Source organism: Odocoileus virginianus, chromosome 5 (genome assembly GCF_023699985.2).
Source record: "Odocoileus virginianus isolate 20LAN1187 ecotype Illinois chromosome 5, Ovbor_1.2, whole genome shotgun sequence".
NCBI lineage: Eukaryota > Metazoa > Chordata > Mammalia > Artiodactyla > Cervidae > Odocoileus > Odocoileus virginianus.
This window is the reverse complement of record NC_069678.1, coordinates 48,931,344-49,179,577: the sequence shown is the minus strand read 5'-3', so window position 1 is coordinate 49,179,577 and position 248,234 is coordinate 48,931,344. Positions and strand designations below refer to the sequence as shown.

General features: G+C 36.9%; 4 protein-coding genes, 1 long non-coding RNA gene, 4 other non-coding genes and 2 pseudogenes across 44 annotated transcripts; 6 read left to right on the top strand and 5 right to left on the bottom strand.

Annotated features, from left to right (window-relative positions):
* Positions 1-14,898: 14,898 nt before the first annotated feature.
* On the top strand, positions 14,899-91,075 carry MIGA1 (mitoguardin 1). 4 transcript variants are annotated; one of them, XM_020892003.2, is made up of 16 exons: positions 14,899-15,078; positions 18,140-18,248; positions 27,866-28,043; positions 33,215-33,351; positions 35,466-35,592; positions 38,192-38,325; positions 39,067-39,190; positions 61,122-61,231; positions 76,696-76,814; positions 77,062-77,134; positions 77,818-77,904; positions 79,754-79,852; positions 81,272-81,406; positions 82,723-82,776; positions 85,386-85,502; positions 87,441-91,075. In XM_020892003.2, the coding sequence occupies exons 2-16, from the start codon at positions 18,150-18,152 to the stop codon at positions 87,657-87,659; spliced, it is 1,812 nt and encodes a 603-aa protein (XP_020747662.1). In that variant the 5' UTR covers positions 14,899-15,078; positions 18,140-18,149; the 3' UTR covers positions 87,660-91,075. The 4 variants fall into 4 exon arrangements, with proteins under 4 accessions (XP_020747662.1, XP_020747661.1, XP_070323987.1 ...); XM_020892002.2 differs by having other exon boundaries at positions 14,901-15,078; positions 18,136-18,248; XM_070467886.1 differs by having other exon boundaries at positions 14,905-15,078; positions 18,136-18,248; positions 61,122-61,222.
* LOC139035330 (U6 spliceosomal RNA) lies at positions 19,970-20,072 on the top strand. The gene has a single exon (XR_011488000.1). It is a non-coding gene; the product is annotated as a U6 spliceosomal RNA (small nuclear RNA).
* Positions 46,040-46,149, top strand: LOC139035324 (U6 spliceosomal RNA). Its single transcript, XR_011487994.1, has one exon. It is a non-coding gene; the product is annotated as a U6 spliceosomal RNA (small nuclear RNA).
* A 7,588-nt stretch (positions 91,076-98,663) lies between the features above and the next one.
* Positions 98,664-152,365, top strand: NEXN (nexilin F-actin binding protein). 9 transcript variants are annotated; one of them, XM_020891960.2, is made up of 15 exons: positions 98,682-99,014; positions 100,257-100,291; positions 120,974-121,052; positions 122,317-122,508; positions 122,719-122,797; positions 122,883-123,031; positions 128,751-128,792; positions 129,976-130,173; positions 130,264-130,440; positions 132,121-132,309; positions 138,601-138,798; positions 146,437-146,658; positions 150,765-150,950; positions 151,207-151,564; positions 151,660-152,365. In XM_020891960.2, the coding sequence occupies exons 1-15, from the start codon at positions 98,850-98,852 to the stop codon at positions 151,671-151,673; spliced, it is 2,283 nt and encodes a 760-aa protein (XP_020747619.2). In that variant the 5' UTR covers positions 98,682-98,849; the 3' UTR covers positions 151,674-152,365. The 9 variants fall into 9 exon arrangements, with proteins under 9 accessions (XP_070323977.1, XP_070323973.1, XP_070323972.1 ...); XM_070467876.1 differs by lacking the exon at positions 146,437-146,658 and having other exon boundaries at positions 98,664-99,014; XM_070467872.1 differs by lacking the exon at positions 128,751-128,792 and having other exon boundaries at positions 98,674-99,014.
* A 293-nt stretch (positions 152,366-152,658) lies between these two features.
* FUBP1 (far upstream element binding protein 1) lies at positions 152,659-186,378 on the bottom strand. Of its 18 annotated transcripts, XR_002313612.2 has the most exons (24): positions 185,962-186,378; positions 179,885-179,975; positions 178,993-179,055; positions 178,140-178,178; positions 177,125-177,164; positions 176,636-176,688; positions 176,472-176,543; positions 176,290-176,347; positions 174,491-174,653; positions 174,301-174,399; positions 174,074-174,175; positions 173,719-173,821; positions 173,524-173,624; positions 173,023-173,164; positions 172,207-172,367; positions 169,341-169,492; positions 169,176-169,255; positions 165,782-165,919; positions 163,840-163,914; positions 158,021-158,080; positions 157,794-157,939; positions 155,122-155,168; positions 154,076-154,212; positions 152,659-152,883 (listed from the first exon to the last, which is right to left on the bottom strand). XR_002313612.2 is itself a non-coding variant. In XM_020891966.2 (23 exons), the coding sequence occupies exons 1-23, from the start codon at positions 186,079-186,081 to the stop codon at positions 154,182-154,184; spliced, it is 2,136 nt and encodes a 711-aa protein (XP_020747625.1). In that variant the 5' UTR covers positions 186,082-186,378; the 3' UTR covers positions 152,659-154,181. The 18 variants fall into 18 exon arrangements, 15 of the variants coding, with proteins under 15 accessions (XP_020747625.1, XP_020747627.1, XP_020747626.1 ...); XR_011487815.1 differs by having other exon boundaries at positions 152,659-154,212; positions 155,122-156,147; XR_011487816.1 differs by adding an exon at positions 156,048-156,147 and having other exon boundaries at positions 152,659-155,168.
* LOC139035208 (uncharacterized) lies at positions 181,351-185,954 on the bottom strand. Its single transcript, XR_011487817.1, has 2 exons — positions 183,715-185,954; positions 181,351-182,534 (listed from the first exon to the last, which is right to left on the bottom strand). It is a non-coding gene; the product is annotated as an uncharacterized lncRNA (long non-coding RNA).
* Positions 186,379-186,577: 199 nt separating the features above from the next.
* On the top strand, positions 186,578-228,987 carry DNAJB4 (DnaJ heat shock protein family (Hsp40) member B4). Of its 8 annotated transcripts, XM_020891986.2 has the most exons (8): positions 186,605-186,694; positions 192,163-192,237; positions 192,339-192,552; positions 193,632-193,741; positions 216,750-216,908; positions 219,553-219,794; positions 225,841-226,409; positions 227,788-228,987. In XM_020891986.2, the coding sequence occupies exons 6-8, from the start codon at positions 219,584-219,586 to the stop codon at positions 228,019-228,021; spliced, it is 1,014 nt and encodes a 337-aa protein (XP_020747645.1). In that variant the 5' UTR covers positions 186,605-186,694; positions 192,163-192,237; positions 192,339-192,552; positions 193,632-193,741; positions 216,750-216,908; positions 219,553-219,583; the 3' UTR covers positions 228,022-228,987. The 8 variants fall into 8 exon arrangements, with proteins under 8 accessions (XP_020747658.1, XP_020747645.1, XP_020747646.1 ...); XM_020891987.2 differs by lacking the exon at positions 193,632-193,741; XM_020891994.2 differs by lacking the exons at positions 193,632-193,741; positions 216,750-216,908.
* LOC110136351 (large ribosomal subunit protein P1 pseudogene) lies at positions 196,357-197,149 on the bottom strand (annotated as a pseudogene).
* LOC139035344 (U6 spliceosomal RNA) lies at positions 206,337-206,433 on the bottom strand (annotated as a pseudogene).
* On the top strand, positions 207,336-207,441 carry LOC139035306 (U6 spliceosomal RNA). Its single transcript, XR_011487977.1, has one exon. It is a non-coding gene; the product is annotated as a U6 spliceosomal RNA (small nuclear RNA).
* Positions 228,988-232,528: 3,541 nt separating the features above from the next.
* LOC139035305 (U6 spliceosomal RNA) lies at positions 232,529-232,635 on the bottom strand. The gene has a single exon (XR_011487976.1). It is a non-coding gene; the product is annotated as a U6 spliceosomal RNA (small nuclear RNA).
* Positions 232,636-248,234: the final 15,599 nt, after the last annotated feature.

Here is a 248,234-nt window from a genome sequence, read left to right as displayed (position 1 = left end):
GAGTATCTTTTGACTTCTACTTTTCCATTCCAATCCCCTATGATGAAAAGGACATCTTTTTTGGGTGTGAGTTCTAGAAGGTCTTATAGATCTTCACAGAACCAGTGAACTTCAGGTACTTCAGCATCAATGATTGGGCTATAGACTTAGATTACAATAATGTTGAATAGTTTGCCTTAGAAACAAACTGAGATCATTTTGTTATTTTTGAGGTTACATCCAAGTATTGCATTTTGAACTCTTGTTGACTACAAGGGCTATTCCATTTCTTCTAAGGGATTCTTGCCCGCAGTAGCAGATATAATGGTAATCTGAGTTAAATTCTCCCATTCCCATCCATTTTAGTTTACTGATTCCTAGGATATCTATGTTCAATCTTGCCATCTCCTGCTTGCCATGTCCAATTTACCTTGATTCATGGACCTAACATTCCAAGTTCCTATGCAGCAATGGACTTTATTTCATCATCAGACACATCCACAACTGAATGTTGTTTCTGCTTTGGCCCAGCCACTTCATTCTTTATGGAGCTATTAGTAACTGCCCTCTACTCTTCCCCAGTGGCGTATTGGACGCCTTCTGATCTAAGAGGCTCAGCTTCTGGTGTGGTGTCTTTTTGCCTTTTCATTCTGTTCTTGGGGTTCTCGAGGCAAGAATACTGGAATAACTTGGCATTTCCTCCTGCCATTTCCTTCTTAAAGAGATGAGAATACCAGATCACCTTACTGGTCTCCTGAGAAACCTGTGTGTAGGTCAAGAAGCAACAGAACCAGACATGGAACAACTAACTGGTTCAAAATTGGGAAAGGAGCATGACAAGGCTGCCTACTTTTATAACTTATATGCAGAGTACATCAAGCAAAATGCCAGGCTGAATGAATCACAAGCTGGAATCAAGATTGCCAGGAGAACTATTAACAACCTTAGACATGCAGAAGACACTACTCTAATGGCAGATTGTGAAGACGTACTAAAGAGCCTCTTGAAGCAGATGAAAGAGAAGAGTGAAAAAGCTGGCTTGAAACTCAGTATTAAAAAAAAAACTAAGACCATGGCCTCTGATCCCATCACTTCATGGCAAACAGAAGGGGGAAAAAGTGGAAGCAGTGACAGATTTTATTTTCTTGGACTCCAAAATCACTGCAGGAGATGACTGCAGCCTTGAAATTAAAAGATGCCTACTCCTTGGAAGGAAAACTATGGCAAACCTAGACAGTATGTTAAAAAGCAGAGACATCACTTTGTTGACAAAGGACCATAATAGTCAAAGGTATGGTTTTTCCAGTAGTCGTGTACAGATGTGAGAGTTGAACCATAAAAAAGGCTGAACACCAAAGAATTGATGCTTTTGAATGGTGGTCCTGGAGAAGACTCTTGAGAGTTCCTTAGACAGCAAGGAGATCAAACCAATCAATCCTAAAAGAAATCAACCCTGAATTTCATTGGAAGGACAGATGCTGAAGCTGAAGCTGTAATACTTTGGTCACATGATACAAAGAGCTGACTCATTGAAAAAGACCTTGAAGCTGGGAAAGATTGAAGGTAAAAGGAGAAAGGGGTGGCAGAGGCTGAGATGGTTAACTGGCATCACTGACTCAGAGGATATGAATTTATATAAACTCAGGGAGATGGTAGAGGACAGAGGAGCCTGGCTTGCTGCAGTGCATAGGATTGCAAAGAGTCAGACCTGACTTAGTGACTGAAAAACAATTTCCCCAGCCAGGTATTGAATGATGACCCTTGGCAGTGAAAATACAGATTCCTAGCCAGTGGACCATCCAACAGATGATGTGATGGTTGGATGGCTTCTCCGACTCCATGGACATGAGTTTGAGTAAACTCCTGGAGTTGGTGATGGACAGGGAGGCCTGGTGTGCTGCAGTCCATGGGGTTGCAAAGAGTTGGACGTGACTGAGCAACTGAACTGAAACTGAACCAGTGGACCACCAGGGATTACCCTTCATCTTACTGTTCTAAGGGCAGAGATTTTAGTTTAAAAAAATCCTAAATTGGATCTTCCCTGGTAGTCTAGTGACTAAGACTCCAGGCTCCCAATATAGGGGGCCTGGGTTCAATCCCTGGTCAGGGAACTAGATCCTACATGCATACTGTGACTAAGAGCCTGCAACGAAGATCCTGAGAAAGCCATAACTAAGACCCAGCACAGCCAAAATAAACAAATACATGAATATTTTTTAAAAATTTAAATCCCAAATAATGGGCTTATTGTCTTCACTTGGATTATGCCTTGGAGCATTCAGCAAGTGCATAAAAGAGCAGAGTAGATCCAATGACAATTACATGGATGAATGGAATGGAAGTTTTCAAGAGAGAAAAGTAGGGGATCAGGTCAACCCAATATCACACACACGCAAATTGATACTGGTTTTAAAAGCTGAGGAAGAAGGTTTCTGATGGGCCAGAGAGTGGAGAACTTTTTAGGCACAGCTAATTTGGGAATTTGCAAGGGGTCAGTTTTACTCGTGCAGAGATTGAGGGCAGGGACAGACTACACATGGAAGGCAGGTCATGAATGATCATGTTAGTAAAGCAGACTTTCCTCTCTAAAGATCTGTGAAAAACTTTGAGAAAACCAACATGATGAGATTTACATATTGGATTACTTGGATAGTAATGATTAGCATAGATTAGAGACTGTTGCAGAATCTAGACAAAACGAAATAAGGGCCCAGCAGTGGAGATGACTGTGAGAGCTACTTAGGGGATAAAATCAGTAGGTTTTGAACTGACTACGTGGGGATGGAACCTCAGAAGCTTCCTCTGCAGAGTCTCTTCGTTTCTATTTTGATAGTTCCCTACAAAGTTTTTCTGAGTACCATACTTCTGAACACAACTCTTCCTAAAACACAAATCAAATCACATGACGCTTTAATGATTCCTTGTTGCCCCAGAGATTTTTTTTTTTCTCCTCAAGGATCTACAATGAGAGGAGCAAATTGCCCAAATCTTTCACCTGTCTGAACAAGAGACTAGCTTTTCAAATTGTGTGCCCTAAGCACCTGCTTCCCTAATCCTGCTCCCCCTTGGCTTTATTATTAGTCAAATTTACTCCTCCTATCTTATTTTTTGTTCACCAAACATAACATCCTACCCTCAAACCATTCTAATGTACATCTCATTCTCCTAAAAGGCAAAACACTTGGTTGTGCCCCTCCTATTTAGTGCCGCTTTCCTTAAGCCTAAATCCTTGGAATGCCCCTCTCTTTTTTTCAAAAATCTTGGCTGCGCTGCATCTTCTCTGTAAAGTGCGGGCTCCTTGTTGCCGTGGTGCTTGCTTTCTCCAGTTGTGGCACCTAGGGGCTTCTTTCTAGTTGTGGTCAGCGGGCTTTCTCTTACAGCCTAGTGTGGGCTCCAGAGCACAAGAACACAGCAGTTGTAGCAAGCCAGCTCTCTAGCTGTGGCACTGGCGCGTGGGGTTACTTGCCCCTAGGTATGTGGAATCTCCTCTCAGCAGGGATCCAACACGCATCCCTTGTTAGCAAGGCAAATTCTTAACCACTAGACCCCCAGGGAAGACCATTTTGTTAAAACCTTTCCTTTTTGTTAAAAGTGAACCCCCACTCATTTTTCAAGAGTTACCTTCTAGGAGAAGCTTTCTTTAACTTTCCCAGGCCATGTGGGCCCTTCCGTGTATTCTCTAGCATACTTTCTAGTGATATTATACTGCTGATTATAAATTATACAGTGTAATATCATTATACATTGCAATAATTTTTCAGTCTCCTGAATCAAACCGTAGGCAGGGATCTTTCTTACTCATTCTGGTATTAAGCATAGTACAAGGCACAGTGTAGAAAATGGATGAATCAATAAAGTGGCTGCTTAAAAATGTGAATAAATGTGAAACTATTAAAAAATTATGTATTTTCCAACTTGGAGACAGAGTAATTTTTTTATACTTTTCAAAATTTCCATCATTTAAACATACAGACAGCAGATGCAGTTCATCTTATTAATTATTTTTGTTTTCAGGCACTGGGCTGCATGCAAGAGCATGCAGCATTCTTTGACCAGGGATCGAACCTGCACCTTCTGCAGCAGAAGCGTGGACTCTTAACCACTGGACCACCAGGGAAGTCCTTCATTTTATTTATTTATTTATATTTTAAAAAATTTATTTATTTACTGAAGGATAATTGCTTTACAGACTTTTGCGGTCTTCTGTCAAACCTCAACATGAATCAGCCATAGGTATACATATATCCCCTCCCTTTTGAACCTCCCTCCCATCTCCGTCCCCATCCCACCCCTCTAGGTTAATACAGAGCCCCTATTTGAGTTTCCTGAGCCACACAGCGAATTCCTGTTGGCTATCTATTTTACATATGGTAATGTAAGTTTCCATGTTACTCTTTTCATACATATCACCCCCTCCGCCCCTCTCCCCATGTCCATATGTCTATTCTCTATGTCTGTTTCTCCTTTGCTGTCCTGTAAATCAATTCTTCAGTACCATTTTTCTAGATTCCATATATATGTGTTCAGTTCAGTTCAGTCACTCAGCTGTGTTCGACTCTTTGCGACCCCATGGACTGCAGCACGCCAGGCTTCCCTGTCCATCACCAACTCCTGGAGCTTACTCAAACTCACATCCATCGAGTCGGTGTTGCCATCCAACCATCTCATCCTCTGTCGTCCCCTTCTCCTACTGCCTTCAATCTTTCCCAGCATCAGGGTCTTTTCAAATGAGTCAGTTCTTTGCACCAGGTGGCCAAAGTGTTGGAGTTTCAGATTCAGCATCAGTCCTTCCAATGAATACTCAGGGTTGATTTCCTTTAGGATTGACTGCTTAGATCTCCTTGCAGTCCAAGGGACTCTCAAGAGTCTTTTCCAACACCACATTTCAAAAGCATCAATTCTTCAGTGCTCAGCTTTCTTTATAGTCCAACTCTCACATTCATACATGACTATGGAAAAACCATAGCCTTGACTAGATGGACCTTTGTTGGCAAAGTAATGTCTCTGCCTTTTTAATATGCTGTCTAGGTTAATTCTTCTAGGTCTTTGTTAACTGAGTCTTATGTTTTCTCCATTTTGTTTTCAAGGTTTTTGATCATCTTTACTATCATTGTTGTGAATTGTTTTTCAGGTAGTTTGCCTATTTCCTCTTCTTTTATTTGGATTTCTGTGTTTCTAGTTTGTTCCTTCATTTGTGTAGTTTCATTTTTTTTTTTTTTTTTTTTGAAACTTACTGTGTTTGAGGTCTCCTTTTTCCAGGCTTCAAGGTTGAATTCTTTCTTCCTTTTGGTCTCTGCCTTCCTAAGGTTGGTCCAGTGGTTTGTGTAAGCTTAGTATATGGTGAGATTTGTGCTGAGAATTTTGGGGGTTTTTTTTGTTAGTTTGTTTGCTTTTCCTCTGATGGGCAAGGCTGAGTGAGGTGGTAATCCTGTCTGCTGATGATTTGGTTTGCATTTTCGTTTTGTTTGTTGTTTAGATGAGGCATCCTGCACAGGATGCTCCTGGTTGTAGGGTGATGCTGGGTCTTGTATTCAAGTGGTTTCCTTTATGTGAGTTCTCACTATTTGATACTGCCTAGGTTTAGTTCTCTGGTAGTCTAGGGTCTTGGAGTCAGTGTTCCCGCTCCAAAGGCTCAGGGCTTGATCTCTTGTCAGGAATGAAGATCCACAAATGGTTTGTTATGGCATTAAGTGAGATTAAAACAAATACTCAAAACCAAGAAACCAAAGATGAACCCCAGACAAATGGCAGTTACAAAATCAGGCAAATAATAACTAAAATAATGGAATATATACATATACATATACACCCATCAGTCAGTTCAGTTCAGTCGCTCAGTCATGTCTGACTCTTTGTGACCCCATGGACTGCAGCATGCCAGGCTTCCCTGTCCACTGTCAACTCCTGGAGCTTGCTCAAACTCATGTCCATTGAGTTGGTGATGCCATCCAACCATCTCATCCTCTGTTGTCCCCTTCTCCTCCTGTCTTCAGTCTTTCCCAGCATCAGGGTCTTTTCCAGTGAGTCAGTTCTTCGCATCAGGTGGCCAAAGTGTTGGAGTTTCAGCTTCAGCATCAGTCCTTCCAATGAATATTCAGGACTGATTTCCTTTAGGATGGACTGGTTGATCTCCTTGCAGTCCAAGAGACTCTCAAGTCTTTTCCAATACCACATTTCAAAAGCATCAATTCTTCAGAGCTCAGTTTTCTTTATAGTCCAACTCTCATATTCATACACACCCATAAGCAAAGTCAAAACAGTCCAACAAAAATAAAGTGCAGTAGATTGACTTGGCAAACAAAGGAAATCAAAAATTATATTTACCAGTTAAGAACAAAACTAACTAAAGCACAAAGTGGAAAATAAAACTAAAGCAAGGTACCATGTGGGGAATAAAGCAATGAAAACAAAACTAACAAATATGTTGAGAGGAAAGAAAAGAAAGAAAGAATAGATATGCAAAGTTAAATAGAGGTAGATGAAGAAGACTTATATAAAGATTAACTGCAAAGGGAAAAGAACAGAAGGAAAGGCAAACAAAGGATTAAATGTAGAAAAAATAGGTTTAAAGAAATTAAGAATTAAAATTATAAAAAAGAGAAAAATGAAGAAGAAAGAAAAAAAGGGGGAAAAAAGATAACTTCACAAAACTGCAAAAGCCCAACACAGAGGCAGAGGTTTATAACAACAATAAAAAGTGTGACTGAATATACACTATACATATACACCCATAAGCAAAATCAAAACAGTCCAACAAAAATAAAGTACAATAGATTGACCCAGCAAAGGAAACCAAAAATTATATCTACCAATTAAGAACAAAACTAACTAAAGCACAAACTGGAAAACCAAACTAAAGCAAGGTGCCAATTGGGGAATAAAGCAATGAAAACAAAGTTAACAAAAACTAAAACTAAAAAGACAAGAAGAAAAAATAGATATGCAAAGTTAAATAGAGGTAGACAAAGAAGATTTATATACCTTAAAGATTAACTGAAAAGGGAAAAGAACAGTAGGAAAAGCAAACAAAGGAATAAATGTAGAAAAAATAATAGACTCAAAAATTAAAAAGAGCAGGAGAAAAAAGGAAAATTCCACAGAACTACAATAGTCCAACGTAGAGGCAGAGGTATATAACAACAATAAAAAATGTGGCCGAGAAAGAAGAAAAGCTCAAAAGCTTAATTAGATTTCATAGTACCAATAAAACTGACAACTACAAAGAGGAGGGGAAAAAAATACCCCAAAGAATCTACAGAACATGTCAAAACATAAGAATAATAAATGTTTTTCTTGAGTCACCGCTGTCAGAATCCTTTCCCTCGCTGGGAGTCACAGTCCACCTCCCCTCCCTAGGATGCCCTCCAATACTGTGCTGATCCCTGGACCTGCTGTGGGGGCCGCTCAGATTCCAATCTGGTTCTACCCCTGTGTGTTCTTGCCTCTAATGTCCACAGGTATCAGAACTAGTGCGTTTTCTTTTGTGGGAGCTCTCAATGTCCTTTTATATCTTCCATAGACTGAAAGTCTGCCTAGTTGACCATATGGATTTAACCTGCAGCTTGTACAGCTGGTGGGAAGGTTTTGGGTCTTCTTCCTTAGCCACACTGCCCCTGGGTTTCAATTGTGGTTTTGTTTCTACCTTTGCATGTGGGTTGTCCACTGAGGCTGCCCTGGAGGACCTGGGTTTGGGCCAGGTGTGGAGGTGGTGCAGCTGCCTGGGTTGCAGGGGTTCTGGCAGCACCAGGTACTCAGGGGGGTTGGCCACTAGGGCAGCAGGAAATGGCAACCAGTGTTCGGCAGTAAGCACCAGAATTCTTGCCTGGAGAACCCCCCGACACAGAGGCCTTGCAGGCCAGTCTACAGGTTCGCAAAAGAATAGATGGAAAGTGCATAGATGGAAGACTTTTTTTTGCCTGTGACAGCTCTGTCCCAGTAAGAGTTGAGCATGAAGGTGGTACAGCTGCTTGGCTTGCGGGGATCCTGGTGGTGCCAAGTGTGCAGGGACACGGATTGCCTCCACTGCAGGAGTTATGGCTCTATCAGAGTCTTTTTTCGAGCCTCTTGTAGCTGGCGATCAGAAGGCCTCTTAGGCCAGTCTTTCTCCGTAGCTCTGCCCCGTTCAGGCACTTAGAGGGGTCCCTTGCCTTGGGTCCTACTCTGTAAATCAGCGCATCAGGCACTTAAAGGGGCACCCTGGGTGGGTCCTATCCTGTCGTTCAGTGCATCAGGCGTTTGATGGGCCAGTCTCTTTATTATTCAGCAGCTGCACCTTCCAGTGGAGAAGGAAATGGCAACCCACTCCAGTATTCTTGCTTGGAGAATCCTGTGGACGGAGGAGCCTGGTGGGCTGCTGTCCATGGGGTCGCACAGAATCGAACACGACTGAAGCAACTTAGCATGCATGCATTGGAGAAGGAAATGGCAACCCGCTCCAGTATTCTTGCCTGGAGAATCCCAGGGATGGAGGAGCCTGGTGGGCTGCCGTCTATGGGGTCACATAGAGTCGGACACGACTGAAGCGACTTAGCTGCAGCAGCGGCAGTGCCTTCCAGGGGACCTGTGTCCCTGTCTGGGGTACATGTGGCTGCTGCAGGGACTGTCTGATTCTCTTTCCATTCAGGCTGCCACAGATCAGCTGTTTCACTTTCGGCCTTAAATGTTTCTTCTCTGACTCAGACACTTGCCCCGATGTGGGGATCGGACCTGTTTCAATTCCCCCTACACACCGAGGGCAGGTCTAGTCCTACTAACACTCCTGTTTTTCCCCCAGTTCCTTCATCCTCCCGAGTTTTGCCGTGATTCTATATATTCTTTTCTGCTGGTCAGGTTCTCCTGTCCGCTCTCAGCTGGTGTTCTGCGTGGACTTCTGTGTCTGAAGGTGTATTCCTGATGTGTTCGTGGAGAGAGATGAACTCCACATCCACCTACTCCTCTACCATCTTGTTCTCTCCCTTCAACTTATTAATTTTAAAAATACAATGTGGTTTTCTAGACCTTTGAAATATTATGAGTTCTTAATGTACAAAATAGGAATTATTGTTTCCTTGAGATTTAATTCTAATTTTATTGCTTTTCACTTTATTTATTTATTTATTTTTTGCTCTTCACTTTAAAGTAGCTTTAGGATGAAGCTCTTAATAGGTAAACTTTTGTGTTGTTTATGCTTTATATTACATTTTGATGTAAATACCTCCCGATAGAATGCATGCATCTTATTGGAGCAGCTCAGCATTTTGATAACTACTGAGGCCCGTGTTCAGTTCACTTCAGTCGCTCAGTCATGTCCGACTCTTTGTGACCCCATGGGCTGCAGGATGGCAGGTTTCCCTGTCCTTCACTAATCCCCGAAGCTTGCTCAAACTCATATCCATCCAGTCGGTGATGCTATCCAACCATCTCATCTTCTGTCATCCCATTCTCCTGCCTTCAATCTTTCTCAGAATCTGGGTCTTTTCTAAGGAGTCTGTTCTTCACATTAGGTGGCCAAAATATTGGAGTTTCAGCTTCAGCATCAAAGGAGATCAAACCAGTCAATCCTAAAGAAAATCAGTCCTGAGTTCATTGGAAGGACTGATGCTGAAGCTGAGGCCCAGGTGGCTCAGTAGTAAAGAACCCACCTGCTAATGCAGGAGATGCGGATTCAATCTCTGGGTCAGGAATATCGCTGAAGGAGGAAATGACAATCTACTCCAGTATTCTTGCCTATAAAATCCCTTGGACAGAAGAGCCTGGCAGGCTATCACCTATGGGGTGGAAAGAATTGGACATGACTGAGTGAGCATGTACACAAGGCAATGCAGGAAAAGCATGCTCTAGATCAGCCTCTGGCCTCCCATCTCTAGCTTTTACCATTTTCATAACCTCCTTAATTCTTGATTTTTTTTCACATAAGAAATCTTAGAGGATAATGCTTTTATTAAGACACAATTCACATGTTATAAAATTCACATATTTAAAGTATACAGTTGAATAGTTTTTAGTATATTCATGCATTTGCACAACCAGAACCACAATCTAAATTTAGAACATTTCACTATCCTGCAAAAGAAGTTTCATGCCTTATAGGCGTCCCCTCCATTTCCCCTCAGCTCTTTCTACCCTGGGTGACCATTAACCTGCTTTCTTAATAGAGCTGTCTTCTGGAAGTTTCACATAAACAGAATCATACAATAACATAATCATTTATGATTGGCTTCTTAACATATTTTCAAAGTTTACCCATGTTGTAGCACGTATCAATATTTCAATTATTTTTGTGGCCAAATAATATTCTATTATGTAAATTTACCACATTTTATTTATCTTTTATCAGTTAGTAGACATTTGAGTTGCTTTTTTAATTTTTCTTTTTGTTCTTTTTTGATTGTTTCTTAGTTCCCCAACCAGGGATAGAACCACGCTCCCCACAGTGAAAGCACATAGTCTTAACCACTGAATCTCCAGGGAAGTCCCTGGATTGCTTTTCTTTTTCAGCTATTATGAATAGTGCTACTAGGCACATTCGTGTATAATTTGTACTTGATGAATATTCTCATTTCTCTTGTGTATTGTCTAGGCGTAGAATTGCTGGGTCATGTGGTAACTCTATGTTTAACATTTTGAGGAACTGCATTTGCAATATTTGTATGTGCATGGAATAGATATTCTAAATTAGCATCTAGATGTCTTGGTTGGCTTAGTCCTGACTTGTAGAGAAGTCTTGTCAAACACTCTTGGGTCGGTGAAAAGAACAAAGATACAAGAGCCAGTATATGCCCAGTGGCATTCTATTGATTTAAAGGAAGGACCTGAGTTATTTCTGGGGACTCTGCCAGGTTTTAGCAGTTAATGTAGAAGCTAATTGGATACATGAATTACCTAAAAGAATTCATTTACTTAGGTAATGTAATTGGTTTTAATTGTCAGAGTGCTAGACTTTGTTCAGGCTTAATGTTGACACTTGATAAGTGCAGGTTCCACCCAGTAATTAATGAGGTACATTCGTTATATATTATCTCAGCTGGAGTGAGCAGTAATCCTAAGTATCTGGAATAAAATATCACATATACCCAATCAGTAGAGTCAAATCCAACTTTGGTGTTTTCTGCATGTGGTCTCCTCCTAAGAGCTGGCTTTTTTCATCGGTCCGTTTAACACATCCCCTCTCCCAACTTGCTGGGGACTTTTCAGAGTTTCATTTCCTAACACTTAAAAAAAAAAAAAAATCTGTAGCTAACCACTTAGATAGTCCACTTTGGTCCTGATTTCAAGATATAACATTTTAAGATATAATAATTCAAGCCTGCTACATTCTGTGGTATTCTCACGGTTCATAGGAAAAATTTACCTTCTAAAATTGCAAGTATAGGCCACTTCTGTTGCAGCCCTCTTTCTTTCTGCTGTGTCATCAAATGCCTCTTTGGATAGTCTATTGCTTTTAGATTCTCCCAGGTGGCACAAACTACTGGGCACAGAGGTCAAATTGAGTGGTTTTTTTTTTTTTTTTTTTTTTGCTGCACCACACAGCATGTGGGATCTTAGTTCCCTGACCAGAGATTGAACCTGCATCCCCTACAGTGGAAGTATGGAGCCCTAACCATTTGGGCCACCAACGAATTCCTGTCTCAGTTTCTTTTTTTTTTTTTTTCTGTCTGAGTTTCTTAAAATTCTTTCACTTGTCTCAGGTGGGGGGTAGGGTGAAATAAGCAAGTACTCTTTTCTCTCCAGGCTTCCCTGGTAGCTCAGTGGTAAAGAATCTGCCTGCCAACACAGGAGACTCGGTTTGATCTCTGAGTTGAGAAGCTCCCCTGGAGGAGGAAATGGTAACCCACTCCAGTATTCTTGCCTGGGACATCCCATGGACGGAGGAGCTACAGTCCATGGGGTCCCAAAAGAGTCAGATGTGACTTAGCGAGTAAACAATAACTTCTTTCTCCGTTCTTGGGAAAGGAGAAAAAAATGCACAGCACTCCAGAAAAATGCCTCCAAGGCATTTCTGTTCTCCAATCTTTTTTGATCAATTCTGCCATATCATTCCCTGAAGGTACACGTAGACTAAAGGTTGCAAAATGGGCTTCACATTTTCCTAGCAAGCCCTGTGTGGATGATCTAGCATCCTTTTTTTTAGAATGCTCAGGGCACTTGGCATCTATTTTTTTCCACTTTAGATCTGCCAAGAGACATGGAAAAGTCCCATTTAATATGCCATATATCTTAGAAATACGCATCGGGGAGTGTTCTAAATTCTTAACCATTTTTTTCTTTTGGTGTCATGGGTGGACTCCATTGACATTCTGGTAAAGCCTATGAACCCCTTTCTCAAAGTAATGTTTCTATGTTTATAAAACAAAATATTTATGATTCCGAAGGAAACCAATTATATGCAAATAGAGTTTTATCCTTGGATCTCACAGAGTACAAATAAGCCAAGTTAAAAACTTATATGAAAATCTTAGTACTTTACAAGTGTTATTACATTTGAACATCCCAATAAGGAAACTGAGACATAATGAGGGTAAGTACCTTGCCTACAGGCATGTACCTAGTAAGTGGCAGAGAATGAATTCAAACCCTGGCAGTCTGACCCCACAGTATGGTTTCAATACTATACACAAAATCCCAGTTTTTGAACAATAGTAACAACTAATCTTCATGAATTCCACTTCCTGGTTTGGTGAGCTTTACAGGATAGCTTTAGTTATCTGGGGGAGGGCAGACCTTTAGAATTAATACAAGTCCCATTTTTTTTTTCCTGGGCCAGGATAATAGAAGATATCAAGTTCAAATATGAGACTGTGTCATCTGTTGCTAATATCCATGCGGGCCATCCTGTCCAATGGTTTAAGTTACTCTTTGTTCAGTGTTCTGCTTCTAGCTAACAGCATCCTACCTGATATATCCAATAATGACTAAGATCGAATATTCTAGTAAGGCATGAGAAAGGAGGCTTGGAGCACATTATATTTATTTATAAAAATAAATAAAATATGGTATTTCCTAAAGAGTAAAATCTATACCCACTGTGTAACAATATCTTTCTTATAATGGCTATTGTGGTATTAAAGGAGATAATGTTCATGGGAAAGTTGTTTTAAGTGGAGTCATCATTATTACTTCCCAAGTGGCATTAATGGTAAAGAATCCACCTGCTAATGCAGGAGATGCAAGAGACTTGGGTTAGACCCCTGAGTCTGAAAGATCCTCTGGAGTAGGAGATGGCAATCCACTCTAGTATTCTTGCCTGGGAAATTCCATGGACAGAGGAGCCTGGCAGGCTGCAGTTCATGGGATAGCAAAGAGTTGAACAGGACTGAGTACACACATCATCATCATTATTACTCTTCTTCCCATTAGGCTGAAAGTTTGAAAGTTGTGGGAAGTAGGAAGGAGGCAGCAGAGAGAAGATGGAAAAATAAACAAACACAGCCTTACAAATTTCAGGTTCTTCAAGTGTCAAGAGCACTATTTCCTTTATAAGTGCACAATATTTTTTTTTCATTTATTTTTATTAGTTGGAGGCTAATTACTTTACAATATTGTAGTGGTTTTTGCCATACATTCACATGAATCAGCCATGGATTTACATGTGTTCCCCATCCTGATCCCCGCTCCCGCCTCCCTCCCCAAGTGCACAATATTTTTACGTAGGGGCTTCCCAGGTGGCGCTAGTGGTAAAGAATCGGCCTGCCAGTGCTGGAGACAAAGAGAGGTGGGGTTTGATCCCTGGGTCTTGAAGATCTCTTGGAGGATGGCATGGCAACCCACTCCAGTATTCTTGCCTGGATAAGCCCATGGACAGAGGAGCCTGGCAGACTACAGTCCATAGGGTTGCAAAGAGTTGGGTACGACTGAAATGACTTAGCACCCACGCATGCATTTTCACTTAGAACTCAGTCTGTACAATTTTAGTTATTATTCATCTAGTAATGTCACCCGTGGGCTTCCCCAGTGGCTCAGCAGTAAAGGATCTGCCTGCAATGCGGGAGACAAGGAGACTCCCGTCCCATCTCTGGATCAGGAAGATCTCCTGGATGAGGAAATGGTAACCCACTCCAGTGATCTTGCCCAGAAAATCCCAAGGACAGAGGAGCTTAGCGGAGTACAGTCCACGGGGTTGCAAAAAAGTCAGACACGACTGAGCCACTAAACAACAACAATAATGTCACACGTTGGTGCTACTGTTCACCTATTTTCCATTTCACTAAAAGGGACTTTTGAACACCACCAGAAATAACTGTTCATTCTTGTTTCTTAAATAGGAATAGTAACATGTGCTCTCATGTTTTAGCAATCCTTGCAAAATTATTTTGGCTTTTCACCACAAATATGCTCAGAAATTGGAATTTTTAAATCCTCAACTTGGACGAAATGCTTGGGCTCAGGACTGCATATAAAAACAGCATGTTAAGCAAAAAAAGAAAGAAAGAAAGAAAGAAAAAAACCAGCATGTTATTTTGTTGTTCTCCCTCCCCCCTCATTAGTTTATGTGTTTTAGACAGAACCTCAGAGCTGTTGAATACCTTGCCTAACTTGGAGAAAAGCTAAAGAGGAACTGAAGTAAATAAAACATCATTAATACAGGATTGGAATGCTCAACATTAATTTGTTTAGGGGCTGAAGGTCTGTAGTAGAAGTTCTTAATCTGGGAGCCATGGATTGGTTCAGAGTATCTAACCATATACGTCTACAAAATAGACGTATATATTATATATATTCTCTTGGTAATGTACAAGCTATTTTCTTTTACTAATGTAATTAAATGACATATAGAGAAAATATCCCATATTTTTCACCGGATTCCTAGGATGGTCCTGAAGCCCTCAAAAGGTTACAACTGCGATGCTATTTTTTGACAGCACTGTAACAGGATGCAGTTCTTCCATTGTACATTTCACAGCCATCGGGAAGGGCAGGAGCATCTACCCTTAACAAAAATGGCGGGAGCTGCTTCACACGTAGCCCCTCACGCAGAAAGGCTAGGAGGCCCTAGCTACTTTCTCTCCACCTTCCCACTCCTGACCCCGGAAGGACTCCGCCCCCGGGGCCAGGCTGCGGCTTAGCGCCGGGCTGCGGCGGGGAAGCAGGCGTGGACCGGCTGCAGTGGGCCTGGAGCACCAGGTACGCGGATGGAGGGGGCGGGTGGAGGGCTGGCTGGGGTCTCCGCGGCCGCGGGTTAGTGGCAGAAGGGTGGGCGGGAGCGCTGGCCTTCGCCCTCCTGATTCCGTGCTTGGGTGGAGGAACAGAAAGCCAAAGGGAGGCCCGCCACGGAGCGCTGAATCAGGGTGGGCTGGCTGGCCACCGCTTGGAGCCCGAGCGAGGGTCTGGGTGGCCGGGCCGAGAGGGAACCCCTTTCCTGGTCTTGGTGAAGAAAAAGAAGCCCGCAGAGGATAACGCAGTGAGGGCGGAGGAGGCATGCGGGAGGAGCCGCTGATGTGGTCCAAGTTTCTGCAAGAATGTCAGCGGTTTGAGCGGGGAGTGGTTTTTGGAGGAGGAAGATTATGCTTTCTTTGAAGGGGCTTACTGAGAATAATTTAGCATCAGGAGGTTTGTGGCCTAGGAGCCCTCCTGTAAATAAAGCTGTTCAACATTTATTTTATGGAGAGAAGACGAAAAGGTTTTGCTTGTGCACAGACCTTTATCATTATTGTTTTATCAGTATTCCAAGCATTTTTGCTGTGTTTAAGGTATCTTCTCAGAATTCTGTTGTATAGATTTAACATTTCACGACAAAATTTGGGGGATGTTTCAGACTTTCATTCTTGCCTGGATTATAAAGTCCAATTTAAGGGTGTTTAAGAAACAAACTCTATATATGCCACATTTTTACAAGTGTCTTGTGGTTAGAATGGAGAGAAGCGAGTGATATTACAGAATATAGTATTTTGGGTGATGATGAAACTGTCTCCATGGTTTTTTGTTTTTTTTTATTAATACGTTTGAAAGCAACTGAAATGACTGGTTTTAAAAAGCTGCTCAATTATTAATGATAAAGTTTGGAATTACTTAGTGATTTTAAATGAAAGGGTATGAAGTGGTTAGAATGCAAAAGTGGACGTTTATTTTAAGAAAACCGCTGCAGCAAATTGAAGTGTTTGCTTTATTTTCTTTTTCTTCTGCTTCAAAATCTGGAACTGTATTATGGAAAAAATCACTTTGGGTGAATTACTTTCAGGATTTTTTAAAAAATGCGATAGTATAGGTAGCTTTATTGGTCCAGAATCTATTTAGTTACTAAAAATGTTTCTCAAAATGAAGTTTTTTTTCCAGGGGGAATGGTAAGTGTGCTTCCTTCTTGTTTTGTGAAACATTTGAAAAAAGTAATACACGTAGACGCTTTAAAAAGCAAATATTACAGAAGCGTTTTTAATGAAAAATAGTGGTTTCCTGCCACCCTGCATTCCTACTCATTCCTCAGACTTATTTTTCGCTTGTTTAACAGTTTCTTCATGGTTTCCTTGTATTTCTCATTAATGTGTCTGTACCACAGTTTGTCAGTTGGAATTATTTTTTTTTCCATTTATTTTTATTAGTTGGAGGCTAATTACTTTACAATATTGTAGTGGTTTTTGCCATATATTGACATGAATCAGCCATGGATTTACATGTGTTCCCCGTCCCGATCCCCCCTCCCTGTCAGTTGGAATTAATGTACTGATTATACTAAGCCGAAAAATTGTAGTTAGAATATGAGTGTGGGGAAAATTAAGTTTCCACTCCTTGGATGTCATTGATAGGGAAAAAGTAAACTGTTAGTAGCAGTAACCCACCTTAAGAAATATTACTGTGTTTGATATGAAAGGAAACTAGTATTTAATCAGTGGTTTTGATAGTCTTCTGAAAAAAAAAATAGGGTTATTAAAAGAAAGGTTAGAAAAAGAGCAGAAATAAAGGACTTAAAGAAAGTATAGCAAATAAGCTATAGAGGGATTGTTGGTAATTTTAATTTTCTGTTTGGTAGTTTGTACAGTACCATCCAAGGAAAAGAAATATTAAATTTGGTAGGCATAAACATTCTAGTTAGTGGGGAGGCCTACTCTTGTATAATACATCAGAAACAGTTCTCAGGCTTTTTCCCAGCCTGTATGAAATACTGTTAAGGACCGACTAATTTTGTGCTTACCCCAGAGCCTTTTATACTTAATTCAACTCCCTACAATGTCTTATTTCAGAAAGGCTATGTTTTGATAGCATATAAAAGATTGGGAGGTGATACATGTACCTATGGCTGATTCATGTTGAGGTTTGACAGAAAACAGAATTTTGTAAAGCAATTATCCTTCAATTAGAAAATAAATAAATTTTAAAAAGTTTTCTTTCACTAGATAGTGTATTTCCTTAATATAAATGAACAAATTTGTAGACTTAATTTATATATCAGTATTGTGTGAATTTGTTTAATGTGTGTCCAGCTGGGTACATGTATAAAACTTGAGTTTCTGGCTCTATAAAGCATAGACCTAGACCCCAAACCATTGTGTTTTTATCTGCATTCTGTTACCTTTAAGCGTCTCTCTCAGTGATGACTGCCTTCTCTGTGAACAACTGACATTTCTTTCTTTGGTTTCAGTAGAAATAGGCATTAAAGCACTATTAGAATTTCATAGCAGGTATGTGTCATTTCTTTCAGGAGCTTAAAAATGGGACAGTAATACCAATTATAGTCCAATATAAAATAAATTTTTTTTTAAATGGAACAGTAGGAAGATAAATGCTTGAACTATGAAGTTCAGTGAGCCCTGAGGTTCATTTCTAGCCCCTAAACTCAAGATTCCAATCAAATTTCTTTCAGTGCCGCCCCCCCCCAATCTCTGCTGTTATTGGAAGGAAATGTGGAAATAAGAGTATTTTAAATTACTATTTAAAAGCTGAAACATTTATTTCACCAGAAGAGAGAAAATATAGAATGTACAGTTTTTTAAGGAAAGTTGACTAGCTGAACTCAAAATTCAAATCTAACTCATTTTCTTTTTGGCTATTTTGGCTAATAAATAAACTTTTAGCTTAAGTAAATTTGGCTCAGAATATTATTTTCTTCAGGTTAGTGTAATATGATTAATTAAGTGCGAGAAAAAAAGCTTTTTAAAAGAAGAGTTAAATTTTCAATTTGTACCTTTCATTTGGTAGAATAACTAGAAATCTTTGTGGTTAATATATTTTGTGTTTCATTGAATTAAGATAGAAGAGGAGTCATGTCAGAAGAAACAGTGAGTGAATCACAGTTTTCCTTGAAGACAGCAGCACTGAGAGTGTTTGATCTTCCTCTGTCTTGGTATTATTCTCTCTGCCAGGTAAAAAAACTAAAAAATAACGACATTGACTAATTAGTTTATTGCTCAGAGCATATTATGTTTACAGTATTTAAATTTCCTTTGGCGTTTTAAATGGTTCAAAGTGTTTGTTAAAGTAGTTTAAAACTTAACTTGGTTTTTATTTGTTTCATGGTTTTTTTTTTTTGTTGTTGTAGTTATCAAAAATCTTCCTACCTTAAGTGAATTTACACAATCTGTTATTACAGTTATTTTCAGATAATTATGTTATTTAAATAGACTTGTTCTCACTATTACAATCCTTTCATGTTAATTTTGTTTTACTGTGGTAAAATATATATAGCATAAAATTTACCATTTTCACCATTTTTAAATGTGCAGTTCAGTAGCATTAGGTGCATTTATACTATTATGCAAGCAATCTTGAGAACTCTTTTCATCTTGTGAAACTGGAACTCTAGTGCCACTAAGCAGCAATTTTTATTTTTCCTCCCACCAGCTACTTGCAACCTTCATTGTATGTTCTGTCTCTATGAATGTGACTACTCTAGATACCTCATAGGGCTTCCATGGTAACTCAGTTGGTAAAGAATCTGCCTGCAATGCAGGAAACCGTCTGCAATGCAGGAGACCTGGGTTCGATCCCTGGGTTGGGAAGATCCCCTGGAGAAGGAAATAGAAATCCACTCCAGTATTCTTGCCTGGGAAACCCCTTGGACAGAGGAGCCTGGTGGGCTGCAGTCCATGGGGTCACAAGAGTCAGACATGACTTAGTGACTAAACCACGACAACCACCACCAGGTACTTCGTAAATGGAGCTATGTAGTATTTGTCTTTTTGTGACTGGCTTGTTTTCAATTAGCGCAATGTTTTCAAGATTTTTCCATATTGTAGTGTGTGTCAGAATTTCCTCTTTTTCTCCCAAGTTGAAAACATTTGATTTTATGTATATACCAGATTTTGTTTAATCATTCATTGCTGGATACTTGGGTTGCTTCTGCCTTGTGATTTTTGTGACTAATATTTTTGTGAACATGACTGTACAAATAACTGCTTTCAGTTCTTTGAGACACATACCCAGAAGTGAGGTTTCTGGATCATATGGTAATTCTATTTTTAATTTTTTGAGGAATTGCTGTACTGTTAACCATAGTGGCTGCATCATTTTTTATTTCTATCAGCACTGCACAAAGATTCCAATTTCTTATTGTGGTTTTGATTTGCTTTTCCCTAATTAGTCACGTTGAGCATCTTTTCATGTGCTTATTCTCCGTTTGTGTATTTCATATAGTAACGGTCCTTTTTTTTTTTTTCCCCCCCTTTGGGCCAGGCCACACAGCCTGCAGGATTCTAGTTTCCCGATCAAGGATTGAACCCAGGCCCTGACAGTGAAAGTGCTGAGTCCTAACTACTGGACTGCCAAGAAATTCTCAATCCTTTTATTTTTAATACCTGCTTCCAGTGCAGTTTGCACTCCATTGTAGTAAATAAGTAAAGACTTCCCTGGTGGCTCAGAGGTAAAGAATCTGCCTGCAGTGCAGGAGCTACAGGAGAGATAGGTTCAATCCCTGGGTCAGGAAGATCCCCTGGAACAGGGCATGGCAACCCACTCCAGTACTCTTGCCTGGAGAATCCCATGGGCAGAGGAGCCTGGAAGGCTACAGTCCATGGGGTCGCAAAGAGTTGGACATGACTGAAGCAACTTAGCACACACACGTAGTAAATAAAAAGATACGTATGGAGTGCTTGCCTTGGCAGCACATATACTAAAATTGGAGCGATACAGAGATTAGCTATGGCCCTTGTGCAAGGATGACACAAATTTGTGAAGCGTTCCATATTTTTAAGTTAGAAAGAAAAAAAAACACCAATACAGTATACTAACACACATATATGGAATTCAGAAAGATGGTAATGATGACCCTATATGCGAGACAGCAGAAGAGACACAGATGTAAAGAACAGTCTTTCAGACTCTGTGGGAGAAGGCAAGGGTGGGATGATTTGAGAGAATAGCATTGAAAACATGTATATTATCATATGTGAAACAGATCGCCAGTCTAGGTTGGATGCATGAGACAAGTGCTCAGGGCTGGTGCACTGGGAAGACCCAGACGAATGGGATGGGGAGGGAGGTGGGAGGGGGGTTCAGGATGGGGAACACATGTACACCCATGGCTGATTCATGCCAATGTATGACAAAAACCACTACAATATTGTAAAGTAATTAGCTTCCAATTACAATAAATAAATTAAAAAAAAACATATGGAAAGTGGCATTTATTTCACTAAACTTACAATGAATTTCATCAAATCTAAGATGATCATTTTTCACATTTCAACATTTCTAAAACTTGCTTACATCTTAAAATGAATAGTGTCTTAGAATGATAAAATACAGTATGATTTTATTTCTCTCTCTTTTTTTGGCCACATCATGTGGCATGTGGGATCGAATAGTTAGTTCCATGACCAGGGATCCCCTGGTCCACTTCCCCAGCAGTGGAAGCTCAGAGTTTTTAACCACTGGACCGCTGGGGAAGTCCCTTAATATAATTTTATATAGGAGAAGATGTTGCACAGATATAATGTATGAGAATAATAGTACTTAGTGTTCACTGTGTTTAAGATATTAGCTAGGTCTTTTTTACATATAATGTCTCTAATCCTTAAAAGATTCCTCGAATTTCTGTATCATCTTCAATTTATAGTTCTGGTGGCTTTTTAATAGCTTACTTAACTTGTCTAAAATTGTGTATATTATATGGGATTTGAACTTGCTTTTCTTTGATCCAAAAACCTATTTTCTTTCTTTTTCTTTCTTTCTTTTCCTTTTTAGGATTACATGATTAAAAGAAAATTTGGAAAATACAAAAAAGAATTAAAGAGAAAATAAAATTGCCAACAACCCCTCTATAAAAGTTTACTGCTGTACTTTACTTAGGTCTTTTATTTCTGCATACATCTCTCTGCTCCCCAGTCCCTCACTCCCCACCCCCACTGCTTTGTCCCCTTCGAGATTACATTTGAGATTATAAAGTTGTATATTTTGAGCATTTTCTCTGTCCTTAAAAATGCTTTATAAATATAGGCATGCTATAGTTTATTGAATATTTCCCTATTTTTGAGTTTTTGGGTTGTTTCAACAGTTCATTATGTATATATATGTGTGTATATATGTATATATATATATATTTGTCCAATTTTTATATTTTTATTTATTTTTTATTCCTAGAGCTGAAAATATTAAGTCTTAAGTGTTTCATATTTATTCTTTTATTTGTTTGTGTTACTGCACCATTTGGATGACATTTAAAAAGACCAGCAACAGGACATAGCAGCACCCACTTTGTGTAAAGCACTGTCTTAGAGATTTTATATTGTATACATTTGTAAATTCTTTAATCCTTACAGTGAGCCTAAACTAATGTTATTCTTTAAAATGTATTATTTGAATAGTTGGAGGCTTCCCTGGTGGCTCAGTGGTAAAGAATCTGCCTGCTGATGCAGGAGAAGGGGGTTTGACCCCAGAGGGGTCGGGAAGATTGCTTGGGGGAGGAAATGGCAGGCACTCCAGTATTCTTGTCTGGGAAATCCCATGGACACAGGAGCCTGGTAGGCTACAGTCCATGTGGTTGCAAAAGAGTCATTGACTGAACAACATCTATGTGGTTCAAAAATCAAAACTACATATATGTACATACACACCTTCATACATGGAAATGTTTTATCTCAGTCCCTATCCACATTAGATACCAGCAAAAACAATTATATGTTCTAATTTTCTCTTCTTTCTAACAGAAGGTAGCATGCTACTTAATATTCTTGCTTTTTTTGGTGCTTAAAAAATCTCTTGGAGATTTTTCCATATTAATATATGTAGATTTTTTTATACCTATAGCTGCATGATGTTTTTATATATGGATATTTGGGTTCTTTCTGATCTTGTTCATTACAAACAATTGTTGTTCAGTCACTAAGTTGTGTCTGACTCTTTGCAGCCCTATGAACTGCAGCATGCTGGGCTTCCCTGTCCTTCACCATCTCCTGGAGTTTGCTCAGACTCATGTACATTGAGTTGGAGATGCAATCCAGCCATCACATCTTCAGTTCAGTCGCTCAGTCGTGTCCGACTCTCTGCCACCCCATGAACCGCAGCATGCCAGGCCTCCCTGTCCATCACCAACTCCCGGACTTCACCCAAACCCATGTCCGTTGAGTCAGTGATGCCATCCAACCATCTCATCCTCCATCTTCCCCTTCTCCTCCTGCCCTCAATCTTTCTCAGCATCAGGGTCTTTTCAAATGAGTCAGCTCTTGGCATCAGGTAGCCAAAGTATTGGAGTTTCAGCTTCAACATCAGTCCTTCCAATGAATACCCAGGACTGATCTCCTTTAGGATGGGCTGGTTGGATCTCCTTGTAGTCCAAGGGACTCTCAAGAGTCTTCTCCAATTCCACAGTTCAAACGCATCAGTTCTTCAGTGCTCAGCTTTCTTTATAGTCCAGTTCTCACATCCATACATGACTACTGGAAAAACCATAGCCTTGACTAGATAGACCTTTGTTGGCAAAGTAAAGTCAATGTTTTTTAATATGCTGTCTAGGTTGGTCATAGCTTTTCTTCCAAGGAGCAAGCGTCTTTTAATTTCATGGCTGCAGTCACCATCTGCAGTGATTTTGGAGCCCCCAAAATAAAGTGTCTCTGTTTCCATTGTTTCCTCATCTGTTTTCCATGAAGCAGTGGGACTGGATGCCATGATCTTAGTTTTCTGAATGATGAGTTTTAAGGCAGCTTTTTCAATCTCCTTTCACTTTCATCAAGAGACTCTTTAGTTCTTTGCTTTCTGCAATAGGGGTGGTGTCTTCTGCATATCTGAGGTTGTTATTTCTCCTGGTAATGTTGATTCTAGCACAGTGCTATAATGAATAAGCTTGATATACATTAATTCACACAGTACAGATAAATGATTAATTTTTAGGCTTTGTATTTTTGGGTTGAGTAAATGTACTTAAATTTTGATAGATATCGCTTTTCAAAATTTGAAATTGAAAATTTTCAAATTTTCTCCCATAAGGACAGTTTTGTTTTGCACTCCTCAAAGCTTTGGGATTTTTGCCAGTTATTTTTATATGTTTTATCCAAACTAATTCTACTATACAACCTGCGTTTCAATCATAGGAATAATTTTCTGAGGCCAGGACTATTGTCCACATTATTCCATGGAATATTTTTTAAAATAATACAAAGAATCATTGCAGATAAATTAAGGATACATCCTTTACTTTCAGTCATAGTATTGGGTATCCAAAACTCATTCCATGTTATGAAATGCACCAAGGTGGGTAAGCAGCCTACAGCCTATGGGCCAAATCAAGGCCACCACCTGTTTTTACAAGTAAAGTCTTGTTGGAATACAGCTATGCTCATTTGTTAATATATTACCTGTAACTGTTTTTGTGCTGCAAGCGCAGAGTTAAGTGGTTGCAGTAGAGACCCGTATGTTCCCCAAGCCTAAGATAATTACTATCTGGCCTTTACCAAAAGAGTATGTTGGCCCTGTACTAAGAGAGCAGACTATGGTTTGAAGAGCATCAAAGGATCAAGTAAAGACCAAGGAAAAACGCAGAGTTCTTGTGTAGACAGTTCTATAGCTTTAGAATTACATTGATGTTTTATGGAAAAAGACATGTATGAACGTTTTTGTTCATTAGTTCAGCCTCCCAAAATTGACAATCCATTTTGGATGCCATTCAGTTATATAGTTAATTGCATACTAAGGTACGTCGTCAGTGCAACTGAAGTAATTTTAGCACATGGTACATAGCGTGCATGGATTTAAACACATCTTCTGTGATATGTTTTGATTCACATCCCACTGCTATGGAATTGTGTGATCTTTGGCAAGTTTCTTAACCTTTTTTAAAGCCAATTTGTATCATCCAGGAAAAGGAATGAAAAGCATGTTGTCTGGCATACAGAAAAGATGAGTGAACACCTCAATAAATGTTAGCTCCTGTTTTATTTTCTTGTGTATTTAAGGAATGATATATTTTCCAAGTATTTTTTTCTTTCGTTTGATAAATACATACTCTAAATAAATGACTTGTCTTTTGCTTCTGTGGTCTTTTTAAGAATTTCTTTGGTCTATTACTGTGTATCATACTAATACAAGCAGACTTTTTTCAGTTGGAAACCACAAAGTGAAGTGATAAGTAGTTTAGTTGGTTCTCCAAATTCAGAGTGTTAATCAGAAGAGTCTTAAAATTAGCTCATCACTTAAAAATATTAATAAAAAATCTGTCTAAATGTAATGAATGTGGTATCTTGAATTGGCCCTAGAATAGAAAAAAGAACATTAGTGGAAAAAGTGGTTAAATTAGAATAAATTCTGTGGCTTAGATATTACTGTCCTAACATTAATTTCTCAGTTTTGACAAGAACACTATGGTTATGTAAAGATGTTACTGTCAGAGAAAAACAGAACTCTCTCTGCTGTCTTTGCAACTTCTCTGTAAATTCTAAAATAATTTCAAAATAAGGTGTTTGTTTAAAATTTTTTAATTAACAAGCACACATTTTTGGAATGCATGCTATGTGTCAGATATTACTTTCAGCAACTCTTTGAAGAAGATGGCATTCTGTCTTGTCCAAAGGTCACAGTTAGTATGTGACATGTGGTGTGTTCCAGTTATCAGAGAGATTCATTCAAACTATGTTCATTGAATATCTTCTCTGTTTCAGTTGATATAAAGTAGTAAATTCTGCCCTTATTGAGCTTAGAACTTCATCAGGCTCTTAGAGCTGCCCTTGTGCCCCCCTACCCCACGACAGTAAAACGGTGTGTAAGGTACTGTGTTAGAGAAATAGATCAATTTAGTTCTAGTTAGAAATGTATGCTGAGTAGCAGGAAATAGGTTATTGGAGCAGGAAACTTGTGAGTGACTGACTGTTCTCTCCTGAGAACATTAGATAAGGGGGGGAGATTGACAAGAACATGAAACAATGGCATCAGGTTATGGAGTGGGGAGGATTGTGGAATCTGAGCACAAGGAACTTGTTATTCTCAGTGTTTGGCCTATAAGTTGGTGCTCAGTTCATGTTGAATGAATAGGACAGTATTAGGTTTTCATTTTCTCTGAAGTTAAGGAAATGGCCTATATCACCTCAAAAAACCCTTCAAGAGTTTACGGTTGTGAGATGCTGTAATTGCAGTTTTCTGGGTGATGATATAGGAAGTAATTGACTTTCCTGTGGGGGGAAAAAAGTAACAGGATAAATGGTACCAGGAGTAATAGTAGAAACTTTCAGACCTTGTGTCATCTAGATTACTTCTGATAAAAAACTTTTCATGGGAAATTTACCATGTTTTCTTCATGGAAAGGTTTCTTTTTTCATAAGATTAAGACTATAAGTTGTAATGGATCTTTTATGCAAAAATAGTAACATGTAAACAGAACTTGGATCTTAAAAGTGAATTGATTTATATTTGAATTCTTATTAATGAAGCATGTTATATTTCTGACAATAGTTTTAATATTGTATTTATGTCTCCTAATAGTTCTCTAATTTCAGTGCCCTAGGATATAGCAGAACATAACCACTTAGCTGTGGCTGGGCCTGTGTTAATAGATTTTTTTTTTTCTTTTGACCACACCAGACAGCTTATGGGATCTCATAGTTTATGGGATTGAACCGTGGCCACAGTGTGAAAGTGCTGAATCCTAACCACTAGGCCACCAGGGAACTCCCGGTAGATTATTTTCTTTAGTAGAGGTCCTAATTTTCTTATCTTACATTTGCTTATGCCATAAATATTAAAATTTGATCTAAGAAGTATTTTTTTGGAGGGCGGAATAACAAGATCTTGGCAGGTTATAAAGTACAATGAGAAGTAAGCTGTTCTTAATGACAGTGCTATTTTTAGAATTTATTTTATTGGATGTTTAGCATCCAAATTCCAGGAACTGTTTTCTCTTTTTCCCCCAAATCCATTTGGTTGCCATGAACACTGGAGCTATGGTTCCAGAGGGAAAAACAGAGATGGAAAGAATAAAAAATTTGGCAGTACCTGTAGTGAAGACATTACTGAAGAGAATAATTCTTACAGCTTGTAAAGGGAAAAAAGCCTGGGACAGCACTGGAATGTTCTGATTTTTTATGATAGTTTTGGAAGATTGAAGTGGATTTGGAAGAAAAGTAGAGTAAGAATAGTTTTAAATTTTTTGTTAGATCATAGTTCTTGAGGCCAAATTCTAATGACAAGTGGAAGTAAATCATTTCTGGTATACAAAAAAAAAATGGAGCTTTTTTTTTTTAGGTGATTAATAGTGGTTGTCCTCCAAGAAAAAGATAATTACCTCTTGCTCTTATGTTAGTGTTAGTTCATACTTAACATTACTGTATTTATCACATTATACTGTAGTTATCTGTAATACATTATTTGTATATCTGTCTCTACTCTTAGCACACTGCTTGAGGTAAGCAAGATCTGTATCCTCTGGTGCTTCTTGATCAATGGAAGACATTTGATACATACTTATTTGTTTTTTGTGGCAAAAGCAAGTTTATTGAAGAAAGAACAGAAGGAGCACCTGAAGGGAGGGGTGGCCAAGCCAAGAGAGGCATTGGCTGATACATACATGCTGAATAGAATTATACCAAGATTCTCATTTTCATTTTCATAACGCAATCCTGGTATATTGTAAAATGCTGAGTAACTGTTTGTTGATTAATTCATGAATAAAAAGGCTTATTCAGATGACTGGTGGCTCAGTGGTAAACAGTCTGCCTGCCAATGCAGGAGATGTGGGCTCAATTCCTGGGTCGGGAAGGTCCTCTTGAGTAGGAAATAGCAACTGACTTCAGTATTCTTGCCTGGGAAATCCCATGGACAGAGGATCCTGGGGGATTGCAGTCCATGGGGTCTCAGAGTCAGATACGACTGAGCATTTGGACAACAACAACAAATGATACTTATAAATTGAGTTAATTTATGTTTTCCCAGATTTCCAGATAGTTTGAAAAAAAAAACAGTTCATTTTAAGATGGCCAATGGAAATGTGCTCTGTGACTTGGGATGAAATGGGGGCTCTGTAACAACCTAGAGGGGTAGGAAAGGGTGGGAGGTGGGAGGTGGGAGGGACGTTCAAGAGGGAGGGGACATATGTATACCTGTGGCTAATTCATGTTGATGTATGCTAGAAATCAAACCAATGTTGTCAGGCAATTATCCTCCGGTTAAAAATAAATAGAAAAAAATTGGTTCATTTTAAAAGTCTGATTAAATCATTCCTGCAATTAAAAATCTTGCTGTTATTCAGATAGAAGATTGAGTTGCATGAATTAATCATTAGTTATTTAACAGATATTAATGGAATTGAATTATTTTGTGCTCCTGATGACTTTTTGATTTTTATTGTTTAGCTGAGAACTTTAGAGTAGTGGCTGATAAATTACTACATTTGTTTAGTATGTTTTTGAAATTCATTTGGGCTAGCTGTCACTGAAAGAGTGAAATAATGTTATCTTGGCAGTATTTAGAACTATATTAGCTTCAGAATAATTTTAGTCTTTTTGTAGGTTTTAAGCAAGCAACTAAAATACTTTTTTTTCCACTCTGACTGCATCTTTTCTAGATCAAATTTTCGCCAGTAGCTAAAAAGTTATTCATGGTAACTGCAGTGAGTGCTGTATCTGTAATTTTTCTGGCCCATCACTTTAAAAGAAGACGTGGAAAAAAGAAAGGAAAGATGTTACCATGGGAACCAGAGCACCTCATACTTGAATACACTAAAAGAGCAGCATCAGACAAAGGTATGTAGAAATAGCTGAATTAAGTCTACAAAGGAAATTTTATATGTACGTCATTACTGGAGTGCAGTAATTTCAGTGTTTTAATTTCCAAAATTCCCTTGCTTAATATATAACAGAGCATGGCCCTGCCCATCAGAACAATTTGCCCCCAGTCAGTTTCAGTTTACCCAGTTTCCCCCTCAGTCAGTCTCTTCCATCAGGAAGCTTCTGTAAGCCTCTATCCTTCTCCATCAGAGGGCAGACAGAATGAAATCCACAATCACAGAAAACTAACCAAACTGATACATGGACCACAGCCTTGTCTAACTCAATGAAACTATGAGCCATGCTGTGTAGGGCCACCCAAGATAGATGAGTCATGGTAGAGACTTCTGACAAAACGTGGTCCACTGGAGAAGGGAATGGCAAACCACTTCTGTATTCTTGCCTTGAGAATCCCACGAACAGTATGAAAAGGCAAAAGGATAGGACACTGAAAGATGAACTCCCAGGTCAGTAGGTGCCTAATATGCTACTGGAGATCAGTGGAGAAATAACTCCAGAAAGAATGAAGAGATGGAGCCAAAGCAAAAACAACACCCACATGTGGATGTGACTGGTGATGGAAGTAAAGTCTGATGCAATATTGCATAGGAACCTCGAATGTTAGGTCCATGAATCAAGGCAAATTGGAAGTGCTCAAACAGGAGATGGCAAGACTGAACACTGATAGTTTAGGAATCAGTGAACTAAAATGGACTGAAATGGGTGAATTTAACTCAGATGACCATTATATCTACTACTGTGGACAAGAATCCCTTAAAAGAAATGGAGTAGCCATCATAGTCAACAAGAGAGTCTGAAATGCAGTACTTGGAAGCAATCTCAAAAACGACAGAATGATCTCTGTTCGTTTCCAAGGCAAACCATTCAGTATCACAGCAATCCAAGTCTGTGCCTGAGCCAGTAATGCTGAGAAGCTGAAGTTGAACAGTTCTATGAAGACTTACAAGACTTGCTAGAACTCAAAAAAAATGTCCTTTTCATTATAGGGGACTGGAATGCAAAAGTAGGAAGTCAAGAAATACGTGGAGTAACAGGCGAATTTGGCCTTGGAGTACAAAAGGAAGCACAAGTTAACAAAGTTTTGCCAAGAGAACACACTGGTTATAGCAAACACCCTCTTCCAACAACACAAGAGAAGACTCTACACATGGACATCACCAGATGATTAATACCAAAATCAGATTGATTATATTCTTTGCAGCCAAAGATGGAGAAGCTCTATACAGTCAGCAAAAACAAGACTGGGAGCTGACTGTGGCTCAGATCATGAACTCCTTATTGCCAAATTAAGACTTAAATTGAAGAAAGTAGGGAAAACCACTAGACATTCAAGGATGACCTAAATCAAATCCCTTATGATTCTACAGTGGAAGTGACAAATAGATTCAAGGCATTAGATCTGACAGACAGAGTGCCTGAAGAAATATGGATGGAGGTTCATGACATTGTATAAGAGGCAGTGATCAAGACCATCCCCAAGAAAAAGAAGTGCAAAAAGGCAAAATGGCTGTCTGAGGAGGCCTTACAAATAGCTGGAAAAGAAGAGAAACTAAAGGCAAAGGAGAAAAGGAAAGATACACCCATTTGAATGCAGAGTTCCAAAGAACAGCAAGGAGAGATAAGAAAGCCTTCTTCAGTGATCACGGCAAAGAAACAGAGGAAAACAAAAGAATGGGAAAGACTAGAGATCTCCTTAAGAGAATTAGAGATACCAAGGAAACATCATGCAAAGATTGGCACAATAAAGGACAAAAATGGTATGGACCCAACAGAAGCAAAAGATATAGGAAGAGGTGGCAAGGATACACAGAACTATACAAAAAAGACCTTCATGACCCAGATAACCACAATGGTGTGATCACTCACCTAGAGCCAGACATCTTGGAATGCGAAGTCAAGTGGGCCTTCGGAAGTATCACTGTGAAAAAACTTAGTGGAGGTGATGGAATTCCAGTTGAGCTATTTGAGATCCTAAAAGATGATGCTGCATAAGTGCTACACTCAATATGCCAGCAAATTTGGAAAACTCAGCAGTGGTCACAGGACTGGAAAAGGTCAGTTTTCACTCCAATCCCAAAGAAAGGCAATGCTAAAGAATACTCAAACTACTGCACAATTGCACTTATCTCACAGACTAACAAAGTAATGCTCAAAATTCTCCACGCCAGGCTTCAACAGTATGTGAACTGTGAACTTCCAGATGTTCAAGCTGGATTTAGAAAAGGCAGAGAAAGCAGAGATCAAATTGCCAACATCCACTGGATCATCGAAAAAGCAAGAGAGTTCTGGAAAAACATCTACTTTTGCTTTGTTGACTGCACCAAAGCCTTTGACTGTGTGGATCACAACAAACTGTGGAAAATTCTGAAAGAGATGGGAATACCAGACCACCTGACCTGCCTCCTGAGAAGTCTGTATGCAGGTCAAGAAGCAACAGTTAGAACTGGACATGGAACAACAGACTGGTTCCAAATCAGGAAAGGAGTAAGTCAAAGCTGTATGTTGTCACCCTGCTTATTTAACTTATATGCAGAGTACATCATGAAAAATGCCAGGCTGGATGAAGCACAAACTGGAATCAAGATTGCTGCGAGAAGTATCAATAGCCTCAGTTATGCAGATTATACCACCCTTATGGCAGAAAGGGAAGAACTAAAGAGCCTCTTGATGAAAATGAAAGAGGAGCGTGAACATGTTGGCTGAAAACTCAACATTCAGAAAACTAAGATCATGGCATCTGGTCCCATCACTTCATGGGAAATAGATGGGGAAATAATGGAAACAGTGACAGACTTTATCTTTTTGGGCTCCAAAATCACTGCAGATGGTGACTGCAGCCATGAAATTAAAAGACAGTTGCTTCTTGGATGAAAAGCTATGACCAACCTAGACAGCATATTAAAAAACAGAGACTTTACTTTGCCAACAAAGGTCCATCTAGTCAAACCTACGGTTTTTCCAGTAGTCATGTATGGATGTGAGAGTTGGACTATAAAGAAAGCTGAGCCCCAAAGAATTAATGCTCTTGAGCTGTGGTGTTGGAGAAGACTCTTGAGAGTCCTTTGGACTTCAAGGAGATCCAGCCAGTCCATCCTAAAGGAAAGCAGTCCTGAATATTCATTGGAAGGACTGATGATGAAGCTGAAACTCCAATGCTTTGGCCATCTGATGTGAAGAACTGATTCATTGGAAAACACCTTGATTCTGGGAAAGATTGAAGGCGGGAGGAGAAGGGGATGACAGAGGATGAGATGGTTGGATGGTGTCACTGGCTCGATGGACATGAGTTTGAGCAAGCTCTGGGAGTTGGTGATGGATGGGGAATCCTGGCCTGCTGCAGTTTCTGGGGTCGGAAAGAGCTGCACATAACAGCAACTGAACTGACTGAACTGAATATATAGCTCACTGTTAATACAGATTCATTTTAGGCAGCTTAGATAGTACAGATAAGCAAGCAAGAAAAAATGAAAATCACTTGAAATTCTGCTACCCAGAAATAACTACTGATAATATTTTGGCATATATATATAGTCATTTATACTTGCATTTAAATATATTGAGACATAAAATTTTTATTATATACAAATAAATGATTTATATATTTTAAGTAAAATTCATACCTCTTGTAGCCTTTTCATATTTAATATTATGGGGGCTTCCCCGGTAGTCCAGTGGTTAAGAATCTGCCTGCCAATGCAGAGGACATAGGTTTGATCCCTGATCTGGAAAGATTCCACATATGTACAGCAGCTAAGCTCAGTAAATTTGACCCCGTGTGCCCAGGAGTCTGTGTTCTCCTTAAGAGAAGCCACCACAATGAGAACCTGTGCATCGCAACTAGAGAAAGCGCGTGCACAGCAATGAAGACCAAGCAGCCAAAAATCAATCAATAAATCTTAAAAAATATATATAATATTATGTAAGAATGTCTTTAAATGTCAATAGATATATCTCTATGCTATCATTTTTTAATATATGTTTAGTGTACAGATGTGCTTTACTTTTTTAACCAGTTCCCTGTTGTATTCTTTAGGTTATTTTTCTTGCTTTGCATATACTTATCTGATTATATCCTAGGTTTATAAAGTTCTAGAAGTAGAATTGCTGACCTTTAAAAAATCTGTGTGTTGTTTTTTTTTTTAAGATAGGGTACATATTATCCAGTAGTAAATTGAAATAATTTCTTGAGCGTACTGGATTTATTCTTTACATTTTACATTATTTTTTATTTGTTAATTTAGCGTATGTGCTTGTGATTTGTTGGCATAGCAAGTAATGAATGACTGTTTCGTGCCAAGTGTTGTGAACTTTACAACAATAATGATGCCTTTCAGGTTCAATCCCTATGTTGGGAAGAACCTCTGGAGAAGGGAATGGCAACCCACTCCAGTATTCTTGCCTCGAATATCCCATGGATGGAGGAGCCTGGCAGGCCTCAGTTCATGAAGTTGCGAAAAGTAGGACATGACAGCGACAAACACAGACTTACTGAGGTTTTTATTAGATCTTAGGTGCAGTGTGGACATGCTGTAAATTCACTGTAATTCACTATTTAAAATAGCCTTTATAACAATCCTGTGAATTAGAACTATAATCCTATTGAGATATGGTAAAGTTAAGTGACTTGCTCAAGTTCAGATAACTAGTAAGTGCCAGGATTTGATTTGAGAAGTTTAACTGCTATATTAAGATAAACTAAAACACAGCATCTGCCTGAGATGAATGGGTAGATGGTTAGGGGAGACAGATGTATAAAAGACTCAGATAATGTGATATGGATAAAGTTTTGAGGTAATTCAGGAAAGAATATAAGAAGTGCTTATATTTTGTTAAGTTTATAATTTGAAGGTTCATAGTTGCCAATATTTTTATACTGATTGTACAGTAGACCATTCAGATACCACCTTAATTAATTAGATGCATGTTTTAATCTTCATTTCAGAAGCAGTGTTAAAAATGTTATTTAGAGATGTAGATTTTAATAATGGTATGATACACTTAATAATTTACACAATTAGGGGAACTATATTTTAAAACGAGCCCTCTGAATGAATATATAAACTTTGAAATTTTATCTGAAATTTATCATTGGGGTTATTGATACTTTTAATCTGTTTGTTTGGTAGGTTCAAGTTGTTCCAGTAGCAGACAGAATTTGACATTATCTTTAAGTTCTGCCAAAGACAAAGGATCTCAGTCTTGTAACTATGCTAATGGAGGACTCTTCAGTAAATACTCAGGTTCTGCACAGAGTTTAGCCTCTGTAAGTAAACATTTTATTAATTTTTTCTTTTAATTTTATTTATACATCTATCATTATATATTGTTTTAAATGTCATACAATTAGATAGCTTTTAGTATGAAGAGAACCTGAAGAAATCTGGTTGATCCTGTTTTCTTCAGACAAGTAAAATTACCTTTTTGTGAAATATTCAGCCAGCTTGGTTCCAGGTTTTTCTGAGTCAGGTAATGTGATCCTGTGGGGTCCTGTGAGGATGGTGTTGGTATGGAAGTGTTGCTTCAAAGCTAGATATTTTACAAAAAGCTAGAAGATGCAGCCAAACGTGGTACCAGGTTACAGAAACTGCTTGATGAACCTGCTTGTGTAACAGCACTCGGCTTGCTGAAGCCAAGTGTGGAGTCTTTCACATCTTCCTTTACACCATTAACATAGTGTTGATTGACAGGTGAAGAGTAAACTTAGTATTTATTTAAATATAATATAGCTTAAAAGTTATTTTACAAAACAGGTAGGATATGCACTTGCTACTAAATAATGCACGTGAAAAATGTGCTCCTAATCTTCTCAGTTCCCCTCCTTAGAGATGAACACTGACAGTTTCTTATGTGTATTCCAGGGAGAATAGGCCTCTAACATCATGTATATTCATTTAAAAAATAGTTTATAGACTACTATAATCTGTTCATACCTTGCTTCTGTATTTCATTGGAACGTATAGCTGTTTCTTTCTTAGATTCCTAAAAATATATCACATTTTAAAGGCTCTTCTGTTGTGCTGTGCTGTGTTGTACTTAGTCTGGCTCTTTCGACCTCTTGGACTGTAGCCCACCAGGTTCCTCTGTCCGTGGGAGGAATTTAGATCAAAGACATGCCCTTTCAATTCCTCTGGGAAACTGTAGGATAACGAAGTATATACCCATTCTATAATCTGAACCTCCTCTGTGTCAGAGAGGTACCTCTCTTTTAAATTTTCTCAACTGGAAATTGAAGCTGTTCTTGACTAGAGAAAAGGAGTTTTATGATAACAGTATAAATAATTAGTCTTTAGAATCACTGTGCTCTCCGTGCCTTAGCTGACCTACTTACTTACTCCGCTGGCAGGACTGTGAACCCAGATTTCTGCCTCTTAATGAGTGTCTGAGCGAGAGTCATGACAACAGGAGTAGAAAAGGAGGGGACAGGGTCCACAGGACTTGATAACTCGATGTGAGAGGTGTGGGAAGAGGAGTTAAAGATGACTTCTTGTTACCTGGTTTGAGAAGGTATATAGACAAAAGTAATTGTACTGAACTTGGGAGGAGTTTTTGTTGTGGGAAGATGCAGAGCTCTTTTTTCATATTATCAGTTTGAGATGCCAGCAGAAGAGCCATGTGGAGTCACCAAATAGGCAGGTGGAAATGTGAGCTTAGATTTCTCAAAAGAGGGCAGAATTGAAATTCAAGATTTGGGAGTCTTTGCAAAGAGGTGACAAATGATTGGCTCAGCAGACCTTGCTAGAGAAGGAAAGATGATAGAGGCTTTTCGATTTTCGTTATTACAGCAGAAAATCAGCATTACAATAAGTTCTGAAAGGAAAGTAAGCTAGTTACCTCAAAGCAAAGTAGGTGTGGGTAAAATTTATAAGTAAATACTTAATGATAGTAAACTATAAAAATAGCTGCTTGATTTTTGATGGAAATAAATTCCCTGGTGGCTCAGTGGTAAAGACTCTGCCTGCAGTGCAGGAGATACAGAGATGTCGGTTCGATCCCTGAGTTGGGAAGATCCCCTGGAGAGGGAAATGGCAACCCACTCCAGTATCCTTGCTTGAAAAATACCATGGACAGAGGAGCCTGGCGGGCTAGTCTTTGGAGTCAGAAAAGAGTTGGATGCGACTGAGCGACTAAACAACAACTGGTTTATGTTCAAAATACTGTTCTACATGTATAATTTTGAGCAAACATGCGTTCAGAGTATTTACGGTCTTATGAATTCTAAGTTTGATTGAGTATAATCAGGTTAATTTCTTCAAGTTGAAAACCCATGGGTTGTTTTACCAGGACTAGGATTTATGTAAATAATTTATAAATATAAAAGAAAACAAAATACTGTTATAAAAGAGATTTTGAAGTAACTTCTCTCCATCTCAATTTTAGGTCCAGAGTGTCAATTCTTGTCATAGCTGTGCTTGTGGGAATTCTAATTCCTGGGACAAAGCAGATGAAGATGACATTAAACTTGTTAATATTCCTGTGACGACTCCTGAGAACTTATATTTGATGGGTAGGAATAACATAATAAAGGTTTAAGATACTGTACTCACATGTAATGTGAAAATAAAAAATGATAAATTTTTATAAGGGAAGCAACTGTAATTCTAAAATGTTCTCATATCTGTTGACTTCAGTCTACATAACATAACGTGTTGTATTAGTTTTCTGAGGCTGCTATAGAAACTACCACAAACTTGGTGGCCTAAAACGATAGAAATATAGTCTTTTGGAGTTCTGGATGCCTGAAGTCTGAAATCGTTACCGCGGGACTGAAGTCGAGGTTCGTTTGGGCCGCGTTCCCTCTGGAGTCTTGGAGGAGAACTCAGTCGGTGCCTCTTGCAGCTTCTGCTGTCCCCTGAGGCTTGTGGCCACGTGACTCCAACCCTTGCCTTCCTCTTCGTTGTGTGTTTCAGATCTCCCTCTGCCTCTCTGTTATAAGGATGGTTGTGATTGGATCTAGAGCCCATCAGATAATCTAGGGTAATCTCCCCATGTTAACATTCTTAATCACACCCACAAGGACTGTTTTTTCTTACATGGTAACATTTACAAGTTCCAGAGACTAGGAACCATCTTTGGGTGGTCATTATTCAGTCTGTTACACTCTCCTAACCTCATCTGTTGACTTCTATCTAATGAATATATCAAAATGCACTGAAAGTAGCCTTTTATCTCACTATTATTTGTATTCTTCCTATATTTAGGAAGGATTTTACATAGAAAGAGGCCTGTGTTTACAGCTAGAACATAAGGATGTCTAGAAAGTTTCACTGGAGCCCAGGAAGAGGACCAGAGTCCTTCATACTGAATCAGACTCAAATACTTTTTCAAATCCTTGCCTGTGTTCCTCTGTACTCTATTTCAGGCTATATTCCTTTTAAGGGAAATGCATGCTAACTAAAAAATAAAACCAAAAAAGTCTTGTGATCCTAGCCAGTGAGCAGTAAGTGGGTGATGAGTTGGCAGAAGGACTGTGTGCCTTCCCCGTGCTCTAGAATCAACCGTTAAAGATGCTGTCATCTGCGTGGTGTTACGCTGGGTGCTCCTGCCCTTGGGGAAGGATGTAAGAATAGTTCTGCTACCTTTTCCGAAGTCTCCCAAGAATTAAGCTCACTGTGCTTCTAGATTTAACTATACCGAGTAAACCTACTTTGGCCTCTTTGTAGGACTACTGAGAGAGTTGAAGAGAAATAGAGCAAAGCTAGAGAAGCTGTAGGGAGTCTCAGTGTCATAGAATTAGGATTGTTAGGAAACACTGTTTCAGTTCTCTTACAAAATTGCTGATATGTGACAGTTGGGCCATGTTCTGTAGTGAGGTGAGACACAGTACTTCCTGAGAGACACCTTTTCTCTTTGGGCAACTCTGGCATTAAATAATTCTTCCTTATATTTAACCAAAATAATCTGAGGGGCAGAGAGGGGATGGAGTGAGAAAAGGATGAAGGAATGAGAATTACGTAGCTTAGAAAAAGGAAGTCTTTTAAGTGTATAAATTTTTTTAGAAGGAAGATCCAGGCTAAAAGATTCTTTGCTACAGAAAATGAAACAAAGGAAAAACCTACATTTCATTTACAGAACATTTTATTTGTTTAGAGTAGTAGATTCTCTAGATAACCGAAGAAATGATTTTTGAGGACAGGTGTTCTGTTAACTGCTGGAGAAGGGAATGGCAACCCACTCCAGTATTCTTGCCTGGAGAATCCTTATGGACGGAGGAACCTGGCAAGCTGCAGTCCATGGGGTTGAAAGAGTCAGACACGACTGAGTGATTAACACACATTCTCTTAACTACCGTATCTTAAAAACATCTTGGGAATGACTTGGCCAGATTCTTAAGCAGCTTTTAAAGATCTTTTACTTTTGTATGTCTAGAGAAATTGAGCTTTTGAAATATTTTGGTTGTTTGAAGTACATAATTATTTTGGTAAGCTTTTTTTTTTTTAATTTGAAGAAAAAGAGGCACATAATCACTTGTTTCTTCCACAAAAGCTTTCTGTAAGCAGGGATACGAAATTCCTACTTGGACGGTAACCTTTTATGGGTTCTTCTTGTTTATTTTTAACTCTGGTCCAGCACTTTATCCATCCAAGTCAGCAAGTTGGTGTCATAGTGGATTAAGACACATTTTGGTGGAAAAAAGATAGAAAAGACATTATTTTAGACTTCTGTGCTGTTATTTTTCTTATTAGCTTTGCTTTCTTCTTCTGAAAGCCTCTTATAAACCCTGTAGTTTCTTTTCAATTAGTTTTTCTCTTTGCCTATCAGTTTTTAATTTAGAGGAATATTTTGAAAGATAGTTCTGTGACTATGAAAATTAGCTATTGTTGGGACTTTTGATGAATTCATGATATTGTTTTGGAAAAATTCCAATCACTGTATGCATTTGACTTACTAGTTTTTAAAAAGGAAAAACACATCAGTCATTTCTCCCTTATTGTTGGTTGACTGGAACTGTAGACCTGGAATATATTAGGATATTAAGATTCTACTAAGAAGGACTTACTGGTGGTCTGGTGGTTAAGACTGTACACTTCCACGGCAATTAAGATCCCATAAGCCGCATGGCATGGCCAAAAAAATATTGAAATTTTTCTGTTCTTAATTTTCAGGTATGGAATTGTTTGAAGAGGCATTGCGTCGATGGGAACAAGCTCTAACCTTTCGAAACAGACAGGCTGAAGATGAAGCCTGTGGTTCCATTAAACTGGGTGCAGGAGATGCCATTGCAGAAGAAAGTGTGGATGTAAGGGTGACTTATTTGGGAGTGGTCTTCATAATATTGGAAAAAATTAACTATTTTTAATGTTGATTCAGTGTCCTTAATTTCTGTGGCATTTAACAGAACTTTTTTTTTTTCTCCTTTGAGATTTGTGTAGGGATATTTCTCACTGGGCTCTTCCTCTTCACTTAGTAGTTAAATCTAAAATTTGCAATTCATCATTTCATGATTTTCCAAGAATATATAGAATTAAGCAGATATGATTTCTGAAGGAATTTTTTAACTTCTGCTTTGTGCTTTGGGTTGAATTTAGTGCCATTATATTCATATAATCATGTAGAGCTAGACTGTTATTTATTGATCATCATCTAGGCTCATGATTTTCAAAGTTGAGCATGCATCACAAGCCTCTGAAAGGCTTATTAAAAAACAGACTTGGGGGCCCCACCTCCAGAGTTTCTAATTCACTTCTAATTTGTATTTCTAATAAGTTCCCAGGTAATACTGATGCTCCTGATTAGGGACCTTACTATGAGAACCCCTGATCTAGTCCAGCTCATTTATACAGAGTACGAAATGGAGATGATTCTATGTGAGGCACAGCCAGAACTCAGGCCCCCTGACTTCTATTGCAGTATTCTCACCACCAACCAGTAGTTTTTTAAATGACATTCCTCACTTTTCTTTCATTTAAAAGTGGAAAATGTGTAGAATTTTAACATTAGCATCTAATACTTGCTGTGTGTATGTGTTCTCTCCTTGTAGGATATTATTAGTACTGAATTTATCCATAAACTTGAATCTCTGCTGCAAAGAGCCTATCGTCTGCAAGAGGAGTTTGAAGCTACCCTGGGGGCATCTGATCCTAATTCCCTTGTTAATGATACTGGTGAGGTGGTTATTTTATGTGGTTTTTTGGAATGTGTCATTTTATTCTTTTATGTTCTTGAAATCATTTGCTAAAGTGTATTAATATGGTTACTACTTTTTAGAAAATAGCCAAGAGATAAACAGTTCTATCATATTTATTGGTTTTTCTCCTTTCAGTTTAACTTTGCAAGTGAACTTACTGATACAAATTCAAGTACTTACCATAGATAGGATTGTAACATTATTTTAAAATTACATTCCAAGTGAAAGAATCCCAGTTAAAGTGGAAAAGGTGGAAAAGTGTTGGAGGGTGGAAAAAAATAATAATGTGAGAGAGAGACGCACTACCTCAGACATGGTCATGTAGCTCATGACTTACATTTGAAGTATTTTAAGTAATTCTATTTCTTGTCCCTGTTTCAGTTGCAGGCTACATTTTGATGTGAGTAGTCAGTACATACATTATCATATACTGTTACCTTTGTTTCCTACTTTAAAGAGAAAAGAACTTTGAATAGACTTCTCAAGTGAAAGTCTTCCAAGGAGAAACGATTAAAACTGCTTTTGGGAGTAGTTGTTAGGATTCTGGGCTTTCACTGTGATGGCTCAGGTTCAGTCCCGGTCAGGGAACTGAAGGCTGCCCAGCACAGCTAAAAAAGAAAAAAGAGAGAGAGAGACAGACAGAGCGAGAAAAAAAAACTGCTTCCTTGACTTACTGTCTTAAAAAATTTTTCATTAGACTTAAGTGTTTTTTAATAGTTTTTCTGCTCTTGCCATAGGTATAAAATTTTGACATATAGAGATTATAGGCCAGAAAAAAAAATAGATAATATTCATGTCAACAAATAGAATTTGTCAAAGCTTTCTTTATATATATATATATAGATAGATATTTATGCAATTTTTTCTTTTGTAACTTATTAGGATGGTATTTGTGACAATAAGTTGGGAAAAGAGCAAAGAGAAGGATTTTTTTGAAGAAGTCAGATGTAAAAGTGGGAATGGAGCAACTAGAAAAGGTAGCAAGTGGATAAGCAGCAAAGAAAGCCACAGAGAAGAAGTAGGAAAAAATTATAAATATGAGGAAGGGGGCCTGAGACTATTCATGCTTTATTTTAAGAAAGTTGTATTTGCTCTCACTGTTCTAATCTTCTGCTTGTAGTTTCTGTCTGACCTCTTGATAAGGATCAGGTAGATGTTTGCTGTATACTTATTAGTCTCCTAGTATGCGTCTCAGATTTTGTTCTGTTTGGCATGCCCAGAGTTTCTTTTTTCTACTAATCATAGTGGTTGGTGGAATCCATCTCTCATTTCTTCAGGTTATCAGTTATAAAAGGTTTTTGGGGATACTGCTCAGAGGGTCCGTGTTGGGTTTACATTGCATCTGGACAAGAAGACCTCTAGGCAGATGGCTTGGTTTCTGGGGCTTCAAGTTGTTTCTGAGAAATTGTTGTTAATTTGGATCTCTAAATGGGTAGGATTTCTAGTGTGGGACCCATAATCAACCCATCCATTCGGTTAGCTTAGGTTTGTAATAAGTTCCTGACCCCACCCATGTCTTAACTTGAGCTGTCAATGACTATTTGGCTGGCTGGCTTTTCCTTTTCTCTGCAGCCTAACAGTGCCTTGGCCTGTTATTGCCCAGGAGACTCCAGTTGACATGATGCTGTTATATTTTGTTCCTTCTTGGGAATTATTTGAATATCATGTTATTGCAAGTTTCCATTTTGGAACTTCTAGATTGAAAGAGCTGAATCTATGGCCAGTACTCCAGTAAGGGAGTACTTCTGTTATATGTGTTATTTGCTATTAATCAGGATTGCTCAGAAGTCATTTAACTAGCCTCATCACCTAAATCTAAATTCATTTTTCACACTTGATATATCTTGATGAGAGGCAACTTATTAATAGTCATAAATAAAGGGAGGTTAACAAATGCCTTCAGAAACTCAGGGGTGAACTTAAACCAAGTATTGATCTGACGTCAGTGAGTACTTTATTGTTTTGGAATTTGCTTTGTCTTATTGATAAAAATTATTTTTTTTTCTTGCTAAGAATTTGATAGGTTTTCAAGGTTGGAAGATTTTTTTTAGCAGCAGTCATCTAATTCATCTCCTTTCCCCTGGACTTAATATCTAACAATTACCATTGTCTACATGTCATGTTCTAGGCTCTTTGCTATGGCTCATAGTTCCTTTTCTGGGTCAGGCACAATTCTGAGTTAAAAACCATCTCGCTTAGTCCTCACAACAGCTTTTATGAGGTAATTATAATTATCATCCTCATTTTTCAGATGGGGAGAGAGGTACACAGGTATTAAGTCACTTCCCCAGAGTTAGACAGCGATAAAGTGACAGAGCTTAGACTTGGACCCAGACAGCTGACTCTGGAGTCCAAAAGGCCCCGTGCTGTATTGCCTCACCACTTAGAAGACAGGTGTGTTCTTTGGATTGGAAGACTGACTATGAACTCTTTGTGGCATAGTTCCCTGTTGAGAAATGTTGTTTTGAAGCTTGTACTCTGGAATCGCCACAGCTGCTGAAGTAAGGAACCTTATTTCTGGTAGTGGTATCATTTATTTTGTGTGGCTCTTCTTTTCCTAGAAATTGATTTCTTTCTCCATATCTACCTGGGGATCTGAAGTTAACTCAGGTGTCTTTCCTCCTCTCTTAGGCTCTCAAGGCAGGCTAGAGAGGTTTCACTCATTTTATAGAAGGAAGTTGTCAAGGTTTAATCCAGGAACTGATAGAGTGAACTGCTCTATTTAACTGAAGGAATAGGGGGAGAGGGCCCAACTGTGCCAACTGAATTTAGCATATTGCCTTAATAAGTTACTCTAATGGATTACCTTTTGGCCTTCATCTGTATAATGACTAAAAACACAGATTGTAGATTCAGACTGACGGAGTCCAAATTCTGGGTTCACCATTTATTATTTATGTGATTATATAACTTTTCTAAGCCTCAGCTTCTTCATCTGAAAAATGGATATATCTTATTTATTTAACAAAATAATTATGAGAATTAAATTATATAACAAATACAAAGTCCAGGGAACAGGGTAGCAGTATTTATTGGCTTGGAGTTTGAAACTTCTCTAACACACCAAGGAAGATGGTTTTTGCCTCTAGGATATTTGAGCTATGGTTTTTTAGGATCTGCTTGAAGCTCCATTGGCTAATTTCAAGGTATTCTTTAAAATTTCTGGTCTGGTAATACCTTTTCCATGTTTTCCAGTGATGCTGTTATTTTCTTCCTGTCCTTTTCTTTTCTTTGGTTGCACCATGTGGCTTGATTGAATCCATACCCTTGGCAGGACAATTGGGAAGTTCTAACCACTGGACCCCCAGGGATCCTACCCTTTTTAATGGGCCTTTAGAAAGGAGAAGTAGGTGCTTATGCTCCATCATACTGAACAAGAAATTCTGAACATTATAATTACGGAGCCTAAGGACTATATTAGTTTTCGGGGTTTTTTGGTTTTGTTTTTAGGTTTATGTATTTTTGGCCGCTCTGGGTCTTTGGTGCCGCACGTGGGCTCCTCTAGTTGCCGTGAATGGGGACTACTTCTCATTGTGGCGGCTTCCCTTGTGGACCACGGGCTCTAGGGCACCAGCTCCGTAGTTATGGCTCACAGGGGTTAGTTGCCCTGTGGCTGTGGAATCTGCCTGGACAGGGATGGAACCCATGTTTCCCTGTACTGGCAGGCGAATTCTTAACCCCTGGACCACCAGGGAAGTCCCTGCGTTAAGTAACATTGCTAATGTTGAGCTAATGGTAAGCTGAAACTTGAGTTCTTTGTTGTTATTGTTAGATACCTTATTTTTAAGTCATTTCTTCCCTCATCTGTTCCTGTGTAGTTGTTTCTTTGGACCCAAGCTTCTAGATGTTATGTTTATTTTTCCTATTCAACATTAAATTGTCACCTCTCAAGTCATCATCCTGAATTAAGATAGATTCAGATTTAGATTTGACATCCCTCTCAGTTTTGTATCACTTTCTCGTTTGTTCAGTTTGGTCATCTTGGTCATCAAGGGTCTCATTGAAACCATTAACAAAACATGTTTAAAGGAAAACTTGTTTCCCTTTATTTACAACTTTTGACACAAAATGAGTGGATTTTCCATGCCAGGAAATTCTCCAGTTCTCTGTGGACACCAGTTGGGGTGTCGTGCAATTCTCTTCAGTCAAACACTTAAATACCGAGTGTTAGTGCAGACTCCACAGGTTAAAGGCTTATCTCACAAGAGCGCCCCCCACTCATATGCCAATCGCAAAGCCAAACCTCTCCTGCTTCTGACCAGTGTTTTTTCTATAAATCACAGGTCCCCACCAATCCCTCCTTAGGTTTGATAGTTTACTATTGATAGTATGGCTCACAGGATTTTGAGAAGCACTTTACTTTTTATTCCTCATTTATTATGAAAGATATAATTAAGCAACAGTCAAGTGGGAGAGATGCATAGGGCAAGGTATGGGAAATGGGTGTGGAACTTTCATACCCTCTCCAGACACAGCGCTCTCCTTGCACCTGGATGTGTTCACCAACCTGGAGCTCTCTAAACTGTCGTGTTCTTTTGGTTCCATTATGTCGGCACAGTTGATTGAGTCATCAACTATTGGCGATTAACTTAATTCTCAGCCTTTCTCCCTTTAGGGGTCAGGGTTGGAGTTGAAAGTTCCAATTTTCTTTCTTTTTAATTTATTATTATTATTTTTGGCTGTGCTGGGTCTTCATTGCTACACAGGCTTCCTCTCTAGTTGTGGTGACCGGGGGCTGCTCTCTAGCTGTGATATGCAGGCTTCTCATTGGGGTGGCTTCTCTTACAGACTGTGGGCTCTAACATACGCAGGCTTCAGTAGTTGCGGCTCCCAGGCTCGAGAGCACAGGTTTAGTAGTTGTGGCTCACAGGCTTAGTTGCTCCGCAGCATATGAGATCTTCCCAGATCAGGGGTCAAACCTATGTCTCCTGCATTGGCAGGCCTATTCTTTACCACTGAGCTACTAGCGAAGCCCCAAAAGTTCTAGTTTTCTAATCTCAGGGTTTGTTCCCTTGGTGAACATCGCCCATCCTCCAGGAGTCATCTCATGAGCATAATCTTTGTTTACAGTTGAAAGGGATTTATGAATAGCACCCCTCTCACCCCATCACTCAGGAAATTCCAAGAGTTTTAGAAGTTTTACTGTCACATTTTTTTCATCTTGATCGTAAAGAGATCTTAGAATACTTTGATATATATCATGCCAAAATATATGTATACTTATCTACTTAACTAGTAATTTAAGAAAATATAAAAAAAATTTTTTTAAAAGAGGAAGATACCACCAGTTCACGGTTTTTGGCAATATTGTCAATGCTGAGATTTTTTGCAGATAGGTATTTGCCATCAAGTATTCATGGCTGGTTTTATATTCACTTGCAAATAAATAAATCATTTGAGTTTTCAAAGGCACATTGTCAGATTTTATTGATACAAGAGCCTCAGCAAAACTTACTTCACTAATTTGAGAATTCAGAATATACATAGGGACTCTACTTAATTTTACATTCTCTTATACTGCTTATAGTAAGTAGTTTTCCATGTTAACATTGTGCACGAGTTTAGAGGACACTTTAAATCCTTCACAACACTATCCTTTTAGTATGTTTAAAACTGTCTTAGCATTTTTTTTTTTTTTAGATAGCAGTGTGTTTGTTGAGAGTAAATTGTATCTTCCCATTTTAGCAGATCCAAAAAACTTTTGTCAGTATTATGAATTAGTTTAGGTAAGTGAAGGGCTTTCCTGGTGGCTCATCAGTAAAGAATCTACCTGCAATGCAGGAAAAACTCAGGTTCCATCCTTGGGTTGGGAAGATCCCCTGGAGGAGGAAATGGCAACTCATTCCAGTATTCTTGTCTGGGAAATCCCATGGACAGAGGATCTTGGCAGGCTACAGTCCATGGGGTCACAAAGCGTCATGTACACCTGAGTGACTGAGCACACACAAGTGAAGCTAATAAATCTAAGATTTAAATTTTAGAGTTTAAAAAAACGTGTAGTATGATTCTAACACTGGATTGTGGTAATAGTTGCAAGACTCTATGTATTTACTAAAATTCATTGAATTGTACACTTAAAATGGGAAAGTTTTATGGTTTGTAAATTACACTTCAATACAGTGTGATTTAAAATACAGTATGATTCTGTTAGCTAATTTTAAGTGATTTTTGTGTGTGTGTGTGAATTTGAAACAGTACAAAATAGCACTTTATACTACAAATTTTAAGTAGTACAAATGTCAAGCAATTTGTGAATCTCTTAGTTTCAAAGCTGATGGACCTAGTGAATTACAAACCATGTTTACTCTAGGTGGTACCACTTCAGGTGGTTAACAGGAGTAGAGTATCATAAGTAAATATCTAGAGAACCATACTGTTGTTTACGTGCATGGGAACGTCTACAAACGGTTTTGATGATTATTGTGCTGTTGTTTTTACTTTTATTCTTAAGTTTTTATATTCTGTAATATTGTCATTCCAAGTGGTCATTAAATGTGGTAAAGAACTCAAATAACTGCTGACAGTCTTGCTGTTAATTTAGTACAGAGCGTCCTGGAAATATTGGAACTAATGCTAAGAGAATAAAAAAGCAGAGTTGAACCAGGAGCCCTTTTATTTAAAAAAATGAAAAACCTCTGGCAACTTGGCTTTAAAATCTCAAGCAGTCTAGGGCACCCCTAAGCCAAGCTATCATCTGTGTTAAAATAGAAAATTATTTTTGATGTTTGGGAAGGAAGTGATAGTGATACAAAAAACTTTACTTTGTGTAAAAAAAATACTTTGTGTTTTTAAAGCATTCTTAACAACTTAACATTCTTTAGTATATGTGCTGCTCACTTTGGCAGCACATACACTAAAATTAGAACAATTCAGAGAAGATTAGCGTGGCCTCTGTGCAAGGATGGCACACAAATTTGTGAAGCGTTCTGTATTTTTAATAGTCAAATTAATGAAAAGAAAACAGCAGTAGCTAATAAACTATTAAAAACTATGTGCTTAGTCGCTCAGTTGTGTCTGACTCTGTGGCCTCATGACCTGTAGCCCACCAGCCTCCTGTGTCCATGGAACTTTCCACGCAAGAATATGGAATGGGTTGTCATTTTCTACTCTAGGGGACCTTCCCAACCCAGGGATCGAACCCACGTCTCTTGGGTCTCCTGCGCTGGTAGGCGGATTCTTTACCACTGCACCACCTGGAAAGCAATAAAAGCTTTAAAAGCCTCCCCCCCCAAAAAAAAATACACCCCAAAACAAGCTACATTTCCCAGACTTCCTTGTCCTTAGCAATCTGAGTTTGGGTTTCACAAATGAGATAGATTCTCATCAGATTTGGAAAGCAAGAAGGGGCAGTGACCATCTTGCTACAAATTCTGTTTCTGATGATTGAGAATATTGTGGCTTTCCTGATAAGTATGCTATTTTATAGTAGAAAAAATTGGAGGGAGTAAACCTTCACAGATTTAAAAAAATAGACATTATAGTCATTTATTATGCTTTGAAACTGTACTTGGGAAAAGACATACAACACAATGGTTTTAATGTAAATTAGCATCTGTTTACATTTATTCTTATAGGAACATAGCTTTGAGTTAGCCAGTGTTTGAATTATGTTTTAAGGCATGAATTCCTTGTATAAAATGTAACTACCTGCTATTCTCTAATTCATCTTTTGTTGTATTCTGTACTGATATTTCCTTAACTGTTATGAATTAGTGAATCATTATTGGATATAGTTCTGTATTTGCTCTTACACATCAACAGTTTACTCCGGGCCTAAGCAGTCATTGTTGGTTCTGTTCTGATTATTAAATAAAATGAAGATTTTAGTTCTCTAATTTAAAAAAAATTGTATTCCTTCTTCACTTAGGAGAGACTGTTTAACGTTAAATGAAAGGTGTTGAAATCACTAGAGGGCAGCACATTATATCTGCTAGTGGCACACCTATGACTCATAAATGCCATTCTGGGTTGTTCATAGCACTGGGAGTTAAATTTAGGTCACCACTCTCTTTCTGGCGTGTTTCGTATACACCTGCTACTGTAACTCATAGTGAGACAGAGCCAGGAGGTTATGCAGAGACTTGAAATAACATTAGTGTACGTTTCCATTGGAGTGTGAGTTCTTCTAGCTAATAGCACGTAGTTAACATTTATTTGCAATTTCTCTTTTTCAGATAATTGTTAAATTATAATTGTTAAACTATAATTTTGTTATTGTAATTTTTGAAGTCTCACCCAAAAATCTCCAGTATGTTTTCAGTTGTAGACAGTATAGCTTAGAAGTTCAGGACATGGGCTTTGGAGTTAAACAAACATGGATTCAAATCCCGGCTCTACCACTCTTCACTAGCTGTGAAACCTAAGCAGGCCTTGACCTTTCTTAGATTCATCTCCTTCATCTGTAAGCTGGAGGACTACATTAGGATCAGCTTCATAGAACTGTGACAATTAAGTGGATAACATGCATATTGTATTTTAGCACTAGTATGTGGTAAACATTTGTTGTGCTTTCATATACATTCTCACATTTTTCTGAGGCCTGTTCTAAGATTGTTTAAAAAATGCGTGGTTTATCCCCTTAGAGTCCACCTAATGGATCTCCCACTCACATCAGTCTGTTTTCTCAAGTAGCAAACTGAATTGTGTCCTTGTCATTTCTTTGACATTCTTTTAGTTTGAAGCATGTAAAATTTCCATTATTTGATCCTATTTGCCCTGTGAAACAAGCAATAAGATTAAATGTCATTGACTTATCACCCCTGTATGTATTTCTTGTTCAATTTATACATTTGACTCTTTCTTACCTTGTTAGAAGATCAGTCTTAATAGAAGATTAATATTAAAATACGAATTTTGTGTCCTGGCTGTTCCTGTAATTATTGCACTTTTGAGGTTCAGTCATGTTGGTGTAGCAGAAACAAACTCATTTCTAATACTTGGGACTTTACATGTGGTGTCTTTTCAAGATATATGTTCCTTCTGTTACTGCTGGAAATTTTGTTTCTTTGTAATTAGTTCTCTGCATAAATCTTTCTTGAATAGGCTTTTATTTTAAAAAATTCATGGTTACTGGTAGGTGATATCACATGTTCATAACTTGTTTTACATGATATTATTCAGTTATATTCCAGGAAGGATTTATTTATTTTTGGAAATTAATTTGACTTTTTCTCATAATAATAACATAAATTTCATTTCCTAAAACAAAGTATTTAGGCCATGTTCAAAGTTATTTATTTGGGAAGGTGAAAAAAGATGCCCCTTATAAATCTTTTTCTTGGTGTTAGAAAATTGCCATCTGAAGGACAAATACTTTGTTGAAGAATTTATTCTAGATATAGCTAAGATTACTGATTTTCCTTGATTCTTGCTCTTGCCATATGCAAAGGAGGAAAGCAAGAAGTGGTAATGAATATACTCCTTGCCAGCACATCCAGTTATCTAGTAAGTTCTGTCAATTCTACCTCCATAATATAGCTGTCATTTGTTCTGCTTTCTCTGCACCCTCATTATATTTCGCTTGGATTTAAGAATCCTCCAGTAGGGTTCCTGCCTCCCATCTCTCCCCCCTGGGAAATCTGTACCTTGTTTCTGGAGTTATCTTCTTGATGCAAAACTCATCTTGTCACTCCTAGGTTCTTAGATCACTTTTCTGATTCTATTTGTTTTACTGTTTCCCATATATTCCAGCCAGACTATATATTCCAAAACTGAAATTCTTCTCTAAGATTGTAGTTTTATAATCAACTCCAGATTTTTAGTAAATTTTCCATCTATTTCTTTTTCTTTTTTTGCTGTTACTCTTCCTTGGCATAATTCAACATGCTCTGAATCATTTTTTTCTGCCTATTGTGGAATTGGTTAGAAGCTGATTTTTTTTAATGTATATTATTACTCCATTTTTTGTTTTAAGCATTTGGATAACTAGTGACCTCAATACCATTCATTGAATGATGTGTTCTGTTCTTACTGATTTAAAATACACCCTCTCATATGTAAAGTTGTCTTATATGTGTGTCTTCTCTGGACTCTCCTGTTTTGTTCTGTTTGTCTGTTTCTGCATTGGTTTCTAGTATCTTAATTACTATAGCTTTATATATAAAGTTTTATAATGAGTCTGGACACCTGGTTGGGTGAGTCAATTCACTGTGCTTTTTTAGAACTGCTTTGGCTATTCTTAAGCCCTTTGCCTTTCCCTGTGAAGTTTAGGACACCTTGTCAAGCTTCATGAAAACGCCTCTTGGAATTTTGGTTATGTTAGGTCAACTTCATAAGCTGACCTAATAATATGAAAAATTTATATCTTCATAATATTAATGTTTCCATCTACAAACATAATATGGCTCTTTATTTACTTAAATCTTGTATGTCCTTCATAATTTTTTATGGTTTCTCCATACAGGTCTTATATATCTTTATTCCTAGGTCTCTTCTAATTTTGTTGTCATTGTACATGGTACATTTTCTGAATTTATTTTCTAATTTGTTGTTACTGGTATCCAAAATATTGTTGATATTTACATTTGAGTATTATCAGCAACCCTTAGTAACTCATATTAGTCCCACCACCAGTAATTTGTCATAGGTTCTTTTGGAATTTTTATCTAGACCACATATCTGCAAATGATAGCCTGTTTATTTTCTTTCTTTTCAACCCTTGTGCTTTTTTCCAACCTTTGTGTGTTCCTTTCTTTCTTTCTTCCAGTGCTCCCCCTCCCCCCGCCCCCGCTCCGGCCCCCCACCTTACTGCTCTGGACAGATTCTTAGGGTCTTTTTGCCTCTGAAGAGCTGTTTACAAAGAAGGACTGTGAGTTAGCTGGCCCATTGCACCGAATCAAAGACTGTGCCTCTATTGCTGTAGCCTCCCAGTTAGGTACAAGAGCATTTACGTAGGGACTTGTGAAGACTGCTAAGGTGAATTACAGCTTAAAAGTCAATTTGCAACTATTTATTTGTTTATTGTATGCTTTATTTGTGATGACATGCAGATGAAATAAGGACTAAAGTGCCTGTTTTCGGGTTATTTGTGGTCTGATTGGCAAAGTAAGACTTACTTTTAGGAAGCAGTTAGAAAGCAATATCATATAGACTAGTATAAAACTCAGTGAGCTATTTTGTAAAACACAGAGCTTTAAGCTCCCTCTATAAAGCAGAAGATCCTTCTTTTATCTTTCCCACCTCCATTCTTTCCCATCCTTCCCAACTGAAGTGCCCTCAGCCTGCTTAAGAGCCTAAGATAAGAACTTAAAAGTAAACAGATCTGGTTTGGGGCATGTGGTTATCTTTGGTTATCTGCTGCTGTTTTTACTGAATATCTCTGAAATTTATTTGGAGACTCATATATCATGAGTATCAGATATCTACAGTACTGTCTTCTGCATGATGGTACTTTTTTCCTTTCAGTTCAGTTCAGTCTCTCAGTCGTGTCTGACTCTTTGTAACCCCATGGACTGCAGCAGGTCAGGCCTCCCTGCCCATCACCAACTCCCAGAGTTTACTCAAACTCATGTCCATTGAGTCGGTGATGCCATCCAACCATCTCATTCTCTGTCGTTCCCTTCTCCTCTCACCTTCAGTCTTTCCCAGCATCAGAGTCTTTTCCAATGAGTCAGTTCTTCGAATTAGGTAGCCAGAGTGTTGGAGTTTCAGCTTCAGCATCAGTCCTTCCAGTAATTTTTATGTAAGTTTTATGATATGGTTGTAGGGACTTGCCTGGCAGTCCAGTCACTGGTTAGGACCTTGCACTTCCACAGCAGCGTACCCGGGTTCCATCTCCGGTTGGGAAGCAAGATGCACTGTGTGGCCAAAAAAAAAAAAGTGGCTGAAAATGGGTAGTAGATTCACAAATGTTTGTTTCAGTATTTTGATTCAAAATATTATACACACATATGCTATGTATAGTTTTTGTACATATCAAATATTGTATAATAAAAGTATATATGTCTATTGTATTAAGCAGAAATTTATGTTATTTGAATTATTTTGGAAAAAAATTAGACTTTAGTTGATCACAACAACTAATAAGAGATTGGTAGACTATGGGATTAAAACCTGACACCAAGGAATGGTTTATATTTTAAACTTTTAAAATATATCTTATCTTCACATCATGCAGTGATTACATGGTTTGGTAGTTTGTTTCTGTAACAGTGCACTCATGAAGTAAGGTTATTTTTTACTCACTTTGGTTAGACTATTAGGGCAACACCAAAATGCTGAATTTAATATGAGTGTAAAAATAAACCTGATTAATGACAGATGAAGCTTGTTTACAGTTTCTTGGGCACATTATTTAGTTGATATGTTTTATAGCAAACATAATTTAAGGAATCTGTATTTTAGATCTCTTCTAAAATTAATTGAGCTTTATAGTTTGCTTACATTTCTCTCTGTTTTTAATTGAAGTATAGTTGATTTACAATGTTGTGTTAATAACTGCAGTACAGCAAATTCTTCCCAGGTAGTGCTAATGGTAAAGAACCTGCCTGCCAATGCAGGGGACATAATAGAAACGGGTTTGATCCCTGGGATGGGAGGATTCCCTGGAAAAGGAAATGGCAACCCACTCTAATATTCTTGCCTGGGAAATCCTATGGACAGAGGAGACTGGCAGCTCTAGTCCATGGAGTCGCAAAAAGTTGGACACGATTGAAGCAACTAAGCACAGATACAGCAAATTATCTCAATTATGCGCACACACACACACACACACACACACACACACATATGTATACACACACATTCTTTTTCATTATGGTTTATCACAGAATATCAAATATAGTTCCCTGTGCTCTAAGTAGGACCTTATTGTTTATCCATCCCATATATACTAGTTTGCACCTGCTAATCCCAAACTCCCACATCTACCCTCTCCCACCCCCTCCCTCTTGGCACCACCAGTCTATTCTCTGTGTCCATGATTCTATTTCTGCTTCATATACAGGCTCATTTGTGTCATGTTTTAGATTTTGCTTACAAGTGGTATCACATGGTATTTGTCTTTCTGACTTACTTCACTTAATATGATAATCTCTAGTTGCATCCATGTTGCTGTATGTTTACAGATTCTATAAAGAATAGTATGTGTTTGCAATGACTGTGTTAGAAGGCAACTCTGAAGCCATAAGTTTGATAAGCGTTGACTTTTTTGGCTAAAGCAAAGGACTTTGAAATTCTTTCATAGTGATGTGTACGAATAAATTATAAATTTAGCCCTTAGAAATAAACCAGGAATTTTTGTAGCTTAGCAGCATCACTGCATATTTCAGACATGTGTTTAGGCCTCCTTATAATCTATTTTTTAACAGAATGAACTCAGAATCTTAGGGCTGGTATATTTATTTAGCAAACATTTGATTTCCTGGTGTATGTCAAACACGGTTTAAGACACTGGAGGGACTAGGGTGAAGAAGGTCTCACTCTTGCTTTTAGGCAACCCAGAATCTGTCTTTGAAGATAGACATTAAAATTTTTTATTTTAATAAAAAAGTGCTGTAATAATGTGTTTAGAAGGTGCTCTGGAGGTGTCACGCAGAAGTGTGCTTGAAGTATGTCCATCAGGAATAGGAAAAAAGGGTGTTCCCAGTGGAGGGAACAACATGGATCAAGGTGGAGAGTGGGTCCTGTTTAGGGAATTGTAAGCTGTTTGATACATCTTGGGAACACAGTGTAAGAGAGTGGTGGGAAAGGAATCTAGAAAGGTGGGCAGAAGATAAATCTTGCAGGTCTTTGTTTTATACGTTTAGGCCAAAGGGAGCCACTGAGAATGATAAGAAGTCATTTAATCAAATTTACCTGTTTGCAGGAGATTGTGGGAGCATTTACTGATACAGTTTTTTTTTTTTTATTGGTACAATTGAAGCATTTTATCCATCTTTCTTTCTGCTTACTTATGCATAGGACTTCATTGAGACAGGGGAAATTAGGGATTTTTCCAGCCTAGTACTGACTGTTGGAGAAGGAGATGGCAACCCACTCCAGTATTCTTGCCTAGAGAATCCCGTGGACAGAGGAGCCTGGTGGGCTGCTGCCCATAGGGTCGCACAGAGTTGGACACGACTGAAGCGACTTAGCATGCATACATGCATTGGAGAAGGAAATGGCAACCCGCTCCAGTATTCTTGCCTGGAGAATCCCAGGGAGAGAGGAGCCTGGTGGGCGGCCGTCTATGGGGTCGCACAGTCGGACACGACTGAAGCGACTTAGCAGCAGCAGCAGCAGCAGTACTGACTACAAATTCTCTGGCAGAGAACAGGGAAAGCTGTAAAGTGGGACCTCCTGACCACTAGAGAAGTGTTCTTCTTCTTTCTGGTAAGCAGCCAGGTAGAACATTTAGTGAGATTGAAAGAGCTGGCAGCAAGAGGAAACAACCTCTACCTATTGTCTTATGTCAAACGTCAGACAGCCCAGAGTTGACGCTTTAAGACCTTGTCCCCTTCCTTCCATGCAGAATCACTGTGGTCAGAGGATAAACTCCCTGAGGGTTTATTTTTAGGAGGTGACATGAATTACAGGCTTAACTTGTATGCTCAGACTTCTAAATATATATACTGCAAGTTTCAGAACACACGAGAAATTTGCCCTGTAACTTCCTGTCATGCATTAAGGCTCATAATCTTAATTTCAAAATGTTTAATAATACTACAAAATGAAGTCTAACTGGTGTTATATATGCAAGTCAAAATAGGTTCAGAGATGAAAGCAGTATAATGAAAATTGCTGGGGTGCCACATACAAGGGAAATTCCTGTTTCTTGCCTTTGCTTTTTATGTATTCAAGTTATATCTTACCCACTTGGATTTCTAAGTGCAGGACCTACACTAAGCCATCCAAGGCCTTTGTTTGATGTCGATAAAGGCCTATGTAGCCCCTTGGGAGTGGGCTTCTCTCATGGCTCAAAGAATCTGCCAATGCAGGAGATGTGGGTTCTATCCCTGAGTCGGGAAGATCCCTGGAGAAGGGAATGGCAACCTGCTCCAGTATTCCTGCCTGGGAAAGCCTATGGACAGAGGAGCCTGATAGGCTACAGTCCATGGGACTGCAAAAGGGTCAGACACGACTTAGCAACTATACAACAACAGCCCTTTGGGAAGGGCACCTTTGTGATAAGAAAAAGGTTCATCTTCGAGGATGATACAGGTCCAAGATGTGGGCTGGAGTTCTGCCTGCCTTTGTCCCATTGACCAGGGACCTTTTGTGTGGAGTACAGGTTGACTAGCGGTGCTAGTGGCCCCAGTAAAGTCTCTGTAACATCAGACCTAGCCTTTATTACTTTTTGCCCTTTAGGTTATCCAGTTACTTCTCTCCTTCTCCTAAAAAAAGATATAAAATGCTGTTATTCCTTTTTCTTTTCTTCTGTTACTTGTTTCGCATCAGCAGCTGGATTTCCCAGTTAGGAAATCACAGTTGTTTCGTTGACCAATCATGGCATCTAAGAAGTTTTGATAAATAGGGAAAGCCAGAGACAACTGTTGTGGAAATATTGTTTTGAGTAGTGCCATAGTAGGGGGCTGCTTTGTGCACGTGTTGTTTCATATAGGCAAAATTGTGTACGTGATAATAAAGTAAGAATTGATTTGATTAGATAGCCTTTCTTTTGTTTTAGGAGGTTTCATTGTTACCCTTTTCAGTGTTAAGGCTCATCGAGGGAAAAATCAAGAAAATATCATCTGTTAGCTCACTTAATTGTTCCACTTTCTAAAATTAAGTGTTTTTTTCCTTCCAGTTTTATTGAACTATAATTGACATATAGCACTGTGTAAGTTTAAGGCATACAAAATAATGATTTGACATACATACATCATAAAATGATTACCACAGTAAATTTAGCAAAAATCCATCATCTCATATTGGTACAAAATTAAAGAAACAGAAAAAAAAGTTTTTTCATTGTGATGTGAACTCTTAGGATTTACACTCTTAATAACATTCATATATAACATACAGTAGTGATAATTATATTTATCATATTGTATATTACATAACTCTAAATTTGTATCTTTGACTACCTTCATCCAATCCCCCCCATTTTTTTTTTGGTTTTATATTCCACTTTGTTTTTAGTATTAAAGTAAATGAGGATAAAAAATTATCCTCAGTATGGATGGAACCAGATAGTCATACAGGGTAAACAACAGCAGTAATTTTCTAGATTTCTTAATTATTTTAACAGATTATAGAAGATTCTGGAAAATAGCTTGTCTTGTCAGCAGCGGACCTTTTCCATTTTTAACAAAACCATAGGAAAGACAAGGTTCCAAATCATCTTTTAACTGCTGAAAATCATCTGGAGAATAGCTGCTGACGTAGAAGTCAGATGACACTGAGACATTTGGCAGACATCCTCTTCTTGCTGGTGTCACAAAATCCACAGTGGACAGCCTGGATTTGGAAGAAGAGTGGCATCTTTGGAATCTCCACTAGGATCTGTGGAAGTTAAAATAAACCCGATGCCTTCTAAGTGACAGAAAATGAACCATGTCTGGGGATGGCAAAAGTGAGACACGTTAAAAACCCACTTGGATTGGTTTAAAGAAAATAGATCCAGGCCTAAGGTTCCAAGTTCCAGAGCCGAAGTGTCTTCTGATATTTTCTTTTTATAACTTTCAAGCAAATTCTGCCTTGGAAAAAACTTAAGTAATATGTGAATTATGAGATTGTGAAAGGAGGAGGAAGGCTTGAATCCAGTCAGATTTTTGGCCTAAGCTATATATGACTATTTAGTTAAAAGTAAACATTATTCTTTCAGTGTTCTTCCAGAGAAGAACATTTTATGTCTGTGTGTGGATATTTTAAAAGTTCTGGGTGATTGAGACATGTAAAAAAAATGTTCTTAAAAATGTTGAATTACTATTTAAGAAGGTTAAAAAAAAAAAAGCTGCTCCTCTAAGAGCTGACGAGGTAAGCCATGGTACATTTTTTTGTGTTTAGTCATCCAGTTATGTGGAAAGCTTTCTATAGGTATTTCTGAGGTTAGTGATGAATTCTTAAGGGGCTTAAGCTGCACATTTTAGTTTATAGTATCCTAAGTTTAATTAGTTTAGTGTATGGAAACATAAGAATTTTAACAGTGCTCTCAAAATAAAGTCACATAATGGGAAAAATGACCCAGGTGAAATATAGGAGAGGCTCAGCAATTAGCACTAGCTCAGCCATGTCCGACTCTTTGTGACTCCATGGACTCCAGCCGCCAGGCTCCTCTGTCCATGGGACTCTCCAGGCGAGAATACTGGAGTGGGTTGCCATGCCCTCCTCCAGGGGATCTTTCCAATCCAAGGATCAAACCCAGGTCTCCTGTGTTGCAAGCAGATTCTTTACCTTCTGAGCCACCAGGGAAGCCGTCATAACCTGGAATCTGGTGTCAAATGACCTGAGTTTGAATCCTACCATAAATGGTGTGACTATGGGCCAAGTTACTTGACCTTCCTGTCCCTTAATTTTTTGATATATAAAAAGAAAAAAAGTACCTACCTAAAAAGGGTAGGATTATTGTGAGAATTATTAGATAATATATGTGAAACATGTAACTTGGTTTCTGGCGTTGAGTATGTGTAAAATAAGTGTTTATTAATCACAATCTTACTGTTACAATTAGGTTACACACCTCATAATTTGTCTTCTTCCTGAGAATAGTTGATTATCTCCACATAAAAATTCTCACTTAAAATTTGAAAACAATCATTAAATAGCAAAGAAAAATCAGTGAGCTTGGAGAAGAAAGCTGGTGAGTGGTACACATGCATGGCCTTAGACTCTACTATTGCTATTGGTGTTTCCTTAGAGGGTGCAGGTAAATTATTTTCAGTTTGCTCTTGTACTTAACCAGACTTACCAGATTTTTTGACATTTTGAATTTAGCATCATTTAGATACTTATTCTATCAGGGAATAAAATTCATATCTAATAATGATTTACAGCATCCTTGTGAACATTGAAATATGAAATGTATTTTATTGTTTTTTTCAGCCCTTGGGGGCCAAGATCCATAGATAACATCATTTTTCTTTCCTTTTATTTAAACCCTTAGAAGAACTGTGCACAAAACAAAATATCACAGTGATTTATCATATCCTCCTGTGTACCTGTTAGTAGATAGAAAAATAAAGCATTGCCAGCTCCCTAAAAGATACTTTTGTACCGCCTCCCAATCAATACCCCTACTACCAACCCCCCAAATTAGCCCCCTGTCCTGATGGTCATACTAATTACTTTCTGGCTTTTCTTTATAGTTTTTCCAACCAAGTATGTAGTCCTGATCACTGTTGTTTAGTTTTGCCTGTTTTTTTAAAATTTTATTTGAATGAAATCATTCATAACATTTTTTACTCAGCATGTTGTAAGATTCACTTGTGTTCCTGCATGTAGCAGCAGTTCATTCAGTTCTGTTGTTGTATAGTATTTAATTGTATAAATACACCACAGTTTGTGTATTCTATGGTAGATGGATAGTTGTTTTCCTTCCAATCTGGGGTTACTTAGTCAGCGCTGTTATGAACATTTCTATGCATTTAAGCATGTATTTCTGTAAAACACACCCAAGGAGAGAATTGAAAAGTCATAAGAATGCAATCTTGAACTTTCATAGATAAAGACCAAGCTTTCCACAGTTGTTTTACCAATTGTTTCTACCAGTGATGTGTGAGTTTCATTGCTGTATACCCTTAACAAAAAAATGGTCATTTTTTCCTCAAATTGATCATTCTGGTAGATGTGTAATGATATAGTTTTAGCACTTTTTTCCTAAGAAGAATTTGGTAAGAAGTTTCTAAAACTATTGACTAGATGAAGCCTTTGGTTTTTAATTTTCCTTGCTTTCCATGTCTTTTAATAATTAAGTTGATGATACTTTTAGAAAAAGTATTTTAAATTTTAAAACTACATGAACGCAGTTAATTTGAGATATTACCCAATATTCTTTCTGTATACTTTTTTCTGGTTTATCTAAAAAACAGATATATTATTTCTCTTCATAATTATTAAGCTACCATTCCAGGAATCATAACAATTACTGAAATGAGAGGTATGGTCTGTGGTTTATGAAGTTGAGTTTAATGAACAAAACTTTCCAATTCCTCTGAGCCATTTTTCTTTGTTAGATTTTTTTAAAAATAAAGTACAACCATGGTAACTCATCTGGATGACATTGAATGGCTAGTTACTGTTGAGTGAAGTAAAACAGACTTTTAACAGCTCCTGGGTAATGTCTGAAAGGTAAAGTGACATAAGATAAATGTCTGTGTTCCACTCCGAAAATAGCGAAAGGCATATGGAACCAAGATTTAACTTAGTTGACTTGTAACTTAATCCTACTTTAAATATGCTTTTGGGTTATTGAAGGTTGTACTATGATTTCTTTTTGCAGAATTAGTATGAACAATGGGAAGTAATTAAGAAGATAAATGTTTGAAAGTTTTGAATGCTGACTTAATTTTGTAAATAATTTTCAAAAAGCATAAATGCTTTGAAAAGAGAATATTGGAAATTTTTCTGGATAACTGAGTGCCCCAAATAATAGTATTACGGCTATTTATAAGTGTAAAACAATTTGTTCTCAAGCTTGAAAAAATTTTAAATTCCTAAAAGGACTTGTGTTTTTGAAAATAGAATAATTTAACCTCAGATTTTTTTTTTTTAACCTCAGATTTTGTTCTGTTAATAGTTATTAGTAGAATTTTGAACTGAGAAGTTAGGTATTTTAAAAGGACTGATGTGAGCCTGATTGGAAAATAATTATAACTTAAATTTGGAGTTTAAATGGTTAAAATGTCAACTATGGTCCCACCAAATGTAAAGTAGAAAAAAATACACTATGTGTATATATACTTAATTGGTAAGAATTGATGAACTTTGTCCCAATTTGCTCTTTTGCTTGGCTTAGAGATTATAATACAGATTTGGTTGCAAATCTTTTGAATTTCAACTAAATTAATGGTTTGGATTTTTTAAAAACTTTACACTTCCTGTAGAGAATCACAAAATGTCTGTTTTCTGGTACTTGGGGGTTGTAAATGGGATTTGGAACATTTATGGTAAAGATAATGAACTTTATTTGGGGGAAAATGATGGAATAAAAATCTGGATGAATGAAAGCCAAAGAGATTTCTGATTTCTTTTCAAAGAAGATAAAGTATCTGACACACTTAGCAGATTGAAAATGAAAATAAAAATCTGTATGTTTTGTTCTTTGCTTTTTTTATTCTTGTGATAGAATTTGAAAAATATCACTTGCTTGCCACAGTGTAGTCAGATCTATAAATAAGTATTGAATTTGTTTGAAAATATAATTTCTTTAAACTTTGCATTTTATATAGTTGATTAGCAGTGTTGTAATAGTTTCAGGCGTACAGCAAAGTGATTGTTAGACATACACATGTGTCTATTGTTTTTCAAATTCTTTTCCCATTTAGGTTGTTACATAATATTGAGCAGAGTTCCCTGTGCTATACAGTAGGTCTTTGTTGGTTATCCATTTTATTTATTTTTCTTTTTTTGTTATCCATTTTAATACAGCACTGTGTATGTGTCAACCCCAAACTCCCAGTATATACCTCCCCCATCCCCTAACCATAAGTTCAGTCTCTGAGTCTGTGGGTCTTTCTGTTTTGTAAGTTCCTTTATATCATTTCTTTTGCATATAAGCAGTATCATGCATACTTTTCTTTTTCTGACTTACTTCACTCAGTATGACAATCTCTGGGTCCATCCATGTTGCTGCAGATGGCATTGTTTCATTCTTTATCGTGGCTGAGTAATATTCTACTGTATACATGCACTACACCTTCTTTCCATTCCTCTGCCGGGGGACATGGAGGTTGCTTCCATGTCTTGGCTATTGTAAACAGCGCTGCATTGAACATTGGGGTGCATGTATCCTTTCGGACCACATTTTTCTCTGGATGTGTATGCCCAGGAGAGGGATTGCAGGATTATATGGTAGTTATGGTTTTAGTTTTTAAAGGAATTTCCGTACTGTTCTCCATAGTGGCTGTACCAATGAAAGTATAATATCAACAGTTAAGATTCTGGATGATAGTATGTGAAGATACTGACATTCACATTCAGAATGCTAGGTGTTGGTAATAGGTAGCCTGTCTTGGTATGGTCAAATTAGTCATTTAGAAATGCCTTTAAGTTTTTTCAATCCTTTGAAATCATTGTGGGGAATTCCCTGGCAGTCTAGTGGTTAGGACTCTGTGTTCTCACTGCCAAGGGCCCAGATTCAACCCCTGGTTGGGGAACTAAGACCCGTAAGTCACTGTGCTGTGGCCAAAAAATAAATAAATGAAAATGAGGGCAGTTATATTTGACCTTCAAGTAAGCAGAATCAACATCAGCCAACTACCCTGATCACTTTAGGCCTTTCAGTGTTTTAAAGTAGACCCTAAAGACTAAAATCTTCCTGAATTATTTTAATTGATTGGTTTATCACAGGTGACTAGCCAGACAGCATTTTATGCTGATAACTCATTTAATGTAAATGAATCTGCCAGTTACCTCAATTTGAGCAAGGCCACTTGAAACTTTAATTGCTATGTTTCAGACTACCTGTGGTATAACATATACTGATTTACCGTGCTTGGTAGATAATCAACTCCAGTTATTATATACCAATTTGTTATTTACTCAAAAGCTTAAAAAATCTGAAATAGTTTAGTCTCTTAAAAATAAGTGTCTCCTGTATACTATATCGTTCTTTCCTCTCTGCTTGGTGGTGTTCAGCGTCAGGGTGAAACACTTTGAGAGTCTGGTTAGAGTATATCCCATCAGTTTGTATTGTTTTTCCTTTTAGATTCCAGAATTCTAATAAAGACTGAAGTTTAAATAAAAAACAGAAAAAGTCAACAGTAGAATATGAAATATGGCAATGACAAGGAATGTCAACTTCTGAACTTTTTGCCTTTTCTTTTCAGATAAAGATACAGATATCACCATGAAAGGGAATGCGGATGACTTCGGCCTGAGAGACACCTTGAGTGTTGCATCAAACGATTCTTTTGCTTCAGCAGCAGAGGTAGGACATGTATGTTCCTAATGAGGACTTATTCTTTTTCAGCTGAACATTACTGTTTTGCCATTGTGCTGTAACTCAGTTCAGTAGCCATTTATTTAGTATCAACTCTGTGGTAGATACCAGGATACAAAGTATCCTGACTATACCATGAATATAAGTTCCCACAGGAGTTTAGAGTCTCTTTAGAGAGGTGGACATGTAAACATTGACTTTAAGTGAACACTTTGCTAGATTGTGGATTATGGATGAGGCATATCAGTGTGTTAGTGGAAAGCAATTCACCTTTAAGAATCTTAAAATTATTCAGATTGTTTAGCTGAGAAATCATGTTTCTAGATATTTTTTCCTCAAGGAAATGAGATTCAAAGATTTATATATAAAAACTATTCACAGTAGCATTTTAAATAATAATGAAAAACTGAAAACAGTGTAATAATGCCAAGTTATGGAGTATCCATAATTTGAAATATTCTAGTGCCATAAACACACTTCGAATGTTTTTAATGACATGGGAACATAAATTAAGTGAAATGAGTATAGAGAGTGTGTGCTTGTAATTTTGTAATGAAGTAAAATCTGTATATGGTGTATTAACGTGAGTATTTAAGCTGAGGGAAAAAAGGCTAGATATAAATACACTAATGTGTGATCACTAAATTATGGATTTATGGGTAATTTGTTTTATGCTGAGACTTAAAATTTTTATCCAAAGAGAAGGTTGCAAAGTGGTCAATCTGTTTATAATGTTTTCTACTTGAGGCAGTTTTAAAAATTACCAATTTTATAGCCAATTTTATCTTAGAATTGTTTCATTTTTATGGTAGATTCTTAGATACTACTGCTGTCCTTTTTCGGATAAATAGTATCACACATCTGTTATTGATGTGTGGATTCAAGCTCTAGTATGGAAAGCTTAGGTATTCCAACACCCTTTTCCCTAAACTTTGACTCTGCCTTCTTTAAAGCTGTGCAGACCATAATCTGTCATCCTCTCAAGATTTTTCTGCATGTGTATTTTAGCTATTGCTTACAGTATCAGCTCCTGAGTTCACAGTTTTCCTTATATTTTTATACTTGTAAGTTTTCAACACACAAAACATATCGACTTGTTTTATGAAGTAGCTATTTCCTCTGCTTTTTATGGATTGTTATAGACAGAGTTATCTTTCTGTTTTCCCCCCAGCTTTATTGAGATACAGTTGACTTATAACATGAAGTTTAACCTGTACAAAGCAATGATTTGAAACATCTATTTGGAATAATTACCACAATAAGGCTAGTTGTTACCTCCAGCACCTCACATGATCACCTTTCTTCTTTGTGGTATGAATATTTGCTGTCTTAGTAGCTTCCAGGCATATGATACAGTGCTGTTAACTAGCGTCACGATGCTGTACGTTACATCCCCAGAGCATTCATCTTCTAACTGGTAGCTTGTACCCTTTGATCAGCATCTCCCCAGTTGTTTCCACATCCTGCTCCTGATAACTACCATTCTGATCCTCTGTTTCTATGAGTTTGGCTTTTTTAGATCAAAATTATCTGATACCCTACAGTACAGTTGACCTTGACCCTACATAGGTTTAAACTGTGTAGATGCACTTATATGTGGATTTTTTTTCAATAAATACATACTGCATCATCTGCAGTTGGTTGAATCCAAGGATGTGAAACTGTGAATACTAAGTGCCAACTATGGGACTTGAGCATCTGAAGACTTTGGTATCCAAGGCAGGTCCTGAAAAAGGAAATGGGGGGGATGACTATTTCAACCACTGCTGCTAAGTCACTTCAGTCGTGTCCAACTCTGTGCGACCCCATCCCTGGGATTCTCCAGGCAAGAACACTGGAGTGGGTTGCCATTTCCTTCTCCAATGCATGAAAGTGAAAAGTGAAAGTGAAGTAGCTCAGTTACATCTGACTCTTCGCAACCCCATGGACTGCAGCCTACCAGGCTCCTCCATCCATGGGATTTTCCAGGCAAGAGTACTGGAGTGGGGTGCCATTGCCTTCTCCGACTTCAACCACAGATGGGGTCAATTCCCCTAACCCCCACATTGTTCAAGGGTGAACTGCATTTGTCCTTCTCTGTCTTATTGCACTTAACATATTGCACTTCAAGATCCTGCCCCATACATATTGTCACAAATGACAAGATTTCTTTCTCATGGATGAATAATATTTGATTGACTATATATACATTTATTTATGTATACCATATCTTCTTTATCCATTCATCAATTGATGTACACTTGAGTTGTTTCCATTTCTTGGCTCTTGTGAATAATGTTGCAATGAACATAAGGGTGCAGGTATCTCAAGATAGTGATTTCATTTCCTTTTGATACATACCCAGAAGTAGGATGCTGAATCATGTGGTTTAAGCTACAAAGGTTTGGTAAATTATGGAAACAAAATGCATGAATACCACAGGAAGGGCTCACTAGGAATGCTTCTAAGTATAAATGTATGATCTCAGAATGTGAATGTTCCAAGATAAATTCCTTTTTAAGAAATGTTTGTTAAATTATTTTTAATTGCACTTACTATATGCCAAGAACTTAGCAGAAAAAAAAAAAACTGTTCAATGAAGAAAGTTGTTAAGAAAATACGACCAGAAATCCTTGGAAAGTTTAAACAGTTTGTGATAATTTAAAAGCTTTAATTCAAAATTATCAGAAAGAGTTTTTGCCTAAATATTTAGATTAAAGCAAGTCCTGGCATAGACTTTTCTCTAAGGTTGGTCAGTCATTTTTGAAAGTGATTAACAAGATTCTCGTATATAAGCTTTACCAGATATTGGTTTGGAACCAGAGCCTTTTTTTCTCTGAAAAGTCTTTTTTTTTAAACTTATACCTTTATTGAGATATAATTCATGTACTATAAAAGTTCACTTTTTTAAACTGTACAGTTGAGTGGTTTTAGTGTATTCACAGAGTTGTGCAAACTTTCTAATTCCAGTACATTTTTATCACCCCAAAAGAAACTCCTACCTATTGGTAATCACTTCCTTTTCTCTCCTACCCCACTGTCCTAGGCAATTACTCCTGTACTTTCTGTCTTTGTGGATTTGCTTATCCTGAACATTTCATACTAATAGAATCATACAATATGTGATCTTTTGTGTTTGATGTTCTTTTACTTAGCATAATTTTCAAGTTCTGAAAAGTCTTTTTAATGTTAGGGTGCCACTGCATTGAGTACTCTCCTGACTTTCCTGTCTGTTAAAAAGATTGTCATTTAATTGTTGTTGTTGTTCACTCAGTCGTGTCTGACTCTTTGTAACCCCATGGACTGCAGCACACCAGGCCTCCCTGTCCTTCACCAACTCCTGGAGCTTGCTCAAACACGTGTCCATTGAGTTGGTGATGCCATCCAACCATCTTGTCCTCTGTCGTCATTTAATAGGTAGAAACTAAAATTGCAAAGGGCTTCCCAGTTGGCTTGGTGGTAGAAGAACATGCCCGCCAAGCAGGAGATGCTGGTTGGATCCCTAGTTCAGGAAGACCCCCTGGAGAAGAAAACGGCAACCCACTCTAGTATTCTTACCTGGGAAATCCCATGGACAGAGGACCTTGGAGGGCTACAGTCCATGGAGTTGCAAAGAGTGGGACGTGACTTAATGACTAAACAACAATAACAGTATTTTTTAGCTGTAAATTTAGTTTTTCTTAGAATTACCACAATTACCATTGTGTGTCTGCATATGAATTTAACATATAAATTGTAGGGTTCTCTATTTATTTTTAAATAAATTTATATTTATTTAATATAATTTTTTTCATTTATTTTTATTAGTTGGAGGCTAATTACTTCACAACATAATTTTAAATAAAATTTATTTAATTATTCAGCTGTGTCAGCTGTTAGTTGCAGCGTGTGGGATCTTTCAGTGCATGCAGGGGCTTAGTAACCGTGGCCCACAAGCACAGTTGTTCTTCAGTAGGTGGGATCTTAGTTCCCAGACCAGGGATTGAACCTGTGTCCCCGGCATTGCACAGCACATTCTCAACCACTGGACCACCAGAGAAGTCCCTAGAGTGCTCTTTAAAGAGAAAGTTTTATTTCCTATAATTCAGATGCCTCTAGTCATACTCTAGAAGGAAACTTGGAAAGCTTTTGCTGTTCCTCTCTGACTTTATAGCACTTGTTTATAACAACCCAGAATTATCTTATTTCCTCTGGGGTCAATTTTGTCTGTTTATCTTGGGCTTTCATTTTCGTACTGATGGTTTTCTTTTCAAATTTGAAAGCCTAATTGGTGACTGGGTTGATTTTCTCAAGTAGTTTGTGTGGGATAACAGCCTTGTTTTATGTTTGTTTCTTCTGGAAGAGGTGAACAGGGAAGGATAACTGGGCTCAGTCGATTTCTCTGAGGTTGTTGATTGCAAGGCATTTCTTTAGGATGAATGGCCTGGAGATAGGCCAGTAATCAGGGCACACCTGTATGCAGAATTGAAAGGGCTTTACTCTGGCAGGTCCGTTTCTCACCCTGGCAGACTTACTTTCCACAGGTGGTGCAAGTAGTTTGTTCTGTTTTTTGGCCGTGGCACATGGCTTGTGGGATCTTAGTTCCCTGACCCTCGGCAGTGAGAGCACGGAGTCCTAACCGCTGGACCGCCAGGGAATTCCTGTTCAAGTAATTTTTAAAAAGAAATGTTCTCTGGTTGCCAATTTGTTTTCCTGTAAGCTGCCTTTCTATTCCGTGGCAGAAAGTAGAATAAGATAGAGGACAGCTACAGTTATCTGGACAGAGACTTCCATTTAAATGCCCATTTTCAGTCCCTCTTCTTCAGTCCTGCCCTCATACCTGCTCACTGTGGGCCTGGTGCTCCTCTCTGACTATATCCTGTCTTGAACTTGGGTTTCCCTTGTGGCTCAGCTGGTAAAGAATCCGCCTGCAATGTGGGAGACCTGGGTTTGATCCCTGGGTTGGGAAGATCCCCTGGAGAAGGGAAAAGCTGCCCACTCCAGTATTCTGGCCTAGAGAATTCCATGGACTACATAGTCCATGGGGTAGCAAAGAGTTGGACACAACTGAGCAACTTTCACTCCCTCACTCTCTTGAACTTATTCTGGGCTATGGCTTCCTCATCTCTTTCATCTGTCAACACACTTCCATTTGCTTTCCAGTTTTTAGAAGTCTGTGTATCTTTCCAGTTTTTGGAAGTCTGTGTATCTTTCCACTGTTATATTAGTAACTTGTTGCTATGTAATAAAATACCCAAAATGTATTGTCCTAAAACCAGTAAAATCCAGATGTGGACTGGGGGTTGGTGCCAAGACTGTAGGTCTGTCCCAGGTCTCAGGAGTATGTCTTAAAAGGTGGGACCATGTGCTCCAGTTCAGAGGTTAATTGCCAGAGTCTTCAGTTTGCTAGGGATTAAATCAGGTAGGGGGCGTGTGTTGTTTTGTTAGCCTATATTAGAGTCTTCTATATATCCTGGGGGTTCCCCAGTCGGGGTTTAATAGAGGCTTAAGCATTTTAGGAGTCTCCTTCTCAAAATCCAAGGCTTTATGGGGTGGTTTTCTGGAGGTCATGGGCCTTAGGGTTAGTCCTGTGAGAACTAAGTCCTGAGCACTAATCCAAAGGGCTTGTTGTTTTGGTATTTAATTCTAGAGTCACATATATTAGATAAGGAATGACTTCTGGACTGAGCGTTCCTACCAGAGGCAGCAGACACCATTTTTGAAAATAGAAAGAGGGTCCTGCTTGAAGAAACTACCAAGGAGAGGCTCTCACAATACAAGAACGTTGGTCTGGGCTTCTAGGCACCCAGACGGCCGTTGGGGGCACCTACATTGACAAGAAATGTCCCCTTCTGGTAGTGTCTCCCGTCTGAGGGCAGATCCTGTCTAGTGTGGTGACTAAGATGAAGATGCAGAGGACCATTTTCATCGCCTGAGACACCTGTATTATATCCCAAAATACATAAAAACATGTCCATTCACCTGTTGCTCTGCTTCAGGGGCATTCAGATTGGTGACATTGTCACGATGGGTAAGGCTGCCCCCTGAGCAAGGTTTTGTGAGTTCAGCACGCTCAAGGTCACCAAGGTTGCCAGCGCCAAGAAGTGATTCCAAAAGTCCTGAGAGTGGACACCTGCCCACTCCCCCAGTTATTTCCCATTCAACAGTAACAACGATAGCAAACATTTATTATCTCGTTGTTCTGAGGATCCAGAATGTGGAAATGGTTTATCTGGGGGGTTTTGACTTGAGGCCTTTTGTACGCTGTAGTCAAGTATGTTGGCCGGGGCTGTGGTCATCTAGATTGTAGTCATGCAGATTGACGGGAGCTGGGGAATCTGCTCCAAGGTCACTTACGTAAATGGCATGTTGGTGCTACCTTTTGGTAGGAAACCTATGTTTTTCTGGTTTTGTGGACTTTTCAATGGGACTGCTTGAACCTTTTCATAACATGGCACCTGGTTTCCACAAGAGAGAGTGAGACAGAAGCAGTGATTGTTTTGATCTAGCCTCAGAAATCACACACCATTATTTCTTTTTTTTTTTTTTTCCCATTTATTTTTATTAGTTGGAGGCTAATTACTTTACAGCATTGCAGTGGTTTTTGTCATACATTGAATTAGCCATGGATTTACATGTATTCCCCATCCCGGTCCCCCCTCCCACCTCCCTCTCCACCCCATCCCTCTGGGTCCTCCCAGTGCACCAGGCCTGAGCACTTGTCTCATGCATCCAACCTGGGCTGGTGATCTGTTTCACCCTAGATATACATGTTTCGATGCTGTTCTCTTGAAACATCCCACCCCCGGGTTCTCCCATAGAGTCCACAAGTCTGTTCTATACATCTGAGTCTCTTTTTCTGTTTTTGCATATAGGGTTATCGTTACCATCTTTCTAAATTCCATATATATGTGTTAGTATACTGTAATGGTCTTTATCTTTCTGGCTTACTTCGCTCTGTATAATGGGCTCCAGTTTCACCCATCTCATTAGAACTGATTCAAATGAATTCTTTTTAACGGCTGAGTAACATTCCATGGTGTATATGTACCACAGCTTCCTCATCCATTCATCTGCTGATGGGCATCTAGGTTGCTTCCATGTCCTGGCAATTATAAACAGTGCTGCGATGAACATTGGGGTGCACGTGTCTCTTTCAGATCTGGTTTCCTTGGTGTATATGCCTAGAAGTGGTGTTGCTGGGTCATATGGCAGTTCTATTTCCAGTTTTTTAAGAAATCTCCACACTGTTTTCCATAGCGGCTGTACTAGTTTGCATTTCCACCAACAGTGTAAGAGGGTTCCCTTTTCTCCACACCCTCTCCAGCATTTATTGCTTGTAGACTTTTGGATAGCAGCCATCCTGACTGGCGTGTAATGGTACCTCATTGTGGTTTTGATTTGCATTTCTCTGATAATGAGTGATGTTGAGCATCTTTTCATGTGTTTTTTAGCCATCCGTATGTCTTCCTTGGAGAAATGTCTGTTTAGTTCTTTGGCCCATTTTTTGATTGGGTCATTTATTTTTCTGGAGTTGAGCTGGAGGAGTTGCTTGTATATTTTTGAAATTAATCCTTTGTCTGTTGCTTCATTTGCTATTATTTTCTCCCAATCTGAGGGCTGTCTTTTCACCTTGCTTATAGTTTCCTTTGTTGTACAAAAGCTTTTAAGTTTCATTAGGTCCCATTTGTTTATTTTTGCTTTTGTTTCTAAAATTCTGGGATGTGGGTCATAGAAGATCCTGCTGTGATTTATGTCGGAGAGTGTCTTGCCTATGTTCTCCTCTAGGAGTTTTATAGTTTCTGGTCTTACACTTAGATCTTTAATCCATTTTGAGTTTATTTTTGTGTATGGTGTTAGAAAGTGTTCTAGTTTCATTCTTTTACAGGTGGTTGACCAGTTTTCCCAGCACCACTTGTTAAAGAGGTTGTCTTTTTTCCATTGTATATCCTTGCCTCCTTTGTCGAAGATAAGGTGACCATAGGTTCGTGGATTTATCTCTGGGCTTTCTATTCTGTTCCATTGATCTATACTTCTGTCTTTGTGCCAGTACCATACTGTCTTGATGACTGTGGCTTTGTAGTATAGTCTGAAGTCAGGCAGATTGATTCCTCCAGTTCCATTCTTCTTTCTCAAGGTTACTTTGGCTATTCGAGGTTTCTTGTATTTCCATACAAATTGTGAGATTATTTGTTCTAGTTCTGTGAAAAATACCGTTGGTAGCTTGATAGGGATTGCATTGAATCTATAGATTGCTTTGGGTAGTATAGCCATTTTGACAATATTGATTCTTCCAATCCATGAACACGGTATATTTCTCCATCTGTTTGTGTCCTCTTTGATTTCTTTCATCAGTGTTTTATAGTTTTCTATGTATAGGTCTTTTGTTTCTTTAGGTAGATATACTCCTAAGTATTTTATTCTTTTTGTTGCAATGGTGAATGGTATCGTTTCCTTAATTTCTCTTTCTGTTTTCTCATTGTTAGTGTATAGGAATGCAAGAGATTTCTGTGTGTTAATTTTATATCCTGCAACTTTACTGTATTCATTGATTAGCTCTAGTAATTTTCTGGTAGAGTCTTTAGGGTTTTCTATGTAGAGGATCATGTCATCTGCAAACAGAGAGAGTTTCACTTCTTCTCTTCCTATCTGGATTCCTTTTACTTCTTTTTCTGCCCTGATTGCTGTGGCCAACACTTCCAAAACTATGTTGAATAGGAGTGGTGAGAGTGGGCACCCTTGTCTTGTTCCTGATTTCAGGGGAAATGCTTTCAATTTTTCACCATTGAGGGTGATGCTTGCTGTGGGTTTGTCATATATAGCTTTTATTATGTTGAGGTATGTTCCTTCTATTCCTGCTTTCTGGAGAGTTTTAATCATAAATGGATGTTGAATTTTGTCAAAGGCTTTTTCTGCATCTATTGAGATAATCATATGGTTTTTATCTTTCAATTTGTTAATGTGGTGTATTACATTGATTGATTTGCGGATATTAAAGAATCCTTGCATTCCTGGGATAAAGCCCACTTGGTCATGGTGTATGATTTTTTTAATATGTTGTTGGATTCTGTTTGCTAGAATTTTGTTAAGGATTTTTGCGTCTATGTTCATCAGTTCATCAGTGGCCTGTAGTTCTCTTTTTTTGTGGCATCTTTGTCTGATTTTGGAATTAGGGTGATGGTGGCCTCATAGAATGAGTTTGGAAGTTTACCTTCTTCTGCAATTTTCTGGAAGAGTTTGAGTAAGATAGGTGTTAGCTCTTCCCTAAATTTTTGGTAGAATTCAGCTGTGAAGCCATCTGGTCCTGGGCTTTTGTTTGCTGGAAGATTTCTGATTACAGTTTCGATTTCCTTGCTTGTGATGGGTTTGTTAAGATCTTCTATTTCTTCCTGGTTCAGTTTTGGAAAGTTATACTTCTCTAAGAACTTGTCCATTTCTTCCAAGTTGTCCATTTTATTGGCATAGAGCTGCTGGTAGTAGTCTCTTATGATCCTTTGTATTTCAGTGTTGTCTGTTGTGATCTCTCCATTTTCGTTTCTAATTTTGTTAATTTGGTTCTTCTCCCTTTGTTTCTTAATGAGTCTTGCTAATGGTTTGTCAATTTTGTTTATTTTTTCAAAAAACCAGCTTTTAGCTTTGTTGATTTTTGCTATGGTCTCTTTAGTTTCTTTTGCATTTATTTCTGCCCTAATTTTTAAGATTTCTTTCCTTCTACTTACCCTGGGGTTCTTCATTTCTTCCTTCTCTAGTTGCTTTAGGTGTAGAGTTAGGTTATTTATTTGACTTTTTTCTTGTTTCTTGAGGTAGGCCTGTAATGCTATGAACCTTCCCCTTAGCACTGCTTTTACAGTGTCCCATAGGTTTTGGGTTGTTGTGTTTTCATTTTCATTCATTTCTATGCATGTTTTGATTTCTTTTTTGATTTCTTCTATGATTTGTTGGTTATTCAGAAGCGTGTTGTTTAGCCTCCATATGTTTGAATTTTTAATAATTTTTTTCCTGTAATTGAGATCCAGTCTTACTGCACTGTGGTCAGAAAAGATGACTGGAATGGTTTCAATTTTTTTGACTTTACCAAGACTAGATTTATGGCCTATGATGTGATCTGTTCTGGAGAAGGTTCCGTGTGCACTTGAGAAAAAGGTGAAGTTGATTGTTTTACACACCATTATTTCTATCTGTTATTGGTTACCCAGGTTAGCCCTCTTCAACATGAGATGAGGTATGACATACCAGGAAGGGAGAATGATCATGAGTGGCATTTTATCTTTTATTTTATGATTTAAAAATGTTTATTTATTTGGCTGCATTGGATCTGAGTTGCAGCATGCAGGACCTTTCATTGTGGCCACATGTACCATGGTACTCAGACTTGGTTGCCCCATGGCATGGGGATCTTAGCTCCGCGACCAGGGATCAAACCCGTGTCCCCTGCGTTGGAGAGCAAATTCTTAGTCACTGGACCACCAGGGAAGTCTCATGAGTGCCATTTTAGAAGGCAGTTATTTAAGTTTATTTCCTTTTTTTTTCTTTTTCTATTAGTGAGATAGGAGATATAGTCATCCTGCTTTCTTTAACTGTAAGTCCTATTTATAATTTTAGGTGGTTATTTTGAAAGGAAAATGTAAATGTTAAAAATAGTCTATATTAAAATTGAACTTTGCCTATTTTATGATCCAACTTATAATAGTTTTGGGACTTTGGACATTTCTTTCATGGTTGTTCAGAGGCTTTTAAAAATATTAGGGCTTTTAAAAATATTACTTCACATTCAGCAAAGTCATTGCTTGCCAAAGAAGATAAGGCCCAGTCTCTCTTGCATCTTTTGGAAGGCATGGGGGAAGTAATTTGAGATGTTAAATAGTTTAGAAATAAAGGGCATTTCAAGTTTCAGCTAGCAAAGAAAAGAACCCTTTTTCATGGTGAATTACATGTTTCCATATGTGGGGATTAAACTGTGTTACTGACTTCTGCTTCTGAAGTAACATCTCAGCTCTAGTAAAATGTTAACCTTCTTCTGCAGCCTTTTAAGGTTTTTAGGAATTTTGTCCAAAAAAATCTTACTATAAGATATATTCTTTTTTTTTTTTAAGATATATTCTTTTTTTTAAAGATATATTCTAAAATGAGAATTTAAGCCATCATTTAGTGATTTGCTTTAAAAAAATTCAATCCTAATTTAATTTAGAATCTAAATTAGTAAATTCTGAGTTGTCATTGTCTCTTAGGAAGAGTTGATGATAATGTTAGCTAGTGTCAGATCTTCAATGTGATGTATTTTCACAGCTGCAAGCTTATTTTAAGAGACTTATTTACACAGTCACCTCAGCCAAACCAACAAATAAGCGAGATAGACTAATAAGTCAAGACTTGACTCTGGAATCTCTCATTGTTGGTTTTGTTCACTTCTTATTAGTATAAAGTATTTCATGTAGCGAGTTTAATTGGAGCCCTAGTTTCCTCTTTAGGGTTTTTTTCTACTGGTAGGTGTACATGGATCCTATTTGTTTTGACAGTGGTACAAAACTTTAAACTATTTACTATCTAAAGAATTTCCACTCTAATTTTTTAAACTGTTATCTTTCTTTTTAACCTCAAAAACACGTTTCTTTTAGCATAAGATATTTTCTGTGAAATATAAAGGGATATATAAACGGATATATTACTTAAAGCTGACAGTATATAATGTCAGATCATTTCTGTCTACGTTTTTTTTGCCTCTGGACTAATAGACATATATATATATATATACACTATCTAAATAATGCTGACACTTAAACTTCTCCTTTGCATTTTTGGATAAGGCTGATAGTAGAGTACATATCATTTGATATTTAAAAGTACATATAAGCTCTGGAATAAATGCCTGGTTATAAGTTCTGCCATTTAGCAGTGGGCCTTGGGGCAAGTTCCTGCTAATCTAATCTCTGTTTCTTTACCTCTGAAATGTAGATAGTAATTTGTTGTTGTTCAGTGGCTCAGTCGGTCCAGCTTTTTGTGACCCCATGGACTGCAGCACTACAGGCTTCCCTGTCCCTCACCATCCCCCAAAGTTTGCTCAAACTCAAGTCCACTGAGTCGATGATGCCATCCAACCATCTCATCCTCTGTCGTCCCCGTCTCCTCCTGTCCTCAATCTTTCCTAGCATCAGAGTCTTTTCCAGTGAGTCAACTCTTCGCATCAGGTGGCCAAAGTATTGGAGCTTCAGTTTCAGCATCAGTCCTTCCAGTGAATATTCAGGGTTGATTTCCTTTAGGATTGGCTGGTTTGATCTCCTTGCTGTCTTCCTCCTTTATCAGTGGTTGTAAAGAAGTGAGATAATTGAGTACTTAGCGCCTTGCTGTCTTCCTCCTTTATCAGTGGTTGTAAAGAAGTGAGATAATTGAGTACTTAGCGCAGCATTTAGCACAGCACTGGGTGGAAATGAAGTGCTAGAACTACAGCCTGGATAAACACTTCTGGAATAGTAGGGTGAAAGCTTCCAAAGGTCTCCTCCACAAAAGCAATGAAAACTCTGGCAGAAATTGTCAGAAAATTTCAAAACTCTGAACATTAAACACTTGTAAAAATTCAGAGAGCATTTATTTAAGGACAATGGCTGAATCTCCATGGGAAGAGTGAACTTTGTAAATCTTTTTTTTTAACTGTTAAAAATTTTGGCTCTGCTCAGTCTTCGTTGGTGCCTGAGGCTTCCTCGGGTTGTGGCGAGTGAGAGGTTGCACTGCATGGGCCTCTCATTCTGGTCGCTTAACCTGTTACAGCTCACAGGCTCTAGGGTGTGCAGGCTTCAGTGGTTGGGGCCCATGGGCTCAGTGGTTGCAGCTCACCGGCTCTGGAGCTCGGGCACAGTAGTTGTGGGTCAGCTGCCTTTTAGCATGTGGCATCCTCTTGGACCAGAGGTCAAACCCATGTCCCTTCCATTGGCAGGTGGGCTCTCAACCACTGGGATCACCAGGGAACTCCACGCTGTAAATTTTTAACTTGTTCATTTTCTATCCCTCTCTCCAGAGGAGTCTTGAAACCCAACAGGTTCACCACTGTGGTGACTGTGAAAATCAAGGGCTCAGCAGCCACTGGAAGAAACTTAATGGCTTTGGAGCCTCCCAAAAAGTCCCATCACTAGAGAATTGTCACCATTTGGCCTGTATGGCAGCTCCTTGCAAAGCTCCGTTCTAAGGACTTGTCTTTATTTGACCAGACTTAGAGCTTGCGACTTAGCAGCAGCAGCAGCAGTGGAGCTTGTTATGTACAAAGTTTTTATCCCTAGAATCTTTGTTGAAAAATATCAGCGGGAATTAACACTGTAGCTGCTTGAAGTGGTAATACCATCAGAGCTAGTAAGAGGGTGAACAAAGAACTTAAAGGAAAAATTGGGCAATGAGATATTTATAGGGAGCTTTGAAAAGCTCCAGCATATTCCTGAGAATCTAGAAGGCCACAAGCATGTGCAGGGCTCTGCATGTGTCCAGGGAAGACCTTAGAAATCCCTAACCTCTCACCTCTGGCCAACCTTCATGTTCTGCACAAAACAAAACTTAAGGTGGACAGAAGGGAAAAAAAGTGGTTAATTGGCATTTATCAGAAGTAGAAACTTTTGTGCTTTAAAGGACACCAACAGGGAAGTGAGAAGGTAGTAGAATTTGAGAAAATATTTGTAAACCATGTAGTTGATAAAGATCTTATATCCAGAATATATAAAGAACTGTTGTAACCCAACAATAAATGGACAAATAACCTAACTTAAAAATGGGCCAGGGATTTCAATAGATATTTTTCCAAAGAAGTTACACAAGGGCCAATAAGGATGTGAAAGATGTTGCACGTCATTAGTCATTAGAGAAATTTAAACCACTTCACACCCACTAGGGTGGCTATAATAAAAAAAGATGGACAATAACAATTGTTGACAGAGGTGTGGAAAAATTTAAATCATTATACATGGCTTGTGGGAATGGAAAATGGTGCAGCCACTTTGCAAAACAGGTTCCTCAAAAAGTTAAACACAGAGTTACCATCTGAACACTTCCATTTTTTAGTTATATACTCAAGGGAATTGAAAACATAAAAAACTTGTTCAGTTCAGTTCAGTCGCTCAGTCATGTCCAACTCTTTGCAACCCCATGGACTGCAGCACACAAGGCTTCCCTGTCCATCACCAACTCCTGGAGCTTACTCAAACTCATGTCCATTGTGTTGGTGATTCCATCCAACCATCTCATCCTCTGTCATTCTCTTCTCCTCCCACCTTCAATCTTTCCTAGCATCAGGGTCTTTTCCAGTGAGTCAGTTCTTTACATCAGGTGTCCAAAGTATTGGAGTTTCAGCTTCAGGATCAGTCCTTCCAATGAATTTCAGGACTGAAAAAAACTTGTACATAAATGTTTAAAGCAGTCTTATTCATGACTGTCAAAAAGTGGAAAAAACCCACAAGTCTGTCAGCTGTGGAAAGGATAAACAAAATGTAATATACTCACACAATTCAGTCATAAAAAAGGATGGAGTACAGTTATATGCTTCCTTATAGGTGAACCTTGGAAACATGATGCTACGTGAAAGAAACCAAATGCAAAATGCTGCATCTACTTGAATCTGTCTGTATCGTTTCCAGAGTGGGCAACTCCACAGACACTGAAAAATTATTAGTTTCCAGAGCCTGGAGAGAAGGGGGATGGGGAGTGACTGCTAACAGGCAGAGGGTTTCTGGTTGGCATAGTATAAAAATATTTTGAAATTGCAAAGTGGTGCTGATTGCATAACCCAGTGAATGTACTAAAAACCACTGAATTGTAAACTTAAATGGGTGAATTTTATAGTATTTGAATTATATATCAATAAAGCGTAGTTTATTTTATTTTTAAAAACCAAAAACCCCTACAGCATTCTATTTAAGTGGATCACCTGGTATTGGAAAATAAAATTGCTCTGGAGTTTTCCTGCTTAGCTGGCAACTCTGTAGTGTTTACAATTATTTTTTAATGAACTGTCGGAAGGCTAGAATACCATTTGTAGAGTTGTTATGCTAGCCAGAAGTACATGACTATTTTTCAGTTATACAAATGTTAATCAAAGCTACATATAAGAAAAAAATTCCCTAGAATTCACCAAGTTGAGATTATTACAGTGTTTTTGTAGAAAGTTTTACTTCATATACAATCATGAGTTATAATATTTTAAAGCATTCTTTGGATGATAAAAAATTTTCTTTTTTTCCCAGTGCTTCATCATCAATTATTATTGTTGATGAGCTGTGAAATATTGCCTTTCTATACATTTTGTGAATTTAAGTAGTTGGATTCAAAATCAACTAAGCTTGTTATAAAGTTTTACTCCTTACAACTGAATTTTGAAATAAAACGAATTCAGATCTTACTAGCTGTAAAATCTTATTGAATTATTTTCACATTTTAATCAGATTGTATATATTAGTAAGGTCCTGTTTTTTATATTTTATAATTTTTCATCCTGTATCAGTGTAGTCTGTTTTAACACACTGTGTTCTTAGCTTGCAGAACACAAAGAAGTGCGACATACCTACAGTCTGGAGTCTCTTTGCCACTGCCCTTTTTACGAAGAGGCCATGCGTTTAGTTGAAGAAGGAAAAATTTACTCGAGAGTGCTTAGGTATCATGCTTATGTTTATGAAAAATATTAACATGCTGTTCATATGTTTGTCTGATATTTATTTAAAATATTTATGAGAATGGGGGAAAATGTTTTTAGGCTCAAAACAAATTTTTTTATGTATTTTGTCAGTATTGAAAAGACATGTGTTTTTTATTAAGGTCCTGAGGTTAAGCCTTATTCCAAACTTGTAGTAGGCTTGATCTTAAATGCACTTTAACAGTTGTCTCCCCTGTTTATTACTTAGAACTGAAATGTTGGAGTGCCTAGGAGACAGTGATTTTCTTGCCAAACTTCACTGTATTCGACAGGCTTTTCAGGTATTTTTTTTTAACATTAAGTGACTTCATCCAGCCACTCATCCCCACCCTCATGCTATAGAGTTCAGCTGAGTATAAACAGGACAACTCTTTGCTCTTTATTATCCTTATTCGTAATGGCAAATAAAAAGTACTAAGTTTATTTTTCCTCCCTGCTGTCTCCCTTCATTTATCTTCATTTGTCATCCTCTCCTGTAACTTCCTGGGTCTACCACATTTTGTCAGAATACAGTATTTTGATGCTAGAAATGTGTGTGTACAAATTACTGCTTAAAGTATAAGTTCTTTTCCTTATTATCAGTTACTATGTTTTCTAGAATGTTTTTCGTTTGAATCAGTCATAAAATCACCCATTTCCTAAGGTAAAATAAGGTCATTTAACAACAAAATTCTCTTTATTTTTCTGTTCTGGAGTTGTTTGATTATTTCAAATTTTTCTAATATTGAATAGATTTAAATTCAGATTTATCTTCCTTTAATCTTTTTAAATTTTCTGTTCAAGAGCTCTTTTTATTTTAGTTACTTAGGACTTTTTTTTTCCTGTGGTCTACCTGCTGAAATAGTACCATATACCATGTATTAACTGTATTAGGGTTATTTGTACATACATGTGCTATAAAGTCAGATATCCATTTAAATTAATTATAGGTTTCCTTTTTTCTTTGGGGATGGATATTTTTCAGGTAATTCTTTCAGAAACAGCCAACAGGATATTCCTTGCTGAGAGTGGAAGGAAAATTTTATCAGCGTTAATTGTAAAAGCACGAAAGGTAAACTTGTTTTGTTGGCAAAGGTAAACTTGTTTTGTTGGCAAGTTTATTTTATTGTTATTATTTCAAGATTAAAATCATTAAATTTTTAATCGAAGAAAATGTTTTTGTAGATATCTGTAAAAATTCACATAATAAAAATAAATAACCCCAAAAGTATTTCTGCTTGGGTTGATTTATTTTCTGTGTATAAAGTTCATACAGTTTTGAGAAAGTTGATGAATATATTCACAGTTTCCCATAAAAAAATCTATTAATGTCATGGTAAGAATTATCATTAGATCAGCTATACAGCCACCACTATTATTATTTCTGATACCTCTTTTCTTACGCCTCCCTCAATCCTGTTCAGTAAGAAGGTCCTAGGAAATAGTGTAGATCTCAGAAATCTGGAAATACAAACTGAACTGTCTCTCACTCTTACTCATCTTCATGGGTCTGAATGAGGCAGAAGCAATGGCAAGAATTTTATTAATACTGTAAGGAAACAACTTTTCATTTATGCAGGATGTGTCTAGATGATGAGAAAAAGAAACCTCAAACAGACTTTCCCTGAGCCATTTGAACACCTGGTTTTCAAACACAATCCCTTTGAACCTCAGTTCCCTCATTTGTATAATAGGATTATATTTATGGTACCCTATTTCAGAGTTCTTATGATGATTAAATAAATGATAAATAAGAAAACATATTTTAAAAGTGCAACATAAATTTGTAGTTTAGTCGCTAAGTCATGTCTGACTCTACAGGATACTGTAGCCTGCCAGACTCCTCTGTTCATGGGATTTCCCAGGCAAGAATACTGGAGTGGGTTGCCATTCTGTCTCCTGGGGATCTTCTGACCAATGGATTGAACCCATATCTCCTGCATTGGCAAGCAGATTCTTTACCACTGAGCCACCAGGGAAGCCCAGTATAAATTTAGGATCATGTCAACTACTTACAATTTCCAATGTAAATCTTTTTTTTAAAAAAACAAACAAAAGAAATGGAATATTCAATAATTATATGAAAAAGTTACATAGTATTATAGTCAAATAAATTCAAATTAAAATAGCACAATAGGACTTCCCTGACAGTCCAGTGGTTAAGACTCTGAGATTCTAATGCAGGGGGTATGGGTTCCATATCTGGTCAGGGAACTTAAGATCCCACGTGCTACGTGGCTGAAAGATTTAAAAAATAATAATAAAACACAGTAGCCTGTTCTGCCTATCAAATTGCCACCACTAGAAAGACAGTGAAATGTGTTGGTTGCTCAGTCGTGTGTGAATCTTTGTGACCCCACGAACTGGAGCCTGCTAGGCTCCCCTGTCCATGGATTTCTCCAGGCAAGAATACTCAAGTGGGTTGTCATGGCCTTCTCCAGAAGATCTTCCTGACCCAGGGATTGAACCCAGGTCTCCCTCATTGCAGGCAGAAAGACAGTAAACCCAATATAAATCTTATGTTGCTTTCTTGGCCTTCCCAAGGCTGATAAACCCATTGCTTTGAATTAGAGTATGATTTGAACTAAAGTTCCTCCAAAAGGAATAGAACTCTATCAAAAGCATCACATAGTATCTTCTGTAACCAAGTTTTCATCTTAAGGACTAACCTAAGTAAGCACATATAATTGAATAGTAAGCATTTGCTTATGGCATTTTACTTACATTCTTAGTCTTGACTTCTGCAAAATGTTGGACTAACAAAGTAAACAAAATGAATATGGCATACCTTGAAAATGTATTTTAATTGTTACCTAATAGAATGAAGATTTTGTAAGCTTACTTGAAGAGTATATTTACTTTGAGGGTTTGAGCATTTTTATAAAGTTGAGATTAGGATTAAAGTGTGCTTTCTTCTGCAGAATCCGAAGAAGTTTGAAGATGTTTTTGATGAAATGATCTATTTTTTAGAGCAGACCGATCACTGGGATAATACTGAAATGGAACTTGCTGCTAGAGGAGTAAGTCAGATTTTTTAATAGTATTTATCCCCTTTTTTTTTATACATAATATTTACATAATTTGAGGCCACTGTTTCTTTGTCCTTGTTAAATGACAGTAAAACCAATTTTGTGATGGTGATTATGATGCAGTCGTAAATAATAGCAACCACAGTCTTTATACATTGGGGCAACAATTGAAAATAGTATATTTTTTAAAAAGCCCTGTGTTCCTTCTCGTGCTTCTTCCTTCCTTCCAAAACCCAATGAGCAGAAGCTTTAGCAGAGCAGTAACGGTGCCTGTATAAGGGTGGTTTCAGTTAGGACAGTGGCAGCCCAGGGGAGGCGGGGGGCTGGCTACATATACAGGATCAAACAAAAATACATATATTGAGAATAATCAGAGTGAGAGTCTCATGGTTAGAGAAGTGAGACCTAAAAAGCTAGGGCTGGAATTGGAGCTGTTAGTGTGAATTCATAGTTTACTAAATAGAGAAATAAATAGGAAGGTTTGCATATATGTAAACATACATAAACTTACTAACTCTTCACAGAGAGGGTCTGGGAGCAAGAACACCTCAAAGGAAATTATCCCTAACACACAGATCTTGGCTTCTAAGTCCCACTCTCCACTAAAAGGAGCTAGGACTCCTTGGAAATTTTGCCAATTTCAGCACTAGAATACAGAAAGCATGTGTGAGCCTGGAATATTTTGTTGTAATGAAAGCTTAAAGAATGAGTTTGCAAGGGGTTGGAAGGCTTTTTTGCAGAGAAAACAGTAGATGCAGAAACAGAGGTACAGTCTTCACAGTCTTTCTTTCTCTGGTGTTCCTTCACTCAGTTAAGAACCTCTCAGTATCTCGTTCGCATGTGGTATAGCATGTAGTACAATACAGTCTGCATGAATGAAAGAGTAAGAGAGTCATAATGCGGTGGAGAAGACAGGCAGACATACCAGTAACTAAATGACAGGCTTCCCCTGTGGCTCAGCTGATAAAGAATCTGCCTGCAATGCGGGAGACCTGGGTTCAGTCCCTGGGTTGGGAAGATCCCCTAGAGAAGGAAAAGGCTACCCACGCCAGTATTCTGGCCTGGAGAACTCCATGGATAGTGCATGGAGTCACAAAGAGTCGGACATGACTGAGTGACTTTCACAAAAATGACAGAGCAGAAAGAGCCTGTAGATACCATAATAAAAGCACAAAGGACTCCTAGAATAGAGTGGAGGGAGAGATTAATTTCACCTGATGGGATCTAGGAAGGAACAACTGACATGTGAATTACAGTTTTTGGCTGTGAGTTGTTTTCAGTGTTGTCTCTCCTCTGTTAACCTGATTCAACTTAAAGTGTGCTACTGTTGTCATATACGAAGCCCTCACTCAGACTTTATTTCAGTTCTCTGTAATAATAATTTCTATTTTAACTTACAATTTAATACAGGTAAAAAATCTAAACTTTTATGATGTTGTTTTGGATTTTATATTAATGGATTCCTTTGAAGATTTAGAAAACCCACCTACATCCATACAGAATGTAGTAAATAATCGCTGGCTAAACTCCTCCTTCAAAGAAACTGTAAGTGATGGTTTACCTTTCTCAACATTTAAATTTGATGAAGAGTAGTCAGAACTGAGAAGATGAATAAGATTAATATATATAAATATATGTCTGCCTGTAGAACGACTATTATGGAAACTGAGCTCATCCTTTGGTATCGGGATCAGATGTGTATGATATGTAACATATGAAAGTGAAATTTTCCTTTTGGCTTTTCTGTCAGTCCCTGCCTTGACTTTGAGGACCCAGTATTTCTTTAGATATCAAAAAACACTTGGGTTTCAAACTAGGTCAGGCCTAACAAAAAATTGTAACTGAAATGACTCTATGACTAAATAGAAATATAGAAGTTTCAGTGAAAAGATGATATATATTTTTTTGGAGGAAAATACAGTTTCTTGTTCCCAAATACTATAAAAAATTCAGGTAGAAGGGAATTCCCTGGTGATCCAGTGGTTAGGATTCTGCACTCTCAGTGCCAGAAGGCCTGGGTTCAATCCCTGGTCAAGGAATGAAGAACCCAAGGCATGGGCTTGCAAGCCCCCCCTCCCCCAAAAAAGATTAAGGTAGAAAAAAATAAGCATGTGCAAAACTAAAATGGGTTTAAACTGTATTGTATGCTTTGAATATTTTCAGTTTCTGGGGTTTTTTTTGTACTCAGATTTCTGTTTAACATTTTTTTGGTTGGGCTGAAGTGTGTACCTTGAAGTAGGTGGAATTAATGAAAGTTAGAATCTTTAAAAAACTTTTAAAAAAGTTTCAATTGGGTATTTCACAGTTATTTTGGAAATGCCTGATACCACATTTTAAAGCATTTTTCATAAATCCACTTTTCCCTCAAAGTATGTTTTAACCATTAAAAGGTGGATGTTCTCCATTTCTGTAACTGCTTTGGGACGGTGACCTTGATCAAAGTTGGGTCATTCCACAGTAGGGTCAGATTTCTTCAGAATCCACTGGAGTGTTTTAGTTCCTGTTATTATGAATGTCTCGTAGTTCTTAATTTGAATAAAACTCCTGGCTCAACTCCTAACTATTTCCAGCACTACTGCAATTCTTGAGGAAAAAATATTACTTGAATTTAATTACTGAGTTCCTTGGCACCAGAGTTCAGCCTTTCTGTCAGTGGCTTTGAATTTAATTTTAAAATTTATAAATACTTTTTCATTAATATTTACAAACAATAGAAAGAACATGAACTAGTTCTTTTTGTTAGTATTTTAAACATTTTAGACCTTTTCACTTTGAATTTCTAATAAAAGTCACTTTTTTAAATGAAAAGTTTATATAATTATTCATTTAAATCTTGCTTTTTCTCCTCTGTATACATTTAGGCTGTGGCTTCAAGTTGTTGGTCAGTGTTGAAACAGAAAAGGCAACAGATGAAGGTAAAACTCATCATGTCTTGGATTTCTTCGTAACTTGAGGCTCCTGTTGAAGAAGCATCTGAGTCAGTTTTCCGCTGGGGATGGCAGCTCATAAGCCCTGTCCTTCAGGCTCAATGAGTGATCTGTTGGCACTGGGTTGGGGTCTCTGTTTTTGAAGTTGGGAACAGAGTTTTTGCTTTTTTGTTTTTTCATTTAATGATATTATAAGATTGAAAAAATTGTTTAACATAGTGGAAGTTATTTTGTGTAATCCAATTGAGAAATGATGATTGATTCTTAAAGCTGCTTTATTTGACACCAAAAATCACCTCAGAGTTTATATCCTGTGCCCACACCGCACACCCTCCAGCCCATCTCCGCCTCCACACCCTGCTCTCGCCACACACTCCCGTGGTACAGGGTGGACTCTGGAGTGAGACTGGTTCCAAGTGCCGCTTGTCAGCCGTGACCTGGGGCAAGTCTTATCCTTCCTTGCCTTAGTTTCCTCATCTCTAAAGAAGAGCATAGTATCTACCTTGTGCGGTTTTTTGTTAGCATCAAAGTGCTTAGAGTAGTGCTTCGCATAGTGCATCATGCAAGTGTTGGTTATCATTATTATTTTTTTATTATTTGCCCAATGACCTATTTTATCATGTCTATATTTCTAAGCCTGAGCCTTATAACTTTGAGATGGTATTTCTGAGGGCAGTGTTTTTGAGAATAGTCCTCACAGCATCTGCGGAAGGGTACTTGTTACAAATAATTCTGGAGACCATATATTTGAATAATTCTTGTTTAAAAGATGTTGAACAGGGATGTATTGTAAAACATGGGGAATGTAGCTCGTATTTTGTAATAACTGTAAGTGTAGTGTAACCTTTAAAAATTGTATAGAAAATAAGGGACTTCCCTGCAGTCCAGTGGTTAAGACTCCATGCTTCCACTGCAGGGGCTGCAGGTTCGACCCCTGGTCCAGGGACTAGGACCCTGCATGCCGGGCAGCACAGCCAAAAAAAAAAAAAAAGAAGAAAAATAATTGTACAGAAAATGATTCCAAAGACCCTGTGTTTTAAACAAGTTCCCCCAAAGATGATTAGAAACTCTAATGTTTGAGAACCACTGGTTTAGGACTGGGGAATAGACTTGTCAACTTTGTCAACTTGTTTGATTTTCATATTCACTGGTGTGATCATAGGTAAGTTACTGGCAGCTGACCTTCAGTTTTCCTACTTGCAAAATGGAATTAATATTTGCCTCATAAAGCTGCTGTAAAGATGAAGTGAGGTGAAACATAAAAATTAAAAGTAAATATGTAAAAAAAGAGTAAATATATAAAAGTTTAATAAATAGTAGTATTCATAATAATAGTGATTGTTATGGAATATTATTAATAATATATTATTATTATTATTATACCTAACCTTATTTCTTCTTAATATAAATCTTGTGCCTTGGACTACTGTTCTTCATGTACCCAGAGATACCTATATATTTCACCTCTTGAGGAACTAGTCCCTATACCTGGAATGCCATACTCTATCCTCTGTGCTTAAATAGTTCTTACCTACTGTTCAGTTCAGCTTACATTACTCCCTGGTGCCTGTGCTAACTTCTTACCTGTCTGAATTCCTAGAATACCTGAATAATATACATATATTAACTATGTATATAGTTAATATAAATATGGGATTTAGAATTTTACTATATGCAGAACATCTCTTAGACTATTATCAGTGTATCCATGAAAACCTTTTGGCCTTATTTGTGAGCTTGGATAGGTTTTATAATCCCTCTGAAGTCTCACTTTTTATGTGGGATAATGATGTTAACATGACCTACTTTTTCAGACACATTTTATTAAATTAAGTAGAACTTAGCTCATTATCTGGAATATAAAAGGTACTCATTAAATGGCAACTACTGCTGTCTTTTTAAATTGAGGTTTAAATGATGTCTTGGAGCCTATAAAAGAGAAAATAACTTCTCCAAGAGGTAGAACCTTAAGGCATACTTATGCCCAGTAGATGCTATGATAAATCTCACAGGATGCTATTTAACATGGGAAATTTAGAAAGTAATTAATAAACTTAGAGACTTTCCTACATCACAGCTGTATATATTACTATTTCACAAGAAGGTACATTACATAATTAAATGCTTCAATAATATCTGTTCCTTAACTGAAAGTTGAAATCCTGGTAAGCATATTTTTGTGCTTAATCAATGTAAACTTTATTTTAGTCTTTTTTGGATAATCTAAGTACGTGATTGAGTAGAAGTTCTTCAATTCTACTGAATTAGCTAAAACCATGGTAGTCTCATTAATCCTAAAAATTGTACTGCTAAGGAACATTGTAGCATTCTTGTTATTGCTTGGTTACAGCACTGTGATTTCTTTTTTATGAGGTGAAAATGCCTTTAAGAAGTAATGTTTTCAGCACATTGAAATTGTTGGATAGATTATGAAATGTTCATAAATCTTTCTGTGACTCCTAATAGTTACTTCTAAGTTTATTAGACTGGCTTATCATTGACCCTTGGTCTGTCCTCAAAAAGAGCTGGTCATATGATGGCTAGCAAGCAAATGCAGGAAGGCAAAACTAATTTGTTTCTCCTTTACTTTGCAACAGATCCCAGATGGATTTTTTGCCCATTTTTATGCCATTTGTGAGCAGATTAGTCCTGTCCTAGCCTGGGGCTTTTTGGGTCCTAGAAATTCTCTCTATGATTTATGTTGCTTCTTCAAGGTATGTTCAGTCATTGAATAATTTCTTTTTCCTAAATTGAAAAAAATTTTTACTGTTTCTTTTTGCTTTTGTAGAAGAAAGAATGTTATTTAAATATAAAGTTATAAAAGTCACCTATGCCCGTGAAACAGTTTTATATAGATCTGTGCTTTATCTTGGAGAAGAGTCAACAATTCTATTCCATATCAATTCCTTCTGTAATGGATACATGTTTTCATATGTGTTACAGTGTTAAACAAGTTGCTATAGATAATTCTTCATGCCTGACACTTTGAAATTTGTAAAACAAATAATATCTATTTTATTGCACACGCAGCAGTTTAAAAATAAGTTCTGGTTCAAAGTAATGTGAGTGATAAAATCCTAGCTATAAGAAAGAAGGTGGGAGTTTAAAATTGTATTCTAATGGCAGCAATTTAAATTGACCAAAACACAAGTTGCATCTTGTTGCAGAATTTTCTGCCTGGCACAGTGCCAATAAAAGTCTCACTATTTAATAGTCCTGAATTTAGGCTGAGTTTCAAGGAGCAAATAAAAGTAAACATAATCAAGTATAAATTTGAAAGTTTTTGATGTTTGTAGTTTTGGATGTTTCTCTATACCTTTCATTTAAAAAATTAAATTGTTTATGTGCTATTAATGTAGCATTTGTGTAAATAGCTTAGGACTTTTTTTTTTTTACTGTCATTGAAAACTCAGAATTTTACTTGACCTCTCAACTGTAAGGTAGGTGTTTAGTGGGAAAATGTTGGACTGGGAATTGTCTACCCTTAATGAACATTTGTCGGAGAAGGCAATGGCACCCCACTCCAGTACTCTCGCCTGGAAAATCCCATGGATGGAGGAGCCTGCTGGGCTGCCGTCAGTGGGGTCACACAGAGTCGGACACGACTGAAGCGACTTAGCAGCAGCAGCAGCGATGAACATTCGTGACTGTGGGCAAATCATGCTTTGTTCTCCTCCTCATCATCTATAAAATGAGGGGACTGGACAAGCTGATTGCCAACAACCCTTCCCAGATATAAAATCCCATTGAAATCTATGATGTGCCTTCTTAGTACTTCTTAACATTTGATTTCTGGAGCTTCCCTAATAGCTCAGATGGTAAAGTACCGGCTACAATGCAGGAGAACTGGATTTGATGCCTGGGTCAGGAAGATCCCCTGGAGAAGGAAATGGCAAGCCACTCCAGTATTCTTGCCTGGAGAATCCCATGGACAGAAGAACCTGGCAGGCAGAGTCGGACACAACTGAGTGACTAACACATGTAACATTTGATTTCTGTAGGATAGAAGCTAAATATTCCTGTTTGTTTGTTTTCTTGTTGTTGCTCTTTGGACATACTTTTTTCCATCACAGCATTAACAACCTGAGACTTAATGCTTAGTAGTATACAAGATGCTTAAAATGAGTTTCAGCCTAAGTATTAAATTACTGAAATGAAATATCCTTCACGATCTTCCACTGATTTGAGACCTGAAATTATTTTTATTTTTCACATGTCTTAACTTTTTTTGGCACAGAAAAATAGACATTTGGAATTTATAATTATTGGAAATAGTTTACTCTTCTGTCTTTAAATGGTACCAGTGCTCATAGGTGACACTGAAAACTTCAGTTATTGGGAATGGACTAATAATAGTAGACCCTTATATCTATACAGTGTTCTAGTGTTTACAGGCATTTCTCAGAGACCTTTTTTTTGGTTGTTGACCATTATGTCAGCCATGAGTAGTAAAAACAAGTAGTAATCAGCCCTTATTTTACCGAAAAAGCAAACAAGACCTTCCAAAAAAGTTGAAACACTTTCCCACTGAGATTTGAAATTAGTAGTGGAAGTGACCCCTAGTTCAACATTTGTTACAATATTAGTAACTATTTGGATTTAATATAATTTTGGTCTAACAAGTGCCAATTTGTTTTGTGTTCATTTTCCAGAATCAAGTTCTTTTCTTTCTCAAAGACATTTTTGATTTCGAGAAGGTGCGCTATTCCAGTATAGAGTCTCTAGCTGAAGACCTCATGCAGTTGCTTATTCGCCGCACTGAACTTTTAATGGCCTGTCTTGGAGCTGATGCCCTGAGGCATACAAGTAGCTGTTTAAGTAGTCATGTTCCTGTTATGCCCAGCGGCCTATTAGAAGCCAAAGTACAATAAGTACCATAAAAATCAGATAGTTTGAGTGTGCTATGAAATATTTTAAGGTAACTATTAATTTTGTAACATATATTACACAGAATTGGTGGATATGGACTCAGGGAGGATTAAAAAAACCTTGTAAAGAATGAGTGATTGTACTGTACTTACACAGAAGTTCTGTCATTGAATCCCTGTGTAGTGTATCCAAAGTGTCTTTTTACAAGCTTTAGGGAATAATTGTTGTGAAATGTTGTATATTTTATAGAAATATTGCTTGAATTGAAACCAGTACGTGGGAATTAATCGATTTGTTGTCTTCAAGCTGTCTGAAATGTCCAGTTTCATTCTCAAAAGCTTTGTTTTTATGCTTCACACCTTGAAGATGTGTACTTTAGCCAAGACTTTTATGGCCCACACATGTAAGAATATATTACTCCTAGTGTCAACGAACTTAACTTTGCCTGAAAATGTATTTTTAATTGTAAAGTTATTCGTTGTTTAATCTAGTTTAGGCAGTAGTGGTGTTTAATATGTACTGCTTACGTCATTGCTTGTGCATTTGCTTAAGTATTTGAATCAAAGAAATTGTAATGGCCGAGTATTGTTATAAAACATTTAAATGAATTGCCACTGAGAAGTTTACAAGTTTATATTAGATTTACTGAAGTTTCCAAAATATATTACTGTTGGTCCCATAAGTTACAATAGAGAGACTGAAGAAATTTCTTTTGTCTTGGTATAGGTAAGAGAATTTCCCTTGAATGAATATTGATTAAAAGTATAACATTTGTTAACTATGACAGCAATTAAAATTTCTCCCATGTATTTTTGAGACTACCTCTCAACATCCCAAGGTATTAATTTTGACTTAGTAAAATCATTTCTTCTTTCTCCTTCTACAAAACTAGCTTTTAGTTATTTCATAGAGAACTTAGCACGCTTGAGAGTTTGTCGTATTATGCCCATATTTTTGAAATATTCATTGACACTTTGAATCTTAGGGAGGTCTTAAAGAAGATTTTTTTCCCCCTGAATATAGAACAAAATATTTTTTAATGTTATGGAAGTATGTTTTCTTGTCCTTTGTGATAAATATATGAACAAATGGGTTGTTTGTATGAATAAGGATCTGGAGTATATTAGATACTTTCACAGTTGTTTTAATTTTGTGTATAAATTATATACCACTTATTTAGAGTGGCTGGCTCAGTATAACAATGGATTAGATTTGTTGATTTTGCTCCTAAAGTGATCTTTATTCATTTTGGGAGTGAGTTATCCAGAAGGATCTAAAATATATTTTTTTAAATGTATTTTTAGATTAAAGTGCCTAGTTTCTGATTAATGAGTAGAAAATGAAAAGTGGGGAAAGAAGCATAATCTTTTAAGGTTTTAAGTTTATGTATGTGCCATATTTATGTAATACTAGTTACAAAATAGATTCAGAATCTTTATGCTATTTGCATGCACTATATTCCATAACATGTAGGTTACAGCATTAAACAATATGAAATATTGCTGTAATATTTTTGAGTATGTAACTCCTTGATTTTTCTTACATGTATTCTTAATTTAATACTTGACTGTTCATAATTCTTATTATTAATGGAGGAACATCTTTAGATATATCAAAGCTAAAAATTCCATTATATAGTATTTTGTATTTTATTTTTTAAAATCTGTATTTTGGTTTCTTGTTGAGGTACCACTGACCTTGAATGATTCACACATATACACATGTCTGCACATACCCATCCCTGTTATTGTGTAAGCAAGATAGTTATTGCTTAGGTTAATTTTCCTGTTTGAAGGACTGAATGTTTTAAGCTGTGGTTTTATAAGCAAAACTATAAGTAAACTTACTTTTTTATTTGAGTAGAATATTGTTTGAAATCTGTTTCAAAGAATTGCACTATTTAATAATGCTGCTAGTACATGAAACAACTCTGGGGAATTTATTTCATCAGATAAAATGAATGGCTTTCCAGAAGTTGTATTTTTCTGTTTTATATTTCACCTTAAAAAAAAAATTGTCCATGTTTAAGAGATTGGTTTATCATTTCAGTGCTTGAGGTTGATTAGTTTCTGTTTAGTTCAGAAGCTACTACTTTAGTAAGATGCTTTCTTTGTGGCCTTTGACACAAGAGACAAGAATGACCAAATAGATTTTTAGGGTAATGGGTATAAAAAAAAAAAACCCTGTCTATTGTAAGGGAATAAACTTGACTTTTCTACAGAAACGTCTCTTAAAAATGTTTCTAACCACTGAAGAGTACTTAAGGTGTATATTCCAATTTCAATTTGCCTTTAAATTGGGTTGAACAGATAAAGAAAGCAATGTTTTAAAAATAAAAAGTAAGTAAACTAGTCTAGAGCCTTTTAGAATGAAACCCTGTTTAACACTTACTCATGGTAGTAGTATCAGAAAATTGCCTTTGCCACCGTGAATCCGACTATCTGCTTCCCTATACAAATTATAAGAGGACCTTGAATTAATCATGAGAAAATGGATTTTTTTTTCCTCCTATTTTCTGGAGGAAAAAAAATAAGTGTTCAGGTGATTTCTATTTGATAATTTTTCTTTCTCCTTTGGTTTCTCTATATCTTTGTTCAACTAAAAGGCTAGTTATTCTTGAAGGATTACAATATGTTTATTAAATATAAAAATGAGATTCTTTTTTAAAAAGAAGGCAAGTTTTTCATACTGTTACAGTCATCGCCAAAGAACTTTTTCCTTCCCATGAGTATTTTTTATTTGCATCTGTTTGATTCTATTAATTTTTTCAATTAACTCACTTAATAAAAAATATTTGCAAACTTTTTCTTGCCTTAAGATGTAATATTTTCCACTTAAATGATTGCCTGGATGATTATCTGCATTACAAAAGAATTCTTTAGCTTATCATTCCTTTAAACCTGTGAGATAGGAATGCCAAAGTAGCATTTAACATATTCTTTGTGACCTTTCATAATCAGAAGTTTTAAATTATGTTCATAACATAATTTGCTTTTATCTTAAAGTGAACACATATTAGGAAATTATTTGGAATATGTCAGTACATTTCAAAGTGATTATAAGAATGACACTAAATTAAAAAAAAATTTTTTTTTTGCTTGGATTAACCAAATTTAGAAATATCTCTGTGTGTGAAACTGAAGAATTTATATAATCTGTGATTAATGGAAATAAGGGCATCCTTTCTTTGTTACTTGTGTTTAAATTGTTGTTTTGCTTAGTTTGAGAACAACTGTGTATTAGCTTCACTTGGCTGATATCCATAAGTGTGTCTATTTCCTAAGTGTAAAGACTGCATTCATTAATTTATGTAAAAGTAAAACACTACGGTAGCAGAAAAAAAATAGCACTGACTCTTTAGCCAAAATAAGCACTGTTACATGGTATTTCTGTATTGCCAAATAAAAACGTGATGGTACATCTTGCTGATGTATTGAGTACTTTATACAATACTTATATATATTTGCAAGGTCACACTTGTCTCATTAAATCCTACGTACCCTATGAAAAGTTTCAGTCTCCATAAGACCACATATATAGGCATGGAGAATATAGAACACTGCAGAAGTACTGAAATCAAGTGTGAAAGTATATGTTTCCTTTACATACTAACTGGGAGAGAAAACAGTTTCATGATGAATAAAGGTAAAGTACTTGTGGGTTTTTTTAATTAATAATTTCAAGGGTTATGGTTAAAATTGCCATCAAACTCAATATGAATCTATCATATTGATGGACATGCATCCTTCCCTATTCAGACATGCCCCTTGCCCACCACTTGGTAGGGGTTCAGATACATTTACTTAAGGAGAGGGATGCTGCCTGGATACCACTGAAGATACCAGATGGAGAGAAGGGTTTATTTGGTTATAAAAACAGTATTTTGATTTGGGAATTTTAATGAAGAAGTTTGTTTTAGAACAAACATGTACAGGATGGGTAAATGTATATAGCTATATTTTTAGACTCAAGTTAGACATAAACTTAAGTATATATTAATAAGCAAATCATATAAATAGGAGTTAAACTTTTTCCTAGCAAGGATATGAGGTTGGAGACGGAATGGAAAACTAGATCTGTGTGTCCATCTCATCTTCTGTTTTCTTTGTTGTCTGCCATCCTTCTGTTATCTCATGCCATCTTCTTTGACGGTGCTATGTGAACTTAATATTTTGCACTTTAAATATATCTCTCCGAATTATTATGTTTGTTTAAAATACTTCTCTACAAGCATCTTGGTGTCTTCATTGCTTGCATGCTCCCAGGTGTTAGTCTCTCAGTCGTGTCTGACTCTTTATGACCCCATGGACTGTAACCTGCCAGGTTCTTCAGTCCATGGGATTCTCCAGGCAAGAATACTGGAGTGGGTTGCCATTGCCTTCTCCAGGAGATCTTCCTGACCCAGAGATGGAACCCAGGTCTCCCTCATTACAGGCTGACTCCTAACTGTCTGAGCTCTCAGCTTGCATAATCAGTCATATCCAACTCTTTTGTGACCATATAGACTGTAGCCAGCCAGGCTCATCTGTTCATGGGATTTCCCAGGGAAGAATACTGGAATGGGTTGCCATTTCCTTCTCCAGGAGATCTTCTGACCCAGAGATTGAACCTACGTCTTCTGGGTCTCTTGCATTGGCAGGCAGATTCTTTACAAACGTGCCACCTGGGAAGTCCAGTTCTTCACACTATTTGTAGAGCTTTGCTGGAAATCATTAAAACCTCACTTGGTTTATACACTGTCTTTCTTACTTTCTTGTGCTGCTGTGACTTCTATTTTATATGTAGTGTTGCTTCCTACACCCTGTATTCTATAATCCTTTACCCTGCATTTCTTCTCCTTTAATCCCTTTCTCTCCTCATGCTACTGACATAGCAAGTCAGTATGATCAAGTCACATTGATCACAATAGCAAGTCACATTGATCAAGCTGCACAGCTCTTTTGTCTGATGAGGTTCTTTTTTTGTTTTTTTTTTCTACCTTTTAACAGTGAAAACCTTTAAGTAACCTCTATCATTGGGGCAGGAAAGGACTGAATTCCCGTACAGGAAAAAAAGGGCAAACCTTCCTTCTATGATGCTTTTTATTCTTTACTTAAAAGCCACAGCAAGGCGACTGGTATATCAAATACCACCTCAATGTTTTGCTTTTAACTGTCTCCTTATGTGTGTCACAGAAGCGTTTCACACAGTGTACTTATTTATAGGAAATTACAGAACTTTTATAATTTGCTATTTGAAATAATATCACAATACTTAAATATAGAGAAGAACTTTGACATTTGAAAACACCTGAGATACATGACTTCTAAAAGTTTGCTAATTCTTTCATTTAATAACGCTGTGAGAGATAGGTCCAGAGACTTTAGAAAGGATTGAATACTTGATGTGATAGCAAATGGGATTTTTTTTAAAGTAGGTTAAAGCAGGTGTACTTGTTATCTATTGCTACCTAAAAAGTTACCTCCGAATTTAGCAGCTCTAAACAATGAACATTATGTCCCATGGTTTCTGAGGGTTGGGAATTTAGGAATGGCTGGTTCCAGTGGTCCTTGCTTAGAGTCTGTCCTGAGCCTGCAGTTATCTGAAGGCTTGACTAGGCCTGGAAGATTTTGCTTCCAAGAATTGCTTATTCACATGGCTGTTAGAGAGCTTTAGGTCCTTGGCTCATGGGCCTCTGAACAGAACTGCCTACATATCTTTAAAACCTAGCAGCTGGCTTTCCCCAGAGTGAGTAATCCAGTAGACATCAAGACAAAAGACACAGTATCTTTTATAACCTAGACTTGAAGGGGACATACCATCATTTGTGCCATCTTCTATTAGTCACACAGACCCACCATGGTATGATGGGGGAGGGGTTTACACAAGGACGGAAAGACTAGCAGGCAGGATCATTTGAGGTTATCTTGGTGGTTGAATATCACACCAGGGAATCATAATAAATTGTAAAGAGATAATTGTAGTTACATTATGTAGAAATACATGTTACATTATTACAATTAATTTTAAATGAATATGTGCACATTCTTGGGCCAATCTTGGGGTAGAGTCAGGGCCTTTATTTGTGTATATGGATCAGCATAGTATTCTGAGATGCCTGTTGCATAAACTATACCTCTAAATCATCATCTGAGATGCACAGTTTCCCTTTCATTTATTTATTTATTTTGGCTGTACTGAGTTTTCGTTGCTGCGTGGACTTTTCTCTAGCTGCAGGGAGTGGGGGCTCCTCTCTAGCTGCAGTGCACGGCTTTCTCACTGTGGTAGCTTCTCTTGCTGCAGGGCACAGGATGGAGGGCACATGGGCTTTGGTGGTTGTGGTTCCGGCTCCGGAATATAGGCTCAGTAGTTGTAGCAAAGGGCTACACGGGCTTAGGTGCTCTTCAGCATGTGGGATCCTCCCAGATCAGGAATTGAACCCGTGTCTCCTGCATTGGCAGGCGGATTCTTTACCACTGAGCCACCAGGGAAGCCCTCTCTTACTTTTAGAGGAGAAAAAATAAACATGAAAAGCAATGAGTGCCAAATCCCCATAGGTTATCATAATTTTCTACAGAGTCTTTTACGTTTGTCTTCCCCACACCTAAAGCATTCAACTTAGCTTTTATAAAAATATAACTATTTTTGCTTTTGTGATTTTTCCTTTTTTGTAATGTTTATGTAATTTCAATAATGTGCAACTAATAGAGTCAAGTCTGAGAACAAATCCAATTGATTCATGATAAATACACAAGAAATGTTTATGTAAGTCAGCAAATCTTGAATTTCTAATAGTTTTCTCAAACTTGGCATGTCTAAAAGGGAGCTCCTATCCACACCTGCCTAAACCCTCCCAGTCTTTCTCGTCCTAATAAATGACAACTCAATTTTTCCAGTTCCTCAGGCCAAAACTTCTTTTCCTCACATTTCATACTCAATCTGTTACCAAAATCCTACCAGTTCCACTTTTCCAAAGTACCAAGAAAAAAATACACCAAGCATTTCTCACAGCCTTCAGAACTACAACCTGGGCCCAGACTCCCATTGCTTGTCATCACGATTATTTGGAAAGTCTCCTAATTGGTCTCCCTGCTTCATTTTAGTGTATTAGCAGCACATCAGCCAGACTGAGGACTTCTCTTGTGGCTTAGCTGGTAAAGAATCCGCTGGCAATAAATGCAGGAGACTCCAGTTCAACTCCTGGGTCGGGAAGATCCTCTGAGAAGGGATAGGCTACCCACTCCAGTATTCTTGGGCTTCCCGGGTGGCTCAGCTGGTAAAGAATTGGCCTGCAATGTGGGAGACCTGGGTTTGATTCCTGGGTTGGGAATATCCCTTGGGGAAGGGAAAGGCTACCCACTCTAGTATTCTGGCCTGGAGAATTCCACGGACAGTATAGTCTGTCCATGGGGTCACAAAGAGTTGGATATGACTGAGTGACTTTCACTTCACTTTAGCCAGACTGACATGTTAAAAATACATCATGTCACTGCTTTGTTCACAATCCACCGATGGTCACACATCTTACTCAGAGTAAAAGCCAAAGTCCTTACAATGTGAAAAAGGTTTCTCACAGTCAGTCTCCTGCCCCATTCCACTTGGTCTTATTTCACCCTTTGCCTACTTAGCTAGAAAGATGATGCTGTGAAATGTTGCACTCAATATGCCAGCAAATTTGGAAAACTCAGCAGTGGCCACAGGACTGGAAAAGGTCAGTTTTCATTCCAATCCCTAATAAAGGCAATGCCAAAGAATGCTCAAACTACCGTACAATTGCACTCATCTCACACACTAGCAAAGTGATGCTTAAAATTCTCTAAGCCAGGCTTCAGCAATACATGAACTGTGAACTTTCGGATGTTCAAGCTGGTTTTAGAAAAGGCAGAGGAACCAGAGATCAAATTGCCAACATCCGCTGGATCATTGAAAAAGCAAGAGAGTTCCAGAAAAACATCTATTTCTGCTTTATTGACTATTCCAAAGCCTGTTGACTGTGTGGATCACAATAAACTGGAAAATTCTGAAAGAGATCAGAACACCAGACCACCTGACCTGCCTCATGAGAAACCTGTATGCAGGTCAGGAAACAACAGTTAGAACTGGACATGGAACAACAGACTGGTTCCAAATAGGAAAAGGAGTACCTCAAGGCTGTATATAGTCACCCTGCTTATTTAACTTATATACATAGTACATCATGAGAACCGCTGGGCTGGATGAAGCACAAGCTAGAATCAAGATTGCCGGGAGAAATATAAATAACCTCAGATATGCAGTTGACACCACCCTTATGGCAGAAAGTGAAGAAGAACTAAAGAGCCTCTTGATGAAAGTGAAAGAGGAGAGTGAAAAAGTTGGCTTAAAGCTCCACATTCAGAAAACTAAGATCATGGCATCCAGTCCCCTCACTTCATGGCAAATAGATGGGGAAAGAGTGGAAACAGGTGGCTGACTTTATTTTTTGGGCCCCAAAATCACTGCAGATGGTGACTGCAGCCATAAAATTAAAAGATGCTTACTCCTTGGAAGGAAAGTTATGACCAACCTAGATAACATATTAAAAAGCAGACATTACTTTGCCAACAAAGGTCTGTCTAGTCAAGGTTATGGTTTTTCCAGTGGTCATGTATGGATGTGAGATTTGGACTATAAAGAAAGCTGAGTGCCAAAGAATTTATGCTTTTGAACTGTGGTGTTGGAGAAGACTCTTGAGAGTCCCTTGGACTGCAAGGAGATCCAACCAGTCCATCCTAAAGGAGCTCAGTTCTGGGTGTTCATTGGAAAGACTGATTTTGAAGCTGAAACTCCAATACTTTGGCCACCTGATGTGAAGAGCTGACTCATTTGAAAAGATCCTGATGCTGGGAAAGATTGAGGGCAGGAGGAGAAGGGGACGACAGAGGATAAGATGGTTGGATAGTATTACTGACTCAATGGACATGGGTTTGGGTGTACTCCAGGAGTTGGTGACGGACAGGGAGGCCTGGCCTGCTGCGGTTCATGAGGTTGCAAAGAGTTGGACATGACTGAGTGACTGAACTGAACTGAGCTACTTAGCTTCGTCCACATGGCCTTCTTGTTCTTTCTAGAATATGTTAGATAGCATCCTTCATGGGGCCTTTACACTTCCTCCTGGACCAATCTTCTCCCAGAGATCTCCAGATATTTACATGGCTCATAGGCTTTTCTCATATGAGGCTTTCTCTAAACTCTTATCCAAAGGGGTAATATCCAGCCATTCTATTGCCAGCATTTCCTACTTTTCTGCTCTGCTTTATCTCTATTGCTTATTACTAAGCTGTTTATCTGTTTATTGTCTGTCCTGTTCCATTAGAATGTATGCCATATGATGGCAGGGCTTTTTGTTTTGTGACTGGTGTATCCTAAGTAGAACTAAATATTTGTTGAGTGAGTGAATGATGAATCGAGGGGAGAAGACACAGCTTTGCATGCTATGGGTAGCTAGCAAAGTTTATGGAATGAAGAGCTTTGTTGTGTCTGGTGAATCTGCTGAGTAGATCTTTTAGGAGAGTTTCTACTCACTTCTTTAAGTCATAAATATAAATGTGTAATTATAAATTGGTAAGTGTAGGGAGGAAGAGTGGAATAAGAATTTGTAATGGGACTGATAACGTGCATGCATGCTGTTGTGTCCAACTCTTTGTGATCCCATGGACTGCAGCCCAGACTCCTCTCCATGGAATTTTCCAGGCAAGAATACTGGAATGGGTTGTCATTTCCTACTTCAGGGGATCTTCCTGACCCAGGGCTCAAACCTGTTTCTCCCACATTGTGGGTGGATTCTTTATTGGTGAGCCACATTGAGAGCCCAGGGACTGATACAGATTGGGGTGAAAGGAAGACTGCTCTGAGAAAGCAACATATAAGCAGAGCAAAAGCATGTGTTGAATTTAGGTAGGTTAAGAGTCTAGGGAAAGAATTTCATACAGGGGGAACAGCTTGTGCAAAGGCCCGGCAACTAGAGTGACCACAGAAAATTCCATGAATTGAAGGTCAGGGTGATGGTATTGAAGGGAGCAAGAGAACAAGTTTAAACAGCTGTTTTTTATCACCGATGTAGAACTTTCCTGTAATTTAAGAATAAATGGCTTATACCTCTTAAAAGAATTGCCATCCTGAGTAAATAGTGTATGGGGACGGGGTGGAGAAAGAAGGTTATTGTTAAGACCAGAAGGCCTTTTCAACATCTCTGAAAATGTAACCTGAGCACCACTGTCTTTCCAGCGCTAGAAGTTGGAGGTGGTTGTCCCTGGTTTGTGTAGATGCTAGTTCAATTTTGTTTATTCATTCATTCACTAAGTTGATATTCATCTTATGCATGCAGTGAAGACTTGAAGATCTCCCCCACCAGGAAAATGTCCCCATTAAATGAGTATTTCAGGGTTTAATATGGACTGTCTGATGGCTTTAACTGACAGGCTGGTGGTCCAAATTGAAAATATTCAATTTAGTTCTAATATTCAGTTAGCTGGTGCTAATATTTGCAAGACGCCTTAATATGGATTTAGAAAGACCAGAGATGATTTGTCCTCAGTTAAGGAAAACTGGAATATTATAAAAATCTTATTTCTTTTTATGCCTCCTCCTCCCCGTCCACCCCTCTTTCGCATCCTCTCTTTCGCCCACTTATTCTCTATCAACCATTCTGTTGAGAGTGAAAGACCAGAACTAAGAGAAGGAGAGCAACAGACAGATGAAGTGGTCCCCGGTCTGCTGCGCTCTGCTCTCAACAATAAAAGGAAAGCCGGCCGAGGGGCGACGCTTTGGATGAAGATGAGGTGGTGGTTTGGCTACTGAGACCCCAGAACCGATAGCTCAGCTGAGAAGCAGGCCCTAGCGCAAACCGTTAGTGGCTAGAGGGAAGGCAGCTGCAGCCTGTTTCCGAATCCCACTCCAGTAGCTCCCGTTCCTCACTGGGGAGGCAGCCTCCTTTCCCCGGAGCCCGCCGGGACGCGGAGGCGGACCCGAGGGGAGGGGGTCAGCTCGGGGATCCAGAGTCGGGCGACCGGCAGGTCCGGCGGAAAGTTGGCAGCCACCGCCCCCCTCGCCCGCCTTCTTTCTCGACTCTCCACCCCTCTCCGGGCGATACGGCGGAGGCGGGGGTTGGGGGAACTGGCCTCGTGTTTTGGAACAGCTGCAGCCGGCGCTGGGCCCGCCTGGAATGCGGGAACAGGCTGCGCACCAGGACTTTTATGGAAACTTGCTGTTGGAGCGGGCGGTGGCGGCGGCGGCCAGAGAGATCGCAGCGGCTGGAGCGGCGGCTGGAGCACCAGGACCCCTGCCTACACCCCGGCGCCCGACGCGCACAGCCTCCCCGCGCGCACCCAGGACCTTCGCGTGTCGCCTTCTTGAGGAGGGTGAGAGGAGTCGGGGGAACGTGGGACTGGGGCGGCCGAGATCGAGCTGTCGGCTCCCCTTGGGCGACTGGCGGGGGCTGCGGGGACGCGCGCCGCGGCTCCTGGCCGGGGTCCATCCAGCTGTGTGGACGTGCTGGTCCCCGGCGCGAGCGAACCGGCCCTCGGAGCCGCATCCCCCGGCTCCCCGCGGCGCGCGGCGGGCCGGGGCGGCCTGACTGGCTCTATGCGGTCACCGGCCTTGGGCAGATTCTGGCCGCGACATCTCTGCCCAGCTCCGCAGCTTCAGCTCAGCTTGCGCCCTATGTGTGCAGTTTCGGGAGCTTTCTGGGTCCCGCAGGCAGTGATCCTCCGGGAGTGATCCTCTGTGACTGGAGCGGGCTCCCGACCCCTTGCTCGGTCCCAGTGGGCCCGGCAGGTAAAGTGCCGCGTCCTCCCCCACCACGTGCCCCCAGCGCTGTCTCCTAGTCCGCCGGCACTGCCTGCTGTCTTTAAGAGAAATCATTCCCCATCTGTCCCAGTGGGAGGCTGGGCAGTGAGGTGTGATTTAACTACTCGTCGTCTGCCCCTTCCCTCCAAACTAGTTTTTCGCGGTTCTGTCCGAGGTCGGATGTTGGGAGTTGTGCAGCTAGAGCTGAACTTGGAATGAGTGATGGTATCACCCCTCGAGATTTCCTTTGACTATAAGCTCTTTAAAAACGCCAAGCCATTCCAGCAGTGTTTGTAAACTGTGAAACGCTCTACAAATGCTAAAATAAAAAAATTATTAATGGCTTTTGTAAAGAAAATAGCCAAGCTCAGAGGTTCGTTGATGGCTTCAAGGTCTTCATTTCATATTTATTTAAGGTCCAGAATGTGAACAAAGAGTTGGAAAGCGGGGTGGGGGGAAGGAGGGAGAGAGAGAGGACAGAAGGAGAACAAGATAAAAATAGCATAAGGATATGTCCTAACAAAATGTCTGTCCTTGGGTAGGAGGCAGGTAGAGAAAAGAAATAAGCCATAATAAGAAAGAAATAAAAAAAAAAAAAGAAAGAAAGAAATCAGTTCCATGAGCGAAGCAACTGGAGCATCATCATTCACCAGCTAAATTTTGTTAATGAATTCATGTGTGGGCCCACGGGTCTTCGAGTCACAGCATAACTATGTGTTGGGTAGCATGATTAAATCAACTTAAGTATTTATGCCGTCTTAGTCACCCGTCGTTGAATGAATTGCCTTACTTTCCCCCTGATAATCCTTTTACAGATTAAATTTCTGCTGTCAGAAAACACAGAATACACGTAAGTCTCTGAAATTCTTTTCAGTTTTGAAGTCCAGTAGGGTGGGAAAGTGAATAATTAATTAAATTGAGGGACAAGGGTTTGTTTTTTTTTTTTTTTTGAGGAGGTATATTTAGTAATAAGGCTTCCCAAGGGGCTCAGTGGTAAAGAGCCCACCTGCCAAGGCTGGAGAGGCAGAAGACCCAGGTTCGATCCCTGGGTGGGGAAGATCTCCTGGAGGAGGGCATGGCAACCCACTCCAGTATTCCTCCCTGAAGAATCCCATGAAGTGAGGGGCCTGGGAGGGCTACATGGAGTCCCAAAGAGTCTGACAGGACTGAGCACACGCACATACTTAGTATAAATGAACTTACATTATTTAATGTAGCTAATTAAGATTCTCCCAGCTATTAGCCCCCTATTTTTTTAAAATATTTTGTATTTTAACTGGAATATTTTAAAGAAAAATGTGGGCAACTCTGTAGTTTATCTGCAGTGATTCCCTTAAAGAGCCCAAAGAAAAAACCACAAGATTCTTTAAAATCCAGTTTACCTTAATACAGTATTGATGTAATTCCATTTTCATGAAAGAGTCACACTTTTAAATCCATTTAAAACTGAAATGTAGAGAATAGCAATTTTTCCTGCTCACCTGAAAATGGAATCTGTGCTATTTTTGAAAATTTGATATGTAAGACTGATCATTGTCAAAATGTATGTCATCTTGAGATGACTATATTTAGCATCAACAAAGGAATGCATTATCTAGGTTTTTGAACAGTATGTTTCCCCTGAAATTACATTTGAGGTATTTAGGTTAGGGTTTCACTTGTGAACAGAATAAAAACTGGGTATGTATATTTGGGTGAGATTAATTGGCAATTTAAGAGCTTCCCTGGTGGCTCAGAGGTAAAGAATCTGCCTGTAGCACAGGAGACGCTAGAGATGTGGATTTGATCCCTGTATGGAGAAGATCCCCTGGAGTAGGAAATGGCAACCCACTCCAGTGTTCTTGCCTGGAAAATTTCATGGACAGAGGAGCCTGGTGGGCTACAGTCCATGGGGTCGCAGAGAGTCGGACATGACTGAGCACATGCACACACAATTGGGAATTTAGATTGCTTAGAACCCAAGTGGCCTGAAATGAGATAACTATTACTTTTAAGGGGGAAAACCCCCTACTGTTATCTTTGAAACTCATTAAGGGAAATAAGGGCCTTCTCCTTGGCTCAGCTGGTAAACAATCACCTGCAATGAGAAAGACCTGGGTTTGATCCCTGGGTCCGGAAGATCCCCTGGAGAAGGGATGGGCTACCCACTCCAGTATTCTGGCCTGGATAATTCCATGGACTGTATAGTGCATGGAGTTGCAAAGAGTCGAACTCAACTGAGCAACTTTCACTTTCACACTGGTGGCTCAACAGTAAAGAATCCCCCTGCAGTGCAGGAGACACACGAGATGTAGGTTCGATCCATAGGTGGGGAAGATCCCCTAGAGAAGGAAATGTCAACCCACTCCAGTATTCTTACCTGGAAAATTTCATGGACAGAGGAGCCTGGCAGGCTATAGTCCATGGGGTCACAAAGAGTCAGACACAACTGAGCACACACACACATACACACATGCGAAAGCAAATAAAAATATTGTTTAAATAAAAATACATGCCTAAAAGAAAGAAAACAATGTGTTATAGTAAATGTAGAAAAGTATGTAACAGATGGGTAGATGTCTGGATATTTTTATAGAAAAGAGGACTCTGCATTTTATGTTATGCTGGCCAGACACACAAAACATCTTAGTAGTTGACTTTATAATTAAGAGGGAAAATGACCTATACCATTCTTAGTAATTTCACATGTTTCTATTCTTATTTAAACTATCTGTGGTCTACATCACCTGTATGGTTTCTTTCATGTTCTCTTCCTTCTGGTTTTATCATTTATCAAGATTACATATTTATATACACTTGGAGTTGTTATATTTTCTTCATCTATTTAAATACATGGTTTGACTTGACTGTGATAGTATGGGTCTTCCCGGATGGCTTAGCAGGTAAAGAATCCACCTGCAATGCAGGAGATACAGGAGACGCAGGTTCAATCCCCAGGGTTGGGAAGATTCCCTGGAGGAGGAAATGGCAATCCACTCTAGTATTCTTGCCTGAAAAATCCCATTCATGGAGGAATCTGCAGGACTACAGTCCGAAGTGTCACAAAGAGTCAGATATGACTCAGCACATCCTTCACATTGCATGGTAATATACTTTCTATATGGTAGGATGGGTGAATTTTTACCCAGAAATCCAGTTATTTAACTTTCAGTCAAATTTGTTTTTTTATTAGAAAATTAATACAACTATGTTATACTTATGGTTAAAAATTGTGGGAAACCAAAAAGGGGGCTGTCATCATCTGACACATAAGCTGTTAGTGCTTTGATATAGTTCCCTCTTGTCTTCACAAATAGGAGTTTTTTCCCTCACAATGCTATATCTCAGTGGAAAGCATTGATGCAGTGTCTGCCATCTACTAAGTGTTCAATAGTTGGTTCTTTTTCTCCCCCTCCTTGGTTTATTTTTTTTTTTGGTCATCTCTTCCTTTTTGTTCTCTGACTTGAAGACAGTATGGTGTCCCTAGGCCAAGTTTTGAGGTTGGTGAAAAAAAATTTTTTGTCTTGATACAGGCAGTTTGATTTTAGATTATATGGGCTTCTGTTAGAAGTGTAAACCAACAGAGTTATCACCATACAGCCCCTTACACAAACCCTGGGATTAACTGTCCTGATTCCTAGTCTGATGTTGTTACACCCTGCAAGGCAGTGGGGGAGGCGGGCAATGTCTCTACAAGACATTGGTTGGCAAGAGCCTCCCCGCCCAATCCTGGCCCCTGGGTCTGGTTTTGAAGGGATGACCCTATCAGCACACTTAACAAGATGAATCAAAATGCTGCTACTTTGGAAATTCAGGCATGTGATTAAGAGAAGGGACATTTAGGCTTTAATGACTTAAGTCGCTACTTGAGAAACCGTAACTTCTTGATGCCTGGACCCATTTGAGGTTGGTGAAATTTGACTTCTTTCTTTCTGGACCTCTTTCCTGCCATTTCCTTCCTTTTCACTCTGCCTCCCTCTTTCTAGCCAAAACAACCCCCACTCCTGTCTCTTTGTATTTTCTCAATGCTGCTTGTTTATTTAGATCAGGGTCTACAAATTGGGAGCCAAAAAGTGACTTTTAGCCACAGGTATGTTTAAAAATTGTACATTTTATATTTAAATACGGATTTTCAGCCTCTCTTGAAAAGTTGAAAGGTCTTGGCAAAACTGGGTCCACATTTCTGCATAGCAGGGATACTCTGAAACTAAGTAGTGACTCCCTCCTGAGACAGGGCACACAAAATACTCTCCTCTTAACATAGTCTCCACCATCCCATATTGTTTGATAACGAGTCATCACTGATATACATTACTTGTCAATCATATTGCATAACATTAACTTACATTACCTGACCATAGACAGTTGAATATGCAGGGCCCTGATCTAAGTATTAGGGCAAGTCTGAAGCCATGATATGATGGAAAGTCTGCTGGACTTGGCATTAGGAAGCTGGACTTTAAATGCTATAGATATATTTTGATTAGCATCCTTCTCTTTAATGTAATCATGGAGCTGGGAAGGAGAGGTTAGCTGTCATTGACACTAATTGCTGGTGTCAGCTGAGCTGAAAGGAACCATGTATTGAAAACTAAAACAAAATATTTTAACTGATGGGATTTTAGAAAGTATAGGGGAGATACTTCTGGGAAAGAAATCTTTCCTAGGAACTCTTAAATAATCCTACTTCTTCCCCATCTTAGAAGTCTTTAGGAGAGTTTTAGCAACCCTTACACATTGGTCATAAAGTGAAGTTTACCACTATTCTTCTACTTCTGTGCCCTTCCCACTTGTTTGCAGTCAGAGGCCTGGGTCTTTCCATTCCCAGTGGTGCCCCTCATTGAAAGGCCATCTTCCACTTGAAGAGGGTTGAGGAATTCCAGTCTGTTCCAGAAATTACCACATCCGTTTGTTTGGGAATCCCACATCTGGTTTTTCATGATATCTAGCTTAATGTAAACTGACTCCATTTCATTTTACTTTCTACAGTTTTGTTTGTTCATTCATTCATTCATGCATGCACCCTCATCATCAGCTTTCCTTTTAGAGATATCATACACAAGTTTTCTTTGGGCTCATTTTGGATCAGACAGTTTTCTGGTATCTCTTAGTTATTCATCCACTAGCTCAAATGTGAACTGACTTTGTGCTGTGTCCTAGTTGCTATGTGAGACACTAAAGATGAAAAATGGAGTAGAGCACAGTTTTTCCCTTCAGGGACTCGGAGTGTGGTGAACGCTCTTTGAAAAATATTCCACACAGTCATACGAGTGCAAAGTATTATATATTAATATGGAAGAATGATGAGGCAGGCTGAAAAGATTGTTGGTATGACTGCAACCAGAGATTATCATACAAAGTGAAGTAAGTCAGAAAGAGAAAGACAAATGTCATATGATATCACTTATATGTGGAATCTAAAATATGGCACAAATGAACCTATCTACAAACGGAAACGGATTCACAGACATGGAAACAGGCTTGTGGTTGCCAAGGGAGAGGCGGGTGGGGAGGGAAGGACTGGGGGTTTGCAGCTGGTAGATGCAGACCGTTACATTTAGAATGGACACACAGCAAGGTCCTAATGGATAGCACAGGGAACTGTACTGAATATCCTGTGACAAATCATAATGGGAAAGAGTATTTTAAAATGTGGAAATGTGCATAACTGAGCCACTATGCTATACAGCAGAGATTGGCACAGCATTGTAAATCAACTGTACTTCAATTAAAAAAAAATAAAATAAATTAAAAACTGAAAAAAACAGCCAAAGCAAAAAAAAAAAAAGATTGTTACCAGTGAGGAATTATATATTGGTAAGAGGAAAAAACTCACTATTTTAAGTAGGTAAAATAGGATCTAGTTTCATATTTTTTAACTGTAATGAGGTTTATAATGTTTAATGATATAATTCTAAAAGTAGAAGGTTACAACCTTCATTAAATGTAATAAGGTTACATAATTTTATATTTCTTGTACAAGTAGAAAATGATAAAAATTTAGGCTCACATTTTATGAAGCTGAAAACAATGTTGTTTGTTTTATAAAGAGGTGGGTTTTAACATTTGCTTCTAGTATATAGGTAAGTGTTCTGTCTATAACCTTCTTAAAAGTTGAGACCAAAAAAAAAATTTGAGACAAAGAATTTACTTGAATTTAATGAAATGCAGATTTAAAGCTGTCACTTTCTTGTCAAGTCTGTTCTCTTGAGAAAGGAGATAATACTTTAACACGATGAAACAGTTATTGTAAATGATAGAGAGCTGTGATTTAAAATTCTTTTCTTTAAGTCTTGCATTATTTGCTATCTTGAAATATTTTAATTGTACATATAAAAATCAAATAAAGTAACTAAATTTAGAACACTTAGAGGTCAAACAGAGGTCCAGTGAAGTTTTAGAATGGGAACATCAGCATGCATATTTTAACATGATCTGTTATACTTAATATTATATTCTACTTTGAGACTTTTATATTATTTCAGAGTTTGAGTTTATACCTTAATATTTAACCTGTAAATTACTTTATAACAGCCCCAAAGTATATTTTTGAAACACATTTTATTAGGCTATTAAGTCATTTTCAAAAACTTCCTGAAGCCTACCTCATTAATTGCTATGCCAGTTGATAGCAACATTAGTGTATTTGCTTATGTATACATATATACAGGCTTTCCCGGTGCTCAGAGGTAAAGAATCTGCTTGCAATGCAGGCTACAGTCCATAGGGTCACAAAGAGTCAGACAGGACTGAGCAACTTAGCACATACGTATATACAATTCATGTATATATATTTCAAGTACTTTTAGATAAAAATGTAGAATGGTAGAGTGAGATAAGTAGTTGACTAGAAGTCAAGAAACTTGGAGTCTAGTTCCTTGTTCTGCTGCTGAACACTTTGCAACCTTGAATTAGTCACTGAATCATTTTGAGCCTCCTGGTTTTTCATATGGTAAATGAATGGCTTTGACTAGTTGGTCTTTAAGGTCTTTAGTGAATAAGCTCTAAAAATTCATAATTCTTAGTACATGTATAACAAGACCCCTAATATAATTCTGACAGGTAGTAAAACCTGTTCAAAGCTGAACTCATTTTTTACCCCTTAAACATGCTTTTAATGGTAACCCTGTTCATTCGTTCACTCAAAATTCAAACCTTGAACTAATTCCTTCCTTCCTCTCCTCACCTCTACTCTCCAAATCTAATTGGTCAAAAATTTTGCAATAATGCTCCTAAGAGAGCCCCCTTCCCTGGAGGAAAGGACTTTGACTTTTTGTTCACTTTCATTTCTTCATAGCCTAGGATCATCTCTGGCATATAGTTGGAGCTTAATAAATACTTCTTAAATAAATGAATAAATGGGTTACCTCATCTTGTCAATCCTATTTGTAAAATATCTTTTTCTGATTTCATTCCTAGTGCTACCATCTTAATTCAGGCCCTTATCTTTTCTTGCCAAGATCATTGCACTTGTCTTTCTCCCTGTAGTCTTCCCCCATTTTACTCCAATTTTCTGCACTGTTATCAGTCTCTCTTTTTCTTTTCTAGAATACATGTATCATTAAGTCACATGTTTGCTTTAAAAATCCTTTGCTGGATCCCACTGACTGTAGGATCAAGCCTAAACGTTTTCTTAGTCTGGCATTTGGAAATCTTTCCATTCTGTGTCCAGTCTGTCTTTCTCGTTTTACCATACGTTCTCTGGACAGCTCATGGCTCCCCACATTTTCAGTGGGCTGTCAAGCATGGGTGTTTTTGTTCATGTTGCTCCTTTTGCCTAGATGCCCTTTCTCTCCTTTCTACTTTGTGAAATCTCATCCTTCAGTGTCTACGTCAGATGTCACCATTTATCTCTGTGTAATCTGCCTTAAACCCAACCTCCTCCCCACCATGATCTTTTCCATGACTTTTCCATATTTCTATAGCTCTGTACATATCCTGCTATTATATACACTTACTACTTTGTATTATAATTAGTTGTGGTCCCATCGATTTTTCCTAACAAAGCTAATTGACTTCAAAGGCTGTCACATATATTTTGTATACCATCACCAAGGCATAATTCCTGGTACCTAGTAGGTTTTCCTCACAAAAATACTATGTTGTAAATACAGGTCTAATCTGTCAAGTTTGAAAAAATGCATTTTTGATAAATCATAGACAGGCTATAGTAAGACTGCAATATTCCCTCAGAATCCCTATGATGGATACTTAGTTGTCTTCATTTAACATCAGCACTTAATATGCTGGATTGGCATTCTTAAATCCCTTCTGTGTGCTGTTCTTGGTCACTCAGTCGTGTCTAACTCTTTGTAACCCCATGGACTGTAGCCTGCCAGGCTCCTCTTGTCCATGGAATTTTTCAGGCAAGAATACCACAGTGGGTTGCCATTTTCCTTTTCCAGGGGAGCTTCCCAACCCAGGGATCAAACCCAGTATTGAACCTGAGTCTCTTTTTGTCTCCTACATTGGCAGGCAGATTCTTAACCACTAGTGCCACCTGGAATTAAATCCCTTTATTATTCATTGTCCCTTTATTGTGACCAAACTTGTTGATGAATCACATGTTCAATCTTATCCTTAGGTTGTTGTTTTCTCTTATTTTTGATAACAATTCATCTGGCTTGCCTGAGATCTTAGACATTTAGAAAAGTACAGTGGGGCTGCTTTAAGGTGGCTAAAACCTTACCTCTGCCTGCTCAGACAAGAAAAGTCAATACTAGATTAAGAAAAGTCTGTGAGAGTCCAGATATAAAATCCCTTGGTATTTATGTTACTGAGTGTAAGAATTAAGTTGTTAAACTAATCCTCATTTAGTGTTCTAGAATACAGACAGGGAGTGCCCAGTCAAACTACTTTCTTTTTTGAATTAAAACTGGTGTGATTTGATAGAAATTTTTCCTATAATTCAGCAAATCTCAGAATATGGTTTTAGAATCCTTGGGAGTCCCCGAGACCCTTCAAGGACCCATAGGCCTTTCTTTTATAACTACGTATCTATATGAGGCCATACTTTCTTTATATACTTCAGTCAAAACAATGTATCACAATAGTTTCAATACAGAAGTAGATATGAGAATATAGCTATCTTTTTTAAAGCCAGATATTAAAGAGATGTGCAAACATGTAAAACAATGTCATTCTCCTAAGTATTTTTATTTTGGAAAACACATTTTTTTTCATGAAATGTGTGTATGTTGATGTATAATAGGTTTATTATTTCTCATGACAAGTATATATTTGAAAATTCTCTTTTAATTATTAATACATTGATATCTGTAGATATAATCTATATAAACAAAGGCTTTCTGAGCTCCTCAATAACAGGCCCATACATTGGGCCCTTTTATATTTTCTTGGTTATTGTCTGTCATCCCATGTGGTCTATGAGCTCCCTGAAAAGAAATATTTTATTCTACATTCATCTTTGTACATGTAGTTCCTTATATGGTCTAGTACATTGTAGAAAGATGTTTAATAGATGTTTTGGAATTAATTAATTAAGTACATATTTATTCATTTTAGCTAATTTTTCATTTCCCAACTATTTCTGACTTTATCATACTTATCACGTCTAACTTTATGAAATAACATGCAAAGCACCTAGTATATGGCACATAAGAGGGATTCTGTTGTTAGTTTCTACTCTTCTCCTTTAAATAATGTAGAGAAACCAGGTCTTTCCTCTAATTTATTATAACTTTTAAAAAATTCTTACATTTTGTTGATATATGTAACTTCATTTTATTAATGACTTCCTCAAATGAGAATTCACCAGTTTTCTTTGAGTGGTTACTTTAAAGTCTTCCTAAGAAAGAATCAAAGGTAAGAATGATAGGGTTTGATTCTGGGCATAATTCTGGGGTGTTAGGAGGATGTACTGCATAGTGCCTAGAATGTGACGAGTGCAGCTGGAGTAGGGTTTAGAGCATCTATAAAGTATTGTGCATTATGCTGAAATAGATATTGGACAAAGTAAATGAAATAGATTGTATTGTTGAAGACAATGGAAGAAGCGAATACTTGTTGAAGCTTAGTGGTGGGTATGTGAGGTTTGATTATGTTAGTTACTTTCACTATATTCCTGAAATAATAAAAAGTTAAATAAAGAAGATAGATTAGACTAATATATCTGATATGTTTAATATAAAAATTTTAATTAATGCCAGAAGCATCTAGAAACCAGAAAATCTAGATATATCTAGAAAAATCTAAGCACATTTTGAGATGTCAGAGACTGAAGGCAAAAAAATCCATTCTTAGCGTGAAATGCAGAAAGCCACCATTGTTAGTTTGGGAAAATACTTCACCGGTAAGGAAGTGGCTTAAGAATTTTCTTGGAGGGAATTCACTGCAGTCCAGAGGGTAGGACTCTGAGCTTCCACTGCACTAGGCAGGGTTCCATTCCTGGTGGGGAACTAAGATACTATATGCACTACAAGGAGAAAGAAAACCTCTCAGAGGTAGAAACAGTCATTGAATATATTTGTCAAGGTGGGAGGTTGAAGGGATGGGAGAAGACAAGTTAAATCAGAGAGGCTAAGGGAACCTGCAAAAGGGTCTAATAAGCCCTGGTAAGAATTTTAGTTCTGGTCTTATGCAGTTAACATCCTCAGAGCTGGAGTCAAAGACTGGAGTTAAAGAGCTCAGAGTGGCAGAGAAGGTAGTAGGCAAGTTGATGAAGGTAGAAAGAATGGCAAGCTGTTACATTATTAGAAATCAAAATAATTGGGGCTGGAAGTTACTCTGAATTTTTTTTTTGACTGCACAGCATATGGGATCCTAGTTCCCCCACTAGGGATCAAACTGGAGCCCTGAGCCACCTGCATTGGCAGCACAGAGTCTTAACCACTAGGCCGTCAAGGATGTCCCACTCTGGAGCTTTTGAAACTTTATTTTACAATATGTAACATGTACTTAAATTCATTATTCTGATTATATGTGCCAGTTAAGAACTTTGAAGAAACTGTGTTTAATCAGTGTTCCTGTAGCAACCGAGGTAGCTTTGTGTCCTTATCACATTGGATTCTGGTACCAACTGAAAAGTTTTAATGATTCAAAAAGGTTTATCAGCATTCTGAAGGAGAGAAAACTATTAAAGTGAATGCTTTGAATTTTATAGCAGTTCTCATGTTGTAAGTTTATTAATCATAATGATAATGATCCATATGACTAATAAATATATATGAATATTTCTAGTAAGGATTATTATGTGAAGTTGAAGGAGTGCCTGGGACCTCTGTGCTATAAAGCAACAAATATAGCAGCAAATTCCACATAAGCTTATAGACAAGTAGGTAGAACTCATCTGTATGTTAACTAATAATATATGTAGAAAGCATGAAAATGGGAGATGATAAAACGATGAAAGATTGAATGGATATTTGGAATTTGAGAATATGTTTCCAAAAGATTAATTTGAAAATCTTTTGTAAATATTCAATGGCAGATTTTAAAATGTAGTATAGACAGTTTATTAAGGGAATTAAAAACTGAGTCCCAAAGAATGGGATCTTTTAGAGCTCTTAGTTTTGATGGTTACTACATGGATATTGAAAGCCTTTTCATAATGGCTTTGGGGATTTATTTTAAGTTATAGTTTATTAATTAGCAGGCATGGAGCTAGGCACTAGGAAGGAATCAATCCTCTGTATTGTAGAAAAAGAACATAAAGTTTATCAAACATACAGATGAAGGTCCAGGTGGAAGTAAGAGAAGAGCAAAATGTGGACTGAGAATGGAAGTCCCTGACCTTAGGCGTCTAATGGGAAGGTTGGGGTGTGGTGTCTGCTGTCTTCAATTCTGTATCAGGTATGGTTGATGTTAGAATCTTACCTGAGTCTACAGATAGCATAGTGGGCTGGACCATTAAAAATCCTGTTCCAAGGCTTTTGTTCAGAGTTTTGGCCAGGATGCTATTAATAATATGAGAATAGGGAGAGTGTCTGTCTATTCAGTGCTGCATTTCTCAACACCTGGCAGAGTGCCTGGCACATAAGAGATGCTTAATAAATATTTGTGTAATGAATGGTGTGTTCTATTTATATTGTAGTCCCACATAATGTTAACCATAATGAGAGTCACACATTATATGCCAGCATATAAAGTGCTTCCTCTGGAAGTTGGCAGGATTTACTTATTAAGTAAACAATTATTATATAAGTCTTCTATATATCAGCACATGCTAAATACTGTGGATACAATGGTATATAAAATACAGTCTGTACTCTCAAAGACCTCACTTTCTGGTAGAGGAGGTGGTCAAGAAAGTGGTTTATTACCATATATTGTGATTATTGTGTTTGTTCAATTGCTAAGTCATGTCCAACTCTTATGATCCCATGGACTGCAGCCCACCATGCTTCCCTGTCCTTCACCATCTCCCAGAATTTGCTCAAACTCAAACCATTGATTCAGTGATGCCACCCAACCATCTCATCCTCTATCACTGCCCAGAATGTTCAAGTCATGTCTGACTTTGCAACTCCATGAACTGTAGCCTCCTCTATCCTCTGTCCATGGGGTTGTCCCAGCAAGAATACTGGAGTGGGATGCCATTTCCTCTTCCAGGGAATCTTCTTGACCCAGGGATTGAACCCGCATCTCTTATGTCTCCAGCACTGGCAGGCAGGTTCTTTACTACTAGCGCCACCTGGGCAGCCCTTATCTTGTGGTGAATGCCAGAATCAGGGTTAGCATGGGGTGCTGTCGTAACACACACCAGAGAAAGCACCTAACCCAGTCTCATGAGTCAAGGAAGGCTTCCTGGAGAAAGCGACAGTTTCAGAACTAAGGGATTAGTAGGAGTTAGCTAAGAGGATGAGTAGAATATCAAGCTGAGGGAGCTAGCTGTGTAAAGGCGCAGGTGGGCCAGTATTTCAGGACATGTGATAGAGTGGGAGGGAAGTATGGAGAAAGATGAAACCAGAGAGGTAAACTAGCCACGTGTATTAACTCATTGAAATAAAAGTGTAGAGTGAGAAGAAAAGGGCAAAGACTGAGACTTGGGGGCAAACAACACTGAAGAAGTGTAGAGAGGCAAAGAAACCCTCAAAAGAGAAGGAATGGTTAGAGACATGAAGGAACAGAGAGAGAAATGGTATCATGAGCCAAGTGAGAAGGATTTCAGAATAAAGAAGTGACAGAGTGTCAGATGCAGCAGTCAAGTTCAGAGGGTAGAAACTGTCCGTTTTATTTGCTAGTGGTAAAGAGCCCGCATGCCAATGTAAGAGACGTAAGAGATGAGGTTGGATCCCTGGGTTGGAATCCCCTGGAGGAGAGCAAGGCAACAGACTCCAGTGTTCTTGCCTGGAATCCACATGGACAGAGGAGCCTGGCGGGCTGCAGTCCACAGTGTTGCAAAGAGTCAGACATGACTGAAGCAACTTAGCATGCACGGATAATGAGAAAGGGGCTCCCCTGAGAGCTCAGGTGGTAAAGAACCCACCTGCAATGCAGGAGACCCAGGTTCAATTCTGGGGTTGGGAAGAGCGCTGGAGAGGGGACAGGCTACCCACTCCAGTATTCTTGGGTTTCCCTTGTGGCTCAGCTGGTAAAGAATCTGCCCGCAATGCAGGAGACCTGGGTTTGGTCCCTGGATTGGGAAGATCCCCTGGAGAAGGGAAAGGCTCCCTACTCCAGTATTCTGGCCTGGAGAAGTCCATGGACTGTATAGTCCATGGGGTCAAAAAGAGTTAGACACAACTGTGCAACTTTCACTTCATAAAGAGAAAAACATTATTGTGCCTAATTAACATGTAAAGTGGAAGTTCACAGAATTTAACTGGCTTTCCCAGGACCATACAGCTAATAAATGACCTCATCGAATTTTTCAGGCTCTAATTCCAGTATTTCTTTCACCATTGTTGTCTTTTGTTTTTGCTTTTCTGGCCACGCACACTGCACAGCTTACATAATGTTAGCTCCCCAACCAGAGATCAAACTTGGGCCCCTGGCAGTGAAGGTGCTGAGTCCTAACCACTGGGCTACCAGGGAATTCCCACTATCTTTGCTGCCATGTATTTGAAAAATCAACAATTAAGTGAGATATTCTCATTAGGATATATTTATAATTCTGAATTCTACCAAGGTCCTTAAGCATCAAAGGTTCTAGGAGAAAATTTTGAAAGATTTCATATTATATTTGTATGAAACTTTTGTCCAATTGAAAAAAATAAACAAATCTGTAAGCTTTTGTATGAGAAGGTTTATGAAATGTTATGACAAGATTGAACCTGTACATGTTATTTGTTTTGAAATTTTAATTTCATAATACACATTCTACCACATATAATTACGATCGTTTACATATTGAGCAACTTAGTCCACAGCATGGTCCCTCGCTAGCTGACAGAAAAGAAGGAGGTAGTTTTGTTAGGGTTGAAGGTTACTTCCCAGGTGGCGCTAGTGGTAAAGAATCCGCCTGCCAATGCAGGAAACATAATGAGACTTGGGTTCGATCGCTGGGTGGGAAAGATCCCCTGGAGAAGGAAATGGCAACCCGCTCCAATATTCTTGCCTGGAGAATCCCATGGACAGAGGAGCCTGGCAGGCTACATACAGTCCATGGGGTCACGAAGAGTCAGACATGACTGAAGTGACTTAGCATGCACGAAGGTGACTGTGGCTGTCTGGTAGGAAGGACATGAGTATTTCAGGCTTATAGAGTGAGGATGGAGAGAGAGACAGAAAGAAGAGGATTTAAGGAAACTGAAACATTTTCAGCTGCAAGTTAGAAAGCACCATGGCTCCATTCCTTGACTAAAGTTCAGTGTCTGCAACCCCCTTTCACAGAAATTTCCTTGATGGATTTATGGTTTAGTGTTGAGATTCACTAAAATGTGTGACATTCAGCTAATTTTTAAATGCTTCATAGAGTCCTTGTCATGACTTCGTTGGAGTCAATTAATACTTTAAAAAGTTTTCATAGGATGTCCCAGGTGGCCCAGTGACTAAGACTCCACATTCCCACTGCAAGGGCCCCGAGTTTGATCCCTCATCTGAGAACTAGCTCCTATATGCCTCAACTAAAGAACCTGCATGCTGCAACAAAAATAAAAGAATTCTGTGTACTGCAAGAAGACCTGGTTGCAGCCCTGGTGGTTCAGTGGTAGAGTCCAACTGCCAGTGCCTGCCAATGAAGGAGATGTGGGTTCGACTCCTGGGTCGGGAGGAGCCCCTGGAGAAGGAAGTGGCAACCCACTCCAGTATTCTTGCCTGGGAAATCACATGGACAGAGGATCCTGGCGGGCTACAGTCCACGGGGTCACAAAGAGTCAGACACTACTTAGCAACTAAGCAATAACAGCATTAAAAAAATAAAAAGTTTTCATAAAATCAAAATTCTCAGTCACTAAACAAATAAAAGGGAATTTGGTTACCCTGGGAGTACACTGTTAAATAATTTTCTGTTAGATAAAAATTTAGAAGCCTTTTGTACTTTTGGCAATTTAGCAGAATGATAGAATATATCCATGTGTTCCTTAATCAAGAGAATAACATACATGTGAATATTGTTACGGATTCTTCATTGTCATTAGTTGCAGCAGTCAGAGTGCTGCTTGCATGTTGCTGACTTGGGCACTTTAAAAATCAGAGCCCAAAGGGCCCCTGACTTCATCCCACATGAATGAGTTTACTAAATGAATTCTAAATCACAACCAGCTGAGATAGCAGCATTTGTTTCAGTACCTGGGAATAATCTTGTAACCTCAGTCTGTGTTCTGCTTAACGTCAAGAGAATAACTGTTAGCTTGTATCATTTTTAAAAGGAAATAAGCTACTTAAATAAAAACTCTGTGATGCTCTCATAGGGCAAAATAACTGTTTTTCAATTTATCCAGCACTGTATTCTGCTACTAGTTGCCAGCTAAAGATTACAAATTCACTAAATATAGAGAATACCATTAATCATGTCTTTTCAGCTTCCGACATATTTCTTCTGCTTGGAATTGTGGCTCTCAAATAATTGGATTAAAGGCTCTGTTGATTACACAAGTAAGTCAAAGCTTATAAGCTGGTTGGCATTCCGCTCGTCCCCACCACACAAAGCAGTTGCGCTGCTTTCTTGGCATCAGCATAATACAATGGGTAAGAGTGCAGACTCAGTAGTCACACTGCCAGTCCCTGTCCCCTTTGTCCATCACGCGTTATTTGTGTGGTCTTTGGCAAATTACTTGACTTTTCTAAGTCTCAGTTTTCTGTAACAATTTCCAGAAGACTTCAGATCCTACTAGAGAAACTCCAAGACATTTTTCTCATATTGATATTTTAAGAAATTTTAAATGACTGCGTTTGGAAAGTGTTTTGAGATAGGGTTTGAGAATAGTATTCACTTCAAAGGATTATTGTGGAAAATAAATGAAATAATGATTGTTAGTCAGTTGGTACATTACCTGGAACACAGTAAAGGCTCAATAACTATTAGCTTGGATTATTATCATCATAAATTATTCATATTGTGATAAAAGGATGTACTAGTGAGATAGTGCTAGTGAGATAGTACAGTAGTACTAGTGAGAGAATATAATACAGTCAATGACTGTGGAACAGAACTTTTTCCTGTAAAATTAATAAACTAAATGTAGTCAAATTTACAGGTTTAACCCTGGTTTAGCACAGAAAGAGAACAGAGATAGCAATGGAATCCTGCTATTGTTTCTACCAGGCAGTGTAATGTCTTCTAAAAATTATCTATAAATCCTACAAATATTTATCTGCTGGATTTTGAAATTTTTTTGTTCAACCTAAAACTATGAAGGAGATATGGGTCCTACTGGTTTGTAACTTACACCTTAAAAAACAAAAGCTAATAAACTTATTTTGCTACAATTTTTTCATCCTCAAAGCTCAGAACAGAGTAAACTGTCAGCAAAGGATAATTTGCTTATATTTTAAGCAGAAATGTTAACATTAGTACTATTCACATTTTCACAGACTTTCAAAATGAGAGCTCAGAATATTGAAATGACACTTTAAAAACTATTTTAAGTGGTTTTGTTCATATTAAATTTAAAAAATAGTTTATTCTGAATCTATAAAGAAGTAAAAATATAATTTGAATTTTTTTTTTAACTAGGTGACAAGGGTTAACTGATCCATTTATTCTCCAGGATTACTCTTGACAGGCTGATTCTTCAGTATCAACAAGCCACAAAATTCTGTTTAGTTTAATTTCACCAGGAAAAAAAAGACTTCCTGAAATTCCTTCTGGTCAATTAATTCAGCTAACATGATCAGTCCTTATAATCTCATGAGATTGCGCAAATTTTCATCATACCCTTTTGTATTACTATTTTAAATTGAATAAATAATATGTGAATATAGGCTCATTGGCAGGGAAATGTAGGTTTTTGCTGAAAAGGGTAAGGGAGACATGAATAATGAAATCAATCAAAATTATTGATACCAATAATGTAAGGCATTATTCTTGAGATAACATGTTACATGTTATCTAATCCTAACTAGGAAGCAACAGAGTTGGAATTTAGATTTAGGTCTGATTATCAAATTGTAGTAATCAAACTGTGAGGTGATGAAGGCTGTATTAATACTGGAGCAGTGAAAATAGTGAAGTAATTAATACATAAGAACAAATTTGAAAGTAACATTAACAAATTGTGATAATCTGTTAAAATTAGGAGATATAGAAGAAGAATGAACCATAAATAACTCTAAAACTTGAGCAGCTATGACAATGAAGACTGGGTTTTTTTAGTTATACAGGAAAAAATATCTAATAGGTAACTCTAGATGTAATAGAGTGGCTCAGGTAAGAGAAAAGAACTAGAGCAGTTTGTTATTTTTATCTCAGGCGCATAGATTACTCAAACCTTGGTTAATGACACTCTCATTCATGCATGACCTACTTTTATTGGGCAATTACTGTTAAAAATATAGTCAGCACTCACAGATCTACTAAATGACCAAAATTAAGAACTTGTTAATAATTACATGGAATCACGTCCACCTCCCTCCTACCATATTTTCTCCTGCCAAAAAAGGAAACTTTAGCCCCAGATGGCTTCACTGGGAAGTTTTTGCAAACATTTAAGGAAAAACTAATACCAATTCTGCATGAAACATAAAGAAAAGGAAGAAATTTATTAGGGAAAATTAAAGAAAAGGAAATACTTCTCAACTCATTCTATGAGAGCAGTATTACTCTGTTAACAAAAACAGACGTTATAAGAAAAAAAATCTGCAGACCAATATGCTTTATAAACATGGATGCAAAACTTCTCAAAAGTTTTTATCAAATTATCAGTATGTTAAAGGATAATGCATGATGAATTTTATCCTGGGGATATAAAGTCTATCAATGCAAAGAAATAGAGGAAAACAACAGAATGGAAAAGACTAGAGATCTCTTCAAGAAAATTAGAGATACCAAGGGAACATTTCATGCAAAGATGGGCTCAATAAAGGACAGAAATGGTGTGGACCTAACAGAAGCAGAAGATATTAAGAAGAGGTGGCAAGAATACACAGAAGAACTGTACAAAAAAGATCTTCACAACCCAGATAATCACAATGGTGTGATCACTCACCTAGAGCCAGACATCCTGGAATGTGAAGTCAGTTGGGCCTTAGAAAGCATCACTATGAACAAAGCTAGTGGAGGTGATGGAATTCCCATTGAGCTATTTCAAATCCTGAAAGATGACACTGTGAAAGTGCTGGAGTCAATATGTCAGCAAATTTTGAAAACTCAGCAATGGCCACAGGACTGGAAAAGGTCAGTTTTCATTCCAATCCCTAAGAAAGGCAATGCCAAAGAATGCTCAAACTACCGCACAATTGCCCTCATCTTACACGCTAGTAAAGTAATGCTCAAAATTCTCCAAGCCAGGCTTCAGCAATACGTGAACCATGAACTTCCAGATGTTCAAGCTGGTTTTAGAAAAGGCAGAGGAACCAGAGATCAAATTGCCAACATCCGCTGGATCACAGAAATAGCAAGAGAGTTCCAGAAAAACATCTATTTCTGCTTTATTGACTATGCCAAAGCCTTTGACTGTGTGGATCATGATAAACTGTGGAAAATTCTGAAAGAGATGGGAATACCAGATCGCTTGACCTGCCTCTTGAGAAACCTATTTGCAGGTCAGGAAGCAACAGTTAGAACTGGACATGGAACAACAGACTGGTTCCAAATAGGAAAAGGAGTATGTCAAGACTGTATATGTATGTATGTATACATATGTATATATGTATGTCAAGATTGCCGGGAGAAATATCAATAACCTCAGATATGCAGATGACACCACCCTTATGGCAGAAAGGGAAGAAGAACTAAAGAGCCTCTTGATGAAAGTGAAACAGGAGAGTGAAAAAGTTGGCGTAAAGCTCAACATTCAGAAAACTAAGGTCATGGCATCCGGTCCCATCACTTCATGGGAAATAGATGGGGAAACAGTGGAAACAGCAGCAGACTTTCTTTTTTTGGGCTTCAAAATCACTGCAGATGGTGACTGCAGCCGTGAAATTAAAAGACTCCTTAGAAGGAAAATTATGACCGAACTAGATAGCATAAAAAGCAGAGATATTACTTTGCCAACAAAGGTCCATCTGGTCAAGGCTATGGTTTTTCCAGTGGTCATGTATGGATGTGAGAGTTGGACTGTGAAGAAAGCTGAGTGCCAAAGAATGGATGCTTTTGAACTGTGGTGTTGGAGAAGACTCTTGAGAGTCCCTTGGACTGCAGGGAGATCCAACCAGTCCATCCTGAAGGAGATAAGTCCTGGGTGTTCATTAGAAGGACTGATGCTGAAGCTGAAACTCCAATAGTTTGGCTACCTCATGCAAAGAGTTGACTCATTGGAAAGGACCCTGATGCTGGGAAAGATTGAGGGCAGGAGGAGAAGGGGACGACAGAGGATGAGATGGCTGGATGGCATCACCAACTCGACGGACATGAGTTTGGGTAAACTCTGGGAGTTGGTGACGGACAGGGAGGTCTGGCGTGCTGCGATTCATGGGGTTGCAAAGAGTCAGATACCACTAAGCGACTGAACTGAACTGAACTGATACTAAGTGTTGATGAAGATGCAGATAAAGTATAGCTCTCATACAATATTCATGGGAAGATAAAATAGTACAGCTATTTAGAAAACAGCTTGGCAGTTCTTTAAAAAGTTGAACATACATTTACCATAAGGCCTAGCCATTATAATTCATTTATTTACCCAAGAGAAATAAAAAAGCATATGTCCACACAAAGACTTGTACGTGAATATTCATACCAGCTTTATTTGTAGTAGTCATTGGAAACAACTTAAATGTCCATCTGCAGATGAATGATTAACAGTGGTTAACTCTGGTATTTCATACAATGGAATATTATTCAGTAATAAAAAGAAATGAACTTTTGACATATGCAATGACATGGATGAATCTCAGAATAATTATGCATGGTGAAAGAAGCTGAACAGTAGAGTACATACTTGTATGATTCCTTTCATAGAAAATTTAAAGTAACCTACAAATGACCGAAAGCATTATCTGCCTAGGAATGGAGGTGGGAACAGTTGAAAGAAAAGGGAGGTTAAGGAGATCTGAGAATACTTTTCTGGGTGTAAGTATATATTCAGTTCTTTTCTTTCTTTCTTCTTGTTTTGGTTGCACTCTGTGGCTTCTGGGATCTCAGCTTCCTAACCAGTGATTGGACACAGGCCACGGCAGTGAAAGTGCTGAGTTCTAACCCCTGGACCACCAGGGAATCCCTATGTATTTATACCTTGATTGTACTGATAGTGACCTGGGTACATACATATGTCAGAACTTATTGAACTGTGCACTTTCAAAGAGTATAGCTTACTGTATGTCTATTATACCTTTGAATTTTTTAAAAATTAGAAGTTTAAAGCCAATAGACAAATTAAAATAAAATTCTAAAAAATGTTCAGTCAGTACCGAAGTAGGCAGCAAAGGGGAATGACATATGCCATATGCACAGACATGCATGCATATGCATTGTTAAAAGTTTGAAATTACATGAAATAAAAATGACAGAATTAAAGGAATAGACAATTCCACATAGGTTAAGAACTAGACCAAAACAAATGTTTTTTAGTAAAGACACAGAAGATCCAAATAACATGCTCAACCACCTTGACCTCGTTGATAATTATAGAATAATACATGTCAGTGTATGACAAAAACCACTACAATATTGTAATTAGCCTCCAACTAATAAAAATAAATGAAAAAAATTAAAGTTCTCAGGTTTGCAAAAAAAAAAAAAAGAATAATACATCCAATAACTGCATCCAATAACAATACAAATTCTTTGCACAGGCACTTGATACATTCACTAAACTATTTTGGGTTATTAACTTATAAGGACTTTTTAACACCATGCACCTTATACCTTCTATACCCTAAATCTTAGGGAAAGAACTGAGAGTTACTATAATTAATTATGTGCTTAGATTATGTCATTATTTTTTAAGGAGTAATAAATGTGCTATTTCTCTTTATAAACATATTTATATAGCACATTAAAAAATTAAGTCATCAAAAATTCTTACTCAATACTAATATTTTTTTTCAGGTGCAAAAAATTACAAAGCTTCATAATCGCCCCAAGACCACATAGAGCAAACATGAATGAAATTTCCCAAAAGGCTGAGGTAAGCTTTTTAATTTAAAAGTTAAAAAATGGGGGAATCATAGAGTTGACTGCACAACTGCTGGAAGGGCAACTGGTGGAAAGGTCATCCACAGAAGTTCATAGTAACATAGTGTCAAGATGTAAGACATAAGAAGAGATAAAATTCACAGGTTGGTCTCGAGCCCAGTATTTTCATTTGGATTCTTACCTAGGAAGCATGACTATAAAATTTTGTGTGTGATGGTAAAATGGATGTGATGGCTAGCATCTTGAGTAAATTTTAACATGATATATCTTAGAAGATATATTTAGAAGTTGTTTTTTAAGTATTAAGAAAACCAGTATTGATATATACTCTTATGAGAAATCAATGACACCATAAGTAGAAAATAGAGGATGTGTATGCCACAAGTTAATTAATCAATTTGCCATTATCACTAGGAGAAGGAGTTTGGTGTTCTGAGGTGATAAAGTTTTATTTACTGAAACTTCTTTTAGAGATCAGTGTAATTTTCAAAAAGATGAAAATAATTTGCTTTCCTGGTTTCAGAATGGAGGAAACCCGTTTCTCCAGTCTTTTAACAGATTCCTCCTCATTTGGAAAGCTTGTTTGTCATTTGGGAATTTCTCCTTAGAGCACATCCTACTTGGAATGATATAGCATTCTCACGTATTTTCAGTGTTGGCTTAAAGAAGTTCTAGATGGGCAGTATAGCAGTAGTAACAACAAAAATCACTGCTTGTGCACAAAGACCATGGCTCACCTCAACCACAAATGAGAAGCAAAGGCTCTTCAGTTTTCTTCGTATTAGATACAGAAACAAGCAAGAAAATCAATATGTAAATTAGGCTTAAGTTTTTTGCTTTGTTTTCAGCTTATCTAACTTACTAAAATTAGACTTGGTATCTTTTAAGCAAGCAATGTAAAATTTGAATCTTTAATAATGAAATAGGTCAGTAGAATACAGGTTGTTTTGAATTGGAATCCAGTCTTCAATGTTTATATTTTTCCAGCTTTCAGCTTCAGTGGAACACATACAAAATGGGACTTTGTTGCAATATATTAGTAACATTTTACTCTCATATTTTCTGCAATATCATCTTTCATACTTAGATTTTAGAAGGTATCTAATCAGATTCTTATACAAATAAAGGTTTCAAACTCATTTCTATATTCTGTTTTGATATATATTTCTTATATTGCTTATTCTGATCTATCTTTACCTAATTTCTTCCTTTCTTATTTTTTTTAACTTTCTTCTCTTTATTTTCTTCTAACGAAGATTCTGCTTTCTTCATCTAAACCTATACCAAAAACCTATGTGCCAAAACTTGGCAAGGGTGATGTAAAGGATAAGTTTGAAGCCATGCAGAGAGCAAGGGAAGAAAGAAATCAAAGGAGATCTAGAGATGAAAAGCAAAGAAGAAAAGAACAATATATTAGAGAGAGAGAATGGAACAGGAGAAAGCAGGAGGTTATTTTATTTTATTTTTATTTCATTCTTGTGCAAATATTCATTTTCATCATTTAAATTCACATTTTATTTATTATTCACATTAACCACATTTCATATTAACTGTACTTAAAATATTTTCTGCATTTATAAGCTAATTTCAAACTCTGCATATAATATGATTTAGTCTGAAGTTTGGACATGTTCATATTAATTTATTTACCCATCTAGATTAAAGAAATGCTTGCTTCTGATGATGAAGAAGAGGTATCTTCTAAAGTAGAAAAGGCTTATGTCCCAAAGCTAACAGGTAAGGCACTTGAGGGGTAAATTGTAAATAAAACTGCAAACAAGGAAACAAAACAAAATGTCAAACTTGTTTCATATATTCCTAGGAACTGTTAAAGGTAAATTTGCTGAAATGGAGAAACAGAGACAAGAGGAGCAGAGGAAGAGGACGGAGGAGGAACGAAAACGCCGAATTGAGCAGGATCTTTTAGAGAAGAGGAAGATACAGCGTGAATTAGCAAGAAGGGCTGAGCAGGTATACAATAGATATTAAGTCAGTAATTGCTTCAGAAACTAGTTGTACAGAGTAAAACTAACCAGTATGTTGCCTAATCAAAGTGTTTTATTATAACATAAGCCTATTAAATAGCAGCTAGCATGAAAGTAAGGTCTTAAGCACAATATTTAATATCGAATGCCTAGAAGGATAAGGGCAGAATGTGTCTATTTCAAGGTTGAGTACTGAGATAACTTTTGTTATATACTGTCTTATTCTGTCCACATTCTATATTTTTCTTGACACATTAGAAAATTTTACAAAGATATAAGGCAAATTCACACATAAATTATCCAGACATGTAACAAAATGCTGATCTTTTAATAGCAATAAAAAATGCTTGCTGGTTATTATCAAGCACTAAGGCTTAATTAGAATATCTTCCTGCTCAATTATTTGTAACATGTAACAAAATTAAGTCACATTTTATTCAATAATGGTATTATTAGCAAGTTGGGGATGGTAGTAGGAGAGGGGAGATACATGTGACAGTCATGTCCTTCATGTAGCCATTCCTGATGCCCATAGCCATGAAGGACAACCTAGAAGAAGAAAGACATCATTACTATGATTTTATAGAATCTCTTAATGAACTTGAAGTTCCCATATATTTTCTGCTCAAAGGATGAGACCTTAGAGGCCGGTAAAGATTTTAAAATACTCAAGAATCTGATCTAAGTTCCAGAAAAAGTTAATCTCTCGAAATGATTAATGATTGTCATGACATAGAAACTTGAAATTCTAATAGTCAAAATTAACATTTTATTAAGTAAAGAACTGATCAGTTCACAAAAATTTCTCTAATATATTGATATTTGTTTTGTATTATAAATGATCTGTAGTCATAGAGTTGAAAAAAATGCCAGAAGACAGTTATATTGCTTATTTACTTTAACCTTATCTATAATGTAGGATCAAAAGAGATGATTAATATACTGATTTTAGTGAGACTAAACCAGTACAATAATGGTATTTATCAGAGTTTTTATTAAGATTATATGAGTTAATAAATGCAAGCATTTAGGACAGTGCCTGGTACAAAGTAAGAGGGCTATAAATGAATGTTTCACCTAAATAGTAGTACATGTAATTAAATGTCATGAAACCATTTTAGTTTTCCCTTCTCTCATCAACATTTTAACAATTTCCCTAATATAATCTTCACAGTATATTGTCTGTCTCATAACCATGTTTACTGTGAGGTTGTACTTGGCTCCTTTTCGCCTTTGCTTTAAGTGTCTTAAATCTATTTGCTGTGCTTCTTTCAGTTCCTACAACTCTTCTGAAAAAAAGTGACAGGGACTTCCCTGGCAGTCCAGTGGTTAGGACTCAGTGCTTTCTCTGCTGGGAGTCCAGGTTCGATCCTTGGTCAAGGAACTAAGATCCTACAAGCTGCACAGCATGGCCAAACAAACAAACAAAAACCCCAAACAAAGAGAAAAGTGACAAAGAAGGCAAAGCATATGCCATATTTGCATGTCAAGGAAATTTATTTACTCTGACTTTGTGAATAACCACTTTTATGGCACAAGTAGCCATTTGTGTGGTGTCAAATAATGATATATGCCAGATGAAATTATAGAAAAGAATTGGGATTTTCTATATTTTATTACTTCATATCTCTTTGTGTAAAGAGAGAATGGCATACTTTACCTCTGTCACCTCCAGTCATCAAAGATTAGGATTCATTTTGAAGTGAAATTTCAGAAGGGAGGACAGTTATAAAAAAATGAACATTTTAGGTTATATGTTATAAAACATATCAGTATATATAATTATATTTATAATACAAATTGTAAAAGAACATAATAAAATTATAGTAAAATATATAATTAAAATATATGGTGCTTGGCAAGAAATAAAGAGTATACACATGGGGTTAGTCTACTTCTTTTAAATCTTGCGTTCTTTTCTAAGAAGCACTGATTACACACTAGACTTTGAGACCCACTACAACCCCATGAACTGAATATGCAGGCAGTGGTTTCACAAAGAATTATGTATGTGTTGAAGAGGTGAATTTGAATGTGATGAAGACAAAGGGTACTCAGAAAGAAATGGTAAAAAGCTAATCATGAAAAAGAACCACTTTAGTAACCGTAGATACTGCATGGCAAGAGAATCTTTGTTAATAAAAATTTTAGCCTATTGAATTATTTGAGAATATGTGGGTAGAGCAATATAAACCATTAATAGTAATTTCATTTTGTAAATATGGGAAATCTAATTTTAAAGCCTAATTAAGTACATTTTCCACTCAAATCTAATAAAAATTTATCTATCTTTGAATATAAGAATTAAAGCATGATATAGGTAAAGAAGAGTCTTAATGAAAAATCATTTTGTATAAGTCCATTACTATAGATAGGATTTTTGAGTCAGATGAGTAGCTGAATAATGTTTGAAATAATTACCAATTCTAAGATTCTAGATTATTTTTGTTGTTCAGTCATGTCCAACTCCTGGCAACCCCATGGACTGCAGCACACCAGGCTTCCCTGTCCTTCACCATCTCCTGGAGCTTGCTCAAACTCATGTCCTTTGAGTTGGTGATGCCATCCAACTATTTCATCCTCTGTCGTCCCCTTCTTATTATGATGAATTAAAAATAGAAATATTTTGTATACAGCATGTTGGAATCAAACACCAATAAAATTTGGGGGAGATCTTAATTTGGTATAATCTAGTTATCTTCTAGGGTATTTTGATGGACAACATTAACATCTATGAAAGTAGAAAAAGAGAAGTTATTAGTGGGAGACTGAGCTGTTAAAGAGAAAAGGGAGCAAGGAAGTTGATTTGGGAAGGTGCAAAAGGAGTTTTTCCCCCCATGAATCAAAAGGAAGTATTGGGAAGCAACTCTTGCATGGTAGCTTCTGAAAATTAGCACTATAATTGAACTGAATGTTTCAGTTCTCTGTGAATATATTGAGACCATGAATGCTTAGGCAAATTCATCTTTTTCCTTGTTTGTTGAAACCCAATGAAAAAAAAATTCTATCTTTTGTTGTTTTGATAATGGTTTAAAATGAGCAAAGAAGAAAGCAAAAAAAAAAAACCAAAACAAAAACACCAAACCAAACAAAGAAAAAGTCCTCCAAATATATTGGATTGGCCAAAAAGTTCCTTCAGTTTCAAAGTATAAAGAAAAGATACATTTTTCATTTTTACCAAGAACTTTATTGAACAACCTATTCACTATTTCATTCCACTACGTTTCTCAGGCAACTTCATAATTCCATCTTCCCAAAACTTTTTATCTTTTTGATCAAACAGCTGTCCCAGGTACCTTTTACAGTCTTTCAGGGAATTGAAGTTTTTTCCATTAAGATAACTTTTTAAAGAACAAAATAAATGGAAATCTGAAGGTGCAACAGCTGGTGAATATGGTGGATGAATCTGAACTTCCTAGCCAAGTTGTAACAGTTTTTGCCTGGTCATCAAAAAAACATGCAGTCTTGTGTTATCTTTATGGAAGATTATGCATTTTCTGTTGATTAATTCCAGATGGTTTTCATGGAGTGATACTTTCAGCTGGTTTAATTGGGAACAGTACTTGTTGGAATTGTTTGGTTTTCCAGAAGGAGCTCATGATAGAGGACGCTCTTCCAGTCCCACAATATATATAACATCACCTTTGGAAGGAAGACTGGCCTTTGGTGTGGTTGGTGGTGGTTCATTTTGCTTGCCCCATGATCTCTTCCATTCCACATTATTGTACAGTATCCATTTTTCATTGCTTGTCAAAATCTGTTTTTAAAATGGAACATTTTCATTATCTTTAAGTAGAGAATCACATTTGGAAATATAGTCAAGAAGATTTTGTTGTTGTTGTTGTTTATGTGGAACCCAAACATCAAAGCAATTAACATAACCAAGCTGGTATAAATGATTTTCAGTGCACGATTTGGATATTTTGAATATGTCAAATATCTCACTCGTGGTATAACACTGATTGTTCTCAGTTAATGTCTTGATTTGATCACTATCAACTTTAACTGGTCTACCCAACCATGGAGTATCATCCAGCAAGAAATCTCCAGCACAAAACTTCAAAACCTACTTTTGACACGTTCCATCAGTCAGCACCTTCTCCATGCACTGCAAGTCTTTTGTGCATTTCAGTTGTGTTTTTACCTTTCTCGAGATAATAAAGCATTTTTATTCCATCTTCAATATTAAAATCGCTGCACGAAGTTCACCAATTTTTTAAGATTTTTTAAATGCACCCAGATATGACAACTGTCACAATACAATCTAACAAAATTGTTTCAAATGAAGTTAAAGGCAACTAAATGCTACTAGAGCCAGCTTACAGAAAAACCCAAATGAATTTTTTGGCCAACACAAGAGTTTACTACTGCAAGGTAATAAAAATCTGAAAAGGTGGTAGCACCAAGAAAAAGAAATCTGGGGTTAAAAAATTTAGAATTTTTTCCCCTATGCTCTCAATTTCTCACTTCTCACCATACCTCCTAGAACTTTTTATTGAGATTAACACAAATTGTGGGGTAATTATTATCACTCTTTTGAAGGGAAATAATTTTATAATTATTTTATTATAGGTCTACTAGAATTTTTCATAGTATCATTTATCATTCAATAAAAGTTTCATCATTTACACAGCAAATCAGTATAATAGATAATTCCATAAGAAAGCAAATTATTCTGAACAAAACTATTTAAAATAAATTACTAAAATACACAATAGATTTATTTTTAAAATACAATTTGTTCAGAATAATTTATTTTTCAAGAAATTTGATATCTTAGTAAAATGCATAATTTCTCCCTTGATGGAGACTGTAGAAAAGAGGGATGATGAGAGAATAGGGATTAAACCAGCCCAGTACCTAGTATGAGCAATGTACAGCCGAATTCCCTTAGCCTGAGTGAGGAACAGACTACTTCCAGATTCTTTCACTGGTGTTAGAAATCAAATTAAAACAATAAACAATTTGAATTTTTACTTTCTAACTTTTTCATTTTCCCATTGTTTATGTTTCTTTTTCCTGAGACTTCAAACATTGTGCTATTTAAGTCATCTTTCTGTCATTTCTTACTCTGCTATGTACATTAGCTTGCTAACCACACTGGCCAAATGGAGCTCCCTCCTTTTGAATGAGGGCCTTTCCTATATAGATCTGGTCAAAATATACAATAAACAATTATGATTGTTTTTCCTTCTAAACTAGACATGTGAAAGCTTATACCTTTCACTGCACTTCATTATTGTGTCAGTTATATTTTGGCCATATTGTAAAATATAGTCATGATGATTATTTGGTTGCTAATGATAGGTTTTCCTTTCATTGTGGCAGAGAATGGAGAAATGTTTCTGTATCTCAGTTTAAATTGCTTGTTTATTTAATAACTGTTGGTTGTAAGCTCACAGCCATGTTGTAAGAACTTGGTCCGTTATTCAAATTCCAGAATTACAAAGGTAGGCTTTATTTTAATTTTTTCTTAATATAATGTTCCCAAGATATTAATATCAAAATGCAAAAACTAGTAGAAGGTTTAATCTCTATTTAAAAAGGACATAATTGGCTAATTTGGAGTAACATAAAAATACTTCCAAAATTCTAAATTTTGAAAATTTACCATAAATCACAACTAAATTACTTTTCAGTTATATGTTTAAAGCAAAACGCAGAAATCTGATGTAAAGTAATGATATGAAATTCTTATTCAATAGATTGAGGACATAAACAATACGGAAACTGAATCAGCACCAGAGGTAAATGGACATTTCCTTTGATGAAACATTCACCTAAAATTATCTGGTTCACAAATAGTCTTTCAATTAAAAAAATTAAAAGTTCTATTATGAATATAGCAACAAGAAAAAGGACAAAAATATTTTGCAAAGCAAGGTCATACTTTTGCACTTTCAAAGAATATAGCTTAGTGTTTTTGGAGAAAAGTATGTTTTTGCTCTCATGATTCAAGTAGAGGCACAAATCTGAGTTTGAAATACTCTGCCAAGACTATATATTTCTTGAACTGTTACTAATAGTTGAGACTGTTGAAAGCTAATGTTGAAAAATGCAGTTTTCTTTTCATCGTTTGTCTTCTTTCCTCAGAGTTCCTGATAGTTTGTTTTGCTTATTACATACTAGCAGAGAGTACAGTATCTATTGCCATGAAGGAATGTTCAACAACCACAGCAGTTTTAGATCTCTTCTAATCTAACATACAAAGTTAAAGATCAATCAATTTGACGGTGTGCCTAGAAGTACAGACAAGTAAATTGGAAGCAGTTTTACTTCAGGGGCATGTGTTACAAATTATAATTCTTCACTTTGTTTTTGAAAAAAGTTCAGAGGCAATAATAGATGATGTAAAAGAACTAATTAAAATGAATTTCAAAAACAAGTTTAAGAATATGTGAATAGGACCAAATGCCAAAGAGTTTTGTCTATAATATAAATATTTTCTAGATCACTTGGAAATACTGTTTTTTTTTTCTCGCTAAATGTTGGTTTTATTAAGTATTTAAAAACTTACATGGAGAGAAAAGCCAGATGCAGAAAGCTTTCTTGTGTGTTTAAACTGAATCTGTCCACCATCAAATTGATTGAGAGTATGCTCACATGCACATTACCTTTTGTGGGATGAGTGCATGATAGCGAAATTCAGATAATGTCACATGGTTTTATCTGAACACTGTATTAACACCATCTTCTAGGAAAAAGGATGCTTCTTGAACCTTGTCAGCAATGGATTTCAGTAAGATTAATTCATAATGTACAATGAATTCAGAGAAAGAGCTATTTAATAGTAATCCATAAAAACTATATTTTTGTTCTTCATAGCATTGATAGCAATGTAATGAAATCCACCAATGATGGAAGTAATGTCCCATGGAATCTAAATTTTGATATGGAAGAAATATGCTAATCACCTATTTTATAAATTAGGAAGGAGATGAGTCACTGCTTGTAACAGTGGTACCTGTCAAATCACACAAAACACCTGGAAAAATAAAAAAGAATTTTGAAGATCTAGAAAAAGAACGAGAAGAGAAGGAAAGGGTCAAGTATGAAGAAGATAAAAGAATAAAATATGAAGAACAACGCCGATCTCTCAAGGAAGCAAAGTGTCTTTCATTGGTCATGGTAATTTTTTTTTTAACAAATAAAAAGTTAAGTTGATTCAAATCATATACTTTTATGATTAACGGGTAGGTTTTCATTATGTTTTCTTAGGATGATGAACTAGAAAGTGAGGCAAAAAAAGAATCACTTTCTTCTGGAAAATTGAAACTGACTTTTGAAGAATTGGAAAGACAAAGACAAGAAAACCGAAGGAAGCAAGCTGAGGAGGAAGCAAGAAAACGTTTAGAAGAAGAGAGGCGTGCTTTTGAAGAAGCAAGGCGGCAAATGGTAAAACAAACTGATGTAACATTTATATATGTGGATTATAATACATAATTATAGCACATAATTATATATAATATTCATATATTATAATATTATATAAATTATATGTATAATATTATATAAATGTTACCTGTAAAGCATTCAATATTAAGGGAGGTAGCTGGATTTGGAAAGGTTCATTGCTATAAATTTAAGGAGATTTTCTATGTAGAACGGTCTGATTTTGAAATTGTATACATATTCCATATATAATATGCATCCATATTATGTTCTAATTTCCATTTTTGGATATTTTCTCTAATATTCTCCAAATTTTTATTTATATAATTGTTATAAATATACAAAATATTTATCAACTCTTTATCTGTTAGTTCAGTCTGCAGTGTGTTTAGCAGCATGGTGCAGCACACTTTCAAGTCTAATCATAAGTATACACTTAGTGTCAATGTGTGTATATACACACACACATATATATACTGCACATACATGTGTGTGTAAATGTATACAATCTAAGTGGTTAAGAACATGGACTTTGGAGCCAGACTGCCTGGATTCATATATCTAACATTTATTAAATGTGTATCCATAGACAAGTTATTTAATTAACCTCTCTGTATCTTTCCTCATTTGTAAAATGGTGAAAATAATTGGGCCTACTTCTTAAATCATTAAATGAGTTAACACAGAAAGCAATTAGTGTCTAGCATATAAGAAGTGCCTTATTTTTTATTCATTTTTATTTTGTAATTTTTATTTTTTTGACCATGCAGTGGAGCTTGCAGGATCTTAGTTCCTTCACCAGGGATTGAACCTGTGCACCCTGCAATGGAAGTGCAGAATCCTAACCACTGGACCACCAGGGAACTCCCAATAAGTGCTTTAAAATCATTAACTGCTATCACAGTTAACAGATTTACCAACAAAAAATAAAACTGAAATAAGAAAACACTGATTCCAAATCCATTGCAAGAACCGACGAATGGAACATATATAATTTTTTAAGCTTTCAGACTTCCTTGATCAACTTTAAATAATGATGTTCTAAGGACTGTACCTCCAAAATTAAAATTTTCTAGATATTTTGTTTGAAAATGTTGTTACTTTTGGGCAGTTATAGTTGGATATCTACACATTTTAGATATCACTGGTGGTCAATTTAGTGAAAAGACATAGTAATATCATTAATTAATTAAATCATAAATTTCAATGAGTAATTAAATTCATATTATATTAATTATAAAATCATTAAATTTTAATTGTATATAAAATAGCTCCAGATATTTTACCCATTTAATTACCATAGTTCATAGTAAAAAAAAAAAATCCATGACAATTACAGAATGACCTTATTTTATTATCAAAGAGACTGTGTGTGTAAACTTGAACCTCAATTAAAGTACATACACACACTTTTAAATAACGTGTAATTTTTCCAGCTTTGATTTTTTTGAAATCATATTAGATTCATATTTTTTTAATATTAGATTCTGGAATTAGAATATTAATCTAATATTAATTAGAATATTAGATGAAATATTAGATTCATACTTTTTGAATCATATAAAGGAAGGAGATTATGGTCCCCTATGTGAGTGAGGTGACTGAGTCTGTGCCTTTTGATTGATAATTCATTCCTGTCTTTGATGAATCTCATTTCTTAATAATGAGTTGTTTGTTGGTTAGGTAAATGAAGAGGAGGAAAACCAAGACACAGAAAACATTTTTAAAGGGTACCGCCCTGGTAAACTCAAGCTCAGTTTTGAAGAAATAGAAAGACAAAGGAGAGAAGATGAAAAAAGGAAAGCAGAAGAAGATGCCAGAAGAAGAATAGAGGAAGAAAAGAAGGCGTTTGCCGAAGCAAGGAGAAGCATGGTAAGACAGCATGTGACTGCAGGCGGCCACTGGGATTCAGCTTTTAGAGTATGTTAGGAGAAAGCATTCAACTGAGGGGAATACCCTATTATTTCTGGAAGTTGTGCCAAAAGTAGGGATGGCATATATGTTTTTAAAAGTCTCCTTTGGCATAATACCATCAGTTAAAGATGTTTGCTTCAGTACCATGTTGAAAATGTTCTGATTAAATTGCTCTGCCTAGCATATATTATCTTCCTTCTCTGAGAAGGTGTGTTTTCCAGAACTAAGTATCTAAGCTAGGAGGGAGGGGGCTTCCTACCCCCACCTTCCCTTCCATTCTCTCCATTCTTTTCTCGAACCTAGCCGCATTTCCTCCTTCCCTTCCTTACTCCTTCTTTCCTTCCCTCCTTTCTTTCCAAGTTCCATCCCATCAGGATACATTAAATGACCAAAGCCCTTTAATCACAATTATTTAACTCTCCAAAATGCTTATCACCACTCTGGATATTGCTATCCAACTTAACTCTGCTACAAACTTATACTTTTTATACCATTTTAATATTTTAAATATATAATTATTTGACAAACTCTATTTTTAAGTATGTTGACATGTGAATGCTGCACAATCTTCCTGAAACCTTTTCATTTGCTTCAGTCATATAATGACCTGGTTTTTTTCCTATGTCTGGGTGAGCTTCAGACACATATTCCAAGTGTTTTTTGGCCTCATTATCCACACAGATGCTTAAATCAAATCTGAGAACCTTAAGCACTTTCACTGCTCATTTGTGCCTCATATCCACTCACTCACTAAGTCTCATTTCCTATGTATTACTCTAAAAATTCCCCCATTTCCCACTGTTGTTCAGTTGCTAAGTTATGTCTGACTCTTTGTGACTCTGTGGACTGTGGCACACCAGCCTTCCCTTTCTTCCCCATCTCCCGGAGTTTGCTCAGGTTCATGTCCATTGAGTCAGTGATGCTATCTAACCATCTCATCCTCTGCCGCCCTCTTCTCCTTTTGCCTTCGATCTTTCCCAGCACTTCCTACTGCTACTACTATAGTGCAGGTCACCGTTACCCCTTGCCTCAGGCCACCTCCTAATTAATTTGCTTTCTTGCCTATAATCTATTCTTTCCTATAAAGCCAGGAAAGAAAGAAAGAAAGTAAGTGAAGTCGCTCAGTTGTGTCTGACTCATTGCAACCCCTGGACTGTAGCCTGCCAGGATCCTCCGTCCATGGGATTTTTGAGGCAAGAGTACTGGAGTGAGTTGCCATTTCCTTCTCCAAGAGATCTTCCTGACCCAGGGATTGAACCCAGGTCTCCCCCACTGCAGGCAGACTCTTTACCTGAGCCACCAGGGAAGCCCATAAAGCCAGGAGAGTTCTCCTGATGAAACTATGGACGGAAGTTCATGACATTGTACAGGAGACAGGGATCAAGACCATCCACAAGAAAAAGAAATGCAAAAAAGCAAAATGGCTGTCTGAAGAGGCCTTACAAATAGCTGTGAAAAGAAGAGAAGTGAAAAGCAAAGGAGAAAAGGAAAGATTTACTCATTTGAATGCAGAGTTCCAAAGAATAGCCAGGAGCGATAAGAAAGCCTTCCTCAGTGATCAGTGCAAAGAAGTAGAGGAAAACAATAGAATGGGAAAGACTAGAGATCTCTTCAAGAAAATTAGAGATACCAAGGGAACATTTCATGCAAAGATGGGCTCAATAAAGGACAGAAATGGTATGGACCTAACAGAAGCAGAAGATATTAAGAAGTGGTGGCAAGAATACACAGAGGAACTGTACAAAAAAGATCTTCATGACCCAGATAATCACGATGGTGTGATCACTCACCTAGAGCTAGACATCCTGGAATGTGAAGTCAAGTGGGCCTTAGGAAGCATCACTACGAACAAAGCTAGTGGAGGTGATGGAATTCCAGTTGAGCTGGAATTTAGGCTGAGTTTAGGCTTTGGAATTCCAAAGCCTAAAAGATGATGCTGCATAAGTGCTGCACGCAATATGCCAGCAAATTTCTAAAACTCAGCAGTAGCCACAAGACTGGAAAAGGTCAGTTTTCATTCCAATCCCAAAGAAAGGCAATGCCAAAGAATGCTCAAACTACTGCACAATTACACTCATCTTACACACTAGCAGAGTAATGCTCAAAATTCTCCAAGCCAGGCTTCAACAGTATGTGAACCGTGAACTTCTAGATGTTCAAGCTGAATTTAGAAAAGGCAGAGGAACAAGAGATTAAATTGCCAACATCTGTTGGATCATTGAAAAAGCAAGAGAGTTCCACAAAAACATCTATTTCTGCCTTATTGATTATGCCAAAGCCTTTGACTGTGTGGATCACAATAAACTGGAAAATTCTGAAAGAGATGAGAATACCAGACCACCTGACCTGCCTCTTGAGAAATCTATATGCAGGTCAGGAAGCAACAGTTAGAACTGGACATGGAACAACAGACTGGTTCCAAATAGGAAAAGGAATACGTCAAAGCTGTATATTGTCACCCTGCTTATTTAACTTATATGCAGAGTACATCATGTGAAATGCTGGGTTGGAGGAAGCACAAGCTGGAATCAAGTTTGCTGGGAGAAATATCACTAACCTCAGATATGCAGATGACACCACCCTTATGGCAGGAAGTGAAGAAGAACTAAAGAGCCTCTTGATGAAAGTGAAAGAGGAGAGTGAAAAAATTGGCTTAAAGCTCAACATTCAGAAAACTAAGATCATGGTTCTGGTCCCATCACTTTATGGCAGATAGATGGGGACACAGTGGCAGACTTTATTTCTTTGGCCTCCAAAATCACTGCAGATGGTGACTGCAGCCACAAAATTAAGACGCTTACTCCTTGGAAGGAAAGTTATGACCAATCTAGACAACATATTAAAAAGAAGATATGTTACTTTGTCAGCTATGGTTTTTCCTTTAGTCATGTATGGATGCAAGAGTTGGACTGTAAAGAAAGTTGAGCACCAAAGAATTGATGCTTTTGAACTGTGGTGTTGGAGAAGACTCTTGAGAGTCCTTTGGACTATGAGGAGATCCAACTAGTCCATCCTAAAGGAGATCAGTCCTGGGTGTTCATTGGAAGGACTGATGTTGAAGCTGAAACTCCAATACTCTGGCCACGTGATGCAAAAAGCTGACTCATTTGAAAAGACCCTGATGCTGTGAAAGATTGAAGGCAGGAGAAGAAGGGGACGACAGAGGATGAGATGGTTGGATGGCATCACCAACATGATGGACACGAGTTTGTGTAAACTCTGGGAGTTAGTGATGGAAAGGAGGCTTGGCATGCTGTAGTCTCTGGGGTCGAAAAGAGTCAGACACGACTGAGCAACTGAACTGAACTGTTCTTTAAAAAAAGAAGTTAATTTGATTTTGTTACTACTTTGCTTAAAAATTTCATATTTCCATTAAAGCAAAAATCTAAACACTATAATTTTAAAACAAATTTCTTTACAATCTTGCTCCAGTATTTTCTCGTTTCATTTTTTGATTCTTTGTTAAATCTGCCATGTTTGTTCCAGACATACTAAATTTCTTTCCATTTCTTCAAAATGCTATGCTCTGATCTCTGGAACTTCAAAATACTGTATGAAACACATTACCCCTCTCCTTTCCTTTCTCTGCTTTCTCCTATTAATATATTCCATTTCCTCTGGAAGCCTTCCCTGATAGTACAACTCCCAGAAAGGGTTCCTTTCATGTACTCTTAAAGCATTTTGTGTTCCCCCAGCATGGCAGTAGTGCTGTATTCTTGTTTCTTATGACTGTCTTCCTCCCTCAGTAAGGCTGAGACCACATTGAACACATGGCACAATGCATTCAGGTGTAACAAACTTCCTAAAATGCTTGTGGAATAAGTGATATTAAAACTGTCTTATGTCTATTATTAGGTAATCCTTGATTCACAAATGGTTTCTACACAGAAACCCTACAAACATTGTGAAAGCACCCCTACAAAATTGTGAAAGCACTTAATTTTTAGAGAACAAGCTGGTTCAGAAGCACTAAATGAGAAGTAGCTGCGAAGATTAAGAAATCTAGTCCTGGGGCAGATTTTTAGGCCGAATCTGTCTTTTATCATGATGTACTAGTGAGAAAAGTGCAGGGAAGGGAAATGTCATTATACCAAAACTCTAGTTTCCTAGAGACATTTCTATATTAGGAATGAGAAACTTTTTCCTTCATTTATGTGGTTTTCTTATCTAGGACCAAGTATTGTCATTTCACTGTTGCTCAGTTGCCCAAGTTGTGTCCGACTCTGTGACCCCATGGACTGCAGCACGCCAGGTCTCCCTGTCCCTCACCATCTACAGGAGTTTGCCCAAGTTCATGTTCATTGCATCAGTGATGCCATCCAGCCATCTCATCCTCTGATGCCCTCTTCTCCTTCTGCCCTCAATCTTTTCCAGCATCAGGGACTTTTCCAATGAGTCATCTGTTCGGATCAGATGACAAAAATACTGGAGTTTCAGCTTCAGCATCAGTCCATATTATAGCTCAAGTAGCTCATATATTATTAAAAAATTTGGGGGGTAATATGTGGATTGTAAAACTATATAAACATTGTTTCTGAGTTGAACTGGTTTTGTGGTAAAGCCTGTCTTTTATAAAACTTGGAACAAATAAATAATTACCATTTGTTTTTTCTTATTCAAGTGTGTAGTTCAACCACAGGGACATAATTTATTTATTTATTTATTTGATTTTAAAAGGCTTACTTTTATTTATTTTTTTCCATTTATTTTTACCAATAAAAATTTAAAAAAAATAAAGGGACATGATTTAAATGAGAGGTTTATGTATGTACTTTCAGGGAATAGAATTAGGTAATTGCTTGTCATGCAAAATGTATTGCAGTCAATGACTTAAAAGCAGAGTTTTTGCAGTTTAGAGACTGCCTGTATACAATGATATTGTAATAATAAAACTGCTCTTTGGGAGCTTACCTTGGTGTCAGGCACACTGCAGAGTGTTTCCAAACTTTATGTGATTCATGACAATTCAATGAAAGTTGTCGCAGATAAGGAAATTCAGATCTAAAGAGGCTATGTAACTTGTCTATGGTTGCAACTAAATGGCAGTTAGACATGTAATTTATAAAATTATGAAAAGGTAGTCTAAATAGTTATTTATAATTTTATTAGACTTCTCAAGTTTTGAATCTCACCTTTCCCATATAGTATTTGTATCAACTTTGGACAAGTTGCTTTTTATTGCCTTAGTTTCCTCATCTATTAAATGGGGATATTAATAACACCTACTTCATATGGTTATAGAAAAATAAGTCAATACATGTAAAGTGCTTAGAATTATACCTGGCAGTTGTAAGTATTAACTATTATTTATTTTTAATTAGCCTGACAGAAAAAAATCAGTATAATAAAATCACAGCATTAAGTGATTATTGCCTGATTATGAAGGGATCATAATGATAACTCATTCAGTTAAAACCATGATTTAACTGAAACGCTCTATTTTAATTACCAGAATTGAGATTCATTTTACTTTTTAAAAATTTTATTTATTCGACTGTGCCAAGAGCTAGTTAGGGCACGTAAGATCTTTGATCTTTGTTGTAGCGTGTGTGATTTTAGTTATGGCATGTGGGATCTAGTGCCCTGACCACAAATCAAACCTAGGTAGCCCCCCCCCCCACATTGGGAGCATGGAGTCCCAGCCACTGGACCACCAGGGAAGTCCTGAGGTTCATTTTAATTCAATTAAAAAGTTTTCCCAATATTAGAACATCTTTTTAATTTTTTAATGAAAATTTTTGTTGTTGCTCGAGCTTCTTAATGTCTGATTCAAATCGTGTGCTCCATCTCTCAGTTGTGTCCGACTCTTTGTGATGCTGTGGACTGTAGCCGGCCAGGCTCCTTTGTCCATGGGCGTCTCCAGACAAGAATACTGGAGTGAGTCGCCATTTCCTCCTCCAGGGGTCTTCCCCACCCAGGGGATTGAACCCTCATCTCTTGCATCTCCTGCATTGGCAGGTGGATTCTTTTACCACTGTGTCACTGGGAAGCCCCTAATTCAAATTACTCATAGTAAAAGTCAAAGTATTTATTTGTGTTCATTGGAATGGAGACTAGATGGTCACCATTTTCTGTGTTACTACAAAATACTTTAGTCTTATGTTTTCTAATAATTATTACTTGTTTGTTTTATATTTTTAAAGAGAATTTTTGTTTTTTAGTTCAATGTGAAATCTTTCTATTCAAGAGATATTCCCTTTTTAGTATGTATAATTCTGGCAAGAGTGATAAAATAATTATTTTAAATAGGTAGTAGATGATGACACCCCAGAGATGTATAAAACAATCTCTCAAGAATCTCTTATACCGGGAAAACTGGAAATTAATTTTGAAGAATTATTAAAACAAAAAATGGAAGAAGAAAGACGACGAACAGAGGAGGAGCGGAAACATAAACTAGAGATGGAAAAACAGGAATTTGAACAACTGAGACAAGAAATGGGAGAGGTAAGATTTTAAGAAATATCCATTTATATCCCACAAATATCTATTAATCTAAGTATTTCCCATACATTACCTTACAGTAATTTTCTAAGTATTATTATTCACATAAAGGACATTCCTATGAGGCACTTGGTACAAGTTTTAGCATAGTTGAGTTGAGTGTACCTTTCCAGCCTGCTATAACTCTACTCCTGCTTGCTAGTTTGAAAAATATACAATTCCAAGCGACTGAGATATTACATTAGTACTTAAGTAAATATTTCTTCCTATATACTCACAGTTGTGTGTGATTACACCATGATTGAGAACTGTTGTTCTAGAGTGCTTAGTATACTCATTTATACTTATTTTCCTTGAAACAGAATTAAACTGATCATCAAAATAAAAACATACAAGAATACCACGGATGCTAATAGGAACATCAGTTTGGCAAGTCTTTGAATCATTTTACAGGCATACTACATTTCATTGTGCTTCACTTGATTGCACTTTACAGATACTGCATTTTTTAACAAATTAAGTCTGTGGCAACGCTGCATGGAGCAAGTCAGTGGACCCATTTTTCCAACATTTGCTCACTTTGTGTCTCTGTAAAACATTTTGATACTTCTTGGAATATTTCAGACTTTTTCATTATTATATATGTTATAGTGGTGTGTGATCAGTGACCTTTGTTGTTACTATTGTAATTGTTTTGGGCCACCACTAACTGCACCCATAGCAGATGATGAACTTAATCTACATATGTATTCTGTTCTGACTGTGTCACTTACTGGCTTCCCCTCTCCTTGGGCCTATTTCATTACACAAAATTACTGAAATTTGGCCAATTAATGGCCTCTAAGTGTTCAAGTGAGAGTCTCATGACTTTCACTTTATGCTTGGTTGAGAAGCGATTTGTCTCACTTTAAAAGCTAGAAATGATTGAGCTTAGTGAGGAATGCATGTTGAAAGCTGAGATACGCTGAAATCTAGACCTCTTGTGCCAAATGGTTAACCAAGATATGAATGCAAAGGAAAAATTCTTACAGGAAATTAAAAGTGCTACTCCACTGAACACATGAATTATAGCAAAGTAGAACAGCCTTACTGTCATGTAGAAAGTTTTAGTGGTCTGGATAGAAGGCCAATGAACCACAACATTCCCTTAAGCCAAAGCCTAATCCAGGGCAAAGCCCTAACTCTCTTCAATTCTATGAAGAGTGACAGATGAAGAAACTGCAGAAGAAAAGTCTGAAGCTAGTAGAGGTTGGTTCTTGAAGTTTAAGGAAAGAAACCATCTCCATAACATAACAAGTGCAAGGTGAATCAGCAAGTGCTATTGTAGACGCTGCAGCAAGTTATCCAGAAGATCAAAGATAATTAATGAAGGTGGCTACACTAAAAAATAAATTTTCAATATAGGCAAACAGGCTTATATTGGAAGAAGATGCCACCTAGGACTTCCTTAGCTAAAGAGGAGAAGTCATTGCCTGGCTTTGAAGCGTCAAAGGACAGGCTGACTCTCTTGTTAGGGGCTAAAATAGCTGGTGACTTTAAGTTGAAACCACTACTCATTTACCATTCTGAAAATCCTAGGACCCTTAAGAATTATGCTAAATCTATTCTTCCTATGCTCTATAAATGGAACAATGAAGCCTAGATGACAGCACACCTGTTGACAACACTGTTTACTGAATATTAAGCCCGTTAAGACCTACTGCTCAGAAAAAAAGATACCTTTCAAAATATATTGCTCACTGACAGTGCACCTGGTCACCCAAGAGCTCTGATGGAGATGTGTGATGATATTAATGCTGTTTTCATGCCTACTGGCACAGCATCCATTCTGCAGTCCATAGGTCAAGAAGGAATTTCTACTTTCAAGTCTTATTATTGAAGAAATAAATTTTGTATGGCTTTAGCTGCCATGAAGATTTTTTTTTTTTTTTATAGTTCTTCTGTGTATTCTTGCCACCTCTTCTTAATATCTACTGCTTCTGTGAGGTCAATACCATTTCTGTCCTTTATTGTGCTCATCTTTGTATGAAATGTTCCCTTGGTAGCTCTAATTTTCTTGAAGAGCTCTCCAGTCTTTCTCATTCTACTGTTTTCCTCTATTTCTTTGCATTGATCACTGAGGAAGGCTTTCTTACCTCTCCTTGCTATTCTTTGGAACTCTGCATTCAGATGGGTATATCTTTCCTTTTCTCCTTTGCCTTCTGCTTCTCTTCTTTTCTCAGCTTTTCTTTTCTCAGTAAGGCCTTGTCAGACAACCAATTTGCCTTTCTGCATTTCTCTTTCTTGGGAATGGTCTTTATCCCTGCCTCCTGTACAGTGTCACGAACCTCCATCCATAGTTCTTCAGGCACCCTATCAGATCTAATCCCTTGAATCTATTTGTTACTTCCACTGTATAATCGTAAGGGATTTGATTTAGGTCATACCTGGATGGTCTAGTGGTTTTCCTTACTTTCTTCAGTTTAAGTCTGAATTTGGCAATAAGGAGTTCATGATCTGAGCCACAGTCAGATCCCAGTCTTGCTTTTGCTGACTGTTCAGAGCTTCTCCATCTTTGGCTGCAAAGAACATGATCGATCTGATTTCAGTATTGACCATCTGGTGATGTCCATGTATAGAGTCTTCTCTAGACATCCTGGAATGTGAAGTCAAGTAGGCCTTAGGAAGCATCACTACGATCAAAGCTAGTGGAGGTGATGAAATTCCTGTTGAGCTATTTCAAATCCTGAAAGATGATGCTGTGAAAGTGCTACACTCAATATGCCAGCAAATCTGGAAAACTCAGCAGTTTCCACAAGACTGGAAAAGGTCAGTTTTCATTCCAATCCCAAAGAATGTTCAAACTACTGCACAGTTGAACTCATCTCACATGCTAGCAAAATAATGCTCAAATTTCTCCAAGCCAGGCTTCAACAGTATGTGAACCATGAACTTCCAGGTGTTCAAGCTGGATTTAGAAAAGGCAGAGGAACCAGAGATCAAATTGCCAACATTCGCTGGATCATCGAAAAAGCAAGATAGTTCCAGAAAAATATCTACTTCTACTTTATTGACTATGCCAAAGCCTTTGACTGTGTGGATCACAACAAACTGTGGAAAATTCTTTAAGAGATGGGAATACCAGACCACCTGACCTGTCTTCTGAGAAATCTGTATGCAGGTCAAGAAGCAACAGTTAGAACTGGACATGGAACAACAGACTGGTTCCAAATCAGGAAAGGAGTAAGTCAAGGCTGTATATTGTCACCCTGCTTATTTAACTTATATGCAGAGTACATCATGTGAAATGCTGGGCTGGATGAAGCACAAGCTGGAATCAAGTTTGCTGGGAGAAATATCACTAACCTCAGATATGCAGATGACACCACCCTTATGGCAGGAAGTGAAGAACTGAAGAGCCTCTTGATGGAAGTGAAAGAAGAGAGTGAAAAAGTTGGCTTAAAGCTCAACATTCAGTAAACAAAGATCATGGCATGCGGTCCCATCACTTCATGGCAAATAGATGGGGAAACAGTGGCAGACTTTATTTTTTGGGGCTCCAAAATCACTGCAGATGGTGACTGCAGCCATGAATTTAAAAGGCTCCTGCTCCTTGGAAGAAAAGCTATGACCAACCTAGACAGCATATTAAAAAGCAGAGACATTACTTTACCAATAAAGGTCCATCTAGTCAAAGCTATAAAGAAAGCTGAGCACCAAAGAATTGATGCCTTTGAACTATGGTGTTGGAGAAACCTCTTGAGAGTCCCTTGGACTGCAAGGAGATCCATCAAGTCAATCCTAAAGGAAATCAGTCCTGAATATTCATGGAAGGACTGATGCTGAAGCTGAAACTCCAGTACTTTGGCCACCTGATGTGAAGAACTGACTCACTGGAAAAGACCCTGATGCTGGGAAAGACTGAAGGCAGGAGGAGAAGGGGGATAACATAGGATGAGATGGTTGGATGGCATCACTGACGCGATGAACGAGTTTGAGTAGTTTCTGGGAGTTGGTGACGGACAGGGAAGCCTGGCGTTCTGCAGTCCATGGGGTTGCAAAGAGTCGGGAATGACTGAACGACTGAGCTGAACTGAACTGAGCTGATGGTGATTTCTCCGATGAATATGGACAAAGCCAACTGAAAATCTTCTGAAAAGGATTCAACGTTCCAGGTGCCATTACAAATATTCATGATTCATGAGAAGAAAGAATCAAAATATCGAATTCAGAAGAGTTGATTTCAACTCTTTCAACTGAGGATTTCAACTGATTTGATTTCAACTCATTTCAACGTAGAAAACGTTGATTTCAACTCCATGGATGACTTTGAGGGGTTCAAGATCAGTGAAGGAAGTGACCGTAGATGTGAAACAGCAAGGGAATATGAATTAGAAGTGGTCTCTGAGGATAGGAATGAATTGCTGAAATCTCATGATAAAACGTTAATGAATGAAGAGTTGCTTCATATGGGTGAGCAAAGAAAGTGGTTTCTTGAGATGGAAGCTACTCCTGATGAAGGTGCTGTAGAAATTGTTAAAATGACAACAAAGTGTTTAGAATATTGAATAAACTTAGTTGATAAAAGTGCTACCAGTTTTTAGATTGACTCCAATTTTGAAAAAAAAATCTACTGTGGGCAAAATGGTATCAAAGAGCATTGCAAGCTACAGAGACATGATTCACAAAAGAAACAGTCAATTGTTGCAGCACACTTCATTGTTGTCTTATTTTAAGAAATTGCCACAGCCACTGCACCCTTCAGCAATTACCACTCTAATCAGTCAGCAGCCATCAACACTGAGGCAAGAATATCCAACAGCAAAAAGATTATGACACTGAAGGCTCAGATTAGCATTTTTAGCAATATTTTAAAGTTAAGGTATGTATTTTGTTTTTTTAGACATAATGCTATTGCACACTTAATAGACTATAGTATAGTGTATGCACTGGGAAACCAAAAAATTAATGTGACTCACTTTATTAAGATGTTTATTATGGTGGTCTAGAATTGAATTCACAATATTCTCAAGGTATGCCTGTACTATAGACTCTACAGGGCCAGCTTCATGAGCATGCACCTTGTGCCCACATAGGACCCAGATTCAGAAGGGTCACACTTAGGATTTAGTGCTCTGAGGTTGTCTTTGAAACTTTACATGTTTATCTTTGAATCTCTGTGTTACAAGTAAAGTAGCTGGACAGTGGAGCTTGCACTAGAGTCTGGGGGCCTTGCCTCAACCACTCCTGATGATGTCTCTCTGCTTGTATCCATGGTGGGCTCTTGACACCTCTTCTCCTACCTCCTGATGCTGCAAAAACCCTGTTTAACCTTTTCCTACCTCTGGACACTTCTTTGCTCCATCTGGATGGCCAAGCAGTTAGAGGGGAGGGGAAGGGAGGAGGCCAGCATTCTACTGTCACCTTAGGCTTCTGGCTGGGCAATGGGCCACAGAAGCAACACAAGCAGCAGTCTAGGATGCATGCACAACCCCATTTATTGGGGTGAGGCGAGCACCCCAACTCAACTAGGACTGGTAGTGTAATGGCATGTTTAACAACTGACTCTGGGGGGACTTCTTGCCAGCTCCTGATCTAGGAACTGAGTGGGTTCCTTCAAGGAGGTTACAGCCTCTTAGAAGCTGACTCTGTCATGGGTTGGAGCAATGGACTTGTAGGGATATTTACTTCCTTGCCCAAATCGACCAAGAGACTACAAATGCTGTATATATAGTTAATAAGACAATATAATGAATATGCTACAGGAAAATACTGCAAGGTCTAGCCTTGGAATTTAAAAAAGAGTAATAGCATTTATCTTATAAAGGAAGCTGAAAATGAATTGTCTGTCTAGAAAAATGAAGTAAACTAGAATATATTTTAGTATACTATTGAGAAGTAATCTAATTAATACATGGCAAGTTAATTGTCAGACATTATGGTGCTACTCCGCTATGTCTGGGAGTTTTCAAGCAAGTAGAAAGCCAATTTCAAGATTACTCAGATTGTAACTGATTAGCCAACCACTAATTTTGATCAGTGACCTGGGAACCACTGTGATATGATACAATGTCATAATTGCTAATTTCTGCTATTTTAGGAGTTGCTCATTTTCACCCAGATAGACCAAAATGTGGAGGTGGTATGAGAAATAAAACTTTTTTCCTTTTGTTGAATCAAAAGATTAAGCCTCATGTCAAAATCATCCACTGTAACTCTCCCTGCATACCGTTTGCTCCTACCCAAACCCTGTCCCACCTTTTTACTTCTCTGCCTGGAACTCTAGGTCTTCCCCAGGAAAAGTGTACCAGGAATAACTGCAATATTTTACTACTCCATTAGGATTTAGTGTAAGAAGTATACAAATATTTTATATTTGTGAAATACACAATATTTTGTGAAAAGCAAAGGAAAAACTTGAATAAAAAGTATTCAAGATACAATGGTATAAAGAACTGGAGCCTGATTTTCACTGACTCCTTATCTTTCCTGGCAGAATATAGAGAATACAAGTGATATGTAGCAAAATGTAAGGATTTTATCACACTGTGTCTGTAGAAATGCTTAATTCAGAGTATTGAGTGATATTTGACTATCATCAAATCAAAGGCAGGAGTAATTTTTAAAGATTCTGTGGCTCTATATAGAGATGAAAAAATCATGTCCAGTGGACTGAGAGACCAGGCAAAAGGCCACACAGTATCAGAGTCAGAATTAGAACTTCTCTCAGCCCAGTGTTTTTTAAAATTTTCTTTACCTTCCCCTAAAAGATTCCTCTACAATTCCTCATAAAAGCTAATCTTCACATGCATATTTCAGTTTTAGCAGATTATAATGGAATATTAATGAGCTTTTCAGCCATAGTCTCTAGTTAAGTAGTATTTTAAATGAAGTTAAGATGTTATCTGAAGTCTTATATTTGTAGCACTACTTTTTTATTAGTTGGAGGCTAATTACTTTACAATATTGTAATGTTTTTTGCCATACATTGACATGAATCAGCCATGGATTTACATGTATTCCCCATCCTGATCCCCCCTCCCACATCCCTTCCCACCCCATCCCTCTGGGTCTTCCCAGTGCACCAGCCCCGAGCACTTGTCTCATGCATCCAACCTGGGCTGGTGATCTGTTTCACCCTTGATGATATACGTGTTTCGATGCTGTTCTCTCAAAACATCCCACCCTCGCCTTCTCCCACAGAGTCCAAAAGTCTGTTCTGTACATCTGTGTCTCTTTTTCTGTTTTGAATATAGGGTTATCGTTACCATCTTTTAAAATTCAATATATATGCATTAATATACTGTATTGGTCTTTTATCTTTCTGGCTTACTTCACTCTGTATGATGGGCTCCAGTTTCATCCATCTCATTAGAACTGATTCAAATGAATTCTTTTTAATGGCTGAGTAATATTCCATGGTGTATTTGTACCACAGGTTCCTTATGCATTTGTCTGCTGATGGGCATTTAGGTTGCTTCCATGTCCTGGCTATTATAAAACAGCATAGCACTACTTTTAATTAGTAAATTTAGGCATAGTTTTTAGTGGAAAATTTATAACATTTAGTTTTGATTTCAAATAATAGTGAGCTTTCTGGATAACTTATGTACAAACTAATTTTATGGTATTTAATACGTAAAAATCTTAATTTTTTTGAAGGAAGAGGAAGAAAATGAAACCTTTGAACTGAGCAGGGAATATGAAGAATTAATCAAATTGAAAAGGAGTGGTTCTATTCAAGCTAAAAATTTAAAAAGCAAGTTTGAAAAAATTGGACAATTGTCTGAAAAAGAAATACAGAAAAAGATAGAAGAAGAACGAGCAAGAAGAAGAGCGATTGATCTTGAAATTAAAGAGAGAGAAGCAGAAAACTTTCATGAGGTATATATATATATAGTTTTATATTTAAGTTATAATACAATAATGATGAATTTAACAGAAGTAACAATGACTTTGAAATTGTTTGTACTTAAAATTAACCGTCAGAGAATATAATAATCTGGGAACTAATAAAGAGCAAAATCACATTAAGATCTTGAGACTTTGAAAGATTTCGCTATTCTAGTATTGTTCCAAAATTACTTTGGAACAGAGAGAATGAGAGCCTATGGTGAACATCAAATGTTTCACTCTAGCAAAAATAGCTCAAAAGTAAATATTTATTGGTACAAGTTTTTACTTTGAATCAGTAGGAACCAGTGTATATTTGAGTTAAACTCCAGGGATTATTCATACCTACTTTATTACTTAAAGATGAGGCCAACAAAGCCTATGTGATCTGCTCAAAGTCATGCTAAATCATTCAGGAACAGAGCCTAAATAAAAATTCAGGTGATGTGAATTTGAAGTACCTCCATATTTAAAATAAGGAGATGGAGATACTCACGAGATGACCATAATGTCCCTTCCAGTTTAAGGACTAGTTCCATGATATGAATATTGGTTTAAATAAGATCTGGAAAGCTTATTGTCAGAATTGCCATTTTTGTTGTATCTAACACATGCTCTTCTAAAAACTCATTCTCACCAAATATTCAACTGTAATACAGTGTGAGAATTTGGGAGGGCATTCAGAGGAGATTGTTGAATAAAAACGATGAAACTATGGGCAAACTCCAGAACTATAAGCAATTCATTGAGACAGGGAGAATGTGAGCACAGCACAAGGTATTGCAGATACAAGCACAAGCAAGATGACCCATCTCTGATGCCGTGTTAAGTAACTTTATTGGGGTGCGCCGAAGAGACTTTTAAAACATGGAATATTATCACATAGGCATCTTCATTGCGTGATCATGTTGAAGCTTAAGATGGGTTTTGGATTCATGCATTAAAAAATTATTTGAAACCCTAAGTTTCAGGGACTGTTCTGGACACCGGGGCTACATTGGCAAATAAACCTGCATGAGTCCTGGCTCATATGGTGTTTAGAATCATCTAACAGGTGTAGGGATGTAAAATAATGACTGGGAAGTAAAGTCACATGGTGAAGTGGAAAATAGTTTCAAACAATTATAGGTGATAGGATAAAAAGCTGTAAAACTAGGCGTTGTTAGCTGAAGGGCCTTTTTAACCTTGCAGGCACTATGATTTTGGAACAATGTTAGTAATCAAAGTTTTAGGACAGAGTATAAAAAGCTAGCTTTAAGAATCCTGGGGTCATGGAGGATGAACTGGGACAAGGAAATGAAGTTGGGGGTCAAGGGAAAAAAATTGAGTTACAGGCAGGTGGTTGCTGAAAAGGCTAACATTTCTTCAAGACGAGTAGGGAAACTGTATGATGCTACAGAGAATTCAGGAAGTCTGGAGAGAGGTGGATGAACAAATTGTTTTGGACCTGTGAAGTTTGAGCTATATTTGGACAAGTAATGGCAGTCTGAAACATAGGCATTGAGCTCAGTTAAGAGGCAGGAACTAGAGACTGTAACTTTTTTGGATACTATTTGAAAGTACAGATGTAGATTAAAGCCATCCTGAAAGGGTTAATAGTTGTCAGATGAATAAAATCCTGGAAAACATGAACATTCAGTGGATGGATGGGCCACAAGATCAGTTGATTCCTTAGAGATAAATCACAGAAGGTAAAGAATTTAAATCAGGATGCACTTGCCCCACTTCCTTTTCTTCTGGTTAAAGGTAGTAAAATCTCAGAGCAGTCATACCTAACCCTATAAAATTTGTAGGTAAGAATACAAGAAATGATGCTGGTGGTTTCTTGTTTTAATGCTGTTACTGGCTCTTGTATAAAACAGGAGATTAGGAGCTGGCTGACTCTCTAACCCATGAGGATGTCCTGAGTTGAGTTTCCTGTGAGGAACCTGACATTCTTATCTCAATAAACTAAGGGTCACTGAAATACTGTATTAGCATAGTTCTGGCAGAGTATAGTCAACTTCCAGGGTAGGACCTGTCCCTTCTGATCATTTCAGGTTTCCTTCTTTAGAAAATACCTTCTCTATATTCCAGACATCTTTCAAGGCCTAACTCATGTAAACTTACCTAATCTAAGAATTCCATCCCAGCTCCTGTAGCCCTTAACTGTACCAACATTTGGTACATAAATCACTTAACTGCCTAATAGTGTCTGATTTTCTAGTTTGATTCTCCAGAACCATTCTTTACATTCTCTTTTATCCCAAATTCACTGCTTAATTGTATTGCCTGTAATATCCACATGCTGGGAGTACCGATGCCCTACTAAGAATGCAATTAAAGAACAAAGATCATTCCATTTATAACGTAATTCTCAGTAGATCCATTTCCTGTTAAAACTTTTTTTTCCATTTATTTTTATTAGTTGGAGGCTAATTACTTTACAATATTGTGGGTTTTGTCATACATTGACATGAATCAGCCATGGACTGTTAAAACCTTCTAACCTGGCTTTACAGGGATTCAAGGAAAGGCAACTGTACTTAATAACTGTAAGACTATTCATAAACTTTCTTGCAGTTAACTTTTACTTAAATTTATTTTCTAAAGGCAGGTTTTATAACTACATAAGTAAAATTTATGAGTTTACACAAACTTTTATACAAAAATCTAGAAGGTGAGTTATTAAGTGGGAGGGATTTAGTCAGAACAGTAGTTGTTATATTTGCTGAAATATACTATCTTGAAGATTTGTTAAGTAAAGAATAACATTAAATATTCAGTGTGAACAAAGAGGTCCATTTTTCTTTCCATGTAAGTCTCAGAAAAGTCTGTTGAGATAAAACTGCAGTTTACTAGTTTGCTTATTAAACAAGCAGACCATTGTTTAGCATGTATTTTTTACCCTATTTAAAAAAAAAATAACAAGAAACAATCATATCAATAAAATTCATTAGCAATAATGGTAGTCTGGTATGTTTATCAACTGAAGGCTAAATAATGGCATGAAAAATAGAATTTACCCATCAAGTCTCTAATTATGTCTGATATCCTAGCATTTTCCAGTATCAAATAAAAACTGGACTCAGGAGAACCAGGAAAACAATCCAACTTAAACTTCTATATTCATTGGAGCCGTGGTACACTTTAAACTATAAAACATTGGTGAACCAATATTTTTCTTATACAGGCAATTATTTTATAGCTTATTTGAAAATTTTGTTTGGTTGCATAGGGTATGTGGAAGTAGTTTCCTCATAGTACTTTGAAATACGAATGGTGAGATTTCTAGATAAACTCACAAGAGTCTAAGGAGTTTAGCGACCAAGAGTCAACCACAACCAAGGTATTTTTGAAACCATGGGTTAACTGTACTCACAAAGACCCCATTCTACTAAAACTGCTCTCAAAGGCCAGTGAGTGACCTCATCACCAAATTGGTTTTACAGACGCACTACCTGACAGATCAAATTCTACCCTTACATTACCCCTTTATTTTCATGGCTGCCAACTCTTACCCCTAAATAAACTGACTCAGAACTGTACTCCCTCCGTTTCCCCAAGTTTCAGTCATTGCCTCTTTCAACAGTTGTCTTCCTATTTTATTCTACCTGTAAACGTTCTTCTTTGCCATTGCTTATCGATAAATTATTTACTGGATGGAATTCATCTGTTATTAGCAAAAAAGGATGAGGAAGAAATCATGAAGTGGGAAATAACAAAATTGCATTTCTGTATTATGTAGTAGGTAAAGAGTTATGTGGAGACTCTTATGAAAGTATTTTAATAATTGTTAATAGTGTATGATTTCCTCATCCTTTTCTGTTACTCAGTACTATTAACAAGCACTGAGATTTGGTTGGGCAAATACACTAGGACTCTGGAGACAATGTGTGATATTTACACTGGGAGAATAATTCCAACTGTTAAAAAGAGTATTTCACAAATGAACTTTCATCTTTCCTAAACTGGGGGATAGTCTGCAGTGCAGGAAATAGCATAACCCGAACATGTTAATTATCTTGTGCCTAGGCATCTCCAAAACTATTAACATTTTAGTTCTTGCTGGTTTTTAGAAAGTAAACAATTCTTATTCTTGGCCCCTTTTTGTAAAGGAGGAAGATGTTGACATTAAGCCTGCAAAAAAAAGTGAGGCTCCATTTACTCATAAAGTGAATATGAAAGCTAGATTTGAACGTATGGCTAAAGCAAGAGAAGAAGAAGAACAAAGAAGAATTGAAGAGCAAAAGTTACTACGTATGCAGTTTGAACAAAAGGAAATTGATGCAGCACTACAAAAGGTACCAGGCTTTCATATCCTTTCTTTACCAAAGATTTCTGAAAAACAATGAAATTTAAGAGGGGGACTAAAAATACATTTTAATAGCTTTCAAATCAGTGAAATGTTAATGTAAAACACACTTTATAGTAAGCACACTTACATGTTCTTTACTTTGGGGGAAAATATACCTACCTCCAAATTCTATTACTAAATCACTGTCCTGAAAACGCGACTACAGTATAAATGCCAATCTGAATGCACTTATTTTAACACAGAAAAGGGAAGAGGAGGAGGAAGAAGAGGGTAGCACCATGAATGGATCTACCATTGAAGATGAAGAGCAAACCAGATCAGGAGCTCCGTGGTTTAAGAAGCCTCTAAGAAACACATCGGTTGTAGACAGTGAGCCAGTCAGATTTACTGTTAAAGTAACAGGAGAACCCAAACCAGAAATTACATGGTGGTTTGAAGGAGAAATATTGCAGGATGGAGAAGACTATCAATATATTGAAAGAGGAGAAACTTATTGCCTTTATTTACCAGAAACTTTCCCAGAAGATGAAGGAGAGTATATGTGTAAAGCAGTGAACAGCAAAGGATCTGCAGCTAGTACCTGTATTCTTACCATTGAAAGTAAGAATTAATCACTCTTTGAATCTAGAACTTTCATTCTATTTAAAAATTTTTTTCTGAGAAAAAAAAATCATTTTTCTTCTTCTCTTTTTTAGCTGACGACTACTAGGTCCCCTTCCCTCTCCCTGGAACACACCCTCTCTCTCCGACTTTCTTACTACATCCATCTTTTCTGTGGCGGGGCCAAAAAAGGAAACTGGAAGTACCACTGTGTTGACTTCTTATTCCTTTCCCTAACAGTCTTCAAAAAACAAGCTCATCTAAAAAATACCTTTTTCCTTTCCAAAAGAGCACCAGATTCATCACCCCATTATGCAGTGTAAGTTAATGTGTAATTTAATGGGGCAAAGGGGGGGAATTTACTCAATTATTCTATCAGAACCTATTACAAATGCTGTGTATGTTTCATGTTTACAGCAATTAAGTTTTAGAGAAATTATAAACAGGACACATTTTGCATGAATAGACTATCATTTATGAACTAATCACACCTAAAATTAGTCTGAAATAGATGAGTAGTGAATTTGGAACCTATCAATTTAAGTGGGCTTTCCCCTCAGTAGTGCATCATCTTGGCTGTTGTAGTTTCAAAGTCTTTCTGGAGCAGAGATGAGGGGATAGGGTTGTCATTTCTCCCTCTATGCAGAGAGAACACAAAACAAACCAAAAATTAAAAGACTTTTAAGAAACAACTGCCAGAGCAAATATGATGGATACCACTGCCTAATATGGAATGTTGGGAATATAAAACATGTATTTTTCAAATCTGTGTAATATATATTCAAGCTTACAAAAAGTAAATTTATGTTGTGACTTTCCTCAGCAAATTATATTTTAATGAGAAAACTTTGTATTAATAGTTCATGCAGGAGAAAACATAATCAAAGATTTTCATATTTAAAAGAATTAATTAGGTGTAGGGGAAAATGACACAATCATCAATTTTAGTTTTTAAAGTGAGTTTGTAAATAATTAGCTATCATGTTCTATTATCAAGTTGTTTTATATTTTAGTTTTCTGGAAAACAATTTTATTTTACAATGTAAATCCATAATAAAGTCACTTCTGTATTTAAGAAAAGAGACAAACACTCCTTTATAATATTCACCAATGTACATTTATTTTTTTTATTGAGGAAACCATAATCAATACAAAATTACAGCAATCATATACCCCTTTACATACAATGGTATTAAAACAAACTAAACCACAGTTTGTAAAGTATTCAATTTACCTCAAGTCCAAGCTGCATCTCCCTAAGACACTGATCCCATCACAGTAGCCATTTTAAGCCAATCTTCTTTTTACACGGGTAGTTTCTGTAGAGAACACTTTTCTCAGGACGAAAATGCATTGAGCATGCATAAGAAAAAATATATATATGTGCAAATACATTTATGAGTTCCTATAAGGGGTATCACCGAAGAAAATAAAATCCTGGGACTTATTTGCTTTCTTAAAAGCACCAATTTAAAAAAATCCCTCAGAAGTTTATACTGTGGCAAGAAAACTCACGTGACTAAACAAAAAATAAGGTTATTTTCAGAGTCAAAATTATCTTTAGGTATTGTTAAAATACATTTTAAAGTGAGGCAGAATTTTCAGAAAATAAAAAGACATCTTTATTAACTAGTAATTTCTACAACCTTATTCTAAAGAACATAACTTTGCAGGTAGAAGTGGTTCTCCTGGCAAGAGTATTCAAACAAACATTATCACTTCTGAATATATTCCTATCTTCCTCTTAAGGTATTGTTTACCCCTACACAAACCCACTCCTGTAAATTAACTACTCAGGTATTTGTCTAAGAATATATTTTACAATGCTCATAAACAACTAGTATTAAATGACTAATTTTAGTATTAAAATCATTTTCATTTATTAAAAATAAAAGTTCACTTCCCATTTCTAAGAGAAACATCAAACTATAAGAATTCTAATTATCACCACACTATGAAATCTTAAAAACAAAAACATATTGTCAAGTTTAAGTGCTAAATAAGTCAATTTCAAGCCAAACATTGTCTCTACCACTCCTAACACCACTGCATTCAAATCAACTGGCTCACCTTTTCTGCTTTCCATTTATTTCAAGGTTAAGATTAGCGCCATTAAAAAAATGCCTGCAGTATCAATGAAGGCTTATGCTAATGAATAAAAAAATTCTCATGAGATAGAAACAATGCCCCAATATCTATTAGCATTCATATGTATTTTCTTTTATAAAAATGCAAACTACAACTAAGCAAAACTTGACAGGCTCTTAAGGTTCAAAGAGCTCCTTTATATTATCAATTTTAACATTGACTATTAAAACACATATACACACACATAAATGTGGTGCAATAACTATATAACTTTCAAAATTTAACATTTCATGGAACATTTAAGATCAAGTGAATAGCACTTTAAAATGAAAAGTGATCAAAAGCAGGTACAGTACACCCTGTATCATATATTACGTATGGGAAAACATTTCATTTTTCTCAGTTACGATTTGCCAATTTTACCTTCTACATTGAGCCCTTCTATGGTCCATGCTCATCGGCTCACCAATGGCATACACTCAAAGGATTCCTCTTTATGGGTAACTATCTCAGGACCTGATTTTATGAGCTATGATTTGGTGCTTGCAGCATCTTCAGCACTGTGTGTGAAAATGAAGGCAGTATTTTTTGAATATTTTTCTTTGTTGCAAAGATAAGCAGGAGTTTTAAAAGGATCAGCACATTTTAGAAATCGAATAAACAAAACTGATATGATGCTGCTTTAATACATTCATCTTAACTCAAAATATTTACCAGTTAATATTATCTATAAGAACACACAAACATTTAAAACTGGCAAAAAAATAAAATAAATGCAGCGTCAAGTTATTAAAAGTATTATAAATCAGAAAAATATTGGTTGCTATACAGATTATGAAAGGTTATTTGCTATACAGTTAACATTTCACTGATGCACATGCCTTTTATCAAACATACTGCCAGTATTTCTTTCGGTGTATATAAATAAAGAGTTAGGATAAGACAACTCAGTTGTCTTAAGAAAAAAATGTCATAATAAAACTCTGACCCATAACGTCCTTACTGAATTGCTATAGTTCAAGAACAAGAAAAAAAGTAAAGACTCCATAGCTTTGGAGGGCAAAGAAAATGTCTTGTCAATCATTAACAGACTGTGAAGGCTGTTGAAGTTTCTGACCAAATGATCTCCTAAATCTTGAAAACTATGTAACTTTCCTTTTAAAATTCTAACAATTTTTCTATATTAGGGAAAAGATTATAAAAAGTTTGGATGTAGTTTAATTACAGCAGCAATCTACTCATCATTTTTTTTAATAAAAAGAAAAATCAAAATAAAAACATCACCTAGAAAAGTAAACAGTTGTTTGAACAACTTACAGACTTTCCACTGAAATGGTAGCATAAATAACAAAATACATTTTGGGGAAGCAGTAGCAGATTGCTTTTGAATACACAACCACAAAAACCTCACAGGGACAACATTAATGTACTGAAATATTTATTTATATATGTCCTTAGGTTGTGCTTACCTGTTGCTTTTTGCAGCAGAACCTAAGGTGGAAGGTCTGGGAAGGCACTGTGAAGTATAAATAATTGCACTGTTTGCAATTAATAAAGATTTTAAACCTTAAATGAATCAAAATCAACAGCCTCCAATTTGTGAGTTATGATACTGAATCCAACTGAAAACTCTCTCTTCAGTTTAATTAATAAATGCACCACTTTCCTAAAAGGTCATCTATAAAACAGTATCATGCAAAATAGTGAAACTGTTCACATCAATACCCTACTCTTAAACAGATAACTCCTTAACTATTAAAACTTCAAACTAGAACTACATATCCATATCTAAATAAGGGCAAGGGAAAAGTCACTCTAGGTTCTATAAGATAGTCAAAAACATTTCAAAATATCTACAATGAACTGTACCGCTATTTTCTACCCTATAAATAATCTCAACATTTATGTCCTGTACATCTTCCTTTTATAGCATATTCAGAACAACAAATGGTGCTCCCCTACCAATGAAAGAACTAGTATATCTATTTAGGAAATGGTATTAAAACCACTACATTGCTTAATATTTGCAAACTGAAAACCACCCTGTCTGATACATTTCAAGTCTTTCAAATTAATATATAAGATATGCATTATTTTACATTGAAAAGCAATATATTTTAGGAGCACCAATGAGTAATACTATTCAACTTTGTTAATGATGAGTTTTCTTTAGCTATAGCTAAAGCATATCAAAAATACTTACCCATTAAGCTCACTTAAAAAAAATACAGATCTATGAATATTCTATGTTAAATTAAGAAGCAGTTATGGTTTCCAAGATATAAGCACTGTATTCCAACATAATATTCAAACAAAGTACGGCATTTGCATTATGTGGAACATTGACAAAAAGATACTGTTGCAGTTCATCAATTTGTCATTCTGATGTACTTACAGTGCAATGCTCCTTGAAGGAACACAATCAAGGATGATACACAGCACAGTCCTCCTCACCCCTACAGAGCTAGTTCTATACTGGCTGGATCAAACCTGCACTTCAACAGACAATGGCAAGACAGACTGTATTTGCATGTAGTCTAATATATTAATATGCAAAGAGCCAACAAATATGCAAAGAGTAAAACAATGGATTTCAACAAAATATCAGAACTTCAGCATGAGTGTTATAGAGTAATAAAATGATTTCAAGTACATAAAAAAATTAAGTTGATTCAATGATTGGACTTGTGCATTTACAAAACGAAGCTTATCTATACTGCAAAAAGGAAAAAAAAAGAAAAAAGAAAAAAATAGCTCAAACATTTTCATACCGCAATAATGTTTCAATGGCAGATGCACTGTAGCTATACTTTTTGCATACTATTCACTTTTTCTACCCTACATTAGAAAGAAACACACTAATATTGCATACCTTGCAAAAGCTCCTTTACATGGAAAAAAAAAAAACTGTTCTTATTATAGACTACTCATATTTACTATCTGAAAACTGTTTAAAATTAGTTATGCTGAAACAGTCTTGGAAATCAAGTAATTATCAAATTAAAAACAGAAAGGTTAACTGTTATAGCAGCAGTACAGGTCTGAAACAGTGGTCATGTATAAAAGGAAATTTCACTGTTAATGCAATGGAAGTATGCCAAAAGATCATTGTACACACATGCAGTTTTTAATCAAACAGAAGGAAAAAAAATGAAGATATCAGGATTACTTGTGCTGAAAACAGCCAAATACAATAAATGGAAAAGATCCTCCAATCTACTACTATACTGCAAGGGGGAAGAAAACATGCCAGTGTTTAAAAACTCAAATTAATATTTCATGGGGAAAGCTTATATATTTGTGTATATGTATCTTAATTTATCATTACTAAGAAATTATGAATTCTTTAAATACCCACATATCCAACTTACCGACACAGGAGGTTTCATATCATTTATTGTAAAGCACAAAACAGGCATTTTAAAAGTGAAAGTATACATTGAAAAAAGTACATTTATATCACAAAGCATTAACCACATAATAGTTGCAAATACATTTGCTGGAATGTGTACATCTACACTAAATACTAAAAACAAACCAATTTTCATTTCTACACAGAAATATTAACCTCCTATCAGTAGTGATAGATATTTTGTACATTTTCAAAAAAAAGAAAAAAGAAAGAAAGGAAGAAAGAAAGGAAAAACACTATTTAAACCAAAAACAAAATTAAGATCTTCATCAAGCCGTCTGCATCCATATATTTAACAAAGGTTTTTTTCCCCCACACAATGAAGCAAATACTGTATTGTCCACTTCTTATTATTGGCCCTGTGCAGAAGAGATACATAAGAAATACACAAAAAGTTAAAGAAAATCCTTTAAATGGAGCTAACTCAGGAGTGAATCCTCTAAGAAAGAAAAACTGGTTAATATAAATGGTGGTGGCTTCTTGCATGATTTGCAAATCCCTGGGGGAAAAAAGTTTATTTTTAAAATCAAAGGCATTATAGAAATATTCAGCACTCAGATGCCAGAAACAATATAAAAAACAAACAAAAAACCCAAACAATATACCACAGTACTTCATTTATAGTTTTGCCAGATAAAAATTTAAAAGGCAAACAGAATCCCAGACAAAAGTAAACATGCATAGAACATGACTGAAGTTGAAATCAACACATGAGCAAGTTTCTTATACCTGAGGTGCTGGAGGATGCTGCGGCATTCCCTGGGGACTTGTCTGGGCATAGTAGGCTGCTTGCTGTCTATAGTACTCAGCCCAGGCTGCACTATAATCTGGCTGACCACCTGGTGGAGCACCAGTAGGAGCAGGAACTGCTTGACCTTTTGAGAAAACAGAACAACTTTGTTGCTGTAACCACAATTAAAAGCCCCAAAGAATCTCATTTCTAATAAAAACAATACCTTGCTTCTTGTAATATTCCTCCCAAGCCTTTGAATAATCTTGTGTCTGCCCTTGTTGACCTAAAAAAAACCCCCTAAATTTTAATACAAAATTATATCCACTGTTAGTACAGGTTATAAAGACAAAAGCACAGAGGGTCAGAATTGCTCCTGTTCTATTTTTAATATTCCTTAGTGTCAAAAACTACTCTATAATTAAAAAATCAAAATACTCTTTAGTTTCTTTTTGCCATACTATCATAACTTTCAGTTCTTTAGCATTACTCTTTAATAAAAAACAAAACTATCTACATAGTTTCTTGATTCAGTTATAGTTTTTATGAACTATTCATATTCTAAATTGAGTCAGAAACATGCAGTCCACGGTTCCCCAATGGTTATGTTGGGGGGAATGAATGGACCACTATTTTTTGTAGTTTTTTTCTCCATTCGGATTTGTTACACTACAAGTTTTAAAATAAAATGAAAATCTTCAGTGAAGAGAAAGAATATTTCTTGAGAAACAAAAACCCAGTTAAAAGCTATTATTTTAAGATCTGGCCAAGATTTGTTGTTTCCAGATTAGTAACCTATAAACTATGTATAACACTAATCTTCAAGATATCTTTTAATTAATAAGATATTTACTTTTAATATGCTGTGCTCAAATGATAACAATTTTATTAAAAATAACCTGATGCAGGACATAATAATCACTATTGAAGAGGTTCTAAGCAATAAAATCAATAAAACAAAGCTCAACAGCTTTCAAAGAGGTCTTTTTTCTAGGTGACTTTCCTGAATTAAGAGACTGAGACATAATCAAATGTAATGCATGAAACTTGAATGGGCTCTGCATAAAAAAAAAACAAAAACATAATGACAACCCCACCTCTCACACACAAGTAGCTACAAGGCATTGTTTCTGACAACCAGGGAAACTTAAATATTATTAAAAATTTATTTAGAGCAATAGCTTGCAACTTACTTTGAAATGGCTCGGGCACCAAAACAAGTATATATACACACAAAGTACACATGACAAGCTTTTTGAAAATGGTGAATCTGGACAGAAAACATACATATGGGTGTTTGCTGTACTGGTTTTCCAATTTTCTGAAGGTATTAAAAAAAACAAAAGTTGGAGAGAAAGAGAACCTAATTCTTCCTACTTAAGTCCTTTATTTGAACAGAATTTTATTTAGTTTGTAATTCATTTGGCTTTATGAAGTTATGACAGCCACACAAAAACTACTCAGAGAAAGCCGTTTTATGTTTGTTAGATGTGCCAACAAGGCAGTTTTAGAAAATAGTCTATCACCATCACAAAACTGGTTAAAGAATAAAAGCAACTGAGGAAATAAAAATTGAAGATGTATGACTTAAAAAACATAAGAAACTCCCCCTACTTATACAGGTAGCAGCAGAGAAATCCTATATTCTCTCAACAAAATTATCACACTTTCGTTTTCCACACTTTTTAGGAAATGAATTCAATATTTTTATTTTATGAGACACAATTCAAGTAAATCTAAAATCAGTCTCAGTATTTAGACAACTGCCAAATATCCTGGTACTAAGAATAAAAAAACCACACAAATTTTTTGAGGCCAAATTTATTTAAGGCAACAACAACGTCCACTTCAGGTTTAAAAATGGAACTAAACCTCATTCAAAGATACTCATTTTTAGAGTAGAAAAAACTACAGTATCATGGAGACATATCAAGAAAATATCAAACTCAAATGTTCAATGAAAAAGCACCCTCCAACTCAAATATTCCTGTGGAAACCTGAAAGTAAACACATTAAAACTCCAAGGAACATAAATACGTGGTTAAGTCATCAACATCTGACACTCCAATCTTGAAAGCATCCATAGAAAAACTCATTCCACTCCTATATGAAGAGCAAATGCGATTGTTTTTGCTCAGCTGCAAAGTAGGGAAAGAACTTTTCCCATCTAACCTGTTTATGTTTTGGCTCTTCCTCTAGCCTCTTGCCCTTTGGAAAGGCATGTACTTAACTTGTTCCCTTTATTCTTTTCCTCAGTTCAAAAACTGTTTTGAACTGGGACAGTTTAGTTTATACTTCAGTAGAACATTACTTAACATTTACATGTAACTTGACATTGTATGAAGTCTTAATTTCATTTCATTCCAGAGATAAGACTTACCACCCTAGAGTTCACATGCAACACTCCATTACAGCCTAAGAGACGGTTCTGCGTGAATAGATTCCATCCTCAGACACCTTTATCTTTCCCACAACCACTCTCTCCTGGCTCTTTTAAAGGCTTAAGGTATCATATAAGGGTTCAGAGTTCACCATATCAGAGCTTAACATTGAAAGGGCCTCCCTGAAGTCAAACTTATCCCAAAATGTCATCACTGACTCTCTTTCAAATAGAAACTTCCTATATCTCTATTTTGAAGCCCTGTTTCTCTTTAGGGAGTTTACTTCTTAGAAAAGTTTTCTTTCGTTCTAGCTTCAAAAGCGCACACATCCAGATTACTATCATTCCTTATATGGCAGCAATATGAATTTCTCAGTTTCTTTCATTAACCTTCAAGAATTTTCTTAACAGAAAAAGCTGAAAAGGCTTCAATGTCTGGGACAGTTCTCCTAGTATGGTGACAAGGGTACTGGATGGAAATCAGGACATCCAGAGTCCTAGGAAATCCCACCTCTGCCACTTGGAAGAGTAAAAATCTCTACAAATAAAGGAGTTGATTTGGAGATAAAGATCATTGTCTCTCTCTGGTATTCTAGTACTCTTTTCTTTCCCTCTCATTTAAAAACATCAAAGATTAAACTGATTAGTTTTATCCTTAAGGTCTCTTATTTGTAGCTATCCTAAGAAGGTCTTAAGTACAAGCAATGCACTTAGAAAATATCAAAGTGGTTAAGTAATCAATCATATATATATATATAAAATCCAAAACAAAAGAAAACTTACACAGGAAAAATAGATCTTGTAGCTATCATTAAGGGAGAAGGAGATGGCAACCCACTCCAGTATTCTTGCCAAGAGAATCCCGTGGACAGAGGAGCCTGGTGGGCTGCTGTCCATGGGGTCGCACAGAGTTGGACACGACTGAAGCGCCTTAGCATGCATTCATGCATTGGAGAAGGAAATGGCAATCCACTCCAGTGTTCTTGCCTGGAGAATCCCAGGGACAGAGGAGCCTGGTGGGCTGCCATCTATGGGGTCGCACAGTCGGACATGACTGAAGCGACTTAGCAGCAGCAACAGCAGCAGCTATCATTAAAGATCACCTAACATTATTTAAGATTTACATTTAAGGGGAATCATTCAACCAGTTCACTTTGCTCATAAAATTAACAGCTTATACTTGCAGTGCTACAGAAAAATAACAAGTGAAAAGAAGCAAGGGTTAAGGAGGATCTTCAGTCAAACATAGTGTTTTAAGTTATTTCTATACCACCTTTTCCCACAAAGGTTTCAAGACAGACAAGCAGACTACCTCTATAATTACAGTTTTATACAGCAGTCAGCAGGGAAAAGAACACAACTTTTAAAAAGACAAAGTGAAATGTCTACCCTTAAAAATAAAGATTTGAATGGTTAGACCTGGCAGATTATACAACACATTTTGGGTGAGTAAAACGTGAATTTATTAAATACCTAAGTCTACCAACAAGGTTTGTTTTTACCCCATTTCAATATTAATGTAGGGATCATATAAAGCATACTGCCCATTGTGAAAATACAACTCTTTAACCTTTAATAATCACGCTACTTCATAAAAGCTAGAGTGACCACAGGTCATGACCACTATGTTGTTAAGGAACGATTTACTAACAGCATTCCCAGTTTTTCTCAACAGTATCCCAATTTGGGCAATAAATTGTGTGATCACCCTAATTACAGTATTCTGCCTTAAAATATTTTTAAAATTTCTTTTCACAGAATTTCAGTTGTTGTAGGTCTGCCTGAGATAAGCTGGGTCAAGCTGGCCCACAAAAACAAAACATTCTTATCACCAGTTATATGTACTTTGACATAAAGATTAATAGAATCACCATTCTGGAAATTTTTTTCTGTGAAAAATGGCAAACATTCTTTGGCAAATAATCCTGAAATTTACACTGAGAATCAATCACAAGTAGACTGTTATCTTATGATAAACCTATCACCAATAGATACTTTCAATATCAGTGCAGAATGGGCAAGTTTGTATGATTAGCTTGTCTGTCATTTAATTTTAAATGACTAAGAGAATAAGTACCCGAGAAACAGCCTGATCTATCCAGAAATACATCATCGGATTTGAAATGGTCCCTGAAAAATGCAAACTCAGGAGACAGGTTCAGAACTTGGGCCTTCTTAAGAGTTCCAAAGTCTGGTTCCACCACTCTGTAGTTGTGTGACTTGTTTCCCAATCTGTACATGTGTACATGCATACATGTACTGTACATGGACATATGTACTGTACATGTGTCAGTAGCCCCCCACCACCCCTACCCATGGTTTTGTTTTCTGCAGTGAAGTGACCTAAGGTCAACTGTGACCTGAAAATATTAAATAAACAATTCATGAAGTTTTAGACCGCACATCATCCTGAATAGCAGGATAGAATCTCATGCTGTCCCTTTACCTAGCATATCCCACTCATTAGTCACTCAGTAGCCATCTTGTTTATATTGACTGTCCTGGTATTGCTGTGCTTGTGTGTCCAAGTAACCTTTGTTTTACTTAATAATGGCCCTAAAGTGCAAGAGGAGTGATGCTGGCAACTAGGATATGCCAAAAAGAAGGCTTTTCCTTTAAGTGAAAAGGTAAAAAGCTATCTATTTAATAAGAAAAAAATTGTATGCTGAGGTCGCTAAGATCTACAGGAAGAACAAATCTATTAAACTGTGGCAGAAAAAAATTCATCGAAGTTTTGCTGTCACTCCTCAAAATCCAAGTTACGGCTACAGTGTGTGACATATGGTTGGTTAAGATGGAAAAGGCATTAAATTTGGACAAGGTAATTTTGAGAGAGGTCATTCATGCACACTTTCCTTCAATATAATTGTTCTATTTTATTAATGTTGTTACTCTCTTACTGTGCCTAATTAATAAACCTTGTAACAGGAAAAAAGCATAGTACATATATAGAGCTCAGGACGATCTGCACTTTCAGGAATCCATGCAGGGAAGGGCTTAGAACATATCCCCCCATGGGTATGGGGGGCGGGAACCACCGTATAGTTCTTTTCACTCACAGGAGTTTGCAATAGTGTATTTGCAAAGTACTTTTATTAACAACTGTACTCTCCATTAGAATATAATAACCAGAAGGGTAGGACTCCTAGGTGTTACGCCCACAATCACATTCTCAGCATCTATTTCTATGCTTAGCATGTAATACACATTCTATGTTTATTGAATGAAGACAGCAATTCTAGGTGACTGTTTCCTTTTTCATATATGCAAATGTTATTTAATTAACTTCCTTTATCACTGTAGGTTACTTCTGTATCTGTTTATTTTGCAGCAAAAAATAACATTGCACACAACCAATTTTTGCTTGGTGCTCTATATTTTAGTTCCAATTAGTAAGTGGCTGATAAATGTGTTTAGAAATAAAAAAATTTCTTAACCACAATTTAAACAATGATTTGTAATGACCATGATACTTGAGAGAGTTCAGTGATTTTGGAATGTATCCTTCTACACATCAAGATTTTAAATTATTGAATGAAAGAAATCCAAGGTACTAAAACCATGGAAAAAACATGCTTTTTATAAAAACCTTTAACCTTTTAGTGTGGTATTTACCGAATATTTAAATTTAATAAAACGCATAAAAAATGAAATGTAGAACATACCCATTTTCTTGTAGTACTCTTCCCAAGCCTTGGTATAATCAACCTGTCCAGCTGGAGCTGGATTCTGCTGATCTCCTTATTCAGGAAAAACATAAAAAAATTATGATTAAGATTTTTAGAAAGCAATTTTGGCCCTCCTGGGGTTATTTTTGTCTATGTGTGAGGGGAGTTGGGAATAGTCTGTCACGGGGACTGAGGGGAGGGAAATGCTGTGTGGTAGTGGCATCCTTGCTGGTGCCAAAGACCCACCCAGGATTCTGGGGGAACAGAGATAGTGGGCAGAGAGATGGTCTATTTACCTAGAAGAGTAGTTATACTGAGCATGTAAGTAAATTCATTGGTCAAATAAGAAAACACACTGAAGATACCAGGTCTTTCACCATGTATAAGCATGGAAAACAGAAAAGCTAGGAAAAAACTTTCAAGTCTTAGAATAGAATTGCAGGTTATATGAATGTATAGTTTAAAAAACATATACACATATGGATATTTATGTATTTTTATATGTATGTAGGTATGCATGCATGTAAATTCATTTCCTAGTTCTGCACACTGAATGGAGCTAGTTGCGTTAACACCTCAGTGACAACGAACACAACTATTTAGCTTCTAAATATCATCATCCACTAAAAAAAAATCAAGGCTCCTTGGAAAAATGGTTAATTCAAGGGCTGAAGCTCCAAAAGCACAAAGTAAGCATCTTATTGTGCAAGAAAGCAGGAAAGTGCTTAAAGAAATGACAGGCATGTCAAAAGAATACAGGAGCCATCTTGAAGGTGCTCCCGACTGGCCAATCCTAGGGCAATCTGGCTAAGTTTAAAATATAACCTACTAAATCCACACTGACATAAAGAAATAAACAGAAAAAAAAGGAAAGCTCTTTCTTATAGTAAATATAGTAAAATACCACCTAATAAATGTAGAAAAAAATTATCATATTTGTAATTGAAATTAGGTAGGCAGTATCAACCAACGCTAAGGCCTTCAATGAGGAACAGAATCCTAAGTTTAGTTGAGAAATCTTAGAAAGTTTAGCTGTGGTGTTATGTTTTGATCAGAAAGGTAATTTCTCTTTGCTCTAATAGTTTTATAATTTGTACTAGTTCTTTATTTCTGTTCTCATTTGTTTTTAAAAAAGTTAAAATTATAAATCACATCTAATCAAACTGAATTGTAAAACTTCTACTGTGTCTTTAAGGAAAACAATAAAATTATCCCACTTGTCCTGCCAAAAAGAATAGAACAGTGGTATAATCACAGTATAACTCTTCTGACAATATTAATTTCAAAGAGAAAAATGGTGATTTTATAGAACCTTGGCAGACCTCATTCATTTTTTTGTGCTGTTCTTGCCATATTGTATGTAAGCAGGAAACATGATCATGACCTCATCTTCATGAGAAAAGGTTGAAGGGACCTATGGTTGACCCATCACAAAAGGTCTGTACTCTTTTGAAAGAAAAAGATAGGAATTATTTTTTATTTTCGATTGGTGAGAAACTGTAGGAACAACTGGTGAAATGGAGTAAGGGCTATGCCTTGGGATAGTAAAATATATCAGTGTTGATTAACTGATTCTGAATGCTGTGTGATGGCTATATATTTTTTGAGAAACACAGAAAGGAGTACTTAAGGGTAATGGGCCATTAAGTCTACACTTTGGTCTTAATGATTCTGAAAAAGACTAATGACAATAGATATGGACACATAAGATAGGGTGATGGAACAAATGGGGGGGGGATATACACATTTAACAGCTAGGTTATCTGGGTATTCTTTGTAATGTTCTTACAACTTTTATTGGTTTACCAGTTATCTCAAAGTAACTTGTTTTTAAAAAAGCGAAGGCTACTTACTTAAGCTATTAACTGAGTGTTATAAATATGGGGGTATTATACACTGATATACTTCATATATATAAAAAATAAAATTCTCTAGTTACCATAGTTACCTTGTCCATTGGTCTGAGTTGTAGTTGGTGCACCAGCAGGAGCTGCAGGTGGTGGCTGTGCTTGTTGCTGATAATAGTGAGCATAATAAGCAGCCCAGGCTGCTGAATTTGGATCCGTTCCTGTTTTAGCTAGAATAAACAAAAGTTATGCATTTGCATCTAAAATCCATAATCAATTAATCACACACATACCCCTCTCTAACAAATAAACAGAACTCCAAGTTAACTGGACATTAAAGAATAGAAGGTGAAAAAAAAAGGTGGAAACTTCCAAATTCTTCTATTATTTTTACTGCCATAATTATCTTTTATTTTAGAAAACTGAGGCTCAGATAAGTTCCTAGAAAACTAGCTTGTGGCAGAGTTGGGATAGGAATGAAGATCTTTTGGTTTCAAATCCAATGCTTTGTCTTAAACCATCCTGTGTGGTTTTCCTAAACCAGGTTTGCCTCAAGCACAACAGTCCTTATGAAGAATTTACAGGGACTAGCCCGCATAAGAAATAATTATTTTGTAACTATGAACTGTCGTTATCTTTTTTCAATGAAGAGTAAATTAAAAAATCTTGGAAAAAGAAATCGAGATTAGCCATATTTCATCTCATCATATTCAAGTGATTATCCTAAAAGATAAATTTGATATCACTGTCCTATTTGAAATTCTTTATTTCCTGGTGTCTTCAGGACTAATAAGACTTTTAAGGACAGCATATCATTCAATGTTTTTACCAAGATATTTGGACAGCCTGGCTTCTACTTTCCTTTCCAGCCTCTCTCTGCTGTCAGTATGTTTCCAATACTCAAGGTCTGAACACAGTAAACTGGCTGTATTTTTCAAGTCATCATGCTCATATCTGGGCCTTTCAGCATGTTACGCTTCCTGTGCACCTGATTGACCCTCACTCAATTCTTCATAAAAAACTGATTCATTAACGGTATGGGACTTTTCAGTCAGAAAAAGAAATCCTCTTACTGATTCTCTTACACTTGGGAGTATCATAGGATATTATATCTTTATTAGTTTATATCCTCAAGAAAAATCCTGGTAATTTCCTTAATCAGTCTATATCTATATGAAAACCAGTCTACACATATGACTAATACATACCAAGAACTTACTAAATTCATTCAATATAATATTCATTCATCATTTTATAGATAAAACAGAACAGTTCAAAACTTGCTTGCTATCCCATAATTAGTAAGTTGTAAGAGTAGGACTTATTCAAATCTCTTACCTTCTGAAGTCAAAGTTATGGGACTTACTACACAAATCTTTCATAATCCACTGGTTTTTTATAGGAAGATTTAATTCAGAGAATACTGACTTTATTGTCAATACAGGGTCACATTAAAATACCAGGGTATTTAACACAAAATCACAATTTCATTTAAATAAAATATTTTGGTTTTACGAGCAATATCTAATCCTAGATGCTATCTTTTAGCTAAATGGGTAAGTAACTTCTTTCCCAAAGGCACTGCTGAAAGCCACACTGAGTAATACCAATTCTTAGAGGAGTGGTGACTTCACCACTACTCCAAGTGGGAAAATGAGATTGTGATACAGAGACCATTTCTTTTTTAAAAAAAGCAAAGGAAGATCAGCTTTTACTTTCTATACAGAGATATTCAAACATATAAACCATCTTTTTTTTCAGTAGCTTGAATGAACAGAAAATAAAGTTATATTTGGTCTTCATCAGCAACTCTCACTTCAAGGGCATGGCCTCATACAAGGACATCAAATCTTCTAGGCATAAAGTATAGATGAGGAGCTACATTATTTTTTTTGGGGGGGGGGGGAGGAGAGAATAAGTGCTTTACGATGTTGTGTTGGTCAAAGACCACTTCTTATTTCCATCATTTCTTTCAATCTTACTACTTACCTGAACAGAGCACCCAAATAGGTGCAATCCTACAGATTCAAGTTAACCAATATAAATCTGCCCCTTAACTTTCTCAGTCTCTTCAGTGGTGTGATTCTTCGGCTTAATAACACCATGCCTTAGCTTACAAGAGGGAAAGAAAAGTTCTTCCATTTTTAAAGACTAACTTTTAGACTATTATACAATAAATCATATTTGACCTTTCTTCTGATAAGTCCTTCTATTAATTGCACAGTATTGCTAACACTTTAAGTACCCTCTTCTGCCTCACACTCAGACGTCAGCACACTTCTTGAATGTGTGAGAGCTGAGGTTATTTGCTGTCATGTTGTATCATTGTATTCCAAAAAGCATACCTCTTATCATTCCAAAGAGCATGAAAAGTGAAAGAGAAAGTGTGTGTCACTCAGTAGTGCCTGACTCTATGTGACCCCATGGACTGTAGTCCACCAGGCTCCTCTGTCCATGGAATTCTCCAGGTAAGAATAGTGGACTGGGTTGCTACTCCCTTCTCCAAGGGATGTTCCTGACCCAGGGATTGAACCCAAGTCTCCTGTATTGCAGGTAGATTCTTTACTGAGTTACAAAAGGCATACCTCCTATGAAATTAAGGTATGTTAAATATAGGACCACCCTCAAATACCAGAAATGTTTAATAAAGTTCACTAAAACAATTTTATTCAAATCAATTTAGCTGTTTTTAAATATATATATACATTTTATATATATATATATATATACATACACTAGTATGAAAAGGAATCCTTAATTAAGTACCTTCCTGCAAAATACTCCAGTGAAAGAGTACACAGTAGGTGAGAAAAAAGGATCATAAAAATGACTGGTTTCAATGAATTCCCTCTTTGACCATAATGGAAAGAAAACTACAGGGTAGGAAAAGATTCATGAATAGGATAAAATGTAACAAATGCATAAATCCCGATCTGAACAGAAAAAATCTTTATCTAAATGAAATTTTAAGAGTTCCATGCAGATATTTAACACAGGCCTGACTTTTACTCTAATATGTGAAGTTATCATATCAGGAACACTAGAATAGACAACTTGCATATCTTATTTGAGAATCTATAAGTTTAATGCCAAAGTACTAAACACTTCAATTGACTCACATAATTTTGTAAACAAATATACATTATTCTTTCAAGGATAATGTCACAATTAACAGACGATATATTTGATGGCACTAGCTTCTAAAACCTAACACACTACTTCTTCCTATAGCTTTGGCTTTTAGCATTCTGCTGTATCATTTCAGAAACAGAGAAAGCCAAATGAGGCAGAAAGACTCATGAAAACAGACCATATTCACAACAGTCTTATTTGCTATAGTAGAACCAGAAGTAACACTCCTGTTAAAGGAGTGAAACAAGTACAGAGAATGCACACAATACAGAATCAACACTAGAACACTTAATGAATGTAACAGGAGTGGAAAGCAAAAACACAGATTATACCCAAATGATAATCATCTTTTACCTGGATCTGGAGGGGCTTGTTGCTGCCAATGTGGATATGCATTTCCCCACCCTTGGGGAGCATAAGGGGCTGGAGGGCCACTGAAAAGACAGAAATCAATTTAAAAATACAATTTACCCAATCTGTAATCTTTGAGGAAAAGCCAAGAGCAAAACTCAAACTTACTGAGGGGCAGGCCCAGGCGGTCCTGGATTATAAGGTGCAGGGTTATATGGTCCCATTGGAGTTCCTGGTCCAGGAGGCCCAGGAGGCCCATGGGGGCCAGGGACACCATGGGGCCCATGGGGTACTGGTGGCCCTAAAGGATTTACTGGGCCCTGCAAAAAGACAAAAAACACAAAGACAATAAAGGTTAAACATTTCAAAGGTCAAATAACCTTTCATTTCTACCCCTTTACCTACCCACCATCGAAAATTTATGTTTTTCCTTATTCCTTATCCATGCTGCAAAATATCTAACTCTACCACATTAGTGAGACACGTAAAATTAATTCAAATTAACAGTATTAGCAAAGACCTGATACGTTTCCTTTATCTTTTACTCTTTTCAGACTACTCCCCTTTCCTTGTACAATGCTTACTTTTACTATTTCCTTTATCAAGGAAGCTTACCAAACATCGAGTTCTTCCTTTACCCCTTCTCTCTCTGCACCAACTCTACATCTACTCTCCTAACATTAAGCAGAGAAACATCTTAACAACATAGTGAAACGGCTGAATACTTTACCAATCACAAATAATAAACCAATAATATTTAGCAAGTTCTTCTTCAACAAACTAGCCCTCCTCCTAGCCCTTCTGTCACTGAACCCCATTTCAATCAATAATTTAAGTTCATTTTCTCCCTTACCCTTTATCATAATTTTCCAAATACAACAAAGATTCCCTTTTAATTAATAAGTCACAGACTATTTCATATTCATTTCATGTTACAGCATAATTAATAATGCTTAGCTGATTCCTTTTTGATAATCCAACTTCTAAGTACCACTAGATTCATCTGCTCTAAAATAAAATACAGTTAGTACTCACCATGTGCCAATTTGGACAAAAATGCTTAATCTATTTGGTTGTCAATTTTCTCACAATAAAACTAAACTTCAAGACTTTATTATCCCTCACTTCTATTAGCCATAACTTATTCTTTTCAAAGAGTAAAAAAAAAAAGATTACTGGAAAAAAAGTAGCAATATTTTTATAGGCCAGGCATGCTTTTAAGTGATAGACATACATATTTCAAACACTTCATCCCAATAATCCTGTAAGGTAAGTATAATTATCCTCACTTTCAGAAGAACGAGAGGCAAAAAAAGAGTGTAAATATCTTCCTCCAAGATCATGCAGTCAATAAATGATTGAGAGTATTTTGAACCCAGATAGCCTGACTCAGGAGTCCATGTTCTTAATTGCTTTTCCAGAACAACCTGTCTTGTATGTCCATCAATCCAAATGCAATCCTAATTTTGCTAATGATAGCAAAATCCAAAACCAAGGCGCACTAATCATTCTTCTGGCATCAATTCTTGCCATTACTGAGTCCAACAATTATTTTCCTCATGTTTTTGAATAATTATACTTATTCTCCTAATCAGAGAACTTAGAATATTTGTGTATATTTTTAAGGTATTCTTTGTGTCTTTTCTACATCTATTTTTGTTTTCCCAAGCACAGAGAACACCTCATTCAGAGCATGGCAAACATCAAGGAGAATTTTCCTATGATATTCTAATTATTATTAATAAATTAAGAAGCTCCCTCACAATGTTAATTCTTCACAGTAAAATAACCATAGCAAAGCAGTATTTTGGGGGCTCTAAAACCACTGCAGATGGTGACTTCAGCCATGAAATTAAAAGACGCTTGCTCCTTGGAAGAAAAGTCATGACCAACATAGACAGCATATTAAAAAGCAGAGACATCACTTTGCTAACAAAGGTCCGTCTAGTCAAGGCTATGGTTTTTCCTGTAGTCATGTATGGATGTGAGAGTTGGACCATAAAGAAAGCTGAGTGCCAAAGAATTGGTGCTTTTGAGCTGTGGTGTCGGAGAAGACTTTTGAGAGTCCCTTGGACTGCAAGGAGATCCAACCAGTCCATCCTGAAGGAGATCAGTCCTTGGGTATTCATTGGAAGGACTGATGCTGAAGCTGAAACTCCAATACTTTAATAGTTTTGCCACCTGATGGGAAGAACTGACTCACTGGAAAAGACCCTGATGCTGGGAAAGATTAAAACCGGGAGGAGGAGACGACAGAAGATAAGATGGTTGGATGGCATCACCGACTCAATGGACATAAGTTTGAGTAAACTCAAGGAATTGGTGATGGACAGGGAGGCCTGGAGTGCTGCAGCCCACTGGGCTGCAACGAGTTGGACACAACTGAGCGACTGACCTGAACGCACTATTTCCTCATTATTTTCAAACTTGGATAGGCATCAGGATCACCTGGAACATTCTTCTAAAGTTAGACACAGGGCCCTACTGCAGACATTCTGAACTACAACTATATGTTACATGTCGAAATGTAAAGCACACAAGCTGTCTACATTCCAAATTCCCCTAGATGACTGTCTGGAGCCAGTCTAAGAAATAGGATAATGTAAAGTTCTACTGTAATGAGGGGGGAGGCTTCTGATTCTTCTTTGCCTCACCAAGGTTGCCCTTAATAAATAGTAAGCAAGTAGTAACAGTCACCAAGTAAGTCCTTAATAAATAGTTACTTCTGGTTAACTATCTATACCTTTTAGTATTTTTCACAACCCTCTACTAACCCTAATGTTATAACTCAAGTAATGTCATCTTGTCTTATTTACCCACACTCTAGTACAAGATTTTGAATACCTGTAACTATATAACTTTATTTTTTTTTTAACTGCTGAAGAATTTTTCTATATTGTTATGTATCTATTATATGATCAGATCTATAATTTTAGAGTAGAAATTATCATTTTTCTTACAGGAACATATGAATTAATGTCTTATTTAACTAACAGAACCTGTGCTAACAACAAGAAGTTTAAAGCATACTCACACCAATCTTTTCTTCTATGAGTTGCCGAGCATAGTCTATTTGCTGTGGAGTGCCACGAATTGTAAATAACTTCATATTAGGATCTGCATTAGGTGGAGGATTTCTCTGAAGTTCTATTCTTGCACCAGACTGTTGGCTTATGCTTTTTATGGTTTCACCCCCTAAAATCAAAACACAGTAATTTCTTTAAAGATTCACAGGATACAAGTGGAGCTATTCAAAAGGAATTGGTTACAATTAAGGAAGTTTTGAACAGTAGCCCATCTGCCAATATGCTATTAGGAGTTTCCATTTATTCTACACTTTAAATTAACTTACATAATATATAATCAATCATAAATTTTAAAGTTTTAAGACATAATTTAATATGTCTGTACCCAACCTTGAAATGAATTATAGCATCAACACTTGGTTCAAAGAAATTGCTTTTATAAAGCAATGAGAAACTAACACAATGACTTAAAAATTCAAAAATTTAAAAACATGCGTCAGGAAACAGCAAAGTAAACAAGAACACTCAAACCATTTTCCAGGTGAGAAGAAAAGTTTTTTACACTAATAATTAAACTGCTGATCCTCTTCTCTAGAAACCAATGTGATTCAAATCCCACTCTGGATTTAAGTGCGTATAAGGCCGTTCATTTAAGCTTTAGCTGTTACATATCAGCCATATCAGCATTAAGAACACTTTCCTACTAAAATACAGCCAAAGAAAAATCATTGCTATTCATCTACAACAGTAACAGAAATGGCATCCAGAAAATCAGATAAAGTGTTAAATTATTAACCACACATTAATAGTTTTAAATACATTGCCTTTTCCTATTATTAATCCAGTTTTCCCAGTGGGGACAATGAAATTAAATTCCTGTAGTCCACCAGGTGGTCCCATGTTCCAGTTGCCTTGACCTCTGCCTCTTCCTCGACCACCAGGTCCAGGTCCACCAGGATTACCAGCCTAAAGAGGGCAAAGACAAAGTCAGAAGAGTCAGAAACTCTTCTTTCCACAATAAAATTATCACATGTCTATTTTCCTCAATCTGAAATTTAGACAAATTGGGAGACGCCATCCACCCCCAAATCAACAAACCACCACCATCTTTTATTCTTTTTTACTGTGGTGAATAAGCTAGTGCACTTATGTGGCTGCCCTGCTGCCCCAAGATGTGTACCTTAAAGCAATTTAAACTTTCTAGCAATTAATAAAGTTTCATCAAACAGATTTTGATTTAAAAACTATGGAGGAGGACTTCCACATTTAATGAAGGAAAATATTCTTTAAATGAAAACAATGAAAATATTAACATTCTATCAAACCTGAACACTTCGAAGAAGGTCTGTAATAATTTCTGCAGCATGTTGACATCTGTCTGGAGGTCCTGTTATTTGTGCTATTCTATCAGGTGTTGTTCCATCATCTTCAAAACAATGAAACCAAATTGTATTAACATTAAATTAATGTGTCAAAAGAAATTGCCAGCAATGCTTAGAAAATTAAACCTAAGTACTCACCTGGCTTAAACTGAATTCTAACACCAGCATCATTTTGTATTTTTTTAATCATCTCTCCATTTCTTCCTATTACGATGCCAACAGCAAATCTTGGAATGGGGACCTTATACAAAGAAAACCAAGTATCAGGAAAGCCCTCTTCTGAGAAATGCATCTGCCTCAAACCACAGAGGCACTGTTTATGTAGAAGAGGTCAAAAAAGAGACAAAATACACTGCATTCTAAGTAGAGAAGTTGGGGGGGGGGGGGTGGTACAACACAATGCTAGAGAAGGCTATGTAACACAAAGCAGGAAAAATCCTACATTCTTTATGGGCGAGCATTCAACCATTTCTGAATTGGTATCTTTACTTACATCTATTCCTTCATTTCCTCCTATTCTTGACCCATACTCATTTCGAACTTCTCTGAAACCACCTTGATCACGAATTAACTCTAACACCATCTCCTTGGCTTGCTGAAGTAGAAAAAAAATTACCCAATTTAGGAAGCGTGTCTCAAAACATTGTAATTATTCATGCATGTTTTGCCCGCTGCCATCCACCCCAAACCCCACTCTGTAAAATATAAACTTAAGTTTACTTGAACTTTGTATGGGTCTCCTGTAATCCTAAGAGGTTTGTCAGCACCAGTATTCTGAGGTCCATCTTGGATCATAACCATTTTAACTCCAGCCCGTTCCTGTTAATCATAGAAATCAGATGGATTAACAAAAGGGGAGAAGGAGGAAACAGGCTTCAAAATAGAAAGTAATCATTTTACACAGTAATACCTGAAGCTGTTTAATAGTCTCTCCCCCCTTTCCAATAACTAATCCTGCTTTGCTAGCTGGAATCATGATTTCTTGAACCGCATTTCCTGGCCCATCACCATGATGGAAGCCAGGGGCTGGTCTTCCTTTTTCAACAATCTGGTCCAGTAACCGTTTTGCTGATCTGTTAACAAATTAATAGTCAATACAAAATAATCAGGTATTTCATACATCCCAATTCAGATTTAGGTGGCCTAAAAGTAAATTTTAAAAATTCAAAGGAAATATCATCAATATCAAAAACTGAAACCATGCAATAAAGTTTCCAGGTATATAATCTTCAATATTTTTAAGAACAGTATGAAACTTCCAAGAAGACATACCCTACTTCTAAAGTTATCTCAGAATAAAGCTCATTCATCTGAAAATTAAATAATGCATTTATTTGTAAAACTTTACTTTGGTTACTCATGTTAAAATTTATTTGTTCATTCAACAAATAATTTAAATATGTCAACTATATATGCCAGGTAGTATTCTAGGTTGGGGTTACAGCAGTGAAATAAATAGTCAAGGTATTTGCTGATGTGGCTTAACTTTATTAAATAAGTAAAAACAGAAGGTTAAATAACTTATTTGTTAAGTGCGATAAAGAATATTAAAGCAAAATAAGAAGGACAGATTATATGTGTGTGTGAAGGGATGCTATTTCATGTAAAATAGATGAATGAGGAATTCCCTGGCAGTCTAGTAGCTAGGACTCTGCACTTCCACTGCAGTGGGGCATAAGTCCAATCTCTGGTCAAGCAACTAAGATCTGGGCAGCCGCATAGTAGTGATCAAAAAGTAAATAAATAAAAATAAACAAAAACTTTACTGATAAGGAGACATTTAACCCAAGACCTGAAGTACAGAAGTGACTATGAAAACATCTGGGGGGAAAACATCTCAGGGAGAAGAACTAAAGGATTCAAATGAGAAACATGCTTGGTGTCCTGAAAAAACAGAGAAGAGGCTAAACAGAAAAGAGGCTACTAGAACAGAGTGAGCTGGGAGAATGGCAAAATATTCAGTGAGAAAGGTGGCAGGGAACCTGAGCCATGATAAAGACACTGACTTCTACTGTAAATGGTAAAGCATTGGAGGGTTTTGAACAAAGTAGTATATGAATTGACTCACATTTTAAAAGGATCGGTGTGTCTGTATTATAATTGGACAAAGCTAAACAAACAAACAAAAAAACAGAAACACCTTGCAGTAACACAGGCAAATGGTGACAGAAATAAGATGACATGGAAGGTGGTAAGAAGAGACTGAATTCTAAATAAATATTGAAAGGTAAAATGACCAAGAGTTGCTTATGGATAAATGAGTCATAAAAGAAAGATAAAAGTATTAGAATAATTGTCACACAATGAAATGAGATGAATTAGATAAGTAAAAGAAAACGTATGGAGTGGAAAAACAATGATTCTGTTTTTAACAAGCTAAACTTTGAGATGTGTAAAAGACATCCAAGTGGAGAGTATACTGAGGAAGCAACAGAATATATACATATGGAATTTAGGGAATGAAATCAAAGCTGAAGATTCAAGCAGTGAGCACCTTTTAAGTTTTTTGGTAAAAGAGACCTGAAAAATAGAAATGTGGGGTTCAAAGATGATTTTATGTTCAGATAGAGGGATTTTTAAAGCATGTTTTTGTGCTTTTAGAAATTTTCTAGAAAAGGGGAAAAGTAATAATGCAGAAGAAAAGTTGGTTCAATTGCAGGGACAATATCCTTCAGGAAGGAAGGACTAGAACATGATTTTCATACTTACTGGACAGACTCAGGTGTCCCAGTTAACATACAAGACCTTTCTGGAAGGCCACCACTGTCTACAAGTAAAAAGAAACAAAAATCTTAGGCCAAGAAAAGAATAACAGCATCATTTTCACTAACAACTTTAAAAATGCTAATTTTCTTGTGATTTTGAAAATTACAGCAAGAGAATAACATTACCAGGAGCTATCTGTATTTTACATCCAGATTCCTGTTGTATGCGTGAGATCTGTTCACCTCCTCTGCCAATTACTAGTAAGAAAAAAGAAAATTATTTGCTGAAAGGTTTTAAAGCGTATTTTGATTATATCTTTTCAAAGTTTAAAAAAAATTAGATTACTTACTAAATCCAACCATTCCATCTGGAACTTTGTATTCTTCTGTCATTACAGACCTGCTAAGAAATGACAGAAACTAACATTTTTCTTCGAAGAAATGTAATTTGTTTACAAATAAAAATAAACATAGAAATCTAACAGCTTCTACAAGCTTAAACTAAGTTTGTAGGCAAACAGTTAAAATACTCAAAAGTAAAAATATGAGGCCTATGTAGCTAAAAAAGCAGATGGGGTGCAGTTCAGAATTATCATTTTAAGTTATTTTAGTCCACTTTAGTTTTTCTGAAGAGTGGCTAATTCCACCCATCCTTCCAAAGTATAAATGTATTTCACTCAAAAAGAGAACTGATCATTCACTATTACCTATTTGAGTCACGGGAAAGGATTCACACACACAGACATGTATATTTACTACTTACTAACTTGGTTATATTTCACATTGAATTCAACTAAAACTTGCAAAATACTCTTTGAAAAGCTTTTATTTTACTATACCTTTGCTGCTGATGCATCGGTGGTAACTGTGTTCCAAAAGCTGCCAAAAAATTAAATGAAATAAAAATTATTTTATTTAAATTGACAGATGTTTAACAATATAATCATTTAAAGCAATTCTACAATTTTCCCCTGACATAAGACAACATCTTGAAAAGAATAAAATTTTATGCAGAATGCTTAAATCAACAGAGTTGGCAAGGACTCAGCGAAAGGGCAGACATTATTAGCAATAGCATTAAAAAATGTCCTTTTTCAACTGTTGTTAAGCAACAATTAAGAAATGGAACTGTAACACTTATGCTCACAGCAGCACAATTCACAATAGCCAAGACATGGAAACAATCTAACCGTCTGTTGACAGAAGAATGGATAAAGGGAGATATGGTATATATACAGAGTAAAATACTATTAGCCATAAAAAAGAATGAAATATTGCCATTCACAGGAAAATGGATGCAACTAAATATTACCATACCAAGTGAAGTCAGAAAGAGAAAGACAAATACCACATGATATCACTTATATGTGGAATCTAAAATATGACACAAATGAATCTATCTAAGAAATAGAAATAGACTCATGGGCAGAGAACAGACTTGTGATTGATGGAGGGGGGGGCTGTTGGTGGAGGGATGGAGTGAGAGATTGAGGTTAGTTAGATACAAACTATACATATATATGGATAAGCAACATGTTCTTACTGTACAGTACAGGGAACTATATTCAATATCCAATGATAGACCATAACAGAAAATATAACAACTATCCATCAATTAAAAAGTGGGAGTTATAAAACAAATTGAATACATAAAATGATTTAGCAACCAAATCTTATACACACTGCCATAACAGAACTGGAATATTATAAAGATAGAAGGTATATTTTTACCAATAAATTCATTCAAAAAGAAAATTTATGGCCTTCAAGTAACTTCAAAGATACCACAAAACATAGGAACAAAATCCTGTTATTAAAATCTAGTTTTTAAGCAAATTTAAAATAAATACTTACAGTCATTTTGAGGAGCAACTTTCTTAGCATCTGGCTGATCTGCAAAATTAAAGAGTCTTTTAATTTTTTGCCAATAATATAAGACTCAGCTCCCCCATACCCAATCAAGAACACCAATATAAACATTTATTGAAATAGCTGAGGGTATGGTTTATCATTTCAACCAAAACCACCAAAACTCAGCCCAAACACTTAGGAATCGAAACAAAGAAAACTACACTTCTTTCATGCTCTTCATGTTTAAAAGATGCACAGACATTAAAAGAAAATTCTTTTTACTGAATCAAATCACTGACCTTAACGTATGTCAATCACTTTAGAATGATACAAGAAAGTATTTAGTCCATTAGTTAGCAAAACATCACATGCTAAAGTCTAATGATGCTTCCCACTGTAGGAACTGAAGATTGGAAGGAAAAGAACCTATCAAAATGTGAAATTTTGACATATCAAAAGCTGAGTGTACCTGACAATGAACACAAAGCTATGCAAAATAAGAAAAAAAAAAAAATCACATTACAAGGCAATCTCAAGCTAAACTGTTCTACTGTTCCTAACCAAACATTTCACAGCATAAACAGCATAAACTTCAGCAGAAACTCAACAACTACATGACTTCATCTTTATCTACATCCTTTACACACATGAATACAATGCATTCCTTAGAATAGACAACCTACAGCTCAAAGTACTACATTCTCCTCCCCCCTTCAAACTTAAATGATTAAACATCAGAATGTTGTGCAGCAAAAATTCAGACACATAATCCAAGAAATATTTGTGTCCATTTAAGAATCCACTGGTTTATTTCACGTTTACATACTGAACACAGGTAATAAATAAAAATTCCTGCCTTTAAAAGGAGAGGGCATTCCCTCCCAGTGTGTTGTACTGCTCGGACTTGTCCAAGAGCCATCTACACATAAAATAAAAAGAATACATTACATACAACATCTGAAGCATCATTAGCTCATTTTTTTTTTTGTATATTAAAACCTCACTATAAATGTGAAAGACACTTAAATAAAAGGAAACCAAGTACTCCTGATCAAAAGCTACAAATACATTCTATAAGCTCATTCAGAATCCTCCTTTAAAAAAGAATAAAAGGGCAAAAAGAAAATGTATCAAAATTCATACATCAAATCTAAAATAAAAAATACGTGCAGACTTCTAAGTTCAGAAGCTTCAACAATTATGTTTTTTTAAAAAATACAAAGCACTGTATATCTACTGTTTTAAGCCACATTTTGAGTTAAACCTGAAACACAAAACAAGGTACTAAAGCAAACAAAAAGGTAACAATGGTATAACCTGCAACACACGAAAGTAGCAATCTATATAGCAACTTCAACCTTTAAAGTGAAATCTAAAATAACAAAGTAATGAGAATATAGCATCTCAGATTAATTCATGTATGATGAGAAAAACCAGTGAAATGTTTCCTAGACTTTTACTTCAGTATATTAACAAGTTGTCTGTGCAAACTATCAATCTGGCACAATCCTAAAAAAGGAAAAATGATGTCTTCTACTAAGACAAAGCTGGCTGGTTAACTCAAATTTTACCTACCTTGTTTAGGTCTCTTTTTACCCCCTCTCCTTCTGAGGCCAATATAACCCTTATAATTTTAGGAACCTTATAATAAAAGCAATGTTTCAAAAAAAGAACACTTGAAAAACAATGAAAATCACTTCAACTAGACTCTGTAAAAACAATTTAAAATATTTATGGCTATAACTTACCTCCATCTTCCAAAGGTCTTTTTTGTCCCCCATAACCATAGTCATTTGAATTCAGTGACGTACCAGCATCACCTCCAATTTTTGCTGCAATCTTAAAAAACAAAAACACATCATCAAGGGAAGAATCATAGCTTTAACTATTCATTACTAAATTTCCTCACATATGCTAAATATCTATCACGTAGGAAAATTAACTTGATAGACAAATTAATTCAATTTATTACTATTAATAACTTCAGAAAGTTAAATAATCATCATCTGAAAGTTTCTCATATATCTCTATAAAAACCAAAGTAATCAATTAGAAATCTTTAGAAGACTGACTAAACAACTTTGAGGAAAGCCTGACTCCTAATTGTATCTTCTCCATGACCCTGTGTTGGCACAGAGAACAGCTGTGAACAGCTTATGAGATGCTAAGGCTATGCTGCCTAACAAGGTGTAAAACGCTAGTCACATCTGGTCAGTGAAACCTTGATATGTCTAGTCCAAACTGAGATGTGCTTCAATTGTAAAAGACACACTAAGCAGTGACACCGTGGAACAAATAAAAAGAATGTAACGCATCCCCCAATTTTTATACTGAATAATTAAAATGGCAATATTTTAGGTATGTTGAGTTAAAATATGTAACTTGCATAATACTTCTTCTGGACAATCTTTTCCTAAGGAAACGAGGAGGCGTGGGGGAAACCTGGGAAGCTGTACATCTATTATAGAACCATGTCCTGGGGCAAACGTCATTTAAGAAGTACCAGCCTCACAAGTGAGGCAAAACCAGGGGATATTTATGGCATTTTTCTATGAAAAAGGAAATGGAAGTAAAATTGCTGAGTGCCAACAGACCAAACTCTACACTGTAATAAATGTTTTATACTCATTTTGTCACTGAATCACAACTATTCTATGAGATAAGAGTGTTTCTGAGATAATTATTTTACAACTGAAAAACATCTCAAGAGGCATAGTAAGTCAATGGTGAAGTTCCAATTTCTACAGAGTTCCACAGAAATTACTGAAGGGGTAGTCACCAAAGATGGGTGATGCACTGATGCTATTTGAATCTTGAGTTATGTTTGAAATTTTCCATGATAAAAGTTAAAGAGAAAGTGAAACTTTTGATGACTGGAATTCTTCCAAAGACAGATCTTGATGTGGAACTAAACCAAGTGCCTCAAGCTTCACTATAATTAGAAAACTGTGAAGGATAAGTGTATTTAACAACCTGAATTCACAATGTATCACATAAGTCCTGATCCCATATACCAAATATATTTCCTAGGGTTCCCAGATTTCCCTTTTTCTCACCTGTAAATGCAAACACCCACTACAAAGCATATTAGGATTAAATATAAAAATGCTTGATAAAGAGATATTTCTTGATGCTATAGCTTTGGTCACTCTAACCTACCTTAATCATCTTTCACTTTCTCAAAAGCTTATTTGTATATTTGATCTAATTAATATTATTTCTTTTTTTGAAAATTTTCCTCATCACACCTGAAAATTGCTTTTCCACTTCAGTTTTAAAGCAATGAGCATCTGAATTGTTGCAAAGGAACTTAGCTGCTGGGCACTGATTTATAAGGGAAGTATTCCAGGTCTGAGAAACAACAATATAAATGAAGGAAGTAGTTTAGGCTGGCAATACCTTCTTCAATTAGCTTTTATAAATACTCTGAGTTTGCAAAGCAGCACTCCTTGAACGCCAAGGAACTTCTGCATAGAAAAGGGATACTTAATTGGATACCTTCCTATTTATTGAATAGTTCTAAAAATATCCAAATGAAAAATGATCATAAGTTCACTCAGAAGAACCAGTTAACACCATCTCAAAAATTCCAAACCAATACAAAAACATTTTGTTTGTGAAGTCGCTTCGGTCCAGTTCAACTCTTTGCAACCCCATGGACTGTAGCCCACCAGGCTCCCCTGTCCATGGGATTTCCCAGGCAAGAATACTGAAGTGTTGCCACTTCCTTCTCCAGGGGAGCTTCCCAACCCAGGGATCAAACCCACATTGCCTGCATTGGCAGGCGGGTTCTTTACCACTAGTGCCACCTGGGAAGCCCCTTCACTCAAAATGTCAGTGAAGAGCTTTTAGTAAAAATACCACTTACTATTCGATCAGTTAAACATACATTTGCTAGGTTACTTCACAGGATTAATTTAAGAGAAATAGTAATCCTTAAACTTCAACCTCTAGCTATACAAAATTCTTATGAGACCAGTAGAACTACGTACAGGCAACTTCTTTGATTTTAATTTACAATAAGAGTGTTCTATTTCGACTCTCCTTACTTCTCAAAAGGGTAAATAATTTTTGTATTTTCATTGTTTTAGCATTTTCCACCTTTTCTTCATTGATTATTCCTAGAATCCAAGAATTTTGGAGTTGAAAGAAAAGATTCAGTCATACCACCTAATTTTCAAGATTAAAACAGTAAAACCACAAACAACAACAACACACAAAAGGCTGACTTTCAGAAGTAATTACCTAAATGCCCAAAATGACTATCTCCTAAGTTTCAGTCTACATACTTCCTTAGGCTTTGGGGTCCAACCGTGATTTGGGGTCAGTGGTAATTCTGGTTTTACTGCTTTGTGTCCTTGCCAAATTTCCTTAAGCATTTTGTGCCCCATTCATCTTCTGTGTACAAAAGAGATAAATAGTTTCTCCACTTACCTTGTAGGATAATTGTAGGAATTAAATGAGTTAATACACATATGCTTAGCACAGAGCCCTAATATGTAGCATATAAATTGCCAGTTACTATGAACAAGTCAGCACACTAGAATTCAACAATAATACAGAGTTCACAAGACTTCAAACGTTTGGTTCAAAAATTTTAACAGCTTTTTATTTGTACTGATCAAGGACATACATTTTGAAAGAATGCAATTATTTTCAAAACAAAATTTCATCACTAATTCATTAAAGATATGTTGATTCAATTTAATAAATATTGAGTACCTACTATGGTAAAGGTCCTAATGGACTGTTTCCATGCACCAGAAATGTGAAGAGGCTAGAAATATTACCAGGCCACCATTTCATTAATATTGTCCCCCTTTCTATAGTCCTAAGTCTTTATTATTATAACCAAGTTTTGCTATCCTATCTCAAAACATGTTACTAAAAAAATCCCCCAAAACAAAACTCTCAAATGCTAGTTTTCACTGAAGAGAATAATGGCAAGTAAAAAGTCAAGAGTTCTATTTAAAAAATTTTTCTTTTTATTCAAACATAGTAGTCTGAATTACTTTCACAATTATCAAGGAAGAGGTTTAAAGAATTGAGTATCTAACAACTAATTTAATAGTTGTTTAGAGGGGAAGTGATGAGGATTGATCATCTTGCTTAACCTGCAATCTACTACTCAGTCTCAGATTTACGTTTATCTTCATATAACTTTAAGGGGAAAAAAGTAGATATATATTAATTTTCTAATGTTTCAGGGACAGAACTTATTATCAGTGTGATCACTAAATATCTAGTCAAAGAATTTCAACATCACCCTCTACAGATAAACTTGAAATAGCCAAATATAATTTCTAAACTATACCGTTGGAAACCCTAGAGAAGCAATTTGGTGCCCTTGTGTTAGATTTGGCTCACAGAGTATTATAAAATCTGAAAACTTCACATTTAAAAAAAGTTATTAGAATTCTCTGGAAAAAAGACTGGGCTCCACTGCCAGATGGCAACAATCAGCTGGAGTAAAGGCTACTAGCTTTAACTAGGTCCAGGGTCCAGGGACCCTAATCATTTGTGCTGCTTTCCTGCATAACAAAGAACTGTTCAGCTGAAATGCCAATAGATTTCCCACCAGTATGTAGCTCTTTGAAGGCAATAAGCTGTTCTTATACCTCTTCCTTCCAAAGAACATAGCATAATACTCTGGACAAAGAAAAGAAACTTAAGGTTAGATGGAGATTTTGGAAATACAATTCAGAATCCATTTAATACAAATAAGGAAAAAAGGAGTTCAAATACTAACCTAACTTGTTCCTTCAGCCCAAACACCTTTCCCTATACTCCACCTGAGTAATCAGACAAGCAGCTACTACCAATATATATGGAAGCATTCTCAGATACAATGAGAAGGGGCAATTCAACTCAAATGCTAAACTTGAGAATATCAGATTTAAGATCAATTCTGAAGAAATAATCAAATCACAGCAAAGACACTTATAAACTCTATTGCAGGACAAGAAATCCATAGTTTGAGGACAATTTCTGTATTAAAAAAGCATTCTAACTTGGTAAGAAGATTGTCTTCGGATGTTGTATCCATCTGCACTTTTTCTTACCTCATTTCCCACCCTCCTTCCCCACCCAACCCTATCCTCCAATGACTTCACTCTCAGGTTCTCATTTTCCCCCAAACCCCCATACCTTAGTGCATGCTGCTTCTTTATCCACTGGTCAAACTCTCATTCTTTAATGCCTTGCTTAAAATACCAGTCCTTTGGCCGTAGGGTACCCCACTCCCTTGTGATGTGTACAGTACCTGATTCACAGCAGAACTCTATAAATGTTTACAGAACAAATGGACGAATTAACAGTGCCTAAATCTTGTCTACGCTTTGAAAGCATTAATCAGATACTACTACTCTTTTGCATTTGGTTCCTTGACTATATCATGGCTTCCTAGAAAGCAAAAAAATCCAATTAACACATTTAAAAAAGTCTCCAGTATGGAAGTAGAGTGTACGAAACAAATTGATTTAATGCGCTGCCTGAATAAATTAATTCTGGTTGAGTCTTCTCTAAAAACCCCTCTAACAGGGTTGCTGTGATTATATTAACGTCTCAGTCACAATTTCAAACACGTTCAGAAATAGTAAATAAAAATTAGGTAAACAAATCGAATAATTAGTGTTAATGGTACCCCCCCTGCTGACTACTTGGAAAATTTCTGATTATAAACAAGTACAGGTACATTTTTATTTATAATGTGTTCACATTATAAAAATATGAGCGATATGCTACATCACTGCAGACTTTATGGATTTTGAGTCAAATGATCCTTTAATCCAACTAGGGGTTAAAAAAAGTAAGTTAACGAAGTGAACTCCTAATGTTATCAAAACATACCACAAAATTGATTTCTGATTACCATTAGCTTAACACTGTATTCCAAAAATGTCTAGCATCTAATACGCATCGTGTCACGAAAATTCTTACTTTTGCTTTAGACACAAGTTCATACCGACATCATACATTTGAAAATTACATGAAAACTATATGAAGGTAAAGTTCAAATTAAATCCTAGAGTACAACGGTACTTCAATCCTAGAGTACAACGGTACTTCTTTTTTTTAACAGCTCCCGTTTGGGAAAGTGCCTTCAGGGCAAATGTACGCACCTACGTAATACAAAGAGTCCTGGTCAGTTTACGACTCTGAACTGAGAGGCAGATTCAAATTGAAACTTCGGGTTTGAGGACCTGAAGCCATTTTGAGAAGAGGGAAGGAGCCATAGAACACACGTAAATCCCGCCCTAAGGAGGGATTCCAGCCCGGGATACTAGTGCTATCGTAATTCTCTTCCTTGAATGTGTGAAAGTGAATGATACTGAAAGATTAACTGCGGGAGAGTTCGAATGGGCTGGAAGCTCTAAAGACTGCTTTAATGACAGGTCCCATCCCTTACTATGGCTCCTACAGACGGACCCTAGTCCTTTCCCAAACTCCTTACTAGAAGCTTCTATGCTATTGTGTAAAACTACGCGCGCTTTATCCCATTGAGGTGGATGTTCACTCAGAAGAAAAGGAAATGCTAACTCCTTGGAGAAAAAGGCGCGAGTACCGCAAAAGCTGGAAAATAACCTAAAGCCATCTTCGCAAAGCATGCGTTGGGGTTCAAAGTGGCTCACACACTAGGAACACAAAACCCGAATTCCAGCTTCTAATCAGTATTACCAACGTGGAGAAACGTGAGTCTTCTCACATTTCAGAGGCCGGAAGGGCACTTCTTTCCTCTTCCTAACGCGCGAAGAAGTAGCGGCCTACTCAGCCAGCGGCCAATTACCGTGAGCTGTCGGGATCCCGCCGCGCGGTCCTGACTTACCTGCCGGGCTCTCTGCAGTGCATCTTTGAAAGCATCGTTAACTCCTCCACCACCACCGCCGCCGCCTCCGCCACCGGCTGAGCCAGAGGAGGGTGGAGGCACTGTTGAATAGTCTGCCATGCCTACACTACAGTGGCCGCTACCGATTCTTCCCAGTGACCTCTCAGCCAACTGCTAAGAAAGAAAGAAAATGGCGGCCGTCAAGCCTGTATCGCATTCTTGTGCGACCATCGTGCCGTAAAGGGGCGGAGACTGAGAGACGAAAATCTCGCGATGTTTTGAGGCAACGCGCTTGCTTGGGGGAGAGAAGCTAGAAAAAGGCGAGGAGACATCGCGATAATTGTCTTTATATTTCGCGAGAATGGGGTTTACTTTGGCACCGCCTCTTTGTGCATCCTTGGGCTAAGGTGGTACGGTTTTCCTGCTTGGGTGCTGGGTAAAGACTCGTGGGGCGACTGCGGTTAGGTTTAATTTTTGAAAGCCTGGAGGAAAGGAGTAGTGTCTTATTGGCTACCGCCGCAGGGAGTAGAGTGGGTGGATTTTTTCACCGAGGGTCATTCTGTTGTATCCTTGGGGAAGCAGGTGACGTCGACCGGCGCAACGGCGGCGCAACAGTGTCTCGTGAGCGCTGCGGCCGGGAGTGCGCCTGGGAGAGAGCGCGCCCCGGCCGCCGCCAGGTGATGCTGCCGAAAACGTCCGCCCGGCCTAGCGGGAATGCGGCCTGATTTTCAGGGTAGTAAAGTGTCCCTGTATTTTACTTCTAGATTGTCAGTTTGCAGTTTTATCACAAGCTGGGTGAATCCAGGCTGGAGGCCTTTAGTTCTAGAGTTTATTTCACAAAGGTTTTGTGTAAATATTTTGGATGAGGCTGTGACGACATGATTGCTCATTTCTTTAATTTTTAGAAATGTGATTGTTCCTAAAATGTAGTTTTTGCCGGACTTAGTAGCCTAATATCGTATGTAACCATGGCCAGTTTTATTGAGGTCCTTATAGTTATGAACAGCATACATTCTTTGACAAAAATTCTTTGTGGCTTCTTAAAAGCACAGTTTCTTAAAAACACTGTTTCTTAAAAACAGTGTCCCAAACCTGTGAGAACTCAAATGTAATTTATTGTCATCTGGGGACTAGGTGGTTATTCTTATGTTATCTTAGGTTACCAGATAATTTCCTTTTGGAGCATATCGTCACACGTAATTTACTGCAGTGGTAGTAGTAGTTTAGACTCATTAGTAATAGTTTCAGACACATTACAATGCTTTAGGAGTCTATTACAGTGATTGTATTTCCCTCTCTGCCCCCATGTTTTCCTCTTAGGTAACAAAGAATGAGATAAAATGAACTTTACCAACTTTGGTATTTTGTTTAATGAATCAGTTCTCAAAGTTTTTGTTTAGTCTCTCAGTCATGTTTGACTCTTTGCGACCCCATGGCCTGCAGCACGCCAGGCTTCCCTGTGGGTCACCGTCTTAAGGAGTTTGCTCAAACTCATGTCCATTGAGTTGGTGATGCCATCCAACCATCTCATCCTCTGTCATCCCCTTCTGCCTGCAATCTTTCCAGCATCAGGGTCTTTTCCACTGAGTCAGCTCTTCTCAGCAGGTGGCCAAAGTATTGGAGCTTCGGCATCAGTCTTTCCAATGAGTTTTCAGGATTATATCCTTTACAACTGACTGGTTTGATCTCCTTACTGTCCAAGGGACTCCCGAGTCTTCTCCAGCACCACAGTTCTGAAGCCATCAGTTCTTTTTTATTGTCCGGCTGTCACATTCATACATGGCTACTGGAAAAACCATAAGTTTGACTATACGGGCCTTTATGGGCAAAGTGATGTCTCTACTTTTTAATACGCTGTTTAGGTTTGTCATTACTTTTCTTCCAAGGAGCAAGCGTCTTTTAATTTCATGGCTGCAGTCACCATCTGCAGTGATTTTGAAACCCAAGAAAATAAAGTCTTAACTTTCCATCCTTTCCCCATCTATTTGCCAGGAAGTGATGGGACTGAATGCCTTGATCTTTATTTTTTGAATGTTGAGTTTTAAGTCTCATGCTTTTCCATTGCTAGTCTTAGAGTAATGGAGAGAAATAGGTGCTGCAGTCTTCCTTACAGCTGAAGTTAATGTGTCCACTTGCTCAAGGCCCAAAATAAGTTGGATAACAGTTACATGCACGAAGATACATGTGGGCCATCATTCTCGTATTATTAGCTTTTCCTACCATCTTACAGCTCTGATTATCTTTTTCAGTGTGCAGCATGGCCATCTATTTAGCTATAGGGGAGATTTGTATTTGGAAAAGCAGTGCGTGTGTTGGGCTACAGATTTAAGAGTAACCGGTAAAAAGAAAATCTAAAAACAGTGTTGGGTGGTATTGCTAAATAGACTTCCTTCAGTTGTTCTTTGAGAAAGTCTGCCCAATAAATGGCATTTATTAGTCCGTAATTGATTTTTTTGATACTTTGTTAATTAGACATACACCAGTTAGTCCTTATTGACATAGTCACAGAGTGCTATAATTTACCTCCAAAGAGATAGACTTTATGTATACCACAATTTTAGTTACCTCTAAATATTAAAACATCTATTTCTGCTTTATTGACTGTGCCAAAGTCTTTGTGTGGATCACAACAAACTGTGGAAAGTTCTTTAAGAGATGGGAATACCAGACCACCTGATCTGCCTCTTGAGAAACCTGTATGCGGGTCAGGAAGCAACAGTTAGAACTGGACGTGGAACAACAGACTGGTTCCAAATAGGAAAAGGACTACATCAAGGCTGTATGTTGTCACCCTGCTTATTTAATTTATATTCAGAGTACGTCATGAGAAATGCTGGGATGGATGAAACACAAGCTGGAATTAAGATTGCCGGGAGAAATATCAATAACCTCAGATATGCAGATGACACCACCACCCTTATGGCAGAAAGGGAAGAAGAGCTAAAAAGCCTCTTGATGAAAGTGAAAGAGGACAGTGAAGAAGTTGGCTTAAAGCTCGACAATCAGAAAACTAAGGCATCCGGTCCCATCACTTCATGGCAGATAGATGGGGAAACAGTAGAAACAGTGGCAGACTTTATTTTTTGGGGATCCAAAATCACTGCAGGTGGTGACTGTAGTCATGAAATTAAAAGGCGCTTGCTCCTTGGTAGAAAAGCAATGACCAACCTAGGCAGCATATTAAAAAGCAGAGACATTACTTTACCAACAAAGGTCAGTCTAGTCAAGGCTATGGTTTTTCCATTAGCTGTGTATGAATGTGAGAGTTGGACTAGAAAGAAAGCTGAGCATTGAAGAATTGATTCTTTTGAACTATGGTGTTGGAGAAGACTCTTGAGAGTCCCTTGGAGTGCAGAGAGAGCCAACCAGTCCGTCCTAAAGGAGATCAGTCCTGAGGTTCATTGGAAGGCCTGATGTTGAAACTGAAACTCCAATACTTTGGCCACCTGATGCAAAGAGCTGACTCATTTGAATAAGACCCTGAAGCTGGGAAAGATTGAGGGCGGGAGGAGAAGAGGGTGACAGAGGATGAGATGGATGGCATCACCGACTCAATGGATATGAGTTTGAGTAAACTCCGGGAGTTGGTGATGGGCAGGGAGGCCTGACCCCCTGCAGGTGTGCTGCAGTCCATGGGGTCGCAAAGAGATACTACTGAGCGACTGAACTGAGCTGAAATATTGAAAATAAGTAAAGGCCTCCATTTCTATTTTTTTTTTTTTTGGTAAAGCCTCCTGGAAGTATGGATATTCTAGGATGGGAACCATTTGAAATCAGTTAAGACCAGGATTTCTTTGCCTCAGCACTGTTGACACTTTATGACCAGATGCTTTGCTTTGTAGCACTACTGTGCATTGTAGTTTGTTTAGCAGCATCCTTTGCCTCTAACCATGGATGCCAGAAGAATATACACCCCCATACCAATTATGACAACCAAAAATGTCTCTAGATATTGTAGCTGTCCCCTGGGAGGCAAAATCACACCACAATTAGGACCACTGGTCAGCCTTAATAGCTGCCCCTGATTTTCCATCAAGAAGACGTATTTACCAGCCTTCAGCAGTATAATCTACATGCCACTACTTTTCGCCTCCACTGCTCCTGAATTACCATCACCACAGTCCTGGGCTGTTATAGTAGCATTCTAGATTTTCTGCTTTTATATCTCTTCAATTTACTTTTAAAAATTATGAAAGTTTGTACAACGAAGTATATAATTATATATGTAAGTTCTCAAAAGTAACAAGCACCCGTGCATCTACTTTCCAGGAAGTTTCCAAGAAACAGACCGTGAACAGTACTTTTGAAACTCATTGCCTCTACCTGATTGTATTATAATTGTATCTTAATATAGGAGCTTAAAAGCTTTATTTAAAACATCAGTCAGATAGTCTCACCTATGTCTTTCCTACTGCACTTTAAATCCTATCTCCTGGAATGGCCTATGGGCTCCATACAATCAGGCTACTATCTAAACTCTCCTGTTCCTTATTCCACTTGAGCCACCTGGCTGCCCAAGGTCATTCCTGCCTTTAGGGTTTTATATTTGCATTTTTCTTTACCTGATTCAGATGTTCTTATTGACCTTCACATGGATGAATTGTCCTCGTCATTTGGGTCTCAACTTACATGTCATCTTAGACCATCTCTGACCTCTGGTTGTGCCATTTTGCAGTCACTCCCCAATTACCATGTTCTCTTTATAGAATTGATTGAAAATTGTATTATGTTGTATGTGTTAACTTGTTTATTGTCTCTCTTCTATTAGAATGTTAACTTCTGGATAGCAAGGACCTTGTCTGTCTCTACCATTGACTAATCCCTAACATGTACGCTTGCATATTTGTTGAATGAATGAATACTGAAAAAATCCACTTCCACATTTTAGTTGACTCTGTGATCTTGGTCAAGTGAACTTAGCCTCTGTGTCTCAGATTTCGCATCTACATAAGGATCATAATCTGTGTTGGTATCCTCAAATGAGATATCTCTGTGAGCTCTTCAGAAACCAGGAAATACTATCAAATGGAAATTGGCATTATTAAATTAGAATTTGTCTTCTGGTTTTTCATAGTGGGCTTCCCAGGAGGCACAGTGGCAAAGAATCCGCCTGCCAGTGGAGAGGACACAGGAGACGTGGGTTCTATCCCTTAGTCGGGAAGATCCCCTGGAGTAGGAAATGTCATCCCACTCCAGTGTACTTGCTTGGAAAATCCTGTGGACAGAGGAGCCTGGCAGCCTAGAGTCCATGAGGTTGCAAAGAGTCAGATACTACCGAAGTGATTTAGCATGCACATCTGAGTTTAAATCTCCAATTCATCACTAACTACCTGGGTGACCTTAAGCCACTGAACACACATCAGCACATTTCATAATTAGGAAAGGATAATCCGTGGTACGCCACTTCTATACACTTTTTGGATTAAACATCTATGTTCAAATCTTAGTTTTTGTAAAAGCCAGGACCGTGAAATAGCAACTGAATTGTGGAAAACTATAACCAATAACTTTTGATTTGGTTATATGTAAATTAGTTCTGAATCCACTCAGTCTTCAAACCTATTTGTACTTTGCTTGTGACTCTAGATGGCTTCCCTGGTGGCTCAGACGGTAAAGCGTCTGCCTGCAATGCAGGAGACCTGGTTTCGATCCCTGGGTTGGGAAGATCTCCTGGAGAAGGAAATGGCAAGCCACTCCAGTACTCTTGCCTGGAAAATTCCGTGGACTGAGGTGTCTGATAGGCTACAGTCCATGGGGTCGCAAAGAGTCGGACATGACTGAGCGACTTCACTTTCTAATGTAAATCATCTTAAAAATGGGTGTATAATAGCTAATAATCTAAAACTGGTTTATTGTGCTTTAAGAGATTGGCTAATTGTTCAGCTGAATTATATTTTATAGTCACCGTCTTAACATAGAAATTAGTATTTCATATTTTGTGCTTAGAATGAAACAAATTCAATGTTTTTAAGCTTATAAAAGTCTTTCCACTATTGAATTTGTTAAGTCTGTGTGAAATATTAACAGATTTTTATAGCTCCTGAAGAAAAACAGTCCTTTATGGCTTTTTGGATAGGTGTTTGAGTGGCAAAATTGTAGACTTCTTGCCTCAATTTTATTATCCATCACCTACATCTGAACAACTCTTAGCCAAAAAGATCTGATGACTTCATCCTGTACTCTCTGTGTCATTTGAACCAGGCCTGTACTTTGTCAGTGCACAGTCACAACGGGTCCAGGTTAGATATGAGGAAGAAAGTGGCCAATTCAGCTGAAGTAAGTGGTCCACAGTGTTATTTTAAGGTATTTGATGGTTAATGTTATTTTAGGGTGTTTGATTATTGGTCTTAATGACTTGTGTATCCTTTCTGATTGAGTTTTTAGGATACTGTTTCAGACTAAGGTGTGAATGGAAGCTGGAAATACTTTTATTTTGAAGGACAAAGCTGTTAACACAAAGGTAACTTGGGAGCTTTGAGGAGAACCACAGTTTGACCAGTGTCTGAAACTGGAGGCAGCTTCATATAGTGAAAAGAACTCTGGACTTGGTCCCAGAGGATCTAGATTCAAGTCCAACCCATGTGCCCTTTGGTAAGTCATGTAACTTCTTCCTTTTACCAGCATACTAAAAAGAGAGCAGTTAAATCTGTTTTTGAAAAGTAAAAAAAATGTTTTTAAAAAGTCATCTGTTTTTACACAGTGAGTTTTGTTTTCTCTTTCAGAAGTATCATCTCACCCTCAGTTATTAGAAATTTCTTCTCTGATTTGGATGTCAGATTTAACAGTGTATCCTGATTGAAAGGCTGTTAGCAGATTGACAGATCTTCTAGGATTTTGCTGATGACCATTAATTTGCCATAAATCCAGCCTTTTGCCATCCTTGTCATTCCCACCTATTCTTAACTGCAGAGCCCCTGGGCCTTTACCCATATCTTTTTCTTTGTCAGGAACACTTCCTCACCTCTTATTTCACTATTATCTGTTGAAAAATTTTCCATTTTTCCAAAAAACCTGTATACAACTCTAAAATTTAAGGATCCCTATTTGTTCTGATGTACCACGTCATGGTAATAATACTGTAAAATCATTTATTGTTTACTTCGGTTTTCACAGATTGTAAGGTTCATGATAGTAAGGGCTATGTCTTTTCCTGTGTCTTTACTCCATAGCACACTCTAAAGTGCTATATGCTGGGTACTCTTCTAAGTGCTTTGTATGGTGCATGGTCAGTCACTTCAGTCATGCCCCACTGTTTGTGATCCTATGGACAGTAGTCCACCAGGCTTCTCATTCCATGGGGTTCTCCAGGCAAGAATACTGGAGTGGGTTGCCATGCCCTCCTCCAGGGGATCTTCCCAGTCTAGGGATCAAACCGGTGTCTGCTGCGTCTCCTGCATTGCAGGCAGATTCTTTACCGCTGAGCTACCTGGGAAGCCATCTCTAAGTGCTTTACATATGTTTATTTTATTTATCCGTACAGTGGCTTTATGAGGTAGGTACTATTAATATCTCCATTTTACTGGGGTACAGATGAGTTAACTAACTTGCCCAAGGTCACATGTTAATAAATGTTAGGAATGAGATTTGAACTTAGGCAGCCTGACTTGGAAAAAAAAAGAAGAATCTATTAAAAAGTAAAGTAATGAAACGTATCTCTCTGTAATTTCTAGGGTATGAGTCACAAGTTGTCATTTCTTACTTGGATTTTTAAAATATTTGCGTAAGTTCTTATCAAGATGTAGGCTAAAATTCTTCATGGGAAGGCAGCTCTTAATGTAAGGTAATAAAAATATTTAGATTACTTACAGAGTTTAAAGAGCCTATGTGTTGTATGTTATAGAAGCTTGTTTTTCCGTATGGCTGATTGCATTGGTGGATTAGTAATATACCTTACTAAAGTACATAGTGCTTTATGGTGTGTATGAATATATATATATGTATACCCTGTATATTTGATGATGCTGTGTTATTTTTTAAATATATTGTTCTAGGGGTTTATGTATTTGTAGCACACATCACTAACTAGACTGTAAGACTCTTCAGGACCAATTCCAATGATCTTGTCTTTAATTCAGTGGTTGTCTGCAATTGATTACAGGAGATTTTTTTTAAATGTTAGGGCTGAGCCCCAGCTACCACTCCCAGAGACTCTGATTTAACTGTCTATATCTGTATCTGTAAAAACTGTAAAAATGTTGATTTTTAAAGTGCAGCCCACACTAGAGAACCACTGAAATATAAAGTCTATGTGCTCTGTCAGCCTTTTGCTTATTTTTAATGCCTTGCAATTTGCCCTCTGGTCGTTACAGGCATATAATCTTGAGAACTCAAGCTCTAGAAACATTTTCTGTTTCTAAACCCTATCAGGTTTTTGAAAAATGTGAATACCTGAGCCCCCCACCTGGACCTGGTGAATTATATTTTTGGGAAATACACATTTTAAAAAATAAGCATCTTAAGGAAGTTCCCTGGCAGTCCAGTGGTTAGGACTTGATACTGTCACTGCCAGAGGCCTGTTCAATACCTGATTAGGGAACTAAGATCCCACAAGCCACGGGGCATGGCCAAAAAAAAAAAAAAAAAAAAAAGGCATCTTGGATTCTTAAGTTTATCATAGTTTGAAAACTGACTTTTATACAAAAAAGTAATAAGTATTTGCATGAGGAGGCTGAATTAAAATTTGTTTCCCCAGCTAGACTGTAGTAAATGTTTTTAATTCGGAGATCTTATCCTATCTAGTTTCCCCTCTGTGTAAGAGAGGGCTGTGGTCAAGGACTGCATCTTATTCTTTGGCTTGCCCCATCTGGCTTACACTTTTCTGCTGGTAGAAGCCTAAATTCTTATTGAATTGAATTTTGTGTGTAATAATTATTTTTATAATTTTCCTGCCAAGCTAGAGCTAAAAACAAATTATTGAACATGATTATGAATGTTGGGGCCCTTTGAGGCTAAATGGTGCTGAATAGCATCTTCACTCCAGCTTTATCTAAGAACTTGGAAAGATGTTGAGGATCATCTAGTCCATTTCTTTCAATTTACAGTGGAGGAAATTGTGACCCAAGACTACTTGAGTGCTGTGTACAAAGTGACAGAATTAATTGCAAGACTAGATTCCTAGTCCAGTGCTTCTTATTTCATGGAATAACTTCTCTTTTGAAGCAGCAGTGATTGGGTTAAGTTTCAGATAGAGGTTTTCTACTTTTTAGGTACAAGGGAAAGAAGAATCTGTGCACAACCAAAAACATCTTGGTTTTTTAAATTAAGACATCTGCCTTTACTCACATTTACTTTTTAAGATAATTAGAAGATGGAGAATCTTTGCCAGTGAAGTCTTTAACTGAAGATATGTGGGTATGACATATAAAACTCATTTGGCGTACAATTTTGTTGTTGTTTTTAGTGGAACTTTGCTTCTCTCTCCTGACATTTCCACATCTCTATTTATAGCAGTGATCTCTTTGGAATTTGTCTTCTGATTCTGTTTGTTCTTTTATGTTGCTTCATATTAACTGATATTCTCACTTCATTTTTTAAAAAATGTTCTTTAAAGGACTGGAGAAGGAAAAAAAGAAATAAAATTTTTAAAAGTATCTGAAATTACTATTTTCCTGTGACTTAACCATAATATTCTTTATAACATTATATAATTATAGTACCTAATGATAGAAATAACTAACTTTTCAAGATAGAATGGTAGTTTGTTTTCTAAATTTAAAAACATATAAAGTCTACAGTGAATTCCTTTTATCCAGGATAAAAAGAATTACTTTGAGTCTTAACAACTTGCTTTTTAAACTATACTCTGATATAAGTAAAGATCAATAAATTTTATTTTAGTTAGAGCCTTTAAATGGTATACTCTTTAAGGGCAGGAACTGTCTTATTTACTTTTGAGATGAATATAATATCTGGCATCTAGTGGCTACTTATTAATCTGTTCATTTATTCAGTTCAGTGAAAATGCTGGGCGTTGTTCTAAGAGTCAGAGATACAGTAGTGAACTAAATAGACAAATATCCTTACCCTCAGGGAGCTTATTCTAATGAGTGAATGTTGAATGAAACCGTGAATCACTTTGGAAGGACTCTGTATTTGTTTTTAGGAAAGTTATTTACATCAGTCTGAAAAAGGGAATTCCCTGGCTGTGCAGTGGTTAGAACTTGGTGCCTTCACTGCTGGGGGCCTGAGTTAGATCTGTGGTCGGGGAACTACAATCCCATAAGAGTGAGATGCAGCCAAAAGAAAAAAAGAAAGAAAAAAAACTTTGAAGGAATGGAAAAGAATAGACTGTAGTTTACTAAGCAGTGTATTGCAGAGTCAGAATGGGAGAAGATCAGATCATTCGTTTATTTATTTATTTATTTATTTATTTATTTATTTATTTAACAGCTCAGCTTTTTATTGAATGTGTTACTAAGGAGGTTTAGTCAAAAAGACCAAAGCCCATGTCATCATCAGACTCTTCAGATTCTTCTTTCTTTGCTTCTACTTTCTTCTCTTCAGCTGGGGCAGCAGTGGTGGCTGGGGCAGGACCTCCTGCTGGTGCAGCACCAGCTGCTGGGGCAGGTCCACCAGCCCCCACATTGCAGATGAGGCTCCCGATGTTGACATTGGCCAAAGCCTTTGCAAACAAACCTGGCCAGAAAGGCTCAATATTTACACTGGCTGCTTTAATGAGGGCATTGATCTTATCCTCCGTGACCATCACCTCATCGTCGTGCAGAATGAGGGCCGAGTAGATGCAAGCGAGCTCCGAGACGGAGGCCTTGGTGTGGGCGAGTGCTAGGTGGGGGCTGCCGGGCGCGGTGCTAGTCGCCGGATGAAGTAAGGGCCTCACCCCAAAACGGCCTTAGCTTCCTCAGAAGAACCGAGCACCTTAGCAGCAGCAGAGGAAAGCATTCGTTTATTTAAATGCTGATTTCCTAGTGTATGTAAAATTATTGGAAGTAAATTACATAACTGCCAGTCTTTGTCATCCCAATTGTCATTTAATTCTTGTGTTTTGTTTGTTGTTGTTCAGTTGCCCAGTCGTGTCCAACTCTGCGATCCCAGGGACTGCAGCATGCCAGGCCTCCCTGCCCCTCCCCATCTCCCGAAATTTGCCGAAGTTCACATTCATTACATCGGTGATGCCGTCCAGCCATTTCATTCTCTGACATTCTCTTCTTCTGCCCTCAGTCTTTGCCATCATCAGGGAATTTTCCAATGAGTTGGCTCTTTGTATCAGGTGACCAAAATACTGGAGCTTCAGCTTCAGCATCAGTCCTTCCAATGAGTATTCAGGGTTAATTTCCCTTAAGATTGACCTGTTTGATCTTGCTGTCCAAGGGACTCTCAGGAATCTTCTCCAGTATCACAGTTCGAAGGTATCAATTCTTTGGTGCTCTGCCTCCTTTATGGTCCAGCTCTCACAACCATGTGTGACCAATGAGAAGACCATAGCCTTGAATATGGACCTTTGTTGGCAGAGTGATGTCTCTGCTTTTCAACACACCGTCTAGGTTTGTCATAGCTTTCCTGCCAAAAAGCAGTTGTCTTATGATTTCACGTTATCATCCACATGTCAGGTTCTTGTTTTTCCTGTCTGTCTTGATTCCTGCTTGAAACTCATCAGCCCAGCATTTCTCATAATGTGCTCAGCATATAGGTTAAATTAACAGGGTGACAGCAGACAGCCCTGTTGTACTCCTTTCTCAATCCTGAACCAGTCCACTTCCATACAGGGTTCTAACTGTTGCTTCTTGACCCGTGTACGGGTTTCTGAGGAGACAGGTAAAATGGCCTGGTATTCCCATCTCTTTAAGAGCTTTCCACAGTTTCTTTTGATCTACACAGTCAAAGCCTTTAGATAGTCAAAGAAACAGAGGTAGAGGTTTTTCTGTTTGTAACCCTGAGTAAAATGTTCTGTTTGTAATGCTGAGTAAAGGCCTTGGTTGCAAGCCAGGGAACTTCATAAAAAATCAGATACCACTGAGTGCCTCTGACTGTGGGGCCCAAAACTCTGTACACACCAAAGTTCTAGTTGGTTGTTTGCTGTCAGTGTTTCATACCATAGTACCATAGTGTGAGCTCCACAGGGTCTAGTCATCACTGTATCCCAAGTACAGAAAATAATGCGTCACATAGTAGATGCTAGTAAATGTTAATAACTCAATCCTTGATCACTCAAAATGCAATTTCCTCCTACTCATAGCTACAGTCTATGAGTACAGTCTACATTTAATCTTCATCCAGACCACTCAAACAATAAAAGCCTTCCATTCCAGTATTCTCTTAAAAAGACTTACTATTTTAGACTAACTAACATATTCTTTCCATTCTTCTTGTCTTTTGACACTAACCTTTTTTTCAGTCTCTGTTACTTCCTGGTCTTATTTGCCAGTCCAGGAATTTCCAACTCCCATTCCCCTTTGTCTTTCAGTTATGTCCACTGTTTAAAATCCACTCTAAATCACTTGAAAAAGATTTTGGAATTAGATAAGCTTCAATTCATCATTTGCTACCTATGTGTCAAGTTATTTAACCTGACCGTGTTTAATCTTTTTTGAGTCTCATTTTGTTCTTTGTGCTCTAAGGATTGTTATGAAAATTAAATGAGATTATGGTAACCATATACAATTGCCTGTAAGTAATGAAAACCCTTACTAAATAGTAACTAAAAAATTTCGATGTAGAGTTACTCTTGGGCTGGTTGATTTAGCAGCTCAATAATATATGAGGTATCCATATATTTTTCTTTGTTTTTCATTTTTGCCCTCTGCCATCCTCAGCATTTGTCTCAGTGTACCTAACGATTGCATAATGGTTGTCAGAGTTCTCAGTGTTACGCAGGCATGATTGTAAAGTGGAAAAAGTTTCTTCTCTTTAAAACAAGGAAACCGCTGAAAAAATTGGTATGGATGATCTTAATTACAAAGCAGAAGTAGAGACACAGGTACAGAGGACAAACATGTGGATGGATACCAAGGGGGAGAAGAGGGGATGGATGAATTGGGAGATTGGGATCGACATGTATACATTATTGATACTGTGTATAAAGTAGATAAATAATGAGCACCTACCGTGTAGCACAGGGAACTCTACTCAGTGCTCTGTGGTGACCTGAATGGGAAGGAAATCCAAAAAAGGGATATACATGTACATGCATGTATCGCTCTCCAACTCTGGGAGATGGTGGGGACAGGGAGGACTGGCGTGCCGCAGTCCGCCAGTTGCAAAGAGTTGGACACCACTTGGTGACTGAACAACAGCAAAATAACCTGATTCACTTTGCTGGACAGCAGAAACGAATACAATATTGTAAAGTAACTATATTCCAGTAAAATTTTTTAAAATAATAAAAGCAAGGAGACCTTTCTACTACCTCCACCTACTTCTGGATGCCAACTGATTAACCTTGTGCTGATCAGAGCGGAATCACTGGTTTACTCTAGCAAGTATCATACTTGGCTTTGAATAATTGAGATTCATCTTCTAAGGCTGAGAGAGACCCTAACTTATTAGTAATAGTTATTGTTAGTACTATGTTTGTAAATCTATGACTCTCTAGTTGGACCCTTTTTTTTCTTTTTGATATCTACATTCCATTCACTCTAGTATAATCTGCTTAGTCTTGCAGTTTTAAAGTTCACTTCTACTGATTTTTTTGTCTTCCCTCTGTACTGCCTCTATGAATATCAAACTCATATCCAACAGCCTATTAGACATTACCGTTTACATGTTTAACTGGCATATTAAACTTAACATGTCTGATACTGAACTCTCCAATTTCCTCAGCTAGCTCTTCTGTCTTACTATTTTAGTAAGTAACAATTCTGTTCTTTAATTTACTGAAGCTGAAAAACCTTGGAGTCATTATTGATTTCTCTTACATTCCACATCTGAGTCACCAGAAAATCCTGCCTCTACTTCTAAAATAAATAAAATAGGATATTCACTACTATATAGTGGACTAAATCACTTGAACTATTATTGCAATACATTCTTAACTGGTCTTCCATCCTTGCCTACTGTCCTTCTACATTCTAGAAGCCAGAGTAATCCCATCATTTTTCTGCATAAAACTTTCCAATGGCTTCTTACTTTCCCTCAATGCAAGGCTCAACACCATCTAGGCATCTCTTATTTCTCTGACCATTTCCCAACTCCTTCACCACTCCTACCCCCTTATTATTTTTTAACTTATTTACTTTTGGCAGCACTGGGTCTTCATTGCTGCAAGCAAGCTTTCTCTAGTTGTGAGTGGGGGCTACTCTCTAGTTGTGGTGTGCGGACTTCTCATTGCGATGGCTTCTCTCTTGTTGCAGAGCAAGGCTTTAGGCGCACAGTCCCAGTAGCTGTGGCTCACAGGCTTAGTTGCTCTGTAGCATGTGGGATCTTCCCGGATCAGAGATCAAGCCCTTGTCTTCCCCATTGGTCAATGGATTCTCAACCACTGGACCACCAGGGAAATCCCCTACCCCACCGTTCTTAAATAATCAAGCCTCAAAGATGCCTGGCATTCCTTCACTTCTAAGCTTTTGTACTTGAAAGTTCCCTCTACCATATTTGTTCTGCCCCCCATATTTATATTGCTTTCCCCTTTCCTTCTTTCAGGTCAGAGTGCAAATGTTATTTCCTTGGTGAAGCCATTTCTGGCCACCCCATCTAAAATTTAAATTCTCTTATTTCCCTTTTCCACTTTATTTTCTTTAGTACCTACCACCATCTAATATTCCATATAGTATTTTAAAAAATATTTTAAAATTATATCTTCATTAGAATGTAAAGTACATGAGGCAGGAATTTTTGTTCTCAATTTATTCCCAACACCTAGAAAAGTGCCTTGGCATATGGAAAATCCTTAAAATGTTTATGAAGAAATGAATAAAATATGTTGATTCATCTTATGGTTTCTGGTTTTGGCTGGGTCCTCAGTGAGACTTAGTAATCCTTTACATGTTTCTGATTAGTTTCCTTCCTAGTTCCCATAACTGCTGTGTCAAACCATCATTCTGCATCAAATGCCCTACTTTTATTCTCAGCTCCTTAGTTGTGGATGTCCTAATCCTTTTGCCTTCAGATTTATAATTTTTTCCTTATTTATTTTCTCTTAATCTCAGAGCTTTACTTCTGAGTTTGCTCCAATTTCCTCTATTTCAAACCTTCCTATCTCCTCTGAGACTTTACTTAAGCAATTATTTCTTTTCTTATGTATTTGTATGTATTTTTACATATCTCATTTTCCTGTTATTTTTTCCTCTCAACTATCTTAAAATTAACTTACTTGCTGCTGTTGCTGCTAAGTTGCTTCAGTTGTGTCTTACTTTTTGTGACCCAGTGGACTGTAGCCTGCTGGTTTCCTCTCTCCAACGGATTCTCCAGACAAGAATACTGGAGTGGGTTGCCATGCCCTCCTTCAGCATATCTTCCCAAGGCAGGGATTGAACCCATGTCTCTTATATCTGCATTGGCAGGCGTATTCTGTGCCACCTGGGAAGCCGCAAACCTTCCTTATCCCTACTTTATTACAACTCTCTCTTCTTCCCTCAGATGATTATCTTTAAAAGCTTAAATTTGCTATTTCATTTTCATATCTCTCTTATTGTTTAGTTCATATGTATTAAGTTTTTAGAATAATTCTTGCACATAATTAATGACTGAGTGCTTACTATGATTAGTTATAATTACTGAAACCAAAATCATTCTCACTCTTGTGGGTACTTTTCTGTCACCCTTCTTGACTTTTCTGTATCCTTCATGAAACACTGTCCTCCTCTTGGTTTTGGGACACCAGTGATATCAAGTGATATCAAGATGCTTTCAGCTCCAAGTAACAGAATTTCTTTAACAATAAGGCCAATGATAGATGGTTCCAATATTGGTTCAGGGATGCAACCCAGCCTCTTGCTTTCTTTTTACTCTAGCATTCTCACTGTGTCACAGATGTTTTACTTTCAGGGTTGTAAGATAGCAGGCACAATATTTTGATTATCCCAAAGCAGAAAGGCAATGCTGGGTTTTCTCTTGGGTAGGTATCTCTTTATAGGGAAGAGAATCTCCCCAGAGTATTTCCCTTGCATCTCATTGGCCACCTGTGCACCAGTCACTGGCAAAAGGAAATGTGATTATGTGATTGACTTAGGCTAACCACTAGTCATTCCTCAGAAGCCAGGGGGAGGCATCAACCTTCCTTGAGTTCATTACTCTGGTGGAGACTAGATATCTGTTTTCCAGGAAGAAGATAGGAATGGCTGTTTCGTTCATAATCAGTCCTGTCTGCCATACCACTCTCACCTGGTTGATCTCTGAGTATGACTTCTTAGTATTTTTCATTTTCTCCTCTTTATTGATGTGTCTCCTAAATACTGGTATCCCAGAGCATTCTCTCTTTGATTCTTTCAAATGTTATTCTTTTTTTTTTTTTAAGATTGTTTTGGTGTGGGCCATTTTTAAACTCTTTAATGAATTTGTTACAGTATTGCTTCGGTTTTATGTTTTGCTTTTTGGCCATGAGGCATGTGGAATCTTAGCTCCCTGACCAGGGATCGAACCTGTACCCGCCCCCCCCAACACACACACACATTGGAAGGGGGAGTCTTAACCAGAGACCACCAGGGAAGTCCCTCAAATGTGATTCTTTTAATCTTTTTTAAAATACCACCTGTGTTATGATCTTTTCTAAATCTTTATCTCCAGCAAAGACTTCTTTCCTAAAAGCCTGTTTAGAATATCCAGCTGTCTCCTGGACATCTTCATCCACATTAAATTCAATTAAATATTGTTGTGCCAGGTTTTGGGGAGTCAAAAAGTAAATAAACTTTTCCCTGTATGATCTTACATTATAGTTGGAACAAGTTATTCCAACATAGCTAGTACTTAGGAATGCAGTTTTATCAGGCAATAAAATTTTCCAAGTATAGAAGTAGCATAGATGAAGGGGTTATAGGCAACTAAATAGAACTCATCTTTTTCTTCAAATCTACTCTTCCTATATTTTATACTTTCATTGGTAGTCCAACATTACACATCTTTGGCCTAACGCTTATGATTCCGGGCTTTCACAGATGGTGTCCGGGTTCAATCCCTGGTTGGGGAAGATACTGCAAGCCACATGGCCAAAAAGAAGAAGAAGAAGAAGAAACCAGGGCAATCTAAAATCTTTCCAAATTCCCCATATAAAGTTGGTTGGTAAATTGTGTGTATTCTGCCTCTATCAGATTTACCCACTTGTCTTTTTATATCATAGTCTTCATACTTTCAGTTCAGTTCAGTCGCTCTGTCGTGTCCAACTCTTTGCGACCCCATGAATTGCAGCACGCCAGGCCTCTCTGTCCATCACCAACTCCCAGAGTTTACTCAAACTCATGTCCATCGAGTTGGTGATGCCATCCAGCCATCTCATCCTCTGTCGTCCTCTTCTCCTGCCCCCAATCCCTCCCAGCATCAGGGTCTTTTCCAGTGAGTCAACTCTTTGCATGAGGTGGCCAAAGTACTGGAGTTTCAGCTTCAGCATCAATCCTTCCAATGACTTCATACTTTAGGTCCTTAAAATTTCTCATTTCATTGAATAGTTTGCTCAGTAGAAGTTAACCGAACAGCAGTGTATAGTAAGGCCTTATACTAGGAAAATGTTCTTAAAAAAAAAACAAAAACAACAAAACACACCATAGGGAGGCTACAAGCCAGTGAGTAGGGTCTTGGCAAACAGATGGTTACATAGTTGGGATAAGTGATAGAGATACTGAGAAAAATGTGGGAACTTGTGGTCAGAGGAACCTAACCCAACTTGGGAGTCTGATTTGCTCAATTAGAGATTGAATCTCAAAGCAGTACTAAGCTGAGTGTGGAGAAGAGGAAAATACACACACATACACATCATTTGATTTATACATACTAAAGAAATATTACTTCCAAGACATTACTTTGGGTGATTATGTGGTATTCATTTTGCTGTTGCTTAAAAATAATTTTTAACTGATCATAATTTAGATTATCAGTAGTAGTACATCATTACACAGTTGATCCTTCATTATCCACCAATTCTTGCAATTTGAGTACTCACTAAAATTTATTTAAAACCCTGAAGTTAGTACTCAGGGTTCTTTCCTGGACATTTGCGTGTGCATGCGCAGAGCAGCAAAAAAAATTTGAGTCTTACGTTCACAGCTGATTTCCAATAAGGTGTTGCTTAGCCTTATTTCAGCTCTCATGAAGAAGTCTTTGTAGTGTATTTAGTGCATTTTTGCATTTTGGGGCTTCTTTTTTTTAAATTTTACTGTTTAAAGAGATATTTCAGTGTCATACTGAAGTGCTATCTGATGTTCCCAGTAAGCACAAGAAAGCTGTGATGTGCCTAATGGAGGGAATACATGTGTTAAAATAAGCTTCATTCACATAGGAGTTAAAGTGCTATTTGACCATGAGTTCAGTTTTGTAATAAACAGTCTTTATACAGGAACACATGTGAAAAAAGGTTATGTGTTGATGAACTGACTTAATGCAGCATTTCTCTTAGGGGCAATGATTCAGTATTTGCTAATTCAGTGTTCATGCAAGTTTGTAGAATGTAACTATGGTAAATAATGAGATAGCATAAATTTGACTTTTCATTTATGGCTAAGATTGATGAGTTATACGATCAAACTGGACAATATAGAGGTATGATTATTAAAGCATTATGAAACTTCTAAAATACATGCCCCTCTTTTGATAAACATCTCACCTCACTACCCTAAGTTTTCTTATATGTTCCTTTAGCAAACATGCTCAGGTTGAGAATTTTAGTTTACAAGTTTTATTTTACCATCAGCCAGGCTGACATTTTATAAGCCAAGTGTTTATAGTGAAAACTATGTTGTTTTTAAAAATTTGCTAGATTTAATAGGATTTTATTGTGTTCACTGCTATTTTAGTTTGCCCTCTGCCTCCAGTCAAACAATAATTTATATAAAGCAGGGGTTGGCAAACATTTTCCCTTTAGGGTCAAACAGTAAGTTTTTAGGCTTTATGGGCCACAGTCTCTGCTACAGCCGCTTAACTCTGCCCCTGTATGGGGAAAGCAGCAATAGACAATAGGTACTATTTTATGTTTATATTGTAAGGGGAGGGATCATGACTTAAGATTGTTTTGATTTCAGTAACTGTTGCCAGAGTAGGCTCTGGGAGTTGGTGATGGATTAGGAAGCCTGGCGTGCTGCAGTCCGTGGAGTCGCAAAGAGTTGACAAGACTGAGTGACTTGAGCTGAACTGAACAGTTGCCTTAACTTGCTGTTTAGCCTAGAAAATAAAAAGGCTGTATTTTAAAATATTAAAAACTCAAACATTAAATCCAATCCATTTAAAAATTAAATTATTCTTGAAATCCTACTTCTTTCTCTTCCTTTAAGCAATTACAGTACTTTGGCCTCATTGTATTTGGAGTTAGGCAGTCAGTGGCCTAATTTTGTAGCAGTTGGTGAATACTGTGGAACAGGTTGGCTTATTTTATACGTCTTAGTACTATTTGCTAGGTTTCAGTGAAGCCTTTGAATCATATTTTAGTTTCCACAGTGGCAATGGTTTAATTGTTTATGCCTTTACAGATGCAGCACATACAGATATTTCATAGTTAAGGTTAGGTACTGTTTTAAATGTAAAATAAATCATTTTATTGAGTTATAAACAGTTGGAAAGCTAAACAAACTTGCTAAATAATCAGCTTATTGCAGTCTTGCCAGAGTCTAATAGTTTGGCAAAACAGCAGCTTATCCTCTCCTTTCCTGCCTTACCTCTGTGCTGCAATCATTTTTTTTTTTCTCTCTCTCTAGTGCTTGTCTTACCCTGAGGAGGTGTTGGTTTCACTTTTCCACAGACTACTGTCTGACCAGCCAATTAAGTTTTCCAGGTGACTGTGATGCCTTCCCTAGCTACCTGTGAGAGGAGAAACTTCAGAAAAGAATAAAGTGAAAATCACATAAATTCCTCATCTCCCAGTGTTGCTTTCACTTTTAAAATTGTAAAAGCATATATTGAGGGAGCATGTGTAAACAGAACAATTCCCACTACTTTATCCTAAAAGTAAATTATTACTTTGAAAAAATCCTCACAAAAAAAGTCTTTTTGTAGATGAAAAATGAGATGCTTTGTTTCTTGACTTTATTGAGATATAATTGACAATATTGTAAGATGTTTCAAGTGTACATTGTTAAAATTTGATATGTATACATTGTGAAAGGATTACTTTTACTCCCCTCTAGTTGATACATCCATCACTTCACATATTTATCTTTTTTTTTTTGGCCATGCCAAGTGGCTTGTGGGATCCTACTTTCCCAACCACGAACCTGGGCCCTCAGCAGTAAAAGCTCATACTCCTAACCACTGGAATTCCAGGGAATTCCCTTCCTATCTTTTTAAAAAATGTAAAATGCTTTATGAATATGCATGTTTCCTAGGGCAAGGGCTATAATAATCTTCTCTGTGTTATGCCAATTAATGTACAACTGAAGTCAGCACTGAGATACTATTTTATAAGTCAAAATAAACTTTTATTTTAAAATTTTATTTGGCCATGCAGTGTGGCTTGTGGAATCTTAGTTCCCCAAGCACAGAGTCCTAACCACTGGACCACTAGGGAATTCCCCCAAATGAATTTATCTTTAGTATTCCCCTGTTAAGATTTTGTTTTCCCCAAATGTGCGTGTAAGAGATGTGTATATATGATATACTTAAGTTTATAGCTTAAGGTTTCTGAAAAGTTGGATCATAGCACTGGTAATTAGAAGAAACCTCTAGATCTACACTGTCTAATATGGTAGCCAGTAGCCACATGAAGCAAAGTACCTGAAATGTGGCTCTCTGAATTGAGATATTGTATAAATGTAAAATTCACCTTGGATTATTCTGAAGACTTAGTACAACAAAGAATTGTAAAATATCTTATTGATAATTTTTATATTGACTACATGTTGTAATGTATATCTTAGATTTATTGAGTTAAAATATATTATTAAAATTTCACATTTCTTTTATTAAAATGTGGATTATAAAATTTTTAATTACACATGTGGCTTTTATTTGTAACTCACTTTATTTTTAGCTCGCTGCTGGACAGCACTGCTGTAAATTATGTGATCTTTCAACATAATCAAATACCAGTTTACAAAACCCATTTAAAGTGACCTAGAAGTTCTATAGCTTTTTTTTACTTTCTGATTCAGTATTGAAAAATACTGTACAGAACACTTTGATTCTTCTTTTTGTAATTTTTGACTGCACTGTGTGGCAAGTGGGATCTCAGTTCCTCAACCAGGGATTGAACCCATGCTCCCTGCAGTCGAAGTTCATAGCCCTTATCACTAGACCACCAGGGAAGTCCCAGAACTCTTTAATTCTAAAATGTTAGGAAAGTATGAGTGCTCTTTTCGGCAGCATATATACTAAAATTGGAACGATACAGAGAAGATTAGCATGGCCCTGCGCAAGGATGACACGCAAATTTGTGAAGCGTTCCATATTTTTATCCTAATAGTCAAAGAAAGGAAACACTGAAATGCACATCAGTTGATGAATGGATAACATGATGTGGTATGTCCATATTATGGCCTATTATTCACTAAAAGAGGAATGAAGAACTGATCTGTGCAAAAAGATGATTAATCTCAAAATTAATATGCTCAGTGAAAGAAGTCCCTTATAAAAGATCATTTATAGTATGATCCCATTTATACTAAATGTCCAGAATAGTCAAATCTCTAGATATAGAAAGTAGACTAGTAGTTGTTGAGGGCTGGAAGAAGAGGGGAATAGGGAGTGATTGTTAATGGATGTTAAATTTCTTTTTGGATGATGATGTTCTAACATTGGGTTGTGGTAATTGTTCTATAATGTTTAAAATATGCTAAAAACTATTAAATATGGAATTACACAATGTCTGGGTGTTAATTGGCTGTGTAAATTATATCTAAATAAACCTGGTAAAAAAATAAATTTATAACTTCCAAAAAAAAAAAATGTTAGGAAAGTATGAGATTAGCCCACTGTCTATTCACTAGCCCTGTGGTAAGTTTTTCAGTGACTTCTTGTAAAAGAGGATTGGAAAGAAGGGCAAGTTATTATTGGGCTATTTTCATAGGAAACATTTTAATATCACCACAGAATAAAATCAATTCTATATTCCCCAAAGGGAAATGCTGTCTTGAAAAGTGTAGAGTATTTCTTATACCTGAGTGTCTCCAGATAACACTACTATTTTTTTACATAAACATTAAAGCCATTTTATTTATTTTTTAAAGGGTGTATACTTATTTTTTTTTTATTTTATTGTCTTTTTTTGGGTAAAGACTATTAAAGTGGTAAAATTGAATGGATACATTCTGTTATAGTGCTTTGTGCTGGGGAAACTATTGTAAAAACTCAAGCAATGATGGAATCAAAACTTGGAAAAATCAAAATTTGAGAACTTGGGGATTACTAATATAACTATAGTGATTAAAATACTGGGAAATTTAGGTGGCATAGACAGTAGTCCAAGGAGAATTATTATTGATAAGTCTCTACTTCCTATAAAACTTTTAGTGTTAGTTTGACATCTTTTCCTGGTGTTTTTTTTTTTTTTTTCCTGGTGTTTTTGGAAGCTTACAAATATTAATGAAACTTTTTACCTTAGTAAAAGAACTAAGATAATTTCACTAGCTTACTAAGAGAACTAAAAAAGTCACTTCACTAGCTTCAAAGTAAATTGACACTTAAGATATGAAACAATGTTTCAAAGTTTATTTCAAAGTGAAAGTGAAGGTTGCTCAGTCGTGTCCAACTCTGCAACCCCATGGACCATACAGTCCATGGAATTTTCCAGGGCATAATACTGGAGTGAGGGGATCTTCCCAACCCAGGGATCAAACCCAGGTCTGCCGCATTGCAGGTGGATTCTTTACCAGCTGAGCCACAGGGAAGCCCAAAGTTTATTTCAAACACCTATGGAATTAGCACTTTTTGAAACATAAAGGAGTAGTCATTAGGTAAAAAAAAATGACATTTAAAACTTTCTCAGCAATCTGATTGTAACTTCTTTGTGTCAGCTTCTTAAACTGAGCCTTCCTAAATCTTATGATTTAATCTGATGAATAATTTTATGCTTTTTCTTCTGGGCTTTGAGTTCTTGGTCCAAATCACAAACCCTTCCCCTTCCTCTCTTTCTTTCTAAATTATAATAATCTTTCAAGATACTGCTCACATTTTTCTGAAACACATTTTTTTTTCTGAAAAATGAAACATTTTTTCTTTTTCATCCCCACCACTCTGTCCAGTGGTGTCCACTAAACATTTGTATAATGTTTTCCTTTTAAAAGCCCTTTCCATATTTTCTCATTCTATATGTCAGTCTAGTGAGGTGGATGATGTTACTCATTTTGGAGAATAAGGGAATAATACCTGATTTTTCCAGAACTTTGTATAGATGCTAAATAACACAACTAAGAATACTGGAGCCAAATGCTCTCATTCCAAATCTGATGCTCTTTCTTCTATGCCTCAATGGCCCCTTTACTCCTGTTTTAGTTCAGTTCAGTTCAGTCGCTCAGTCGTGTCTGACTCTTTGCGACCCCATGAATTGCAGCACGCCAGGCCTCCCTGTCCATCACCAACTCCCAGAGTTTACTCAAACTCATGTCCATCGAGTCGGTGATGTCATCCAGCCATCTCATCCTCTGTTGTCTTCTTCTCCTCCTGCCCCCAACCCCTCCCAGCATCAGGGTCTTTTCCAATGAGTCAACTCTTCGCATGAGGTGGCCAAAGTACTGGAGTTTCAGCTTCAGCATCAGTCCTTCCAATGAACACCCAGGACTGATCTCCTTTAGGATGGACTGGTTGGATCTCCTTGCAGTCCAAGGGACTCTTAAGAGTCTTCTCCAACACCACAGTTCAAAAGCATCAATTTTTTGGCGCTCAGCCTTCTCCACAGTTGAACTCTCACATCCATACATGACCACTGGAAAAACCATAGCCTTGACCAGACTGAGCTTTGTTGGTAAAGTAGTGTCTGTGCTTTTTAATATTTTAGTTACATAATATCATTTAACTCTTAATTGTTTATGGTCTTTGTATCAGACTATTTGATTGTTAGCTGTAGACTTGAGATATGTACAGATTTGTACATGGGGAATGGAAATGGAAAAGATGATAAGAGCTGAATACATCTCTTCTTAGTAACAATTGAAGAGGTCAATAAGAATTCCTTACCAGTCCGTTAGCTTCTGAAAGCATTATATCTTTTAAAGTATGATACCCAGGCTTGCTGCTTTTCCTCTAGCCAAGCCACTACCTTTTAGTGCCAAATTGTTAGTATAGTTTTTATTTATTGTTTTATAATCTTAGATTTTTAAAAATTAATTTATTTTTGGTTGCACTGGGTATTCATTGCTGAACTTGGGTTTTCTCTGGTTGCAATGAGCAAGGACTACTCTAGTTTCCGTGTGTGGGTGTCTCACTGCAATAGCTTCTCTTTGCCAAGCACAGGCTCTAGGGCACGTGGGCTTAAGCACACTGGCATGTAGAATCTCCCCCAGACCAGGCATCAAAACGGTGTCACCTGCATTGGCAGGCAGATTCTTAACCACCTGAGCACTAGGGAAGTCCCATATCCATCCTTGAAAACAAGTATAGTACCCATCAGATACTATAAAATGGGCACTCAAATACTTCTATTGGCTGCCTAATTCCAGTATGAGTCCAAATTACTGTAATTACCCAAAGAAGGACGTTTAAAGTTAAGAAAAAAAAAACAAACAAACAGGGTTTCTAGAACAATTTAAAGTAGATGGTTGTTTAATGTCTTAAAGATACTTGCTTTTAGTTTACATTTTCTGTTTTGTAACATGGATGTAGTAAGAAATGAACCTTTTCAAAATATTTTAATTTTTTTCCTAAAGTTACATTTGTAACCATGACAGAATTTTTAGGTATTATAACTTATGCTCATTCCACAAGAATGAGAATATAGAATCCAAATTTCAAACTCACAAGCAATTTGCTGTAAGAAATCTATGATAATGATGCCTCAGTGCTTGAAGGCATTTTAGGAAGGTATAAAATGCAGAGGTAAAATATATTAGATGGCCAGTAGTTTTATTATATGTAATTATTTAGGTATTATCTAAAACGAGGGCCAAATATTAGGACACAGCCTAGTAGTACTCCTCGAGTGCCTGCTAAGTTTCTTCAGTCGTGTCTGAGTCTTTGTGACCCCATGGCCTGTAGCCTGCCAGGCTCCTCTGCCCATGGGATTCTTCAGGCAAGAATACCTGAGTAGGTTGCCATGCCCTCCTCCAGGGCATCTTCCAAACCCAGGGATCACCTGATTTTCTAATGTCTACTGCATTGGCAGGCAGGTTCTTTTATCACTAGTGCCACCTGGGAAGCCCAATAATACTAAGTTTATATTAATATTGGAACAATGTCTATTTAACTATTGTTAGAAATATCTTAAATCACTATTAGATTGATAATTATTGAAAAGCTCTTTGAAATCTGATCACTAGTTTTAATATCAGATGTGTATGCCTGTATCCATTAGATTACACATGAGAAAGTACATAGTGTTTGATATACTGTTAACATATAATTATTAAAGGGAAGACGTAGAACAGTTTTTTTTTTAAGAACAGTTTTTTTAAAAAACATTGATTAAGAGTCTAAAATTCAGAGATAAAGGTCTGGAAAGGGAACATGGTAAGGGGCATGATCTTAGAGGATGCCTGAGTTCTTTGGGGATGATTCTGGTAGTTACTCTAATGCTTTATACTAAGTAAAATTTCCTCAGTGAAGAGAGACGATTAGTCAATACACCTCCAAGTAGTAGCAGAATAGTTTGTATAGCTTAAAATAATGAAAGCAGTTTATAAATATAGGCCATTGTATAAATTTTAGTGCTTTCGTGTATATTATCTGATTCTCACAGTAACTTTTGTAAGTTAGGAATTCAGAGAAATAAATGACTTGCCTAAATTACCTATTAAATGGCAGAGCTGAGAGTAGGAACCAAGCATTGAAATTCTTAGGTCTTTATTTTCTTTTTTTAAAAAAACTTGTTAATTGGAGGATGATTACAGTGTTATGTTGGTTTCTGCTGTACATCAACATGAAGGTCTTTTTTTTTTTTCTTCTTTTTTTAAGGTCTTTATTATTTGACTTACTCTTTAGACATTTGTTGGGGCTTTCCTGGTAGCTCAGAGGTTAAAGCGTCTGCCTCCAATGTGGGAGACCAGGGTTTGATCCCTGGGTCAGGAAGATCCCCTGGAGAAGGAAATGGCAACCCACTCCAGTGTTCTTGCCTGGAGAATCCCATGGTCGGAGGAGCTTAGTAGGCTACAGTCCACGGGGTCGCAAACAGTCGGACACAACTTAGCAACTTCACTTTCTTTCACTTTCACTTTAGACATTTCTAGTCCCTTTATGCTAGTCCACGAATAGTTGAGAATTCAATGATAATAGTTTTCTCAAAGCATCTTTCAAGTAATATAGAAAGATTGAAGTATATGAAGCAGCAACAAATCAAGACTGAAAAGATCTGACTCTAAAATCAAAGATATATATTAAACAAAATAAACACTAAACTTTTTATCCACTTATTTTTAAATTACTATAAATAACAACTTCATTTTTAAGGTCAGTTTTAGGTTCACAGCACAACTGAATGGAAGGTACAGAAATACAGATTTTCCCCATATATCTCCTGCCTCTACACGTGCATAGGGCACCCCCCCCCCCCCCCCCCCCCCCGCCATTATCAACATCTCCCACTAGATGGAACATATGTTTACAACTGATGAACTTATGCTGTGTGTGCTTAGTCAGTTACTTCTTTCCAATTCTTGTGACCCCATGGACTGCAGCCTGCCAGGCTCCTCTGTCCATGGGGATTCTCTAGGTAAGAATACTGGAGTGGGCTGCCATGCCCTCCTCCAGGGCATCTTCTCGACCCAGGGATCAAACCCAGGTCTCAGTCTCACATTGCAGGTGGATGCTTTACTGACTGAGTCACCGGGGAAGCCCAGGAATACTGGAGTGGGCAGCCTATCCCCTCTCCAGAGAATCTCCCTGACCTAGGAATTGAACTGGGTCTCCTGTGCTTCCCTGGTGGCTCAGGGTCTGTCTGCAATGATGGAGACCCAGGTTCGATCCCTGGGTTGGGAAGATCCCCAGGAGAAGGAAATGGCAACCCACTCCAGGACTCTTGCCTGGAAAATCCCATGGATGGAGGAGCCTGGTAGGCTGCAGTCCATGGGGTCGCAAAGAATCGGACACAACTGAGCGACTTTACTTACTCCTGCATTGCAGGTGGATTCTTAACCAGCTGAGCTACCAGGGAAGCCCGATGAATTTATACTGATAGATTATTACCACCCAGAGTCCATAATTTACATTAGGTTTCACTCTTGGTGTTGTATATTCTGAGTTTGGACAAATGTATATATTGACATGTGCCCACCGTTTGGTATCATACTGAGTAGTTTCACCACCTTAAAATCCTCTGTACCCCACCTATTTATCCTTCCCTTCCCAGTAACCCTTGGCAACAGCTGATCTTTTTATTGTCTCCATAGTTTTGCCTTTTTGAAAATAATATATAGCATGTAGCCTTTTCAGACTGGCTTCTTTCATTTAGTAATATGCATTTGTTTCCTCCATGTTTTTACATGGCTAGATAGCTAGTTTCTTTTAATTTTCTTATTTCTTAATTTATTTTATTTGAGAAAGTCATTTCTTTTTACTGCTGAATAATGTTCCATTGTCTGAATGGAATTTTACCAGTTTATTCGCCTACCCAAGGACATTGCTTCCAAGTTTTGGCAATTATCAATAAAGCTGCCATAAACATTCATGTGCAGGTTTTTGTGTGGACATTGGTTTTCAGCTGTTTTGAGGAATACCAAGAAACATGATTGCCAGATCACACAATAAATGTATTTTAGTTTCACCAAACTGTCTTTCAAAGTAGAAGACATGCCTACCAGCCCTGAAAGAGAGTAACTAGTATTCTCTGCCAGCACTGGTATTGCCAGAGTTCAGAATTTTGGCCATTCTGATAGGTGTGTTATGGTATTCTATTGTTTTAATTTGCATTTCCCTGATGATGTCCATTATGGAGCATCTTTGTATGCTTAGGGCTTCCCTTGATAGTTCAGTTGGTAAAGAATCTGCCTGCAATGCGGGAGACGCCAGTTCAGTTCCTGGGTCGGGAAGATCCACTGCAGAAGGGATAGGCTACCCACTTCAGTATTCTGGCCTGGAGAATTCCATGGACTGTCCATGGGATCGCAAAGAGTCAGACACAATTGAGCGGCTTTCACATTTTTATATGCTTATTTGCCATCTGTATATCTTCTTTGATGACATATGTGTTAAGGTCCTTGTTAAAGTGTTTGTTAAGGTCTAAAAAACGTTAACTCATTTTTTAAACTGAGTTGTTTTCTTATTGTTGAGTTTAAAGAGTTATTTATGTATTTTGGATAGTAATCCCTTACTAGATATGTTTTAAAATATTTTCTTCCTGTCTATGGTTTGTCTTTTCATCCTTCTATCAGTGTCTTTTTCAGTATAAAATTTTAATTTTAATGAAACCCAGCCTATTAACACTTTCTTTCATGAACTGTGCCTTTGTTGTCATATTTTTTAATAAAAAGCATTTAATAAAAACCAATGTCATCTAGATTTTTTCCTCTGTTCTAGGAGTTTTATAATTTTCCATTTTCCATTTAGGTCTGTGATCCATTTTGAGTTTTTTTTGTGAAGGGTATGAAGTCTGTATCTAGATTCATTTCTTTACAAGTGGGTGTCCAGTTGTTCAAACACTATGTGAAACTTTTTTTTTTCCCTATTGCATTTCCTTCATTCTTTTGTCAAAGATAAGTTGTCTGTATTTATATGAGTCTATTTCTGGGCTCCCTATTCTGTTTTATTGATCTGCTTGCCTTTTCTGATCTATTGTTCTTTCACCAGTACCATACTGTCTTAATTACTGTATTTGAAATACAGTGTATTTGAACACAATGGATGCCACCTATAACAGCATGATTTAAGATGATTTAAAATTTTAAACATAGTCAAGATGAGTAAGTAGAAAATATTAACTGGAATATTTGGAAAAGGCCATTTCCTCTTAGTTGGATAGCTTTTGTGTGAGTGGATGTGTGTGCTTGAAAATAAGGGCATTTTGTTATACACATGTTACAGTAATCATTTTTCTAGGAAAAAATTCTTTTAGTTCATATGATAAGATCATTGACATCATAATAGTAGCTAACACTTCCATGGACATCATTGTTTGCCAATCACATTTAAGTATATCACACATTTATCTCATTTAATCCTTGCCTCAGCCCTTTGAAGTAGGTAGTAATATCAATCCTGTTCTACAGATAAGGAAACTGGAGGCTCAGAGAGGTTAAATCCAAGGCCACACAACCAGTAGGTGGTGTTGCCAGGATTCTAATACAGGTAGTCTAACTCCAGAGTCTGTACTTTTAACCACTACACTATCAATATTCCCTGATGCACCTTAGCAGATTTTATAGCACTATTCAAATATCTCAAGCACTGTTAACAAGGTATAAAAGAGACTTGGTTTACTTATTCTTGGATAAGAAGCATCAGGGAATGGAAGTCATAATTTACTGACATTAATATTAGATGAGAAATTTCAGGTCTGAATGTACCCAGTTAAAGAATTAAATTAATTAAATTTAAATTAAATTAAATATTAATAGAAGTTTTCAGCAGGAATATCAGTAAAATCAGAAATCATTTGTCTTCAAGTATTTCAGTGATGATCTAAATTTTAATTGTACTTTCATCTGAGACTTTAGAAGGCATACTGTCTTTCTCTGTATTTATTATAAACTGAGAAATGGTTTGCAAGTTGGAGAAATAAAACTTGTTTTCTTATCATCTATGAATACAGCCAAAGTAGAAGGTAAAGATGGTATCAGTTGAATGATTAGTTATAAACTTCTAGGTTTTTTTGGTAGTTAAAATACTACCTTTAGTTCTCATTATCTAAACATATTTAATATTTAAATTGTGATTGTAAAATAAAAAAGAACTCATACTTCTGTAAAAAATAATTTCTCTGTACTTATTATTAAAGTATAATATTCCAAGAAGGGAACTTTGTTAAATCTATTAAAAATAAAATGTAATGTCATTAGAATATTTACTTAATTCTGGCCGTTGGCTCCCCTCATTTATTATTAAGCACAAAAGTTTTGTTGCTATTAACTTTTATAAACAAAATAATGAATGTAAAGTTTTATGATTTGGTTGAAAAAATTAAAATCATTTCTTTAAAATACATTGTAACTGTCCTTCAATTAGAGAGAAACCACCCAGCATAAGAACTTGACCTTGTAAACTACAAACATTAAAGAATCTCAGTGTTTGTAATTTTCTTTTAATAAAGGGAAGAAAATTGTGTTTTCATGGAATAATCTCATCAATGTTTGAGTGGTAAAAATTAAAAAACACAAATGCTAATTTCATTTGTTAAAAATATAGCCTTAAAGAAATTAAAGGAAAAAGTATGCTTCCTAACTCACTAGTTTTTGTTCATGCTTTCTGCCACATATACACATACCTATGAAATCAAATAAGCAATGATTTATGTAATTTCTAAAGTGTTTCAAATAGACTTATTATGTAATTTTTTGGTTTTTATTTTTACTTTTAAAAATACATTTATTAAATGAATGTTTACATCTCTGCTCCATTTACCCTACAGGCTGCCATTACTTTTCCTTTTACACACTCTATTTTGTCATGATAACTATTTACAGGGAAACAACTGCTCTTGCACCGCACCCCCCCCAAAAGAAAAAGCAACCCACATTCATTTCAAACAAACTTGGATGAAGAAAATTCAATACAAAGTGATTATGTAATGGATTTTCAGCTCTTAAGTGGTAGAAGAGACAACTCAGTCTGAAAAAGTAAATGTAAGAGTAAAATGTTTCTCAAGTACTATGTAGTTTAATGACCACATTGATTTATTAGCTTCTTGTGTGTAATTGCAGTGGGTATATTTGTATATATAATTTTTCTTATTATTTTCTAAGGACAAGTTTCCAGGTATGATATTTATAGTGCTTCTGAAATCATTTTAAATAAGCCATTCCCAAATGTTGGAAAGAATTACTTATACCGCTTATTTTTAACAAAACTTAGTTAGATTATTTTTTCATTTAAAAGCTTATAATTGCCTCCTTATTAACTTGGAGTTCCAAGTTGAGGTGAATTCTTGCATTTCAGCACTACTACTCTTATCCTTTTGTTATTTATGATATTTGAAAAAATATGAAAATCGTTTATCACCCTTCTTTCTGCGTGACGAGCCAGATTTCTTTCCATTTGTTGATGTTATGCATCTTTCAGAAATGGGAAAGATCTAGTAGTTTTTGGCTTCTAAAATCATTTAACATGTCAATTTCTGATAATATTTCTATCTTTCTGAAAATGATTGACTCAGATAAGAATCTGTTTTTTTTTTTTTTTAGTTCCCAGAATTGCCTTCCAGAACAATTTAATACTTTTTATACTGCTATACCAATGTTCTTTGATAATGAATATTTAGTGGACTTTTCTTAGAAACTAATTCTAGAATACATGATTTTTATTATATTTTTATTCTACTCTCAGTGCTGATCCTTGCACTGGATTCCAAATTGCAATATGCTTTTCTAAAAAGTAAGAGTCTTAAGGTGACTTTTGATCTTAGCATTTCCCCCCAAGTTTTTTGGACTTGGAAAGTTTATCTTTTGACATTGAGTATTCCTTGGTGGTACTAAAAATTTTTGCTGAATAGCTTACAAACCTCTGTAACCTATAAGTAGGCTAGATAGATACTATATCTTTCTATATCAAGGTGTTTTTAAAGTAGAGTTTTGAGAAATAGTAAATCTTAAGCTGTTAAAATGCACAAAGATGAACATTATGAAAGAATTGCTGAATCATTTTCATAAGGCTGCTTGGTTTATAGAGTAGACGTTCCCATATTGTTAAAGGTTAACATGATCATTGCCTTTTCATTATCCTCTACACATATATGTACATTTAGTTTTCTCATAAATGCTCTTTTTTCTTTTCATTTTACAGACTTAAGATATTTAAATACAGTGCTCTGTGCAATTCTTTTGATATTTACTTATCAACCCATCTTTCCAATATTAGAACTAGGAGCGTTTTTGAAAAGATGAAGAAACTATGTAGAAGATAAAAGATGAGTTATATACACTGAAATTATTTCTTATAAATATCCAAAATATATATTAGAAAAGCAGGCATCAAAACAGTGTATAAAGGATATATGACATAAACTTTTTTAATACAAAATAGAAAACTACCAAAAATAACCATAAATATTCATAGCAAAAGAAAGGATTAGAAGGAAATATACTGACATTTATTGAGGATTACCTAAAGTGGTAAGATAGGAAGTTTTTTAAGATTAAAAACTTTTTTTCTGTCTTTTTTCTTTCCGTGTTTTCCAAAATCATCAATGAGTGTTTATAATTAGGGAAAATATGTTTTTAAAAGAAAAAAATATTTCTCATATTATACCTTGTAAATAGCATATCCAGATTCTAAGCTGATTCAGTTAAAGTCTTAAAAGAAACGTGAGTTTTTACTGCCTGAAACCTGATACTTTTTCCTGTCTTTCCGGAAGCAGCACAAAAATTCTTTAAATAGTGACCCTAGGAATGAGGAGGGCGGATCTCATTCTGTTTTAGTTGAAGTAACTAAATCAGATATGAAGCTTTCACAAATATTAGTCTGCCTGAACTATTAACTATTGCATACTACAAAAAACCCCACAAAACTTATTAAAATCATCAGCTAAAGACATATTTAAGTCCTTTACTTATTTTAAAATATTGCTTTTGATATTTATGATATATAGCCTTTTACAATGTGAAATTCCTGGCATTTCTGATTGCAGACCCTAGGAATTTTGAAAATGACACAAATTATTTGACAATTTTAATTTAAATATACCATATTTTAATACTGTATATCTTAATTTGAATGACTTGAAGTTGAAATTAAAATAACTAAAATAAGTATTTTTATCTGTATATATCTAATTTTAATAAGATACTTAATGGCTAGAATGATATTTTTGTTGCTTTTTCACCTAGAATGGAGTAAGTAAATGTGTAGTTATGATATTCTATGCTGAAATACTGGTTTCTTAATCCACTTGGCCTCTTAAAAAGGAAACAAGTATGGTAGAGCCAGAAGGAAAATGAATAGTTAATCGTGGAGGAGGAGAAAACCTAGCTCGGTACTTTGACTAGAGGCAGCTGGGGAAGTGACGTCCTGTAGCATTTGCTGTTCTAGAAAGTGCAGAGACACGTAGTGAAAATGGGAGGATCTAGAAGGAGGCCGTCTCCCGTGTAGTGTATATTTATCTGTAAGTGAGCCGTTGGGGAAGGAATTAAATACTGAGACGCTGTCTGCTTGCTGCCTTAAGACAGCGAAGCTGAATTGCTGATTTGCTTTAACTTAAAATACCCAGCTTGGTTTATTTTTCTTAGAATCATTGTATTGCTAAGACTGGGGACGCTGTTTTCTTTCACAAAGGGATATCTAAGTTCATTTCAAGGCACTCGAAATGGGGAAAGACTATTATTGCATTTTGGGAATTGAAAAAGGAGCTTCAGACGACGATATTAAAAAGGCTTACCGAAAACAAGCCCTCAGATTTCATCCGGACAAGAACAAATCTCCTCAGGCAGAGGAAAAATTTAAAGAGGTCGCAGAAGCTTATGAAGTATTGAGTGATCCTAAAAAGAGAGAAATATATGATCAGTTTGGGGAGGAAGGTAAGAATTCAGTGTATATCTTTCTGTCTCTCTTTTTTCTCTGTCAGCTTTGTGGTTATTAAATTCTCTGACATTTCAAAAGTAGAAAGACAAATAATGGATAAAAGCAAGATTTCATCCCTGATCATATGAATGAATGTTACATAGCTATGAATGAAATGTACCTGTTTGCCCTTTTTTGGATTTTGACATTTTGTGTAACATATATGTTCTGCCATTAGATTTGTATTGTTAGCATTGTATTTGAAAAGAAACCTTAAATTCCCATACTCATTAAGAAATTGTGTCAAAAGTCTTATGCAACCTGTTTTTTTTTTTTTTTTTTTCCTAATGAATTTTCTGCCAGAGCCAATAAAGATTCTTCATTTAAAATCTTAAGATTGGCAGTTCAAACTCTGGGTAGTTTATATTTTATTCACAAAAACAAAAGTAGTTTTTTGCCTTTCTTATGGCAAAGCTAGTTTAGATTAAACAGGACAGAATCTTCTCTCTGAGAAGCCGAAGGCCCAGGCATTTAGCTGTAGTTGTTTTTGGCATTCTGCCTGGAGAGGAAAGAATTTTCCTGATGTCATAAAATACCAGAACAAGTTTTTAGCTTAATTGTAAACAGTAATTGTGTGCCAAGAAACTGAGATCTCAGAAATGCAATTTTTGACCTAAAATGGCCACCTCCTTAGAACAATGACTGATTTACTTTAAGATAACATTATTTCTTTTGAAATTTTACTATCTAGGTGTAGAGGAAGGCATGATAACTTCCCTTTCCTCTCCCTGCCACACTTTTGTTTCTTGGATTGTGAGATCTGAAACTAGTTGAATACAGTAAATGGGAGTAAAATTTAAGATTATCCTTTTATCATTCTGGATTTTAAATTGTCCATCATTGCCATATAAATGTAGCTGTAAAGTAAGACAATTTAAAATTGCTAATTAACAGCAACAAGAACATTTTAATTTTTACAAGTTCTGGAATTTCAACTTTTTATATCAGGACTAAGTTATTTTATTACTAATTTTTCTCCCCAAATATTATTTTAAAATCATTCATTGTAGTTATGAAAACTTTTTTTTTTTTGCTTTGTTGCATTTAATGTTAAATTTCCCTAATTAAAAATCTATCTTAAAATACAATGAAGTGGTGACTGCTTATTTTGAGTTAAAGAGTTAAATTTAGTTAAGCAGGGTAATTGTGTAGAGGTGTTTTTTTTTTTTTTCTTGTTATGCTTTTTCTTTTTGATCTGAGTTGCCCCAAATTGCAGTTTCTGCTGCTATGAGGACCTGCAGTGTCAGGTTCCTGCAAAGTAAAGATTGGAAAAAGCAAGTAGTGGGCAGTTCAGTCCTTCTGGTTCCTTATGGCCGTACTACTCAAAATGCTATGATTTGTTTTATCTGAAAAGCTAAGCAGGATTCTCAGATACTACTAGCTATATACTACTCTTTCTGAAGAAGTTATTTTGTAATTTTGTAAAGATACCTACAAACTCGGTGTAACACTATGAATTCCCATGAAAAAGCAAATATCCATTGATTTAATCCATAGCTCACTAACAGCCCAAATCTGTCTATAACTAAACCATAAGATTCAGTGTTTCTAAGGATATTTATCTTCAGAATTTTCAAGTCACCAAATGATACATTTTTCTTGGCTTAACATTACCTCTTAATAGTGTTTTTCTTGAGTTATATTTCTCCAGTTTGATTTTTACTGAGTGTCATCAGTGAAGTGAATTTTTAAAAAACTAAAACAGGATCATCTATGTACCCCAAATCTTTTATTGTTCTTGAATTAGATAATTGATATAAGCAATAGAAGTAATAGTGAAGGAAGAATAAGTTTTTTAAAGCATTGAAATATATTATTCAGAAATACTATTATCTACTTATATTACTTTAAAATAGTTAAAATGAAAGTTATTTGATTATGTTTTAGAAATTATTCTTCCTTTACAGAAAAGCATTATAATTATTTATCCTTTATTCAAAATATCTCATTAAGTATACTGTTAAAACGTGGAAAAATATTTTTGTTTCAAAAAAAAAATTTTTTGTTTTTTTGCCTGTCATTTATCTGTTTGTGCTTGCAGACCTGGTTGCATAGCCCTCTGTGTTTCTCTAGAAGTAACAAAACACTAATTTACCTGATACACTTTTCCCCCTGAATTATTACATTCTCTTGTACAACCTGAAGCTGTGGGAATAAACCATGAACTGAGAATTGTATGAGTTAAACATGCTAAATTTGTATATTTAGGACCTAGGAGAGCCAGTGATCCCAGTATATTTGTGTTTTGAAAATGTCTAATATCCACAACTTTAAATGCTGGGTTTTAAAAAGCTGGATAAAAAAAGAGGTGTTTTAAATTTACCATATGACCCAGCATTTCCACTCCTGGGAATCTGTAAAAGGGAAATGAAAATACAGGTCCACACAAAGACATGTACGTGAGTGTTCATTGCAGCATCATTTGTGATGGCCCCAAATGAAAATATCTGAAAGTATCATCTTTTAGTAAATGGATAAATGAAGTGTGGTATATATGTATACACACACAGACACACACACACACTATTTAGCAATTAAAAGGACTGATTTAATAAAACATGCTTTGTAAATGAAATAACCTCAAAAATTATGTCATATGTAAATGAATGCATATTCTATTATTCCATTTATATGAAATGCATGGAAAAGGTAAATTTATAGACAAAGAAAGCAGATCAGTGGTTGCCTAGAGCTAGAGGTGGTAGCAAGGATTAACTCCAAATAGAAATGAAATTACTCTTTGGGTTGATGGAAAGAAATGTTTTATAACTGGATTGTGGTGATGGCTGCACAGGTCTATAACTTCACTAAGACCATGGTATATTTACAATGGGTTACTTTTATAGTATGGAATAAATAAAACTTTTATAATAGAGACATTTCTCCATAGTTGAATAATTTGAAAACAAAAAACATAGAACTACTGAAACTTGAAATTGGATTTTGATCTAATTTCTCCCCCAAAGTTTTAGGTTTAGTTCTGAATTGTTCTGTGAATGTCAACAGAAGTTCATATTAAAAGACTTAAAAACAGATTTTCAGTAACACATCCTTTTAGTGGCCTAGTTTTCTAATATTTCTTTCTCTTCATATCTTCCTTTTTTGTTTGTTTCACTCAATAACTTAAAATTTCAACATTGAAAGGTAGTATTTATATGACCAAATCTGTGTTTAGTACATTAATCTTTATACTAGCTATTAATCTTTATACTAATTTGCTGCTTCTGTTCTTTATATAGTTAATTAACAATCTATTTACTATATATTTAAAAAATAAGTAAATTGGATCTCTATGAATCAAAACTTTAAAGAATCTCATTGTGCTAGTTAACTCTAAGTTTTGTTATAAATCTGGATTTTTGTATATTAGATCTCCTTAAAAGTAATTGTTAAAGTCATATAATTGTTTTTTCCTTGAAGTGCTAATTTTTCTCCAGCGCTGCTTCTTTTGATAAACTTTAATCAACTACTTAATGGATATCATTGTTATGAATAATATCCCAGACACATAATTTTTTTTTTGGATTGCAAATTGGTTGGTGGCTTGTTTTTTAAATAATAGCAGTCTTGGTACAACATAAGTAAATGTTAACTCTGGGATACATTTCTTGCTCACAGGAAGTGATGATGGTGTCTAGAAAAAATTTTGGATAGCATAGATAGTCTAGCTGCATACTAAAAGTTTCCATGAGCAGTCAAAATGTATGTAGTGAAAAGTTGACTGTATAGTTGATGACAGGCTTGTTCAAGTGCTGGGCAATGCAAGTGATACTTGCATAATAATTCATGTTATATTGGTGTGAATTTTGGTAGGATTTTCTCAGTCACAGTAGTACACAGTTGACTGTTTAGTGTCAAAGCTTTATTGGAGGGTGTTTGTTATCTTTGATGAACGTCAGTTCAGACAGTGTGTGAATCTTCTCAGGGACTCAGTAATCCTGCTTGAGTTACCATTTTTGGCAAAGGGCAATTAGGGAAAAGCCAAACGCATGATGTAATAACTTAAAATGTAATTCTTTCTTTTCATGAATCCATTATACATCCAAAACAGTTAGATTTTGTCTTGTAAAGGGTTCCATTGGGCAGGCTAGTTTACTCAGTTTACTTTATGAACTCTGTTAAATCATTATACTCTATTTGTGGGATGAAAAATGGAGTGATTGAAATAATTTAGTATTGGTTTAATCACATTGTTAATGACCTTGAGTTATATACATATTCTATCATTTAAAAAAATAATCTGCCACTAACTTTTTTTTTAACATTTGGAGTTATAACTATACCACTAAAATTTAGAGAAAGGAGTTTTGAATGAGCTGTATGTTAAATGTTCTTGTGCTGCTTATACTTGTCATTGCTTTCTACAAGGCATGTCCTGAGTGGAAGATGCCAAATAGAATAAGACATTTAAAACTCTCTGAGAAAGCATGCTGAGTGACTTCTGTAGAGTTGTTTACCATTAAATTTCTCATATGTGCATCTGTAATTTTACTTTATGTTGTTTTTGCTTCTGCCTTTTCTCTGTCTTGACACTGAAGACACATCTTGTGTTTCTTTTGAACACTTTAAAAATTAGTTCTTCCCTGTATTCAACACACATGAGTGGCTGTCATTTTCAGAACTGTATACATTAACAGTGCAAAAATGAATAAAATGTATTTCCTGCCCTCAAATTACTCACTGATGAACATATTTGAAACTCTTAGTTTAATTCTCTTGGATTTTTTTTTTTTTTTTACAGTTTTATAATTTTTAGGTTCTGTTCCTGCTTGTTTCCTTGGTCAGGAATGCCCATAAGGATCATCCAGAAACTTTGCTGAGACTGGAATGATATAAATCCTTGTCAGTATCGATCCCTTAGAAAATCACTGTACTGTTGTTTTGTAGGTTTTAGTAGAATCTTTCTTCAGTATGTAGTAGAAAATGCTACTTCAAATATGTTATATCTTGTGAACTACTAATTGCTTAGTTGAGTCTTAGAGAACAGGATCAAAGAGTCACTGTCTTGGTGTCGGAAGCAGGTTGTCCATAATAGACAAAAATAACCAGCCCAAAGGTCTTACAGGTCAAAAGGGTTTACAGCTCATGATTTCAGTTTTCTTTTTACATGCTGTTGAAATTAATGCTATCATGTGATATGCCTAGATAAACAGTTTCATTATTTAGAATATGGATAGTAATTTTAGTGACTAAAATTTTCTGTTAATGGGATTTTTTCCCTTTCTGCCATGAATGAATTCTATTTTAATTCTCAAACAGTAAAAGATGATCTGAAATATAGTTATTTTGAATATGATATTTTATATCACTGACATGTGTTCACTGATTATGATGGTGCTCAAAGATGTAGGTTACATATTTTGTTTGCATTGATTACTGAAGATCTTTCGATTGACATCTTTTTTTTGTTGTTGCTATTTTTAAAATTATATTTAAAGTATAGTTGATTTACAGTGTTGTATAAATTTTGGCTGTGCAGCAAAGTAATTCAGTTATACATGTATGTATTCTTTTCCATTATGGTTTGTCACAGGATATTGAATATAGTTTCTGTGTTATACAATAGGACCATGTTGTTTATCCACCCTATATATTGTAGTTTGCATCTGCTAATCCCAAATTCCCAATCCTTCCCTCCCCCGACCCCTTGAATGACATTTTTTAAAAACCTAAATTTATATACTTCAGATCATCAAACCAGTAGCTTATAAGAGGTTCCCAATTTATATTTATTTTCTTTTTTATGCATGGAACAAAGAGTCGGGAATAAATTATTGTTAAAGATGGGGATTTGGAGAAAGAATCTGAAAGCTAAAAATTTAACTTAGGGTGGAATGATTGGTAGTTAAATGGTTGTTTTGTATTTAGTTATAATGGCATTTCTGACCAATATTAATAAATAGCAACCTAAGTTAGCCAAAGTTTATGAGTAATACAATTTTTGAAAGTTTAACTTTCAAGAGTTGTAAGTATTTTTCTAACCATGCTTATCTTCTCACTTAGGGTTGAAAGGAGGAGCAGGAGGTACTGATGGACAAGGAGGTACCTTCCGGTACACCTTTCATGGTGATCCTCATGCCACATTTGCAGCATTTTTTGGAGGTTCCAACCCCTTTGAAATTTTCTTTGGAAGACGGATGGGTGGTGGTCGAGATTCTGATGAAATGGAAGTAGATGGAGATCCTTTTGGCGCTTTTGGATTCAGCATGAATGGATATCCAAGAGACAGGAATTCTGTGGGGCCATCCCGCCTCAAACAAGATCCTCCAGTTATTCATGAACTTAGAGTATCACTTGAAGAAATATATAGTGGTTGTACCAAACGAATGAAGATTTCTCGGAAGAGGTTAAACCCTGATGGGAGGAGTTATAGAACTGAGGACAAAATTCTCACTATCGAGATTAAAAAAGGGTGGAAAGAAGGCACCAAAATTACTTTTCCAAGGGAAGGAGATGAAACACCAACTAGTATTCCAGCAGACATTGTTTTTGTCATTAAAGATAAAGATCACCCCAAATTCAAAAGGGATGGGTCAAATATAATTTATACTGCAAAAATTAGTTTACGAGAGGTAAGTTAGTAGGACATCAGATTCTGAAATCAAGCAGAATTATGCATGTAATCTTATGGAATTTATCTAAATAATAACTAACATTAATGTTTACTACACAGCATTCTTACAATTTTCATAAGAACCCTCTAAAGGAGTACTACTGTTTTGCCTCTTTTGTAGATAAGATTATATTTTCTAAGTAGTTATTTATACTAACAATTTAAATGCCAATTTTAAGTGCTAGCTAGATTATATACTATGAGGCCTACCTAGTATGGATTATCTGTCCTCTGTTTTTGCAGTTTGTCAAATCTGCATTGTAATCTCATTACCTTAGTCCATGTATAAGATTTCTTCAAAAGTTGTTAACTTTTAATAATTATATAACAAATAAGGTATTAAAAGACAAAATAAGTTATGATGGTACTACTTTAATACATTAGTTTGTATTTATTCTATTTTTAGGCACTGTTTCTCAAATTGGATTATAATCCTGCAAATATGCCCATGTCAGTTCCCTACTTAAAATTCTTAAATAACTTCATAGAGCATCTACCATAAAGTCTACACTCTTTAGCTTAAACTAACAGGTTGTTTTTACTCTAATTTCTACCCATACGTGTGCATACATTTCCCTAAGTTTGGTATATTGTTATCTTGTATACCCCTGTCTTTGTCTGTGTTGTCCTCTATGGAACACTGCTATTCCTCGCTCTGCCTCAACACTTACAGATGGTCCAGTGCTTACCTCAAGCAATCTGTATTCCCAGAAGCTAAGGGGGTGCTTTGGGTGCCCTTTGTCTCACAAAAGAATTCTGCACATACTTCTCTGACAACTTTATACTGTACTATAATTACTGGTTTGCTTCTGAATTCTTTGTGCATTCCTTGTGGTGGGGTCTGTGTTCATGGTCCCTGTATGTTCAGCATCTAGCAGCAATATATGGCATATATGGTACTCAGTAAATATTTACTGACTAAAACAAGAAATATATTTGTTGTCCTAACGTTTTCACTCCGGAGAAGTATGTAGTTGCTCCTATCTTTTTCTTTTTGATTCTTACTTTCTCCCTCTTCTCTTCTCCCATTCCATCCTTGCAACTTGCATAATAGCAGCCTCAAACAGTTCATTTCATTCTAGGACAATGTGAAAGACATTCTTTCCTCCTCTTTTCCTTTTTCCTTTTCCTTTCCTTCCCCTTCTCCTTTCCTTCTTTTGTAAACTATCTGATTATGTGTGTCCCGAAGGGACTTTTTAATAGGGAAAAAGTCTTAAAATTATTGATTTTCTTTTGGAGGTTAAAAATTTACTTTAGAATCGTTCTTTACAGCTGGTAATGTTTTTGTTTAGAGTTTTATATTTTGAAGTTTGTTAATTTTATTTGGTTCATTTTAGGCATTGTGCGGCTGCGCAATTAATGTGCCAACCATGGATGGAAGAACCATACCTATGACAATAAATGATATTGTGAAACCTGGAATGAGGCGAAGAATTATTGGATATGGGCTACCATTCCCGAAAAATCCTGACCAACGTGGTGACCTTCTAATAGAATTTGAGGTTTCCTTCCCGGATACTATATCCTCATCATCCAAAGAAGTACTTAGGAAACATCTTCCTGCCTCATAGAATGAAAAACTTTGTTAACCATATTTTGATAAGGCACTGAAAATATAAAAGGACTGGCCATTTACTGATGTAGATGTGAATTCTGTATAAAGACATGTAAATTATTTTGAGGGTTCATTACATTGCATGAACAGAGACGGGTCAAATAAAAAGGCAAAAGGGATTTTTGCAGTTAGAGATGAAGAGAAAACCACTCACTGTATTTTATTTCATTTCTCCCAAGTCAGAATTTTTTAGTATTTTGCTTACATGTAAAATTCATTTCTGTGGAGTTAACAGATGTATTTCTAATAAAGTACTAGGCTATTCAAGTACTTTATTTCTTATATATTTACACTGTCAGTGTGATAGGTTCTGGTTTATAATGGAAATTTAAATTCTTAACTAAACTATACATGTGATAGGTACTTCTAGAAAAGAAGAACCCAAGTTACTTGGAAATCTGGTTAACTAGATTAAAATCATATGAAATGCTGCTATAGGGCTGGTACCCATAAAAAAGTATCCTAATACATATATTTCACCATTTTGATTTTTAAAGTATGCTGTAGCATTTCTTAATAACATAGTTATAATGTTCTTATGATAGACCTTTTCTTCATAAAAAGGAAATTAATGGCAATTTATCTCCTGTGGAAATCCCAATTGCCTGAATTACTGCTATTTTAGAAATAGGTTGTTTTTAAAATGCCATATATAATTTTATGCAAATTAACTATATATCTTGGACTTAATAAATTATAGGTACATTTTATTGTCCATTAGTTAAGGATAATTTGTTTGATAATAAACGTGTTTTTAGAGGAAATATTGTTACTTGGAATTAATTTTCCAATTACACAGTCTTCTATAACTTACTCATAATATGCTGTATGTACCATATGCAATTTCCCTAAAAAGAATAAACTACCACTATGGTGTTAAACCAAAATATGGGGAAAATAAACACTAACTGCTGCTTATGAATGATGTTGTTACTACTTGTTATGCATATATATATTTTACTTTTTCATATGTATAGATTGCATTTCTTAGGTGCTTTAATTTTTTAAATATATTTACGTTTAAAAAATTATTCTGTTTTCTGTTTTATAGCTATAGTAAGAATGATATTTTGAAACAAAGTTTTTGGTTCAAAAGAAATTTTCAGGATAATTGGTATACAAGGTTTATTGGACCCTATCACCTTTTTAGCAGAATATGGTCTTCTTTTAGAAATTCAAAACATATACTTTATTCAAAACATATACTTTACAGCTTTATTGAGATATAATTCACATGCTAAAAAGTTTACCATTTTAAAGTACACAATCCAGTTGTTTTAGTATATTCACCTTATATAGCCACTTTGTAATTTTAAAACATTTACATCACCCTAAAAAAACCCACATAACCATTAGCACTCACTTCCCATTTCTCCAGCACCTGGCAAACACTAATCTACTTTCTACTCCTATGGATTCATCAATTCTGGACATTTCTTATAAGTGGGATTAAATAATATTTGGCTTTTTTGTTTATTTCTTTCACTTAGCATAATGTTTTCAAGATACACCCATGTTTCCTCATTCAGTACTTCGTTCCTTGCTTTATGGATGAATAATATTCTGTTGTTTGGATATACAACATTCTGTTTATCCATTCATTAATTGATGGGCATTTAGGTTATTTCCACTTTTTGGCTATAATGAATAATGCAACTCTGAACATTTTTGAACCACTTTTTCTATACATAATTTTTAAATTTTCTTGGGTATATACCTCAGAATAAAATTGTTGGGGATAATCATATACTTTAATTGCAAATGGAAAATGCTTGAAAATGTCAGAGAATTCATAATCATGCATATTATTCCATTAATTCATAAATGATTCCTTTATAACTTTCTCTAAGTGACAGTTAAAGCTCCTTAAGGAAGTGTGAGCATCATGATTTTCTCACATCTAAAGAGATAAGAGCTGAAAAGCATCAGTGAGAGTGGTAGGCGTGGTTTCTGTTTTAAACCCACTGTCATTATTTTCTTGATTAAGCATTTTCTCCCAAGTTAAATGATTTGTAGATTAGATAGATGAATGATCTTTGGATTAAAGAATATTTGTTAAAGTACAGAATTATTCTAACAGTAAAAAAGAATTAATTGGCATTGCCATATAAACACAGTTTATTGGGGATTCCCTGGTGGTCCAGTGGTTAGGACTCTGCTCTCTCACTGCCAAGGCCCTAGGTTCAATCCCCGGTCAGAGGACTAAGATCCCACAAACTGCGCAGCACAGGCAAAAAATAAAAAGACAGTATATCAGTATCTCCCAGGTCTTAAAGGGTATCAATAGTGCTAAGTGCCCAATTTTCATTTGTTGAGTGTTGACTTAATGTAGAAATAGAGTTTAAAGTTTTCTTACTTGCTTATCTTATGAAGGTACTTTTGATTTTAAAAGGTTCTCTTAATGTTAAACCAGGTTCTTAGATACCTGGAATAGTTTTGAAAGTATTGTGTATCTTAGTAAGCTAATAGATAAAATATTACCTATCCTGCAACTGAAATTTAGTACATCATCTCTGTAGCTTATTAGAGTTTTGGGTTTTGTGAATGTAGTTCTCCTTTTCTTTTCTCTTTTGGCCCCACCACGTGTCTTGCTGGATCTTGACCTGGGATAACCCCAGCCTATGGGCTATGAAAGGACCGAGTCCTAACCACTGGACTGCCAGGGAATTCTCAGTTTATCTAAATGTGATTCTTAAGCCATTCTTATAAAGAGGAAACTGGAGATTTAGGAAAAGAAAAGTGGAGATTTATGTCATTCACATAAAGGGAATGACAGGAAAATGCAACCTTAAACATTAGAAATAAAACAGAGGCAAAGAACTCTACTCCTGTTTCTGTTAAAGGGATGGCACTGAGATGAAGATAAAAAACTTGGACCAGAAGTACTCCTGTATTAAATTGTAATAGGAGGTCTATGTTAGAGAAGAGCTTGAGAAATTATTTAGTTTTGTTTATCTAATAGATTAAAGTTTGCACAGTGTTGTTTTAATTTTTTTTATTAGTTGGAGGCTAATTACTTTACAATATTGTAGTGGTTTTTGTCATACATTGACATGAATCAGCCATGGATTTACATGTATTCCCTATCCTGATCCCTGCTCCCACCTCCCCCTCCACCCGATTCCTCTGGGTCTCTCCAGTGCACCAGGCCCGAGCACTTGTCTCATGCATCCAACCTGGGCTGGTGATCTGTTTCACCCTAGATAATATACATGTTTCGATGCTGTTCTCTCGAAACATCCCACCCTCGCCTTCTTCCCCAGAGTCCAAAAGTCTGTTCTGTACATCTGTCTCTTTTTCTGTTTTGCATATAGGGTTATCGTTACCATCTTTCTAAATTCCATATGTATGTGTTAGTATACTGTATTGGTCTTTATCTTTCTGGCTTACTTCACTCTGTATAATGGGCTCCAGTTTCATCCATCTCATTAGAACTGATTCAAATGAATTCTTTTTAATGGCTGAGTAATATTCCATGGTGTATATGTACCACAGCTTCCTTATCCATTCGTCTGCTGATAGGCATCTAGGTTGCTTACATGTCCTGGCTATTATAAACAGTGCTGCGATGAACATTGGGGTGCACGTGTCTCTTTCAGATCTGGTTTCCTCAGTGTGTATGCCCAGAAGTGGGATTGCTGGGTCATATGGCAGTTCTAATTCCAGTTTTTTAAGATATCTCCACACTGTTCTCCATAGCAGCTGTACTAGTTTGCATTCCTACCAACAGTGTAAGAGGGTTCCCTTTTCTCCACACCCTCTCCAGCATTTATTGCTTGTAGACTTTTGGATAGCAGCCATCCTGACTGGCGTGTAATGGTACCTCATTGTGGTTTTGATTTGCATTTCTCTGATAATGAGTGATGTTGAGCATCTTTTCATGTGTTTGTTAGCCATCTGTATGTCGTCTTTGGAGAAATGTCTGTTTAGTTCTTTGGCCCATTTTTTGATTGGGTCATTTATTTTTCTGGAATTGAGCTGTAGGAGTTGCTTGTATATTTTTGAGATTAATCCTTTGTCTGTTGCTTCATTTGCTATTATTTTCTCCCAATCTGAGGGCTGTCTTTTCACCTTGCTTAAGTTTCCTTTGTTGTGCAAAAGGTTTTAAGTTTAATTTGGTCCCGTTTGTTTTTGCTTTTATTTCCAATATTCTGGGAGGTGGGTCATAGAGGATCCTGCTGTGATTTATGTCAGAGAGTGTTTTGCCTATATTCTCCTCTAGGAGTTTTATAGTTTCTGGTCTTACATTTAGATCTTTAATCCATTTTGAGTTTATTTTTGTGTATGGTGTTAGAAAGTGTTCTAGTTTCATTCTTTTACAGGTGGTTGACCAGTTTTCCCAGCACCACTTGTTAAAGAGGTTGTCTTTTTTCCATTGTATATCCTTGCCTCCTTTGTCGAAGATAAGGTGTCCATAGGTTCGTGGATTTATCTCTGGGCTTTCTATTCTGTTCTATTGATCTAAAAATATGGAATGCTTCATGAATTTGCATGTCATCCTTGAGCAGGGGCCATGCTAATCTACTCTGTATCATTCCAATTTTAGTATATGTGCTGCCAAAGCGAGCACTGCACAGTGTTTTTAATCTCAAGTATATATTTTTCATAATTGGGACTGGGAATGAAGGGGTTCAAGAGATGGGATTAACTGAGAATCCTAAAACTTGGAAAATATGAAACTTTTGGGATGAGGGTATGTTTCTTTTTTATTAATTGCCTTCTTTATATGTCTATTATCTAACAAAGTAAAAATAAATCTGCAAGCATCTTATGGAAACTGTGCGAATGAGAGATCCTGAAAAGTTTCTAGAAAGCAAGGAATGGTAAACCATATTTATTACTAATTAAAAATATAAATATCACTTTTTACTTAGTACAACCATCATTTTAGTTAGCATTAAAAGTGACTTCTGGGTGCAGCCCCAGCCCAACCTAGATCCCCCACCCCCCTCACTCCAATGTCCCCCACTCCGGGCCTGTCAAAGTGTGCCCCACTCCTGGGCAGCCCCACACCCCCTACTCAGGAGCACCATGCTCTCCCCTGGGCAGACCTCCTCCCCTCCCTCCACAGGACTGGGTGCCATCTCCAGGCCACCCCCCCCCCACCTCCTGTGCCCCATTGTCCCTCTGGTTGAGTTCCCCCAACTCCCAGGAACATACACATTAACCAACCCACCTCTGGTGACTCCATTTCCCTGTCCTCTCTTCTCAAGTCCCTGGGGTCTTCGTGCCCTTTGGTACATAGGGTCCCCTCTTCTCACCCACCCCATCCTACATATTCACAGCCCCTCAGCCCCCAGGCCCTTGCTAGCCAGTGGCTGAGCCCAGCTCTGGCCAGGCAGGTCCACCGGCCAGAAGGAAGGGCAGGTGCTGGACCTCATCAGAGGGCCTGGCTGCTGGGGCTGGGGGACCAGTTTGCCTTCCCCACATCACAGTTCCTAGGAAAACATTAATCTAAGAACTGCTTGAGTATGATGACAGTTCAGTTGGAAACCTATAAGCCCAGGCCGGGGCTTCTGAGGGTCTTTATTTCTGTGTGCTATCCTCAGCGGAGGGCGGCAGGTGTGTGTGTGTGTGTGTGTGTGTGTGTGTGTGTGTGTGTGTGTGTATGTGTGTACGTGTGTGCATTTTTGTCTGTCTCTTCAGAAACTTTGGGTGGGGTCGTTTGTTTCCTTCAGCAAGTTGTTCCTGCTTTGTGGTGTTTATGGGGAGAAAAGCTTGGAAACATCCAGAGGTTCCTGTTTGAGAGGTCGTTAAGAACACAAGGTCAGTTACAAACCACAGGGTGGCCAGCAGGTGTCCAGGTGTGACCCACACAGCCAGGGTCAGTCTCTGCCTCTGCCTCTGTGCTGAAAGTATGTATGTGTGCACATGCACATTTCCTCTTTGTGTGTGTGTATGTGTGATTCCTCTTTACCTTACTTAGATTTTCTGATTTTTCTGTAGTGAACTTGCTTTGCTTTTGGTGAGGGTGGGGCAGAGTTAGGGATAAGGAAGCATAAACTACAATAGAACACCAGTATTTTCAAGTTTGGATTTTAAAGTCTCAAATCCAGGAAAAGAAAAATGAAAAAGAAAAATCTGATGTCTTAGGATTCTGCCTAGAACTTTTTTTCCCTTTTTCATAACAACTTAAATTTCTCAGCTAATTGTTTTCCTACCAAATGCTTTCAGAAACATAACCCTCTCAACTGGGGAAATTATATTTCACTCTAGCTTTTACAAATTACACTCCCTCACTTATTAAAGCAAACATGAGCATTGGCACAGCCCACTTCAGAGTAGTAATTAAACAATAGGGCTAGTTAAACATTTTATGTCTTTTTTCCCCAAAAATATTTGACTCATAATTCTTGAAGGAAAATTTTCAGAAGTTAGAAATGGAACCCTTAACTGATAATGGGTCCTTGGTGGTGGTGGTTTAGTCACTAAGTTGTGGCTGACTCTTTGTGACCCCCACGGACTGTAGCCCGCCAGGCTTTTCTTGTCCAGGGGATTTCCCAGGCAAAAGTACTGGAGTGGGTTGCCATTTCCTTCTCCAGGGGATCTTCCCCACCCAGGGTTGAATTCCAGTCTCCTGCATTGCAGGTGGTTTCTTTATGCACTGTGCCACCAGGGAAGCCCAGAGGGGCCTTGTGTGCTGTGCGCAGTCGCTCAGTTGTGTCCGACTCTTTGTGACCCCGTGGACTGCGGCCCGCCAGGCTCCTCTGTCCATGCGGATTCTCCAGGCAAGAAGAGTGGAGTGGGTTGCCATGGCCTCCTCCAGGGGATCTTCCCAACCCAGGGATCGAATCCAGGTCTCCCACATTGCAGGCAGATTCTTCACTGTCTGGGTTACCAGCAAAGCCCAAGAATACAGGAATGAGTAGCCTATCTCTTTTCTAGGGGAACTTCCCAACCCAGGAATTGAACCGGGGTCTCCTGCATTGCAGCCAAATTCTTTACCAGCTGAGCTACCAGACCTTAATATTATTTAAAAATCAGTTGCTGGTTGGCAGAGTTCCCTCACCTGTCTGCTTGCATCTCTTACAAGCATCCTATATTAATCTATTTCTTGCTTACTACTTTGCCTCTCACTGAATTCCTTCTGTGCTGAGACACAAAGAACTTGAGGGTTAGTTAAGTCCAGACAGCAGACCTGAAGATCATTCCACAAGGTAAAGCAACTCATTGACCTATTTGACTTGGCCCTAGGCATGCTTGGTACAGAGATTTCCTCTTCTGAAGAATTTTGACATAACTCCTTGGGGGAAAATATGCATTTTAGTTGGCAAACACCAGAATCACTGAAATCTGTTACTACTAAGTTACAATTCATTAAAATTTGGAAGGATTTCAGAAAAAAATTTAGTTGCTGGCTTATATAAGTTTATTCTCATTATGTTTGAAGAAGGTATACATGATGACCAAGCGGAATGCAAGACTGGTTTAGTATTTGTAATTTATCCAATACAGCATTGTTCTCACCTCCTTTGTGTTGTTCTGGGCAAATATTCTACAAATATACTACATTTTTATATGTTATGGCCTATACATTACATATACGTTGTTTTATACAATTGCTTCCTAAATCAGTTAAGAGAAAGAAAGGAGAAGAAATATGATCTGCATTGTCTTTTATAATTACATAATTACCTCATCCAGGGCTCTTTGTTCGTGTGGATTTGAATTACTCTCTGAGGCCACTTGCTTTCAGCCTTAAGATCTTCTGTTAGTGTTTCTTATAATGTGGGCCCACTGTCAACAAATTCTCTCAGTTTTGGTTTACCTGGGAATGTCTATTTTGCCTTCATTTCTGAAAGCTAGTCCTGCTGAATACAGGATTCTTGGTTGACAGATTTTTTTTTCTTTGAGCACTTTCGATATCTTATCCCATTGCCTCTGGTTTCCCTTATATCCAGGTATAAGTAAACTGATTTTATTGGGGTTCCTTCGTAAATGATGACAACAAGTAGTTTGTCTCTTGTTGCATTCAAGATTTTCTCCTTGTCATTGACCATCAGCATTTTTACTATGATGTCTATAGATCTCCATGCTTATCCTATGTGGAGTTTTTTGACTTTCATGGCTATATAGACTAATGTTTTTCGATAAATTTGAGAAGTTTCCAGCCATTACTTAAAAAGATTTTTTTCTTCTTCTTTCTCTCTTTCTTCTCCTTTTGGTACTCCAGTATTGCATGAAAGTGAAAGTGGAGTCACTCAGTCGTGTCCGACTCTTTACGACCCCACCGCCTATAGCCCACCTGGTTCCTCTGTCCATGGGATTTTCCAGGCAAGAATACTGAAGTGAGTTGCCATTTCCTTCTCCAGGACATCTTCCCAACCCAGGGATTGAACCCGGGTCTCCCGCATTGTAGGCAGACGCTTTACCGTCTGAGCCACCGGGGAAATCCACCATGAATTTAATGGTGTTCCACATTTCCTGAGGCTCCGTTCATTTTCCTTCATTCTTTTTTCTGTCTATTCTTTCTTCATTCTCTCTATTCTATTGAATTATATCTTTATCAATCTATCTTCAAGTTTGCTAATTTTTTTCCTCCTGCCGGTTCAGATCTACTGTTGAGCCTCTCTAGTGAATTATTTCAGTTATTGTCATTTTAGCTCTAGAATTTCCATGTATTTGTTTTTCATAAGTTCTCTGTATTGACATTCTCTATTTGATGAGACATGATCATCATATCTTCTATAATTAATCATGGTTTTCTTTTGCTCTTTAAAAATATTTATACTGGCTGCTTTGAAATTTTTGTCTGTTAAACCCAACATCTGGTTGCTTCACATGCAGTTCTTATGCCTTCTTACTTTCTGATGGAAGGGTCATACATTATTTCTTTATACGTTTTGTTATTTATTTTTTGAAATCAAGCATTTTCAGGCAACTCTAGGTACTGCGTCTCCACTTTCTTTTTGGACTTGTTATTTATATGTTTGCAGGCTTCCCACATGGCTCAGTGGTAAAGAATCTACCTTCAATGCAGAAGGTATGGGTTTGGTCCCGGGTTGAGAAGATCCCCTGGAGAAGGAAATGGCAATCCACTTCAGTATCCGTGCCTGGAAAATACCATGGACATGGACAGAGGAGCCTGGTGGGCTACAGTCCATGGGGTTGCAAAAGAGTCAGACATGGCTTAGCGACTAAGCAACAATATTTACATGTTTAGAGACTGGCTGAATAATTTCGTGAAGTCTATTTTCCCCTGTGATGGAAAGCCTCTGTTGTTGTTCTTCAGAGGATGCAGACTTGAGTATGCTCAGTCACCCTGGGATGACGGTGGTTTTAGTAAGGCTTTCTTTGTCTCCCTGACCACACCCTGCGGTTAAATTGCCGACTGACACAACACCCTTGGGCCATAAAGTGCTCCACAAACTGATCCAGTCAGATTCTTTGAAAGAATAGTACTGAAATCTTGTTTGAGTACTGAAATCTGACCCCGGGAGGGCTCCTCTCACTTGTGTCTTTTCTCTCTCACGCAAACTAATGATGGCAGGTAGGAACAATATTGCCAGTCTTTCTGAGTGACACCCCAACTTTCGGAGATGAGTGCTGCTGAGGTGGGGACGATTTGAGAGTGGCCCCAGATCTCCTCAGCTCGTCTCTCCCAGCATGGAAACTAGCGTAATGGCAGTGAAGGCTCCAGGCTTCTCAGCTGTGCCACTCCCAAGGCAGAGCCTTCATCCTAATTCAAGAGCAGCGGAAGCCATCCCTCAACGGTCCCTTGTGTGTGTATGTTGAGTCACTTCAGTCGTGTCCAACTCTTTGCGACCCTATGGACTTAGTCCTCCAGGCGCCTCTGTCCTTGGAGATTCTCCAGGCAAGAAAACGGGAGTGGGTTGCCATGCCCTCCTCCAGGGGATCTTCCCAACCAGCGATTGAACCCATGTGTCCTGCATTTTCTGCATCGCAGGCAGATTCTTTACCACTGAACAACCAGGGACGCCCCCAACTCTCCCTTGCACGCACTCAGAACTTAGCCTCAGCAACAGATAACAGGACAGTATGAGAAATACTTGTGTCCTGCCTTCCTAGGAAGATAATCCTTTGACTGGATTATAATTCCTCCCATTGGAGGAACAGGGTTCTCTTGGCTGAGGTGGTCTGGAGTGGAATTTCCATTTCACTGAGTTGGAAGAGGGAGGGGTAATGTGGGTCTTGGTTCAAATACCACAGATTCTCACTACTCTTATAAAATTGTAGTGGCTTTCCTTGAATAAATGTTTCTTTCTTTATGTGCTAGGCCATTAAAACAATTTCCAGAGACTTTAAATAGTTATTTTAAAAAATAATTTTCACCAGTTTCATTGGGGAGTGGATCTGTGGAGCAGATCATTTCTGTCTCATACCAGAGCCTCATAAATTTTAAATCCTAATAGATTAAAAAAAGCTTCTTATAAGGGTGATTGGTAGTTGCTTATAATATGTTTTAGTTGTTTGTATTAGTTCAATTTTTAAGATGCCTAAGCTAGTAATGATGTATTTTAACAAGTGTCTCTGGAGAAAGACTGTGAATGTGCCTTTATTTTTTATTTTATTTTATTTTTTTAATTCTTTTTTTAATGAGTAATTTTTTGTTTACTTCTGAAGTATAAGCTGAAATAAAGTATAATAATATAGAACTAGAGGGTGGTTTATTTGAAATCTGACCCACTATTGAAGGAAAGCAAAACGTTGGTGGGAAGAATACTATTAGGCATCAGGTTTTACTAATAACTAACATTTGTGACCTTGGGTGGGTGGTTTAACTTCTCTGCTTTAGGTGTTCCTCATTGATAAAATAAAAGGTTTAGTAAAACAATCTCTAAGTCCTAGGACACTTGAAAATACTGTATTTCTAAGAAGGAAAATTATGGAGTGATGACTTCCAATTTTTCTTTTCAAATTATTTTGCAGCAGGTCAGATTTTTAAAATTAGGGTATGACGCTATCTATAGTGTATCTATAGAAAAAGACTGGAGGGACTTCCCTGGTGGTCCAGTAGTTAAGATTCTATGCTCCCAACGCAGGGGGTCCAAGTTCAGTCTCTGATCAGGGAACTAGATCCCACATGCTGCAACTAAAGACCCCATGTGCTGCAACAAAGACTGAAGATCCTGCATGCCACAACTAAGACCATGCATAGCCAAATAAATAAATATAAATTTTAAAAAGGAAGAAAAAAGACTGGAGAAAAAGAAATCAGAATATATAACGGTGAAGTTTTGAGATGGTGGGATTAAGGATAACTGTTGCCTTCATTTTAATTTTTCAATTTATATGTTACAGTGTTATTTTTTCATGTTTTAACTAATGTTTCCAAAACCTTGGATAAAATGTGATGGAGTAATGAATATTAATTTATCAACTAAAGAAAAATTAAATTATGTATAATGTTTAAAAAAACATTTTCAAGGACCATATGCTACATTTAGAGTCAGAGAGTTGTTTCATGGTAACCGGTGTTTAAAATCACATGGCATTAAGCAAGAGAGAGGACAAGTGTCTTTGGAGGCTGATTTGCTTGTCCAGAGTCACACAGCCAGTATTCATTCAACACATTTTGACTGGTATCTGCTCAGATGTCAGGTGCTGTTCTGGACCTGAGGGAGGGAGCAGTGGACACAGACAACTAGACTACAATTCCAGCCTCCCTTACAATTAGGTGTGGCTACCTAAGTCTCCTCCAGGAAATGTGAGCAGTGTGCTATCTTTTAGGGAACACAGAATCCAGTTGTTTTTCCTCCCAAGTCAAGAATTAGATCACTGGAGACTTTCCTGGTGGTCCAGTGGTTAAGACTCTGCACTTCCACTGTAGCGGGTGTGGGTTCAATCTCTGGTCAGGGAACTAAGATCCCACATACCGGTAAGCTAAAAAATTATTAGAACATCTCTAGGACCCCAAAGCACCCTGTGTACCCTTTCCAGCACTAACCTCCTCCCTCCCTTACAGGTAACCAGTGACCTGATTTTACAATAATCTTTTTCTGGCTTTTTCTTCTGTATTCCTAACAATATAGTTGGTTTGTATGTTTTTCAGTGTTCCATGGTGAGATTTATACTTCCTTTAGTGTTTTGCTGTTGCTTAACATGTCTATAAGATTTATTCATTTTGTTGCCCGGAACTGGAGTTCATTTTTATTGCAGGATACTATTCCACTGTATAAGCACACACCACCTACCCAAGACGGATATTTGGGTTGTCTTTGGGTCTTGCTTACCGTGTACAACACTGCTGAGAAAATTCTTGTCCATTGCCCTCGGCACACACGTACAGAAATTTCTTTAGGGTAAATACCCTGAGGAGAAGAGATGTATCTTAGGATGTGTAATTTCTGTCCTCCAAAGTAGTTAAAATCATATTGTCAGGGCGCTTATAAACAGAATGTAAACACAGCATCTCACCATGCTCTTCTGCCTTTCCTTGACTACCGATGAGTGAGCATCTTTTCACATGGTTACTCTGCTCAGCGGTGTTCTCTCTTTGGTGAAATGAAATGACCGTCCCTGACTTTTTCATTTGTTGTTGGGTTATTTCTGTTTTCTTATTGTAGTTCTGTATATTCTGGATATTAATTACTTGTTGATTAAATGTATTTGCAAATATGTCTTTCAGGGTTGTGGTTTGTCTGCTGGGTTTTCTTCATGGCATCATTTGGTGAATAGAAACTCTTAATTTTTAACATAATCTGGTTTCTCAATCATTTCTTGTATGATCTAGGCTTTTTGTGTCTTCAGAAACCTTTACCTACCCTGAAATCCAAAAAGATCTTAATATTTTTTAAAAAGCTTTCAAGGTTTTAAAATTTTCACTTTAAAAATATTAATCTACCTAGAAGTACTTTTTCTGTATGGTATGAGGCAGACCTCCAGTTTTATTATTTCCACCTGAATATTCCTTGGTGGCTCATATAGTAAAGAATCTGTCTGCAAAGATGGATCTCCGGGAAGATCCCCTGGAGAAGGGAATGGCTACCCTCTCCAGTATTCTTGCCTAGAGAATCCCAGGGGCAGTGGAGCCTAGACTAATACATTTACTTTTCACTTTCAACCAGTTGTCACAGTACCATTTATTCAACAGACCATCCTTACCTTGGTTGATCAGCAATGCCGCCTTGGGTATTTCATCCTCTGGGAAAGCAGGAATCTAGGAGTAAACATTTTGGTGGTTCCATCAGATTTCAGCTCTGGGTTCAGGCAACAGGGAACTTGAGCTGGAGGATGGGAGTGAGGGGAGGAGGAGGTGGGCAGAGGGAACAGCAGGAAGGAGGTTGCAGGGTGGGGGCATCAGTGAGCACTGTGGTTGGAGCCCCAGCCCAGTCTGAGCTGGAGCACATGCTTACCTTTTTTTAAAAAAATTCAAATTCATGATTTCTAAGGAGTTTATTTTTCACATATTGTTGTTTTCAAATTCTCTAAATTTTATTTTTATTTATTATTTAAAAATTTTATTTTTTATTAGAACATATTGTTTTCATTTAAAAATTTTCAAAGTATCAAAATAAAGTTCATTTTATCATTTTATTTAAAAAAGCTCTCATTTAGTTATTAGACAAGTGTTTACTGAGCATGTGGTATGTACATCACTGTTGCAGATGTGAAGGATACAGTCCCATCACTAAAGACCTTATGTTCTAATCATGGAAGCTAAAAATAAAAACGTTAAAAAAATAATGTATTTTTTGGATGATGATAAGCATTACGAAAAAAAAAGTGGGATAGAAACTGACTGGTAAAGAAAGAACAGTACAGTCAAAGAATGCCTCTTTGTGAAGAGTGACATTTGTACTCAGACCTCAGTGACGCAAAGGAGGCGGCTGTCCAAGACCTGGTAGGAGAGCATTTAAGGAAAAAGGAATAGCAGTTATAAAAGTCCTGAGATACAGGAACCACTACTGAAAAGAAGAAAAATACATTTAAAATTTACATCTTAATTTTCAAACAGTGCTGATATAATGTTTCCTAATTCATTCCCAAGAGGCAGAAGATAATGTCAAAAAAAGAAAATGGAACTAGAAAATGTCAAGGTGTTGATCTCTGATCCTCGCTTTCAGGCTATAGAGTCTCAATCAAATTTCTTTTCAGTCTTGTTTTGCCTATTTGCAAATGGAGAATATTTATCTCTTCCTAATAGAATAAGATACTATATAAAGAATACTAGCTATGGACAGGATGATATTAAAAGAAAAGTTTACCAATACATTTTAAATTACAGTAAGTTAAAAAATTATATTTGGCTGAAGTTTTCAAGTGAAGAATTTAAAGGACATATGGTTCTATAGCTCTTAGGCTGCTGATTCATATACAGGAGATAACATTCCTACACATTTTTGGAATTTGAAATTCTTACCTTTTGAAAATAAAAATAAAAGTACAGAAAAGGTTTACAATCAAAAAGTTTTTAAAAAAACATAAGTATTTTATGGTAGAAGCAATTTATTTTGTAGTCTTGGTTTCAACCTTTCTATACCACTTGACCTTACATTATTTCCCTCCATTAAGTCTTTTCAGAGAGGTTTTTTCTGCTGAAGAGACTATATTTATTAATAAAGACAATTTTTAATATATCAAACAATGCACCTGCGTGTCAGCTACTGATAAACAGAGCATAAACAAATAGAAAAAAAAGAACTTGTTGTTTAAAAATTATTCTCAATTATCTGTTTGAGGATGTGTGAGTTTTCAATCAAGGTCCACTAATCAAGGCAAATTGGAAGTGGTCAAACAGGAGATGGCAAGGGTGAACATCAACATTTTAGGAATCAGCTAACTAAAATGGACTGGAATAGGCGAATTTAATTCAGGTGACCATTATATCTACTACTGTGGGCAAGAATCCCTTAGAAGAAATGGAGTAGCCATCATAGTCACACAAGAGAGTCTGAAATCCAGTACTTGGATACAATCTCAAAAACAACAGAATGATCTCTGTTGGTTTCCAAGGCAAAGCATTCAATATCACAGTAATCCAAGTCTATGCCCCAACCAGTAATGCTGAAGAAGCTGAAGTTGAATGGTTCTATGAAGACCTACAAGACTTTCTAGAACTAAACCCCAAAAAGATGTCCTTTTCATTACAGGGTACTGGAATGCAAAAGTAGGAAGTCAAGAAACACCTGAAGTAACAGGCAAATATGGCCTTGGAATACAAAAGGAAGCTGGGCAAAGGCTAACAGAGTTTTGCCAAGAGAACACACTGGTCATAGCAAAACCCTCTTCCAACAACACAAGAGATGACTCTACACAAGGACATCACCAGATGGTCAATACCAAAATCAGATTGATTATACTCTTTGCAGCCAAAGATGGAGAAGTTCTATACAGTCAGCAAAAACAAGACTGGGAGCTGGCTGTGGCTCAGATCATGAACTCCTTATTGCTAAATTCAGACTTAAATTAAAGAAAGTAGGGAAGACCACTAGACCATTCAGGTATGACCTAAATCAAATCCCTTATGATTATACAGTGGAAGTGACAAATAGATTCAAGGGATTAGATCTGATAGGCAGAATGCCTGGAGAACTATGGATGGAGGTTCATGACAGTGATCATGAGAAGAGGTTCATGACAAAAGGCAGTGATCAAGACCATCCCCAAGAAAAAGAAATTAAAAAAGACAAAATGGTTGTTTGAGGAGGGCTTACAAATAGCTGAGTAAAGAAGAGAAGCAAAAGGCAAAGGAGAAAAGAAAAGATACACCCATTTGAATGCAGAGTTCCAAAGATAGCAAGGAGAGATAAGAAAGCCTTCCTCAGTGATCAATGAAAAGAAATAGAGGAAAACAATAGAATGGGAAAGACTAGAGGTCTCTTCAAGAAAATTAGAGATACCAAGGGAACATTTCATGCAAAGATGGGTTTGATACAGGACAGAAATTGTATGGATCTAACAGAAGCAGAAGATATTAAGAAGTGGCGAGAATATACAGAAGAACTGTACAAAAAACATCTTCATGACCCAGATAATCACAATGGTGTGATCACTCACCTAGAGCCAGGCATCCTGGAATGTGAAGTCAAGTGGACCTTAGAAATCATCACTATGAACAAAGCTAGTGGAGGTGGTGGAATTCCCACTGAGCTATTTCAAATCCTGAAAGATGATGCTGTGAAAGTGCTGCACTCAATGTGCCAGCAAATTTGGAAAACGCAGCAGTAGCCACAGGACTGGAAAAGGTCAGTTTTCATTCCAATCCCAAAGAAAGGCAATGCCAAAGAATGCTCAAACTACCACACAATTGCACTCATCTCACATGTTAGCAAAATAATGCTCAAAATTCTCCAAGCCAGGCTTCAACAGTACATGAACTATGAACTTCCAGATGTTCAAGCTGGATTTAGAAAAGGCAGAGGAACCAGAGGTCAAATTGCCAACATCTGTTGCATCATCGAAAAAGCAAGAGTGTTCCAGAAAAACATCTGCTTTATTGACTATGCCAAAGCCTTTGACTGTGTGGATCACAACAAACTGTGGAAAATTCTTTAAGAGATGGGAATACAAGACCACATGACCTGCCTCCTGAGAAGTCTGAATGAAAGTCAAGAAGCAACAGTTAGAACTGGACATGGAACAACAGACTGGTTCCAAATCAGGAAAGGAGTATGTCAAGGCTGTATATTTTCATCCTGTATATTTTAACTTATATGCAGAGTACATCATATGAAATGCCAGGCTGGATGAAGCACAAGCTGGAATCAAGATTGCCAGGAGAAATATCAATTACCTCAGATATGCAGATGACACCACCCTTATGGCAGAAATCGAAGAGGAACTAAAGAACCTTTTAATGAAAGTGAAACAGCAGAGTGAAAAAGCTGACTTAAAACTCAATATTAAAAAACTAAGATCATGGCATCTGGTCTAATCACTTCATGGCAAATAGATGGGGAAACAATGGAAACAGTGACAGACATTATTTTCTTGGGCTCCCAAATCACTGCAGATGGTGACTGCAGTCATGAAATTAAAAGATGCTTGCTCCTGGGAAGAAAAGCTATGACCAACCTACACAGCATATTAAAAAGCAGAGACATTACTTTGCCAACAAGGTCTGTCTAGTCAAGGCTATGTTTTTTCTAGTAGTCATGTATGGATGTGAGAATTGGAGCATACAGAAAACTGAGTGCTGAAGAATTAACGCTTTTGAACTGTGGTATTGGAGAAGACTCTTGAGAGTCCCTTGGACTGCAAAGAGATCCAACCAGTCCATCCTAAAGTAAATCAATCCTAAATATTCATTGGAAGGACTGATGCTGAAGCTGAAGCTCTGGTACTTTGGCCACCTAATGGGAAGAACTGTCTCACTGGAAAAGACCCTCATGCTGGGAAAGATTGCAAGCAGGAGGAGAAGGGGACGGCAGAGGATGAGATTATTAGATGGACATCACCAACTCAATGGACATTGGTTTGAGTAAACTCTGGGAGTTGCTGATGGACAGGGAAGCCTGGTTTGCTGCAGTCCATGGGGTTGCAAAGAGTTGGACATGACAGTGACTGAACTGAACTGAAGACTATTCAGGAGAAAGTGGCCTAAGTAGATTAACAGGGCATTTTTCTCTCCATACAAAGCGGACAACGAAATGAGCAGCCTAAGTTTCTGCACACTGAGGGGATTTCCCTTCAAGTTTTCAAGGCCACTCAAAATGGAATGTCATGCAATAGCTTTCTGTTTCTGGCTGATGCCAGTAATACTGTGCAGATTCAGGCTTGTGTTTTTTCCTAACTAGTCTTTTCTTGGCCCCAGTATCACCATATCATTTCTATTTAGTAGAATGTGTGTGTGCATGCTCAGTCTTGAAGTCATGTCTGACTGTTTGTAACCCATGGACTGTAGCATACCAAGCTCCTCTGTCCTTGGGATTCTCCAGGCAAGAGTACTGGAGCAAGTTGCCATTTCCTTCTCTGGGGGAATCTTCGCAATCCAGGGATCAAACCCACATCTCCTGCCTGGCAGGTGGATTCTTTACTGCTGAGCCAGTAGGGGAGCCAAAAATCGAACCATATTACCTTAAATGATGGAAATTATATTATACTGATTATTAGTTTTCAGATAAAATTATAGTTTTAAAACTTTCTGGGTAAGTTCAGTATTCTAAATTTAATTATCAAGCATGGCAAAATATTTCTGGATAACATTTACTAGTATAATTTTTCCAGTAAGACCGAGGAACAGTATGAAAAATATTTGGCCATGTTTGAGAACCTGTTATTTGCATGTATTTCAAATTAAAAATGGAACAGTTGGGGACAATTATCTCATCACCACTAATGACTATCAGGTGCTTACAATCTGTTACCTTTTCCCTTAGCAAATGGATAGAAGAGCAACCTCAGATTTCATATTTTTGACATATAACTGCTCCAGAATTTCTACTCTTTTTTTTTTCCATTTATTTTTATTAGTTGGAGGCTAATTACTTTACATCATTACAGTAGTTTTTGTCATACATTGAAATGAATTAGCCATGGATTTACATGTATTCCCCATCCCGGTCCTCCCTCCCACCTCCCTCTCCACCCGATCCCTCTGGGTCTTCCCAGTGCACCAGGCCCGAGCACTTGTCTCATGCACCCAACCTGGGCTGGTGATCTGTTTCACCCTAGATAATATACATGTTTCAATGCTGTTCTCTTGAAACATCCCACCCTCTCCTCCCACAGAGTCCACAAGTCTGTTCTATACATCTGAGTCTCTTTTTCTGTTTTGCATATAGGGTTATCGTTACCATCTTTCTAAATTCCATATATATGTGTTAGTATACTGTAATGGTCTTTATCTTTCTGGCTTACTTCGCTCTGTATACAGAATTTCTACTCTTATGTGAGATAATTTTTCCTGAAAAATTACTCTTTTTGCCTTTGCTATATCTTGACATGCTCACATTCAAAGGTTACTTAGTTATTGTTTTCATTAAAAATATTTGTTACTCTAAACAGTCTTTGTTCTAAATACTATTTTGGATTCTGCATAAAGGAAATTATTTGGCCAACTCTGAAGAGTCATCAAGGGCTTATATGCCAACTAATTACTATTTTCAGTTTTGAATATAGTTCTTGAATGATTAAAATACGTGACTTCTGAATGAGACTGCTTTCTAAATCCCACACAGCTTTTTAATATTTATATTATTATCGAAGGACTTATGTTAATTTAGTATACTGTTCACATTATTTTTGTTTGTTTACTCTTTTATTTACCATAACCTTGGAGATGCAGAGTAAGTTGGATTCCAAGCCAGAGGATTTTCTCCAAGTATCCATGGATGAGATGATGCATGTAATATAGTGGACACTATGCCAGGCACACGGTGGGTGCTCAGTGAACATCTACTTATTATTAACTTTATTCATCCCACGGTATTACTTTGCCTTCTTCTCTTCTTCCCACTTTCCAGTTCTCTATTTCCAATTATTCCTACAAGGATTTATCTGGATTTCAGCTAAATAAGGGTTATTTCTGTTTCTACTTGTCATCTTCAGTTGTTCATTGTTGCCATGCAACTATAAAACACACTATCTTTAGTTCCAGGGAAAACTGCACATGGTTTAACAAATCCTGTGTTTATTTTCTCCCAAGTGTTTGCTTACTGGATACATATATAACTGGGGTCAGGGAAGGGAAGGGTGTTGAGGAGGTTGGGCAGTGTGTGTTTTGGTGGGCAGTGTGTGTTTCTTCAGAATTCCTAATGTTACATGTAATTAGAGGTTATATTTCCTGGGAAAAACAAAAACAAGTTAGTAAATTTGTCTTATGATTCATTTGATGACTACACCTTTTCTTTCAAACAAGGTAATATTATTGCTTTTGGCAGACATGTAAGTTTATATTAATTTAATCCTAGAATTTTTTTTTGTGACTCAGTCATACTTGGGCTGGAAACATGAAATGCTACTGAGTGGAAATACAGATTGATAACCTAGGTTGAAATGTAAGCCTAGATATAAAGTAAAGACAATATTTTTGATTAGTTGTAGTTAATCATTTATCTTAGGTAGGAACAAAGATCAGTTTATTATAGCCAGTCATATTTGCTGATATATATTACATATGCAAAACTATGTGAAAATCTGGAGAGGATACCAAAACGGAATATGAAACGTGTTTTCTACCCTCAGGAAACTATGTGGTTAGGTAGACAATTTCCCGTACAAGAAAAAAGTGAGCATATATACAAGATCAAAACTGAAGAGTCGTCA

Excerpts from the sequence above, each read along its gene's own strand:
- MIGA1 (XM_020892003.2), top strand. The coding sequence starts at position 18,150 with ATGTCAGAAGAAACAGTGAGTGAATCACAGTTTTCCTTGAAGACAGCA. Across the intron at positions 61,232-76,695 it reads CAGCAGCAGAGGTAGGACAT|CTTGCAGAACACAAAGAAGT; the intron begins GTATGTTCCTAA and ends CTGTGTTCTTAG. Across the intron at positions 77,905-79,753 it reads TAATTGTAAAAGCACGAAAG|AATCCGAAGAAGTTTGAAGA; the intron begins GTAAACTTGTTT and ends TTTCTTCTGCAG.
- NEXN (XM_020891960.2), top strand. The coding sequence starts at position 98,850 with ATGGAAACTTGCTGTTGGAGCGGGCGGTGGCGGCGGCGGCCAGAGAGA. Across the intron at positions 138,799-146,436 it reads TGAGACAAGAAATGGGAGAG|GAAGAGGAAGAAAATGAAAC; the intron begins GTAAGATTTTAA and ends ATTTTTTTGAAG. Across the intron at positions 150,951-151,206 it reads TTGATGCAGCACTACAAAAG|AAAAGGGAAGAGGAGGAGGA; the intron begins GTACCAGGCTTT and ends ATTTTAACACAG.
- FUBP1 (XM_020891966.2), bottom strand. The coding sequence starts at position 186,081 with ATGGCAGACTATTCAACAGTGCCTCCACCCTCCTCTGGCTCAGCCGGT. Across the intron at positions 169,493-172,206 it reads TCATAGAAGAAAAGATTGGT|GGCCCAGTAAATCCTTTAGG; the intron begins GTGAGTATGCTT and ends GTCTTTTTGCAG. Across the intron at positions 155,169-157,793 it reads AGCATCCTCCAGCACCTCAG|TGCCTTCCCAGACCTTCCAC; the intron begins GTATAAGAAACT and ends TATACTTCACAG.
- DNAJB4 (XM_020891994.2), top strand. The coding sequence starts at position 219,584 with ATGGGGAAAGACTATTATTGCATTTTGGGAATTGAAAAAGGAGCTTCA. Across the intron at positions 219,795-225,840 it reads TGATCAGTTTGGGGAGGAAG|GGTTGAAAGGAGGAGCAGGA; the intron begins GTAAGAATTCAG and ends CTTCTCACTTAG. Across the intron at positions 226,410-227,787 it reads CAAAAATTAGTTTACGAGAG|GCATTGTGCGGCTGCGCAAT; the intron begins GTAAGTTAGTAG and ends GGTTCATTTTAG.